Source organism: Mixophyes fleayi, chromosome 1, assembly GCF_038048845.1.
Source record: "Mixophyes fleayi isolate aMixFle1 chromosome 1, aMixFle1.hap1, whole genome shotgun sequence".
NCBI classification, from domain to species: Eukaryota; Metazoa; Chordata; class Amphibia; order Anura; family Limnodynastidae; genus Mixophyes; species Mixophyes fleayi.
In genome coordinates this window covers 390,451,560-390,739,917 of record NC_134402.1, presented here as the reverse complement: position 1 = coordinate 390,739,917, position 288,358 = coordinate 390,451,560, and the positions used below count along the sequence as shown (strand labels likewise).

Here is a 288,358-nt window from a genome sequence, read left to right as displayed (position 1 = left end):
ACAAGCTGAATAAAGGTTAACCATCAAAGAACATCAATACTTTCTGCAGTAATGTACATCTGGGCATGAGGAGGGAGATTTAATGATTAGTGATGTTTTGTAGCTGTATCTCTAGTGCTTAAACATCGCAAGTTACTAGTGCACCAAAGACTTATACTACAGTGCAGATGCAATTAGTAATAGTATAGCGGCTATTTTTCCATTTGAAGTGCTGCAAATTCAATTCAATTCAAAAATTAAAAGTATAAGCTAAATAACAGCAAGTTGTTCTGTTGCTACAGTGAAAAAACTTATGATAAATTAAGTCTTAAAAAAAAATCTACATTTCATTGCATAGTTTAATTTAAATACTATATATATATATATATATATATATATATATATATATATATATCTTTTTGCACATTTTGTATATTTCAGCAACAAAATGTACATGAAGCCCTTAAGCTAAATGCAGATAAAAGCAACTGCTTGTCACGAAGCAGGCACTGACATTACAGGGTTAATTTTTGGAAGGTTGCTGCTCCTGGATGTAGGGGGGTGGAGTGAAGAGGAGTGTTTATATATATGACTGAGGAGGCAGTCTAACTTCCTCTAATTGTCAGGATTTCCCTCCCTCCCTCCCTTTTTTCTGAAGTTAAGGTTAGGGTAGAAGAAGATATTGGAAAAGGTTGGCAGGCAGGTGAGCTTTTACAATCAGCGGTGCTACCGCTGATTGGCCGCACGTCTCTGCTCCTTTCGAAGCACCCTGGCTCTTGGTACCTCTATGCGAGGACCCCTTGAACTGCACTGTGCGCTTACGTCTTGGGGAGCCCAGAGGGGAGTGGTCACGATGACATCAGATTTAGCACCGGCCGATCGTAAAGGGCCATACACTGTTCGGTTTCGCTATTAGTCGTTAGCTGATAGGATCACTCTCGCCGCCACCCTTTTATAGGTTAATAATAATAATAATAAATAAAAGAGTTAATAAATAAAAAGTTTACATTTATTTGCCACTACAAAGTTGTCGGTGTCTTAATTTGTAGATAAGAATTTTAGAGTGTTAAGATTAACTTTATTTAGGTATGGTGTAATGCTGAGGGAATCAGCAGTGTGCAGTTTATTACTTTGATTGATCGTACAATTTCAGGATCTGTTATCTTTATGCAGACATGATCACTGAGCCTTTTTTTCCTACAGCCACTGACAAGATGACTGCTAAACAATTTAACGAAGAGAGGAATGTTAGGGCAGTGTGGGGAAGGCAGTTAATTGTTAAATGTAGCATATTTTAGACATTGTCCTCCAAATTACATACTTGGAAAAACATTAGAGCCAAGCATTCTGAATAATAGATGGTTTTGCACTGGCCCCATAGACCAAGATCTGATTCCAGGGCCAAGAGAAACTCTTAGCTCTAGGAGTCCTTTAACAGTTGCTCCAGCTAGTATTTATAAGCTACACCTCCAGATCTATTAATAAATAAAACATTTTTAAGATTTAGGGGTAAATGTATTAACATGCGGGTTCTTCAACACCCGCAAGTTCAGCGTCTTCGGCGATTAAATTTAAAGTGGCGCTGCATTGTAAAGGGAAGTTTCCCTTTACAATGTAGCGCCGCTTTAAATTTAATCGCCGAAGACGCTGAACTCGCGGGTGTTGAAGAACCTAAATGTTAATACATTTACCCCCTAGTGTATATTTGAAACAAATTTAGTGTACTTTATGAAATCACCTAACCCATGTTAACTGGATATAGATAATAGACTAATTTTACATTTCATTATAAGTTAGCTGAAAGAGGAGCATCCACAAAAGTTGAGCTCCATCTCCAAGTTCCAGCAGCCACATTCATTCTCATATCGTGGTGTTATTTGACACCAAAATGTCTACAGTAAGAATGTCAATATATTGATTCTGTTGATATGTTTAAAATCTTGACAATGTGACTGTCGACAGTAGTAATGTCCACATTCAAAGGGCAATGCCAGCGGGTCCAGCACAAAATAGTTAATATTAAAAAAACAAAAAACAAACACAGATTTTACTAAAACCAGCACTGTGTCAGCCAGGGCTGGTAGCACTAAAGCAGGGGAACCTGTACCGTGGGATCCCCCTGCTATAATGACAACTAGCCCCAGCATGGATAGCTCGGGGTTGGATTCCCTAGGGAGATGGGGTCTGCCAAAAACAAAAAGCAGACACCCCCTAGGGGTACCCAGCCCCGTGCTGAAGGTACTAGGGCTCTTCCTATACCCCTGGATGGTGGGTGTGGAGTAATAAAATATATTTGTATAATAAAGAAACCATTTTGTGTTGGTACACTACAAGTCCCTGCACGCCCAGGCTGCCATTAACAGTTTGGGCACGCTGGTGCTTGTACTACTACAAACACCTGTATACCCATAGCTGCCAGGGCATGCTGGCACTTGGAGAACCACAGGTGCCAACATGTCCTAGCACCCAGGGCCTGCTGTTACCTATAGTGCAGCAAGACAAAATTTAAATAAACCACACACTTCATTTTCAAAATAATTTTATTGGGAAAAACCCCCCAGTAATACTCACCAAATTCCTTGCTCTTCATCTATAATCATTCCAATGGCCCACTGTTGTCGCCCCCAGAAAAAACTAATAAAATTATTCCGATGGTCCCATAAAAATACCTAATAAAATTATTTTGCTGGTCTGTGGAGAGATAATAATTAGGATGGAAGGGCTGGAAATTTTGTGGTGGAAGAAGGAGCATGAACTGATAACAGTTATAGTGTTGTCTGGAGATGGGAGAAATGTCACAGCCAGGAAGAGGAGCTTCGTGTGAAGAGGACAGGGGAGGGAGATATGTGGGTGAGAGGGTAGTCCCAGTTAGTTTGTGATCAGCAATGATGAGGGTACAGGGAGCAGAGCATTTGAAGCTAATTTGAAGTGGAAGTAATGAAGGTAAGGATAAAGCTGAGATGTTAGCGAGAAGGGTGGTGAAGGTATGTAGGTGGAGCATGGGCATATGTGTGTATGGAGCAGTGGTGAGAAAAAAAACATTTGATACCAGAGGGATAAAAGTACAAGGTGAAGGGTAATAGATATTCACAGAAGTGTGTAGAATGTTACTCTTTTGTTGATCTCCTGTATAACTATAAACTATGCTATACAAATATGAACACGCACTTGTAATAAACACATACAAACACAAGCTAAACAGCCAACCCTAGGTTTGCAGCCTACACAGACTGAATATGTAGAAGAAACAGAGACGTGATCAGTGACTGGAATCAACCCCACAATAACCTCATGCTACAAAGACCAGCAACAAAATTCTCATACAAACAAATAGTGCAAACTTCAGTATACCATAGACACATCTTATTGCAGTATAAATAACTGGTAACTGGTGCATAGATTGTATTAGATAATTACCATATATTTAATAAAAATAGCACATATTATTACAGTATATGTAACTGGTAGCTCATGCAGACGTGTTAATAGTTAATTATCTGTGGATGATAGTGAGGTTGAAATTAGTTATTCCTCCTACCCTCTTGCATGATGTAGAGACAACTAATATGAACTCCTGTATAACTCTGAACTATGCTGTATACGTTATAACACACACTTGTAACAAACACACACTTAGAATAAACACACACTAGGCACTAGATATGCAGCCTACACTAGACTTGCCAACTATAAAAACTGAATGAGGCTCACTCAGGGACTTCCTGTCGTGTCATTATCTACTTATTATTTCCAGTTCAACACCAATTACATTTAATTGTGAAGTAAAAAATGCCCATGATTAATGATAGAGAGCTCTGCACAAAGGACTCAAGTACCATTTACAAGTAAGTGTGCACTGCTAACACCCATTAATGAAGCTATTATGCTTTATGGTTTATGCCGCAAAACTGTTACAATTAGCTTTATAAACCCATGCTGTCACAGAAACCCCAAAATCAGTCTCTAGCCTTAGGAATTGCATTTTGTTTATGATATAGCCTGGCTTATTGGAATCTCTGAGGTTGTCATGCAAATTCGCTTGATAATAAACCTCTGTAAAGAGTTAATAATCTAGGGCCTGATTCATTAAGGATCTGAAATTAAGAGGATCCTTACTTCAGTCTCCTGGACAAAACCATGTTACAATGCAAGGGGTGCAAATGAGTGTTCTGTTTTGCACATAAGTTAAATACTGACTGTTTTTTCATGTAGCACACAAATACTTGATAGCTTATTTGTACACTGAAATTTAAAGTTGATATTAGTGTGCTCCATAAACAGCAGTATTTAACGTATGTGCAAAACAGAACACTCATTTGCACCCCTTATATTGTAATATGGTTTTGTTCAGGAGACTGAAATAAGGATCCTCTTCATTTAAGATCCTTAATGAATCAGGCCCCTAGGCTGTTAAAATTACAATTAACACTGCAAAGAGCTCTTGCAAATTAATTACATATCCATATTGCTTATCTCTTTTATTTACCTATTTTCATTGTAAAATGTCCTCTTTTTAGGTTGTCTCCATAAATGCATGTGGTTCTGTGACAGTTTCCTTGAAGGGCCAATTTAGAGATGCCCGCTAGTTCATTTGAAATGAGTGCCTAGGGTCAGATAAGAAATAGGTGACTGTAATAGGTGTTTATTGACTTTGGTAAAAGATGGAAAACAAAAAGTTTGGAAGGCATGACCCCTATAATAAAATGAGTATAGCTCACTTTTGGGGTGAACAGGACAGACCTTTATGACCCTTACCTAATGTCATCAGAATAGATGCTTTTACTATCATTTTGAACATTAGTAAAATCATGTAAACAGGTATGTGAATGGGACTCATTGGCTCTAATTACTTTATACTGTCTAGCATTTTCACTTGCGGTCAGGAGCATTTGGTTACTGGACTGTTTTTTGGCAGCTGTCTGATCCATTTTCTTGGGTTCAGCCCTCCACTGACACCCTTCCTTCCACCAGCAAGACCACCCTCTAGATACCAATACATGTTAAACATGATTGCGCTTCACGTGGTTAATCTAAAACCAATCGTCTAGTATAGTACAAAGAATCAGATGGTAGAACCATTGGTCCATTGCTATGATCTGAGTCCCATAATCAGAACATTGGTAATGTGATTCCCAGCATTAACAGAAAAGACAAATATATGAAAACATAGATCATACTAATAATATCATAAAACTGCTGCCAACATTATATTGTTTCAACGATATAAACATCATGATATACAATATTTATCCAAAATGATATTCAACCAAAATAGAATAAATTCTCTTGGTGGATAAAACAGCAATTTTTATCAAGTTGATTTATGTCACACATGAACAGAAAAAAGTTTGACATTTCTCAGAGTAACACTGTTTCATCAGGAGCAGAAAAGTTGGTGCAATGTAGTGACACCATGTTTGTAAAGATATGAATATAAATCTTCAACAGGTGGAAAGAATGTCTATCTACTTATTGACTACTTCATAAAAAATAAACAACAAACTGATGGATAGGAAGCCAGAAGTCAACCAGAAGCCAAATACAAAACAGTACACAGTGCAAAAGTGTAAAGGTCACAAAAACCAACCCTTTCATTAATTAAAAGTTTTCAATCTTTCTGCTCAATTTAGCTTTATTTGTGGCTAAATGTTACATTGGGTGAAGTGTAACTTGAAGGTGCAAAATGTGTTGCATTAATAACTGTAGGATAAGAACTGATCGTAGCTAGTGTAAAATTCAAGTGTGGAACTGGCTACTCCACCCAAATCCTTCCTTCAACCAATGTAATATTCTACTCAACTACTAATACCGCCATCCCCCTCCTAAAGCCCTTGGTTGTGCATATCGGAGTGCTTTCCATTCCTTTCCTGCCTGAAACCTGACTGCCATGAAAGATCTTACAATTCCCTGCCTAAACAATCACATTAATACATCAAGTACTTTTTGTTTTAACATATATAATGTTATGTATTATATTTAATTAATGGACAATTAAGCTCAAAACTGAAATTTCCAGATGAAGCGTTATGAACAGGAAGAATACATTGTTCATTGTTACCCTTACATTACACTACAATTGATACCCCTCCCACATCTTAAGGACAGTGCCTTGATGGAATCTCATGCAGTTACTGTGACATCACTGGCCCAGCCCTATGCATGAAGCCACCAATCCACATGGTGCATTTCAAGACAGCAAGTCTGCAAAGCTAACACTGAAGCTCGCCTGCTTAGTTATTTACATATTTCCCTACTATCATGGCAACCTTCTGCAGAGGAGTGAAAATATTTAAATACATATAAACACTAGAGTTATATAAAGGTCCAAAAGATTTGTTTGTCAATATTTCTGCTCAAAATTGTAAATTACAGCAAATGATATATCTTTTTAAAATTCTGCTTGCAAATCACAATGTCCTTTTATTTGCTGTTTTCCAGCTCACTTCCTATTAACTATTTACAACATGCACAAAGCCACTCTGCGTTAGTAAGTAGAGGGGAGACATAGACTGAAGTTCTAAGGAAAGTAAAGACATCCTCCTATCGGATGCGCTGTCCCGGGAGGATTTTTTAATAAGTGCATCCGAAAAGTCATCTGTCATCGTTGCATTGGCAAATGATAATTAACGGGGCAAAACCGCGTTAATTAACGAATAGGCCCCTATATGAGATATTAGTGGTGCAGTCACAGAACATTTGCTATGCACAAATTAGATGATTTGGGTGTAAGTGTATAACTCCCAACATTTAGAATACCTAAAGCGAGACAACACAAACCCCGCCCCCTTGCTGCCCAATCACCGCTCACAAAAGGTCATATATTTGTAATCACCACCCACTTTTCTATTAAGCCCTGTCCCATTTGTGTGCCGTGAATCAAGATGTCCCGCCAATATCGGGACAGTTGGGAGATATGTGTATCTGATGTGCACCTGACATAAACCTGAAGCCTTTTATTACACATATGCATTCAAATCTGCATCAGGCCCTTTTCTGTCATTTGGAACATTATGCACTGTGCATAAAAATGACCCTGTCTCTCTCCACGCTGTCCCTGGCTTTTCCCTCCTCAATAAATAGTTTATCGATGCTCCTCACAGTGACTGCAGAAATAAATGTTCGGTGATCATGATTTTGTGTATGACATTATCACTGAACAACAGCAATTACTCACTTTGTTTTTTTCTGGTTTGCTAACTCTTTAAATAATAGGTTTCAGTACAAAGGATCCCATATCCAAACAGTACTGGGATATTAAAAAAATGTCTCTTTTATGATAAACCAGGAACACTAGTAAGCGTACCCAAGAAATTGTAACTGTGATCATATTATCCTATTAAAATATACAGTATATCCGTAATACTGTAATTTATAACTACTGCATGTCTGCTAAAGAAATACATCATTAAAACTCCAAAGAAATTATGGTGCTCGAAAGAAAACATCTATCTGATTGTGTCACAGCCAGTTTTACAATATTTGTCAATGATGAATAAACCACATTCTATTTCCTTTCTTGTAAGCACAATCTAATTGTTACAATATAGGTTCAGTGCATTGTTCACAAGTGTATATAGAATGTTATACTAATATAATGGTTTTGCCCAAGGGAATGAAAAGAATGTGATGCTTGTCAAACTGGCAGCAGAACAGACAGCAGTAGGTGACCCTTATAATGAATACATTAAATGCCCTGTGCTGAAGGACAGAAGTATAAAACTGGATAGACAAAAGTGAAGGCACTGTGACTCTCATGCATTCCAATATCACTAGAAAGATAGAGGTTGGAGCAGTGACAGGCACATTTCTTTTTATAACAAGGAGACTACATGCATGTCCCCCAGAATCCTTCACTATTAATCTTTATGCTATTTTATATATTATTGAATTTGTTTCCATTCTTTATTAAAATAAAATACAAATTCAATAGAGCAAGTCTGCTCTAAAATCTTTTACTTTCCAGATGTAGAAAATATTACATGGGCAAAATGATTAGACCATAAATATTTTTATAACTTTAAATTCATATTATTTAAGGAACAACATATCTAGTGAAGCAGTCATTATGTTTTGCGTGTTACTATACTTTTAATAGTTTTTTTCTTATTTTTGGTTTATCTTTTGAAACTGCAGTCCAAAACTTTTTTCTAGTAGAAAATGCTACAGGCGTCTTACCCTCGTTCTTTATTGATATGGGAGCAGAATGTCATAAGAAGAGATACAACATCATACCATCTGTACACAGTTTGAGGTCTCCGTACATGGTCTTATGTCCATGCATACTGATTGACTATATACAGACAGCTGTCAATTTATTATAAAGTATTAGAAGTAACACTTGTCTTTACGTGGCACTTGTGTAGTGCAGCAATATTTTGAGAAACCACACTACTTTAGTTAACTATCAACATCATTTATTTATATAACGCCACCAATTCTGCATCACTGTACAGAGAATATTTGTTATTCACATCAGTCCCTGCCCCATTGGAGCTTATAGTCTAAATTCCCTAACACCACACAGACAGACTAGGGTTAATCTTGTCAGCAGTCAATTAATCTACCAGTTTGTTACTGCAGTGTGGAAGGAAACTGGAGCACCTGGAGGAAGCCGACGCAAACACAGGGAGAACATGCAAACTCCACACAGATAAGGCCATGTTCAAGAATCAAACTCGGGACCCCAGTGCTGTGAGACAGAAATGCTAACCATTGAGCCACCGTGCTGTCCAATAGTTTAAGTTATTACCCCAGTAGATGGAGTTAGGAAGAACCACTACGGACCGGGATTTTGTTTTATGCACCAGCCCCACACCACACCACACACCACACCACACACCACACCACACACCACACCACACACCACACCACACACCCCACCACACCACACCACACATCACACCACACCACACACCCCACCAAACCACTCACCACACCACACACCACACCACTCCACACCACATCACACCACAACGTATTACACCACACACCACACCACACCACGCCACATCACACCACACCACACACCACACCACACACCACACCATACACCACACCACACCACACCACAAACCACACCACACACCACACACCACACCACACACCACACACCACACTAGACCACACCAGGGCTTGTATATTGAGGATGCTGACACTGCAATCACAGCAATGCTAGCTTCTCAAGTTGGGAGCACAGTACATCATAATTGGGCATTGCAGCTTAGGAAGTAGGACATTTAATTGCAGTGCCACTATGATCTAATAAAATATGTGAGCTCTGCATTTGCCACATGGGATCCTGAGCCTCTCATGGGATGTATTATCCATCTGGAGGATTGGTGTCATCTAGCAATCATCACGGGGTGGAAGCATAACTTTGTCAAAGCCATAAAGGGTAAAAGTACTAATATTACCAGTGTGACATGACATGTTGTCAGAACTAGGAATTACAGTGTCAGCCAGATGTTGCAGAATCCTTTCCCTGTCCGATGAGCAGTGGACTGTACATATTGAATATTGCATTCCATTTGTACCATACATATGAAACCTTGTATTACAATTCCTGTATTGTTGTGATGTTAAATTCTTGCACTGTAGAACATGATATAAAGGTCTTAGAAAATGAATGAAATTGACAGCACTTACAAATTTGTGATCCACAATGAAAAGAACCCTTATAATGTAGCCATGTGGGGGTGTCCTGAGTATAATGCTAGTATAATTGCTAGGGAACAGTAAAATACCCAAAGTCAAAGCTTTACTGCTTACAAGCCTACAGCTAAAACTGTGTGTCATAAAATAAGATGGGTAAATTATGTCAGCATCCTACCTAAATCCTTATATTCTACACTCTGGTTGGTACAACAGGTAGGTAAGGATTTTTGTCATTAGACTTTATAAGTTGATTTCTAAATTTGTTGGAAGCAATCATTTGACCTTGAGTGATAGCCTCTTTCCAGCAGGTCTTTAACAACTGAATTATTATGGAAATATATATTTGAACAACAACAGAGTGCTTTTATAAAATCACCATCTGAAATTGACTTAATTGTGTGAAATGGATGACAACTATTTGCTTTCTAAAGTGCATTGCTTTGGTGGATTTAAGTGTCCACCTAGTTATATAACTTATTGCCCACTAACATTTCCAATTCTGTTGATTTGCATTCAGCTCTACAGGGCCCTACTATACCAGAAGTAAATAATCAATACAGTGCCTGTACCATTAAATGGTTAAACAGATTGTCATTTGCAAGATGTGGAGCTCTTCACACCATCCTTAAAAAGGGGAGCTAAGGGGAATATTAAGTCCCCACATAAACTCAGATAAAAAAAACTCCATAAAATTTAAATTGCTGTGGGCCAATAATTACTATCTTCCAAAATAAACACTTTAAGATAAGGAAAAGGGTACTATAATTGTTAAAATGGTTAAATATAAGGACCACACATCAACAGTAATCCGATTCAAATGCCAAACCAGACCCTGATAAAGAATATGCACACGGTTGGCATTTTTAATATAACCTGGTAATCTAGCAATTGGGGCTGTAGGCCGCGTTTGGATTACCTTCAATTCTGTGCACCCCCCCAACCTTTAGTCCTTCAAACTCTTACTCAAAACTCATCCTTTCAAGGTCGCCTATCCTACCACCTCCTAACCATTCTATCCATCTCCTCCTCTTCCTCCATTTTCTCCCAGTTGGTCCTACTGTCTCTCCCCACCCCTCCCTCTAGAATGTAAGCTCGTCCGGACAGGGTCCTCTTTACCTATTGTCCCACGTCTGTCTACTATCTGACTCCCTTGTATGTCCTGTCATGTATTTTGCTGCACTCTGTGTGAGTGCCCATAGCATTAATCACACTCATCCGTGCTACTTATATGTATTACCTCATCTATTTTTTATTTGCTTCTGTATCCGGCGCTACGGTATTTGTGGCGTCTTATAAATAATTAAATAAATAATGATAATCATAATAATAACAATCAGATCATGCATGCAGAACATACCTACATAGACAGTTCAGTCATTTTTCCCCCTATAGTCTCTCGCTGTTGATAGACCTGAGACAAATGAAGGTGGGAGAAGGTGGGGATGGTTAAATACCACTATTTCACAACCTATACAAGACGAGCATACTTCCAAGATACCATTTTATTGCATCACCCTAATCCAACAAATTGCCGTAAAAAACATTAGATTTGTGAGGTTACAAGTCGTTCTGGAAACATATCTACAGTGCAAAATGTCATTTATATAATCTCTTTCTGCAATGTTACACAGTTTTGCTATCATTTGACACAACTGTGCTGTTTCCTCCATATCTGTATATATCACCTCAAGATTTATTTTGTAAACCTGAATTCTATAGTACAATTTGTTACAATGCTAACTTTTGCCAATGTTCTACTTCTTTCTGTGTTATCCACACATGTGTATGTTTAATATATCTGTCATTCATTTATGATTTCTCACTGAGATTCTACTTGTCACTGCGCATAGCTTTCTTCTTTTTGATAAGGTCAGTCTGCGGAGAGGAACAAAGTGCACATGAGTAATACATTACTCAACCACTTGTATATATACATCTATTTTTCTTACCAGGTCCCACATTCCAGAAAGGTACAGACATGGCACCATGATAAAAAGGGTCATTTAAAATACTTTGCAAAAGCTCTGTACTGTGAAGGATTGAATTCTCACTTGAATGCTTACATTTTCACTTTTTTTTTCCAATCCTGAAGTATTATTTTTGAATAGCAGCCTGAAACCGGCTTCTTTATGTAACTGACCAGGTTGATATAAAAAAAGGTACACTGTTGAGCAAGGTCATTGTAAAGCAAATATATTTTATATTAGAAAAGTTATGTTTAACTTAAAGGGAAATGGCTTCAAATTATAATTTTTTTTATGTTGCGTCAAGGTAAATGCAATTCGGTTCATAAGAATCTTTTCAACGTTTGATTTATTCTGTCTTGTTGTAATATTGTTATAAAGGTTTAATAAGTGGCGAAATTCCCTCCATTGACAGTAAAATGCCCAAAATATATTAAATTACATTTACAAATTGATCGTTATACATCTATACTTGCCTTGGCAATATCCTCCTCTTTATAAATTTGGCCATGCTCCTCATGATGTTTATGCAGCAGAAGATATTTGTGATTATTATCAATAAGCAGCACCAATTATTGTCTTTTTTATGGTTTTGGAGCTTTTTGGATAACGGGTATCTAGATAAATAGTCCTAGACCTGTGTATGTGACAAAATGGTTTTGCAGCAATACTTAAATTCTTCAGGCCTGATTTATTATGGGAAGCAAGGCATAAAAAATTAGTAACTTTGCACCTGTGAAAAACCATGTTCGATTGGAGGGGGAAGCAGGGCCGGCGCTAGCCTTCATGGCGCCCTAGACATTTTTACAAAATCGGTGCCCCAGCCCCCCCGCAACAATCGGCGCCCTCCTCCCTCCTCCCTCCTCCCCCCTCACCCCGTCTTTCCTTACCTCACCACCGCCGCCTCTCTGCTCCGTCTCCTCCCCTCCACTCACTGACACTAGTGAGTGGAGGGGAGGAGACGGAGCAGAGAGGCGGCGGTGGTGAGCAATAGCCTCTTCCCCCCACCCCCGTGCATCTGAATGCTGTGCGGCGGCCGTGACAGGTATGGTCAGCGGTCGCCGCACAGTTTTAAAGTAATTTTAATTAGAGCCCGGCGCCCTAGGCAAGTGCCTAACCTTGCCTAATGGGAGCGCCGGGCCTGGGGGGAAGGTAAATTTAAAATATGGGGGCAGATTTATAGTTGAGGTAGGGCAAGTCCTAGATCAACTTTAAATTTCAGTGTACAAATAAGCTATCAAGTATTTGTGTGCCTCATGAGAAAACAGACAGTATTTAACTTATGTACAAAATAATAAACTAATTTGCACCCCTTCCATTGTAACATGGTTTTGACCAAGAGAAAACTTACTCATTTTTTGCCTTACTTTCCTTAATGAATCAGGCCTGTCATATTTTCCCCTGACAGGGCTGGTTTTTACCAATGTAAAATTTTAACTTAGAGCAGTGGTTCCCAAACATTTGCAGTTCGCGGCACCCTTAGAGTCTCCATAATTTTTTCAAGGCACCCCTCCAAAATAATTACTGAGCAGTCCTGTTTTAGAAGTATTTGGGTCAAAAAATTGTAAAAAGTATTTAGGTCAGGACACTCTGCCCCCTCTGCATCCAGACACTCTGCCTCCAGGCACTCTGCCCCCTCTGCATCCAGACACTCTGCCCCCTCTGCATTCAGACACACTGCCCCCTCTGCATCCAGACACTCTGCCCTCTCTGCATCCAGACACACTGCCCCCATCTGCATCCAGACACTCTGCCCCCTCTGCATCCAGACACACTGCCCCCTCTGCATCCAGACACTCTGCCCCCTCTGCATCCAGACACACTGCCCCCTCTGCATCCAGACACTCTGTCCCCTCTGCATCCAGACACTCTGCCCCCTCTGCATCCAGACACACTGCCCCCTCTGTATCCAGACACTCTGCCCACTCTGCATCCAGACACTCTGCCCCCTCTGCATCCAGACACACTGCCCCCTCTGCATCCAGACACACTGCCCCCTCTACATCCAGACACACTGCCCTCTCTCACGCTGTCCCCTCTGCCCTCTCACGCTGCCCCCTCTGCCCTCATGCTGCCCCCTCTGTCACGCTGTCCCCCTCCTCTGCCCTCTGTCACGCTGTCCCCCTCCTCTGCCCTCTGTCACGCTGTCCCCCTCCTCTAGCCTCTCCCACGCTGCCCCCCTCCTCTGTCATGCTGTCCCCCTCCTCTGCCCTCTCTCACGCTGTCCCCCTCCTCTGCCCTCTGTCACGCTGTCCCCCTCCTCTGCCCTCTGGCACGCTCCCTCTCACTTTGCCCCCTCTGCCGCGCGTCAGCCATAGAAAAAACAAAGAACACAAAAACTTACCCAGCATCCTCCTCTCTCACGCAGCTTGTCACTGAATATCGACATTCAGTGACAAGCTGCGTGAGAAAGGAGGATGCTGGGTCCCGGCGCACACTTTGGGAACCGCCGACTTAGAGTGTTTATTTTTCATAATACAAGCTATTGATACATAAGACAACTTGTAGCTGATTCAGCAGTGGGTGACTTTTCTGCACTGAGCAAACTTTGCTTCCCAGGTATAAAAGCTCATTTACAAAGCTGATAAACTCTGGGGTCACATTGCAAAAGGATGTTTTGTGATTGTATGTGCCTAGTTTAAATGCGCCTGTTATTATGGAAAACACATTCAAGATGGTGGTGTCTTTGCATCTTCGATTAGGAGGAGCTAGGCACACACAATCAGAAATTAGATTTTGCTTTCCAGAATGAGATATTTAAATAAAGTTCAAGAGGTGGAGAGAGCACATTTTACAAAAGTGTACCCTGTTTAAGGGGAAGTAAAAAATATTTTTTCCCCGCAAAAGGACTTGACTTTACATGCCACTGGATGTGGCAGAGATCAGTCTTATGCATTCAGTGAGATGCCTTTTGCACATTCCAGATTTAGATGGGAAAGCATTGTTTTGGGCACATTTCTACCACCTTAATATTTATAGCACCGTTTACTACCCTGACCTGAACTAAGGCAACTAATTACAGTTCAGTGAAGAACAAATAACTATCACTCAGTAAGAGGACTGCTGATCCCTGCTGAGGTGCCCATCACATTGCCACAGATCAATATGAAGAAAGCCCAAGGCAGTTAAACAGTTATGCTGAAAACAGGTGGGCACTGAACTATATAGCTGGTTACTTTGGCGAGGGTGTTATGCTGACCATAGATCTGCTCAGGGGCGGGCTGGCCCGGGGGGGCAGAGGGGCATCTGCCAGCCCGCGCCTGGATCTGCTATGCACAGTTTAACATAACATATACATTTATAAGTATGTTTTTATTCACCATTCCATGTTTGATATTTATTTTATTTATATACTGTGCTCTGTGCTCAGCACAATACATTGGGTTATCCAAGCTGCACAAACTATTTACTTTTTTATTATACAAAGTCATGCAATCTGGGCCTCCATCATGTAAGCAAAAAAAAAAGTGGCACCCTCTATAACGGATAAGTTAATAGCACTGATCTATTTAATAATCATCATCATCATCATCATCGTTTATTTATATAGCACCACTAATTCCGTAGCGCTGTACAGAGAACTCACTCACATCAGTCCCTGCCCCATTGGGGTTTACAGCCTAAATTCCCTAATATAGACACACACACACACACACACAGACAGAGAGGGAGACCGACAGACAGGGAGAGACTAGGGTCAATTTTTGATAGCAGCCAATTAACCTACTAGAAAATATATCCTGAAAGGTGCTATTAACTTCTTGCCACCTCCCTCTTTAATTCCTGTTCTTGTAGCAAGACCCCCACAAATCCCTGAAACCTGAAGCCAGGCTGCATCTATTAACAGAAGGCAACTTTTGCAGATCACAGTCTGTAATGCTCAATAAATCCAACCAAATTCAATATATCATAAATGTGTTCCATTCTCGTAATCTGATTGGACAAACTGAGTCCAGCGATGCTGCCATTGACCCGCTTGCCAGTTTTAGTTAACTATAGGAATCTCATGAGAAAGATCTCCATATATTTACTGCATGAGGAGGCCGTAATATAATGTGGACAACTATACACACAATTTCTGTCTTTTACTAAACAACCTCTCATGTTCACATTTTTTTTAAATGGCCAAGTGAAAAGTATTGGAGAAGAATTTTTTTTTAGGCATAATCAGGCACTTTTTAAAGTAAATGTGCCAAATCAAGCTGCATTAGTTGTGCGCGCTCAGTACACGAATATTTGACACAGCTAACATAGGTGGCACAGTTGGCATGCTACATGAAATGTGGTGGATTGTGCTAGAAACCTGCTGAATCTGTTGGTGACAAAATAGATGTAAATAGAGTCTCAAAATGTTATCGACACTATATTCAAATTATATATATATTCAAGACAAGTTAACCCGTGCATGATACTCATGCATTCTAGTCAAATCAAGATACTTAAGGTCTTAAAAAGGTTCTTGTCATGCATTTGGGCCTAGCCCAGGCCTCCTCAGGGGAAGATCGTTACTTCCCGACGCAAGCGCCCTTTTTAATGTGTGTTCATGAGGTAAAATTACCTCACGAAAATGAGTTTGACCCCTCAACTCGTAAATTTAGCCTTTACTACCCCTCCCACGGGGGGAAGGGGGGATGATGGAAGTTAACTGACTTGACTATTCTAATTTTTTTGTCAAATAATGTCAGTATACCAAATTTCAGGTCAATTGGATGAGCCCTTTCTGAGAAAATAGTTTTTTCCACACACACACACACACTAACGCACGCCTCTACACATGTGTGTTCATGAGGTAAAATTACCTCACGAGAATGAGTTTGAGCCCTACCAAATTTCAGCCCTTTTTGAATTTTTTTTCCCACACACACTAAGAATTTAGTAGGTCAGTGTATAACTCTGCCCAGCAGGTGGCGCTGCAACTTGGTTTTTTTTTTTTCCACACACAGACGCCACTAAGCATTTATATATTAGATATGTGCTTAACTAAATGTTCTTTGCAAACCATCCACCAAGCTCTCATTTGAGATATGCATGTTTATTCTTATTAGTTCAGCAATCTAGAGCGAATGGCGGCCTACCTGAAGTATCGTTTTCCTCATAAGCATCCTTTTGAATCCTTTTACCATTCTCAATGATTTCTATAATTCAATTCTGCCTGCCCATGCATCATTTAGCATGCCAGTTTACTGTCACCCATGGCTACCGCACAGAATAATTCTTTCGCTCTATGCCGCTATACCATTAACGAGAGCAAATCTTTGTCCACTCTTTTTGTCTTTTTGACTGCCATATATCACATGAAATGTCTAGTGCATTACCCGAGACAAACAGACTGTGTTTGGTTTTCTTTTACTCTTTTTTTTTTCCTTTCTAAAATGGACCGCACCATTACATTTAGAACATGAAAAGGAGATAGTAAAAAAAAATATTCTCATGGCTGTGAGAGAAACAGCCCTGAAAATAATGCCTCTTTGTTGCTTGACAGTGAACAGAAGCTGATTTACATCTGTGGCTGATCTTTCATGAATTGGATAAAAAGGAGGCAAACTCCAGCCATACCAAGCAGCTCCGTGTGTTGATGAATCCCTTGGCACATGTTAATTAATAGCCTATTGTGTCTGGCAGTCTTGCAAAAAGGGAATCTACACAGTTTGATCTTTTAAAACAGATGGAAATCTCAGTGCTTACACCCCGACTTGTTCTTTTATATTATGCCTACACACAATTTTAACTATAATAGACATGAAACAAGGGAATGCTATTACATTTATAGGAGACGATCAAAGGATTCAAAATTGTTAAATCATAAATAACTTTAACCGTTTTTTCAATAAAGTTGTTGAAAAAAATCCTTTGTTTAATAAGACTTTTCCTGAATGTGCAGATAGTGGACATGGAGACAATTTGAATAGAAATTGAGCAATTTGACCTATTTGTTCTATTTATAAGAATGTTGCCACTGTTGTCCTACATTACAGATTAAAAAATCTCCAATCAAATGACAAGAAGGATATGAGCGACTAGGCAAACAAATCACAATGCTGCCATTTATTTGTATACTAATGTACGGAGAATTATAACTGAGAACGTTTTTGTGTGTTAAAAACGCAGTGGCTCCAAGTCATAAAGATAAAGAAAGAGATGAGGAAGGAAAGATCGAGAGAGAGAGAAAGATTGAGAGAAAGAGGCATGTCAATGTGTGATGCTGTTCCACAGATATTGGGAAGCTCAAGCAAAAGCTATTTGCTCCAGCTTTATGATGTCATGCCCCTATTTATGCGCAGTTGCAACTTTTAAAGCTGTGACACTTAGAATAAAGGTTGTCGCAATGTCCCTGTTGGGGTATCGGGGTTCACTGATACTTCTATCAATCACCTTTAATGTCAGTCAGATCTTCCTTGATTTATCAGTCAACTGGTGAACAGAAAAATACTCAACACCTGTATGATATAATGCTGAGCAGCTTTTGTTCTGTTCCAATTTGAGACTGCTTCAGCGTCTATATTTATACATATAAGTCTAGGGGTATAGATGCTGAACAACCAATTATAAGACAGTAGATTATGAAAGTAAGTCAATCAACAATTATATATATTGCAGTTTTCCAACAAAGTTCAGACAATTCTTTCCTCTTTCTGCGTTATCTCTTTCCAGGTTTTCTGCCAATATTCTCGTGCTGCCCCCAGCTTTGAGCTCTTGGGTTTTATCTGTAAAGAACGTCTCGCTTTGCTGCTTGTCCTTGGTCTGTTTCTGTTCATGGGAACATCCTGCTATGTAGTTTCACAACCTTGAATAATTCATCTTTAAAACTGAACATAATATCTGCTAATTTCTCTTAAGGTTATAGCATAACATATTAGTTTCTAAAGCTTAATATATGATAGATATTAAATCAATAATAATACATTTTTACCCTTACATCCCCTTTAGATGGATACATACATTGTCCCACATGCAATAGAGGCCAAGGAATCCTGCACCATATACCCCAGGGTATAAGATAGTGGCTGTGTGTTACCAGTATTAGACTCCTCCAGCTGTTATTGACATCATAGGACTTCAATGCCACAGGCATGAACAAGGCCGATGGTTGCTGGTCATACTGGGTAGCCCCTAAGTGGAGGGAAGCCCAGACAGAACAAAACAATAGCTGATTCAGTTCTCCTTGCAAGACAGAATTAGTAGATTCAAGAAAAATGTATTCAATTATATTTGTGTAATCAATGTCTTTCCAGTTACTGTCAGTTAATAATAATTCTAGTTTTCTAACATGACAACAGAGGAGACCTTGTAGAGTTTTTTGCACCAGTTTTTTTGACTGAAAAAAAAATTCACTTTAAGCACCAACATATACTGCAGCCATCAGTGTAGATTTAATAAGCAGAGCTTTTTTGGTATTGTTCAAATTGACACAAATCAGTAGCGTTATGTGGTGGTTTGAAAAAAAAAACTGCTGGAAAGTCTGTCAGAAAAGTCTGTGAGAGGTTGTTGTGAGAGGCGAGTAGCCATTCTGCACATAAGAGAAGGCACAATACACACATATGTGCTTTAAGGAAAAGTGACAAAAAGAAAAACATTGTTAAAGAAAAGAATGATATGAGCGACCTAGAATCCCACCTAGAGTTTGCCAGAAAGCATGTGGGAGATACATGCATCAAATGGAGGAAGATTCTATTATCTGATTAAATTAAGATTGAAGTTGTTGGCTTTAACGCTATGTTTGGCATTATCTCAAAACTCTGTCAACAGCTTGAAGCATAGTGGCAGAAACATAATGCTATTGGGATACTCCTTCACTTCATGGACTCGAAAGCTTTTCAAACTAGGACAATATGGATGGTGCAAGATATAGACAATATTCAAAGGGAACCTTATGCAGTCTGAAAGAGACCTAGGAAGATTTATTTTTCTGCAGAAAAATTACCCAAAGCATACAGCAAATGCCACACTGGAGTGGTTTAAATCCAAATATGAAATGCCCTGGAGTGGCCAAGTCAAAGCCCAGACATCAATCCCATTGAGAATCTGTGGAATGGTTGGAACATTGCTGTTCACCAATGTAACCTCCATGTGAGTGTGGTCCTGCATAAGTGGGTAATGCACTTCCTCACTTGCACTTTCCTCTGCCATGACTAGCTCTTGGGTGTGGGCATAAGTAATCACAGGGTCCCCCCACATGCAGATTTTACAGCAATATCTGGTAAGTGGGCTCACTGGTGTTGTTGCGTGGTGGTGTAGCGTAATAGTTGTCACAGTAAGTTGGGCACCAGACCACCTCTATATTGCAAAACTCTTTCTTTTACACTTCTTCACTGCAGCACATTCTTAAAGAGGTGCCGTATTAAAGTAAGTATATAGAAGTTCATGTATACATCTCCTGTTTCCTCTTGCACACTTCTTAGTGACTACATGGACAGAATATTAATAGGGCAGTCACAATTAACATGGTGGCTTTTGTATTTTTATCTCTCTCTGCTGTGTTCACTCACCCCTCCTGTGCAGAGGTTATATCTCCATTTACTATACCACTATCTATGGCGCACTCTCAGCCGTGCTCACACCTCCACTGCGGGGTGACTGTTCGCTCACTTGGGTTTTGATACTGACTTGTTAGTGTTCTCTCAGCCCTGCTTAAACCTCATCTGCGTGGCTAACATCGCTCACTTATTTTGTGGGTGTCTCTTTAATCTGGTGCTGTCTATCTCTTGAAATGTAACACTCAGTCTATGGCTGTTGTCTCTCAGTCACACTGATATATTCTGAGCATAGTTGCCAATTCCGCTTATAACAAGCGGAATTGGGCTTGTTTTTTTCAGAGTTGCAGGGTTTTTTGGTTAGTCCCGGGTTGCGTTTTCTTTTGGCTTCACAACATTTTTTTTTTTCAAAAAACTTTATTGCCTTGTGTATAATAACGCTTTAGTCAGTGTAAGGACGCTGCTGGTCTCTTAAATGGGCGTCACCTCAGGTGTTGGTAGGTAAACTTCAGCGTTGGCTCCTCTTGGGGGAGCCTGTCTGTGTTGAATGCAGTATATATGGAGAGTATATATGCGACCAGACAGAACATGATGTGTGTAATTATAGTGTAAAGCTAGGGATATATTGTAGTGTACAGAGAAAACGCTCAGGTACTGATCAGCTTATACCATTTTGATGTTGCTAAGCAACCACATTCCTACTGTGTCAGCTCTGTGTCCTAGTGCCATGGCCACACATTCACTCACTCCAGGAGGTTTTAATAATAAAATAAGGGGGGGCGTTACACCAAGTATTATGAGGTCTGTTGACGGGATTGTCTTAAATCTCTAAAACAATACTGGCAATTCCAACAAATTCTACATCCTCTCCCCTCCTTTAATTCCCCCCTACCCTTACTAATTGTTCCAAGTTCCCCTCTCTCCCCTTGATCTTATTCACTACTTATGTAGGTTCCCAGTTTCCGCTAGTTTTGCCTGGACTCTATACACATGTTTAGTATGTATCCTTTGAATGTGCCAATTCTTTGTTGATGTTCTGGACTCTGTTTGCCTCGCACAGTTTTGTTTGATGCTCTATAACCTTTATAGCTGCATTGTACCCCTTCCATCCCCCTATCTTCTTTTCTGTATTGCATCCTATACTACTACTATTGAGAAATTAATAAAACTTTTAAAAAAAGAAACTTGCTATTCACCAACAGTTCCATCCAGCCTGAAAGAAGTAAAGCAATACCACAAAGTAGAACGGGTGAAAACTGCAATGTCCAGGTGTGGAAAGCTGGTAGAGACTTACCCAACTAGAATTATAGACTTTCTTGTAAATGCAGCTAAGGGAGCTTCTGCGAATGATTAAATAAGGTGCTTGAATATTTTTGTTACTACATATTGTCTTTTTTTTATTTGTAACTTATTAAGAAAAATCTGTTTTGTTTGTATGAGTGGGGGTGAGGGATTATTTGATATGAGTATTTTGTGATTTTTGATCACTGGTAAGAATTCCCATATAAACCAATTACAATTAGATATGCTCGGGCTCGGTTTTCTGAAAACCGAACCCACCCGAACTTAGGGAGAGTAGGAAAAATGTCATTGTTGCGTTGTCGGATCTTGCGGGTTTTGAATTCCATAAGTACCTCCCTTCCCAGGAGATTCAGCTCCATTGCTCACATAGAAACAAGGGTAGCAGTGTTCTTGACACTCTCCATTCTCTAGTGACATTGCTCAGTGCCATTGCTCACACAGAAACAGAGTTAGCAGTGTTCTTGTCATTCTCCAGTCTTCAGTGACATTGCTCAGTGCCATTGCTTATACAGAAACAGAAGGGGTGGCAGTGTTCTTGTCACTTGACAAAAATTGACTGGAAATGACTGGAAATTTGTGTTATTGAGGTCAATAATAATGTAGGAACAACAAAAGAGCCAAATTATGTGATTTGAGCAGAAAAAATAGTGATTTTAGAAACAAATAGGGATCCAGAACCAAAACACGCAAGGGCGGTTTTGCCAAAACCAAAACCAAAACACGAAGTTAATCCAGATCCAAAACCAAAACCAAAACACTGGAGTCAGTGAACATCTCTAATTACAATTCCATGGGTTAAGAATATAAAATGTGGTCATTGCCAAAATGTGGTAAATACCATTTTATATCCACTCTATTTTTAAACATAATTTCAACTACTTCCCAACCTCCTGTCACACTGTATATAAAGTACACAGTGTTAGACTTCAAAGATGTGTGACAACTTATAAATACAATGGGATATTTTACCAAGTATAAGTCAGTGTAGCACATGTACAGTATGAATGCTCATGAGTCTACACGTACACAAGTGTTCACATTGAGTGTGGACTGTCATGGCCCATCTGTGCATCTAATGTGTGAAATTATTGTCTCTGATCTCTTGTTATCCAAAAATACTGCATATTTAAACATAATTCATGTTTTTCCTAACAGTAGTGAGGCTGATTTTTGTTTAAATGTAAATGTTTTACATTATATTTATACATTAAACTATATTAGTGTAAGTGCACATATATTTGTGCATTGGGCTTTACCTGTGACATGCTTGTCCCAATATAGAGCAAGGGACTTAGATAAAACATCAGGAAATATTCTGATTTCAGACAGCTTTGAGGTGTATTACGTTTCAGGTCATAATCAATGGCTAAGAAACCCTGCGGATCATAGCCAAATCAGGAATGCCCTCATAAATGCAAACTTTGAGCCTAGTTCAGAGAATATCATACTACATCAATAAAGAACACCCATTTTCACCCATCATCTTATGGAAAATGTATTAATTTTGCTTGCCCAATACACTCAAGGTTCCAAACAAGTCATCTGCATGGGAGCAGAGAGGCAATGTTGTGTTCAGTGAAGGGGCTGACTATCAAGTAAGTTACAGAACCCAAATGTGGGATGTCACCCTACAGAGGAGGGGTGAGCAGGGCTGAGTGAGTGTTGTTACACCCACATAGGAGGGGTGAGTGAAACACTGCTGAGAGAGAATGGCTGTGCTTTGGGGCACCACTTGTGGCTGTCCTATCATCATAACCATGTCACCCCTTTAAGTATTCCGCAGTAGGAGTGAGGAGAAGTATATTTTGTGAGTGAAAGCTGTCAACTCCCTAAGAACTGGGCAGGAGGGGGCAGGAGATGTACATAGCTACTTTATTATGTGTAACCCATGATTGGAAGTGGAAGAGAATGAGTGTAAATAAAGACATTGCTGTAACACACATGTGTGGGGACCCTCTGGTCACTTATGCTCACACCAATGGGTTAACCAGGGAAGAGTTCAGTTGGGGAGGTGCATTACCCACCTATGCACCCCAGAACCACACACACAGTGGCTGGAGTTACACACATATAGCCGGGACATCACCTCCATCATTGCTAGGGTGTCGTCTACGCAGCAGAGAAAATGTAACATAGCATCTAAATGGTTTTCAATATGGCTTTGAAGAGAGCTGAGCAACAAGTTTTGCAGAGGTCCTAACTATATGTGAATGCTGAGACCATGCTAACTAGTTAGAATGGTGGGGGTCACAGTGGAGGGTAAGGGAAAGGATTTAGTACACGAGGCTTATTTAAAGTTAAAAAACATTTTAATATTTCACAGCTTGTTAGATAGATAGATAGATAGATAGATAGATAGATAGATAGATAGATAGAGAGAAAGAAAGAAAGATAATTAAGTCATATAAAAGCATATCCAAGCTAAATATAAATACTGTACATTCATTATAGGAAAGCTGAATTTTTTGGGGGAGAATTAGTCCAATGCAAAACCCAGACAAATCTCCAATGTTAGATTAATAAATTAAATCATTGATTGATCCTGCCCCACAAGTACAACAATTAGTGTGTGTCAGAGAGCTGGCTCACTATTTTTACTGCTCATTTTCCCTGCAGCCCACTGTTAGCTGTTGTAGTGCTTCCATAGAGCTCTGGTGAAGTAAAACAGATGAAGTAAGACCCCCAGTTCCAAGAGCCACAGTTAGCAAGGAACAATCCTACGCAGTGTATTATAACTAGGGATGTGCACCGGCGACTTTTGAGGTCTCGTGTTTTGTGTTTTGGATCCGGATTTTCATTATTTTTGGGGTTCGGATTTGTCTCGCAAAACACTTGACGAAAGGTCTCGGTTCGGATTTAAGGTTTTGGATTCGGATTTTTTTTGAAAAAAACATAAAAAGTTTAAAAATCAAGTTTTTGGGCTTATTTTCACTCCTAGGCTATTATTAACCTCAATAACATTCAATAACAAGCATTTCCACTAATTTACAGTGTATTCTGAACACCTCAAAATATAGGTATTAGTCCAAAACGTTGCAACGAGGTATCTTTCTGGACTGCGTAGAGGAGTGGGTCACCACAATATATATAATAAGAAAACCATCAACTTGTATGATTCGCAGCAATAAATGTACCTGGACTGCGTAGAGAAGTGGGTCACCACAATATATATAATAAGAAAACCATCAACTTGTATGATTCGCACCAATAAATGTATCTGGACTGCGTAGAGGAGTGGGTCACCACAATATATATAACAAGAAAACCATCAACTTGTATGATTCGCAGCAATAAATGTACCTGGACTGCGTAGAGGAGTGGGTCACCACAATATATATAATAAGAAAACCATCAACTTGTATGATTCGCACCAATAAATGTACCTGGACTGCGTAGAGGAGTGGGTCACCACAATATATATTAAAAACCCTGAACTTCTATGATTCGCACCAATAAATGTACCTGGACTGCGTAGAGGAGTGGGTCACCACAATATATATTAAAAACCCTGAACTTGTATGATTCGCACCAATAAATGTACCTGGACTGCGTAGAGGAGTGGGTCACCACAATATATATTAAAAACCCTGAACTTTTATGATTCGCACCAATAAATGTATCTGGACTGCGTAGAGGAGTGAGTCACCACAATATATATAATAAGAAAACCATCAACTGGTATGAATCGCACCGAATAATATACCTGGACTGCGTAGAGGAGTGGGTCACCACAATATTATTAAAAAACCCTACACAGGTCTGAATTCCACCCAAAAAGTTTATGGACTGCGTAGTGTAGTGTTCCCCACAATATTATTTAAAATTTTTGCAGCAACAGTCAATGTTGTTTAATATCTGATACACCTCTATCTGGACTGCATAGTGGAGTGGCCCCGGTACCCAATTTGGTACTGGGGCCACAATACCTCCTCCAAACATGGTACAGACCATTCGTTATTGAGATCCCATCAAGTATGTTAAAGACAGACAGGGTCGAAGTGTTATTGGTTGACTTTGTAAACCAAAAAACTGTCCCTGTTGCACATAGTCGTGCAATGAAGACTGACCTTTTCATTTAAAGGCACCATCTTTCAAGTGTAGTGTTTGTAAGTCTAAGTCATATTATACTTTTGGTAAAATTGGTTTATTTTGTTCCTCTTTATGGTAACTACTAATAGAATTAAAGTATTAAATAGAAGCGGCAGTTCCTCTTTATGGGAATTAGTAATAGAATTAAAGTATTAAATAGAATTAAAGTATTAAATAGAGTGGTATAGAGTTGTAGTGTGGTATAGATAAAGTGGTCCCCACAATATAATAATAAAACCCTCAACTGGTCTGAATTCCACCAAACAAGTATCTGGACTGCGTAGTGGGGTGGCCCCGGTACCCAATTTGATACAGGGGCCACAATAAAATAAATACACCCTCAACTGGTCTGAATTCCACCAAACAAGTATCTGGACTGCATAGTGGGGTGGCCCCGGTACCCAATTTGATACCGGGGCCAAAATACCTCCTCCAATTTCCAAGTGTAGTGTTTATAACATCTTAACACTACACTAATTCTAGCACGTCAAAACCTCTTGTTTTAAATAATGACAGGGCATTTAACTTTTGATTTAATTTATTGAATTTGTTGGCATTTTCTTTTACTTTTTGAACATGGCAAACGACTGTTGAATGGTCACATAATGCCAAAAAAAAAGTTGCAAGATGGAATTGTCCTTGGGCCCTCCCACCCATCCTTATGTTGTTGAAATAGGACATGCACACTTTAACAAACCAATCATTTCAGCGACAGGGCCTACCAAACAACTGTGGCTGAAATGATTGGTTTGTTTGGGCCCCCACACCAATAAAACAATTCATCTCTCCCTGTACAAACTAAACAGGCTCTACTGAGGAAAGATGTCGTCCTCATCCTCAACCTCTGATTCCTCTCCCCCTACAGTGTGTACTTCCTCCTCCTCACACATTATCAATTCGTCCCCGCTTGACTCCACAACCACAGTCCCTCTGTACTGTCTGGAGGGCAGTGCTGTACTTCATTGAGGAATTGATTATTCATTTTTATAAACATCATTTTTTCAACGTTGTGAGGAAGCAACCTCCTTCGCCGCTCACTGACCAGGTTCCCTGCTGCACTAAAAACTATTTCCGAGTACACACTGGAGGGGGGACGACTCAGTTAAAAAATAGAGCCAGTTTGTACAGGGGCTTCCAAACTGCCTTTTGGAGTTCTACCACGTCACTACCTCTAGTTAATTTAGATTGCAAGGCTTGTAAATATAAATACTTTGAAGATAAAAAAAGCAGGCTGCACAGACTGTGGAGCTAGAAAGTGAAATTAAATGGACCACGTTACTTTGGTGGCTATCTATGCCCCCCCCCCCCCACCCTACACTTGTAGTTGAATATAAATAAAGCAGCCTGCATAGACTGTAGAACTAGAAATTCAAATATACAAAGCAATGGACAAAGGAAGTTTGGTATCTGTCTGCATCAGATCCCCTCTCCACTAGGAGTAAAACAGAAAACTTTTCAGCCGTTATATAATCTAGAATATAAATAGAAATTGAGAAAGGCAATTTGGTATCTGTCTGCATCATAATCATCAACATCCTCCTCAGCGCCAGCTACATCAATATCCTCCTCCCAGTGTACAACATTCACACCTTCATTAGCCAAATCTGTAACTGGACTGTGGGTGATCCTTCCAGCATATGCAGAGGGCGTGCTGCAAATGCTGGATGGAGTCACCTCTTCCCGTACAGTGATAGGAAGGTCAGGGTTCATAACCAACAACACCCTTGGACTCGCCTTGGGGATTTGTGATGTCATCTGTTTAGAAGGCAGAGTTCTTTGCTGTTTTGTTGTTGTTGCTGACAGCATAACTCTCTTAAATTTTTTGTAGGGGGGGGGGGAGGAAGGCTTAGATCCTTGGGTGAAGCTGGACCACTAGTCATGAACACGGGCCAGGGCCTAAGCCGTTCCTTGCCACTACGTGTCGTAAATGGCATATTGCCAACTTTACGTTTCTCCTCAGATGATTTTAAGTTTCTCTTTTTGCTATTTTTTGAGAACTTGGGCTTTTTAGATTTTACATGCCCTGTACTAGGAGATTGGGCATCGGGCTTGCCAGACGACGTTGATTGCATTTCATCGTCTATGTCATGACTAGTGGCAGCAGCTTCAGCATTAGGAGGAAGTCGGTCTTGATCTTTCCCTACTTTAGCCTCCAAATTTTGGTTTTCCATTATATGTAGCACAAGAGAGCGTACCCCTAAGCCACACACACTCGGCAAAGCCTTTAAAAATTATATGCGGCACAGGAGAGTAGCACTGGACTTATACTGCTGAATCAGTGAACTTTGTAATAGCAGTACCACTGGACTTATACACTGCTGAATCAGTGAACTTTGTAATAGCAGTACCACTGGACTTTTACTGCTGAATGTGTGAACTTGGTAATATTGCAGTACCAATGGGCTTATATACTGCTGGATTGGCTTTGCAAATTTGGTTATAATTATTTTTTTTTAAAATTTTTTATTTAAATTTTTTTTATAACTTTTTTTTTATTTTTTAAAAACTTGGAAATAATGGGGAAATAACTATGCCCTTAGAAGCACAGAGCACAGGACACAGCACCACTGGCCTGAACAGGACACAGCGCAGGACCCAGCAGCACTACTGAACTCAGCAGGACAGAGCACAGGACACAGCACCACTGGACTGATACTGCAGAATGTGTGAACTTTGTAATATTGCAGAACCACTGGACTTTTACTGCTGAATGTGTGAACTTGGTAATATTGCAGTACCAATGGGCTTATACTGCAGGATTAGTTGTGCAAATTTTGTTGTAATTAAAAAAAAAATGTAATTATTTTTTTGTATTTTTTTTAAATAACTTTTTTTTATTTTTTTAAACACTTTGAAATATTGGGGAAATAACTATGCCCTTAGAAGCACAGAGCACAGGACACAGCACCACTGGACTGAACAGGACACAGCACAGGACCCAGCAGCACCACTGACCTCAGAAGGACAGAGCACAGCACACAGCACCACTGGACTGAGCACAGCACAGCACAGCACAGAACTTAACTGAACAGCACAGAACTTAACTGAACAGCACGAGATATAGCAGGACAGAGGACCACCTAACACACCCTCCCTCTACCCTGATCAATGCCCGAGTGAAGATGGCGGTGACTAGCGGGGAATTTATAGGATCCGAGTATCGCGAGATCCGACAACAGGATTATGAGTCAGAGCCTCAGTTTCAGATTTGAATTTGGCGCCAATACCCGGATCTGTCTCGGATCCGACTCGGATCGGCAACATTCGGGTGGGCTCGGATTTCATAAATCCGAGTGCGCTCATCTCTAATTATAACATAACATACGTATGACAAAACTACACATTTGAAGATGAAGTTGTATAAAACATTGTAGATTAACCACTTGCTATACATGCAGTGCAATAAACAGAATTTTCATCTTGCAATATAATTGAGATGTCAATGACAGAATTAGAAGCTGTGAGATTTGCTAAGTTCATGGCCCATGCTCCTCCATCCAGCTCTCTGGCAGTGATTCCTTCTGAGACACCTTTGTCCCTACGGACATCAACCTCACTTTCAATTTGAGTGTTGGCTTCATTATAATCATCCCTCATGTCAGAACATCATCTACTATGTTTCAGTAAGAGGGAACTGAGTGATGTTAAGAGCAATCAGCCCCAGCACAAATGTAGTATGACCTCCGGCAATCTCTTCATCTACTAGTAATGTTCAATAAGTTGTAGACCAATTCATGGTGATTCTTTTTGAGCAATAAGAATCACTTTAAAAAAATCATTCATGACACCTCTGCACCCCATGAACCATAGCAACCAGCTAGTTTATTTTTAACTATATAATACTTTTAAACCCTGATGTATCCTATGGCCCTGTGTGTCTTTTATTGTACATTGTGGGCCTGATTCAACTTCGAACGCAATGCAACCGGAACTTGCGTTTAAAAAAACGCACATAACATGTTCGTACGTAAACCCGTAGGGAAATACAAGCGGATCTCAAGATAAAAAACTTTTTTTTTACATTAAATATATCGATCAAGATGGTCTTACTGCATAATGTACATACGATATGCTTTTATAGTTTCTCTTCCTTGCATATACATGTTCTTCTATCTAGTGGCACGCTTACGTGTAGTCATCACTATCAGTCGGCACTTACACCTGCCCTGTAGCTGGTGCAAATAATAAAGTCACGTATTTGCAAGATGCCCAGAGCTTCAATTAGCCACATCCACGTTGGCATTACCTTCAACTCATAGGCAGTAGCAAGTGTCTTTTGTGTTAACACATGAATTGCATGCAGTTGCGTTCATTGGCGTAAAGTTTGTTTCTGAGAATGCACAGAGCAATTTTATGTAAAATATGCCCAAAGATGAATCAGGCCCTGTATGTTAAATATTATGTTAATATAGCGTGACTTTTATTTCATACTTGCCAACTCTCCCAGAAAGCCCGGGAGACTCCCGAAATTCGGGTCAGTCTCCCGGACTCCGGCGAGAGTTGGCATTTCTTCTGCATCCCGGAATTCCTTCATTTGACGCGATTCTCGGAGAATCGTGCCATTTTGGCCCCACCCCTGCGAAAAAAACTTCATTTTCGCCGCGGCCAAAATGACGCGTTTGGCCACGCCCCGCCCCACCCCCTAGTCACAGCTCTCTCCCGGAAACAAGTTTCCGGGAGAGAGTTGGAAGTATGTTTTATTTGCATAGCTCCTGCACATTTATGTCTCACATTCAGTTGTATCTTCTGATTTCATTTCATTTCCTCTTACACTCCTGTCCTTTGTCTCCACTCTGTACAACATATAGAAAAGTAAACATGTGCAGGGTAAAATTACATTGGACCAGTGTTTCTGGACAATAATTGCTTATCAAGTACTTTCTTATGTGTAAAAAATCTAGGCCAAGCCAGCAGTTATGACCTTAAATGCATAGAAATATCAAGTCTGATTAGTTTGCACATATTTGATTACTAATGCAGTGAACTGTTATTTAAACATCTTGTAACAGGTGAATGTACACATTGAATCTAAGCTACTCTGGGGCTACAGGTACCACAGATTGAGAAATCCTGAACTAGACTTTACAGCAGACAAATAAACAGCACATATTACTAAGTCTATTTTTGTCTGGTTTCTTTGAACCCTGAACAATTATAAAAAAAACCCTGAACTTTTATGTTTGGTTTTATTTTTATTTTTTTAGGCATAAAGGACAATGATCTAGCTTACATGCATTACGTTCTGTGGAACGCATTGCCTAATTACTTATAGTCCATCAGACTTAGGGGAGGCTGATAGCAGGGATGGTTGCCTTTAGTAGAGGAGCTCACCTCCTTAAATAGGGGCATAAAGCCTGAACTGACTAATACAAATGATTGAGGATACTCCATGGTGCATGTTTGGCAAAAATAACATTAATAAGCTCAGACTAGCTGGCATGGTAGCTGGTGTTAAGAATTGCAGGGTATCCGAAAAGTTATTTTTGTTATTCCACTACCACTCCTGGACACCTTTGTCCAATAACCACTGGAAAAAAATGACGATATCTGGGAATTTTTAAACACATACAGTATATCCTGCCATTATTGTATGCAAGAATTTTGTTTTTTTAGTCAATTAAAAAAAATTGCACAATTTTTTAAGTCATACTTGCCAACTCTGCCGGAATGTCCGGGAGACTCCCAAGATTCGGGTAGGTCTCCCAGACTCCCGGGAGAGTAAGCAAATATCCCGCAAACAGCATCTTCCTGTCAAAATGACGCGATTCACGATGTATCGCACCATTTTGGCCCCGCCCCCGCAACAAAAACAGCATTTTGACAGGGCCAAAATGGCGAGATTCACCGCACACCCACGCCCCCCTGCCTGGGATCTCACGGAAAGAAGTTCAAAAAGGTTGGCAAGTATGTTTTAAATAGAGTTATTTTTTTATTTTTTTTACCATTTATTTTGTAAACTTTACTATTATTTATTTTACACAAATCTAGAACTGGAAGCTCAAGTACAGGCTTCCAGCTCCTGTGCACATGTATGAGGCAGCCAGCCGGCCCATGCATGCTCAGAGGAACCCTGCATGACCTGCCGAGCGGTAATACTCCTCTTACCGCTGCCACCCAACATCGCCGGCAGCAGATTTTCTATCGCTGTACTGATAAATAGACCACTAAATCTGATACATACAGCTCAATGACACTCTAAGATTGCTAAAGTGATATGAACCAAGTGTAAAATCATTTTGGGATACACAAACAATTTGATTTTATTATGGAAAGAACACTCAGGTATTTTCAGGTAATTCAGTAAATTGTATAAAATGGGGTAAAGTCGGACAGAAGTGAATAATTCAAGCCACAATGTAATGATTAAACAAAAGAACATTTAAATGTGTCTCTAACAGGCTCAGCTCATCGCTAAAGTGGCTTTGTGAATGACAAAGGTTGAGTAGCACTGCCTTAAGGGCATTGTTAATATCTAGATTATGTAGAGAATTGCCAATGAGAACAGACATGAAGATTGACAGCACCCATGACTCACTCCATTACTTGCTGCTATGAGCTTTTTCCTCCCATTCGCATGTCACACTGTGCAACCATCTTCAATATCAGCATTTTAACTCTATAAGCGCTGGAGATGTATCTGGTTTATTATATCTGATTTATTAGTCCGTCCTGTATGAACCCTTACAATAAAGGCCATTTCTAATGCAATGCATAATCAGCGTTTGCAGACTTATAATAAATTAAAATTGTACCATACTCTATACTAAAATCCATGAAAACAGCACTGATAAGGGTTAAACAAGTGCAATTTTCTTTCGACTCAGTTTCTTAACTGGATTCATAATCAGGCTGCAAGTTCCTAATACTCCTTATCAAACCTATGGTTCATCGTAGTTACAGCTCCAAATTATTCTTTATTAGTCACATGGTGACAGGACATGTTCTTAGCTTCCTAGCTCTGTAGGGTATTTCTTGTTCATTAGTTTTATCACTGGCTCTATGGTATGAAGAATAATTCAAACAAATAATCTTGTGCTTTTTCTTAATTATCAACACAATGGGAGATTAAAAATGCAATTTGGTTTACTTATAAATATTACTATCTAAATTTAATTTAAACGCACAACAAAAATCTGTTATTTCTGTAAAATCATCTGCAGCCATCCTGCTACCCTTTTCTAATTATGGATGCACTTATAATTATATCTATTTGTAATTTTTGCTTAAATTGTATATTTAGGTGGATTTCATTGTATAATCTAATCAACGTGTTGAAGCCATATCAGACAGTGTCTGATTAGTATGGGAGAAATAACATTGTGCTTGATGAAGGCTCGTTTTCTCGTTAAGAACAGGAAATTAAATTGCTATATTACATTTTAGGATTCCCGTTTTGAATAAATCCACAGTTTTACAATGTGCTGATATAAAAATAGAGATTTTGGAGTATTCACAGTATTTATTAAGGGGGGAAGGGGAATAAACATAATTTCTTAAAGGGGTTGTCTATATAGAGACAACCACTCACTCTGCTAACTAACCCCTACCAGAGCACTACATTGGTTCCATCCCTGGAGTTCCCCATCATGCACTGGACACTACAGCTTGCTTGGACAGTGTGCAGGGCTGACCTCCTCTGTCGTGCTCCTCCGCTTCGGCATCTTCCGATGGTGGCCACAATTTTGGATTACAGGAGTGCGCATATCCCATCTTTTATTTCCTGTTCAGCCATTGTTTGACTACTTTTCACTCCCCCTCATCCTCCAGACTATTTAAGGCACCTGTTCTGGCAATATGGTGGCAGCTCTTCATGTCCAGTTAGCCTGCTAGCTGCAGGATAGTTTGACTCCTGTTATTCTTTGTATTCATTGTGAATCCTGGTATCCTATATCCATTCCTATTCAGCAGATCCTGGTATCCAGCACTAAATGCTTCTCAGTTACTCTTCAAGTTATCCTTGTATTCTGGCCTTCCAATTCTGGTCTCTCCTTGTCGATTAACAATTTCTTCTCCTGGCACCCATCCAGAGAACTGCGACCTGCGTTGTGTAAGAAGCAAAGACCAAACCTCCTTGTGGGAGTCATGGGCAAAAACCTTTGCTGCATTAGTTCTGTGCCTCCATAGTGGCTGCAGCTAAACCAGGCAGGTTGTAAAGATTCCCACCATTCCTGTGTGTTTGTGATGTTCCCATTGTTACACCTTTTAGCAGTCCCTGCTCAGCATCAATAGAGAGGAAGAGGAACATCAACCCTTTGTTTCTAGAGGCTGAATTTGGAAGGGAACATCGAACTTCACAGCACTAGAGGTGGGTACTGGATGTGACACCTGATTGGACAAGAGCAGCAACCATCCAACCAACCAATTGCTGCATTTAATACACATCTCCTGACCTACTCGCTTGAATAACTAGAATGGGACAACATTTTCCAAAAGTTGCAGCTTCCAAAGTAGTTAACTCTTTTAAAATGTAGCCATAAAATATACTGTGAGAGAAACACAGGCAAAGTCATTGATGGACTGTATGTAAGTCCCAGATTTCTGACCTAAGAGGCTGAACTTCAAAGAAAATTGTTAGTGTTGGATAGAAAGTTTTCCAAAAGCTTTGGGCTCAAGCAAGAGCCAGATCAAAGTGGCTTTGTGAATGACAAAATGTCTGCCTCCAGTACATGAAGGCAGTGGTTGCACTTTAAGCTGGCTGTGTGCTAATGTGTCCTAATAAAGCACTTAGTGAACCACAGTTCAAATATATCTGGAGAACTAAAAGTTACTTAACTCTGTGTTGGAAGAACACTGTTATTGGGGCAAATGCCCTCTTGACTTGTGAAACTAACAGGTTACATAAACATGCTATTGATTCTTGGATGGAAAGTCTAAGTAGGACAAGTTCCAGTTTCTCCCTCATCTCCATGATGTGCTAATGGTGATAGTGCTATCTTCATAGATGGAACTATCATAGTCACAGAGCTTACAGCTGCTACAGCAGTCATAGCTTGTGGATCATCTCCCCTGTCAAAGGCCTATGTATATGTTCTTTTCCCCTGGAGTGATGATGGCCACGTCCCCTCAGGAGGCGAGCCAGGACTAACACCATGCACATAGGGGCCCTTACAAAATTTTGATGTACAGCCCACAAATGTCTAGCTACGCCGCTGGCTGTTCTCTTTCTGTTACGAGATGTAATTTATAAAATACTGAAGATTCCTGGTGCCCTTACACATGACAGCGCTATACATTATATAGCTCGCGTCTTTTTTACTGAATAGTGTAAATTGTTATAGGGTCATCAGCTGTCTGAGGCCAAATCCATCTGGTGTGAATAACGATACAAAACAAGTTTGCATGTAATGATGAGTTAGACTGCAGGACAGAGAGGTCAGATGTCTGTCCTTTCCACCATCCTCACCAGCAGCCAGATCAACAGTAGCGCCCACTTCACCACTGGCCTCTCTAACTCTCCTCCTAGCCCTTCTCCAAGAACTCACACAGATTTCTCTATCATTATATGGAGTGTTGTTATTGAAGAGACAGAAGATTCAAATATGTCAAAGACGATAACAATCTAAGCAGCACAGCTGACAACATCAGTTTAGATACATAGTAACATTTTATGTCTGTCAAATACAGATATCTGCAAGCAAACACCTCAAGAATTCCATTAAATCTAATTGTCCCAATCTTAGGATGCTTACATTTTCCGTTGTAGTAGTAGTAACGTCTCTCTAACAAGAAAATTGTACGCATAATTATACTACACTATTTAGAAGTAGGCTTTTTATAGCTATAGAACTGTTGAAAAACTTTTAATATACGGCTACTAAACAATGACAGTACAAAAATATGTTTGCATATATTTATGTGTGTCCATGTACTAAAGGGAAATTGCTTAAAATGCAAAAGGGAAAAAGCTTTTTCTTATTTAATGTGATTTTGTATCTTGCATACAGCCAGTAGGGGTTTGCTAAATGTATATAAACTCTGACAGCTTGTTACAGTGTTCTGTAATTGTCTGTGATTCCCTGATCATCATGAAAGAAGTCCTGCAGGTTGTCACATGACCAGCCACCAGCCTGTACTATGTATCTAACATGGCCAACGCTAGACAAGCGTGAATTTGTGCTGCACACCTTACATAGGTGGAATGAGCAATATGTGTTCATTGAAAAGCAGTTAAGCTTTGCATCATAGGGGGCATTGCAGGGGGGTTAAAAAGGGCTGTATAAATAAGGGATATCACAGAGAGAAGTGCCATGTATAATGGACATCAGAGGCCATGGCGGAACCACCAATGATGCAGCAGATGCAGTGCACCGGGGCCCATGGACAGGGGATTAGGAACCAGGGAGGCATAGGGCGCAGTTGCCCCCTCTCCCATGATTTCTGTTGGGTGGGCAAAGACTGTGTTTTGCCCCCCCATGATCTTCTACACAAAAGTATTCATGCTACTTTCTGAAGTCATGGTATCTGTTCTAAGCTTGTGAAACTTTTTTAAATGATAAATTGTCTTAGTATAACTACCAAATGTTCTTTACTATAGATTTCCTTAGTATAGATTCATACAGATTGATTGATTTGTTTGTTTAAAAAGGGGTATATTTACTAAACTGTGGGTTTGAAAAAGTGGAGGTGTTGCCTATAGCAACCAATCAGATTTTAATATCATTTATTTAGTGCATTCTACAAAATGACAGTTAGAATCTGATTGGTTGCTATAGGCAACATTTCCACTTTTTCAAACTCGCAGTTTAGTAAATATACCCCTAAGTGTTGCTTTCATAAACAATGCTTGGATTTTGTCAAAATTTGTGGGTTTTTGTTTGTCCACCCGCCTCTTGGGGATTGACCACAAGGTCTTAAGGTCTGGGGAGTTTCCTGGCCATGGGCCTAAATTTTCAATGTTTTTATCCCTGAGCCACTTAGTTATCATGTTTGCCTTATGACAAGGTGCTCCATAATGCAGAAAAAAGCATTGTTCATCACCAAACTGTTCTTGGATGGTTGGGAGAAGTTGCTCTTGGAGGATGTTTTGGTTCAATTCTTTATTCATGGCTGTGTTCTTGCAGTTAACCATGGTTAACAGAGGAAGAACAATTATTTCAAGCACCACCTTCCTTTTAAAGCTTCCAGTCTGATATTTTAACTCAGTCAGCGTGACAGAGTGATCTCCAGCCTTGTCCTCGTCAACACTCTCACCTGTGTTAACGAGAGAATCACTAACCTGATGTCAGCTGGTCTTGGCAGGGCTGAAATGCGGTGGAAATGTTTTTGGGATAATGTTCATTGTCATGGCAAAGAGGGACTTTGAAATTAATTGCAATTCATCTGATCACTCTTAATGACATTCTGGAGTATATGCAAATTGCCATCAAAAAAACTGAGGCAGCAGACTTTGTGAAAAATAATATTTGTGTCATTCTCAAAACTTTTGGCCATGACTGTACCATTCCTTTTAATGTGTGCCAAGAAGTGAGAGTAATTGGCTTCCATACAAGGTGTCTGTCTCCTGTAGTTTAGACTGTCAGACAACTTATGAACAATTAGTTTTTAATTCACTATCTATATTTATATATAGATACATACATATATAAATATATACATATATATATATATATATATATATATATATATATATATATATATATGCATGTATTTGTACACACACATATGTATATACATATATATTTATATATATATATATATATACATATATATATATATATATATATATATATATATGTGTGTATATATATATATATATATATATATATAGAGAGAGAGAGAGAGAGAGAGAGAGAAGAAGGCGTTTGTTTGATTATTTTTTATTTGTTTGTGGGTGAATATTTACAATGCTCCTACACCGATTGGGATGAAACCTATGCGAGGTGGTCCAGATGGACCCTGACTAGGTTTAAAAGGAGTTAGGGTCCTGGTCAGACTTCTCATTGGTGTACGCTGGCCAAAATTTTGACCCAAGGAGCCACTGGATGGATTTGGATAGCATTCATATAAAAACAAAAATAACACTGGGCAGCCACCTTATTGGTGTGTTGGAAGAGCTGCTAATTATTTTTAAAATGTTGACAGTTACATCCAACTTGATAATTTAATAACTTGAAGATTTAAACACAGGCAAAATATCAGTTAGTCAAAACTATAAAGGGTAGTTTACAAAACTGTTAAAATGTGGAATCACAGCGCGATTCTTTTAAAAAATGCACCAACCAAGGTGAGTGCTCACTTTCTGCTTTGGGGAGTGCATACATGCAAACATTATTTGCGATCATTAGCGACACTGGTACTGTCTACTGTAGATTTGTTACACTTTAATTCCAACTATGTTTTTCTCCCAAAATACTGCTCATTCAAGCATCATTTATATCTTAAGGAATGACTGAAAGGGACATCAGGACCATGAGGCATATTTGCCAGCAAGTATCAAGGATTTTTCTATTGCCACAATTTACTAAGAAAATTGCTGAGTGCCAGCAGTAAGAGCAGGTCCAGATTAAGGGCCACATGGGCCTGCAGCTGAAATTTATGAAGGGCCTTTTATGAGTGACACTGTACTGCCAGAGGGGGTGTGACCACATCTATCCCCGTCTCCTCTTCCCTTTCATGATGGACACACAACTGGTTCATACAGCATGGAACCAACAAAACAGCATATGAGCAAAACTCTTACTGAACAGGATATATATCAGGAAATATATATTTATTGTGAAGTAATAACTAATAAAATAAAATTGAACAAATACTATAAGAACCAAGAGCAAATATATATATAGAAAAATGACGATATAGAAAATCCATTATAGACAGATTACCTTTACCCTCCAGTAATCGAACTGTAAATATATCATAATTGGTAATGCACTTAATAGGAAGCTCCCTGCAAGTCCCACTGGTCAGTAGAAAAGTAAGTCCAAGAATGGGCGGTAAATCAAAACTAAAATAGTGCCTTAGTGTAATATTATCATACCTTTATGATGGAGTCTTTTATGAAAACACGTTTATGTTGCGGCATGTCCCGAGAAAGCCAAGCTGTGCACTTGCACCTCTTTGTTCTAGTTGGATCACACAACAGCGCTTCTGGATGTGGTGAGTGTATGTAAACATCTGCATAGATGCCTCCAGCTGACACTAGTCAAATTGCATTTTGTACACATGGACTTCTTCCTGGGGACTGAGTAGTGTCTGATATACAGACCCCACATAGCTGCATTATTTAGGTGCCGGTGATGGGGAGCGAGGGGCATGGATCAGTCCAGGGCTGCTCCTCATAACAGAGGGGCCAGCCAGCCAGGGGAGGGGCCAGCCTCAAGGAAGTGGATCTGGCTCTGGTCTACTAGCAGCCTGCCCGAACCTCCCCTGGGCCTATCAGTGATGGGCAGCTCCAGCTGCAGCTCCATCAGTCCCATTAGTAATCCTGCCCTGAATAAGAGGAGTATCAATCCATGCATTCAACAAGTAATTTCTCTGTCCAGAGTCACTCACTTAGACATGCACTACAAGTAAATACAATAGTGCACGTAAAAAAATAAAAAAAGGTGTGTGACATCACATATAGGCATCTGCAATGTAGGGTCATCGAAATTACACTTATTCAGTTACCATAGATCATAACATTTGCATGGAGAAGTGTATTCATCTAGTATTGTACTGCTGCGGTACCTTTTCTGCTAACGCCATTTCAGGATGGTGAAAACAAACCGAATAAATTTGTGGGGTCATAATGAAGCTATTTAATTTATAACGACCTTTTAATTCAGCATTTTTATGCAACAAGGTTTTATTTTTATTTTACATTTTTGCAACAAATATAACAAAATCTATTTTTAAATTATGTTTTTGGGTTTTTTTTTAACTAAGTTGAACAGAAAGACAAAATCTGGGTATTCAGTTCCACTGGGAGCCAGCAAGTCGGCTTACACAGTCTTACAACTAGGAAAAGTATCCTTGCGAAGGCTTAAATTAACCCTTTCCGCTCCGTGCAAGTATCGTCAGGGATGTTCGTTTGATAACTTGTGGCGACAAAGTATTTTTAAAATCTGACTTATTGCCACAAAGAGGCTTTTAATAATAAATAAATCCTTATATATATAGAGCTAGATGATTAAATGTAAGCACATGTTATCCCCTATCTGGTACAAATTTACAAAGAATGATTAAGCTGAGCCTTCATTTCTGTGCGCAATTTCAGTAATTCGAGCAAAATCATGTGAGTGCATTAATAGTCTACATTAAACAAGAAAGTAAATTACATTTTTTTTCGCAAACATTTAGTATTTTAAGTATTAATTTATCACTGACACATTACAAGAAAGGTTTATGTGCTATTTACATTGCTAAAGTGCCAGTTCTTTAGAAGAGCACAATTTGAACAATTGCACATGAGGCTCTTAACAGGAAATATCTTTTTTCAATAATGAAATGTTCTTGTTTAATACAAATATGGCAGACAGCCAACCAACCTTTCTAAGTTAGTGAAATGACTTTAGACTAATTTAAGGTGTCCCCTATAAATTACCTTTTGGTCCAGTGCTACTTCAGTCCTAGGTTGTTGACTGCACATTACTTTTCCTTCATTGTCAGGTTTCTGTTAGGAATTATTGCCAATAAAATGACAGCAATATGGAACAAGGATTATCATAAAAAGTAAAATGTCAGAAATCCTCCAACTGATTTGTTTTTCTCTTGATTGTAATGGTATAGGATTTAAGTGCTTCTGAAAAAAACAAGGATTAATGCACAATTCATAGAAAAATCATTTTGGTGCATTGCTGTTGAAACATATTTCATAGTAACTTTGAATCTTTCAATTTTTGTACTTTATCTTACTTTTATAAGGAATAAAATACAAGGGTAACTTGAAGAGCCGTGGTTACTAAGCTAATCAGTATTAGATTACAGCCACTGAGCATCGAGGCACAAACCTGCACTTGTCGAGGTGTTAATTTTCACAGTTAGACTCGTCTCACCTTTTCCAGATTTTCTTCTAAACAGGGCTATCTGTGTTGTATGGCAGTCACAAGGATGCTCTTTGTATTGTATATCGGTCACTAGAAAACTCTGTGTAAATTAGGGTGGTCACTAGTGTTAATGGCAATATGGCATGTGATCCTCAACTACCAGAACCGCTTTGTGAGACGTTCCCATTTAGCAGTCCCCTTTAGGAGGAGCTTTACGTTCCACAGTACTCAGTTGCCCCAAGGACTTAAGCTAGGGTAGTAGAAATTGTTGATCTCACTAGGTAGGGAGGTAGTGAGCAACCTAGATGGTAACAGCAGAGTAAACTCAGAAGCAGACTGGTAAGGGTATAATAGATGAAGAGTAATAAACCAGCCAAGGTCCAGAGCTGAAGAGGACAGTAGTTCCTTTAACAAGTCAAGTGTCAGAGCAAGTAGAGATAAATATGCAGATGCGTTTAACAAGCCAAATTCAGGGGCAGAGGAGACAGGGAATCCTTTAAACAATCTTGGTCAAAGACTGAGAACAGAAGAGATCAGGATACAAGGCAGACTAGGTCAAGGAGGAACTATCACCAGCATTGCAGCATTGGTATGGTAACAGGAAGGGGTTTATAAAGCCAATGGAACCAATGAGATATTGCAGGATAATTAGCTGCATAGTGTAGCAAGTGACACAGTTGATGCTGCAAGGCTGAGAGTTGAAGAGAGACGCTGGTTGCTATTTACATAGCACTCAGTTGAATCAATCAGGCACGAGCATCGTGGCAGGAGAGGACACTGCTCTTTTTACTAGTCTGAAGTGTAGCGGTGGACATCCTGCACATATACATAACTTAGTACAATACATTGATGCTTAATATGGTGACCACTGTATAACTAAATACATCAAGGCACAATCCACCGCTGGTTGACAGTGAAAGGATGCCGGTTATAGATCTGAGAATGAGGATGTTCTTAATGCCTACTGTACATAAAATGCACTTTTACTGTTTGTCTTACTTGCAAACACATGTTTTTGCACACATATTACTTGCAAACACATGTTTTTGCACACATATGTTTTTGCACACATAAGCGTTCGTCATCACTATCACTTGGCACTGGTGCAAGTGATATGGCTAAATAACATGCACCCGTGAGATGCCCAGAGCTTGAATGGGACAAATGTGCATGTGCTCAACCTCAACATGCCCTCACTGTACATCGTTTATGTCTGTCCACCCCTTCTCTCCCCATTTCCCCTTCAAATCTTAGACTGTCAGAAATATCATTTGCATTTGGAATTGAATTGCATGCACTTGCATACACTCAAGATACATGTCTGAAGATGAATCAGGCCCTATGTTCATAATGCAATCTTATAACAACAAGTGATGACACTTCTAAGACAAGCTCTCACAGTGGGCCCTCAGCATCAACTTTAGCGTCCAATTTGCTCACATATGTAAGATCACTTCTGGCATCATTAGGACTTGATAGTTTGGTCAGAAGATGCAGAAGATGAGTGCATGCATAGACTAATAAGGCCCATTTGGTCATTTTCCGGCCACATTTACAACACACTTATTTTAATAGGATAATTAACAGGCATTGGGGTCATTTTCAGACTATGCACAAATAGCCTGATATCACTTGCAAAATTGCAGTGTGTATGACCAGCTATGATAGGAGGTCAGTAAGAACCAGAGATAGGATATAAGAGAGTCCTGCAGTAATGGATTAAGGAGCTTAGATAGTTCTAACGTGAGTGTAAAAGTTCTCTATCTCCTGCAGAAAGCAACATGAAAGAGGCTGTTTGAAGCTAAGGAAAAAACTGAGGGTACTGTATGTCACTAAGGAGAGTTCCAAACTTTAAACAGGGAATGTGTGAATGATCCATCTTTCCCTGTCATACCTATCAACTGTCCCTGACTTCAATAGACAGTCCTAGTTTTAAAGATTTGTTGCAGGAAATGTTTGCCTCTAATAAAATCCCCGGTTATTAAAACTGAACTACTATCAGATGCTAGTTCCTTTGTTTCCTAATTTGGTCAATTGAACAAAGGGCCTTAATGGCTAATAAGATTACCCACCAATACTGTTGATAATATAAAACAATTGCTTTTATATTATGCAAGCCGTAAGTAGAACTGCATTGAAATTCCAGATTTCCAAAAAATAATCAATATAGATGTACAAAAACTCTAATTAGCAAATAAACAGCCTGAAATAAACTATGTTGAATCTATGAAGTGGAAAAGTGTTATTACTTTGGAATGTTGTACCAACGCTACTTAGGTGATAAGTCTTATCTTTTACTAGAATGGTCAGGTCTCCTCTTTCTAACATGTTAGCAGGCTGCACTATAGGATCATATCACATACAGGTGTGCGTGTTATTTATACTGGTGCATAGATGAGTGTGCAATATAGAGACTGTCAGCACCAATGTGTCAACAACCAGCAACCTTCCGTGTCCTGTCCACCCCACCGCCAGCAAAAATGGGATTTATTTTTTCTTTAAGGACATAGCAGGTTTAAGGCACATTTATCATTATGTTTGTGTTTAAATAATCAAAGACAGCCATACAAAGTCACATGCACACATAATTCTAAACAGAGAAATTAAAAAGTTAACCAACAGGCTGTTTATATTCATAAGCTGTTTTTCATTTCAAAAACCCATATCCTATTATTATTATTATTATTATCGTAGATTTGTAGGGCACCACAGTGCTCCGCAGCGATGTACAGTAGAGAAAACAGGATAAACATAAAACAAGGACACACAAGGTAGACAAAATAAATGCAGACATGAAAACAAAGGGTATGAAGGGCCCTGCTCATTAGAGAGCTTACATTCTAAATGGAAGAGGGTACAGCAGAAACAAGAGGAGCTAGTGTGGCTTAGGGGCATATTAAACAACTGGTGATGGGAATCTATCGTGCACTTACTGTTAAAAACACGTCCCTCTGTGTGTCCCGCATATTTAAGAAGGGTGCATCGCAGCAGATATTGTGGATATCTGCTGCTTTGCATTCCTGTTCATTTTTGGGAGCAGTCACCATTCTACAGTATCTTGACTGCTCCCAACCACAATCTAACAAGTTACGATAAAAGTTTTTCGTGTAACTTGTCATGATAATGTGCGCCAGCTAAAGCTGGTGTACATTATCATAATTGATAGATTTCAGTCCTGTCAGCTCTGCTCCGAAGAGCAGAGCTGGACAGCGCATGTATGGAGGGATCACATGATCCCTCCCTGTCACTCACCACTCGTTCTCTGCAACTATATTTGCAGAGACAGAGCGGAGATGTCTGTGCGCATGCCCGAGGGTTTCACTCAGCGCATGCGCACTGGAGTCAGAAGAGGAGCCCCGTTCATCGCATGCTGCTTTGGGAACGAAGAGGCAGTGTTAAGTATGTTTTCCACTTCACAGGAACAGCAGTTTTTCAGAACTGATGTTCCTGTGTTGCTTTTTTAATAAATATGAGAAATAGTTCAATCCTTATCAATGCGATAAGGATTGAAAACTATTTTTCATATTTTGCGAGTGTTGATAAATGTGCCCCTCAGAGTGAAGATTGGAATAGTTGTGAAGGTGCATTAGTGTGAATAGTGTTATATATAGTGTTATATATAGTGTTTTGTTTAGAGTGTTAAATATATTAATATTAATTAACTATTAATTAATATATTAATTATTGTGTTTTGCACCTATTGGACAATGCTAATTTGAGGGCTCTGTCCCGCTGTCCATAGCAGAGCTGCGGTGCATGGGTGCCGTGTCAGCAGCGGACCAAGATATTTCTTTTTAAGGGTGGGTGGCTTAGTGCCACACTTCCTATTTCACTACTAGCAGGGGCAGGCTGCCTGCGGCTGCACACTGTTTACATGTGCCTGTTGGTGAGAGGCAGGCAGAGGTTGTTGCCCGGCCACTCTCATTGTGTTTAAATCACAATGAGGGCGGCTGGGAAGGATTCTCTCACTGCCTTTCAGCCGACAGGCACATGTATATAGTGTGCAGTCGCAGGCCGCCCCCCTCTGGATCGTGTGCACCTCCCACTGGTGTGTGTGGCAAAGAATAGGTGATTGGAGGAAAAGGAATTGGCAAATAGGACAGCCCAATCGAGACGTGACGATGCCCCTCTCGCAAAACGGCCATGCCGACTGTTCCGATTTCTGGCACTCCAAATGTATGGTATGGTAAACTCATCACTGATACATAAGCAAATTCATCCCTTGATTGGTAAGGTAATAAAGCATTATCAGCATTTCTGCCCCACAGTCTCAAAGTTTCTTATTTTTTCCAAAGCAGAAAATCCAAGAATCATTATGTATTCTGGGCCTAATCAAATTGAACTGGAAAAAAATATTCTTCCCTGAAAAATAATGTCTTGCACCTTTAGTAATGTTGTGCTTTTTCTCATCTGGATATATGTAGAACTCCTATTTTACCCCACATGACTAAATAATAGATTTGGTATCTGTATACATGGAAATATAGAAAAATATATCTAATATTTATATATCTTATTTATAAATATTCAATAGAATTTCTGCATTTTTTGAAGGACAGCTATGTAGCTGTTTAATTTCAAAATGTATAAGCATGATTAAAAACGTGCAGCATAAAAGTAGTATGAGTTTGCATTCAATACATAGGTGATATATATGACACATGATGCATGATAGATAAATCAGCGTTTACAGATTACATTGCATAAAAAGTGTCTGGCGTTATCTAGAGAAAGGATAGAGAAATGCTCAGTGGGGGAAAACTGCCAGTGTTGCAGTACAGGGGAGGACCATTGTCACAATCCATCCCTGTCAATCTTCACACTGCCAGTAGGGAGAATAACCATGGCAACAAGCTGTACCCACACCAATGATGCTTCCAGTCTTAACTGTCAAATATTCTATGCACATCATGTAAAATAGGAGTCTTTTTTTTTTTTTTTTTTTTCATTTTACCTTTGTGTATCTCGTTTCCGTGGCTACATGTTTATGTAAATGAGAATTGTCACATTTCTGTCTGGTTGATTGATCGCTGAATTTGTTTTGCACCTTTCCAATGCAACGCCATGCCTTATGCTCTCCAGTCTGCAATTTAATTGCAAGAATTAAATTATGTAATGGCTACATCCTTAAAATGAGCTTGATGATAGCGTCCTCTAGTAATATACAATGTAGTGAAGCTTGACAGCAGCCCATCGATGCAATGTAAGCCAGAGGGTAGCCACATGAATAGGACTAAATTACTGGTGATTGTACTACATTTTTAAAACCTGAAAACACAGTGTCTGCTTTGACTCTTGCACATATTGAAAACACAAATTACCTTTTGAGAATGCCTTATACAGAATTTTGCAGAAATATCATACTTTTCTGAAAATGTTTTGATTTTAAAGGACTTTAGAAAGATTTGACTTTTTGTCTTTATTTTTTCTTATACAAAGAAAATACTGAATGTTGCTATTATTACCATTTTATTATTTTTCTTTATGAAGAAATGTCTATGTACACTAATGAGTTTTCTCTACAAAAATAATTGCCATTAACACAATTATCCATCAAATATACACATACATTCTTACCTCTATGTGTCCACCTATGCCTGCTCAAATGCCATTATTTACTATGTGGCAAAATGGTATAATGATGCATATCTCTTTGCTCTACAATATTCCCTTCTGTTACATATAACAGATTAATGATGATGATATAAATGTAACAAAGAGGTAATGAAATGAAAAAGCTGCAGAAGGTGGTAAATTTAGGCTTTACTTTCTCAGAGCCGATTGCCTACAAACTGTCCTCAGCTTATTAGACAGCAGCTGGCGCCACCTCGTTCAGCGTTGGTTAACGACAACCCGCTTCTATTTATTAGCAGCTGCTAATCTCAGAGCCTGCTGCAATTAGTGCAGCAAATCAGGCTGTGCTCTTCCATCGGTCAATCTCTAAATAAAGTCTCTTTCCTGTTGCTCATCTGTGCTGGTGATTGTTTCTGCTAGAGCTAGTGTGCTACTTGATATTCTGTCCTGATTTGATGGATTGTACATTGGATTCCACTGTTTTCTCCTATTCCAGACCTTTGACTGCTTCTGGATCAGCTATTAACCTCTTCCTGCCTTGACCTAGGCCTGTTAGCCTGATATTGCCTTGAAATCTGCCATCCCTGCCCTCAGCCTGGATTGTGGTTAATTCTATTGCAGCGGTGGCCAACCCACGTCTTTTGAGCCGCATGTGGCTCTTTGCACACTTAAATGTGGCTCCCAGCCAGGAGGAGATAGCGGCAGCGGAAACCTGTCAGCTGCTTCCTATTTGACAGAAGTAAATGTTGAATGGGAGCAGCTGGGAGTCTGCATCACATGATCGCCTCTGCACAACGCAAAAAGGTCATTCTATAACAATATATACAATCAGCAGAGGAGGGACAGGAGAGAGGGTAGTGTGGTCTCTCTGCTCTCTAATTCCTCAGCACGAGCTCCAGCAATAAATGTAAGTGGGGGAGAGGGGTGAGATGTCTGAACAGCATGAGGTAATTCCTGATTGCATATGGGGGGACTGAGGGCATGTGGGGAGACTGAGGGCATGTATGGAGACTGACATCATGAGTGGAGTCTGAGGGCACGTGGGGAGACTGACGGCATGTATGGAGACCCACGTCATGAGTGGAGTCTGAGAGCATGTGCGGAGACTGAGGGCATGTGTGGAGTCTGATGGCATGTGGGGAGACTGAGGAAATGTGGGGAGATTGAGGACATGTATAGAGACTGAGGACAAGTATGGAGACTGAGGAAATGTGGGCAGGCTGGAGATATATATGAAGACTGAGGTCATGTGGGGAGACTGAGGACATGTATGGAGACTGAGGGCATGTATGGAGACTGAGGACATGTATGGAGACTGAGGACATGTATGGAGACCGAGGGCATGTATGGAGACTGAGGGCATGTGGGGAGACTGAGGGTATGTATGGAGACTGAGGACATGTATGGAGACCGAGGGCATGTATGGAGACTGAGGGCATGTGGGGAGACTGAGGGTATGTATGGAGACTGAGGGAATGTACAGTCATCGCCTAAAGTTTTGAGAATGACTCAAGTATTGGTTTTCACAAAGTTTGCTGCTTTAGTGTTTTTAGACCTTTTTGTCAGATGTTACTATGGTATACTGAAATAAAATTACAAGCATTTCATAAGGGTCAAAGGCTTTTATTGACAATTACATTAAGTTTATGCAAAGAGTCAATATTTGCAGTGTTAATCTATTTTTGGCTCTTAGTCTCTGACTGGTTGGCCACCACTTATCTAATGAATGTAGCCAGCCTTGTCCTCAGCTTGTTTTTTGACCTCACTTTAGAATGCAGCCTGTTCTGACCTTGGACTCTATCCTGCTACTCTTTCCGCAGTCTGCTACCTCCTTCTGAGTCCTGTTTAATCCACCATCAGTATTGTGTTTTATAAACGCTACTAAGACCTTGGGGCAACCGAGGACTTTGGGAACATATTGGGTTCCTTCGAAGGAGGCGCTTTAGGTAGAGACCTTATGAAGCGGTTCTAGTGGTTTATAATCAGCTCCAATATTGACCATAACACAATAGTAAATGTGTGATACATATAGTTACATTTAGTTACATTTAATTGCAAATGTAAATTCTGTAGTGCAATGTTTATAGATGTGAAAAGAAAGAAGAGAGCACTACTTAAAATGAGGGCACAATAGATATAATATATATATTTATAGATAACTACAGAACTTACAACTCAATGGGGTTGATTTAACAACCTGGTACAGAGACCAATGATGTTGTAACCCATATCAACTAATTAGTTACAGTGTTCCTTCTTTATACAGCCAAATAATTAAAAGTTGGCATTATAGCGAGAGCAGCATTATGAAGAATATGACATATAATAATTTTAACTTTTGTGCAGGTTACATACCTGTTAATAAGTCAGGGTGGTGTTATAAACCAGAGTGAAGATGAGAAGCACGGAACTTGGGCAGAGCAGAGGGTTTGAGTTGGGAGATATTTTGAGACAAGGGAAGAGATGTAAGTTGGTGCAGTGTTGTTAGTAGTTTTCTATGTTAGCAGAATTATGTTCTATTGTATTCTGTAAAATACAGGCAACAAATGTATGGACTGACAGAGTAGAGCAGCAATAGGAGAAGTTTTACATCACGGTTCAGAGTCAAGGAGCGTGCTTGAGCGGTAGTGTTTATTTTTCTGTTGTCAACAGAAATAGAGATGTCTCCTGCTGGTTGGTGGAAGATTACTAGCTCAGATTGCAAAAGATTTAGTTTGAGGTCATGGGAGAAAATCCGAAGTGGAATAGCAGAAATACATTCAGTAATGTAAGACAGATATTAGTTAAAAGATGAGTAGTCCACAGTCAAATGATTTCTGAAGGTATAGGGTGAAGCGGACGAGTAGTAGAGTGTGAGCAGGAGATGAGAGTAGATGCTTCAGCTTCATTTATTGAAGACAATGTGATAGATGGTGCAGGAAAGGAATTGTGCAGATTATTGCTTGGGAAAGAGGGTATCATTATATATTGGATCTTGTAAACCTTTTCCTTTGATTAAGAGGAAAGATCAGGGGCAGTGATTGTGGGCTTGGTGTGAGAAGGTTGAGAAGAGATTTGAATGCATTAAAGGGGCTTTTGGGATTAGGAGATTGTAGATATATTTGTTTTGCAGTGTCCAGAGCATTTTGATAGGAGTGGTATGTAGCTGAATATTTAAGGAAGTCATGAGAAGTACAAGACATCTGCCAGTGTCTTTCAACCTTGCAGGACATTTTTTGAAGGCATTGTATTTCTTTAGTATGCCTAGATTATAGTCGAAAAGAAAGAATAACTGGACCCACTTAATCAAGGGCTGCTACGGTATGATTAAGGTACTACCAGCAGATAGCGATTTGTAGTGTGGTGCTTTGAAAAACTATTGTTTTCTGGAAGCGTTTTAGTGGTTTGGGCTTTAGTAAATCTGGTGGTCTTGAAATCACCAGAAACATCATCAAACTGCTCTTTAGCAAATTTAGCCATAAAAGTCTAAGGGCTAGATTTACTATCAGGCGTGCTTGTAAACCCACTGACTTTCGGCGGGTTTGGCGGCGGTTTAGCCATCGCCGGATTTACTAAGGCTAAACCCGCCGTCCAAACGACCAGAAAGGATGTTTTCAAACCCGCCTCTGTATAAAGCGCCATGACGGTTTCAACAATGTTCAACATACAAACAGCCGGATTTACTATTAGGGGGTTTATAAAGCCGCCGGAAAACCGCCATTCAAAAGACCAAAATGAAAGCGCTGCTTGTGAGCGGCGTGATGGTTCAAACAGTGTGCTGTTTCAGGTATTTTGCCAATCAGACCATAAGAGAAAGGCCTATTTCATGTCCAATGACCCATTAGGACTGTGTATAGAAAATGGCCAAAGTGTCATGAAATTTCAGGCTACTGGTTTTTTTTTTTTCCATTATTTTTTCACCCAGTATGATTGCATAGTAAAATCTCATTTCACCTTTCCTTTTCTAGTTGTTTTGTACTTTCCAAAAAACCACTAGAATACTGTTGCCTCAAAGAAATTAGGATGGGAATTGTTGCATTACATAGTTAACCCTTATTTTAATGCTAATGCAATCCACATGTGAAAAATGTTTTTTCTGCCTGAAGCAATCACAGACAATCACCGTCTATTGCCCAGCAGTTAATCATGATGCTTACAAAAAGGGCCCCTCATTATTTGGCAGGTGTGGGTTTGTTGGAGAATGGCTTTTGCAGGTAATGTGGTGCATTCTTGCCAGTGTATGTTTGCAGCTTTTTACCTGATGGAGGCAGAAAGGCGCCAGGAGGAGGAGGATGAACAGCAGTTGGCATCTGTTCCGCGGAGCCTGCAAAGACCCCACACTCCATGTGCATTTCCAGTGCGTTTGAATCTGGAGTCTTTAGCTGATGTGGAGGTAGTACAAATGTTTCGCCTCAATCGTACTAACCTCATGGCACTGTATGAGCAAGTGAATGATGATTTAGAGCCTACAACCACGGCACGGCATCACAGATACGCCCCCACAATTGGTGACGCCGCCTTAGAGGAGTCCGGGCTGCCAGGTTGCCTAGGATGACCTCGTAGCAGGGAATTATATTGTGCACCAACACACAATTCTCATCATGTGAGAAGCGCACATTCCTCCCTGTCTTGGTCTTCCTGCCCTGTCCTGTCTCCTCAACCTCTCCCTCTCCCTCCTCTGACCCCTCAACCTCCATCTCCCTCTCCTCAGCCTGTTCTCCCCTCCTATCTCTGGACATAATGACAAATAAATGCCAAACACAGAAAACACAGAAAGACTTACAAACACAAAGGACAAACTACACTAAATACAGACACACTCTCCACACAGGCACACACAAGTAACACAGACAAAGGACAAGTCAAATACAAAAAATACAAGACAGAAAATAAAAGAGAAAATAAATGTACAAAACAGAAAAATACCACAGGACTACTCACACTTCAATCAGATATCGCTCCACCAATCCACCAAAGTCCAACTCTCACCAACTCTCACAAAGCACAAACCAACTAACTCCTCTCTCAAAACTCCTCAAAACCCTATCAGAGAAAAAAGTGTCAGGCCAGTGGTTTATATAGGGCTTGTGATGTCAAATCTCCTGACTTTGAAAATAGCCAATAGTAACAGGCCAGGAGACAGGTGTAATTTTCCAAAAAACCGCCTTTACACGAAAGCGCCGTCATTTAAAGCAAAAGCGCCATGTTCTATTCAAAGCCGCCGGCGGCTTTGAGCATTACATCCCGCCGTGACATCGCCGGCGGCTTCAAATTGAAGCTGAAATGCGCCCATTAGTAATTCCGGCTGTTTGCAATGCAAACCCGCCGGAAAACCGCCGCGATGCATGGCGGCTTCAAGGCACCATGCATCCCGCCTGATAGTAAATCTAGCCCTAATAGTGTTTAGTTAATTATGGCAGAACAAATATCTTCTAAACCCATCATTCATTAACTCTCAAACCACAGAACTAAAATACTTAGTCATACCAGACACGGGAAATTTGCAATAATTATTGCTGGCAGTTATGAGAGATATGTACATAATAAGTAGTAGATGTTAGTAGAGAATGCTACACTTAATTGTCCAAGAAATAATGATAAGGATTAGTCTTTGTGTTTTGAGTCCCAACAAATGCAAATAATACAGCTGATATCTGATACCAAGCACAAAACATGAGGATTCTGTTTAGCTGTTAGTGGTAAAACAACATGTAGTTTCTGAAGCAAGCACACATATACGCTGTACGCTGTAGCATGTAGTAATTGCCCAATGGCGGCCACCTTCCTAGTGGGTTGCGTCTTCTTCGTCAGATATGGTATGAAATGGTTGCAAGATCTCCGTCTGTCCCCCAGCTGGAAATGAGGATCACTGCTGACACATTTAGTTTGGCTTAACCAGACTCTCTCAAAGCTATAATCCTCTCCATAAAGTTAGTTTGAATAAGTCTGGTGGGTACACAACCTTTACCACATCACATCATTAGTTAAAACACACCACAAATTAGTTGGTTTCAGGACAATATACTAATTTGCATAAGTATCCAATAAACAAGATCCTCCTCCTGAGGTGCCTCCTCTCTGTCCTCCTGCTGTTGGCGGCAGTGGTGTCAGCATTCTGCTGGAAGAAATATAACACTTTAGTCTTTTCTTAAATGTTATTTCTATCTCTTACGTCCATAGATACATAGATATAAATTTAGGTTTCAATGTTAATTATCCAATACCACATATGGAGCATTGCTCCACCATTGGCCAAATAAAAACACCTCTACACCACTTGCATATGGACTAGAACTTGGAGGTTTAGGAGAACTTCAGTATTATAAAGTGAATGCAATCACATACTGCACTGAAACATGACTATTACATAGCAGGCTTTATACATTGTCCAATGAAAGTTATTTCAAGCCACATTACTATATAATACTTATTATTATTATCGCAGATTTGCAATGCTCCACAGCACCGTACAGTAGGGAAAACAGTACATACAAAAACAGGGACTTACAATGTAGACAAAATGCAGACATATAATCAAGGGTATGTTAGGGAATTTAGACTGTAATCTCCAATGGGGAAGAGAGTGATGTGAATGAGTTCTCTGTACAGTGCTGCGGAATCAGGGGTGCTATATAAATAGATGGTGATGGTGATGATGATGATGGGCATAAAGGACCCTGCTCATTAGAGAGCTTACATTCTAAGTGGAGGAGGGCACAGATGAAACAAGAGGAGTAAATGTAGTTCAGAGTGGAGATTGGGACAGTTGTGAGGTTGCATTAGTGTGAATAGTGTTATCGGGGATAAGGTCACTTCTAAAAAAGAAGTGGGTTTAAAAAGAGCGTCTAAAATTTGAAGGCTGTGAGAAAGCATGGTAGGGAATTCCACAAGTGGTGAGCAGCACAGGAGAAGTCTCGTAGGCAGGAGTGAGAGGTGGTTACCAGAGACGAGACAAGGCGCAGGTCAGTGGTAGATCTAAGAGGGTGGGAGGGAGAACACTTACTCTCCTACACTGGAATAGATCAAACTGTAATCAATTATTCAAATTACAAATTTATTTGAGAACTTACACCTTGCAATTTCTCCTCTGAGATCTGCAAGGAGCTGGGGCTGGCTTCTTTTAAGGTCACTCCACCATCGCTGCAGTTGTATGATAGAACACCACAGGCAAACCTTATCATCATTATAGGCTGTTTTTTTTACTTCATTACTGATGCAAAAAGGAACAGAATCAGGCATCTGTCCATAGTTCATGTCAGGGTACAGAACTCGATCGTGAAGCTGCTCGACCACATGTTTGCAAGTTAATGAGACTTGTTAACATTCTCCTCACTGATTGACTTTCAGGCCATGTGTGGGCAAAGGCACGTCAGTTGTAGATTCCTTCTATAGCATGGCTGATTTCCTCTCACCTGTCTTAATGATTGGCTAAATATGAGAAAGAGGTAGGGATAAAAAAAGCGAATGTTACCTTATGCATTGGAGATTTTTGGGTCCCCTTTAACATTATAAATTGTAGACATACTTACAGCTCTGTTCATTTTATTTTTGTTCACAGAGATTCTGTTTTATAAAAAAGAAAAGCATAATAATGCCAATAAAGCCATAATGTCATGTCATTTCCTAAATATGACAATGAGAAAAAAGAAATACAAATAGGCAACATGTTCATAAACTTTTAAAATAGTCAACCGCATTGCAAATGTATGTTACTATGTAGGAACTAGAGTAACATAGGCAGCATGAACATATCTTTTTAGAACAGACAAGAACATTGCTAATGTATGAAATAACATTTCAAAACATATACTACATTGCAAATGTATATAAATGATTTGAAAGGGTGAGTCAGACAGGTTAAAAACATTCACACATGCTTAAAATATGTCTTGTGCTGGGGAGCAGGACATCATGTTGCCATGGAAACGCAGGGTAAAGCAAATGTTGACTTCTGCAGTGAGTCAGAGCCGGTTAGAGAGACTGGAATAACAGAGAAAACAAGCAGAAGCCAGAGAAAAGTGTTGCAGCAGCAGGGAAAGGGGAAAAATCTGAGAGGAGAGTTTGCTGGAATGACAGACTATATAAGCAGTCAGAGAGACATCAGAGCTCTCAAAAGAGATGCTGGGTGTAGCATTGCATAGGAAAGTCTTGTAGCCAGATACCTGCAGATAATCAGCTATCAAGCAGCCTGAAGGAGATTACACAGCAAAGCGAGCCTATGTACGGAGATGAAGACTCCCACTATTAGTGAATTGCATGTTAGCAGAGAGGGACAGCTAACAAGATCAGGTTTTCAGTTAGTCCACGATCCAAAAGTGGCTGAGACCTTCATCATCATCCAGAGGGAGAGAGATAAGTAATAACACCCCAAACACTGTGACACCACTATTGCTGTATTAAGAAAAGAACACTATACCTCTAACTTCACAAGTTCCTAACATTAATATGTACATATGTCAGAGACTGTTACCTGTCAGAGATATAGAGACATTTTATGTATCAGACATCTAAGGCAAGTTAAACCTACAGATACCTAAGTTAACTAGGTAATCTGTCAACTTATTTTATATTGCCAGGACTGCGATTACTGCATTAAATCATTGTTGCTTTATATTTTTCACACTGAGTGTGAGGGAGTTGTGGGAGAGTTTGGGTGCCAGTGAATGCACATGTGGTGGCCAGCTTGTTTGCTTGTCATTACTGTTTACTGTAATGTAGGGTTAGTGTAGTTGGGTACAAGGGGCTTCCTGAGTCAATCCCTGGGGGATTCAGTTACATTTCACATCCCGCCATACTGTGTAGAATACTCGGGTGAAGAAGAGAGAGACAACATTACTACCACCCCTTTCGGACTGCTAGGGAAAGGGCTGTTATATATGCAATGCTTTTTCAGTAGAATAGAATACATTTATTTTTTTGGTCATCTGATACGCAGATGTAAAAGTTGCACCTATCTCTTCTGTCTCTTTCCAAAGATTTGGAAAGAGACAGAAATGGCACTATAGTAACCTCCTCCATTGGTCTTATGCGGTACAGTGTTGTTTAATGAGATGAGTTGTGTTGCCTACACTTGTGTTCTGTGGCGTATAGTTTGGCTCTGCACATATGCATAGCAATTTTACGCCAAATACGTCTCGTATTGGCATTTGCCTTCCTTGATGAATCAGTCCGACAATTGCAACGGGGGAGAAAAAACAGAACTCAAACATTATATCAGCGGAACTTCACATCTTTGTGAAATTACTTATGCTGCCACTAAATTTGACTTGCGCGAAATTCTGAAGAATTTCACTCATTTCTATCCTGTCACACAGAGGGCATTAAGCGCTCAGTAGAAGCAATAGGCTTTCAAATCACCTTACTTTGTCTACAACAATTAAAATGCTTGTAAAAAAAATGTGTCATCACCTTTACTATTTGTAATGAACTCCTCTTCTCTTCCAGAGGGCTCAGTCAGTCAATCAGAGACCGAAAAATTTAGCCACATGACATTTTTTCCTGTGTTGGGCTGTACATTGACTGCAGCAGTTAGTCTGAAGCAATATTAAATATTAAAATTAAATAAATAAATATGTTTGAATTGATATTTGTGAGTCTGGACCTCCAGAGTTCATGATAAACCTTTGACTTTGCTCAGGATTTTCCTGTGAGCTGCTTGCCTTTTCTTAGTCCTGGCACTGACATTAACTAGAAACAACCTCTAATAATATTACAGAGATGCGTACATCATTTTCAGAAAAATATTTTGGATAGTTTTTAATTTCAGAGCCATGTTCCCAATTTGCGCCAGGCTTAGACTAATGTTTAGTGGCAAGGATTTCCTTCTGATGTACAATTAGAAAATGCAGACATTCAAGATTTAGGGCATTTAAAAATAAAGATAAAATAAAAAGTATGATGCTGTTTTTTGAGATAATTAAGCTGAGGTTGCATTTTTGACTTTAGTGGTTAAATATATATATTTTCTTTCTATATCTCTCATGTAAATCACATTTTCAGTTCGCTAGCAATTCTTTTTCAGTATGTAATTATTTACACTAGTTTACATGTACACTCGTGGTCCCTCATGATGCTGCAATTATTCATTTGGATATCCCAGCAGTAAAAAAACACTACATTTATGATATTGCCACCTGCTAATAGATTGACTACAAGTATAAGGACCATAAGGAAATGAGGAAATGGGCAGTATTTATTACATTCATTTAAATTAGAGCTGCCATGGATTTAATTCAGAGACACTGTGTATAATGTTTCAAGATTCAAGCACTCTTGAAAACATCAAGGGGGTGTTATATCTGTGCCATCTTAGTATTTCATGTATTGGGAGAATTTGTTTACAGCCAGAGTAGGAGGATCTTTGGAAAACTACATTTCATTACTCAGGGAAGGTCTATAAATGACCCATAAATAAGCTTGAGTCTGAGCTAAAACGAATATGACTTTGTAATATTGCTGGTCTTAATGTCTGTCAATCTACAGTACATTTCTACCTAATGTAGCCTACAACAAGTTCTCTCACACATGATGTATGCCTCCAAGAGCACTATCACAGTTTAAAGTTTGTTTGTTAATTCAGATAAAACTTTTAAATGGTCATTTTACTAACCACTTTCTGCTATTGGTAAGTGATGTTTTGTCTGATTATTGAAGCATTGTGAATAGAAATGTGAATGCAAATACTGGCCCAAGTATTAGTGTTATTTGTTAGCACTTACCTAATACCATGTCTGGACCACCCACTGCTTGATTAAAGTCTTCTATCTACTGTTCTCTATTCATGTGTTCCGTTACTACTTTTACCTATATTGTATTTACCTATATTGTATTAGCAGAATTGCCAATATAAGTGTCCTTTCCCTATAAATGTCCTTTACGTCTAAAAGTTTGCTTAAGGGAAAAGTAAAGGCTGATGCGTGATCTCCCCAATCCATATGGACACGTGCAAAACAAGTCATTTTACAGGGTTGGATAAGATAACAGTTTGCAGTCACTTTCTAAACCCCAAACGCTACTGAAAATGAACAGCCTATACCAGTGATGGGCAACCTGATACACTTCTGCCCCTTACCCTTAATCTTAGTAATAGGTTATAACAATACAGGGCTGTAACTAGGGCTGTGCGGTAGGGGCGACCACCCAGGGCACAACACTGAAGGTGGGCGCAGTTTCTGAATATCTTAGGGGTATTTGGTTAAAATTGAGGGCTTAGGGGACAGCATTTTTGTTTCTCGTCCCAGGCGCTAAAATTTTAAGTTGTGGCTTTGTAACAATACATTTAATCAAAGAAAGAGACACCTATCATTATAGTAGATATAAATGCCATAATATTAAACAGAAGTATTGTAAAATTTTTGACAGAACCAAGCAGCACAAATTGTAATAATTTGCAAAAACAACAACAAGAACATATGACATAATCAGAGGCAGACAGCACAGACATATATAAAAGCAGAGGGACAATAGATTTATGACAGAGATGTCTTTCAACATTTTTAATACGAAACTTGGCGGTGCTTTAATGAGTAAATATTTCTTTTTGCAGAAAAATGATGCACATTGGGTGGATAACTGGTATATAGATATCACTCCGAACAGCTTAAATATTGGAGATGTTTATTGGGATACCGCTAAGGGAAATAATTACAGCTATCATTTTATCAGCGGGATGCTGTAAACTGAATAAAACTTCATCTTGGACAAATAAGAGAAGAGATTTTTACTTTTGACTGTCCTTGAAAGTAAACAAAATAAAATGCTAAATGGAACTGACCAGATTGTTTCTTAATAAGCTGTAGAAATTGCTCCACAGAGGAAAATCAAAGAAAAGTTTTAGATAATGAGATGTCATAAAAGAAAGTGTTTGATAGACTTATAGCTGAGAGGAGTGTAATACAATTTGCAATTGCCCCCACCCTAGCCACCATTTTCTATTGGTATAGCTGCATCAAACCTGACGTTCAATCCAATCCCATTTATCATTAATCGCACTTTTGTCCCATTAAGTATTATCTGTCATTGCATCGATGAATTAACGTACCAATCTGCTATTAAAGTTATCTAGGGACAGCGCATCCAATAGGAAGCTGTCCCAGTGATGACGCTGTTTGATTGGTTCTGATCCAGAGTCTTTGCTGCGCATGCGCAACCTAGGGTCAGACATACACAAAGGTCGTAGAGCAGGAAGGCTGCTGGAGACGGATCCGAAGATCCCTTTCCTGCGATGTTCTCCCCATAGGACTGAATGCTAATGCTAACAGGGTCAAACTCTGAAAAGCTAAGCTTGATAAATTCGCCCACACTGTTGTCCCCATTGAGTATTATGGGGACTGCGGTACTTTATCTAATACAGGAGATATCTCTGATATATCCTGAGTTAGGCTTTTCTTAAATTGTGACTATACTTAAAAATATCTGAACCATACGGAAAAAGCAGTTTCCGCATGGTTTAGGGCTTCATAAATAGGTTCCATAGTCATAAATGAGAACATTTTTTTCTTAAAAAATTAAATATATTTATCATTACATTATTAAGGTCTACTGTATATAAAATGCATATTTACTATTGATATTGATTGCAAACACATGTTCTAGCATGTATACACAGTTGTCATCACTATCACTCTGCATTTCCATCTGACTTGTAACTGATGCAATTGATACAACAGTAAAATATGTACCTTAGAGATGAATATTTAGTTCCACCACATATTATTGCTGCATAGACCCCTTAAAGGCAGGTAAGCAATGTAACAAAGCAATGAGGAAGGCAAGTCAGATGCTTGGTTGCATAGGGAGAGCAATCAGTAGCAGACAGAAAGAATGTCACTGTATAGGTCATTGGTACAGCCTCATCTGAAATACTGTGTTCAGTTCTGGAAATCATATGTCCAGAAGGATATAAATACATTAGAGACTTTACAAAGAAGAGCAACTAAAATGGTGCATGGGCTACAGCACAAAACTTACCCGGAAAGACTAAAAGAACTTAATATGTATAGTTTGGAGCAGAGAAGTGAAAGGGGGACATGATACGTTCAAATATATCAAGGGTTTTAACAAGATAAAGTAGGGAAACATTCTTCAAAGGAAGAGAAGTGCTAGAACACGAGGAAATGCACTGACACTGGAGGGAAGTAGGTTCAGAGGAAATTTGAGGAAAAACTACTTCACAGAAAGGGTAGTGGATAAGTAGAATAGCCTCCCATCAGAGGTGGTAGAGGCTAATACAGTAGAACAATTTAAACATGCCTGGGATAGACTGAAGGATATCCTTACAAAGATTAAAGGACTAAATAGGGTTGAAGGTTACCATAGATTAAAAATGGGCAGACTAGATGGGCCAAGTGGTTTTTATATGCCATCAAATTCTATGTTTCTGTGTTTTTCTGTGTTTATGTTTTTATGTACCTGGAACGCTGAGGCATAAAATGAATGTAAAACAAATTGAAAAAGCTTGTAATGTGTGTGTTCATGTGTATTGCAAACATTTGCAAAATTCCACCTGCTACAGGGACAGGTCACAGTTATTATGTTGTGTTTGGTGCTGGATTAATACATCCTCAGCAGTGGTGTAGCTGCAGGTTCCCTGTACCCATGGATTTCAGATTGCCATGCTGCACAAATAGCAGCTGCATGCTATAGATCTCCCCCACCAACACTGAGCTTCCATCATCTGCCATTGGCAGTCGAGGCCATCAGTACAGGAGATAGGGGGGGTTTCATATTATAGACCTTTGTGGAACCACTGTCCAGTGAGCTTATCTTGCAATGATGTAGAATGAGACCCTCCTTATCATTTGCATTCAGCATATTAAGGAGCCCCCCATTAATATGACAAACGGGGACAGATCGCAGTTTGCTCCAGAACCATGGACTCAAAAGGTATATTCCTGATTATTAGATCACACTCTTATTCAGAAATACTTAGGCTGGGTACACCGCACAATTTTCCAACCAATGTGTTACCTATAATGATTTTACTAACAACTGGGGAAAAAAAAGTACAGATCAGCATACCAATTCATGTGCACACACTGGGCCTGAGTCATTAAGGAGAGCAAAGCATAAAAAAGGAGTAACATTTGCACCTGGGCAAAACCATGTTGCATTGGAGGGGGAGGTAAATTTAAAATGTGGGGACAGATTTATAGTTGGGGTAGGACATGTCCTAGATCATCTTTAAAGTTCAGTGTAATAACAAAGCTAGCAAGTATTTGTGTGGTAGATGAAAAAACAGCCAGTATTTAACTTATGTGCAAAATAATAAACTAATTTTCACCCCATGGTTTGTCCCAGAGAACATATACTCCTTTTTTGCCTTAATGACTCAGGCCCACTATGTTTTAAAAGATTTACCCTCAGATCTGTCCTCTTCAACTGTCATAACAGTCGACTGAAAAGATCATGAAGATTTTGATGGTGACTGCATACACACTGCAGAATTGGTAGGATGTCATTCCATAGCTGAACGAGATTTATAGTTCTGCTGAACAATCAAAACAAAAGATGTTCGGTGCTTTGGAATGACTATGATTCATTCATTCATCATCATCTAAATGTACACATTAGTGCTATATCGGGCTGAACGGTCGTTTATCGGGTTATTGGCCCAATAATTGTAATATACTGTAGTGTCTTATTCAGCAATATTTGATGGAGCCCACCAGTTAGCATTACCACTTGTTCTTGTGTCAAGTCCCATGATTAACATTCAGATGACAACCCTAAAACAGTGTGTCTGAGTAATTAACAAATGCAAAGCAAAAACAAAAAAAGAAGTAAGTTTGCAAGGGGTGCAAATTAGTTTATTATTTTGCACATAAGAAAAATACTAGCTGTTTTTCATCTAGCACAAAACTACTTGCTAGCTTTATTTTTACACTGAAATTTAAAGTTCATCTAGGACATGACCTATCCCAAAAATAAATCTGTCCCTATATTTTAAATTTACCTCCCCCTCCAATGCAGCATGGTTTTGTCAAGGTGCAAATTTACTCCTTTTTTATGCATTGCTCTCCTTAATATTTTATAACTTTTGAGGACAGCCCAATTCAGTGATTCATGTATTGCAAATAGCTTATTGACAGATTAATTTCTGAAAATTATTGAATTGGAAAATTTCACTATAAAACGTAGCAGTTAATCAGATGTTTGTTTTCATTTTGTAAACTTGACCAAAAACCTTGAAACACACAGAATCTGGTTTATTGTTATGGATTACAACACCTTTTTTCCTTTGCACCAGTTTTCATAAAGGTTTCTCAATGGATACTATTTACTAGTACGTCACATAAATACGTATGGTTGAAATTATTTTTAAATTCAGGTAGATAAAAATATAAGCACAGAATATGTAAACATTTTTCAATGATAGCAAAAAATGCTAACAAAACTGACTAGCTGATAGAGGCATCTCATAGTGTTGTGAAATTATATTCTTATTGGTAACACAAGAATCATGAAAACACAACTACCATTGTGGCATTTTTATTTGTGAAGAATGGCAAGTAAAATCATAGAAATAATTATATGGCTACTCAGTAATGGTGATGCATTCATTTATCTAGTATACAATGCATTGCAATACTTAATACCTGTAAAGATAACATCAGTACTTGTTACACTGTTCATTTTTCTTCCTTGGCAAAAATGCAGAAAATATAAAATTATGCTAAGACTGCAATATATGTTATGTTTCATGGCTGTTAGATTATTTTTCTGTCAGTAACTAACAAGTAGTGAATGCCCTCTAGTGGCTATAAAAGTAAAGCAGGCAACTGCATAAATATTGTTTAAAATACATTGCAGAGTATACAGATTTTTCAGAAATACATTGGTCTTGTAAATACATTTAAAATATTTTTGTGTGATGAAATAAAAAAAAGCAAATTAATTATAAAAATGGTGACAATTCATTTTATGTGATGTATAAAGTCTGGACTCTGGACATTACTTACCTTGATTCAATGTGTCTAGCTGACCTGCCTTCACACACCAGAAGTCAGCCTAGTTTTGCTGGAAGATTTCTTTAAAAAAAGTTTCTATTTTTTCCTAACATATGTCTGGTTTGGCCCTATTTATGGCTTAAATTAATCATTAGATTGAGAGGACATCAGGACTGTCTTTATAATATGTGGCACTTTTGATTGTTTGAAGATTTGTTTTACATAGGCAGAGAAGCATATTTCTAAAGCTGGGTACACACTACAGGGTTTTTGTCCAATAATCGGCTCAACCAGCCGACATACGAACGCTCGTTCGAAAGTCGGGTCAGTGTGTGTAGTGACACGATGGTCGAAAGTCTGCCCAAATGGACAATTGTCGCCTCATTTGGTTGGCCGTACTGTTCAATATTTTCGTTCCAATCTTCTTTCCGTTGTGTAGTGTGTATAAATTTCCACGACAATCCCCCAATACTTCCTCGACCTGGGGGGCGTGTGTATGTAAATTTGTGATGCCCATACCAGTCCCACGTGGTGCGGTATCCGCACACCACTGACTTGAGTTTTGTATACATGTGCATTGCGCCTGTCTGGTTGCAGACCATTACACTTGTGTAAAGCACGTGTGTTATTATCCTTTGCACCTATGTTGGGAACCTGTTCATATTTACCCTTTATAAACTTAAACATTTATAAATTAGTAAACTTATAAAGAAAGTCATATTAACCTTTATTAATTAATATTTGTAAAATACCCAGAATAAACCACACAGTGTTAATGCAATTGTTTTATTGCAGGAAAAAGTACAACATTTTTTATTGCAGAATATGACAAGTGAAAAAAATAGTATTACACTTTAAAGGTGCTATTGGTTTGTGGCAGAACAGTTCCAAACAGCATACACATTTCAATAAATTTTTTCTCAAGGTTTTTAATTTTTTTCTTGATGTCGCTTGGGTTTATATTCCATTTGGGTTCTTCAGCTTCGAAACAAAAATAAAAAATGTTTACTATTAAACTTCTATATCTGTAATCTATATCCAACACCAGAAATACTCTCATTTGCTCACCTTGCGCACTGCTCGAGATCAATTTATGTTGTGGTCGCTCTTACACAATCGCAATAATAGCGGGCTTAACCTCCATATATTCTGGAAAACAGGCGTCATTTTGGTTATTATTATAACGGTACAGGTATGTGCCCAAAGCATTTAGCTGTCTACACATGTTAACTGAAATACCTTATGGTATAACTTCTTTCGTATCTTGGTATTCAACATCAATTTTTTCTTGTTTGATAACAGATGTTACATTAGTGGTATCAGTGGTATCTAAACAGGTCTTCTCATCGTTAATTGTTCGTTCTGGCAAAAAAAAATCTATGTTGCAAATCAGGTGTTTGGATTGCTTTGTGTGAAACTAGAATGAAATAAAGTCCTTCAAACAGGTAAACTACACATACTACTCACTTTTTTTAATGTCGTAGTCGTACTGGTACGGTACTTTTACCATCATCTCTACCTCTCTTGGGCTCATTGGCTTTGCTCTTTGTTCTTCTTGAGCACCTTCATCCCACACCTTAACTTTTTCAATATTTTTTGGCCCTTCCAGCACCAGCACCATCTCTGACTCTGTCTCCGTCTCCATAGCTGCAACCCCCACTGGCACCTTCTCCTCACCCGCCATCTTCTCACGTTCCTCTGCGCCAGACAGGCTCTTCTGTTATTTTATACACTCAGATATGGGTGTTCGTTTCTGCTGTGGACCAATCAGCGACGATGCCCACAGAGAATGGAGCATTGTGGGTGATGCCTATCCGTATGTGAGATTTTTTGCTATAACTTTAACCCATACAGGACCATTACATACGAAGGGATTTTACGATTGTTTTTAGCTGTACATTCGTTCACATATCTGGTAAGTTCTTTCTGATAGGTGCATACATGAAAAAGTGCAGTTGCTTTTTCTTCTTCTACTGTATCCATTGTAGGTTAAAAAATAGGAATGAATGAAGAGACAGTGTTGCCTTCTCTTTTTATGCGGTTTTGGTTGTTAACTATAGTGAAAGCTCTGCCCCTTTATGCTGGTATATCGTTGCATGCTCTGCAAATGTTGCTTTACTGTGTACGAAACTAAAATCATTGCTCACGACAACATTGCTGTAAAAAGTCGCTAATGGGACAGCCGCTCTTCCCTTTATCATCTAAAATAAGGCTAGTGTGTATGCAGCCCATGAACCGAGCCATTGGACCATCGATCGGATGTAAAATCGATCGGCATAAAAAGTTGGTGGAAAGTTCTGTAGTGTGTACCTAGCTTAAGTCATACTTCCCAACTTTATGTAGCCGGGGTGGGAGGGAGCCGGGCAATTCGCATAATTTTTTGTAGGGGTGGGCCAAAATGATGCATTTCCCCACGAATCGCGTCATTTTGCCACCCGATGGGCAGGATGCGGGATACTTGCCTGCTCCCCGAGAGTCCGGGAGAGTGGGCAAGTATGTTCTAAGTGCAAATTGAAGGTGCAAAATTAATCCTATTTAAAGTATAGGGTGAGACCTGATCTCGGTGAACTCGGAGCTGTGCAAATATCAAATTTTTTTTGCAGAGAAGAAGTGGTTTTCCGCCCTTCCTAACAGCAAAGAACTCAATTAAAAATGCACCTTCTCCACTCCTTTATGTCATTTTAATAATCTCGCTCTGCAAATGAAAATCTTGTTTTTACCGTGCTCTGGTAATGAGGTGCATACTCGATACTTTCAAAGGAACAACCAACTTTCCAATACCTCCCACCAGCAGCCGTTCCTGCAAAAACGCCACCTTCTTCCTCTATAAACCCATATGCTTAGGCGAAAAGCTAAGGTGGAAGGCTCTTCTCAAATAAAGGACGTGGTTCTAAAGTGGTAGGAGATTGGGATTTGATGTGACTATTTAATGCCACATTTGCACAATGTGTCTCTTCTAACTTGTCTCTTCACACACCCAGAGGCTCTTCTAGTTTATTCAAGTGTTTCTCGAGAGCAGAGAACACCTTGATGTGCAAAGGACAAACCATCTAGACACACTTAATGTCCAGAGAATATCTGTTTGAATCAGGCGGTTGTTGGTTATAAGGGTATAAAATATGCAGACTAACTCTGCTGGTAATAACTATTATAGATATTTTGTGTATAAATTATCTAAATTTTATACACTAGAAACTAAAATAATTACTCTACAATAATTACTTGGTTTATGGTAATTGAAGAACTTACTGGAAATCTCATTAATTCTCATGGGGGATTTTTGACTCCCTTTTACACATTTAATTGTAATTCATGAGCATCTAGCATTTTTCTAAAGGCGTCCACGGCCTGATCGTCTACACCCATCCTCCTTTTTCTCACCTTCCCTCTTTTCTTCCTCCTTTCCGCCAATCTGGATTATAACCTCCTGATTCTCATTGGCTTTTGTTTTCAGTTTATAGGTAAACCATAAACCTTGGAGTATATGGTTCTTTTTTTACCATGTGTTTTTTGTTTCATTTTCAAATATGTATCCGGCATGGTTTTCTATTTCACCAATTACTCATTTGTACGGCAGAATTATTTTTTTTTTTTTTTTTTTAAAAAGCACAAAATTGTTTGTGTTCCCATCTCTCTGCCTTTTTATAATCTCTAATGCAGGGTTGCCCAGCATGCCTGTAAATGTGGCCCAGCAGGAGTTTTGGTTGTGGCAAGGGGGCAGCGCTATTAATGAAAAAAAAAATCCTGGCAAAAAAAAAAGAAAATACTTACCTTGCGGTCACGACAGCAGGCGCTCTGGCTCCCTCCCTGGTCTCTTCCTCCATACGGCACTCGCAGTGAATGTCGGGGGTGACGTCATCACACCCAACATCCATTGCGTAGCGCAGCACAGAGGAGTCACCCGCGCGAACTATCAGCAGCAGTGAAAGATTATCCAGTATCTTATTGTTGTTACTCTGAATTTGGACTTTCTGCACCATGCAATTATGAACTAGCTGTGTTCTCTGTATGTATCTAATATAAATATTAAGAGATGATTGTATTTTTAATATTTTAAACCATTTTAAATGTGCAGTTCTGAGTAGGGTGAAAATATCACCCACTGTTACCCTCATCGGAGGCTGCTCCATGAGCCATTTTACCCGCCACCATATCTTTAAATCTCTGTAGATTTCTATTAGTCCTCCTGATGCTACCTATATCGGTGACCATTTCAAACTGGTCAATAAAAAAAATGATTCATGGGTGCAGAAAGAGAGGAAAAAAAAGTTTTTGGCATTTAATTCCCCGAACCCCACTAAGGGGCAGATGCAGGTAAGTTAAATTGTAGCTGGTAATGGGACTACTGCTTTAATCATGATTCTGCAACAGGTTTCCTAACTCTTACTAACTTCATTTCCAAGTAAGTTAATTATGTTAACTATGTTTTCTATGGTTTTTTGGATGATCAGCTATCGTTAGTGTTAGTGTATTTTATGTGCGGCCCAAACCAACTCGTCGTCTTCCAATGTGGCCCAGGGAAGCTAAAAGGTTGGACACCCCTGCTCTAATGCAAAATATTATTATAAAAATTGTTACCCAAAATAAATATTCACCAATTTTAGTCTTGTTGACTTTGACATATAACATACGTTTATTTCCCACTACTCCATTAATTATTTCAAAATTTAAAATATAACTTTTTATTGTGATTAACCCGTTAATATCATTTCATTTTTATTGTGGTAACATTTTTAAATAAATATGTTTTTATTTTATGGCCATTAAATTGGTAAACAAAAACAAGTAAAAATGGGGGGAAATTTTTTTTTTCATTATTCCTTCCATCATTACTTACATCCAATTGTACAACCTAATACATGGAATTGGCTAATGCTCCCAAGTATGAGATATGTGTACTTTAGACAAGATCTCATGTATTTTTAGGGCCCAGAAATAAAGTTATTCATTTTAGTTTTTAAAGGTCCAATGATATCTCACGACTGCATGTTCTGGGTGTTCATCATTATCATTTATTTATGTAGCGCCACTAATTCCGCAGCGCTGTACAGAGAATGCACTCACATCAGTCCCTGCCCCATTGGAGCTTACAGTCTTAATTCCCTAACATACACACACATAAACACAGACTAGGGTCAATTTGATAACAGTGGTGTTATAATTGATGTAGCTTTTAGGCCACATTCATTGAACATGACATTTTCCCACTTCTGTGAAATGCTTCAGTGTCACGCTGAAAGGATGACCTGAATGGCGGTGGGTTTAGAAAGCAGATATCTAGATCTGTGTGAAGACATTTTTACTGCTGCATATATCGTATATAGAAATGTGGACTATCTATTCCCTAATGTCTTTCCAGTGTCCCATACAATGGCAGGACAGAGCAAGGGTACAAGTAGGTGCAGTTGTGTTGCTTGTATATGACATTCGTGGTCTTGCTGTCATATGAAAGGAGAGGGAAATGGGTATGGGACTAGGACCATTTTTGCAGCCCATTTTTTATATTTTTAACAGGGACTGATGTGAGTGCGTTCTCTGTACAGCGCTGCGGAATTAGTGGCGCGCGCGTGTGTGTGTATGTGTGTGTGTGTGTGTTATTTGTTTATTTCTGTTTTATTGCCCAGTTGGGAGCTCAGGAGTTTCATTTCAAGAAGGTAAAACAGGTTGAAATTAATTAATTTGTCTATTGCCCATCATTTCTAGTGAATACCATTAAAATAGCAGAAATGATAAAAAGCAGCAAAAAGGATAATGGAATCCATTTGCCAAAATTGCTATCACATAACCATATGATAATCAAAAAATTAAGTTCTTTCCTAAATAAATGCCCTGTATCATATATAAATATATATATATATATATATATATATATATATATATAAACATATTTCAACTCAATGTATATTTTCAAATTTTAGTTTTAGAAACCACAACTTCTACTGTAGTGTCTTCCTCCATTTCCAAAAACGTATATAATGATCATAAGACTCATATTAATAAAATAATTTCCTACTTATAATTATTCAAAGACCATCGAAACTGGGGGTGTAAAGCTCCCATTGAGATCAAAAGAATGCTTCACCTGGGAGCAGGAATCATAGCCCATTCCCTGTGAAACTATAGAAATCATTTGTACAAAAAAATAGGGATAAGGAGCTGGTGGTTACACTATACTAGAGTAACCAACAATCTAAATGCTAATATAACACAATATACATATACACTAATCAACCACAACATTAAAACCACCTGCCTAATATTGTGTAGGTCCCCTTCGTGCCACCAAAGCAGATGCGACCTGTCGAGGAATGGACTCCACAAGACCTCTGAAGGTGTTCTTTGGTATCTGACACAAAGATGGTAGCAGCAGATCCTTTAAGTCCTGTAAATTGCAAGTTGGGGCTTCCATGGCTCGGACTTGTTTTTCCAGCATATTCCACAGATGCTCGATTGAATTGAGATCTGGAGAATTTGGAGGCCAAATCAACAACTTCAACACTTTGTCATGTTCCTCAAACCATTGCTAAACAATTTTTGCAATGTGGTAAGGTGCATTATCTTGCCAATGTCATCAGGGAACACTGTTGCCATGAAGGGGTGTACTTGGTCTGCAACAATGTTTAGGTAGGTGGTTTGAGTCAAAGTGAGTCTGGTAATTGACCAGACTAAACAATGATAAGTTCACGTTAATAAGGAATAAAAAAATAAAATAAAGTAGACTAGGGTCTATGCCTCAGCTTTTTAGGTCAAAATACATGGACTTGTTTTATATTTTCAAGTTTATTTTAGTAAATGTTTATTTAAAAAAATACAAAAACATATTAGACTTTATATAGCAAGGGACGTAAATGGCGGTTTTGTGCGTACAAGCCGTAAAAACGCTCTGCGCTTGGCCAGAACCGGACCATGCGCCACAGAATACAGCAACAATTCATTGTTGCGTGCAAAGGACACTTACTACAGCCTACTAGTTCAGGGAGGGAACAGGGCAGAGAAGGGTCATTTGCCTGTAGTCAGTGAACAGTAAGGGCATTCCAATCTGGAGCACATGCATCAGCAAATACATGTGTTTGCAATCAGGAGCAACTGTAAAAATGTATTTTATGTACAATTTTATCATTATTGACTATAGTATTAACAGGTGATATTAGTTTAGTAGTATTTCTTCTGTGCGTACTTTTCTGATTTGATTTTCCACATACAGTATGTATTGAAAGTACTGCAGTGTCTTGTCTAATGCGCAGAGCAGATCTACACCCATATTCCTCAAACTCACATATCTTCACATCCGCTCCTTGTTGAATTTGTGCATATGTATATTTACAATTTACATGTAATTTAAAACAAACGCAAATTGCGTTCAATCGGCCTGATTCATCAAGGTACATATCTGCCGATTTTGTGCATGTCATATACCAAATCACTCTGCGTATGCCATTACCGGGCTATACGCAACTAAATGTAGCAACGTTCAATGCATCTTCGTACGCAAAGCACGCTTATTACAGCCTATGATTTCTGGCAGGGAATCGTGCAAGGAAGTGGTGCTCGCACCTAGTCAATGTACAGTAAGGTTTTGCCAAACTTAACCGCATGCAGCCACGCCAGAATCAAGCTTTGGGCATCTTAAAGTTACTTGTTTTTCTGCAGTATCTCTTGCTCCAGCTACAGGGCTAGTCTAAGTCCTGAGTACTAGTGGTAAAAGTCTTGTATCAATGCTATAACATGTATGTGCAATCAGGAGTAAAAATGTAAAATGTATTTTATGTTCAGTTGACATTAAGATCATCCTAATAAATGTTTTTCGTAGGGAAAAAATAAAAAATTTTGTTGTTGTTTTTAACTGTTTTGACATTAATGCTCATGTTATTAACAGGTTACATTAATTCAATAGGTTTTTTTTCTGCACATTCTTTTGTGAATGTATACAGGTATTCCTCACTTAACGACCGACCTATTTAGCGACCATTCGGACTTACGACCCGTTGTTACGTCCGGCTCCGCCGCTCAGCAATAGGGGAAATTAATGACCCGTGCCCTTGCGACGCGACGTAACCACGCCCGTAGTACCCGCATAGTTTCTTTCTGAGCTGAAGAAGACAAGACAAGACGCACCTGATACCCTTGCAGTCTCCATTGTGCGGTAAGTTAGCTCTACAGTACTTGAAACTTGTACAGTATTTTCATCATTCAACTAAGCTGCTGAAACTATTTTAAAATGAAAAGAATTTTTATTATTTTAGTAACCAGATACATAGGACACTATTTATACGAGTGCCCCACATCCCCATTATGTAGGTCCCCCAAACAAGACTTGCAATAATTTGCCATACATGTCCTCGCTATTAAAGCATGTGTATGTGCATGTGTAAGTTAGCTCTCATTCACACTCAATTAGTACATACAACATACAGCTGTACATACAGTATTTGGTTTCTAAATTTGAACCCTTGTGTGCACCCATAGATAAAAAATGTCCAAAAAAAGAAAGGCTATTGACCTTGAGATGAAAATGAAGATTATTAAAGACTATGAAGCTGGTAAAAAAGTGAAAGTGATAGCAGAAGATTTGGAGCTGGCACATTCAACCATTTCAACAATTCTGAAGGACAAAGATAGAGTGAAAGAGGCAGTGAAAGCCTCAACGGGATTTAAAGCCATCATAACAAGGCAGCGGAAAGGCCTCATTCATGAAATGGAGAAGTTACTGGCAATCTGGTTTGACGACCAGCTACAAAAAAGAATGCCGATGAGCCTTTTCATAATTCAAGCTAAGGCACGCAGTATCTTTGATACTTTGAAGGAGCGTGAAGGAGAGGAGGAATCAATAGAAACATTTATGGCAAGCCATGGATGGTTTCAACGGTTTTGTCGAAGATTCAATTTGCATAATCGTAGTACCTGTGGTGAGGCAGCAAGCGCTGACTTTGAAGCAGCTAAAAAATTTGTTCACGAATTTGATGAAATCATTGAGAAAGGTGGCTACTGTATGGAACAGATATTTAATGTGGATGAGACCGGACTTTTTTGGAAAAAAATGCCGGAAAGGTCTTACATTCACAAGGAAGCAAAGACAATGCCCGGTTTCAAGACTTTTAAAGATAGGATCACCCTGTTGTTGGGAGGAAATATCGCCGGGTTCAAGTTAAAGCCTTTCCTCATCTATCGCTCAGAGAACCCACGTGCATTTAAGCAGGTAATAAGCACACATTGCCCGTTTACTACCGTTCAAATAAGAAGGCATGGATGACACAAGCTTTGTTTGAGGATTGGTTCCTCAACTGCTTCATACCCCAAGTCAAGCAATATTGTCAGGGGAAGGGAGTTGTCTTTAAAATTATGCTCCTCCTTGATAATGCCCCAGGCCATCCACAACATCTTGATGATCTACACCCGGATGTAAAGGTGGTGTATCTGCCTAAAAACACAACTGCCATTCTTCAGCCAATGGATCAGGGGGCTATAGCCATGTTCAAAGCGCACTATTTGCGCACAACTTTTTCCAAAGCTGTAGCAGAAACTGAAAGTAATGAGGTAACCCTTTGAGATTTTTGGAAGTCGTACAATATTTATCACTGCATACAGAATGTTGATTCATCTTGGAAGGAAGTGTCAGAAAAATGTATGCAAGGCATATGGAAAAAATGCCTAAAAAGATTTGCAAATAATTTTGAAGTATTTGATGTAGACACACAGGTCGATGTCATAAATCAAACATCTGTGCAACTAGCTAGCAATCTTAATTTAGAGGTTGAAGTAGAAGATATTGAAGAACTAGTGGAATATGTTGAGGGAGAGCTGAGCAATGAAGACTTAATGGAGTTGGAAGCTCAGCAACACTTGGAAAATGATGACGAAGAGGAAACAATGGAAGAAGTACAAAAGAAGTTCACTTTAAAAAAGTTAGCTGGTGTGTTTTCAAAAGTGAATGCGGCTATGTTACAACTAGAGGCTATGGACCCAAATGTGGAACGGTTCATGAAAGTGGAGCGGAAAATAAATAATGTTTTACTATGCTATCGTGAAATTTATGAAGAAAAGAAAAAAATTACTAAACAAACAACACTAAAAGAATACTTCCCGAAACCTACACCTAGGACCTCCACTCATACATCTACAGGTCCTTAGATATCCTTGCTGTGATCTCCCTGGGCCCTCTTTGTTATACAGTACTGTACTGTAATTGTTGCTGTTTGTACAGCTTTACTGTACCAATGTTTCTTTTATGTTATGCAGTTATGCAAAGTAAAGCAAACTTCAAAATACAATTTTCTTTTGTCCATTTCTTTATTCAGAATCAATATAAATGATTACAATACATGTAGGTGTATATTACAGTACTGTACTCACTTAGCGACCAATTCGCTTAACGACCTAGTCGTTGGAACGGAACTCGGTCGTTAAGTGAGGAATACCTGTATTCCACATAGGCATTGGATGTATCCGGCAGAGTCTTGTGCAGTAGAGCACAGCAGACCTATACCCGAATTCATCAGCGCGCGTATCTTCAGATCTGTATGCAGAGCCGCTCAGTATGCGTCCTTTGCTGATCAGGCCCATTGAATGTAATTTTCTAACATTGCTGAAAGGTGGAGATTTGCATTAATCCATAGTAACCAATCAACATTGGTTACTATTTAGTTCAAGTTTGACAAAGAAAGCAAAAGTCTAAGTGGTTACTATCACTGCAGTACATATCTGCCCCTTTGGGCAGTGTTAGTAAATTACCTTTTTTTTTCCAAAATATAAAATTCTAATGTTACTTGGGTGGTAAAGGCAAAAATGCAACAAAATAAAATAAACCTGATGATAGAGTCATTAAGTTGGTGTTGATTTTATTTCTGGCGCGAGAGCATCTTTATTTGAAATATCTGAAATCCCAGAGCATGCTGACTGTCAGAATGGATTGACAATATCCTTAATCACAAAGTTCTCTGCATCACGCTATTCTCACTCTCTCTCCAATTCTTCATATATTTACTCCAGCTTTCAACTCGCCCACAAAGCTGTCAATTTTTCTGTATGATCTACATTCCAGATGTCTTTTTATGATAGTCAAAAAAGAACTCAAAAGAAGCAGAAATTCTTATTTTAGAGAAAAATATTGAACCTAGACAGTCTATGTAACACATTATAAGTCACACAAAGTTAACTTATTACACAAAACATTTTGCAGTTCCGATTACTATAAGGTGACTTGCACTGAACTGACAAAGTAAACTTTTCTGCTTTATACCTTTTCTTATTCCAGCCAAAATCACCACAATGGCCTGCCCAACAGCCAAGGTCACTACATGGTCAGCCCAGCAGCCAAGGTCTCTACATGGTCAGCCCAGCAGCCAAGGTCACCATATGGCCAGCCCAGCAGCCAAGGTCACTATATGGCCAGCCCAGCAGCCAAGTTCACCATATGGCCAGCCCAGCAGCCAAGGTCACCACATGGCCAGCTTAGCAGCAAAGGTCACCACATCGCCAGCCCAGCAGTCAAGGCACCACATGCTCAGCCCAGCAGCCAAAATCACCACATGGCCAACCGAGCAGTCAAGGTCACAACATGGCTAGCCCTGCAGCCAAAGTCACAACATGGCTAGCCCTGCAGCCAAGGTCACTACATGGCCAGCCCGGCAGCCAAGGTCACCCATGGCCAGTCCAGCAATCAAGTTCACCACATGACCAGCCTGGCAGCCAAGGTCACCACATAGCCAGCCCGGCAACCAAGGTCAGCACATCTACAGGCTGGCAGCCAAGGTGACCACATAGCCAGCCCGGCAACCAAGGTCACCACATGGACAGCCTGGCAGCCAAGGTCACCAAATGGCCAGTCCAGCAGCCAATGTCACCACATGGCCAGCCCAGCAACCAAGGTCACCACATGGGCAGCCTGGCAGCCAAAGTCACCATATGGCCAGCCCAGCAGCAAAGGTCAACATATGGCGAGCCCAGCAACCAAGGTGACCACATGGCAAGCTCAGCAGCAAAGGTCACCACATCGCCAGCCCAGCAGTCAAGGCACCACATGCTCAGCCCAGCAGCCAAAATCACCACATGGCCAACCCAGCAGCCAAGGTCACTACATGGCCAGCCCGGCAGCCAAGGTCACATATGGCCAGTCCAGGAGCCAAGGTCACCACATGGCCAGCCTGGCAGCCAAGGTCAACACATGGCCAGCCTGGCAGCCAAGGTCACACATGGCCAGCCCGGCAACCAAGGTCAGCACATCTACAGCCTGGCAGCCAAGGTCACCACATGGCTAGCCTGGCAACCAAGGTCACCACATGGACAGCCTGGCAGCCAAGGTCACCAAATGGCCAGTCCAGCAGCCAAGGTCACCAAATGGGCAGCCTGGCAGCCAAAGTCTCCACATGAACAGGCCGCCAGCCAAGGTCACCCCATGTTAAGTCCAGGAACAAAGCTCACCGCATTAATGGTTACACCTGCCAGGCACACAATTTAAAGTCAAATGACACTAATACAAGTTCACATTCCTTTTTATTACAATTATATTGCTGTTTGAGTTACAAGGTATATATTAAATACAACACAAAAAATCAGTAAAATATATATTTTAAATAGTAACCAGGGGAACTAAGTAACACAACCTCTGCAGGACACTAAATTAAATATGACATACTTCTGCAAATTTCAATGGACAATAATAGTTTATATACTGAATTTATCAGCTTGAAAAAAATAAAACAGTGTTTGTGGCACCATTTCAGTTCATTCGTTAAAAAAACAAAATATATTGAAACACTTCCAGCTTGAAATTTCCACCGTCAGAAACAGTAATAATGAAATTGAAGTTATGAGGATTTGTTGAAGCCAATGTTAGATATGAAAGTTCCAGAATAGTCTCTAATAGAATTGCTAGTAATTTGATCAGCTATGCAAAGCAGAATCCACATATCACTGTAATGGACCTGCAGAAAGGTTTAGCTGACACCAGGGTAGTGGTCCATAGGTCCACAGTACAGTGTTGCCTACACAAAAATGATCTTCATGAAAGAGTTGTCATTCAGACCTATCCTATGACCTGATCACAAAAGTCATGTATGCAACACAAATTAGAAACCAGCGGTAACCCTCTTAATGAATAGGATGAGCTTTATCACATATGCACCTTGCAGACTTGCAAGATTCTGGCACTTACGCCCACATGTACCTGGATAGACAGGACGGGTGAGAGAAGTGGCGTGCTAACGTTGGGTGAGTATGGCCCTCCCTCCCTTTGTTTTCATGTCTGTATCTATTTTATCTACTTTATATGTCCACATTTTTTGGAAGCATCAGTAATATAATAAAGTGGTATTGAGCTTATTGCTAAATGGTCCTTTGACATAACTGCTTACTCAAGGCACAATCAATCTTTTTTTAATTGCTAAAGAATAAAACCTGTGCAGATAAAAATCTTTCTCATAAGATTGAGTGTAGATTGTCCTAAATTAATCGATAATCATATTTGGTGGAAACTTTTCATCTGAAACTGATCAGATTGACGTTTGTGTATAATAATTGTTCTTTTAAAGTGTAATCATCGAAATACTGTTCTAACATGTACTGAAAATATCTTTATTGGCGAAATCCACTGCATGTCCCATGGCCCTTTATTGCGTAGAATCTGCTAGACTCAAGTTCCTTATCCTACTATCCAAAGTAAGTAGTTAGCTCAATATATTGTGAAGACAGTATCAAAGAATTTAGAAACTTCTAGAGACCTCAGTGGTGACCTGATATCATATTAAATGTAAGAATGAGTTATACAGTAGCCATTGGGAAAAGTTATGGTAATGAGATGTGAAAAGACTAGCACTTCTTAATGGAAACCCTGAGATTGAACAAAGCCTGTAAATACACGCAGTGTTCAGCAGGACAGGTGGATTTTCTGCCTATCCAGCATATGTTTGTGTTCCAATGACAATTGCACAAACAGAGATGTTAATCATTATTTGACCTAGTTTTCCTCTGCGATACAATAGTAGCACATGTTGACAAGGTTTGATGAGCCCACACACTGAATTTGCAAAAAACACCAAAGAGATACCATGTGGGGACAGCACAAATAGGCAAATTATAGAAAAGCAAACTTTCTTACAATACCTAAATTAAAGATGGCTACACATGTCAAATAGCCAGCGGTATTATTCAATTGATCTGATATCTCTGCATGGGTGGCCCCCAAGATGAGCGCGACACCTAATCAGATTATTATCTTGCATATTAATAAATTAGGTCAGAACATAACTGCCCCCATGTAATACACAACTCACCCTTACAAGTAGCCCATGTAATTCACACCCTTGCCCTATTTCACCTACCTAATGTACTTTACCCCCCCTGTTCTAGTAGGCACCGTATGTAATCCACATCTCTCCCTAACAAGCCTCACATCTAATATGCACCCTCCCCTATCAGGCCCCTATGTATCCTGCCCCCTCACCCAACAAGCATCCATGTAATCTGCTCCCCAACCTAAAATGCCTCTATGTTACCCACTCCCACCCTAACTGGCCTGGCTTGTATTCCACCCTCCACCACCCTAGCAGGGCCTCATGTAATCCACCACCACCACACCCCAACAGTCCACCATGCAATAAAGAAATGATCTAGAAGCACAGCACAAGAGATAAATGGTCAGATCCTGTGTGGCCAGCATAATAAATATTGAAAGCTGGTGGTATATGTGAAATGCACTGAAGGTGTCTAAGGTTTGCACCAAAAGCCTAAGAATACAAAAGTGTGGTGTGGTGACAAGGGAAATAAGTGAAGAGGCCATTGTAAGCCCATAATAGTTTGTTTTAACTTTGCTACAAATGTAATATTTATGAACATATGCCATATAGATTTAACTTCATGTTTACATTAAGACATCCCAGTAACACCTACTCTAGAATAATATTTATATACTAAATCATAACCATGCCATTAGGTAACTGGCAATATCAATGATCCACAGGCACATCATTCCTCCTTTGAAATCACGTAAATCAAGATTAAATAGATATTTCACATAATGTTTCCTGCTGTGCTCCTGGGTAGAAAGCTGCCTCATTCAAGCTGTAAATATTTTTATAAACTGAATCTCAGGGTTCTGATCTGTTTAAAAAAAACTCGCCACACTTAATTTATTATGTTAAAATGTTTACACCCTCTTCTTACATAGTACATTGCACACACCTTTCCACTAAAGCTAAAGGGCTAAGATCATCTATTGAATTTTCTTTCACTTATCATCAAATCTAATCAATTTAAATTGTAAGGATTCTATGGATGAATTTGTTCCTAAAAGTTCCAAATTTCATGCCTCATATTATTAAATAAGCCATTGCTAAATCAGTAGTAGTATAGTATAACTTAAAGGTTAGCTTGTGTATGGTACAAAACTTGCAGGAAGACATGTAGAAGTCATTTGAAGCTGGCAACCCCCTTAAAAAGTCACTCACTTGCTATGACTTCATTACAGGGGTTTTCCAGTTCCTTATTTCTTACATTTTTCTCTTCAATATATTTATGTAATCATTACAGGTATGGGAATTCAAAGAAATATTATTTCAGTTTATAAGCAAGGTATATATATCTTGATATTAACGGCAACTGTAAAACGCTACGGAATTTGCTGGCACTATACAAACAAATGTTGATGATGATGTTGATGGCAACCAGGGCAAGGCTTTTCTAGTTTGGTAGGGATTGGTGACAGAATGACCATACGAATCTATAAGACAACTTTCACCCCTGCAAAGTATTTACTTACATACAATATTCTACTACTACACTGTGTTAATGAGTCAGTTTCCATCTAGTCTAATTGGATTTATTACAATAGAAAGAGATTTACAGACATGTTCATACCACCCAAGAGCATAGACATTTATAAAGATAATTCTATTTTTTTAAAGCACTTATTTGCCTCTAACCCTGAGGGTTGTTTAGTAAACCTGACCACAGATGGTGCAATGTCACAGCCAATATGACAATATGTAACTCTAGCGTGACGGTGCAGCCTGATGGTAATACAATTGATCAGAGCATTATCGGGCATGTTGGCAAAGACAATTAGAAAATGGACAGTATCAGCCTGTGTGTCAATCTGTAACAGGCCTCAGTGGTGCTGGAAATGATCAAACCAAACAGCCGCTTTTTAATAATTTTGCTGCCTACATGTGTGGTAAAATTATACAATGATCTTGTTACTTGGCCCATATGCCAAATGACAGGATAGGTCCATATGTGACCTCCTTGGCATTGCTCAAAGGTGGGAATCTGCGCTCAAACCACACAACCAAACTGGCATTTGTTTTTAGTGTCAAATCACAAATAAAACCCTCTGTTATTTCTGAAGTGTGATGATCTTTTTTAGAGCTAATTATAATAAGATGCATTTAGTCAGGCTCGACCAGAACTAAAAGATAGAGCAGTTGCATATAAAAGTAAATTAAAATTCTGAAAAAAAAATCTTTTATATTAGTATTTATAACAAAATATACAAAACCTTGCAAAAAGGTTAGTTCAAGTAGCTTACAAAGAGATGTACAATTTCTGATATGAAAACGTCTGTGCCAAATACAGAAGAGGAATCAATAGTATTATTAGCTTAAAAATAATTTTTATCTGCAGCATTTTTAATGGTTCAACAAATTAAAAAAGAAACAATCTGTATGTTTAACTAAACTGTTCATATTTATTTTGGCTCATCTCTGTCTACAGGAACAGTCCTCATTAATAGTTCATTCATAGTGGTTTGTTTTCTGTGTATCTAGCCTATTCATATAGGTACAATTCTTCTTGAGAGCACTGTAGAAGGCTTGGTACATATTTCTGCTCTAAGCCTTTAATGACTTATGATTAATTACACGGCACATTCATTAAACTTTGCAAGGTTTATTTAAATACCTTTCACTGTGACATATAAATCATTCATTAGATTTACAAATCCTGCATAAACTGTAATAGTTATTGAATGAATACATTCATTCTTGATATATGTTTGTTTGTAGATTTTCCACTGCTTTGATTTGTATATTATAGTCAAAGTATGAAGTTAAGCAGGGCAGGCGTAAACTTAATGTCAAGTGAATTTCATATTAATTAAATGTACTATATTTCTAACAACATTGCTAGGTTCTTGTGTTTTCATTATACCAGTATGACTACAGATTTTACCATGTACTATATCAATATAGCATCATCATATCAACTACATTGTCACTGGATAGTTTTATACAAATGAATATATGCAGTATTTTAAAAAAACAAAAGTAAAATACATTGCTACACGTGGCTATTAATTAAGTAAAAATTATTTGTCTAAGCTTAGAAAGCATGTAATACTTTAGATGTTTAGTACATTTTATTTTCTAACTAATGATTTAGGCACTTATTTTTATTTATTTTTTTAAATATGAGCGATTAGTTAAAAGAGATGTGCACATTTTTTTTATTTCTCTACTGAAGGTAATTAACCATGTGCATAAGTAATCTACTGTGTCTTTCAATTGGCTGCAGATACTATAGGAGCTCATTATTGTTCTTTTATCACAAAAAGAATTTACAAATAATTTTGAAAAACGTAATGGAATGTTCTCATAGACAATGTTGTGTCTCAAGTATAATGTATCAAAGGTTCACATTCATTCAATATATGTAGATCTCCCCCCTCCCCAATAACTTGCAGTAGAGTTTATGTATACTTTTGAAAGCAATGACTGCTATTGTAACAATTTATTTTTGCTTCTCTTCCAGATGTACATGTTAGCATAAATATTATTGTCTGCATAAATTGAGACTCTCATTATTATACGTGTCTGCGAACGCTAACACCCTTACTACACAGAGCACGCTTCATATGTCAGTTTATATAGTGATTTGCTGTAAAAATACAAATGCTGTTCATTAAAAAAAAATCTACAGTGTGTTTGTATTTATTGTTGATAATGCATATTTCAGTGTAGCACAAATGTTTCCTACATCTATTGAAATACATGACTTATAAATGTACGGATATATTTGGGTGTGTTGTGTTACCTTTAGTTATTGGGTGTTTTTTTAAATTAATTCTAATTAGATTGCTGTTTTGTAAATATTCATCATTAGTTTGGACATAATGGATGGGAACTGTAAATATGAAATGTGAGCATTGAAAAGAAAAGTGATCATGATGGGGAGACGCTTATACTGCAGTGCATAGACTGGAATTATTCAGAGCTGAACCATATGCTGGAGATATACTGTAAATGACATGTTCTTACTATGCATGTAGCTCATGTTTATGCAACCTAGGAAGGGGGAGAAATGGAGGGAGATATATTTAACTAGCTATTCTCCTGATATTTTCCTACACATGCTTAATCAAGGCAATGTGCGTTGTCCTCCACCCCCCTTCCCCCCCACCAAAAAGAAAAGCAAAGACCACCGGCAAAGAGAAAATGTTCATAGAAGAGGCATTTTGATTAAAAATAACAGTGCCAGATCCAAAACTCTCAACATTTAAGAAGATTCTACTGGTGATGAAAACATTATGTTCACAACCAATCACATAGTAGCATGACAGTGCCATCCAAACTAGAAGCCTAGATGTTTAAAATAACTCTCATGAATAATTCAGTGTAAGTTGATGTTTATGCAAATGAAGAAGAATGTATCCACCTGACCACCGAAAGCAGGCTGAGCACAAATATATAAAATGGCATATGAGTATACATATTCTATAGCAAATATAAATTATTGACATTAAGATTTATTTTATTTAAAGAATTGCAAATCATACCTTTTTTTTCCATAACCGGCATCCAAGTATTTTCTTGGTGGAATAGTCGATGTTTTACAAGAAATAAAGCAGGACTGGGATCTGATTAAGGGCACTTAACACAAAGGCTCTCACTGAATATTCATATTGTGATTCTGATTATGTAAATGACAGCTAAAATTAACCCATGGGTATGGGCTGAGAAAAATGCACAATAATGGATATAACAATAATTCACAGCAAAAAAGGCAAGTGTTTATAAAGCCAAAATATAAAGATCATGTATATCCATTTATATTTATGTACAGTGTTTATTTGCTTACATATACAGATATTTTTTTTATCTATTTAAGAAACAATTTCACAAACAGCTGTGTGAATCTCATTAGCCTACTTCATTTACATACTCTAATTCATATAAGCCATAAACCTGGCTTCACTATGTCTTGAGTATTATAAAGAGATGCACTACCTAGTGGTGACATCTCATAACCATTATAATTTTCTAGAAAATTATATAATGTATTATTTTACTTGTTTAGAAACAGTACAGCATATGCAAATGAGAAATACTGTCGGTTAATACTATGTAAAAAATGTATCGCATTGCTGCATCTTAAATGTGAAAGAAAGAAATATCTTGAGGTTTCTATAAAGAGAGAATGACTACTTCCATTTATTAAGAAAATCACTGTAGTATATTCAAACTAGCATAGATTCACCATGCCAGTTACACAACACATTTTCTTTTCAGCGAGGGATACACTGGTATTTTGAAATAGATTAGTGAATAGAAAAACAACTTAACATAATACACAGTACTTGCTTACTACGCAATAAAATTTTGCTGTGACAACTGTTACTCCTAGCAGTATACCTTCCTGTGTTCTTGGTAGTTACACAGGTCTCATATTTCAGGAGTCAAAATTTTACCTTAATACCAATATCAATTTTGAGGCCTATTTTCTACATGTAACATCATGTATGTATGTAATTACAATGCCTTCGGTAACCACATCATTTCTTACAGAAACAAGTACTGATGGTATCATCACACACATTCCTTTTCATTTCCATTGTTTTTGCCTTTCTAGGACACTTCATCTGTCACATACAGAAATGCCTTTAACGCCTGAAGGTCTGGCTATTAATATCTACTTACATAACATTCTAGGTTTAATTAAAATGTGGCATTTTTTTCTCTTTAAACCACTTCATCTTAGTATGGGGCCAGGAGCTTCTGGATTCTTAAGACCAGAAGTTCTGAGACCTCTGTATTTCTGCTCAGTAAACTCTATTCGTACATGTTCTTTCCAGCTAATGACACCTTACACAGAATAGGTTACTTTTTAAGCCCAAATTAACAGTGGAGAGATTAGATTTTCCACTAGCCTTAGGACATTAGTACATGGCTAAGATCATTGCATATTTTCAGCTAAGCAATGCTTTCCTGATGTGCTGCTGTGCTTCCTATTGTAGGGCTCAGATTGAGGGTACATTTTAAGTATTAACCCCAAAAATTAAAATGGATTTCCAGATAATATAGCAAAGAAAATGATACCATCCCTAAGATGATTTGCAACTATGATCTTGAATTTGAATATTAGAACCTTTCTGTTATATCCAGGTGGACAAATAACTTTATGTATATATATATATATATATATATATATATATATATATATATATATATAGGTAGTTTCTAACTGACTCTGACATGTATCAAGTTATTTTGAAAATATTGTAGCCAGTTCTTACATACCCTGCCCTTCCTTACTCACTATAATTATTCACTATAATGGAATTCACCGAAAACCATTGCTACTGTTAGAACTTTATTTTATTTCAACAGTGCTGATACTCTGTGAAACAGTTAACACTTCAGAATAACTCTTCTCTAAAATGATAACTTATCAATCAAACCAATATAGCTATAACTACTTATGTGTAATCCCTTTTCTCTCTTGCACTGATCTCATCACACTCTCCGGTCCTTACAAAAATTTTACATCCATTCCTGGTAGAAGAGAAAGCAAGGGAGATTTCACCTTACTTTTATAATACAAGGAGTTCTCTGCAGGACCTCAGTGGGTGTTGAAACAGGGTCAATAAAGATTAAAAAGCAATTAGACTTTTCAAACTAAAATAGGCACCAAATTTAATGTTTAGTTTTGGTAGATAAGTAGAATTCTCCTTTAGTGCTACAAAGAAGCTGAACAATTGGATGTATTTCCATAAAAATGCACCAGAAAAATCAATAAAAATATTTGGAGATAATTTTATTATCAATTGGAGAAAATAATTAATGGATATTTTAAAACTATTTGCAAACATTCTTACATTTTTTTTACATAAATAAAGTTTTAAATCTAAGAGTAGTTTACAAAAATACAAACATTTATGTTTAAATATTAGATCTTAATTATCATTTTTATTTCCATTACCTTTGTATGATTTGTGTATGCTAGTACTGGCATTTAAATGTACATAATTGTATTTTGCTTAAATTATTTAGGACATGCAAAGGCAGAATTTACTTCCTACATGTTGTACTTATTCCACTGAAGAAAATGTAAAATATAATAAAAGAATAAAAAATCACCAGCTCACTCTTAGTGATAGAAAAATATTTCAGTGGTGCAATCAGAGCATTTCAATGTCAGGTACGGAGAAGAAATATATTGCAAGGCAGTTAAATAATAAAAAGCTACATATTTAATTCAACAGACCAAGGACAGATTAGGACCATTGATCATTGTGACACCAAAGTCAAACAACAAGATGAAACTTGCAGATTTAGTAGATTTAAATGACACAAATGCACGTGCCACTGCAACTTTGGAGAGAAAAAAAAAATATGTCCAAAACAAAATGACTACAGCTTCAAGGTAACCTGCACTAAAAGCAATAGATGTCACGTATGTCAGGGTGAATAACATAGTAAAGTATCTCATAGCTCTGTATTTCCAGCATGTAACTACAAGCATGTTTTAACAGACACAATTCAGGTAAAAGTCTATATTTGTAAATCTGCCGTCCAAATAAGTTAACACTATAGATTCCGTTTAACACAGGACGTCCAAAAGGATAAAATGACTATGGGTCTTGCCTGCTTCATAATATTAGCAAGGGTAAAGCAAACATTTCAGTGAAGATATTTAAGGGAAGATTATTAGGTCTATGTTGTCACATGAGACTATTTCATGATGGAAATATAAACCGTATATATAAATTATTCCAAAATAATGGACTGAGTAGAAACTGAGGATACATTTAAAAAAAACCTCTGCCATGATGTTTATGGTGGAGTCTAGAGTTCCTTGTCCCACATTTTCCGTTGGTGATAGTGTCCACTTACTCTATGTTTTACAAAAACTGGCCATTTTTAGACCCAGTAGTGGGGGAAGGGGGAGGTTGGAAGACCCCTCAGGTGTCGCGCCCCATGAAGTTGTCACCAATGCTGCTCCGGTGCTCTGCTTCCCTCTGTAGTGTCTGCAGTCAGCAGAGAGTTTAATGAGCTCCCTGCTGAGTGACCGCTAAGAATGCAAGGCATTTGGAGTTCCAGAACGCTGTGCATGCAAACCAACATGCTAGGCTCCAAAAGTAAGATTCCACTCAGAAAGAAGGGGAAATTTATCTTTGAGCAGGAAGTGAAGGGTATTCTGGCACACAGTGGAGGAAAAGGAGGTGGCTGGTCATTAAGATAAGTAAGGGAAGGGGGAAGATGGGAAGCAGTGTCCCTCCTTAGAAGTCTTGCTAGCTTACTATTGTAGATTTGTGCCATACATGTAGGGAAAACAGTACATACATAAAATGGGGACATACAAGGTAGACAAAATAAACGCAGACATGAAAACAAATGGTATGAAGGACCATTTTCATTAGAAAGCTTATATTCTAAGTTGTAGAGGGCACAGCAGTAACAAGAGGAGCAAATGTAGTTCAGAGCGGAGATTGGGACAGTTGTGAGGATGCATTAGTGTGACTAATTTTATCGGGAGAGTATTTTGATATGAGATTTGACATGTTTATAGCAGTGTTGTTGAGGGATTTGTAGGTAAAGGTGAGTAATTTGAATTGATTTTGGAGGCTACAGGGAGCCAGTGTAGGGATTTGCAAAGTGTTGCAGCATATGTGGAGTGGTGAGAGAGGAAGATCAGTCATGCAGCAGCATTTATTATGGATTAAAGTGTGGTTATATGGGTTTTAGGAATGCCATATTGCAGGAGCCTGCAATAGTCAAGACGGGAGTTGATGAGAGAGTAGATAAGAGTTTGGAAGGCATGTTGAGTAAGAAAAGGACATATTCTGGCAAGGTTTTTAGGGTGCAGTTGACAGGAATAGGAGAGCGTCTGGATGTGAGGAATAAAGCAAAGGTTGGAGTAATACCAAGGCAGCGGGCTTGGGAGACTGAGAAAAATGTGGTGTTACTGAAAGTGAGAGGAGATAATAAGCTCTGTTTTGGACATGTTGACCTTTAGGTAGTGTTGGAACATCCATGTGGAGATAGCAGAAAAACAGTTGGTTACACAAGATAGTACAAAAGCAGAGAGGTCAGGGAAAGAAAATAGATTTGGGTGTCATCAGCATAGAGGTGGTATTGGAGGCTGAATGAGCAAATTAGTGCCCAAAGAGAAGAGGTGTACAATAAAAAAGTAAAGGGTCAAGAACAGAGCCGTGTGGGACTCCAACAGATAATGGGATTGGGGGGGAGGATGTGCCAGAGGGAGAAACACTAAAGGAACAGATCGATAGGTAGGAAGTGAACCAGGAAAGAACTATGTCACAAAGTAAAATGGAGTGAAGGATGTGTAGGAGAGAAGGTGATCAACAGTATCAAAAACAGCAGAGAGGTCCAGGAGAATGAGTATGGAGAAATGAACCTTAGACTTTGCAGTAAGTAGATCATTGATCACTTAGCGAGAGCAGTTGCAGTGGAATGTTGGGGGTGGAAGCCTGGTTGCAGAGAGTCAAGAATGGAATGAGAGGAGAGAAAGTAAGACAAACGTTTGTACACTAATCGCTCAAGTAGTTTGGAGGCAAAGGGGAGGAGAGAAAGAGGGTGGTAGTTGGAGAGAGTGGCTGGATCAAGAGATGGTTTCTTTAGAATTGGTGAGATGAGCACATGTTTAAAGGAGGATGGATATGTGCCAGTGGAGAGAGACAGGTTGAAGAGGTGAGATAGGGCATGCAGTGGCGGAGTGGGAGTGGAGAAGTTGGGATGGAATAGGGTCGAGGGGACAGGTTGTAGGGAGAGATGATGAGATGTGTGCAGAGACTTCATCTCCAGTAACTGGAGACAATGAATTAATTGGATTGGGGAGTGTAGGAAAATAAAGGTGGGTAGAGTGGGTGGAGTGAGTGGAATTTGGCTTGAGGAAATATCTTGTCAAATGGTGTCGATTTTGTCTTTGAAATAGATAGCAAAATCATGGACTGTGAGGGAGAAAGGGGGGGGAGATCTTATGCAAAAAAAAATTGAGGCACATCCAACTATAAATTAGTCCCTATAATATTTTTTTCATTCTTAACACTAATCACCCTACATACAGCAAGAAACTTACAATATTAGCCAAATATACACATTACAATACATTAGCAACTTTTAAACATAATAGATGTACACAAGGCTATTAATACAAATATTTCCCTATGTACCCTCTCTGCAAATCAACACTTGTATCACTACTAAATTTCCCTCATTAATTTCCACACTACCACTTCATCAGTAAATAGCACACATGCAGATATTGTCTGTGGTAATAAGCTTACATAAAACTGTACATACACCCCACACTTTACACTGTCTCATGTGCTCTACACTAATAATCTTATGAACACCACTGAGACCCACACATTTCAATATCCTACACTAGGAAAAATTATAGCTTTACTCACTGTATTTCCTTTTTAGTACATGTTCAACATATCAAACATTTCTCTGTACCACCTAAATTACTACTGCACATCTCCCAAAATCAGTGAAAACCATTCAACTATAATGATTGGTCATTGCTCATATTCTAAGTGTACTATGCTATATAACATTCACAACTTTTTTTTATACTCCTTCATTCCCACCCTAATGCACACAAGCTTTCAACTGCCAAGCTATTATGGAAGCAGTGTAAATGATTGGAGGAGGGTGGTGCAGGCCATGAGTTTACAATTGGGAGAGCACATTGGTAAATAACTAATTATGATGTTTGTATGTATTATGTTTTGCTACTGCCATGTGTTTTTTTGTTTTGTTTTTTATTGCCAGACAGCAGGTTACTCCTTAAATTAATTAAATTCCACCTCCACAGTTAACACTCAGGAGTTGAGTGAATTAAGCTACCATTCTTATTTATGGTTGCTCCCTATTGTCCACCAGTGAGCTCTACAGGCAGCCAGGAGCCGGACTCAGCAGAGGTCACCTGAGGAAAGACACCTGGGGAGGTAGGGGAGGGGGCTGGATAGTGTGTGAAGCCCACCAATCGAGACCTTTTGCAACTACCCTGGGCAGGCAGTTTCCAAGGTGGGATTATGAGGTGATAAAAGAGGCTACCCTGGGAGCTGGACATTTATGTGATTGACTTTGGCCAAGAGGTGATGCTCTGCCAGAGACGTGCTGTGGAACCTATATCACTGGATTTATTTGAACTGATTTCCTCACTTGTTGGACCTGCTATTGTTAAGGGAGCCGTGCTTTACATATCCCACTGGATTTATTTGAACTGATTTCCTCACTTGTTGGACCTGCTATTGTTAAGGGAGCCGTGCTGTACCTATTCCACTGGATTTATTTGAACTGATTTCCTCACTTGTTGGACCTGCTATCGTTAAGGGGCTGTGCTGTACTTAATACTGTTCTGTAGAATAAATCATTCTTCTATTTTCCTCTAATACCTTGTCTGAATGATTTGGGAACCACATGTCTTCACAATTATTATCTATATCCTCTCCTTAATTGTATATTTTACATTTAGGTAATAATCTCGTTCACCATATCTTCAGGGTGGTGCTATCACTAAACTTAATTTTAATCCAGTTTCTTACACAGAAGAACAAACAAGTTGATTTGTATGGTGCACTAAGGGACATGGATTATACTTATTACTTTCTTCTTTATTCCTATTTATATTAAAATAAATCAATGTCATATCACTGTGTCCAATTAAAAAAAACAACGAAATATAACTAAAAATAAAGTTTTGTGTGGAAAAGAAATATGTGATTAAAAACTTTCAGATTTACATTTTTTTTCTATAAATATGATAACAGAAGAAATAACTATTCTTATAAAACACATTCAATGCCCCATTAGAGGGATTAGGGTAAGAGAATATTACATTTAATTGTTATTATAACCAATTCCTCGTTGCAGTGTGAATTAGTTCTTTTCATAACTCATATCTCACTGGTGATTGCAAAACCTATATTCTATAATATATTTGCAGCAGTTTGCAACAGGGCGATACTGTAAGAGGTCTGACTCGTAGCTTAAATTCTATTATCATGCAGTTCACTTGCAACAGTTAGAACAGGTTAAAGTGACTGCTAATTTGTTAGGGACTTGTCAGTGTGTGGAGTCTTCCTAAATCTAAAAAGCCAATTCTATAACGGGCTTGATTTCTTGCGGATTTATTCCACTCCTTTATTAGTAGCTAAATTATTGTCAATTAATAAAGTTCATATGATGAAGTGATTTGTATACTTGTCTCACAACTAATGGCCTCTATGCCTGTTCCTGCATTAATCTAAAAGTTCAGGATTCAAGATGAACAAAATTCTCCCTTTTAACATATTGTACATGCTGTGAAGTGCAGCAGTAACAATAATGCACTTTGCTTTGCTGCGCTTTTTCAAGTCAGAAGCTGATTGTTTGGATACGCAGGATTTTAAAATCCCTGTTGGCCAATCACAATGTATCACCTCACTTGTATCATTCTTCAATCAAAAACATCTAAGTTAATTCTGGTGCTTTATTCACTTTATTTTTATTAGTTCTGTCAAAGTTGAATAATTGGATGAAATAAACTATATTGATTGATATTGTTATGATGCAATCGCACGATAAATAACGCACACATACACTTACACATTCACTTGTAAATAGTTCACCTTAAAATAGATCCAACACACAGTTGTTGTAATGTAATAGTATCAAATGTAATAGAGTTTACAGTTAAATATAATAATGTTAAAAGCACTTGAAAAGTATCTAAGGCTCAGGATTTAGCACATGTATCATGTTTAGTGTCATTTTGATCTGCACATTACCATCTCTCATCCTATAATTTTAATAATGTTTTATCAGCCAAAGCTCTCTCTTTCTCTCTCTCTCTGAACGTGGCTACATGTGAGCATGGCTGTGTTCCATGGACCTCGGTGAAGCCTTATAAGGAAAATGTAATGTATTCAGTGTTTTATACTTTCCTGTTTTAATGTAACATCCTTAATAAGTATCATGTATCTGCTATATTGTACTGTATTGTACTTATTTATTGAACTGCTAAACAAATTGCTTTTGCTAAATAAATTGCTTCTGCTTCGGAAACACAATAAAATCGCTTGGGCAATGCTTATTTGAAAACGATAGAATTACTTTAATAGTTCTTATCATATCGCTCATGGAGTGAGAAGAAGATTCATATGGATAATTCTATTTTTTGTCTCTTTCACAGGTTCATTGGTGGCAGTGCCACTCAGAGCAAGGTGGAGTGAAGACCGGCAATCCACTGACTCAGTCACCAGGTTCAGAAGCCCAGCTATATTCAGAGCATACACTATCTTGGTTTATTTTTCTTCAGATCTTATCCCCATCCTATCATTATCCTTGTGTTACTTAAACTCCAATAATCCAATACATTTATTAAAGCAGAAGGCGGTCTCTCTTAGTGGCGACTAAGTTCCGGTGATATTCAATTAGTTTACATATCTCCTCTATATTAACCACCAATACCTTAATATCTTCCTTTGTTATGAATATTATAGTGATAAATGATGGATGATAATATTGGTAGCATATAGAGTATTTGAGAGTTCTACAAGCATCAGCATGCACAGACTGTTTAAGGCAGCCTTGCCTGGCTGGGACTTGTAGTTCCACAAACAAAATTTACAACACTTTAATTGCTGTTATTACCCTACACTCACTGCCCAGGGGTGTAGTAAGAGCCCTAGTGCTTTCAGCACTGGGCTGGCTATTCCTTGAGGGGGGGGGCCCGCTCTTTTTTTTTGCGAACCCCACTCCCTAGGGAATCCAACCCAGTGCTGAATGGCCTGGGGTTGGTTTGTCATTATGGCAGGGGGACCCCTGCTGCGTGTCCCCCTGCTATAGTGCCAACCACCCCGGCTGGTTTGCCTAGAGCTGGTTGTGTGAAAATCGATGGGGATCACACGTAATTTTTTCCCCGATTTTCGCGCAACCAGCAGTAGGCTGGTAGCAGTAGGGTTAATAGTGCTTGGACAGGGGAGACCCCACGCATTTTTATTTTTGCAAACATTTATCTATATTTAAACTTTTGACAGCCGCTGGGACCTGTGGCTGTATAGCCCTGCAGTGTAACAGTGATGTGTTTCCTAATCTCACATCTAGAAAGCAGCGCATTGTATCAGTCAATATTTAATTGAAACTCAGGCGGGTTAGCAAAATCGCAGCTTCATACATTTGGACATTTGTATAGCTAGAGTGGGGAGAAATCGGGACAGTGATTTGCTGCGAGTTGGAAACCAGATATTTTTTAAAAAAATCTCATCTCCGGTGATTTTACATCAAATCTCAGGTTAATACATCAGCGAGTTTCAACTCGCCAGAGAAAATTGCGGGATTTTCAAAATCGCAGCTTGATATATTTACCCCCAGATGTGATAAAAAAATATATTCAAACTATTTCAGATCTTTGTCTTATAAGTATTGGGCACCTCCTATCATTTTGCTTATTACAATTATATAGAGTATATATTTTCAACCATATGGAAAGTGTTTCTCTATATTGAGCAAACACTTATGATATAATAGAAATGCCCCTTTAGTTGATTTATTGATATCTGCTGTACATTCATCTTTATATTACCCATACTCACTACTTCACAATTGAATAGTTTGGATATATTCTCTATTTATTATATATCCTGACTACGGTTTAATAGGTAACTCAATTTTCTTTACTCTTTGATAAACGAGTAATAGTTTAATGCTAGCCTACACCTTCTCTGATTGAAATGAGGAGAGATTCTTAACTGATTCTTTAAAATAGTCCTCAATCCATATAAGTTTTACAATCGTCATCATCATTTATTTCTCTATGAGGCACCACAGATTCTACATATAATTGTTTCTTTCCAAAACAGGACTGTAATTTATTTCATTATCCTGAACATCATAACCATGTACTTTTAATGATAATTAATAGTTATAATACTACTACCATTTTTATAGAGAAAAAGGGGAATTTTAGCAATTATTTTGCTAAGTGATTCCATTAGTTATTAATAGCTGGTACTTTGGCTTCATCATGTACAAATAAATATGTGATAATTTTGGGGCAGCCTATTGGTTAATATATGAATGAAGTGATTACAAACATGAACATCCCGAACATCGTCATATGGTTAGGAAAATAACTGATTCAAACACTGCAACAAGGAATTTGTCATAACAATTAAATGTAACATTCTATTACCCTGACCCCATTAATGGTGCATTGAATAAATGATATACGAATAGTTATATTTTCTCTTGTTATCATATTTATAGTGAATATGTAAGGGAGTACCTAGAAAGCTTATAATCATATTTATTTTCCATTACTTTATTTTTAGTTATATTGCACTACTTGTCAATTAGAATATGTGATATGAGATTAAATGTAAATAAATACAAATAAAGATGAGAGTTTTTACGTTATAAATATAATCTTTGTCCTTTAGTGCACTGCACCTATAAACTTCTTTGTTCTTTCCTGTTAAAAGTTTTCACTGTTCAGAAGATGGAAGAATGTAGGATGCATTACAACAGATAATTTAGGCTCTGTAGTATTGGTTATCTCAGTGAAAAGTGTAATTTTATTTTAATGCTGCAATTTACCATTATTTTATTGCTTAGCCACAGCAACAGAAATCCAGAGGGAAAAGGGTTACTTACCACTCTGGAGGCTTCTACTAAGGTCTCTGCTCTACTAAGCATGTGCAAGGGCCCAAAACGGGTATAGAAATGGGTGCTGGGTTGCACTATTGAAACAACAAAAAAAATGTTCATATATAAAAAATATAAGGTGACCAGCACTAACCAGGTTAACATATGAGGCAATTTTATTCCATCCTGCAAAGCAAACAAGTGATCAACATTTCAGTCTCTATTAAGATCTTTGTCAAGATCTCATAGATATGTCTGTCATGGTACAATAATAGCTATGGTGTAGTTATTCTCGGTTATATCCTGTTTAGGAAAAACAGAGTGGAGAAAAAGAGAGGTGGAGCACAAAAATTATAGCACAAAAACAAAGGATTTAGATTTTACAAATGCTGGCTTTAGCCTAATGAGATATTATTTAAATGAATCTCTGGAAAAGTTTGGATTGAATAGGTAGAGTGGGAAAAATGTGGATTATTAAATATAGCAATACTTTGCGCAAGATATATTAGTAAAAGCAAAAGAAAGAGGAAAGCTATATCTATGGAATGGCAGCCACATATAATAAAAAGGAAAAAAAAAACAGAGTAGGATACAAAAACATATAAAGCTACACTAAGAGACTAAACACACAATAAAATGTGCTAAAGCACAAACAGAAGAAAACATTGCAGTGACTAATAAAGGATAACTAAATGTTCTTAATAAGTAAAAAAAAATTGGGGAGGTATAAAGTAAGTAAGGCAAAAGACTGAAGGGTTTGGATATGTTGAAGGAAAAAAAAATTGTCTACATAACTGGATTTGCTTTGTATTTAATGTATTTATCTACTCCAGAGGGGAAAAGTACACTGTACTGTACCATAGACATAAAAAAATTCTAACATAAGAGGTGTTGCTTGAATACTCAAAAAATAAAAAATTAATGAGTGCAGATGGTATACATCCAAGAGAATTTAAAGGACTAAGAGTAGTGTTTTAACCCCATTAACCAAACTTTTTAACCAACCTCTACTGACAAGTGATTCGAGAATTGTAGTTCGATTTCACAAAAAGGGTAGCAGGGAGGAATAAAGATAACTATAGACCTCTGAGTCTCATATCATGGTAGAGAAATTAATGGAATGCCATATAAAAAAATATTTTTGACTTTTAGATCCAAGGCAGGATGGATTTGTTGCTGGTAGATCATGTCAAACAAAACCTACTGGAGTTTTATGGCTCAGTAACTAAAGTGAAGATCATGGTGGATCAGTAACAGGGTTGATAGCCCAGAACAGGTAAAATAGATGATAGTGATTTAGAAAGAACTGAGGAATGGACAAGTATGGAATCTTAAATTTAATACATCAAAATGTAAAATAATGTATGTGGGATACAAATATTCCGAAAGGTTATGGCTATTGTTAAGTCTGTTATGAAAGTACTTGCAGGTTCTTTTCTGCTAGCAAATGCAATGTTTCTATGTTAATGACATATATGATTTTATTCATGGCATTTATAATGTTGTATTTTTACAATTTTTCCTGCTCTTGATTGTAGACTACCCCTTGGAAACTGGTATCAGTAAGAGGGGAGTTGACACTTGAACTCTATAGTTTAGTTAAGAGATGCAGATTCTTGGCACATCTGCCTGGTTTCTTATCTGTATGATGACACTCTAGTCTACCTTTCCTCCCCTTACCGCTCTCCTTTCTCCAATGTCCGACTGCCACTCTGCCATGTTCACCTAGATGGTTGGATGCTACCTCAAGCTCAACATATCCAAAACTAGATTCTGCCAATAACCTTTGGCTCTCCTTATCATCTGTCCCCATCTCACACTCTCGCCTTCAGGACTTTGCCCCCACTGCTCCCCACATTTGAAACTCCCTGCCCCATCTGACAAGACATGCCCCAACCTCGTATCTTTCAAATGCTCCCTCAAAACTCACCTTTTCACACCTGTCTACCCTGCCAACTGCCCCTTTAACTCCATTATCTTTATTTGCTACCTTGCCTAATCCTAAATTCCTCCATCCCTCTCGCTCCACCTACCTCTCCCTCTCACATCCTTCCTATTGTCTCTGTTTACTTTCAAAAATTCTCTCTACCTCCTATATCCTCATCCCCTTTGTTCTAGTTGTGTCTTTTTATTGTTTTATTTATTTGCTTTATTTATTGCTTTATTTATTGTCTCTTATATTAATTTTTACTGATTCTATTGTTTCTCTTGTCACTTACTCATCTGTACTTTGTTCTGCTTTTTTTGTTTTGATTTTTGATTGTTGATCTCTGAGGATTCTGTGACCGCCATATAAATAAAATAAGATGAGGATGGTGATATTTTTATTTTTATTTTGTTTTGTATGGACCTATTAATATGCTTGAAATAATTAAACAATCAATAAATTGTACTTAACCTGTCCGCAACCAATGGAGAGCAATTTTAGTAGGTTGACCTTGTATTATATAGGGTGTGTGGTCCATAGAAGTTGGGTGGGGGATGCCAGCGTGGTTCGTGTCGTAAGATTAGTGTAGAAAAGTCTGTAGATGTATGAGATAGTGACTGATATTGTGGGTAAAGATATCAGTTATGGTATGCATTAGCTGAATTAATGGATAGGTGTGTGGGTCAGTATAATAGATAGATAGATAGATAGATAGATAGATAGATAGATGCGCAGTCAGGCAAACAAAATACCAAACGTGATAAATAATAAATGAGGAAATAGGCAATATAAAATGAATAAGGTGATGGAAACTACATAATAGAATGTAAATTAAAGATAAAAATACACAGAAGTGACAAAGCAGAGCGATAGATGGCTAGGTATGAGATCCAAAATCAATAAAATGATGAAAGTTAAAAAAAAAAGTAATATAAAATACAAATAAAAATAAAATATAAAAATGAAATTGAACACAAGAGATAAGAAAGAAAATAGAACAGAAAAACACACAAAACAAAAAAGTGGAAAAAAGAGCAAAGGAATAAACGAATGTAAAAATAGTCAATAGATTAAAATGTTAGGGTTGTAGGTCTCAAATGCATTTCACCATGATGTTTGGCTTCCTCAGTGGCTTCTGTTTTTTAATTGTGTTATTACTATTTTGGATGACCTCCAAGGAGTGAACGAGTGCCAGTTGGTTGAGATTGTATCTTGCTAAACCAGAGGTTCTTATGAAGGGAGCTCAACTTCAAATAACAAGATTGCAGCTAGACCAACAAACTGGACTTAAACTTGGAGATCAGAGTTGCAAAACTCTTATCCTGTGTGGGATTCTGTTATTGCACTTGATTGTGGCCTGACATTTAAACACCAGGTGTCAACTATGATAAAATCTACACTCTTTCATCTGAAGAACATAGACAAAATTAAGCATTTGATTCCCTGAGATCTTCCTAAACTGATACCTGCATTTGTGCCTTCATGCTTGAACTACTGCAATGCTCTCTTCCCGGAACTCCCAGAAAAAGAACTGCTCGACCTGCAGCTGGTACAATATGCAGCCAGGCTGTTAACTAACTTGTCCCTTTCCTGCTACATAGCACCTGTTCTCCAATCCATCCACTGCCTATAAAATGTCAGATCTGTTTCAAGATTGGCTTACTGAAATTCAAAGGCCAACATAACAAGGTTCCTGGGAACTTGAAGCAGTTTCTGATTCCCTGTATTCCCTCTTGCTCACTATGCACGCACATGAAGGACTATTCACAGTACCTAGAATCTCCTATACTACATTCGAGGATCAAGCTTTAAGCTTTGTAGGTCCAACTTTCTGGAACTTGCAGTCTCATGCAGTCTTCAACGTGCCCACTATAGAAGATCTTCAAAAACCGATAGAGAGTAGTGTAGTCGGGCGAGATTCGTCCTGAATAATTGTAGTCCTGTCCCCAGGCTCAGAACTAAAACGAGGTGTCGGCAATCTGGGTATAGTTAAATATCTCTACTCCCTACCATCGCGTCAGACACACCCTCCCCTTCCATACGGCATTCCTAGCCTTCAGTAACCTGTCTGGTTTCTAGACTGAAGTGCTAAGGGGTTTGAACGCCAAGGTTAGACCACGGGGTTCCTGGTGAGGAGTGAACGGTACCCCAGTACCTGGGGTGCTGGAAAGGGATTTACGGTTAGTGTTGCCCTTATTCCTAGACACACGACACATTTAGCTCTGTGTTCCGTACTTTGTTAATCCTTTATATGTTTATTTTGTACCATGTGTTTTTTATTCTGCAAATGTAAATCACTTTGAGTATTACTGGGTGAAAAAAAATATTATTATTATCAATCATGAAAGCGTTGAAGCATCCCTGAATTTTGCAGGACATATGTAACATTTAGCACAAATCAAGTATGTACATGATGATAGGTCATACAGTATATGGTCGTATGTAAACAATAATTACAGAATTTAATTTGGAACACATGCATCATATAAGTAGTATAATCTATAGGTGATGTACTAATCATAATTTTACCTAAATAAGGTATAAAATAAAATACTGTTCTATTCTGAAATACCCAAGTAGATGCCAGTGTACAGGAGATATTACTTTAGAATGTTGGCCTCATAATTCCTTTCATACATAAAGTGCATTTTCAGACACATGAATTCTGTCTGGGTTTTTAATGCACAAGCACAATTTAAAGTCTTTTTTACGTTATTTACATTGCAGTGAAATGTGAAAAACATGCAATATTGAAAGGCATGATTTAGAAAATGTAGCCCCTTTTGCTAGAAATGGAAAACAATCTGTCATTTCAGTGCTATTAAGAACACATTCTGCCTTATTGACTTTCCATGCAAGCTATACAGACAATGCTCATTTTTTCTTGGAACAGGATGTCTTGTGTTTTTGTGTGTTCTATTTCAGATAAACTATTAGAAGACATTTACCGTGATGTTTCCAAACAGTTGATGGGACCATAGCTGTTATAGTGATGGATAGGTTACATTTAATGTATTGTAACAGCACACTGACAAAGCTGAACAATATCTGTGGATCTAGTTGTGTGTTCAGCAACCTGATCTTAACAGACCCACTGCCCAGGAACCTTTGAATGTGATCAATACTGGATTTGTCATCAAAATACAAATGAAGGTAATTTGCTAAGGTAAACTCTACCCTAGTTCCCCTGCCCATTATTTGATTCATTGAAGGCGTCCGGGAACACTAGTAGCTGTGAATAATAGGACATATGGTCCTCAGTGCATACTAATGCGCAATACAATTAATATATAAAATAAATAAATCACCAGCAGACAAATAACAGTTAGACAAAACTGTACATTGTTATGTTTACAAGTTACAGCAGAAAACTCATTGCACAGTAAAGCAGGCATACACACATATTTTTTCCAAAATGTCCTATTAATTAGTATTTTTTTTCCAAAGGTTTAAAAAATTCAACTTTCTTTTAGTGTACAATAAATGATAGCATGTTTTAACTATTCACATTCAAGTTTTTTTTGTATGATTACATAGCAGAAGCTAAAGATAGAGCAGAATAAGATTTATTATACAGTGTATTAATCAGACACATTGGGGTATATTTACTAAACTGCGGGTTTGAAAAAGTGAAGATGTTGCCTATAGCAACCAATCAGATTCTAGCTGTCATTTTGTAGTAAATAAATGACAGCTAGAATCTGATTGGTTGCTATAGGCAACATTTCCACTTTTTCAAACCCGCAGTTTAGTAAATATAGTCCAGGAATTTTTTAAACATCTAAAATGTAATAAAACATATTTAACAATAACCTCTATCTTTCTTACCGATTTGCACTGATTTTGTATTTAGCAAAAACAAAATCTGCACACTCAAGGCCTAATTAAACGATAGGCTGACTAGGGAACAAGCCATTGGGGGATGGGTGAGTACAAAATTTTAAATTAAATTTAACTTAAAGAATTCTTTTACCTACCTATTAGCCTCACATGGAAGATGAGGGGGCGCTAAGAGCATATTAGCATAGAGCATCCTGAACCCTTAAACAGGCCCTGTGCACAACAGATTTATGGCCTAATTCAGGGGTATTTTGATGAAGGTTGACTTTAGTTTCTCTCACACTTTAGTGCATGGGTATCATAGAGAAAATACCACTTCTTTTTCATATATAGGTCTAATCCTTTAAACAGGAGTTTGCATGCCAAGTTATCCAAACACAACCAACAGGGGGGGGCTGGCAAATTTTAGCCCGGGGGGCAAAACTCGACTCAATAGCCTATTTTAAAGGAAATAAAATGCAAGTGGCCCAGTGACCCAGCCCAAGACAGCCCTCTAAGGAGCAGATGCCCCCCAGCCCAGCGTGCACCTGACAACCAAAGTTATCAACGTTATTGATACTGCTACTCCCTAAACAAAGATTGGATTAGTTAACTCCAGTAAGGCAAGAAGTAACTTTCAGCTGGAGATGAGTAAAATGAAAAGAAATTTCCAGCAGAATTTTTGGCCTTAAGTGTTTCCAGTCCTACCCGAACCATATGACAGAATTAACTATATTGACTATAAATGCCACAAAATATGAATTTTACAAATACAGGGGGTCATGTAGAGATGGACATAAGTCCAATGCAGTATATTATTTCTCAGTATGAGAGAAGACTGAGACATATCTCTCCATTGCGCCTTTCTATGCTGAGAGAGGGAGCAGGGGGCTGGCTGGTGTAGCCATAGTACAGTACGGGCCTGTTCACGCACCTTACATACTACGTTGAGTAACAAGCAATCTTGTCCTCTAGGAAGCATGTCTGTTGTGGCTGCTTAGCACCTGGTACAAGATCTGTGTTGCTGATGATGATCGATATGAATCTTGCATGTTCTTCCAAAAATAATTAACAAACAAGCCTCTGTAAAATTGTCAATACCACCGCTAAGCTGGTGGCACTATAGCAGGGAAACCCACAGCATGGGGTCCCCCTGCCATAGTGACAACCAGCCCTACACCAGTCAGCACAGGGCTGAATTCCCTTGGGGGATTGGGCCCACAAAATGCTCTGAGGTCAAGGGGTGCAATCTAGGCACTAAGAGCTCATTCATAGGAGTTCTTAGTGTAGCTAGTATTGTGACATCAAATATGTTTTATTATTTTACCAGGACATGGATTTGTAATCAAGATGCCAGTGGTGCCTGGATCTAGATAACTTACAGTGTGAATTAGGACTGTGAGCTAAATTTTTGTTGGCTTAGAAGGTCCTTTCAACTGTATCCAAATAGTAAAAATGCACCAGAAGTTGCAAACATACAAAATCTGTTTTATTTTCTTCTTTGAATCATTTTGGCTTGTTAGTTTTACTTAAACCTCGATGTGTAGTGTAGTATTTGACTGGGAAGATAGGAGCTCTAATTGTGCTAGTGATACACTAAAAGCTTAAACAATGTTTACGGATAGGATCTGGGCTAATTATACATTGCGCTATTACTAAGGTCTGGAAACAGGAGATATATATTATGTTAAAATTAGGTTAGGAAACTTTGTTTCCTGTGTTTTTAATGTTTCACTCAGGATCTCAAGAGTTAGAGTACATATGTCTAGCAAATCTGCAGCTTTTTTGAGGAAAGACACTCTCCTCTCTTGTATGCATTATACAAGATAAAATTCTGAAGCAGCTGAGATGTCATTGTTGGATTAGTCATAATCTAAGTTGTTCAGTTATAGATGATCCATTTTTTGCAAACCAGCCTCTAAATTTCTTCCCAAATGCCCAAAGTTCGTTCTGATTTTAATGGAGTCAAATATTGTAAATAAAAGTGGGATATGGCAATGAAATTTAACAAATTGTGCATGCTATGGAACTGAAATCTGCATGGTTTCTTACAAAAATGTATTCCTGACTTGCATTCTCCTGCCTATCACTGATAATTGAATGAAGCCCATTGAGGCATATTTCATGATATTTCTCAAATTTGTTTTATTTATTTTTATCTTCTTCTTAGCATTGCTTCTTAATATGTACATTCAAGAAACACATGATGGATGGTGCTGTCATCACTGTTACAATCTTGAATTTTTGAGCTCCTCTGAGATTTACCCCAAAGCAGTTTTGAACTGCTCTAGTTGTGCATTCATAGCCCCATTTAAATCGCTATGACACTTCAGAACAAAATAAATTGTGCCTGAAATTGGAGCTATTAAAATTCTATAGTGCTATTAGGGAATAAGCAGTGGCTCTAAAGATTTCTTCTGTTATTGAGGGAAAAGAAAAAAAAACGGAAGAGCACAGAAGGATCATCTCTCCAGTATTTCTCCTGTCACAGCTGGAGTTCTAAAACATTGAAAATGTTGAATTTGTTATAATCTGCATCTGAGGTGAACAAAAGACTTTAACAACCCTGAGATGTATCTTGGCAGGTTATTTGAATTGTGCAAAATTATTCTTTAAAATACAAATATTTCGTTGTCGCTTAGCATGGACAATTTCCACAGTGCTTGCAAAAACTGAGGTCATAGTTATTACCATTAACTTTGCTCTGGCGGCATTATAATTACTGAATCTCATTGGAGCAAATATTTTTGTCATTAATGAGTGAAAACCAATATCAGGATGCAGGTTTTGGAGGCAGCAAAATATAGAGAAATACTATAAAATATATAATGTTCTTGCTGCAACAGTCTATATCTGTGGGTATAATAACTTGAATAATAGTCTCCACTCAATTGTCATTCCAGGAATGATTCTGTCATCTTGAGTGAATGGGGAGCTGGAGCTGCTGTCCGTGGTTCAAGCGAAGCCCTTATAATTAACAAGATAAAGTGAAGTTAATGACATCAGGTGAGATGTGAACTGTACACAATGTAGTGATAGATTCAGCAAACGTTAAAATCTATACATATATTGTAAAAAAAAAAGTAATCTCTAGTGTTTGATATAGAAAATGTTAAATCACCATGGTTACCCTATACTGCCACATTTATGTGAGTGGGAGAGCATGACAAATGATGAAAATAACATTTCGTGAAGATTATTTTTTTGTTTTACTGGGTGCATGTAAAGGATCTATCATAAAAGGGTGTAACCTCCTATGTGGGCCATTGTCTCGTGGATTTTGTCTACTTTTCATTGAGGTCCGCATCTGGAGACTGAGAGACTGAGATAATAAATTTCGTATGTGGATTACTGCATTTCTGTTCTAGATTAAGATATGTGACTGGGTATTGTACATCCATCATCTCATTCTGTGGAATATAATGTCTAAAGTATACTTTGTGGACTATGAATCAACCAACTATGTGCTTGATAACTTCATCATATTCCATGTGGATTGCAGCCTTCGGTTATTTTTGGATTCCGCAGTTGCACATTATAGACATGGAATATGGCCCAACCCCTATCTATGGACTATGCTACTTGTAGACACTACACAGTGAGTCACTTACATAAAGTGTGATAAGACTGTTAATGTGATGTTAAATACGAAGACATTCATCAACAGACATGTCTGCTCAGAGCTACCTATGGGGTTCCATGACAGGGAATGTTTATTAACGGTTTTTATTTTTTTCTATACTTTCAATGTTAAAAAGGCATATATAATGCAGCATTGTGTTCTAGTATGAACTACTCCATCGGGAATATTGGAAGTTATTTACGAGGCTCCTCTGATCTACTCAGCAAACCTCCATGGTTTCACACCAGTGCACCGGGATGGTCTGCCCTGTACACTCCAAGGTACACACCGACCCTTCACTCTTAGGGGGAACCTTTGCAACTTAGCAGAGCTCCTAGGTTTGCGGAGAAGCAGATAGTTCTAAAACATCACATTACATTTCAACTTCCTATAACTTCAGTACCACCCCTTTCAACAAGATAAACTGCCTTCATTTGTTTTGTTTTCACCTACAGTACTGCTCAGTTTAACCCTGGCCGAAGTGCCATATAAATGCACATTAATACTATATAACTAGAGCAGAGTGGAAATGGCTGTGGTGCCCCTAAAAATCCCTTATTTTATTAATCTCGCTGCACAAAATAAAATCTCATTTCTGTAACGCCACGAAAAACAAGGCCCATCAGTGTGCCAACTCTGTACTTTGTAAGAAATGCCTGTATAATGCCCATCTATTTCCCTGTGCCTGTACAAACTGCAGTTTCCCCACAAATGCAGCCATTTTGTTCTGTAATCCTATTAAATCTAGGCACACTAGATTTAAAAATCAAAGTGCACAGTGAGTCCAAAGCTGTTTTTGCTCTTGGTGAATGACATCCAGGGGCATATTCAACATTGCGCTTATGTTATTACGGAACTGCAACATCGAGAATTTCCCTTCGTAACCCCATGGGGTACGAACGGAAATCCACGGAGTTGCTATAACACGAAACGCCTTCAGGTCCGTTTCAGAGGCACTTTGCGCTTAATTGAATATGCCCATTAGAGTGTTCTATATGTTTAGAAAGGCTTTTTTAAAAAAACAAAACAGTTTCAGAACCCTTGAGAAATCCGTCTGGTGTAAACAAGCTGTCAGGCAGAGAAAATAGTACAGGATAGAGGTCAAATGAGCTCTATGTCATGCTGCTTCTACTGTCCAGATCAACAGACGGGAAATATGCAGCACAATACAGGCGCAAAACGCGCAAAGAGCAAAACACTCATCTGGATGAGCCTTCAATACTCCTCTAAAGCACAACTAGCGGTAGATAAGCTCCAGTTACTTTTAATATTAATCCATAACTATTTGTATTGTACATGCATATTTATTTTCTGATATTAATATATTTACCTTTAAATGTACTAAATTTAAAAAAAATGCTTATGTATATCTGTGTATCATATTTGCTGTTTTTTTAAAAAATATTACAAAACAACGCTCTGCTCTGTGTTTATGGTAAGGGAAAAATAGTAAAAAATGAAAATGTTCTTGGTAATTCATGAATTTCTATTGCTCACATTGCTCCAGGCCACGGTTTTTATGCCACATATTTAGAGTTAATAGTATTAAAGGACTTTCTCCTTCTGTCACACAGAGTTCACTTACTGGGGAGCCTTATTTATTTGACCTCAGCACGACCACTACAAATAGGATTTAGAAGTTAGACATTTCTCATTAATGAGTTGGTAAACACCAAACAGAATGTTTAATAATACAAGAATATATATATATATATATATATATATATATATATATATATATATATATATATATATATATATATTTTTAATGACATTTTAACAATAAATTATATATACAATAAATAATTAAATATTATATTATTATATTTATTCTCAATATTTTAAATCTATGTATTGACACTCCATATACAATTTATATTCTCTTTGTGTTTCTGATGAGAGTTTTAATTCTGCATTTTCCACCATGCTCAAATACAGTTTCTAATTTAGAGTACTTATATTATACTAAACATAACCTGAAGCAACACAGCAGGTGACAGCTTCCCACATCTTAATCCCACTTAATGCATTTTCCTAATCTATGACTGGAAACTCTGAAATGTCACTGGCATGTATATATTTATTTATTTTTGTGATGAAGTTTTCACAGTAGCCCAAAGCAAACCATACTCAATTGTCATTTCTTTCCCACTGAAGTGTTGTTGCACGATGCCATCAATCCATTATGCACATTTGATTGAAAGAGAGTTGTAAAACACTGTAGTACATTTGGTTTCACCACTGTATGTGGTCATTGTTCAGATTCACTAATTATAGAAGCCATTGTTTGTTGTGCAAATATAAAAACAGAATTATGTGGTCTATATATTAAGGAAAATATGAAGGAAAGAGCGCACATTTCCTCACCCAGCTCCATATTTGCCTTCTCTGGGCCACTTTGCACAGTTGCCTGCCGGTACGGGTTAAGGAGTTGAGGTGGAGCTATGCCATGTACCCATGCTAATGAGATGAATCATTATCATGGGGTATGTGCGCAACCCTGTCCCTTTACCACTGTTTCCCGAAGCAACCTCCGATGGTGGTCAACTGTGCTCTATTTGTGAGCATGGGTGCACTGCATATAATATTACATATTGTACCGCTCTGCTTCAAAAAATGGAACACTGAGGCTCTGTGCACGTAAGTCCACAAGCCACTACTGGAATACACAATGACCACAGCCATTGGTTGGGGTGCTAAATATTATAAGAGATGTAGGTTAACGTGGTACTATGGTGCTTGTACATCATTAATATTAGAAGATTTTTGTCATATGTAAAGCAACATAAATTGAATAGTTTGTTATATTAATAAAAAATAATGTCCTTGTGGAACAGCAAAAGAAAAGAGCTTTGATATATCACTGAAAGAACTAGTAATTTATAATTATAGCTAATTGTAAAGCATTTTCAGTTCAGGGTAATAGCCCCCTTTTTCTGTATGACATATAATATACTGCTTTTTACTTTATTTTGATCATTTACATTTGTGTCAATCTTGTGGAAATGCACATTGTAATCACATTGTTTTCATATATTAAACATGTTATAATTGCAAATCTACAGCACAACACTATAGTGTAGTAGGAGTAAAATGAATGACCAGCTTATTGCTTGCTAGGCACATATGCCTACAGGGAACTTTTATGTGGCTTTTTAGACACTTATGAACAAATCTAAAAAAGATTGCATAAATGCCTGGGGTGTAAAACATTCCTCCCATTGCAGGCAAGATAAATATGTACAGCTCTGTTGTGCCATATCTCAAGGTATCAGCTGCACAGTTGAAGTTGGCTCTACATGGCTTTTGCAAGCATATCCAAAGTCTTTTCCTGATAAGTCAGAGGAGGTTAAACCTTCTCTCTAGTTCCTCCATTTATAGCAGTTGGTTTATTATATGTCCCAAACAGCTCAGTAACAAATAGTAATATAACAATTTAAGCTAAGAAATGAATAAATAAACTACTAAAATGTAATAACTTTGGAATGATGTAAGTGAGTTCTCTGTACAATGCTGTGGAATTAGTGGCGCTATATAAATAAATGGTAATAATAATAATAATAATAATAATAATAATAATAATAATAATAATAAAAATAATGCTATTGAGACAGTAGATTGACAAGGTCTAAAAAGTGACCAAACTTTTTGATAAATTATCTATAGGACCCAATGCAACAACCAGAAGATTAATTAGATGTTGAGTTGTAGGGAACCAGAGGAGTAGCTCAGTGGTTTGGGGTTCTGACCATCTAATAATGACACTGAGAATCTCCCTGATGTTCTTGTGACTTTGGACAGGTCACTATGCCTTCCTGTGTCTCAGACACAAAAAAACTAAATATTAAGGGAAATCATATCTAAGTAATACTGTGTACAGCGGTGCATAAATCTGTATGGGATAGAACTATGTAAGAAAGTAAAGAAAATAATATTAAGTTATCCCATAAGGATCAGAATGTTTTCACAGCTGAGCTGGGTTTCATTTTCATAAAGAAAGTAGAACAAATTATGTCACTCAGGAAGGACAATTGATTAACCAATATTCAACTAACACAAATCCTATATAAACACCTAGCACTGCTGTATGAAGAACAGAAAATAACTGTAGGTGCGATTTCTGTAACGATTTTACATACCTACATGATTTACCTTCATATCTGTGCTTTTTATCTCTTATAACCATCTGCTGAAAAGACTGTGACTCCACACACTCTATAGAGGTCAGCCTACACTGCTGGCCGTGAGTGCATACACACTTCCACATTTGCCCGACATCGTTATTTTTAGGAAGTTTATAAAACCAAATGAAATTATACGATATGTTTTGGTACGATAAAACATGATCGTGGGAGTATACTCACTAATATGATATCTTACCAAATCGTGTGCTCAGCATGATAATTGGATGAAAACCCTGTAGCTTAATGCTGGGTACACACTACTGAAAGTCCCGATCAGTATTTTGATTTGTGTGTACACACTATACACGATTTACCTTCAGACCTGTGCTCTTCACTTCTCATAACCATTTGCTGAAAAGATCGTATCTGTGTAAACTCTATGGAGACCTGCCTACACTGCAGGTCGTGACTGCATGCACACTTCAGAATTTGCCTGATATTGTTTATAGAGAATTTTTAGTCCAGTTATAAAATAAAATTAAATGATATGAAGTGCTTTGATATGATAAAATATGATTGTGGAAGTGTACATACTAATGCAATATCTGACCTAATACTCGTTTATCATGTGAAAAAAATTTAGTGTGCACCCAGCTTTAGCCCATAATAGATCCCAATCAATATAATGGGAATCATAGACCTATAGACTAGGAAGTTGTAGATCAGAGATCTGTCCCTCTTTCTGCCAGGCAGGTTGCAGAAAATGGGTACACTGACTGCTCCCATATAGGTGCCTACCATTATTAAACACCATCAATGTATACTTCAGAGTGACAGTGGTGACTGTATTAGTTACTCTGGTATCTCTTAGTCTATTCAAGCAGCCTGTAAAAGTACTGTATATACTCGTGTATACTCGTGTATAAGCCGAGTTTTTCAGCACATTTTTGTATGCTGAAAAAGCCTCCTCGGCTTATACATGGGTGAACTAACCTGTGTCCGGTCCCTGAGCTCTTATCTTCCACAGTGGAACGCATGTGCGTTCCACTGACAGGAAGTTGTGCATTTGGAACGCAAATGCCGAACTTCCTGTCAGTGGAACGCACATGCGTTCCACCGCGGGGTAACTAAAAGGCTAAATCAATCTCTCTCTGTTTCTCTGTCTCTCTCTGTCTCCTTGTAAAGTATATTTGTTGCGCTGGTCAGGAAACACTGTAGCTTTATATTAAGTTGGTGCACATCATAAAGTAGGGCAGCTAATAGGTCCATGAAAATATTGTGCCAAATATACAGCGCTGGTAAAGTAAAAGGTTAAAGTGAGGACTATTTGTAAGCCATCACATCTCCATTAAAATATATGGAAGACATGTAGTACATGTTAATTTAAGATAAATAGACTAATGCAAACAAGACCATTCACAATTATCCTTGGAATGCCTGGTTTTCGGGAGTGTGAGTAAAACGAGAATGAATGGCACATAAACATTTAAAGTGCTCTCATCTGTACTTTAATAGACCTACAAAAGATCTGGGGAGCATATGCTGTATTTTTGTTGCTGTGGTGTTATTTTCTCAAACTGAAAGGAAAATATGTGAAATGTGTAGTTGTCATTTTGTTGACTAGGATTCTCAGCCCAGGCACATCCTACTTTCAATGTAACTGTGCTGTGTTTTCCTATAAAGGAATGTAGCACATTTTGGGGGGTATTCAATTGTTAGCGTTAACGCTAACAAACGAGCGCTCAAAAAATCTTACCGTTAATACGGTAATTACTCGCGAAATTCCGCGAGTAAACTACCGTATTAACGGTTTTCGCGCTATATTTTCCGAGCGCTCGTTTTTCAGTGTTAACGCTAACAATTGAATACGCCCCTTTGACTGAGGTGTAATGGTCAATACAGATCATTTTGTAGGCTTGTCCTTATAGAGCCACTATCTGGTCACTCACTGAAGGAAACCATCCAGAGACAGGAAAGATGTTATAAAGCGAATGAAGACAGAGAGACGCATAGTATTGCTTAAATTATCTTTGATTTTTTTTTATGTTAGGTTGTACCCAATGATTTTATAATCATTTAGGAATGTTCCTTGTCATGTACTGTTATTTATGCTTTTGCTAAAAATGAATCCCCATAGAAATGTTTGAGTTATGAAATCATTTGTTAAGACTGTGATTATCCTGAGTGTTTAAAACTCTGACTGAAATTACAGTAATTAAACAGAAGTGAGCTTTTGAAAAAAAATAAATTACCAGTAGCTGCTGCATTTCCCACCCTAGGCTTATACTCGAGTCAATAAGTCTTCCCAGTTTTTAGTGGTAAAATTAGGTGCCTCGGCTTATATTCGGGTCGACTTATACTCGAGTATATACGGTAAGTTTAACAACTAAAAAATATAGTTATTACAGCACCAAAAATGATTTAGGCAAATAGTAATACAAAATAAAATGCATTTTTGAAACTTTGAAAAAAGTAATCAGAGAGCCAAAAACGCTATTTAATTAAAGAAGACTACTAGTTGAACTATTATTAATATTGAATAATATAATTAATTTCAAAATATACTGATATAATGTGTTTCAATGGCAGAGCACAATGCCATTGTTGAAGGTAGTTATATGCGTGAAATTGATCAAATCAATATTTTGAGTCAAATGTGGCAGAGCAGCAAGTGGCAAAATGTGGGCGAGAGAACCTAACAATCTCTAGACAGAGCGTTCAGACCACACAAGAAACAAGCGCAAGTGCAAAAAGGTTTTCTAAATAAAATGTATAATTCTCAGAGGAAATAAAAGGAATAACAGAACCTGTTGGTGAAGAGAAAGGTCTGTCACAGAGGGGGAAACTCTAAAAAGAATAAACATGCTCCAAATTAAAGACAATAATTGAATGTGAAATAATAATTTGTAAGAGGAACAAAAGAATGACATATAGCATCTTGTTGCACAGCAGATCATTAAAGCTATTACTGCAAGATAAGAACTGGATCTGTGAGCAATGTGTGCCATCAAGTCATCAGGTGTCCGCAGATTAATTCAGGCCATGATTCCATGCTAACATATTTAATCTTGATTTTATTTCTATCGGACATCAATTCACAGAAAGGTTAATAAAATGATGACGTTTCTTGAAAATGCCATTGTACCAACTATCCACTTAGCTATGGATTTGTGGATAAGTGTTACTGGCTAAACAAAGGACTACATGGCTATGACAACCGAGTGGAGAGGTGTTTCAGCATCGACAGCAGCAGCACCTTCAGCATCATCATCTTCATATTCAGCAGCGTCTTGAGCATCATCATCACTAGTAACATTCGTTCAGTATAGTACTACTATTAGACAACAGGAGGTCATTCATAGACAAGCTACTCTAAGTATTGCTGACATCAGCAACAAACATATACATATCAATCTGTTGAAAAAGATCACGATTGTCATAGCAAAATCACTTACCTCCCTTGGACGCTCCGAAAGATTGTCGTTTCTGATAGTGAAGCTAACATATTATATACTTTTAAAAAATTTCTTTTTATTTGAAAAAAGTATAAATTACATTATTGTCAAACAATATAATTGTACAAATTATATTCCAATTGTTATCATACTTAAAAAATAGTTTCAATATGCAATCACTATGTTATATCTACATTATTATAGCATTTTATAATACAGCTTCCATGTGCAGTCAAGCTATCTAAATAGAAGCTATATCTGCTATAAAGAGCCTTGATTCAAAGTAAGTTCCAACTCATTTGGTATTTGAATAGGAGGATCCTTCAAAATTATTATTTTTCCATACCAACATGTTAGTTTGAAGCATGAAAAAAATTGCGACTTTAATGTACTAGGCAACAAATCAATAAAACTTTCCCATACTTCAAAAAATTTACTTACACTATTCTCTATATGCAAAGAAGACTGAAGCCAATCCATTCAAATCCAAAAAACAATTTTGCATGAAAAATATCTAAGGAATGCGGTTGTTCCTGTGTCCACATTTGCAAAACACTCTTTCGAGCCGCAGCAGAAATAATCAAAAGTAGCTTCCTGCTACACCTCGCTATACGAGAAGACAGTGGTACAATTCTCAGTACAGCCCATTCAGTTGACAGCGGTACATAGTTCAATAGATACGTAGATGCAAATTGATGGACTTGACGCCAAAACCGCTTAATATAGGGGCATTCCCACATACAATGAAAAAATAAAGCCGTTGGAGTATAGCATTTCGGACAAGAACCTGAATCAGATAAACCCACAATATAGCAATGAAACGAGGTCAAATAGCCTCTATGGAAGATCTTATAGAACATTTCCCTATACATACTCGTGGGTAAGGTCTTAATGGAAAATAAAATTGCTTTAAAGATCATATCCAAAGTCACCTAAGGAAAAAAATCAATATAATAAGACAAGCCCAAACAAGCTTTCGTAAAGTCGAACACTGTTTGTTAAAGTTTATAATGAGCAGTAATTGACCCCCGACCTAACAATGGCTTAGAATCTACTATATCCAGCTCATTGCTCCAATCTTGAGCTGAAAATCTTTAATAATAAAAGAGATATAGTGCTGAGCCTGATGTACTGCAAAAACATGAGTATAAGGCAACCCAACTTTAGTAATAATCTGAGCTATAGTAAGTGGTTTACTAGCTTGCTGATCCACTAACGATCCAATATTGAGAATTCCCCTCCTCTGCCATTTATTAACTGGATATACAGCTTTTCCCTCTTGAAAGCCAGGACTTTTAAGAAGTGGTAAATAGAGTGAGTAGGTACATTTAAGACCGTATTTAATTTGCAATGCTCGCCAGACTTTCCCTGCAGTAAATAATAGAGGATTATCAATCTATTCCTCCAAAAGATCATGTCTAGATAAATGCAACAAAGAGACCAGACTACAATTTGGCAAAAAGGAACTATCAGCTTCCAAGTTAACATAAACATTTATGGCATTGAGCCACTCACGAACATAAGGATCTCAGCATGATTATATAGTTTCAAATTGGGAAATTAATTCCACCTCTCGATAAAGGCAGTTGTAGCTTAAGCAAGCCAATTCTAGATCTCTTAGCTTGCCAACTGAAGAGGCGAAACTCCCCATTTATCAGTTTTTCATCTGTAACCATTAACAATACCGTCAAAATCTGTAAAAGTTTTTGTAAAATAGTCATTTTTATCAAGTTTGATCGACCTAAATATGAGAGGGAAAGATGATTCCAACTCTGAAGTCGAGCAATAACCTCTTTAATGCTACTACTATAGGCTATATATTTTTAAGAATCTGGATCCCCAAATATGTAATCGAGTGGGTCGCCCACGTAATCTTAAAAGCTCTACCCCATGTTGATTTCATAGCCGCCCCAAGACCATTACCACAGATTTCTCCCTATTAATTGTAAACCCAGAAAACCTTCCCAAACTCTAGTCAATCACAGATGGCAACGAAAGATATGAATTTGAAATAAATAACAAAAGGTCATCAGCAGAGGCTACCATTTTTACTTCCTCCGACCCCCCAAAAATACGATGAAAATCTGGCATCTTAATCAGGATATGCAGGGGAGGGCTGGCAGACTTTAGCCCAGGGGGCAAGCACACAGCACTTGGCCATAAGTAGCGGCCCATCCTTAAAGGGTGGTTATTGATACAATATATATTTATCTATATAAAAAGAGGCTATTTTAGTGTTGCTTAATCCATATATATATTTTTATGCCCAGGCCCAGAGCTGGATTAGGGCTCTGTGGGGCCCTGGGCACTTTAGACAGGATAACCCCCTATGATGTAGCATGGTTATCATTTTAGACAAATACACAGGCAATACTGTGTGCACTACTGTTAGGTGCACACAGTTCTGCCTTCACAAGCAGTAAACGGTGAAGCAGGACATACCTCCCAACTGTCCTAAGCAAAACAGTCACCCAAATTCGGGACTGTCCCACCCGATTCAGGACAGTTGGCAGACTGTCCTGCTCTCTCCTACCTGTTCTTGTCACTGTCACCACTTGTGGCTGCTGGCTTCTTTAGATCATTTGCTGGTTGTCTGGGTCCTGGAATATTGGAGGCCCTGTTTGGAAAAAAAATGGGTACAGGAAATTTAGAAAACTCCAACCAGTCCTAGTGTTAAATTGATAGCACCCACGTTTTATAATTAGGCCTTCCTCCAGCCACAACATTAAAATAATAATATTCACATTTGCTAAATAGATCTCTTTCCCTCCAATCAACCCTGAAATTAGATAGCAAACACATTTCTCTCCCTCCAAACAGCCACAGCAATAATTTAAATATCATTTACATTTAACAAATATTACCATTTCCCACAACAATCACAGGCATTAAATAATACATAATCAAATTTAATAAATAGACCTCATTTTTCACAAACAGCCCACAATCAATAAATAGCTCCCAAACCACCCCAGCATTAAATTAAAGGTTCAGCTACCCCATTATAAATTCATAGGCCCCACTATTAAATTAAATTGCCCCACCATCACCCCACAAATAAAATAGCACCCAATAATTAGCCCCCACCTGCACTCCACAATTAAATTAATAGCCTACATCCCACCTTGTATTAAGACTCCCCCTCCCTCCCACACTACATTTACTGCCCCCCCCCCCCACACACACACACACTGCATTCATTTACTGGCCTCCTCCACACACACACTGCATTGATTTACTGGCCTCCACGCACTGCATTCATTTACTGCCCCCCCCCCCCCCCCCACACACACACACACACTACATTCATTTACTGGCATCCACACACACACTGCATTCATATGCTGACAAACACACTACATTCATATGCTGACAAACACACTACATTCATATGCTGACCATTCACACACACACACTACATTCATATGCTGACCCCTCACATACACACACACTACATTCATATGCTGACACAAACACACACACACTACATTCATGTGCTGACACAAACACAAGCACTGTATTAATATGCTGACACACACACTACATTCATTTGCTGACCCCTCAAACACACACAATACATTCATATGCTGACCCCTTACACACACATACTACATTCATATGCTGACACACACACTAAATTCATATGCTGACACACACACTAAATTCCTATGCTGACCCCTCATTCCCACACACTACATTCATATGCTGACACAAACACTACATTCATATGCTGACACAAACACACACTACCGCACCCCCTTATTTACCTGGTTTCATCCGCATACGCAACGTTTCTTCCTCTCTTCTTCAAACATGGGACGGCACCAGTCATGTGGTGCGCGTCCCACATGTGACTACAGTAGAGAAGCACACAGAGTAGGAGGGGGGGGGACGGATCAAGTATCCGCAGCAAACGGGAGAAGGTGGCTGGTCTCGGGGGCGACCTAGTCTGACTGTAGGGACCGGCCCAAAGTAATCTTTTTTTGTCCGGCACAGCCCACCCCTGAGGATATGTAACAGTGGATCCAAAGCAAGATTAAAAAGCAGGGGCAACAGTAGGCATCCCTGCCGCGTACCTCCAGTCATGGTTATTGGTTCACTATAAATACCATTTACAGATAAATAAGTAATTGGGTTATTATATATGTATTTAACAAACTGAGCAAATTCCTCACCAAACTGCCGATATTCCAATATAAGTTGTAAATGCATCCATGAGATTTTATCAAATGCTTTTTCCACATGTATACTTAACAAAATGTCAGCCGTCGCTTTAGTAGTATATGTAGATTTAACAATAGCTGCAATAGCAGTCCGTACCGCTCACACAGAATGCCGCCCATGAGTAAAACTCCTGAGGGGTAATCAAATCAGGAAGCATAATTTGTAACCTATTCACCACTACTTTGGCAACAATTTTAAAATCCTGCTTTAACAAAGTAATTGGACAATAAGAGGCTATTTTTTTCTAGATCTTTTTTAGGCATAGGAATAAAAATTGGTGAAAAAGAAGTTGCTCAGTATGCAATCTACAATACATTGTAGAAAGAAACAGTAATATATTGGGACGCAACATTTTATAGTATTCCCCACTTAGACTATCAGGCCTTAGTGATTTTTAGTGGGTAAAGACTTAAACACTATGTCAATTTTTAGTTCAGTAATCTCTGAGTTCAAAACACTACATTGTAACTCAGTGAGTTTGGGCATTTTGGCAGACTGTAAAAGAGAATGATGAAGGGGTAAATCATCTATATAGCAGTGTATAAATTTTCCTAAAAAGATTGAGACAATTTCGGAAGATGATACATGTCTACAACCTGAAATCGGGTCCCTAATTGCCTCAACATAGTTTTTCCATTGAACTTTAGTCATGTTCGCTAACACCTGCCCTGCTTTATTACCCCATCTATAATATCTATTTCTAGAATAATCTAGTCTTGACTTTGCATTAGAAGCCAATAAATCCAAGATCTGTCGTTCTTTCATATAGAAATCAAAGGAAGAGACTGATGGAAACCTAATATAGGCATCCAATGCAGCTTTTTACGGCTCCATGCAGAAGATCATATTTAGTTTGAAATTCTCTTATCTGCTTAACCAAGTATGCAATGATGTGACCCCTTAGTACTGTCCTGGAGGTCTCCCAAAATAACACTGTGTCATTCCAATAGTCTAAGTTGTCATCTACAAATTCCATCCATTTGTGGTTAAGATATTCTCTAAAATAATCTGACTGAGCCAAATATGCTGGAAACCTCCAAGACCGATGAGTGGTCACATCAGAACGTACCTTCAAAATTAGCAAAACAAGAACATAATCCGAAATTAAAATACTCATAATTTGAGAATAACTTACTCTAGAAATCAACAAATTAGAAACCATCAAGCAATCGATACGTTAAAATGTATGATGAACCCTACAATGAAAAGTATATGTTCTCTCAATAGTTATAAACACACCAAGGATCAACAAGCCCATGACTATATTTGAAGTATTGAATAGTATCCCACCCAGTACTTGAGAAAGAAACAGGAATAGTTGATTTATCTAATCGTATTAAAATTTCCTCCCACGATAGAATTAGGAAAATCTCTTTGAAGCATAATCCCAGAAAATTTCATTAAAAAAACCTAGGATTAGGCATATTGGGAGCATAAATGTTCAAGAGTGTAAAATGTTCCCCATTAATTAACAAATGCAAAAGAATATATCTAACCACAGCATTCATTATTATGGCCTCAATAGTGTAACACAATCTTTTGTTCAAGAGTATCACAACTAGAGATGGGCGGGTCCGGTTCTCCGAGAACCGAACCCACCCGAACTTTGGGTATCCGAGTACCGAGCTGAGCAGCTCGGTACTCTCCCGCCCATTCCGAATCCAAATCGAGGCCGAACGTCATTGTGACGTCGTCGGATCTCGGGACTCGGTTCTCGCGATACTTCAACTTTATAAATACACGCCTCCACAGCAATCCATCGCCATTTGACAGAGGGAGAGAGCAGGGTGTAGTCATAGGCTAATTAGAGCAGGGACAGAGAATACCATATTGTTCTTGCAATTGCTCTAACCAAAATCGCTAGTGCAGAGAGGAGGATAGAGGTTTATTATTTTTTCTTCATATTTGGCACTCCCCAGCGCTTTTGGGGTGTCCCCCATAATTGTGCATTAATATTTCTGGCTGTCAAAAGTCATATCTGTCAGCATTATCTACTAAATAATTTGTAGCACACCTCAGTGTTTTTGGGGTGTCCTCCCTAATTGTGCATTAATATTTCTGGCTGTCAAAAGTCATATCTGTCAGCAGTATCTACTCAATAATTTTTAGCACTCCTCAGTGTTTTTGGGGTGTCCTCCCTAATTGTGCATTAATATTTCTGGCTGTCAAAAGTCATATCTGTCAGCAGTATCTACTCAATAATTTGTAGCACTCCTCAGTGTTTTTGGGGTGTCCTCCCTAATTGTGCATTAATATTTCTGGCTGTCAAAAGTCATATCTGTCAGCAGTATCTACTCAATAATTTTTAGCACTCCTCAGTGTTTTTGGGGTGTCCTCCCTAATTGTGCATTAATATTTCTGGCTGTCAAAAGTCATATCTGTCAGCAGTATCTACTCAATAATTTTTAGCACTCCTCAGTGTTTTTGGGGTGTCCTCCCTAATTGTGCATTAATATTTCTGGCTGTCAAAAGTCATATCTGTCAGCAGTATCTACTCAATAATTTTTAGCACTCCTCAGTGTTTTTGGGGTGTCCTCCCTAATTGTGCATTAATATTTCTGGCTGTCAAAAGTCATATCTGTCAGCAGTATCTACTCAATAATTTTTAGCACTCCTCAGTGTTTTTGGGGTGTCCTCCCTAATTGTGCATTAATATTTCTGGCTGTCAAAAGTCATATCTGTCAGCAGTATCTACTCAATAATTTGTAGCACTCCTCAGTGTTTTTGGGGTGTCCTCCCTAATTGTGCATTAATATTTCTGGCTGTCAAAAGTCATATCTGTCAGCAGTATCTACTCAATAATTTTTAGCACTCCTCAGTGTTTTTGGGGTGTCCTCCCTAATTGTGCATTAATATTTCTGGCTGTCAAAAGTCATATCTGTCAGCAGTATCTACTCAATAATTTGTAGCACTCCTCAGTGTTTTTGGGGTGTCCTCCCTAATTGTGCATTAATATTTCTGGCTGTCAAAAGTCATATCTGTCAGCAGTATCTACTCAATAATTTTTAGCACTCCTCAGTGTTTTTGGGGTGTCCTCCCTAATTGTGCATTAATATTTCTGGCTGTCAAAAGTCATATCTGTCAGCAGTATCTACTCAATAATTTTTAGCACTCCTCAGTGTTTTTGGGGTGTCCTCCCTAATTGTGCATTAATATTTCTGGCTGTCAAAAGTCATATCTGTCAGCAGTATCTACTCAATAATTTGTAGCACTCCTCAGTGTTTTTGGGGTGTCCTCCCTAATTGTGCATTAATATTTCTGGCTGTCAAAAGTCATATCTGTCAGCAGTATCTACTCAATAATTTTTAGCACTCCTCAGTGTTTTTGGGGTGTCCTCCCTAATTGTGCATTAATATTTCTGGCTGTCAAAAGTCATATCTGTCAGCAGTATCTACTCAATAATTTTTAGCACTCCTCAGTGTTTTTGGGGTGTCCTCCCTAATTGTGCATTAATATTTCTGGCTGTCAAAAGTCATATCTGTCAGCAGTATCTACTCAATAATTTTTAGCACTCCTCAGTGTTTTTGGGGTGTCCTCCCTAATTGTGCATTAATATTTCTGGCTGTCAAAAGTCATATCTGTCAGCAGTATCTACTCAATAATTTGTAGCACTCCTCAGTGTTTTTGGGGTGTCCTCCCTAATTGTGCATTAATATTTCTGGCTGTCAAAAGTCATATCTGTCAGCAGTATCTACTCAATAATTTTTAGCACTCCTCAGTGTTTTTGGGGTGTCCTCCCTAATTGTGCATTAATATTTCTGGCTGTCAAAAGTCATATCTGTCAGCAGTATCTACTCAATAATTTTTAGCACTCCTCAGTGTTTTTGGGGTGTCCTCCCTAATTGTGCATTAATATTTCTGGCTGTCAAAAGTCATATCTGTCAGCAGTATCTACTCAATAATTTGTAGCACTCCTCAGTGTTTTTGGGGTGTCCTCCCTAATTGTGCATTAATATTTCTGGCTGTCAAAAGTCATATCTGTCAGCAGTATCTACTCAATAATTTTTAGCACTCCTCAGTGTTTTTGGGGTGTCCTCCCTAATTGTGCATTAATATTTCTGGCTGTCAAAAGTCATATCTGTCAGCAGTATCTACTCAATAATTTGTAGCACTCCTCAGTGTTTTTGGGGTGTCCTCCCTAATTGTGCATTAATATTTCTGGCTGTCAAAAGTCATATCTGTCAGCAGTATCTACTCAATAATTTTTAGCACTCCTCAGTGTTTTTGGGGTGTCCTCCCTAATTGTGCATTAATATTTCTGGCTGTCAAAAGTCATATCTGTCAGCAGTATCTACTCAATAATTTTTAGCACTCCTCAGTGTTTTTGGGGTGTCCTCCCTAATTGTGCATTAATATTTCTGGCTGTCAAAAGTCATATCTGTCAGCAGTATCTACTCAATAATTTGTAGCACTCCTCAGTGTTTTTGGGGTGTCCTCCCTAATTGTGCATTAATATTTCTGGCTGTCAAAAGTCATATCTGTCAGCAGTATCTACTCAATAATTTTTAGCACTCCTCAGTGTTTTTGGGGTGTCCTCCCTAATTGTGCATTAATATTTCTGGCTGTCAAAAGTCATATCTGTCAGCAGTATCTACTCAATAATTTTTAGCACTCCTCAGTGTTTTTGGGGTGTCCTCCCTAATTGTGCATTAATATTTCTGGCTGTCAAAAGTCATATCTGTCAGCAGTATCTACTCAATAATTTGTAGCACTCCTCAGTGTTTTTGGGGTGTCCTCCCTAATTGTGCATTAATATTTCTGGCTGTCAAAAGTCATATCTGTCAGCAGTATCTACTCAATAATTTTTAGCACTCCTCAGTGTTTTTGGGGTGTCCTCCCTAATTGTGCATTAATATTTCTGGCTGTCAAAAGTCATATCTGTCAGCAGTATCTACTCAATAATTTTTAGCACTCCTCAGTGTTTTTGGGGTGTCCTCCCTAATTGTGCATTAATATTTCTGGCTGTCAAAAGTCATATCTGTCAGCAGTATCTACTCAATAATTTGTAGCACTCCTCAGTGTTTTTGGGGTGTCCTCCCTAATTGTGCATTAATATTTCTGGCTGTCAAAAGTCATATCTGTCAGCAGTATCTACTCAATAATTTTTAGCACTCCTCAGTGTTTTTGGGGTGTCCTCCCTAATTGTGCATTAATATTTCTGGCTGTCAAAAGTCATATCTGTCAGCAGTATCTACTCAATAATTTTTAGCACTCCTCAGTGTTTTTGGGGTGTCCTCCCTAATTGTGCATTAATATTTCTGGCTGTCAAAAGTCATATCTGTCAGCAGTATCTACTCAATAATTTGTAGCACTCCTCAGTGTTTTTGGGGTGTCCTCCCTAATTGTGCATTAATATTTCTGGCTGTCAAAAGTCATATCTGTCAGCAGTATCTACTCAATAATTTTTAGCACTCCTCAGTGTTTTTGGGGTGTCCTCCCTAATTGTGCATTAATATTTCTGGCTGTCAAAAGTCATATCTGTCAGCAGTATCTACTCAATAATTTGTAGCACTCCTCAGTGTTTTTGGGGTGTCCTCCCTAATTGTGCATTAATATTTCTGGCTGTCAAAAGTCATATCTGTCAGCAGTATCTACTCAATAATTTTTAGCACTCCTCAGTGTTTTTGGGGTGTCCTCCCTAATTGTGCATTAATATTTCTGGCTGTCAAAAGTCATATCTGTCAGCAGTATCTACTCAATAATTTGTAGCACTCCTCAGTGTTTTTGGGGTGTCCTCCCTAATTGTGCATTAATATTTCTGGCTGTCAAAAGTCATATCTGTCAGCAGTATCTACTCAATAATTTTTAGCACTCCTCAGTGTTTTTGGGGTGTCCTCCCTAATTGTGCATTAATATTTCTGGCTGTCAAAAGTCATATCTGTCAGCAGTATCTACTCAATAATTTTTAGCACTCCTCAGTGTTTTTGGGGTGTCCTCCCTAATTGTGCATTAATATTTCTGGCTGTCAAAAGTCATATCTGTCAGCAGTATCTACTCAATAATTTTTAGCACTCCTCAGTGGTTTGCGCTCAGAATGGATTCAAAGCAGTCCACATATGATCTAAATGAGCAACCAGGTTCTGTCACCAGTCCTGATGTTAGTGTTCCCAGTACGTCATCTGGCCAAGGCGATGTCAAACAACAGAGTGTTTTCAAATTAGTGCAAAAAACAAAAACCAAAAAAAAATTTACTGTATTGAAGCGAAAAAGAAGTGTAACTGAGCAAAAGTTAAGTGACGATAAAAAAAAAATTGCAAGCATGCCATTCTACACACGCAGTGGCAAAGAGAGAATGAGGCCTTCACCTTTGGCTATTAGTGGCAGATCCCAAAAAGTTACCCAGGCTACAATTGGTGCACAACTACTGTTACGCGTCAAAGCTGAGCTGCAAGATACCAGTGAGGCATTACAGGAGAATATTTGCTCTGATTCACAAATGACAACAATCCCTGTGGAGAGTCCATCCAACAGTGGGATGTCTAATCGTGAGCATTCTGCTGATGTGTGCCTTAATAGCCCGAGTGTAGCCGGTGATACCCAAATTGAGGATGCCACTTTGGAATTAGAAGAGGATGAGGGGGAGATTTGTGTAGGCGACGAGGGCGCTAATGAGGATGTTGATGAGGATGAGGTTGTTTGTGTAAGTCCTGCACCAGTGGCAGCAGTTCTGGCACGTGACAAGAAAAAGGCCATTGTCATGCCTGGGCATAAAACAAAAAAATCCACTTCTTATGTGTGGAATTATTTCTACCCAAATCCAGACAACAATTGTATAGCCATTTGTAGTGTATGTGAAGCCACAGTCAGTCGAGGGAGGGACCTTAACCATCTTGGAACCTCGTCTATGTTACGCCATTTAACGAGAGTTCATGGCAAAGTGTTGGGAAAAGCTGAAAGTTCTTCCCAAAAGAATACAAGCACTCCCTCATCAGCTAAGACCCTCCGCTCACCGACATACCGACGGCTACAAAATACACCCACCACACCATCCTCATCAATATCCTCAGTAGCGCTCGGAGTTAGCCCGGCATCCCACTTAAGGCTGGATGACTCCGGCACTATTATTGATTCCTCTGAAGAAAGCGTTAGTCCTGCTGCTGCTGTTGCTGCTGCTGGGGGTGAATCGTCATCCCAGAGGCAGGTGAATAAAATGAGCAGTCCTACATTTCAGCAATTAACTGTGAAACAATCATTTGCGAGGGGAAGCAAATATGACAGCAGTCACCCAGTCGCCAAGCGAATCACAGACGCCATGGCTGCAATGTTAGTGTTAGATCTGCGTCCAATCTCCACAATAAACGCAGCTGGTTTTTCACAGTTAATTGAGGTTTTGTGTCCGCGTTACAGAATTCCATCGCGACACCATTTCTCCCGTAAAGCTATTCCACAACTATACCAAAAAGTGTGTAAAAATGTAGAGATTGCGCTGAAAAATGCCATTCTGCCCACTGTTCACTTAACCACAGATATGTGGACAAGTGGAAGTGGCCAAACCAAAGACTATATGACTGTGACAGCCCACTGGGTTGGTCATTCACCTTCACCAGCAGGAACAGCAGCAGCATGTACACCACTACGTAACATTTGTCACAGGCAGGCCACTCTTTGTATCACCGGCTTCACTAACAGGCATACGGCTGACAATTTGTTACGCAAACTGAGAGATGTGATTGATGCATGGCTTATACCACTCGTACTCTCCCCAGGGTATGTCATTTCAGATAACGCCAACAATATAGTGCGAGCATTACAGCTGGGTGATTTCCAACATATTCCCTGTTTTGCTCACACCATCAACTTGGTGGTGCAGAGCTTCCTACGAAATAACCGTGAGGTGCAGGAGATGCTTTCGGTGGCCCGTAAAATTTCAGGCCATTTCAGGCATTCAGCCACAGCATGTAGGAGATTACAGCAGCTCCAAGAGCAGTTTAACTTGCCCTGCCACCAACTTAAGCAAGAGGTGGTAACTCGGTGGAATTCCACCCTGTACATGCTTCAGAGGATGGAGGAACAGCGCAAAGCCATCCAAGCATATTGCACAAGTCATGACATTGGGAAAGGAGGGGGGATGTATTTCACTCTTGCACAGTGGGGAATCCTTTCAGTGCTGTGCAAGGTGCTGAAACCATTTGAAGTTGTGACATGTGAGGTCAGTGCAGACTCTGCTAGTTTGAGCCAAGTCATTCCTTTAATTAGACTATTGGAAAAGCAGCTTGAGAAAATGAAGGAGGAGCTGAAAGCAAGCAATTCAGCAAAGTATGTTGGCCTTGTCGATCAAGTACTTAATTCGCTTCACAATGATCCTCGAGTTATTAAGATCTTGAACTCGGATCAGTACGTTTTGGCCACTGTGCTTGATCCAAGGTTTAAAACCTACATTGAGTCTTTACTTGTAAATGAGCGAGATGTGAACTTTTGCAAGGAGCTATTGCTCAGCAAGTTGGCCGCTGAACTGGGCCTCGGCTTGACGACGTGTCCTCCTTCACTTTCTCAAGCTGTTGCTCGTAAAAAATTAAATTTCCAAAAAAGAAGCAGGGAAGACACAGGGGGCAGACGAGAACAATTTAACATCTGGGCTGGTTTGAAGGATTTTTCAAAAAAAAGTGTCACTTTGCCCATAAGTCCATCCAATATGAGTATAAACATGCAAAGGATGGTGGAGGATTACTTTCAAGAGGTAGTTGATATGGAAATGTCAGACAGTCCCTTTCCTTACTGGGAAGAAAAGCAAGCCATTTGGAAACCCATGTACAAACTTGCTTTGCAATACCTAAGCTGCCCACCCTCCAGTGTGTACTCTGAACGAGTGTTCAGCACAGCAGGGAACTTAGTCAGTGATCGCCGTAGAAGGTTACTTCCCAAAAATGTGGAGAAAATGATGTTTATAAAAATGAACTACATCTTCCACGAGGAAGGCCTTCACCATCCAAGACATCCAAGCACTGACTGTTCTCTAATGGCGGATTCAAGCGGCGATGAATTGATAGTCTGTGATGATGACGTACACACTGATGAGGGTGAGGATGAAGCTGAAGATGATGCCGATAACATCTTTTTAAAACTTTCTATGTAAGTGTAGGGTGCAATCTACCCCCAAAGAGGAAAGGGACTTGTGGCATTTCCATATCACATACCATCTTGAAAGGCTGCTGTTAGGGCAATTTATCCTTAAGGGTAGGGTGTCATAGACAGAGTGACCCTAAACTGGCTTTGTCCATTTTTCATAATATTGTACAGTCTATAATGGCTGAATTTTTTAGTATTTTATACAAGTGGAGGGGGGCCTAGAGAGACAGAAACCAAACTGGCTTTCTCCATGTCAATTAATATTGTACAGTCTATAATGGCTGAATTTTTTGGTATTTTATACAAGTGGAGGGGGGCCTAGAGAGACAGAGTGACCCCAAACTGTCTTTCTCCATGTCAATTAATATTGTACAGTCTATAATGGCTGAATTTTTTAGTATTTTATACAAGTGGAGGGGGGCCTAGAGAGACAGAGTGACCCCAAACTGTCTTTCTCCATGTCAATTAATATTGTACAGTCTATAATGGCTGAATTTTTTAGTATTTTATACAAGTGGAGGGGGGCCTAGAGAGACAGAAACCAAACTGGCTTTCTCCATGTCAATTAATATTGTACAGTCTATAATGGCTGAATTTTTTGGTATTTTATACAAGTGGAGGGGGGCCTAGAGAGACAGAGTGACCCCAAACTGTCTTTCTCCATGTCAATTAATATTGTACAGTCTATAATGGCTGAATTTTTTAGTATTTTATACAAGTGGAGGGGGGGCTAGAGAGACAGAAACCAAACTGGCTTTCTCCATGTCAATTAATATTGTACAGTCTATAATGGCTGAATTTTTTGGTATTTTATACAAGTGGAGGGGGGCCTAGAGAGACAGAGTGACCCCAAACTGTCTTTCTCCATGTCAATTAATATTGTACAGTCTATAATGGCTGAATTTTTTAGTATTTTATACAAGTGGAGGGGGGGCTAGAGAGACAGAAACCAAACTGGCTTTCTCCATGTCAATTAATATTGTACAGTCTATAATGGCTGAATTTTTTGGTATTTTATACAAGTGGAGGGGGGCCTAGAGAGACAGAGTGACCCCAAACTGTCTTTCTCCATGTCAATTAATATTGTACAGTCTATAATGGCTGAATTTTTTAGTATTTTATACAAGTGGAGGGGGGCCTAGAGAGACAGAAACCAAACTGGCTTTCTCCATGTCAATTAATATTGTACAGTCTATAATGGCTGAATTTTTTGCTATTTTATACAAGTGGAGGGGGGCCTTGAGAGACAGAAAGCAAACTGGCTTTTTCCATTTCTTTACATATTTAACTATAAGTGTAGGGTGTAATATACATTCAAAGACGATGGCTGCATTGCCAATATGCATAGATGGAGAGGAAGACAATCTGTTTTGTGTGTAGAATAGGCCTACCAACGAAGAATTAAACTGTTTTTTTGGATGATTTATTACCTCAACAATTAGATTACTTGTCTCTAAAACAGTTGGAGCACTAAATTGGGTTAATTTAGGCCCAAAAACATGGATTTTCCCAAAAAATAGCAAAACAAAACCAAACAAAACCAAAACCAAAACCAAAACACGCAATGGCGGTTTTGCAAAACCAAAACCAAAACCAAAACACGACGGTAATCCAGATCCAAAACCGAATCCAAAACCAAAACACGGGGGTCAGTGACCATCTCTAATCACAACTGACCTAACTTCATGCACCCAGTTTTAGCCTGATCCTCAAAAAAATTATTATGATCATTATCAGTAATTTGCAATTTAGCGGGATATAACAAAGCAAAATGAACCTTATTTTCTGATAGAATTCTATATAATGGAGCAAATTCCATTTGATCTTGAGAGACAAGGGTTGAAAAGTCCTGAAATATCAGGGTTTTAAACCATCTTATTATTAATGATTCAACCCTGCGAAAAGACTGTAGAATAATATCCTTCTCGCTATAATTTAGCAATAAATGGCCTAGGACGACGGTCGATACCTCCACATTCAGGACCCATTCTATGAGCTTTTTCAATTGTAACACTCTAAACATCAGATGAGGCACCTAAGGCCTCAATTAATTCAGATTGAAGAAATTTTATCAAGTCAGTTCCTTACACCATTCCATGGATGCTAATGACACAAAGATTATTATGTAGATTTTTAAGGTCATCAAGTTTTTCAGTAAGCATTTTAATTGTTTTACTCTGAGAAGAGGTTACCACCTACAGAGCCTCATTATCACCATCAATATCACTAACTTTAATCTCCAAAGATTTAATACGTTTTGCATTATATTTAATTCACACCATAGCCATAGCAACAGTGGCATGTATGCCGTCTAATTTCTGATCAATCAAAGGCATTAATATAAGTAACAATTCTTTAGCCATTTCTGCAGCTGTAGGAGAGATTGAGGGATCGCAGTTAACTGTAGGTATGCGAGCTGCCAAGGGAAGTATAGGAGATTTTGGTGTGGGAGGAGAGGAACTACGAGTAGCCTGAGATTTAACCGTAGAGTGTTTAGATTTCCGACCTTTCCTCCAGAATTCTTCCCCATAGATTAAAAGGGGAAACAAAACAACACAATACAGGTAAAAACTGTCTTTGATCACCTGAAATACAATATTAATAATGTTAATATTCAGTAGTCAAGTATCATTTCAATGTCCACTCTATGTCAAATTCAAACTTGGTTCTCAATTGAAACTGCAGCAAGATTTATCAAGATGTAACCAGCTGTTATCTTTCAACCACTTTAGAAACTCAAGTCGAGACCATCTCCAACCACAGGCCCAATGGTACTTTTTGCACAACTATTCATGCAGCACTTCAGGTGCAGATCTTAGTTGACCTGAATTAGTGGCATCTTTAGAGAAATTAATCAGGTCATTAATCAATTAATCCTGGCAATTTTACCTGACAATTTATCAATCAATTCATCCAATAAACAGGGAACGATGTAAAGGTATAACTCCAAATCTGTCCCTCTCCAAGGTTTTGTCAAAGTTTGCCAAACTTTTTGATAAAATGCTCCATTCCTTACAGTTTCTCCTTCTCCAATTTGACACGTTAAAAATTGAGAGATTGAAATGAATCAGGATCTCAATATATCAGCATGCACACATTGTAAATATAGATGTAATGATACAAAAGAAACACTATAACATAGAGGTGCTGAGATGTAGATACCAGACAAGTCCAATGTGAATCCTATCCAATTATCGGTACAAGTACACACGTTGGTATATATCCACTCCAACAGAGGCCACATATCGCATGTACAAGCGGGCCTTCTATTTTATTATTTCCAGAGGTTTGATGTCTGTATCCATCTATTTCATTTTGAATTTTCAAATATAAGAATAATGATATCAGTGTCACTATAGAATCAGTCCAATATCAATCAGTCATGAATCTAATGCAAAGCTATATTAAGTGGCATTGAGATGTGCGTTGTGAAAATCTGAAGTATATTGTATTTAGTTCAGTCATAAGTGTGTTCATGAATTGTTCATGAAAGTATTTTTAATAAAATTCCTAAAATTGTGTGTGTGTTGCTTCAGTCTACCCAATGAAATTGAGTATTGTTCTTTTCAGGACATATGGAGACATTATTTGTAGAATATTGGAATAAATGGCATTTTATTTTACAGGTATTAAAATGGGAAATAGGACAAAAAGAAAGGAAATACACCTTTCAATGATTTTTCCCATATTTACTTCCATGCAATTAGTGCAACCCAGAATAGTTACCTTACAATTTAATTTGCTATTTTTCTAGAATATAGAACTATCAAAGCATGACGGAGGGCACAGTGTGATCATGAAAGAGCACTGTATAATAGTGTGATGATCTTTGTATCAAATTGTTGTTTAATTTTGTTTGATCTTATTCCTGTAATGAGTACTGTAAATTGTTCTTTGATTGAAATATAATTGAAAAAAATATAAAAATATTATTTTCTCTTGGATTTATGTTTATTATATTTGCAAACAACTTAATAAGTATTTATGTCCTGACCTACGATTGACCTAACTTCTTATAAAACGGGACTGCCTGGAAATTAGTTTGGATTAGGGGTGCCCTGAGAAAGTTTGGGAACCACTGCCCTATACATTTTATTTATCTTTAAAGCAGCACTAATGGCTTATTAAAAAATAAATGATGGTGGGACCAGGGATATTGAAGCAAAGGCCTTTCTACCATTTAGAAGTAAAAAGAAGGATGGTGAATGCTAAAAAGGGTTGCTCATTTTTGGACAACCCATTCGTAATCAATAAAACCATGTATAGCAAATTGGGATGTCCCACCATGGGAACCCCCATTACTTGCATAGCAGAACTGGAAACACTATTGCTATATAAGGACTGATATTGTTATATCTTTATTGAACTTTATTTAATCTTGATTTGGTTTGTTTTTTTTGTATTTTTTATGATTAAATTTGCATATTATTAAAAGTTTATTGCTAATTACAAATGTTTTTAATTGTTTTATCTTAATGCTATGTGTATAGATTAATAAAATACCTATATAATATGTCCTAATGTATATCTCTCCTACTATATCACTTTTTAGTTATACAGAAATTTATTCATTCATTATTATTATTTATTTATCATTTTTCTATATACTTTATCCATTATATAGTAATTATATAAATGAACCTATGTGATATAAGAGGAGGCAACATGTAAATTAATTTAGAAGTGTGTCTGTTTCTCAAAAAAAAAGCATTTATTTTAAATATGCATTGTTTGTTTTAGTAACAACTAAACTCAATTTATGTATGGACTAATTATTGCGAGATAATGGTTTACCATCATTAGATATTTTTAGTTAATAGATTATTGTGGCACCCAAATCTTAGTTCTGAAAACTGTATGAAACAATCTGTAGTGTTTTTTAACACAGGCAATATATGTGGACATTAATATAGTATTTTATTATACTGTATTACTCCAAACAATAAATGATCCTATTAAAGACTAGTAATGCCCTCTAGTGGCAGTGACACAAAGCAACATATATACAACTATCTAACTTGCTTTTTTTATCTAAGCCAACGGTGTGATTTCTTTTGTAACCCTGAGAGAGATTTGTGTGACTGTTAGTAGCCTCTATGTTGCTAAAAGTTTTTTTTTGCTTGATTAATTCTCATTCTTGTCATATAGTCTAGTGAGTTATCTTGATGATATATTGATATTTCCTTCTTCCTTGGAGGAATATCGTAACTACGTCTGTTTAGTGTTGACCACGCTCAGCGAAAGTTCCATTTATTTGATTGATAGTAACAAACTCAGGGATACAAATGGAACCAGGAAAGTCTTAAGTTGTATGAGATCTGGTTCTTAAAAATCCATTCAGATGTTTTTGGATTCCACCAATTACGACAGAAGCTTCAATGACAGATTATTTTCATTAGTTAGAGCCGTTATTGTTTTGACTAATAAGGGCACTAATCCTAGGAACTGTCCTTCAGAAGCAGATATGTCCTTCAATTGTTTATTTTTGCCCAAGTATTGTGTCATCCTGCTACTCTGAAACCTTTCATTCTAAAGGTTGAGGCTTCTGAGATATGTTCTTTTCCTTCTCAATACTCTGGGAACCGCTTAAAATCTTTATCCCTGTTCTTATTTGTATAGGAAATGTTTCTCTGACAAAAATGTTGCATTGGTTAACAGGTGTTTTACATCCTATTACGGTATATTATGGTCAGAAAAACTTAAAGTATACTGAATCAGCTAAAATGTTAAATAACTGGCAAGCTATATGATACTTGCCTTTCTCTCAATTCAACTTTAACATCAACTATAGACCAGGAAGTATAAATATCAAAGCTGATTTTCTGTCTCATAGATTTAGGGGGGATTGCATGAACACCAAGATTACCAGATACTCCAGCTGACACAACTCCTAAATTAAAGTATGTTTCAGTCAAACTCTATATATACATCCTGAAAAAAAAATGCAGGGCTCAAAGTATTTTGACGCCCAGATTTTGATATGCCTACCCAGTAAATGTATAGAATAGTCTGATGACCTAATTAAAGAAGAGACACTAAGGTGTATATGAGGTTTGTGAGTTGTGTGCTAGGGAACATATTCTTACCACTGTACTCTGTTTGGTCTGTTTCAAACATTGACCATCCCTAAAAGAACCATATAGCCATGCATGGTATTGTTGATTTACCTTGATCCAAAGGATCCACCGTCATTTAGGTGATTGAAGACTGCTCCAGTAACATGCCTCACTTTTTTCCTTTATACTGCCTACCTTCTGCCAAACAATGGATCAAGCTATTTTAATTCCTGTATCATGGAGTTTCCAGCAAATATATCTACAGAGGGACCCAAATTATTTCTAAATTTTGGAAAGCATTCTGCACATTATTAGAAATCGGTACGTCTTTTTTTTTGCTCTTAGTATCCTACTATCCTAAAGCAATGGTCATACTGAAATGACTAATCAGTCACTGGAACGATTTTTAAGATGTATTATATCCAATTATCAAACTGACTGGGCCAAATATATACCATGGCCTGAATTATCTCATAATAATTCACCTCATTCCACTAATGGAAGTTTACTATACTTTGTAAGCCTGTAATTTCAGTCTTCTGAAGTACCAAAGGCCAGTATTGTACCTGAGCACCTCTCACAGATCTCGAAGGAGGATCAAGCTACTTTAATCCCTCTTCAAAATAAAATCAGTTTTCATATAGTCATGAAATCAAACCCTTAGTTTAAAATAGGTATCAAAGTTTGGTTGTCTACTAAAACATTTGACTTCACCTATTCTCAGCTATTTTATGTTCTACTTATCCAGTTAATACAAAATTCTTAAAGTAATAAATCCTGTTACATATCACCATTAATTAACCGCTACAATCAGAATCCCAAATACTGTCATAGCTCTCTTTTAAATCCTGCAATGACATAAATTTCTTCCTCTTCACCAGCCCCTGTTCTAGTTGATGGTTAACATGAGTACGAGATCACAAGTTTTTAGATTCTAAGAAACTTGCACACGCAAAACTCTCCAAAACATATTTCCATAACATTTTTTAGGGATCAGGGTGTTTACTGTCTGGTACATTCTTAGCAGCAACAACAGCTGATTCTGGTCTTCTTATGGTCTTCAGCAAATCCTGCACATGCAATTCTTAAAAATGACAGTGTCTGGCCAGATATCACTGAAATACTCATTATAAGTTTTGGTTCCCGACCTGGGTGTTATTGTCTTATTGGATTACTGTTTCTGACCTTCACTTTGTTCTCAACTATCATGCCTTGCTGTCTGCCATGACCTTAGTGGCTGCTTTGTCTTCAGCCCATTTGACCTCTCTCACCCTTTTCTTGGTTGCTAGATGAAACCATATTGTAAACATATCGATCAACGGCTATAGCTATGTATATAACACCTTGCGGCATCCGAGTACAAGTGATCACATTAAGGGGTATATTTACTAAACTGCAGGGTTGAAAAGTGGAGATGTTGCCTATAGCACCCAATCAGGTTCTAGCTGTCATTCTGTAGAATACAATCAATAATGATAACTAGAATCTGATTAGTTGCTATAGGCAACATCTCCACTTTTTTCAAACCCGCAATTTAGTAAATATACCCCTAAGTTTCAAGAGAAAGGGGCCTAAATGTAAAGACCACAAATTACTTTGCTATTGTTGCTAATGGTGGCTTTTACAGTGTCAGTCTTTTACCTTTGGACTATTTTTTACATTGCTCTAGAGTGGGAGGTAGGTTTTTGATAGCAGCCCTGCAATGGGTGGATGTTAAATTGCACTGAATATGATAATAGCATTGGAGAGAGTAAATTTAACTAATCAAAATATAATTTTGAGTGCAAGCTTGATATAAAGAAGGAAATTCATAAATACATTCAGCAGAGATGTGCTAGCAAGCAGAAGGCAAGCAAACAAAGATCAGTTAACTGAGGAATTGAGTGAGGGACTCTGAGCTGAGCTCTATTTACCAAATAGATAAACTAAGTACACTTATCAGGAGCCAGAATAAAATACTTAATGCTAATTTTAATTTTTTTGCCTTTAATTATCTTATTTATAACAAACTGCATATTTTTCACAATAAAAATATTAGTAGAGGAGATGCTTAGTCACACTGCCTAGGGCAGTATAAACTTCATTTACAGACTTATTATTATCATTGTTGATTGGTATAGCACCGCCTTATTACACAGTGCTTTCCAAAGAATACTGAATGATTCACGTCAATTCTGACCGCATTGAGCTTACAGTTCATATTCCTTACCACATGCACAAACAAAGGTCCATTTTTTGTTAGAAGCCAATTAGCCTACCAGTATTATTTTTTGACTATGGGAGAAAACCAAGCACTTGGAAAAAATCCAGATAAATATGGGGAGCAACATACAAACTCCCCACAGTGCCCTGGATGGAACTGAATGCTAACCACTGTGCCTTCATGCCGACACAATAAGACTTATGAGGCAGAGACAAAAATGATGGCAATTTGCCGAAAGGGCTATGCAAGCAAAATAAACACCTGTACAGATTATAACAAATACATTATTAAATTCATCTATAAACAGTATTATTAATTAAAGGGAAACTTAAAAAATGTACTGAATCCCTTTAAAGGGCCAATAAACCTAAAATGTAAACCTAAAAGTTTTCCAGAAAAAAAATACTAAAACTGTCAAATATGCATATGTGAAGTTTTAGGAATTTACCAAAACTGATCATAATAGGCTGGGTGTGATCATCATATGTAATTTGGCTGAATTGTGACATCAATAAGGCAAACCATATATTCCATGTCATATGTAATGACATGTTTTCGTCTAACACGGTGATAAAGACAAAGGAGCTGTTATTAGATCCCGTTTACATTAGTTTTTCCTAGCAGGGGATAATAGGTAAAAGTCTTGCTTGCATTTCCCTGGACATACCTCCTGCTAGGGACTGCCTTGGTGAAGTCGCAATGTAGCCAAATTATATATGGTGATCACACTGGCACAATATCTGAATTATTCTTTTCCATATGTATATATACACATTTATGTGTGCGTGTGTGTGGAGTGTGTGTTTGTGTTCATGGAAAGGAATAAACAGTTATTCTGTTATTATGATCTTTGCTAAGAATTATATCCCTAAATAAATAGATATAAGTGTATAAATAATTTAAAAAGAAATAAGTAAATAAAATAATAATAATAATGATAATAATAATAATAATAATAATAATAATAATAATAATAATAATAATAATAATGCTTACGTGTGAGGAAAACAGTTTTTTATGGAAATTGTTTCCCATAAATGTTTTCGTGTTGAGTCTGTTATTTTTTACTCACATTTCGAGCCTGAAGTGTTATAGAGTCCAGCATAACATAAAGGCATGCTCTAAAACAGAGTTTCATTCCTGTTTATTTGTAATTACCTGTCAGGGACTTGGTTAAATGCTTCCTACTTGTAATCTTTCTGAAGAGAGTGTTCTGTAAAACCTTAGCCATGTGCAGATTAGGTTACCAAGATCCTGGTGTGAGACAATCATACAGAAGTCAGGTTAGTTTTGCATATACAGGTGCTGTGATTTCTCCATTATTTCACCATGCTCTTTGCATATATACAATAAAGTGTTGGATCATAGCAAACTCTCTACAACCATTAATCATAACATGTGACTGCAGATAGCATATCAACACAAAGGGGTTTGCCCTAATCCATTGGTTCGAAAAATGTGTGCCGAGGCTCCCTGGGGTGCCGCGTGATCTCAAAGGGGTGCCGCGGTCAGGGAAGGTGATAAGTAAGGCAGGGGACTACTTGGTAATTATTTATGCTTAGGGGTGCCCTGAAAACATTATGTAGAGCCTAAGGGTGCCTCGAATTTGGAAAGTTTGGGATCCACTGCTCTAATCCCAGGTCTGGTGCATACAAAGAGCATAATCTTATAATCTATAATATTTTGTTCAGTTATGAACTTGTATGTAGGGATTCATTGTGCTGCACAGTAAGTTTTAAGATACATACAACAATAAGCACAATGTGATAAAATGAATGATTCTGCAAATGATCAAAATTATCTTTTATTTAGAAAAATACCTTAAGTGTGTTTCCACTACTGTCATTACCACCTAGTAAAAGATAAGTATAGTTTATATCTGAGTATATTAGTTCATCTGAACAGGTGAAATATATATTTGTCATAGGAGATGCCAGAAAATATTTTTTATTTAAATTTTTATTTTGCCACTTTTTCGTCAAGGCAATGAAGGTATTTTGGAGAATATTTCACATTTTGAAATGAATTACTTAATTTCTGAAAACAAGGAGAAAGGGTTTTGGAAATATATTCATAATTGTCATTCCCGGTGAAGTTGGGTCTTCAAATCTTCCAAATATTACTGTATAATGGACTTCCAGAGGACAAACTGTACCCTTTAATTGTGGAAATCTATCAAACAACCTAACCTATTCTGCCTTTCTTGTTCCAGAGGCAGAAGCTCATTTGTATGTAAATAGAGAATAAATAAGCAGCCTTCCATTCAGAATCATAAATCTGATCCTATCTACCAAAGAGCAATCTCAAAAAATCATTCGCCCTCGAATGAAGGAAAGAGTAATCACAGGACAAACTTTGCAATACAAATTATTTGAGAAGGAAACATTTTTTAGAATAAATACGGACTTTCAATATCCATTATATACTCCTCCTGTAATATTAACCCAGGGCTGTACTGTATATAACGTGCTACTGTTCATTTACTGTAGTCCTCATACATAATTCATATCTGTGTATGTGCACGTAAATTACAGGATATCAGTATATCAAGCAATGGTTGAAAGCCAGTAGCCTTATGTGGGTTTCTTAATCTGAAATAATACAATAATAAATGAACTGCTGGTAAACAGTATTATTCATTTCTATTTTGTAACAGTGTAAATTGTCAATTGTTAACATTTGCATAAATCTGTGTTTATTATGCTGCATTCTTGTAATCTAAATAGGCGATGAAATTACTAAAAAGTTTAAGAATTTCTAACACAGATATATAACCTATTATCTGAACGATTGGGCTAGAGAGTTCTCCAGAAAAGGATTTTTCTTCCATATTTTGGATCACCATGTCTAATGTATATAAAATTACCTCTGTCTTTCCCCACCCTGCTCCACACATTGCTTTTCTTATTAAAGTGATTAGCAGGGCTCCTCTGACTGACTAGAGGTGGAAACACCATCCACACTGAATACTTACATATCTATGGGCAATATTGTTTCAATACTGTTACAAGCCGCCACACTAATCTCGATGATTCATGCTAAATACTTCCATTCCGGCTGGATTCTAGGTAGCAAGGACCTGTCTTTCTGTCAATTGACAGTCACATGACTGCAGTGTAGCTAATAGACTGCAGATGGCTGGCTCCTGATCATGCATTCTAATTGGCAAGCATTAGTTTGAATAGGAGGGAGTGCTTAGCCTTCATACTGGTGATAGCATCATGGTTGAAGCCTGCTCTAGTCTCATACGGATTACATGTTGCCTAACCTTGCCTGTCCCTTGAATTAGCACCGCTAATCGTTTTAATTAAAAAAGCCTCATGTCTGTAGCAGTGTGGGAAAAGACAGGTAATTTGTCTGCTCCAGAAAAAGGCAAAAAGGTAAAAGGTAAACAAACAAACTTCGCACAGAGCACCAATATTGATGGGGGTTATTGTAACAATTTGAATGGAACTGCTCATTTGTTAGTTGATTCCAATGTGATAATTCCTTCTAAATTATTTTGGAGCAGAGGGTGCTACCCCAGAGAAAATAGTATTAAATGTGTTGGAAAAGAAAAAGATATCTCTGTTGTATGGGGCACTCCATCATTCAATCATATTAATCCATTCATTCAAATGATTAAAAATAAATCATGTTTGTTTATTATTACTTAAAAACCATTGTTAAACTCATAACCATAGTAAGGTAAATCAATTAAAAGATAAAGAGTGATAACTAAAGAAGAAATGTGATTAAATTGTGTCAGATTAACACAATATGAAAAACTTGTGGTATTGTATAATCCTATTTATAACTTTCTCAGTGGCATAACTAAACTTGAGGTTTTATGCCTCAGTATTAGAGATGCACTAGACAATGCACTAAAAAGAGCCATTGACATTCACAACAAAAAGCAAGGTCATCACTGATCTTCGAATCTGCCCCAATCCCAAAAAAAGTAAAATATAGCTAGGTACCTTTGACGTAAAGTGTAGATTATAAACACTTTGTGCAATACTGATGAAACAGCAGCAAAGTGAAGGTTTAAGTAATAAATATACACGTCTATTTAGACATCCATGCTTACATTACTTTTGCAAACAACTTTGTTCTTTGTTAATAAAACTGTTGTTAAAAAATAATAATAATAATACTCCACCATTCTTTGGATGTTGATAGAAGGATCAGGTGAAGTAACGGCAGAGGTGTCACTAATTTTGGTCAATTCTTTTACAGTAGACCAGACCAGGGGGTAAATGTATCATACCCCGGTTTCTTCAACTCGCGGGAGTTCGGCGTCTTTGCAGCTTAAATTTAAAGCGGCGCTGCCTTGTAAAGGGAAACTTTCCTTTACATGACAGCGCCTCTTTAAATTTAAGCAGCGAAGATGCCGAACTCCCGCGAGTTGAAGAAACCGGGCTATGATACATTTACCCTCAGATGTCAAAAATGTTGTACTGTCATCTGCATCATCAATGGGTGTCTTGGCGAAAGCTAAGTTTTGACAATTACACAACGGTATATAGCACATGTAGGCAACATTGGCATACAGTAGTAGCTGAAAGGAAAAGTGGTGCAAGATGAAATTGTCCTTGGGTCCTCCCACCCACTCATATGTTAGACCATAAAAAAGACATACACACTTTAACAAACCAAGCACTTCAGCGGCAAGGAGTGCCACTTCTTGTGGCTGAAGGGCTTGGTTTGTTTAGGTCCCCACAAAACAAGCTAATAATGGGCTTAAGGCACCTAAGTTAACAGTGCTGTGGCAAAATGTTGTTGTTGTCATCCTCCTCAGCCTCATCCTCACCCTCATCAGTGTATACATCATCCTCACACATTATTAATTCATCCCCGCAGATTACAGAAGTCTATGTACTTTGATGTAATTGGCGGTAGAGCCCATCCTTGTGGAAATTGTAGTTAATTTTTAGAAACACCATCTTTTCCATATTTTAAGGAAATAGCCTACTACGCCAATCGCTGACTAGTTTCCCTGCTGTGCTGAAAACACTTTTTGAGTACACACTGGAGGGTGAGCAGCTTAGGTAGTGCAAAGCGTGGTACATGGGTCTCCAAATTCCCTTTTTTTCCTCCCAGTATGTAAAGGGACTATCTGACGTGTCTATTTCTATGCTGTCGTGAAAATAATCCTCCACCATCCTTTGGAAGTTGATAGTAGGATCAGGTGGAGTTACGGCAGAGGTGTCAAGGTTTTTGGTCAATTCTTTTAGACCAGACCAGATGTCAAAATGTTGTGCTGAGTCATCGGCATCATCCCTGGGTGTCTTGGGAAAGCTACATCTAGCAGCAGTTTAGTGAGAAACTGAAGGAGGAGATGCCGTCCTGTCACATAACACTTGAGCTGTCATCTTGCTCACCAGGAGCTCCTTGCATCTCTTGAGATCTGGGTCAGTTGGAAACAAAGAGAATACATAGCTCTTAAACCTAGGATCAAGTACAGTCGCCAAAATGTAGTGATCCGGTATCAAGATTTTGATAACTCTTGGATCCTGGCGAAGCGAATAAAGTACTTGATCTAGAAGTCTGACATACTTAGCGTAATTGCTTTGTTTTAGCTCCTCCTTCAGTTTTCCAAGCTGCTTTTCCAAAAGTCTAATGGCATTTTGTAGCCCAATAATTACGTTTTTACGAACCCTCTTGTACAGGTGTACAGAAATAGCTTTTCTAATAAAATAGTGTCTGTTACTTCTAAAGTACCTGTATTAATCCTGATTAGTGCTTGCAGACCAGAGGCGCAGGGTCTAACGGATTCCCTGGTGTTCATCAAGAACCGCCGCAAGGCGGGATTGACTTAGCTGCCGGGAACCAGCAGGTCGCAGCCCACAGGGCGGAATCAGAATGTAACACAAGATCCGAGCCAAAGGAGGAGGTCTCAATGAAGAAACCACTGCAGGACTGGGAGTAGGAAGGCGGCTGCAGGAATAGCGGCAGTACCAACGTGGTGCAGATACCAGAGACGCGGGTTGAGAATAGTCAGACAAGCCGGTAATTGGTACACTGTTATCAGGCAGACAGTAGTCAGACAAGCCGGGAACTGGTACATGGGATATCAGGTCGATCGATACACGAGGAATATCCACAGACTAGGTCAGACAGCCGATAACTGGTACATGGTTCAGGCAAATGGTACAATAGGAAATTCCACAGTCAGAGAGGCGAAACTGGAGGTCCAAGGATAATGCAGCAATAGAGAACGACAGGGGTGGTCAGATGCACAGCAAACTAGTTGTACCGACAACAAGCATCAGTGCAGGGTTATATAGAGGAAGATTTTAAACTTCTGCCCCAATGACAAACTCATGTGACCTGCATCAGGAAAGCCAATCGCGACACTCAGATGCCAGCACTGGAGCGAGTGACAGGTGAGTGTCCAATCAGCACGGTCCAAACCCCGCTACCTGGAAGTGTCGCGTGCAGCACAGAGAAGCCAGCGTTGGAGCGTGGAAAGGTGAGTTTTGTTACAGTGTTGTGATGGAATTTGGTAACATGGACACAAGACCTCAATTAACTGTCGAAAATCAGCTGCATTATTGCTGGATATTGGATGCAGGTCTAATACCAGTATAGTCATCATGGTGTCTGTGTTCCGCTTTGCGACTGGGTGACAACTTTTATACTTGCTTCTTCTTGCAAAGGATTGTTTAACAGTCAGTTATTGTAAACTACTAGTAGTCTTCTTCTTGATCTGCTTCTGGGATGAAGATCCACCCCCAGCAGCAGCGGCACTAACGCTCAAGAATTCTTCTGAGGAATCCTGGATAGGGGAGGAGTTATCTAGCCTTAGCAACTTGGATGCTGGACTAACTACCATCGCTACTGAGGATATTGATGATGAAGGTGTTGTGGGGGTAGATTGCAGGTGCCGGGATCTAGCTGAGAGAAGGGATCTAGCTGATGTTGGACTGCTTGTTGTTATTATTTCAGCATAAGTTTTAGATTTTCCCAACAGCTTGCCATGAACTCACTTCAAATGGAGTAACATGATGAGGTTCCTAGATGGTTAAGGTCCCTACCTCTACTGACTGTGGCTTTACAAATGCTACAAATGGTTAGACAACTTAAGGGTTGGATTAAAATGGATTCACATCAGTCCACAGAAGACCAGGAGCACCAAGCAGCTGCTGGCATCAGTCATGATGATAGTAATCCCTCTAAGTCATCTGCTAAAGCCTATGTTAAAGTGCATAGTGTTTTTAAGTCAGGGAAACAAAAATGTAAAAAAACACCTTTTACCTTGGTCAAGAAAAAAACACCTGTAATCAAGGCAAAGTTAACTGCAGAAAAAAAAAATTGCCAACATGTCTTTCTACACATACAGTGGCAAGAAAAGGATCAGACCTTCGCCATTCTCTATGAGTGTTAGTTCTGCAACTGTCAGTGAGGCATCTTCTTGTAAGGTCAGTCATGACGATGCAAGACCTTGTCATTCTGACTGAAAAAGTGGTGCCCAAATACTTTGAAGTGTAAAAGCCGAGCTGGAAGAAAAGTGTAAGGCATTAGAAGAAACTGTATGTTCAGATTCAGAAATGACACAAATCCCTGAGGAGAGTCTATCCACAAGTGCTATGTGTAAGCCTGACCTTTCTGATACTGTACTCATAAAGAAACCTCCTTTCAGCATTTCTGCAGATGTGTGGATGAGCAGACCAAGTGTAGCAGGTGATACACAAATTGAGGATGCCTCTTTGGAATTGCAACAGGATGAGGGAGATATTTGTGTAGCTGACGACAGCGCTAATGAGGATGTTGATGAGGATGATGTTGTTTATGTAATTCCTGCACCAGTGGAAGCAGTTCTTGCACAAGATAAGAAGAAGGCCATTGTCATGCCTGGGCATAAGCCAAATGTCGGGAATGAGAACCAGACATTGGTTAATAAGGTGGCAGCAACAGAGCCGTGTAACTAGATTAGAGATAAAAGCAATTACAATATGAAGCATTTCTGGCTACTAGGGAAGGGGGATATGCCAGTGGGTTGGGTACAAATTAATGACTACAGTAATTCAGACATCAGTTTGACCAAGGCGGCACTTCCTTAAATGACCACCTTAAGACCGAGAATGTCTGGTTCGCACTTTAACCTGACATAATTTGCACATGACGGCATGTTCATTCAGGCGGAATCGTTGGCAAGAGTCATTCCAAGCTGTTGTTCTCACCTCCAGGTAGGACAGCTCAAAATCACACTTCTCCCATCGGTCAAACTGATGTTGGATTTACTTTAGTCGCTGAAGTGACTACCACCGATGCCAGTAATATATGCATATTTATTCCTTTTTTCACAAGATCATATGAATATTGATGTTTTCTGGAACTGAAAAGAACCACAATAACATCTAATGTATTAATAACAAATATCGGTGTCAGATACTCTGTTATGAGACGGAGAGTCAAGTGAATAAGAGATACATTGTATCATAAAAGTATCATTTCTGACCCGTGATGATCAGCAGTAGAGTGATCTAAGAGACAGGGGGGAATTAGTGGCTCTGAATAATGAATTACACATATTAAATGAGTACAATCTTATGTCTAGGATTGGAATATGTACTGACAGATAACAACAAATTAATTAAGATCTGCAAATTAGACAGTGTTCTTAATGCCAGAAAAAAGTATTACATATAAATAATATACCCCAAACCTCCAGTTTATTCATGCCACTAAGAAAGCAATAAATGGGATTATACAATACCACAAGAGTTTCTCATATTGTGTTAATCTGACACAATTAACCACATTTCTTCTTTATTTATCATTTCTTATCTTTGATTTTAATTAATTTGCCTTACTATGGATGTGGAGATGTTTTACCCCGCGGATGAGGGGCCCGTGAAAAGGGCGAAGAAGGAAGAGGAAGAAAGCTACTCAGGGTATGGAGGGGGTGGAAAGGCCCACCACATCTTTCTAGGGAATGCGTGGAAAGACCACCTCATTCATTGCACTCACAAGAAGGGGAGAATGTGAAAGTTTGGAGATACCTGCTACCCTTCTCACAAACTTCATTATTAATAAAAAATATATGAGTTAAGATCAGCAAATTAGGATAGAAAAGAGTGGAATCTGCGCTTCCCACAAATAGGTAATGAATATAGGCTGCCTCAAGGTAATGTGAGGGGTGGGCTTCAACTCTCTAGATAGAGATAAGCAAAAAGGAGATTCCTTAAGGCGCCAAAAAGTCCAATGTAAATTATACACGGACACCAAAATAATTAATGGTTGTGTAATAAACCAAAAAACACAATAAAATCAGTGCACTGATGTAACATGTATATATACAGAAGGGTCAATTCACAAAACTAATACATGAATAATAAGGTCCTGTAGTAGAGCAGGACTCTATGGATAGTATAATCAAAAGCAGACTTAACATAGGGTAGGTGATGTACCTAGACGAAATGTAGCGTCTCAATAGTAATCAATGGTACTCATGCAACTAGAAAAGTGCACGGATGAACTTACAACAATGGTAAGGATAAGTTCAATGTCCTAGAAATATCATAGTATGTTGATAGCTGGCATATAAAGGAAGTCTATAGTGAGACATAACGGCAGTGGTGTGAACCAGCCAAGTAAATGACTCTACCGAGTAGGTGGATGAAAGGCTAATGTCTATTATTAATAGTCCTGAAACTGTGCTGTCCGCACAGTAAAAAACTGGTGAATCAAACAGCGGCTGATATCAGAGACAGGTGCTGAGTCACTTACCACACCGTGTAAGTTTCATTGGGGGTTCTGATCCTAGCTACTTCCCTCCGTGTCATGCTGTGTGTAGATCTCCAGATGTGAATGTTAGACACAGCCGCATCTTCTTCCTAGCACGTGCGCATACAGCGGTAATGGACTCCAAAGTCTTTTGGTCCTAATCGCTCACAGAGGAAGCAGAGATATGTCAGCATGTAATCAATCAGATGAACTGGTGTATAACCTACGCATTTCGCCAGTAACGGCTTCCTCAGGGAATTCACATTGGTCAGAGAATAAAGCACACACAGTCTTTCTTTTATGGTTTTTATTTGCACAATTCACTTATTTCGCTAATTTTTAAAACAAGATAATAATAAAATTAAACATATTATTACATTATCACTATCTGAGTATTAATTGTATTTAATAAAATTTATGTTACATTAGTTTCTTGATCTCTTTAACCAAATGGTGGAAAATTTTAAGACTTTATGAGTGCACCAAAGTTAAATCAGCGTCTTTTTTTCTTTCTTTTTCTTAATGACATTATATAATTACGCTGACGGTTGCACCTCAAGTGGACTTAATGATATAATTTAATGTTTTGAGAAATAGCAATATAAATTATTTAGATAATTATAAGTCTATTGAAGTCCTCTACTAGTGCAACATAATAATCCCCTTCTCTTCTATAGGGGCTTACAAGCCAGCCCTTGCTAGATGCACCTAGCAAGAGCTGGCTTAACCTAGAGTTAAGGTTGGAGTTAATTATTTAATGGTTCGTGTTATTAATTTGTTGCTAATTGATTTAATCTTGGGGTCTATTTATTTAAGATGGGGTGATGAAACCTTTCATTTAATGCTGGGAAGGTTTGGGAGCTATTAGCCCTATTGAATGTAGGGCTGAGTTTGGGAAGGAGAGTTATTTAATAAATGTGAATACAAATTATATAAAATAGAGTATGGTTGTGGGAAATAGATATATTTATTAAATGCTCTTAAAGTATTGCCATGCTTTTTATTTAATGTGTGGGCTGGTTTGGTGGAAAAAGATTAATAAATGTGAATTCTATTAAATTAATGTCAGGGATGGTTGGAGGCAAATAGGTCTATTTATTAAATGTGAAAACTATTAATTTAATGATGAGGTTTGTTGCAGGGAGGGAGGCCTAATTATTAAACGTTGGTGCTATTGATTTACCATTAGGGTTTGCTATAGTTCATGTACCTGTCTTTTTTTATTAGGGGTCCAACATTCCAGGATTCAGAGAAGCAGCAACTGAACTTAAGATTCTGCATCCGCAGGTAATGAAAGCTACAAGGATAGATAGGAGAGAGCAGGAGAGACTGCCAATTGTCCTGAATTTTGGTGACTACCTTGCTTAGTCAGGATTTGATCCAACTGCAAGGACAGTTGTTAGGTATATCCGGTTTCACAGTGCTCTGCTCATGAAGGCAAAGCTGAATGCATCTAACAGTAGCGCACACAGTATTGACTGTGTATTTGTCTAAAATGATGCCTCTTGCATACCGGTCACTCTGGCGGTATTGTGTTGTGAAATTTATTTGGTTGCATGTGAAAATACGCTAATAGTACGCTATGGTGTGAAAGGGTTTATTACGCAATAACACTAGCGAACACTTATAAATACATTTACACATACATTTGTAAATAGTTCACTTTGATAAAGTTCCAGTACATAGTCTTTATATTTAAATGTAATAGACTTTATTGACATCTAAGGTTCAGGATATAGGAAATGTATCATGTTTAGTGTCATACTAATCCACTTTTTAACATCAGAAATCCACTACCATTGGCTAAGCGATCGCACCCTGCGTATGCTAGTTACGGATGATAAAGAATTATTGCTCAAAATGACATTGTGTTTGGAATGCTAATAGGCTGGTTTTTACCAGTATTTCGGCGGGCTCCTGAGGGAAGACACATAGACAACAGTTGGAGTGAGTTGCCCCCCACCCTGGGAGAGCATTTTTTGGACTGACCTATGACCTGCATTGTACTGGACTGTCCTAAAACCTGAACCAATGGAGAATGCTTTTACAATTGTCCTGTTTACATTATGACATGTTTTTTTATGTACCATAAATTGTATATAAACCAGGAACTGTGACCATCATTCAGTCTACTTTGACCACAGGCTTCAGGACTGAATGGCTGTTTGCTGGATCCAGTGCGCTGTGTATGTTTTGGCTGTACTTTATTTTATTGCAATTTGTTCCATCTTGCTATTAAATCTCTTTTTGTGCGTTGGAACCACATTGATCGCAGCGGACAATATTTATTGATAGGGACAAAATAAACATAACATCGTAGAATCCCCCCTTAGAAATCCTGTGTTTGCCCCTATAGCTGTCGGAAGAAATCCCCAGAATTAGGACAGTACCACCTAAATCAGGACAGTTGAGAGGTATGCTACTACAGCACATTTTTGTATCAGTGACAATAGCTTTAAATATATGTAAGTCACTGACACACAGAGTGAGAGGAAATAAGTGGAAAGAATGGGATAAATTGATGCAACCATGTAATATTCTGCACAAGGGAATGTGTTTTCTGTATAATTATCAAGCTATTTAAGTGTAGTGTTATATATTGTGTAGTTTGAAAATTTGCCTATTGCCATACAGCAGATGAAAAGGCTATTCACATTTCCAAAGACTGTCATGATTAAATGGTCCACGTCTCACACCTATATACTAAATCACCTGAAAATTCACTCCCTTAATTTATCAGACAATAATTTGTTAAATCTACTGATCAGTATCAAGGAACTATTGTTAGACATAATAATAATAGGAATAAAAGTTGCAAAAAAAGTTATTATAATCTAACTATAATAAACATGTAACATCCTCGTCGTCAACAATTATTTATATATGTTTGCGCCAGCAAATTCCGTAGCACTTTACAATTGGGATGTATCCCATTGTGAGCGTGAGGGACATTTGTATACAGCTGTGACATGCAAGAGTTACAGAATGCCCAAGCCAGAGCCCTTCAGTCACATATAGTGAAGATGTGGTTATGAGAAATTTGCTTTAGGTAAGATATCATGTTACTAAATATACATCTTTTTAATGGCTCTATGTATTTTTTTGCATTGTAACCATGTTACAAAGCAAGGGGTGCAAACTAGTATTCTGTTTTGCACATAAGTTAAATACTGTCTGTTTTTTCATGTAGCACACAGATATAAACTTTAAATATCAGTGTACAAATAAGCTATCAAGTATTTGTGTGCTAAATGAAAAAACAGTCAGTATTTAACTTATGTGCAAAACAGAATACTAATTTGCACCCCTTGCATTGTAACATGGTTTTGTCCAGGAGACTGAAATAAGAAGTTTCTTAAGTTAAGATCCTTAAAGAATCAGGCCCAAGGTCTTTACATTCCTGGCAAGCCTGTTTGGCTGCTCCTTATTATCCTTGTCAAGATGTACAATCCTCACACCCTGACATTTTATGCTCTCTGGCTATAGAAATCCAGGCCTGGAATCAGTTCTAAGGGAAGGAACACCATGACTAGCCCGATTTCCTGACATACTAGTATCACTAGTTAACATTACAGATATCTTATTCAGCACTGTACAATACAGAAAATAATAAGGGACCAAAAACAGGACATGAAATTTCTGTGTGTGATATTTCATAACTCAGAAAGACTCAATGAAGAACTGAATGTTTAGCAGAGGCAAGCAAAGAAATGTAATTAGGAACTGCCGAATTGCTAAATTAAAACACTTTCAGAAGGCAATAAAAACGGTAAATATTTTTCTTTTTCATTTCAGCAGCATCACACTTTCATTTTTATAAGTAACTATAAATTATTTTAATAACATATAATAACTAATTAAGGATGTAGGTTTGCGGACCGTGGAATGTTCTTTTTGTTGATTACAATATGCATGCATTTCATTAGCTGACATAGTGGCAATGGTTGAGAGCAATGAAAACAGAGGTAATTAACAGAAGCATGTTTCTCTGATGTCACACTACAATGTGTCACATTGCTTGACTAGGCAGGAAGAGAACAACCATTTTTTTCTTATGTCCCACTTATGCATAAAATCCCATTTACTGTGTGAAGCGTATAACTAAATATTTTCATGTAAAAACATTTTATTATGATAGTGTATAGGTAGAATTTTACAGCTGAAATTTTGGAAGGGAAGGCAGTTAAAATAGACAAAGAGGTCACTTAAGTTTAAAACCGACAAACTTTTTATTTCAACGCTAGGCATATTCACAAGAGTCCTCAAATGCTTGGGCACCCAGGTCGGAATGGCCTTTGGCGACACTGACCAATCCTCCAGTGGTTTCTGACAGCTAGTGGGCCCTCATTGCAAGTCCAGGCTGGGCATGGAAGCTGGAAATCAGTAACCTAACTAATCCTCTGGAACATTTTAGGCTGTGTATGCCTTCACTTTTCCTCCTCTGTCAATTGAAAAAGACAGAGAAGGAAAGTGAGAAAATAACAACATTAAACGATTAACCTAAACTAAAGAGGGAGAGAAGAAAAGTAAAAGATAACATTTAAGTAAAGAGAGACAGAAAGAGCTAAAACTGTTGTGAAAAATAGCCACAGCCATCCAGTGGGATCCTCAACAGATATTGAAGAGATCCCCGCATTTGCAAAGGCGATCTCTGTGGAGTGCCACAGACAATCAGTCACTCACAGAGTGTGAGTCACACGGTTATCATACTATTATATGTATAAAACCAGCACACCTAAGAATGCTATGATAGGGGCCTGCAGCATCGCTACAATTCTAATTGTAATAATTTATAATGTGGGCTGCATTACAAAGTCAGAAAATGGAGAGTCTCTGGGAGCTGGATATAAACACTGTTCATCTGGAGACCTTCCAGTTCTACACGCCAATCACATGTCGGCTATGCCTCCTTTTCATGCTGGCCACATCCTTTGCACACTGGCCATGGCCTATCCACCAGAGGTACTAGGGGAGTACCATATGTGTTTGCTCCAGAGACCATAGCTCCTTGCTACACCACTGCATATATGTGCAGCATAAAATGATGATTGTATTTACTGTCCAGTTCTTTATATACCACAACATAATCAGCAATCATCTAGTCCTTACCAAGTCTAGTCAAATTTTACTGTCATAAAGAAGTCATGTGTGAATTAGTAAGAACATCCTGACATCTTCCATATCAATAAAGAAGTCAAATTAAGTATGGCTTCTGCAGTTCAAGTGAAAATCATTATTTGAACATCATGAACTTCTACCACCGCTATATAAAAGCAGAATCTTTGGTAGTTTTGTCTGGAGCATTCAGACTTGTGTTAACATCATGACAAAGAGCAAAGACATCAGCAAAGCAATAAGCTCAGAAAAGTCCATGATTCTGAGAAATATTATTTATATGCTCTGATAAATCACAAACAACCCAAAAGTCACAGCCAGGAATGTACAGACCTCTGTCAACAAGGCAAATGCTAAGGTTTAATTGTTAAATTACTATTAAAGTTATTTTATCATTTACCAATAATCATTGTCTGCTGCGATTTGTGTGGTTCCAAAGCACAAAGCAATTTATTAGCAAAAGCAACAGAATAACAATTAAATAAATAAGTACAGACGATACATACGCCACGCCCTGCTGGATACAGCTTACAGTCATTCAATCCTAAAGTTTGTGGTCAAAGAGACTAAATGCTGGTTCCAGAGAGCAATATATATATACATTTGGTGTTATAGTAAATACAATACAGATGACTTGACATGTTTCCATAGGTTCAGGCTTCAGGACAGTCCAGTAGAGTGTAGTTCATAGGTCAGTTCAAACTACACCCTCCAAGGGTGGAGTCAGCTCTCCAGCAGCTGCATACTAATCTTCCCGCCGAAAGCTAGTTCAAACTGGTCTATTTACATTAAACACACAATACCATTCTCATCATTAATTCCCTATATTCCATAACAAGCATACACAAGGTGCAATCTCATAGTCAATGGAACTGGATCACTAAGATAAAAAGGGATTAGAATGACACCAAACATGATATGTTTCCTGTAACCTGAACCTTAGATCTAAATAAAGTGTTTCTAACATTATCATATTTAACTATAAATTCAATAACATTTGTTCAAAAAAAAATGTGGGTTGGAACTATTATAAAAATGAACTATATACAATTGAATGTGTAAGTGTATGTGTGCGTTGTTTATTGTGCAATTGTGTCATAAAATGGGGCGTACTAATCGCAATCGCACAATAAAACAATATTAATCAATATAGTTACTTTCATCCATTTATTTGACTTAGACAGCTCCACCCTTTAAGAGTATACCTAACACTCTCACCCTAAAAACTTTATTGCAGGATCTCAGTAGTATGCTTCATTGTTCTGTAATGTATGTCCTCCTTTACATATGATCACACTGTCTGTGGATATCAGTTAGGTTACCATAAAAGAGAGTCACAAAATCCTAGAAACAATTTTCTTTTTCTATGGAACATATACTTTTGGAGCTCGGAGATACCCTTTTGTATGCCCTCCACCCACATATGTAATACATTATCTGGAAGGATACAAAGTACGATAAACTATGTAACGACAATATGGAGTATTCTACTAACGTTCTTCATGCCTAACATGTTCATCTGTCCGAAGCATGTCTTTAAGCTTAGATGACATTTAAATAATACATTTTCATGAATAACATCATTCTATGTCTGTCAACAATGTCATTTATGATCTCCTACAACCTATGTCAGTAAATATACTCTAATAATATCAACAGTTTTTCATCAACACTTGTGGGGTAGGCTATTGTTTGTTCGTTCCCAGTCTCCTAATACTCAAGTTTCTTTGTGTGTGAAACAGTGATCGGCCTACCGAATATTGGGAGACTTCAATCTAAGGGACCTAGCTGTATTACCTTTCCCCTACTGACCTCCCACCCCATAATTCAGGCACCTCAGGAATATTTAGTGGAAAGAGAACTAGTCCTACTTGTTATAATCTCTGAGGCATGTGAGAGCACACCCAGCACTCAGTTTGGTCTAAAACCTTATCCACCCGAGAATGAAAATCATTCTCAAGGATGCCCGCTCAAGTCCGAATTATTACTGGACTGGCATCGCTGGATGCACCTCTCTTTAATTATGGAGTCAAAGTACTTACGGACGTAATACTCCTCAGACAATAGCCCCTCACACTGTCTCCGAGCTCCAAGGTTAGCAAATTTTCGTTCTACCCCTGAATTGAATAGAGTAATTGGCTGGACCAATTGGGCTAACAACTTCTGCTTCATCCCCAACTCCTCAATATCACTACCTGAACCAGCCTCTGTCACCTGTTCACAATTCAGAGAATTGACTGTCTTAAAAAGAGAATGAGATGATATAAACACTGGACAGGGAAAAAATAGGAAAAACTGCTACTTCATGCTGGACAACAGTCTTTGCAAAGTCCTTGGCTCAGGTGTTGTTAACTGTAATCTTGGGTCTCCCGGAACAAATTCACAAGTGTAATTAGAACCTTCTCCCAGTGTTGACACCTCTGCAGTGGGTGGAATGGGTACAAGTGTCTCTCTGCTACTCCTAAGGACGTGATGCTGGTCATCAACACTTGGTACCTGTCTGTCAAACAACCTGAGCGTAGGAAATTACAGTTCCACAACATATTCTCACATTCCAACATCATAACAGTTAGTGTAACACCTAAGGAGACAGTGTTTTGTTGCTGTCTCACTATTTGCCTTTACTTTCAAGATCTAGAACAGTCTCTCCATTACAAACTTATCACAAGAAAAGTCAAAAGTATTTCAAAAGATGACAGATTAAGAGGCAGTTTAGTAGTGATTTTGATAGTGGGGAGGACTAGTGGCCAAAGCTACCAGCCACTCCAATCAAGTTTCAACCATCATTCTATTCAATTCGTTCTAGCTAGTACTGTTCGTTTACTCTAGTTTCCCACTGGTTTGTGGCTGATCAAAAGTATGGAACCTACTATCACTGCTCATAAATTATTAAGTTATTACCAATCAAATGAATATTTACCATACCTGGTTGTAGAATTACAGGTATGACCTGACCCTAGTGTTGGTTAAAGTTCTCCCGCAAAGCATTTGCTGCTATGATGTGTGCGTGCAACTGTTGTGGATTTTCTAAACCTTGTGTGTGTCTCCTTTGTGAGTGTCTATGTGATTCCCCTCTAGGTGTCCCACGTCTCTTTGCTTCTGCTCTTGTTCTTTCTGTACAGCACTTTGCTAGGTGTCCTGTTGTAGGTCATCTAGAACACTTCCTCAACTCATGTTGTTTCCTTTCCTTATACCAAGTGTTATTATACTGTGGTCGTGTGTGCAGTCCATCTAGTGCTTGGATACTTACCACCGTTATCACTTTGTGCCTCTTTCTGTTTATTTATATTTCTATCATGTTCTATAGCTGACTCTCTGAGAGCATCCCTCTACAGTTATGTAATGAAGTTTGCACCCTGATTTTCAAATTTTCCCTGAGGCCATCCATTAAAACTAAAACAGTTACCTTTCGGTAGTGCACATCACCCTTTATGTCTGAAAACCTAGTGTATTTGGCCATCGCTATCAGAGCTCTGGCAAAATAATCTGCTGCAGTCTCACTATCTTTTTGTTTGATAGAAAAAAAGTTTACTCCAGCTCACTACCACCGGAAAGTATATGGCCAACTGTGAGATTATGCGTTTAATTATTTCCTGATCATCATCATCTGTTAAGGATTTATCTTCCTCTAATATACAATCCTTAATAAACTTTTGCATATCAGTATTGAGAGGAAGACAGGCCCTCAACACCACTCGCCAATCTTTATTAGTTGACTCATGTGCATTACCTAAATCTCTAACAAATTTCTGACATTTGGCCAAATGTTTCCTAGGATCAGGGAAATCAAACATAATTGACTGCAGCTCAGATCTAGTCCATGGACAATGCATTGCTACATGTTTTATGGGAACTACACCATCTTTGTCCGCCTTCCCATTGGGAACTGCTATTGTGCGGACAGGATGTAAACCTATCAAATCACCAACCGAATAGTGCGGCGGGGGCGCGCTTGCGCTCATTTCACCTCGCTATGCAATGCTGCCTTCCAGTGTGCACGCGTGCTTTGCAACGCTTCCTTTTCATGCTGCACGGGCTGCCTTGCCACGTGTTCCCTTTCAGTTGCCACAACTTTAAGCAGTCATCGTTTTCAATTCTTGTTTTTGTTGATTTAATCAAACATACTTTATCTCTAACATTATTTAACACATCTGCATCAAAACTATCAATCTTTGGTAAAGGTCAAACACAATCCTTGCTCATCTTGACCCATTTCTAGCAGTACGCCGTTGCATACGCACCCTATTTCTTAAACATAAGAAACCTCGCCGAACAAATCAGCCCTTCCTTAGCCAGCACCTCATCGACCATCTCTAACGTTTGCTTAGAAACTGGGAGAAAAAATATCAACCCTTGCAATATCCTGTTTGAGTACTTTAGGACTGGGAAAACTGAATATTGAAGAATATCAGCATTTCCAGCTAATTTCCTCCACACCGTCTACAATTGGCACAATCGTACGGTTCTATCGCACAGCTTACAGATACTAAGCTACCGCAGGGTCTGCGATTGCAATTGAGACTACCGGTTTTCACTGTACACCTTGTATACTACTGCTTAAACACGTGGCAACAACACCGGAAATACACATACACAATGCAGGAAATACACATACGCTATGCAACACATTTACAATGCAAAATGACAATAAAAGGAAACAGTTATCTTTCTTGTCCCTAGATTCAAGTTAGCGCTCCTTGGATTACACAAAAATGGACATTCGGTTTCACAACACAGAATGATAAACAGGTTTTGAACACATTGCGTTCTTACTTATATATGACGCGTCTCCACCCTTTGTTGAGGAACCAAAATCCGTAGGCTTTGCGAATCTTACAGTATGTAACCTCCTCTGCAAGCCTCCAAATTATTAAAGTTATTTTACAGTTTACAAATAATCATTGTCTGCTGCGATTTGTGTGGTTCCAAAGCACAAAGCAATTTATTAGCAAAAGCAAAAGAATAACAAATAAATAAGTACAGCCGATACATACATTGCGCCCTGCTGAATCCAGCTTACATTCATTTAATCCTAAAGTGTGTGGTCAAAGAGACTGAATGCTGGTTCCAGAGAGCAATATATATACATTTGGTGTTATAGTAAATACAATACAGATGACTTGGCATGTTTCCATAGGTTCAGGCTCCAGGACAGTCCAGTAGAGTGTAGTTCATAGGTCAGTTCAAACTGCACCCTCCAAGGGTGGAGTCAGCTCTCCACCAGCTGCATACTAATCTTTCTGCCGAAAGCTAGTTCAAACTGGTCTATTTACATTACACACATAAACCCATTCTCATCAATTCCCTATATTGCATAACTAGCATACGCGAGGTGCAATCTCATAGCCAATAGGACCAGATCACTAAGGATAAACAGGGGATTAGAATGACACCAAACATGATATGTTTCCTGTAACCTGAACCATAGATCTCAATAAAGTGCTTCTAACATTATCATATTTAACTATATACTCAAAAACATTTGTTCAAAAATAACTGTGGGTTGGAACTATTATAAAAATGAACTATGTACAAGTGAATGTGTAAGTGTAAATGTATGTGTGCATTGTTTATCGTGCGACTGCGTCATAACATGTGGCACACTGATCGCAATCGCACAGTAAAACAATATTAATCAATATAGTTTCTTTCATACAATTATTTGACTTCGACATTACCATGAGAAAAAAACTGAACAAGTATGTTTTTATGGAAGGGTAGACATGAAAAAGCACCTTTTCTCACCCCAGACACACACAAATTGCAGTGTATGTCATATGTTTGCATAGCTGCATATGAATGATACATAATCATTTTGGAACAATGTCCTCTGGACATTTAACCAGAACAAAGTGAAGGAACAATATCATGTTTGGCAAAATCAAAACGAACCTCATACCAGCCATCAAGCATGGGGTTGTTTTGCAGCTGCATAACCTGGACACCTTGCAATCGCTGAGTCCTCTATGAATTTTTCTTTATATACTAGAGAAACATGAGAGGCTATCTGATTGACAACTGAAGCTTAGTTGCAATTGGATCATGCCAAGGGACAACGACAACAACCCTAAGCACACTAGGGTCAATAGCTGAAAAACAAAAAAAATTAAGGTTTTGCAACTGACAAATCAATGTCCAGACCAGCACCCCAGTAAAATGCTATGGTGAGACATTAAAAATATATTACATAAATTAATATCCTCAAACATTAATGAAGCAGGAGTGAGCCAACATTCATCAAATATGATGTAAGAGACTAAAAAATTCATGTAGAAAAAATTGCAGCTAAATGGTGATTCTAAAATCTATAGAATCAGGATATGTACTTACTTTTTCACATGTGGCGTCTTCATTTTGGCTTTCTGTTGAATCAATAATGACAAAGTAAAATCTATTATGTGTTATTTGTTACAAGATTAAACGTATTAAATTTTAGGGCTTGGTGAGGGAAAGGTTGATTGTTAATTATGTCCTCATATGTAAAAAATACAGATTTGAAAGAGGGTTTTCTTTCTTTCACATGACAATAGATTGATAGCCTGAAAATGCTTGGTTGTATGTGCTACTTGCTAGGTGGATGAGCATGCAAGCTAGTAGGGAACCTAGGAACCAAATATACAAAACTAAGAGATGCCAAAGGTGACCCTCCTAGTATTCTAGTGGTTTATCTCATCTGTAGCTTGGATCTTCCTTCTAATAAACCAGTAATGTGTCAATTTGTTTTATTGGTTTCACTTAGCCTGCACACTCACCCAGCCAGTCAGTTAAGTGACAAGAAACAATTGTTTTCAGTAGTCAGCTTGTCCAGTAAAATTTGACATGGTCTGAACAGATGTATGTTTAGTGATAACTGGTCAGATTTCTGTCTATGTTAAAGATGGGTCAATACAAAAGCTAAAACAAAATGTGATATCACTACATTCTTTTAAACAATGTTGATATATGTGTAGTCTTTATATTAAGATAATCAATGTGAATTAGACACTTGTTAACCATATAGGGAAACTGTATAATTAAAGTAACAATATATGCTTGTTAAAAGGTATATAAGCTTATACTTGTCTGCATAAGGATACATTTCTCTCTGCCTGAAAAATGTCCACAAATGATGTAAATGAAATAAACAACTTCATAAAACCTTATCACATTACTTCAAAGTACAGTATTAAAGTTGATAACTTTGCATGAGCCCTTAGTCAACCAATGAGAAATACTTATATTGCACACAAAAGACCAAACAAGTAAATAAGTAATGGTGTAAACTAAAACAGTGTTAAATAGAAGAAAAATAACCTGTATTCATATGCAATGAGGTTAGTCTGAGGTAAACTGTGTGTGTGACGAGCACTGTAGAATTTAACTTTTCGCAGTAGTTTCCCCAGGAAGAAATTGCAGAAGATTCACTCCAGAGATTTTCCAGATAAAAATATGCCTATAATACTTATGTTCTCCGATATTAAGTACTCGGTCTTCACAGAAAGCCATAAGATAGCCAGTCAATCTGGAGATAACGGCTCCAATGCTAGACATCCTACACTAAATGTATCAGTGTTTAGATGCATTCCTTTCCCATACCTCTTAGATTAAGTTCTTTCCTTCCACTTGTACCTTTTTGTCGCGAAGACCAGGGCAGGAGGGTCACTCAGTCTGCTGTTGTTACACACATCACAAAAAAGTGAAGGAAACACAGTAAGGTGTTAAATAAATCCAGCGGATCATCTAACCACTGTGGTACTAACATTTGCAAATGTGCGTCAAAAGGGGATTCCTACCTTACCTGAACTAATACTCCAGAGGGGTGGAGCTGTATTACAAACTCACTTATACATGGACCGTTACCATAGAGCTTGTCTGAAAGCAGTAGGGCCTGATGCACTGGTGAAAGGCTAAGCTGACATCTAACTAGACGAATCCTTCTCACGACTTACAGGGAAAATTGATGTTTTAGTTGACGCTACTGGGTAAAGAGGCATAGAGTCTAACACGCTCCCAGTGGTCACCAGGGACCTCCGCAAGGAGGTTTGGTCTTAGCTGCATGGGACATGCAGGTCACAGGCCTCAGAGCCAGTCAATAGCGAGGTAGCTGGAATCACTAGTAGAGAGTAGTGGACAAGTCAGGTCTCTACCACAACAGGTAACTGTAATGCAGAGAGGTAATCAGAAGCATCGACAGGGTAGCCAAGGTCAGAACCAGAAGATCCAAACAGAACCGATTTGTGAGGTAGAAGGGTAGAAGGGTGTCGGTGAAGAAAAGTGATGCAATTAGCAGTGGAGCAATGGAGCTCTCCTCTTTGTGTGTTACCTATATAACACAGTACAATGTGACTGCAGATTTAGAAGACCAAGCCTGCCAGCCCTAGTTTTTGCATTTCAGCAATGACAATTAGCAATGGAGCAATGGAGCTCTCCTCTTTGTGTGTTACCTATATAACACAGTACAATGTGACTGCAGATTTATAAGACCAAGCCTGCCAGCCCTAGTATTTGTATTTCAGCAATGACAATTATCAATGGAGCTCTCCTCTTTGTGTGTAACCTATATAACACCGTACAATTTGACTGCTAATTCAGAAGACCAAGCCTGCCAGCTCTAGTATTTGTATTTCAGCAATGACAATCAGCAATGGAGCTCTTCTCTTTGTGTGTTACCTATATAACACAGTACAATGTAACTGCAGATTTACACCAAGCCTGCCAGCCCTAGTATTTTTATTTCAGCAATGACAATTAGCAATGGAGCACTGGAGCTCTCCTGAATGTCACTGTAGACTTTGAAGAACACTGCTACCCCTTCTCTTTCTATTCTACCTATGACACTGCCCAACTGCTCTACAGACTACCAAAAACTGTGCTACCCCTTCTGTGTCCCTCTGTGAAATAGCGCTTGATCGCGGTGTAGGGCAGTACTTATAGAATCCAAAAATCGCGAGATCCGACGACGTAACAATGTTTTGCCTCGTTTACAATTCCAAGGGCGCGTGAAAGTACCGAGCCGCCTCGGCCTGGTACTCGGATCTGCTAAATTCGGGTGTGTTCGGTTCTCGGGGAAGTGAGCCTGAGCATCTCTAGTAATAACATATCAGCAGGTAAGTGCTGCAAGTTATAACAAATCTGACAATAAAGCAGGACAAAGGCAGACCTAGGAATAAATTTATTAAGCTGCGAGTTTTCAGCGGGTTTGAAAAGTGGAGATGTTGCCTAAAGCAACCAATCAGATTCTAGTTGTAATTTATTTAGTACATTCTACTAAATAGCCCTGCCCCTACTTCACCCTGGTTTATTATCACCACCCACTCCATTTGCTTTGATCAGACCTGTTGGCTGAAATACAGGCATGGGTTGCTACCCAGCTGCTGTGATTGTTTTTAAAACATAATCGAAGAGGTCTGCCTCTCAGCTGCTATACAAATGTATTTAGTGTGCTGCTAAGATCCCCAACCGCTCAACTCTAGACTAGTTTCATGACTGTTGTTTAGCCACAGGATGTACACCTGAGGTCTGGACAGTGAAAACAGACCCATATTAATATATGACTGTGAAAGAGCTATATGCAGTTATTGAAGGTGTAGATTTGTCAAACATAAAGTAAATTGTAAAGTAATTGTTACCAGATACAGTACAAACAAAAACACTTTGCAGTCAGGTGGCTGCATGCGACACCTCTGACGTCACATACACTTCCAATGAAGGCGCCTGTGGGGCCTGTGACGTACAATGTGTGCGCGGGAGAGGAGAGAGAACCATGTACCATAACAGCACTCAGAGGAAGCACTGGACCTTCCTTAGCGAGGAGGAGCCGCAGCGGCTGAGGATTCAGGCTAATAGTCGTTTCCGAGCGAAGATCGGGAAGATTGGGCAGGTATGGTGGATCGTTCTTGTGAGCACGGTGTCTGCTGCTATGTATGAGCTGGCTGTCAGTATACTGCACAGAGCTGTGTAATAGATAATGCTCCGTTCACTTTCCAGTTGGGGATTACATTATATATCCCTAGTTAAGAGCTCATTCACCCAGCAGTATGTTGTTGGGCTGCGGGTGGAAAGTGGGCTGTAAAGGTTCTAACTATCCTGTTTGCCGCTACTGCTAGAATGTTGTTAGGTGTGTCTCACTCACTGGTTTGAGTTTACTTATGATATGGAAAGGGTTGTTTTATTAGTATGGGTGGATGGCAGTGTTCATGCATGTATTTCTGCGTCATAGGTGCATGTAGCATTGTAGGACACTTGCAAGACTGATCAGCTAGCCCCATAGTGAACTTGGATTGGGTCACTGGGTCACCTACTTTTTTTTTCCCTTTTAAATTGTTCCTAATGGGCTGCTGAGTTTTTGTCTTGACATCCTGAAGTGCCCACCCCCCCCCCCCCCCCTACCCTGCCCCTCACACAAGATTTGCCAGCCCTCCCTGTCAGCTAGTGTATATTTCCTAGTTATTTGTATATATATGTATATGATGTGAACCATTAGTCCCACTCAACTTGGTTGACAAAAGAGCTAACAGTAGGAGCTGGTTGGGTTAAGTGTTGTGATGGCATGCAATTAAATGATTGTATAATCCTGTGCATTTCTCACTTGCTCTCTGTCAGATACCTTTCTAGTATGTAGTTATAGAAAGTTAAAATACTAGCTATATAGGCATTCTTAGCCAGGAATAATACGAAAGTTTTCCTCTGAGCTCCCTCGTGTGGCGTTTTTATGTCTGCAGCCAATAGGGAAAGAATAGTGAAGTCCCCCTACCCTCTAAAATGTAAATGTACAGAACTGTGATTCCAGGTGCAAATAATTGTATTTTGTCAGGTTTCAAGTTTCCAAATGTCTGTGACTTAGTATATATATTGTCATTTGCAGGCACATCTATTTGAGACATTCAGTTTCGATGCTAATGAAGAATTGATCATATGCAAATATTATGAGAAAAGGCTGCTCGATTTCTGCAATGCCTTCAAACCTGCAATGCCTAAATCTGTCCTGGTGAGTAAAATCAAATTAAATCATCTCTCCGTGGTGCTGATACAAAAATAAACAAGTCTGCCTTGAGTTTATTTTACCTTGTTTGAAAAGAGTTATAGCTATTTTGAATTAGAGCACCTGTCAGTATAGATATAAAGCGTGAAATATATTTTATACCATCAATCCTATTAGTAAGTATATATACACGTGTATCTTCAAATCTCACCTCTTCTAATTTAAGCCAATTCCCTATGTGAGGTTGGATGTATATTGCATATACAGCTTAGTTGTGTTTTATATTAATCAAAGTAGATCTGTTATGTAAAAATATTTATAGTATACACAAAGTTAAACTTTATAATTTTTTTTTTTTTTTTTTTTTACTCATGCTAACCAAATAGAGTACATAAATTTGTTTTTTTCTCTTCTCTTTCAGGGGACTGCATGTATGTATTTCAAACGCTTTTACCTCAATAACTCAGTTATGGAGCACCATCCACGTATAATAATGTAAGCTGCTGACTTAGAAATAGATGTGCAGGTGAATGTTAACCATAAAATAGAGATTGTGGCTTATTACTGTTAACATGCTTGATCTGAAATTTATTTTTACTTGTGTATGAAATTATGATACCTTATGGTGGGGAAACCTAAAAACATCTCACAATTTAAATTGATTTTCTCACTGTATAATATGCCAGTAGCTAAAGCGCCACCTACTCTTTTTTTTTTTTTTTTTTTTACATTTAAGGCTGACCTGTGCATTCCTGGCTTGTAAAGTAGATGAATTTAATGTATCCAGTGTCCAGTTTGTGGGTAACCTACCAGAAAACCCTGTGACTCAGGAAAAGATCCTGGAACAAATCCTGGAATATGAATTGCTACTCATCCAGCAGCTGAATTTTCACCTTATAGTGCATAATCCGTACCGACCTTTTGAAGGATACTTAATTGATTTAAAGGTATTATGTTATAAATCAGTTTATCTGTCATATTACATTGACATTATGACTTTTTTTTAAATAAGCATGGCATCAATTTATTCTTCCCCCCCCACGTTATATTATTCCTGCCTGTAAGTTGAAATTGTAGTTGTAAATGTTGTTTATTTATATTTGTCCCAATTAATTTTCAAGTGAATTGTACATACAGATGTGTGCTGTGCAGCAAGCTTCTGTAGAGTGGTGTCAAGTAAAAACATTCCATTAAAATGAGCTTGTTTTTGGTAGGCATACAATACTGATTTGAAGAGAAAAGTGGCACTTCTGTAATATTACATTGCACATGTGTACCTTCTGTTTTGGAGGCATCGTGAGTTTAATACGGTGTAAGACATAATCTGTATGTATAGTACATGAATGTTTGTTTAGTAGAAATATTTAAAAAATAAATTTCAGTATTGTGAAAATTAGAGAAATAAGAAGCCTTTGTATTTAATCATATCTCTGAGGTTGAGGCAGTCAGTCTTTAGGTCCTGGAAATGGTGGATGTCAGGATGAGGGCCTAAATAGAATGTTAAATGTCAGGGACCCAAATAAAATATCAAATAGATAAATAGAAATGTAGATGCATTCCCCTAAGATGATTTTTTGTTTTTCCCTTTAAAACATCTGGTCAGTTAGCCCAGTGGTAGGTAATTAGGTTTAGCAGACATTCTGTCAGGAAACTAACTTAAGAGCTGCAGATCAGACATGCCTTGTCATTGGTCCTGTATTTCCTATTTAGAAAAAACCTTCTAATTAGGCAGGGTAAAAACAAGAGTAAGGTGTAAATTAGGGAAAGCTACGTGTTACTTTAGGCCACTACAAAATATAGAGATATTAACGTCAAACAAAATTCCCTCATATTTTGGGATATTAGTGTGCCACTCCGTACTCGGGGCAAATGCTGCACAAGGGTTGTGAAGTATAGATACCAGCAATACAGGGAAACAGCCACAGTTACATGTCTTTTGAAATGATAGCTGACATCTGTAATACCAGGAGGTGTTAGGAGTCCCTCATGATGAAAATTCTGTTCCTGGGCAAAGTTCTGCCCAAGAACTGCATGGATGCTATGCAGCTGGTGCCACACTTTTTTTCTTAAAAAAAATTTCTTTCATGTAACGCGATGAAGTCAGAGTGCTTCTAAAACCTTTACAATGATCAGAGACTAAAATATCTAGAAGTTTGTCTGGACACACTACAAGGGAGAGTGTTCCTGTCTCTAGAAAGAGAAATTAATTTCAGAAGTTTGACGAATTCTAGGGCTCATAGCTGCAGCCCTAGAGGTGATTCTTTGGGCAAGACTTCATCTGAGGTGCCTGAAGCACTGTTTCTGCACAACTTCGAACAGAATTGCAAAAGACCTGCATTAAATCAGTCCGTCAAGATGAGATCTGCAATGCTGGTCGAAGGAGGATACACTGACTGTAGGAAGATCATTTGTGAATAGCATATGGATTATCATTGTTGCAGATGCCAGCAAGAAAGAATAGGGTGCACACTATGGTCATATGACAACCCATGGGATCTGGGAAGAACAGTAGCCAGATTGGCATCAAAGTCCAGGGAATGTGAAAGCATGTCCCCAGTTCTGGGAAATTGATTGATTTCTGACATGACTTCCCAAGACAGACAATTGAGCTATAGAGGCATACATCCATCATTAAGGTGAGGTACCTTAACCATCTAGGAACCTCATCCATGTTACGCCATTTGAAGCGAGTTCATAGAAAGCTTTTGTGAAAATCAGAAACTTATGCTAACAAATAACAAGCAATCCAGCATTAGCTACCTCCCTTCTCTCCGCTAGATCCCAGCACCTGCAATCTACACCTCCAACACCTTCATCATCAATATCCTCACAAGTGATCGGAGTTAGTCCTCCATCCAAGTTTCTAAAGCCAGATGACTCCTTCCCTATCCAGGACTCCTCAGAAGAATCCTTGAGCGTTGGGCCCACTGCTGCTGGGGGTGGATCTTTAACCTAGAAGCAGACCACGAAGAAGACTACGAGTAGTTTACAACAATTGACTGTTAAACAATCCTTTGCAAGAGGAAGCAAGTATGTAAGCTGTCACCCTGTTGCAAAGTGGATCACAGATGCCATGGCGATTATGCTAGTATTAGATCTGCGACCAATATCTACTATTAGACAAATTCCATCATGACACCAGTTTACTAGAAAAGATATTCCTCACCTCTACCAGAAGGTTCGTAAAAACTTAATTATTGGGCTACAAAATGTCATTCTACCCACTGTACACGTAACCACAGATATCGGGACAAGCGGAACTGGGCAAACTAAAGATTATATGATGTGACAGCCCACTGGGTTGGTGATTCGCCTTCTCCAGCAGGGACAGCAGCAGCATGTACCCAAGAACGTCACATTTTTCCGAGGCAGGCTACTCTGTGTATCATCTGCTTCACTAAGAGATATTATTATTATTATTAGTGTAGATTTGTAAGGCACCACAGTGCCGTACAGTAGGGACGATAAGGACATACATTAAACAAGAACAGACAAGGCAGACAAAATGAATGGAGACATAACCAAGGGCATGGAGGAGCCTGGTCATTAGAGAGCTCACATTCTAAAGGGGAGAGGGCACAGCTGAAACGAGGAGCGAGTGTGGTTCAGAGTGGAGATCGGGATAGTTGTGAGGGTACATTAGTGTGAATAGTGTTATCGTGGATAAGGTCACCTCTAAAAAAAGAGATGGGTTTTCAAAGAGCATCTAAAGATTTGAAGGCTGTGGGAAAGTCTGATTGAGCGTGGTAGGGAATTTCATAAGTGGGGAGCAGCATAGGAGAAGTGTTGAAGGCAGGAGTGAGAGGTGGTTATCAGATGAGACAAGGCACAGATCAGAGGTAATGCCGCTGACCACCTGTTTGAAAAACTAAGGGATGTCATTGCAACATGGCTTATCCTGCTTGGACTTTCCTGAGGATATGTAATTTCTGATAATACAACCAATATTGTTAAAGCTTTACAGCGGGGAGAACTCCATCACATTCCCTGTTTTGCTCATACAATCAACTTGTTGGTACAGAGCTTTTTTAAAAAATGACAATGACATGCATGAGATGTTGTCTGTCCCGAAATATTTAGGGTCATTTTCGGGATTCTGCAACAACATGTAGGAGAATGCAGCAATTGCAAGAAGAATAGAATTTAGAGGGAATGTACTTTAGTCCAGGGGAGTGGAGAATACTTTCCGTATTGTGCTAAAACCACTTGGAAGTAATCACCTGGGAACAGTGTGCAGACACTGTTTGCTTGAGTCAAGTGATTTCCCTAATCACTTGCAAAGCAGCAAGAGAAATTGGAGGAAATGAAACAAAGCAATTCCACTAATTATGTTGGACTTGTAGATTGAGTACGTTATTCCCTTCGCCAGGATCCAAGAGTTATCAACATCTTGAAATCGGATCATTACATTTTGACAACTGTGATTGATCCTAGGTTTAAGAGCTATATCTTCTTTTTCTTTCCAACTGACCCAGATCTCAAGAGATGCAATGAGCTCCTGGTCAACAAGCTGACAGCTCAAGTGTTACATGACACAATGACATCTCCTCCTTTCAGTTTCTCTGAAAATTGCTGCTAGGAAAAAATTTAGCTTTCCTAAGACACTCAGTGGTGATGCAGATGAGTTTGCACAACATTTTGACATTTGGTCTGGTCTAAAATAATTGCCCAAAAATCGTGACAGCTCTTCCGTATAATGAACTACAAATTCCATGAGGAAGGCCATTACCTGCAATTACATCAAAGTACACAGACTTCTGTGATGGTGGATTCCAGTGGGGATGAATTAGTATTGTTTAAGGATGATGTACACACTGATGAGGGTGAATATGATGACAGTGTAGATTGCAGGTGCGGAGATCTTTGGGTAGAATGGCATGTTGGCAATTTTATGTTTTTCTAAAGTAAGCTTTCACCTTTATTAGAGAGTGGTTATTTCTTTTCTTTAAAGAGGCACAAGCTTTTTGTTTACATTTGTTTCCCTGACTAAAAAAACACTATGCCCTTGAACTTAGGCTTCAGCACATGAGGTAAAGGGATTAGTATCATGTCTGAGACTGGAGAGTGACAAGAACCCTGCCAGCCCTCCTGTTTCTGAGTGAGCTGTGGTACAATAAAATGTAACTGCAGATTTAGACCAAAACTACCAGCCCTATTATTTCTATTTCAGCAATGACAATTAGCAATAGAGCTCTCCTGAATGTCCCTGGAGACTTTGAAGCACAGGGCAGTACTTATAGACTCCAAAACTCGCGAGATCCGACGACGTAACAATGACATTTTTCCTCTTTTTCAATTCCAAGGGCTTGCGAAAGTACCATGTCGGCTCTGCTCGGCTCTGTACTCGATCTGCTAAGTTCCCGTGTGTTCGGTTCTCTGGGAACTGAGCCTGAGCATCTCTAATTTTAATATACTTGCTAAACGCTACGACAAAAGTAAACTAGATGACCATTAACCTGTACCCCTGAGCCCTGCCATCGCGGGCATGCTGAAACCTGTTAAGATTTGCATGAATAGGGTGAATTATCTGGTATAGTTGATACATCTCTATAACATATAAAACTTGTGTTTTCAGACTCGGTACCCCATGCTGGAAAATCCAGAAATGTTACGAAAAACAGCTGATGACTTCATACACCGTGTTACTTTAACTGATGCTTGTCTCCTGTTCACGCCATCAATAATTGCTCTCACGGCGGTCTTATCTAGTGCTTCCAGGGCAGGACTTAATGTAGAGAGGTATGCTGTCAAACAATTCTCACAATGACATGCTAGAATTTACTCTCACGATTAATAGCATGTTTTTATTTATGCAAATGACAATGGTTTGTGTTTTGTTTTGTTCCTCTGCAGGTTAAAGTAGAAAAAAATCTTTTTGTTCTTTGCATTTCAGTTATTTATTGGAGTGTCTCTCGTTAAAGGATAATAAAGAAACCATGACACATTTACTGGATGGAATGAGACGTATGTTTTGCTTTTCTATACTTGCATAGTGAAACTGTATTTGTCTTAGATATCAGAAGTTGGGGTAAATTTCTTCCAAGAGTGTAAACCAAGGTTTTCTTAAATCGGCTTTTCTGTATGACAAGTCTTTCGTGAGCTGCTCTGGTTTTCAAAAGACAAAAACAAAAAACTCCTATAATAAACTGCGTGTACTTTCAAATCTAAATTGAAATGTCAATGTTACAAGATTAATGTTTATTAAAACCAGAGAGAGCTGGGATACATAAGGCTTATGTATAAACATGTGTTAAATAATGCTATGGTTATCACTGCACTTTGTTATTAAATGCAATGTGTTAATTGATAGATCTTTAGCTTTAATCATTGGGTCTAAAACTAGTGTTTTATCTAACATGAGCACCAACTGGCTATGCAGCTTGCCTATAGGATAACTATAGATTTAGTTATCAAACACTTTTCATAAGCAGAATGCTGGGTAATCGTGATTTGTGTGTACATGCATCCCGGACCACCAGCGGGGGTTATTTACTGACAAAGCACAAATGTGCAAGAACTTCCAGTAACCAATCGGCAATGGGCTTTGATCCATCTAGGGCAAACTAAACAATGAAAGAGAGTGTCTAGTCCCTTTTGTACTGCACATATGCACCTTGTTGATAAATAGATCTCACTCTGTGTGGCGTATATTATTATTTATTTGCTGTTGGGAAAGTTGTTCAAGACTAACATGAGCCTTTAAACAATTGTCCTACAGGATTAAAGATACTGGTGTCGAAATATGAATTTGCCAGACCTGAAGATGTTGCTGTAATAGAGAAGAAATTGGAAAAGTGCCACAGCAGTGAAATGTGCTCAGTGGTCAATGTGTAAGTAGCAGAAGAAGCTAGATATGCATTGCACCTATGGTCACACTCTCACACGTTTGTGCCCTTCTGCATTTACTTCTATACCATTTTCTTGTGTGGGAAGAGGGTATATATATTTTTAATTGTAGAAATATACAGTGGTCGAAGAGGAAAAGTTAGAAGCGTTGGTATGGCAAATGAAACTGAATGTGATAGCTTGAAATTTAATTTTAGATGATTTGCAAGCATTCCACACTCACCCCAAATTGCCCCCCCCTCCATCTCACCCCCCCCCCCCCCCCCCATTTGTCTGTACATTCCCAATCCTGAGTCCTGCCTATGTCTTGTTTGTAGGCTGATTCTCCACCTCCTCTGTGTCTGTGCATGCCCCCTACCCACCTTTTTATATAGTGTCTTGTAATTGCTTCTCTTTCCTGTGCATTGTTTGGTCCATTACCCAATGCTGTGTCTGGTCATGACCCCATTACTGCCTGTCTTGTCTGTTCTTCATTCAACCCTCCTCCCATGTGTCGTCATTGCTCTCCTCCCCGCTCCACCCAAAAATTCCTTTCTTTTTGTCCTGTCCATGACCCCATACTTTAAAACCTGCTCTTGGTGTTCACCTCCACTCCTCCATTATGCATGTAATGTTGACCAGTTGATGTCACCATGCCACAAACTGTTTCTCTCCCTTACACCGCACCTCCTCTTTATATTTGGAAGAGCAAGCAGTGCAGATAATTACTCTCCTGGTGGAGTGCAGGAATGTTGACACTATTGTGCACTCAACCCAATACTAAATTTCAAGTTTTGACTAGAGTAGTTTAAAAAAAAAATAAATAAATTCTATATTTCTAAATAAATGTGTTAATAACGTATTTGCTGTGTTTTAGGAGGAAGAGAAAGGGCTATGAAGACGATGGCTATATATCAAAAAAGCCCAAAACGGAAGAGGTTTGCACGTTTTACCACGTTTATGATGATAAATTAATACCAAGCTCATTTATTTGTGGTCATGTTTTGCCGTCTTCATTCATGCAGTTAGGAAGATTTATTTTCTAAATTGGCACAGTTATGTAAATTTTCACTAAACTAGCAACCAATCATACCTTACCTTTCACTGTCTGTCTTGTACAAGACAGATGGCAATTGATTGGTTGCTAGAGGGTTAGTGCAAATTTGCACTTTCAATAGTGTTAGTAATTAATGTTCAAAGAGGAGCCAGATTAGTAGTTGTAAACCAACTGAAATTTTTCCCATATCACAAGCCAACATAAGAATAAAAATTAAAGTACACTCTTGCTCAACTAATAATCCTGAGAATTCAGCATATCTATTCACTAGGAAAAATGACATTAGATAATTTTAACAGATTGGCAAGTTAACAGCTTATGATAAATGTTTAGGTCATATATACGCAGCTATTGATCAAAATATTTGCCTTCTAATTGTTAAATATTTGTTTTCTTTTAGGATGAGTGGACAGATTAGGATCTACTGGATTCCCTATAGTTTTACCAAGGCGCTGCCCTGCAACTGTGTACATACTGTATTAAAGTTATTTCTCTTTTCCATTGACATTTTAAACCACTGAAATGGGTTCAGCATTTGTTTAAAAAAAAGTATTATACTTAATGTATTGAAATAAAACCTGTGTACATGATATTAGAAGCCTAATTAATTTACAATTGTAGATCTCTTCGTATTATCTTTGTTATTTTGGGGGTTTTTTTTATGTAAAGAAAAAGCACAAAGTATGCATTACTTTTTTGAACTCCATCTTCATAACCAATATCGTCATGAACAAAGTGTTCTGAACCGTGTTTTGTGATGTTTGCGAAAGATGCTCACACAGGGGCTGGTGCTACCAAAGCATCATTTAGTCATGAACTGGCTAGATCTCATACTGACAATTCTGATTGCTTTTATGAGCTTGGAAGATTACCAAAAACCAGCTGCTGAATGTCACTTTCTGACTACATTCTCTCTAATGACCCCTTTTGTCTATCACATGAGTTTGTTTTGTTTTTTTGTGGCTAGCCATATTGCACTATTAGACAGTGACCTATATCAGAAGCAGTTTTGCAGCATTTCTGTCTTTGGAAATACTTAACAGCTGTTGAAATCAGCAAATTGGATAAAGTAATTTCAATTAATATCGAGCAAACTTGATTGCCTTTGTCTGAAATTATGCGTAGGGCACGCTACGGTGTGGAAGGGCGTATCCAGCCGCAACACGTGGCAATAACAGTTTTTACACTTTATGTATACATTCGCACAAACACACACATTTGTAAATAGTACACATTAATCGTAGTTGCAACAGTTATTTATGTTGAAATATAGTAGTGTTTATGTGTAATACTATAATTTATATGCATATTAGTGATACATATGGTTCAGGTTAAGGGAAATGTGTCATGTCTGATATCATATTAATCCCCTTTACATCAGCAGCTGTCCGGTGCATTGGGCGAAGACAGTGGTCCTCAAATTTTTTAAACAGGGGGCCAGTCAGTTCACTGTCCCTCGGACCGTTGGAGGGCTGGACTATAGTAAAAACAAAAACTATGAACAAATTCCTATGCACACTGCATATATCTTATTTTTTTAAGTGAAGAAACAAAACGGGAACAAATATAATATTTAAAATGAAGTTAAATCAACAAATTTACCAGTATTTCAAAGGGAACTATGAGAGTTGTAATCCGGCTGCGCTGTTCGGTTCCTCTCACCACCTGAAGCTAGATTGCAGTCGGACAACAATTCCCATGATCCAGCGCTTCAGCCGGCCAGCCAATCGGCGGCCGCTGCCGCCCCCTCTCCCTCTTCCACCAATGACCGTCCTTCTCATGTAAAAAAAAAATGACAGGCAGCGGCGGCATAAACACCCGGCGGGCCATATAAATGTCCTCAGCGGGCCGTAGTTTGAGGATCCCTGGGCAAAGAGATCGCACATTGCATACTCTAGTTATTGATGTTGGGGAATAAACCTTTAATATGATGCTGACTATAAAATGCTAATAGACTAGTTGTAATTGGAGTCTTGGCGGGAAGAAAGGAGCACATCCCCTGGAGAGATGACCCCCACCTTTGGATTCTTTAGTTTGAACTAGCCTATGATCTGCAACCCCCTGGACCTTCCTGAAGCCTGGACCAATAGAGGCAAGCCATACCATCTGCATTGTTTTACTGTATTTCTGTTTGCATATAAGCAGTAGCTCTCATCTAGTGTTCAGTCACATTGACCACAGACTTCAGACCTGAATGACTGTTCACTGGATCAAGAGCGCCTGCGATAAGTAACGGCTGTACTTATTATTTCGCTTGAATTATTCAGCTACTTTGAGAATAAATATTTGTGCGTTGGAAACACAAATCGAGATTCGACAATCGTTATTGGATAGCGACAAAACGTGCATAACACAGGTTTATAGTTTACACAATTAATCACGAAAGATCATCTAAACTAAGATACAATGCATTAAAAGGGTTTTCAGGGAAAATATAGTTTTCTGTCAACACTAATGTGTGGGCACTGATCTAAAAAGTATAAACTTACTGCCCTGACCACACCCACTTCAGCTTTTTTCCTACTTCAGGATCCAGACCGGCACTGATTGATAAATGTGACAAATGCCAAGGCATTGTACTGTTTGAATGCTGATTCTGCAGTAGTTGTCTGAAGCCATAAGACAATGTCTGTTGAGCAGGGATGCTGTGGATGTCCTTTGTGGGGTGTGTAATAACAGGCCAAGGATCCCATTTGCAACCTCTGTCTGCCAGCTATCAAATGTCAGCAAGAAGTGTATAACCGAGAGAAAAGGTTATTTGTGTTGTTTATGAGCAGTGTCTCACAGTTCTTCTGTTGCTTCCAGCTGGTAGTACAGTGACCGAACAGGACTCTGACACATATACTCTTATATAATTAATAGGTTTTCAGCAACTCTTTCATTAGCACTGTAGACCAGAAAGCTACTTTCACTTAGGGTTGACTGGTTTGGGTTTTTATGTGTTCTGTAGTAGAGGCACATTCTGTTGTCATTGATGGGACACTTGCACTGAGGCTCTTATCAGGAGACACTCTCTCATATATTAAGTATATTTACATTATTACAGTAGCTTACAGTGTGCATGGTATTATAGGATGTGTACGGTAACTATTTATTTGCATTGTTAGGTATGGCATCATTGATTTTCAAACTTGTCACGGGTGGGATAGAAAGTAGACAGACATACCTTCTCACCTAGCGAGTAATGTTATACAATCTCTGAATGTATCATTTACCCATTTTGAAGAACTTGGTATAGAATGTGTTACAAAAAAAACAAAACAAGAAGAAAGTATAAGTTTGATGCAAAATAATGACTTTTTGTAATTTTTTTTTTATCACAGGTGGAAATAATTCTTAGTAACACTCATTTTATGTATGTAAAACACAATGTACATCTATTGCTATATAATAATTTTTTGTCACTTAATATGTTACTCTTATTACAATTTTCATTGTTTTTACTTTCCACTTTTAACCATTTCATAAAAAAAATACTCCCTCCCACTTATAAAATTTAATAGAATTTATTTGTTTTGAACAGCACACTCAACCTTATTCAAAAACATTACTTTCACTGAACGGTCCTCTTCACAGGAGCTCTGTCCAATGCCAGCATAGCTATAGTGAGCAATCTTTCTGGAAGATTTTTTTAACTGTACCAGCAAAAATGCTCCTGCTGTTACATCAGCAATTTCAGGTGGCTGTATCTGAATAACTTCCAGTCAGGAAGTATGATCTTCAGGACTGTCAAATTCACTTAGGGCATTTGCAGTTTGAAAAACTAACATTTTGTTCTCAGACTGAATTGTGCCCAACATTCAAAGTCTGTTTGGCATGGCCCTGCAGCTACAGCAGGGACAGTAACCCATCAATACCAAATACAATTTTCCATCCTTGTTTTCTTCTATTTTGCTTAGACAGTACTTAGAATTCTCAATCTGAAATCTGTGGTTTTACTCTGCTCCATTGTCCATACACATCAAAGTCATCTTTCATAACATAAATTTTTGACATCAAAAAATATCTTTATGTTTAGTAAATTGAACTAATTTTTCAATCAAGTTACAATTCTTTTCAGGTAGGCAAATACAGCATACTTTTCATGGTCAAGACAATCACTGACGATTGCAAAGGAATGTTTTTCTGCCCTTGAAAGCCATGCACAAGCAGTAAATATAGTGACCGGATTGTGGTTCAAATGCACTGACTGTATTTCATCCTGGGTCACTGCAGAGAAAGATTCCTCAAAATCAATTTGAGTACAGCCTGGGCTTCCTTTAGATTTTCAATCATGAATGTTTCAAATTGAATTTTAACATAAACATGATTTTTGTATGTGAGTAACTGAATTTAACTCGGCAATACCATCTTCAAGTGAGCCTTCAGTCTAGTTTGGGATGATAATTTCTTTCCAGCTCATGTTGCTATAAGTGTTTACATCAGCAGAATCTAATGTTCTGAGATCTGTCATGCATTCTTCATTTTTTGAATCCCAACAAATTCAAGCAGTTGACTTGTTTCTTTTGGAAAGTTCAAATTTGGTTTGCCGATCACTTTGATAAGATACACAAAGTTTGCATTTTTTGTTTGTAAAGACTCACCGCATCCACTTTTGTCAACTTCTTTCATGTCACTCTGCTAATCAGCGCTGATTCCCTGTTAGGTGATAGAATGTGATGAACAGATGAGCCAATTCCAGCAGCTCTGACACATTACGTCTGCCACCAATCTGGGATCTCGCCTTTATAAGGTTGTTCAGTTCTCACAGTGATTACCAGTACATCTCTCCATGGCTGCTGGTTCAGGCTCCAGCCTCCTGCATACTCACTTGCTGTGTTGCTCACTGTCTCAGCGTTTCTGTTCCCGGTTACTTCGCTGAAGATCCTCTTCTCTCAAGGCAGTGTTCACCCTTACACCGCTCAGGACACTCTGGGCCTCTTTCATGACCATGTATATTTACTTATCAAAAGATATACTTCCTAGAACTTCCTTTATTTATGGTGAATTTAATTGGCAATTACAAATGGGATTCTCTTTCATGACAATAAATTTAGCATTTGGAGGTTCTAAAACTGTTTGTCTGAATCTTGGTGTTCAATTTCAAAATGTTTTTTTTTATTTTTTTTTAGATGCAATGAACTTGCGCCAATGCTTACTTCTAACCAGCTGTACACCTAACCTCAAAACAATTATAACACTACAAAAACGTTTGTTTTTTTTGTCAGGGGCCAGACAATTAAAGCACTGTTTTTGCAAGTTAAATACTAAACATAAACTTACCTTCTCAAACAAATTCCCAGATAATTCTTGAAGTAAACACTTTAAATAGCATCAAGACTCACTAAGAACTTGCAGAACATAAACTGCTGATGCATAGGGTAGTGGTGGCAACTTTGTAAACAAAATTTCTTCAGTAGGCAGCTACCAACTTGAATTTCTACCATTATTTAAGACAAGTGGTGCTGCAAAATTATTTTTCTTTCATAGAATATTAAATTTAAAATTATTTACTAACAAAATGATTAAAAATGTAACTTTGATAATGATTCTGAAAAAAATAAAAATGGTCAGGTTCATCTTCTCATGGAATACCCCAGTACTGGTTACATTTACATTTGATAATCACTCCATAATATGGTGTTTACAAAAAGATCATACAATATTGTCAAACCAAAACATATGCCAGTTAGTACAGATGTGCTAGAAAAACAGCTATTGTGGATATGCCAAAAATTGTTTCCTGTGACAGGAAACAAAGCCTACTGTAGATTTTGAAATGTGTTACGAGGTATCCTGTGTATTTTGTTGGAATGTGTACACAATGGATAAATAATGCAGGCACGTAAATGCTGTGAATTATAATTGCTATTACCTTACAACCTTATAGACTTACAACCTTCTGCTGTAATCTCTTAGGTACCACCAACGGTGGGACAAGAGAGCCATATGAGTGAAAATAAGAATTCCCTTTCATTCAGTATTTGATAAAAGCATGCTGTTCACCCATGGCCAAGCATATAGAGTACCACAAGGTCCACCCTAAACAAAACAACCAAAAAAAAAACCCCAATCCCCAATAACTCAGACCCTGTCTTAGAATATCTGCTCTGCGCTAACGGGTGGGGTAGGTGTTTCCAAAGAGGAAAACAGCGACAGTACTTACACTGACAAATATGCCGATGAGTACAATACCAGCATCTATCAAATACAGACTTACCGTAAAAGCAAGGGAGAACATTGCAGACACGCCGCCTATAAATTCCGACAACTGAAAATGGCAGCATTGTGATTCTCCCGACATTGCCAGTTTTAAGGGGTGAATGCTAGGACCAGCGACCTAACCCTTGTTAGGAGTATACAGTACTGCCATTGCCCCCTTAAAACCGGCAATGTGAGGAGGATCACACTGCCGCCATTTTCAGCAATTGGAATTTAAAGGCGTCTGTACTGTTGTACCTCGCTTTTACGGCAAGTCTATTCGATAGATGCCGGGATTGTATTAATCTGCATATTTCTGTCGGTGTAAGTAATATTGCAGTTTTCCTCTTCAGAAAACGGACTACCACTGGTGCTAATATCATTAACCAGCATCTGCATGGTTCCTTGGACCGAAATGGAGCAATGAGAATGACCACTTATGTCTCTTTGATCTTTGTGAATATTGGCATCATGGGTAACAGTGGGAGTACAATAATACAGGTGGAATTACTATGGTTATGTCTTTTGCATCTGCTGTCAGTGTACTGTCTTTTGGATAAAGGGGCAGGCTTATAGGTTTGTTTTGCCATGAGATCTGACTGGAATCCCTTGACAAGCTACTATGTTCCAAAACGTTGCTTTATGCCCATTTACCATGATTGATTGTCAGCCTGCTATTGTAGTTTGCCACCATGAAGATTCCCTGAATGTAAATGCCCAAGAACACATTTCCTGTAAGATTTGTGAGAAGAGGGCATTGTTCTTTTCTTATGGATTAAGCATGATAATACTGGCTGAGTATATGTGTACTGGATGGGTTTAGATTTTTCTTGGAAGAATTGTAATGTGGTTAGTGATTTTAGATTCTGTGAGTTTGAAGGTAGCTTTGACTCCTAAGTCACAGATACATTGAGCACATATTTGTTGAACATGTGCTTACCTATCCTTTTGCAGAATGTGGGTGTCTGGCAGCCAATTCTGCTTGGCGGTTTGTTCCAGACTTAGAGAATGTTGTTCTGAACAGTCCATATGTGAGCATTTGCTCATGGCGGTGCTTCTTTTTAGAGATCATTAAGGTCAATTCAGTTGTCAATGGCCCTTAATTTTATACATAAGTCAAAAAGCTGAAAAAGAGAAAGGTCTATCAAATTCAACAGCCCTCCATAAACTCTAATTGAGTTGATCCAGAAGGAGGCAAAACAAAACCCCTAGCATGACTTTTACTTTCATATTAAGTTTTACAGGAGGGAAAAAAAATTCCTTCCTAACCCAAAAAAATGGCAATTGGGCAAATCCTATGGCTCGACTCGATAATGTCCATACCTACCAAGAGGAGCAGCTTTAGGATATAACTCTGTTGTCTTTGTACCCAACTGGATAGGTGAGAAAACAGGATTTCCTCTTCACTCTTTAATGGCAGCCTTTAGTGTGGGTTTGCTTCAGTTTTGTTTAGAGACAGGTTACACAAAAACACTCCTTCGGAGTATATAAGCCGCGTCCTCCCCTTTGTCCATGTCCTAGTGTTTGGAATCCAGATAAGACTTCACCAAAAAACAGTGATGTACCAGTGATGGGGTAAGGAAGAGCAATTGGCAATCTGGGAGCAGTATTGGTAGGTTTATAAGAATTTGGAAAAGCTCTCCTTTGCATGCTTGAACAGTGTCTGCACTGCATCATCACTGAGCACCAGGAAACTGCAATGGGAACTCAGAACTGCTACAAAAGCACTGCCTGTCCTGGGGGAGAATGCTGGATTATTGCTTCAAGGAATACAAGCAGTGTCATGTCAGTCATGATAACGGAGCCTGAGCCCACTCCCCAAAATGATGAAAAACACCCACTCCATGTAAGCCCCTATATCTTAGGAGAGTTTTATTGTATGGGTATGCTGTTAGTTAGCAATAGTGTTCCTATATATATCACTACTGTAGAGCCTGTGAAAAGCAAGAAAGTAAAACAAAATATCTGTGCAACATGTGATAAAGCTTTGATAACAGAAGTGATAACACTGAAGGAGTGTTTTGCCATGTACAACTCTCAAAACAAAAGGGAAAGATCAGGTCACTGAACACTTTAGAGCTTATTGCATGGATGAGTCCTTTCTAACAAAGAAGGATTTGTGTACTATGCAAGGAGTTTAAAGACCCAGATCTAAACCAAGTATAGATATGGAAGACAGCATTAGAGGAAATAGGGTTTTTCCTATACATCCAGGAGTGATAGAACATACTAATAAAAAATAAATAGACCCAAGTGGAGAAATGTCAGTGTAACTCAAAAAGATTAATACAAAGAACCAGGGAAAGTTAACAAAATGTTGAAATTATGCAAAACTGTATAAAATTCCTCCGTGAGGCATCCTTGTTTTTTTCTGCAAGACCCATGTCATCAGCAGCAGCAAGCAGGGTCCTATGGATGTACCGTTGGGCAGTAGATGCCCAGTCAGAGAACAGCCTGGCTAACCTTCACTTTTGTATCATGGTATCTAATTTTTCTTCAAATGGATCTGGTGGGAAAGCAGAGTGCCAGAAGATCGCCGAGATAGAAATTTTTCACATCCTTCATAGTGTCGTCAGTATACCAGATAAAATTTCTGTACTTCACCTAGACAGTTCAATGGCTATTGTAAGGAACAGTCCCCAAAAAAAATCTACAGGGGGTATTAGTTTGGACCCATTCTATTACAGATCACTAAGTGTTCGACATTATAAAGAAGGGATAGAGAACAGAGTTAAGTCATTATCTTAGAGAAAATTTCTCAGTCCGGTCCAAAACTTAATCAAGCAGGATAGAGATAGAAGTGTTACACGCGAGTCTGCAAGGTCTAAGGAGAATCAAGGCAATTTATCAAGTTAACAAGAAGGCAAAAGGCTTTTATCCTAGACTTTCGCACTGTTTTGGATTTGAGAACACTCAACAAGTTTGTACATGCAAAGTATTTTTGAATGGAATTGGTAAATTCCATTGTATGAACCATCAGCAGGAGACTTTATGACATCCCTAGACCTAAAGGATGGCAAGCACAGGAAATTTCTCAGACGGTTGATGGGGCTATTTTCAATTTACCTGCCTGTCGTTTGGGCTGGCAACATCCCTGAGGACTTTTACCAAAGTGTGTGCGACACTTGTAGCAGAAATAAAAGGAAATGGAGTCAAGATATAGCCATATATGGATGATATCCTAGTAGTAGGCTAGTGAAAAGAAATAGTTAATAGAACAGCCCAGGTGATTTCTTCAAGCAACATGGACAGATTATGAACAAGAAAAAGCCATCTTATTCCTAGACAACATATAAAAGTACTTGTGAGGCTTCCACTAGTAGACGTAATGGTACCATGCCAGTATTATAAAAATGTCCAGGAACAGAAGGAATAGTTATTTTAGCAGTTCCATGGATGTTCCGACTGGGATACATCTTCCCTCCATTTCTTCTCACACATGTACTGAGGAAAATAAAGGAGAAAGCAGAAGAAATTTTTTATTTTGAATTCTAGTCAAGGGGTCCTTTGTTTCCAATAGCCTGGGATATGGTCCGATAAAGGTCATAGCATCTACTGCTTTGTAGGAATTTACTAATCCATGGTCCAGTTTTACATCAAAATGGAAAACCTCTAGCTTTAATGGCTTGGAGATTGAGCAGGAGTTGCTCAGAGATAAGAGTCTCAGAATCAGTGATCACTCCTGCAAGCCATTATCTACTATAGAATATGGAAAAAGGTTTGTGGTTTGGTGAGAATCTAAAGTTAAAGATTAATATTTTCACTTATTAAATGTTGGGTGTTATGCTATTGAGACTAATTATGCATTAAAGAAAACACATTTAAAGAAATTTAACAAAATAGAAAACCAGAAATTACTTTACAAAATTGTTTAATGCATGCACATCAGATACAACAATCAATAAATTTAATTAAATCAATTATTTACGGGTGTAAACATTTTACAAAAGCTTTTCATTATACAAGGTTTTTATGAGGAAAAAAACAAACATACATACTATAAATCAGTGGCACATAAAACGTCTTTTATAAACTTAACATGATCCCACAAAGACAGGACACAAATAAAAAATAATAGCACTTGTTCCTTGTCAGTTTTTGAAATCAAAACTACACATCAGTTTGTTTTACCAATCGCAAGCAAGAACAGAAACCTGTTAGAAATACCAGTATAAAAATAGCTTGTAATCCAGTTATAAATGACTGTTGAGAAGCAGAACGTGTCCACAGTCAGCCACAAGGATTGTAGATTTGGCATAATGCGTTGAACTGGAGTCTTCTGGAGTTCAGTAGACAAAGTCCGAGACTTTTGTAGAAGTCAGTTCAAAATGTGAACCGTTCAATTTATCTGCATCAACTAGTTTAAGGAGAAAAAATCCCCACACCGTGGACACAAATGTCTGTCAGTAGAACATGTTTGCTGCATAGTGCCACATATCACATGTAGCTATTATGTGCTATTTTTTTTGGAAAGAGCAAAAGAAGTAATATTGTGAAGTATTTTCCAGGTGTATGCATGCAAACTAGACGGAAGTGGCTGCTACCTCGTATTATTCGTTACAGAATACTGATTTTGTTTCTGTTGAAGAAGCTCTGTTATCGCCAGAAGTTTTTTGAGGACATGCTGTTAAAAGAAAAATGCCATTTAGCATATACGACACAAGTCTGAAAGTCAAATGTAGTTACTATACAAGCCTATAAATGACTTCATTTATTCATACACATTGGCATCTACCCAGTTTCTCTTATTTAAATCTATTTAATCCTTACAGATACTTCTGTATTTTTGAAGTGCTTTCATCAGACCCCATGTATCCATAGGAAAAGCACTAAAACAATCACTGCCATACGCTGAAGGTTTTTACAATTTTATACAATTTCTTTCTAAGTACTTAGAAAATGTACAGTATTTGGATACCAACATATTGTTTACGTAATGCTTTACTTGCACTTAAAAAAAAGGCATATATCACACGGCAATAACAGATCAGTATGGGAGAGAAGTAACAATGGACATCGCAGTACACGGTGTGAGTCTCTTAGGATAGGCCAGCTTGTGGCAGCTGCATTCTCTTTATCATAGTTACATATGTTGTCCTAGCTATGACAAAGTATAACCCTCACCATGAATCAATAAGACTGTTCTGCCTTTATCAGACTTGCATATCCAATTTAAACATGCAAAACAAACTGCATTGTTATGGCTTTAGGCTTACTGCTACTGGATTTAAGCACATTGGCATACAATACTAAATTAACAAGGCCAATGAGTGACAGATTGTTTACCCACTGATGCATAATGGCATCAATATAGTAAAACCTATTGGAATACCTGTTGTGCACCTCGTTCATTACTAATGGTTCGGAGTTCATCAGAATGTGCCACACACATTTCATGCAAAGCTGCCAAGTTGCGGGACAGGTCTGTCCTAGAGTGCTCAGTAGTATCTGGTAGCTCAGGCACATTCTGAAAAAGAGTAAACAAGTAGACAAAGTTGTGGTTCAGTTCAATAATTACCAAGTTTCTTCTAGTTTCTGTTTAGCATGAAAACAAATATCTAAACATTATGGATACATATAGAACTAGGTATTTACTGCCAAGCTCTATCCTCTGCTGCATTCATCCAATGGTGAACACAGCACAAGTGGATTTGAAACTGAACATGCAATATCATTAATGACAGAACCCATACGCAGTATACACTATGTTATTCTGTCAAAATATCACCCATTCTCTATGGCCACGTGGGTGTATAGTATCTTCGCTCTCTAAAGGGTAAAATGATCTTCAGTGCAAGTTCCATATGACCTTGATTTGTGCTGTGTGAATGCACATATTGATACTGACAAGCAAGTGAGTTATTAGATGGGTACACAACAGATGACAAAATTCTAGTAATGTAGTGAACTCACCCCAAGTTCATCTAAGAACATAATCATGCGGTGCTTGTTATTTTTAATGAACGGATTTACACCTTCCATGTAGGGCTCCTAAAATACAAACAAAAACATACCCCACACATTTAAATTTGATTTTGTTAATACTGACAGTTTTTACTTTGCTGCATGACAAATGAAAAAGGAAAAATGCTCCTCTCATAACATTTTTGCTTATAGTTACATGTAGTGGTATAAAAAGTTTTAGAAAACGTATCGCCAAATCTACAAACATATGCAAACAACTTCTTGTTCTGCCAATAACTGACAAAACACAAAACAAAAAGACAAGTTTACTTTAAGAGATGCAAGAAATGGCAACAGTGTAAAATGTGTGGCAAAAGCAAATTGTCCAATCAATCACTGAACATACATGTTGCACTTTCAAAAGAAATGACAACACTATACAAATAAACAAAATCAATCAACATTACAAGCTCCATATACTATGACAGGCTGTTGTACAATGTCAATTAATAAAAAAAAATAATAATAATAATGTAGGTGTAGCAATTAAAACTACCGAACAGACCTGTTGGGTTACACCAGCTTTCATAAGGGGAAGATAAAGTGTCCGCTAACCTGATGCAATGTATAAAAAAACCCCCATAGAACTTTGCATCTCAGTTGTGACATGGTGCGGGGAATGTTTTATTTCTATTATTGGCACAGTGCACCTGTGTGTTAATGTAAAGTTTGCCACATTTATAGCTTCCTTGTAAAATGTCTTAAAATGTATTCTATAATATGTAAAATATAATAATCTCTCCCCCTCTCCCTCTATATATGAAAAAAGTTAAGTGTTCATGTTAAAAACAGAAATAAAAGTAATTACCCCAGTGTCTAGTATGGACCGGGGAAAATCTGGTGGCGTTGTTTCACCCTCCTGTCCCGTATACAGGGACCAGAGTACAGCTGTACCAGAGGGTTCCTGATCTTGGTGGTTCAAATTTACGGGGGAATCTGTAATCTGAGATGGTTCCCTGAGCCTAACATTCTAGTGGAGGGACTGTGAGAGTACAGCACCACAGAGGATTCAATAGAATCCAGGAAGCTTCTTACCACTTTAGAACCCCAGGAGGCAAAGTGTCGTCGCACTGGAGTCCCGAGAACTTCAGCAGCAGTAGAATGAACGCTGCGCAGGAGCCTGGCGACCAACTCTCTGGAGGTGGCGCTTGACCATATAGCAGGGATCCTGAAAGTTCATTTTGGCAGGAGATTTGAGGATTGATTCTCCAAGCACATACTTAGTGGAGGGATGGTAAAGGGGATAAACCCTCCCTAACCCTGAGTGCAATGGTAAATGAATAACAACTGATCTCTATGATAGATTAAAGAATCTGTTGGGAGAGGTTAAAGAGATAGGGGGTTGGATTAACCCCTGCCAGCGTGGGTATAAAACTGTATATAAATGACAAAAAAATCCATGCAAAAGTGTAACATTTACTGCCTTCACATGGATGTTGTGTGTGCTGTCTTCTAAGAGATTTTTGTGGAAATAAACATCTAGTAAAGATCCTGCTTAGTTCCTGCGAGATGCCTATACCTGCTGTATTCCTGCGACCTAGAGATGTGCTCACACTCAAATCAATCAATGGCTGTTCTGTGTAGAAGCCAGCATCCTAAATCACTCTGCCCAATCCCACCAGAATAAAATAACAAAGAAGTGCTGCAGCAGTAACACACACCACCCAGAAGCAAGCGTTTCCAGGTGTCTGAAGGCAGCAACTACTCTAACCTGTCTAACCTGGGGGCACATTTGACACAGTAAGTGTCAGGTGTGGCCCAGCAGCACCAGTAGGAGTGGTTAGTAATGGTATGTTACCATCAGTAAACAAAAAGCCCTAATAATCCGAGCCACTGACAGGGTGACAAAACAAGTCCATCCTGTCACACTCATCCCTACTGAAATGTTAAGGATACCTAGAACACAGTTGGAAATAAAATATAAGATTAGCAGCACAGATATATAGACATCTCCCTCTTTGAATGTAGTCACCCCCTGCTTCTGTGCCAGAGGAACTCCAAAAGGTTGCAGTCCACCCCAATGGAGGCCAGAGGAGCAGTGTCAGATAGGTGGGGTTGGAACATATGGTTCAAAGGTTATGTCTGAATGTGGAGTATTTAAAACCCTCTATAAAAAGATATTGCTGTTTTTGCAAAATTAGCAGGATTACATCCACATTAAGCGGTTTTACTGTGCACACCTATGTGTCACACATCTGGCTCCCTCCAAAATGGGATAGATCAATATTTTTCTAATTTTTAAACAAAATATCAAAATGTGCAGCTGATCTTACTTTTTATTTTCAATTTACTAACGATTGTCCTTTAAATTATTTATCAAAAGGAAAACATTTTTTAATAAATGTAAGCAAGTTACTTTAGGTAGAAATATGTTTGCAAATGACATGCATGGTTTCTGAAGGTGGTTTGTGTCTGCGGTGTATTTTATGTATGAATTATCCAAGACATTAAACAGGAAAGTGATGTAGATACTGATATTGATCCCTCTCTCACAGTAAGATAAAGTATATTATTATTATTATTATCATCATTCTTTAATAGGACTACTAAAGAGCAGTTCCTATTGAGGCAAATGTTGTATAGTAAATCTTAATAGCTTATATTTAAAAAGAAAACCGCACTAAGCCCGTTCTGTGGATCTCAATAGTTTTGCTCAGTTGCTACAGTACAGTGAGAGTGGCAAAATAAGAGGAGTGATGGACTACACTTACAATGAAATGGAATTCATGCAATGGCAAGTGCAGAAGCGGTAACCAGTTAGTAGATTAAAGTAAATAAAGCTTTTTTTCTTACAGATCCGGAGTAAAAAACGCAGCTTTGTGGCACATCAGCATCATGTCCCTCCCGTGCCAACCAGAATAAAAGGAATTGTTATTAGATTGAATTATGTACTTCATGCATGTATACTAAGAGTGCAGCAAAGTTGCAACTGTTACACATTGTAAGCCAATATATTACTTAACTTGAAATGAATGGTCTAGAAGGATGATTTTGTGTCTTGTTTTGCACATTACATTTTTGTTAACATTCAACAATTGTACTTAATGAAACAAACCGTTACCTTCGAACAATTAGAAATCCGTAAAAGACATCTTAAAAACATAGTAAATAAATATTGTTCAACTTCTCCGATTGAGGTCACAAGACCCAACCCATTATGGTTTGATAAAAACTACTTTGTTAAGCTTAACATAACATGTTCCTTAAGGACTTAAAAATGTAGACAGTTGTAAGATTATCTTTAATTTGCCATAGTTATGTATAGGTTTTTATTTAAAAGAACAGATGCAACTGAATTTTAATTTACTCGTTTAGGAATTTAAAATTAGAACGTTAATATATGACTTTGTGAAATCAAAATTACAGATGTCCTAAGCAACATGCAAAAGTAACAAAAACTTCCAATTAACTCATCCTCACCTGCTCTCTGATGTGGAAGGGGATTTGGAGATTGGTATCACAGAGATGCCACATATAAACATCTAACATTACCCAATTGGTTGTGATGCATTTCCCACCTGCAATCTGTAAAGGTTTTCTTCCCCATTGGGGTGAAACGAGGTATTAATATCACTAACCATCCTGTCCCCCCGTTTCTCACATAATATGGAATACAGCATGTACTTTTTATAGCCCTTGCTTTTGTTTCCAGACTCAACAGAATATCACTGCAGTGTCTAATTACATGTGAATAAGGGGACATTGTAGCCCATTGTAAATATGTATATTGTTTATTGTATCTTGTTGATATTGCATGGAAGCTATTCGTCATTGTCCTTAAAGTGAAGCCAGATGGGTTATGGGTAAGGATCAGATTGCAGGATACAGGTGAGGGGTCATTTAGTATCCATTGTTCTCAACATAACTAGTTCAGACATTTTGTCTAGAGCCCAGCAGGGGAGCTTCTGTGGAAATACAGCTCATCTCCACTCACCCTCCAACCCTCTGATACAGCACCCACCAATGGTTAAGAAGGATAGACACAGAGGTTTGCCCTGGGAGGGGGAAACACTGTGAAAATTAGATACTAGATATAAGGAGCCACTCCAGGGGGGGAAGGGTGACTAACTCCTTAAGCTAGTGGGGTAAGGGACAGATAATGTGGTAAACCTGCCTGGCATTTATTTACTGTGTGTAAATAGTAATCTAGTGATTGTTTTTGTTACAATAAATGTATTGTTTTACTTTCTAACTGCATTTGCCTGAGTGGCTGAGAACCCTAGAAGGTACTGGGTAGCCTTCCCTGGCATAGTAAGGCACCCGTGGGTGGCCAGCCAGCGTGAAGTGGGTAGAATTTTGCCAGAAAATCCGTTATCTTCACACCCATGTCCCTTACTCAAATTAATTTTGTACTTTCCATGATCAGTGCAAAACATAACTAATGTCAAAAGTGAATTCTACCTTCTTAGCAATATGTTTTAAAGCTGCTTCACAACCTCCATAATATTTATAAATGTGCCCTCACCCTCGGAGTCCCAGGTGCTGCTATGTGCAGTGTTTTTTCCTGATCAAGAGACTGCGACTTGTGTTTGGTCCTCTAACTCATTCTGCCCCCCCCCCCCCCGTCCACAATTTAAAGTAAGTGAACTAGACCAGTGGATTCCAAACTTTTTCAATTCAAGGCACCCTTAAGGTCTCCAAAAAATTTTCAAGGCACCCCTAAGCCAAAATAATTACCAAGTAGTCCCCCGCCTTGCTTACCGCTGGCCCTGGCACCCCTGTGAGATTTCCAAGGCACCCCAGGGAGCCTAGGCGCACAGTTTGGGAACCACTGAACAAGACTGATTTGGAAGTTCTGTATTTCTGGCTATGGGGAGGTGCACATTAGAAAAATATTTTCTGTAGGTTGTAGAGTAGTTCTAAAAAGTAATTCTCTAACCAGGCTTCTAGAATAGTGGAAGAGGAGTCCCTCTCCACCTTTACCCGGGATGTTGCATCGGAGGATATTGTTCCACCACAAAGAAGGGTCCAATATGCAAGAAGGCTGTGAAAAGAACTAATAGCCTCACCTCTTCTCACTTCACCACTCACACTTCAGACTGCCACTGCAATTACTTTTTAAGTGATAAAGATGGGATCTGGAATGTTAACATTGCAGCCTAAAGTGGAGTTAAGATGACAGAAGAGGTAGGAGGGTACCACACAACTCAGGCAAAGGTCGCTAACAAATGTGGTAAGGTGGAATGAGTCTTTAATGTGGGAGTAGATCCCAAAATAACATTACATGTAAGAAAGTTTCCTATTCATACATGTAAAAGCGAGACAGTTTTTTGTGTCTATTACTTTTATAGACCCCCCTCCGCACATGCATAAATTATATAGTCATTTTCCTCTTTTTCCAAAACATTGTCTACTTACTTTGGCTCCAAATTCAACCAAATTTGCTAAATTTTGCAGAGACTTGGCGACCAGCGTCAACGTTCTTGCAGCAGTTGGAGAAGGAGAATCTACCAGAGATTAAGTTTTCAATTAAATGTGCAATAGAGATTAATGACAGCCTTCTGAGAGCTGGTCCTAATAGAAAGATATATACTAAAATTGAGAATTACCAGTGAAACAATCTTCTCTCTGCTTCTCTGCCTTTTCTTAAAAAAAAAAAAAAAAAAAAAAAGAAGAGGATTTATACTTACGATAAATCGGTTTCTCTGATTCCATCTGGGGGACACTGTTAACCATGGGGTAGAGTAGAGTAGGGTAGGGAGGAGTCTGGCACCCAAATAGTTAATCTTTTGCTGCTGACAGACATATACCCCCCCGCCCCTTCCCCACAGAACTCAGTTTGATTAACATAGCCCTAGGAGGACAGGCCAATCAACCAAGATATACAAAAAAGAAAAGAGGGGGGAACGCAGTGTCCCCCAGATGGAATCAGAGAAACCGATTTATCGTAAGTATAAATCCTCTTTTCTCTTTCATCCATCTGGGGGACACTGTTAACCATGGGGACTTACTAAAGCAGTCCCTCTGATGGGTGGGACCGCTCTGATCGCCCCGCACGTAGAGCACTACGGCCAAATGAGGCGTCCTCAGACGCAAAAACATTAAATTGGTAGAATTTTGTGAAAGTATGGACCGAGTACCAGCTAGCTGCCCTGCATAGCTGGTCCGCTGAGGCCCTGTTTTGCGCTGCCCAAGACGCCCCAACCGAACGGGTAGAATGGGCAACAATACGCTTCGGCACAGGACGCTTAGTACGGACATAAGCCTCCCTAATTGTTAGGGTAAGCCACCTAGCAATTGACTGCATAGACGCAGGCCATCCTCGCCTAGCGAAATCAAATAACACAAATAGAGAATCTGTCTTACGTATCTTTGCAGTTCTCTTAACATATATCCGCAACGCCCTAACGACATCTAAACATTTACTTCCTTTTGTTCCAGTAACCTAAGGATCCTCTCTGAAAACCGGAACTACTATTTCCTGATTAATATGGAAACCCGACACCACCTTAGGGAGGAAGGATGGAATAGTCCTTAAAACTGCCCTATCCTCATGAAAGACCAAATAACGTTCTTTATAAAGATAAGGCCCGCAGCTCAGAGACCCTCCTAGCTGAGGCAATAGCCAGCAGGAAAACTGCCTTCCAAGTCAAGAACCGCAATTCCGCTGAGCGAAGTGGTTCGAATAGAGGCTCCTGCAACATGTCCAGGACCAAATTAAGATCCCAAGGATCCGTAGGATGCACGTAGGGTGGCTGGATGTGAAGCACTCCCTGCAAGAAAGTTCTAACATCCGGAATCTCCGCCAGCCGTCTGTGAAAATACACTGACAATGCTTGACACCTGAACCTTTAAGGTTCCCAACCGGAGACCTGCATCCAAGCCACCCTGCAAAAAAGCTAGAAATCTAGCCAGACAAAAGGATTTTGGATTGTAAGATTTCTTTTTACACCACCTTATATACACATGCCAGATGCGGTGATAAATCCTAGCCGAAACTGGCTTCCTGGCTCTTAGGAGAGTGTCTACTACACTCACAGAGAACCCTCTGGCTCTCCACAGACTGGATTCAAAAGCCATGCCATTAAATTCAGCCGGTCTAGACCCTGATGTAAGAACGGTCCCTGGGTCAGCAGATCTCTTCTCTTGTAATTTGGCTAATGTTCCACCTGCTCACTCAGTGGGGAAGGGGGTAGGATTTCTAACTTCCCCCTCCCTGGCTCTCTCTGTTTCTCCTGTGCAGACTGACAGCAATTTCCACACACTTCCTGCGAGTGGAATCGCTGCTATCCGCTCCTCTGTTCCCCTCTGCAAAGCGATGAATAGCGCGACCATTAGCTCAAGTTACCCCTCCTCTTTCCTTGAGGAGGGGACTCGGTATATTCCATGGCCCCGGGGACGGCAAGAGCACCGGCGATTACTGCCTGTGGCAGCGCCTCACTCTGCTAGAAGTGTGAGAGCGCATCTCACACTGCGAGAAGTCTCACTGTTTCCAACCTGTCAGCAGGTGCCGTGGCTCCCGCGCTGTACAGTCCTTCTCTGCTCACGAGTGTGCTATGTCAACAGCTAAAAACAAAAAAGCCTAAACCCAGTGAACTCAGTTCACTGTGCAGCTCTCCAAACTTCAGCCCATACTCCTAGGGCACCTACTTCAAACTGAGTTCTGTGGGGAAGGGGCGGGGGTATATGTCTGTCAGCAGCAAAAGATTAACTATTTGGGTGCCAGACTCCTCCCTACCCTACGCTACCCCATGGTTAACAGTGTCCCCCAGATGGATGAAAGAGAAATTCTATTAAACTTACTAAACTGTATAGGGAAAACATACTAAGTTAGCATGATGATTGAAAGCGTGCGAGCTGGGCCTTCTCACCTCTATCTGTATAACCCAGTGTTTATTACTATGTTTGTCCCCAATTTTAAAGCGCTACAGCATTTGCTGGCGCTATATAAATAAATAATGATAATTATGATCTTCCTGCTAAATACTTTGTGCTCCCTTAGATCAAGTACTTGACACTAATGCTTAAGAGCACAGCCATTTCTATTTAGTGCCTCTTTTCATGCATTTATACTTTTGTAAGACACACTTGTGTGATAGAAATACTAGAGAGAGATCACAGAGATGAAAATAATGGATGGTGAACCAAGATATATAAAAATAAATAAAACAGAAAATAAAAAGATTGAAGTTTTGTTGTCCTGCTATATGGTTTTATAAACGTGAGCATGGGAATACCTCTAATCAGAGACTGTTATAGAATAGTATTACTTGGGAAAGACGTGTACAGTGAAATGTAAAAAAATAAAATTAAACTACTTCTATGTAAACAGTTATGCTGCATTGTTTACAACATTAAAATAAAAGGTTAATTTTTCCACCTAAAAAAGTGATTTCATCAGACATGTTTTAAATAGCTGAGCTTTTCAGTGAACTTTTAAAAACAAAATAATTTAATAAAACATTTGCTAATCACTTTCTAAAATATAGAATAAAATCTTTGCTCTTGATCCTTGTAGTCCAAATGAGAGAAACTCTCATGTAATGATTAAAACCTCAGTCCCCATCACCTCAATCCAACAAGTGTCCAAAGTTAGAAAACGCATGTCAATTGCTGCTGGTGAAGAAGGGTCCCCATCACGCCCGGAATTGAGCAGATGGGTCTTTTTTTTGGCTATCCCTCCTTATTTGGATCAAGAAAGATATTTATATTTAAGGAAGTGGTTAACTATGGTTGGGGGAAGTGTTATATGCAATTATAGTTTATTTTAATATTGTGTGGGTTTTGTTTTTGTTTTAACAGTTTTGGTATAATGGGCAGGGATCTATCATATTGGGCTTGGGAAGAGCAACAGTGCCTTTCAGGTGCCCCTCGACCCCCTAGAGGCAACAGCTTGGTGCGGAATGAAGATAACAGAAGTAGATGAATGGTTCCCCATTCATTTCAATACAAAAGTACTGAAAAGCATGGGAGGACCTTTCCCTAATTCGGGCACACTTCATCCTATGCTAGAATGGTCAGTGCCTTCTATTTCACAGAGCAGGTACAATTTTATTTTTCAGCATTTTTGAAGCAATATAGAGAGTGTCTGAAACCATTGAATACATGTTTGGCGATTTCCTAAATTGATATTTCATAGATTTCCCCTGTTCTAAACATAACATTGAGATTTTTTTTCACTGCAGTAATTGCATCATTATTTCTGAAAATCAAGTTTTAGTAAAGCCCCCATCTCCCTAAATGATGTCCAGTAGCTTTCTTATTCCCCAGAATACTTTTTTTCCTGTAAAATTTTAATCCTATAGGAAATAGGTTTAACAGCAGTGCATGCATGTATTAAAATGTGTTTTTACCTGAGATGATATTAAACATCCTTGGATTAAGGATAGCAGGACAGATTAATCGCAGAAAAACAAAGCCACTGCAAATTGGAAGAAAGACAGGAATTGGCAAATTACTTCACACAATCCAATCCTCCAGCTCCCCCATACATTTTTATGACTGCCAGTTACTGTCCCTGAACTGTTACCATGGCGCAGTTGACCAGGTTATCTATCTATATTCTAAAATGATGTCTAAACACTAACAGTAAAGAAGTTGGAGAATGCAAAGAAAATCAAGTTGAAGACGAGTAAAATAGTTACTGAAACAACAAAATGATTTGTTAAGGTGACTTGCCCGCTTCATTTGTGCTCACAGAAGCACACTGTGGCCAAGCTTATTACAAAGAGCTTATTTTATCTATCCTGCATTTCAGGTACTATAAAGATCATTATGATGCTTTAGGAGTGATGTGATGCTTCTCTCTACTGCCTAGAAGACTAACCAAGGCAAGCCATACAGGACTGAAAGGAGAGGATTTCCATATAGGTGGATCAATGTTTCCTAATTCCATAGGTGTCAGTATGGACATCCTGTGCTGTCTAGAGGCAGGGCAAACATTGCTGCCCTCCTCACTTTGCTTGTCATTTACAGATTTAGCAGGAGCAGCAACATTTTAAAACCCTATATAAAGAATAGAACTGAATAAACATTCATGTGGAAATTAAAGTACATCCATATTTATACATATCAGGACATAAGTATCATGTAGTCCTCACGCAATCCTAAAATCTGATAAATGGAACATTTTGCTTCTGAAAGATCATTACAGATGTTTTTGCACCTTGGCATGGTGTTAACACACACCTGAATGCTGCAGACTAAACCATTAAAAGGGTCTGTTTTTTATAGAGGTGGCAGCACAGTCCTCTATAACCTTTATTAATATGCAAACAGAAAGAATGTGCTTGCATTTCCTACATATGGCATCCTCATGCTTATTTTTTTACTGAATAAATAATGACAAAGTCAATCTGGTATGTGTTATGAGATGTATCACATTTTAGTACTTGGTGAGGATAGATGATTGTTAACCATGTCCTTCCTGAGACCACAATACCACTGCTGGCAGTACTTTTTGCTCAAATACAATACAGGCAGAGAAGCAGAGATCAAGCTATAAATGTGGTTAAGGTGTGTATGAACATCCAGAGGGCAGTGTTGCAAATTTGTAGGAGCATCAAAGGCAATCACAAAACACCCTGACCACTCTCCACAAGTGTGCAGTGTGGCTTAGTGGTTAGCAGTGTGGCTTAGTGGTTAGCACTTCTGCTTCACAGCACTGGTCATGAGTTCGATTCCCGACCATGGCCTTGTCTGTGTGGAGTTTGAATGTTCTCCCCGTGTTTGCGTGGCTTTTAATCCATGTGCTCCAGTTTCCTCCCACACTCCAAAAAAAACATACTGGTAGGTTAATTGGCTTCTATTAAATTGCCCGTGGTCTCTCTTGGTCTGTGTCTGTTAGGGGATTTAGATGGTAAGCTCCAATGGGGGCTGATATGAGTGAGTTCTTTGTACAGTGCTGAGGAATTAGTGGCGCTTTATAAATAGATGATGATGATATTGAATTTGGTTCCACATTTGAGAGGTCTCTGAAATAGCATCAATGATTTAGAAGCTGATGCTCCTTTTCTTGGCGCTCTAACAGGAACAATTCAGTTTTCAGAAATGGAGAAAGTCTATCCTGCCCATGTGATAGACTCTCACAACATGAAATGTGTGCATGTATTTGTTTAATTAAAATGACATTGAAAGACAGAATGGTCATCACAACCCTGTCCATATGGAACACTACAGAAGGTTCTTTACATCAAATAGCTGATAGCTCATTGATACTTGTCTCAAGTAATAGCAAATTTATAAAAGAAAAAAAAAATCCCAGTAAATGCTGACAGTGTTATATCACTGCTCTAAACAGCCTTCTGATATACTTGTGAATGGCTGATGGCACAGTGCTTCACATTGCTGCCTCACAGCACTGGGGTCATGGGTTTGATTTCTATCATGACCCTAGATTTGTGGGAGATTGCATGTTCTCCCTGTGTCTGTGCGGGTTTCCTCCGGGTATTCCAGTTTCCTCCTACAGTCCAAAAACACTGTTAGGTTAAGTGGCTTCTGTCAAAAATGGACCCTAGTGTGTGAAATTTAGACTCCAAAGGGGCAGTCACCGACTGCATGCGCAATATGGCTGCCTCAACTTCTGCAACAATGTAACGTAATTTGAGTCCTATTGCAGAAAAAGCACTATATAAAGAATTATTATAAGTATTTGTGACAACACTAAAGTTTGTACTATTAGCTTGACCACTAGTCCATTAGAGAGACATCCTGTATACAATCTTTCATTCATGGAAATATTTTTGTTTAACATACATAATGTAGATGACAAGAAAAAAAAAAAACCCTTTCCATATTCTGTACTAAATTGTTCTACTGGATAGTAATAGCTTGTGTGCTACTTTATATGAATATCTTAAAACACCAGACCATCCATTAAAGCATCTTAAAATTGTGGTAAAATGCTGGCCTGGATGAAGCAAGAATGTACAATTGAGTACCAGATTTTGTGGGGCCAAGTCAGATGTATAAGAACTACATGAATTTTATTTATTTTGTTAAATTCTCTTCAGGAGTCTAGGAAAAAGCAACAGAGGTGGCGATGCATAAGACATGTGGGTGTCGCACTGTGTAGTTTAGATGTAATGCTATTAAATTTATATTTTGGAGACATAATCATTGTTGACTTTGAAAAAATAAACAAACAAAAAAGAAAAACATTGTCATGGAGCATCCACTTCCTGCTTGTATGGAATGTTGACAGATCTGCTTCCCAATGCTCTACACCAGATAGAAAAATGCATAAAAAGATTGGATGTGACCCCAACCAGTTTTCCAACCCACCTCCTTCTGCCCCCTTGGTTATGCAGGCACCCGGCAATGTCCGCTATATATGACTGAGCTTCTTTTGAAGACTGCATGTGTGAGAGCTGGATTTTGAGATGGCACTTTTAGAAGACTTATCAAAGTATGGTGTAACAAAAATGCCATCTCTAAGCCTGGCTGCAGCTGCCAAGACTTTGTTGAATATTCTTGCAGAGGATTTGAAGGTGGTGGTTCATAACATTAAAATGAAGGAAACTGAGATTGTAAATGGATCAATAAATGTAAAGACAAGAATTTTAACCCGAAGTTTATCTTGGGTACACTGTCTGAACTACTAAGCATAAAAATTCCAATTTGAACGTCAAGTCTGGAGCATTTTTGATGACTAAAATCTAGAGTTTACTGAAGAATTCCATGCTGCTTAGGAACAATAAACAAACTGGAAAACCCAACAAGCAGAATCTGCGTTGTGAACCTGGACAGAAACTAGTACTGGGATTACAACTTGGTCTTGAAGGAATGACTGATCTACTTGAGATAACGGCCTTGCTCTGCTGAACTCTTCAATTTAGAAACAATTTTGCAATACACACTTTAAATTGTTTAATTTACGCTTTGTAGCCACTTACCTAACAACCCTCGTCCTCATAGTTGTGTTAGAAGGCCACTTTTGTTGAACAGATCTTTGTAAGCACCCATAAATAAATCTCAAAGTCCTATTTAAACACAAAAGATATTGTACATAGCTTGTAAATGTGTCAGATCATTAGTCAACATACTTGGAAGGTATATGTCAAGAGATGCCCCAGTTACACTGTACATTTACACTGCATTCAGCCAGCATCCAATGCCCAAATATGGAAGGAGGATTAGTGCTAGACAATCATGCTGGGCAGAAATTACAATGTATTCAATACATAATCATTGCACTGGGTCACATCTTCCTTATATTCTCGGAGAATACCTCATTCAAATAGACACGTTCTAAGGATTAATCAACCACTTAAATACAAGGAATTTTTTTGATATTTAGCATATCTTAAACATTGTTTAAAATATTTATGTGGCATGTCCATTGAAAATCTACTGAAATGTAATGTAATTAGTGTATATTTTACAATCAGAATATAATTCAAAATGTTTAATTATTAGGGTGGGGAAAAAAAGCAGTTTTCAAAAACATATGTACACTAAAGTCATGTATCAAAAATCTTTTGACTTACGGAGGAAGTATTTCTGCTGCCATAAAAATCTTCTCCACTAACTCGGAAAGTATAGCCAAAAGGTGGGCTAAATTAGTGTTCACATCTTCATTCTTCTCCAGCTTTGAGGGGTTCAACTGCAGAGAAAACACGCACACCCAAAAAAAAATAAAAAACAAACAGAAAAAGAAAATATTTTGATAGATGCACATTATATGAAAAGCATTGGATGACTAACATGTAGCTCTCTCTCTAATATATAGTAAGGTTAGATTGTACAAACCAGTGAGGCTAAAGAAAAAACACAGTTTACTGCTATGCTGAGGTTTCAGAATTGTATTAAAGTATAGTATCATGGTCCAAGTGTGTTATTGTGGTTGAATTAGAATTCCCACAATCCTTCAGCAGCAAGTGTTGATAGAAGGACAAATAAACCAACAAGCAATGTCTTATATAAAAATACTATAAATTACTACTAGCAAAAAAACTAAGAAAACAAACATGCACACAAGTTGTAGCAGCATTTCAGAACTAGGAATATTTATTTGATTAATGGAAGATATTTATTTCTATGCCCATCAGACTTCCTGTAAGCTTATCAAAAGGACACGGCAGATCACCTTTGGTGCCGAAACTGTATGACAGGATAGCATACATTGAAGATAACCAAGCTTCATACATTGTCGACCATGTCTCATGTTAAGTTAAGGGTACATGTCGCAAGATACCCTTTGAGATGAATTGCAATTTTATGTTAGGTTAGTGGTCCATTCTCTGCTTGACAAGTGTTGTCACACGGTGATGACCACTCCCAAAAAGGTCTCTAAAGGTAGGGATTATTTTAGTTCCGCAGATAGAATATCACTGTACAGTGATATCCTTACACATTACACACACTCCTATCCCTTTGGTACAACATAATGTAGGAAGCAATGTTTGCTTATTTCTGTAGCATTTAGACCTGCCACGGTCTTACAGTGGACATGTCACAAAGACATCAAGCTTTAATTTTTCTCTTTACTACATAAAGCTCTATTAACTATTTAGTAAGAATCCCCCCACCACCAAAAAAGAAGATTCCCACAAAACCCATTCAGCTTGAGAGCATATTTGATATATTCAGCAAGCCATGCTCTCTTCAGGACAGGCTACCTTCCACCTGCTCGCAAAGCAGTACAACTGTGACGTTTAGAGTAACCCAGCCCATGAGTAACAGCAAAAACAAAAAAAACAAAAAACACACTGGGGGCAGAGCAGTTTTTAATTATGATGTTTTAAAGAATAATGTTCACTAACGGTGGAATATAAATTTTAAACTTGAAATAGAACACTAGAATATACAGTAATAAATCAAGCACACACACAGGTAGGTAATAATACTATTTATGAGGAGAGTTCATATATTAAAAGTTTTTTTATACTATGGTAAAACTCTCCATGAATCTTTCATTACATATTTCGACATTTAATTGCAGTATTTTTAAACAAATATTTACTTTTTTCTGCAAACAAAAGTACATTCTGCCCAATGTGAAGAATAAAACTACTGTAAATGACGATGCAACACATATTGGGGTGGGTGAGACTTCATCATGCTGACCATACAGGCTTGGCCAATTATTAGTCTGTGCAACTAGGTTCAACCTCCTCTTTTACCAGGTAAGCAATATAGCCAATGAAAGCCAAAGAACACACGTGTTTCCTGCACACAAACTATGCAAAAAATGAAACACTAGTGGGAATAACAAGCAATGATCATTTACAACTAGGAGTCTGTATTCTGCATTTCCTATATTACAACAAAATGCAGACTGGGATATTCATTAAAGAAAATGCTGCCATGTTAGACCAGTCTTTCGCTTCCTTTAAAGAGTGAGGGTCTATTTCACTACATACACACACATGTACACTACATGTAAGTTTTGCTCGCAGAACAAAAGTTAAGGTATATGTTTATTACCTCACAGGACTGTTTGCTCTCCATTATTTTTAAAATGGTGTCTTTGAGAGCATGATGAACAAATGGAGTAGCCGTAGCTTTCATATATTGCTCCATGAGAGTGCTTGCCAGGGTTGTTGCACGAAAGAGAGTTGTAGCCTCATCTATACGATTAGGAAATATATAAAAACATACTGTAGGTTATGCTTGTTTATCATCAATATTCACTATTCTGTGTCAAGATAACATATAGCATATATATTATAAGACTGCACACCACGCAAAATTCCATAAATCTGGAAAAATCTGAAAATATTCATAAAAATGTCTGGTGAAATGAACTAAATTTTTACATATTTTATTATGTTTAGTCCTTTGCGGTGCATTTTTAAGAAAACGGACATTATAATCGTCTTTATTATGCCATCTGGAGAGAAAGTCTGGCTTTAAAATCCAGCTGCACGTAAAGAAAAAAAAAAAAAGTAAATTACATATCCTATAAAAGTGGGTTAACAATAAATAAATAAATGGTGATATAAACCATTTCATTAAGAACACAGAAGGACCATCCTGAAATAAAAGTAAAATGTAACCAAGGTGTCCTCAAATAATGTATGTTATCTTTGAGACAAAATAATAATAAACTGATTTCACATATTAACTTAACAGGCCTACAGTGTAAAATCTGATTGTATTCTGTACCTTCCACACTGATCTCTTTGTCGTTTAGTGTTCGCAAAAGTAAAGATTCCATTTTTTCGTGCAGAAAAATCCGCAGTAAGATGCTAGCAAGTAGTGTCCGATCCTGTCCGCACACATGTGATAATGCATTGACTACATGTAGTTCCCTCTGTAGTATAAGCTACAAAAATAGAACAAAAACAATGTTAACTAAAATATCAGACAGTAAATCCTTTTATATTTAGGTACCTGGTCAATAACTTATAAAATAATGCAGTGCTGGGATGAATTGGTAAAAAAACACATGAAAGCTAATGCACACTCTATAATCAGTGATGGGAAACCCGATACACTTTGGGGACCCCTGCTTTAGATACACAACGCATTATCCATGTACTTTTCATGCTCTGCACTTTTTACCAGTACAAATTTTTGAACTGGAATTGTGCGTCAGCGTATAACAATCAAGTCATATCTCATTCTAAAATTCTAAACATGTCATTCATTTTAGAATTCAATGGTGTGAATGTGACCATGAGAAAACATACATCCTATTTTTAATGTACTTTGCAGGCATCAGTGGCTTAAAAGCGCATTAATAGCAGATAGATGTTAATCCTTTCAACAAAACTTTATTGGCCTCACAGAGTATACTAGGTGCAATTTCCAACTTTTGCTCAAGGGGAATATAGACCTGAGGATAGCAGTCACAACATTGGGATCATTGGTTCCAAAGTTAAAACCCAACTGATCAAACAACCAGCAGTGCAAAATGAGGGTAAGAGAAAAATGAAAGTACAAAACACACCATCTACTTGTTTTCCTTTGACAATGTGTACATCTGCTGTTTATGTAAACATTTGTGTATGATATAGGGAATCATCACTAATTGTGAAGTATATTGTGAACACTTTCTCTATTGTAATACTCAATGCAATGTAAATTGCTTCTGAACAAGACCTTTAGTAGCAAGACAATGAGATTAAACATTTGTTCCCCTACACACAACCATAAAGTTTCAACCATCTTATATGACGGTTATCATAATGTATGCTTAGTTCTCAGCCTGCAGAAACCGCATTACCATAATGACATGCCAAAGAACAGTCTATTGAGAAAGATCAAAGTCAGAGCTACCCCTCATTCTCGGGTCACATAGTATCCCCCCTCACTTACATTAAAGGGACTCCCTCTACCTTTCAAAAAAAAAATAAAAAAAAATACAATCTCCATCAGGACATCCCAAAGCTGTTCCTAAGAAGGGTGTGCTCAGAAGTTGCAGCACAGCACCTTATGTCCAAAACTGGCAAATCTTTGGATACAAAAGAATTGAATCTGTATATTATTATGAAGGTGCCCACTGAAGACCAGGTAGTCACCCGACAGATGCTCAACAGAGGCCGCTTGCTGCCTAAGAGGCTCCCACCAATCTATTGGAATGTGCCCTCACATTTTAAGGAACAGGTTGACCTGCCCCAAAGTAAGCCTGGTGAATTACCAAAGTAATATACCAGACTAAAGACTGTTTAGATGCTTGTCAATCTCTCTTGTGGACATCGTAAAGGACCAAAGGGTCATCAGTCCTGTGCAATTCCCAGGACCTATGGACAATGTCAATGTCCTAACCACATCCAGAGAGGGATGGGAGCACTCTTCCTCTGGAGATTTATTCCGGTCTAAAGCCAGTATCACAATGTTCTGGTTAAAATGGAACTTTGAGAAAAACAAAGACAACTGCAGGTCCCAGACCTGAACCTTCAAAGAGCTGAGTTTTAAACCCCCTTCAAGACCCTCCTGCAGGAAACAAAGTAACCGGTACAACTGGAAAGATAACGTAGGAAACCACTTCACTTCACACAACCAGCAGATGTAAAGCTTCCAAACCCTCTGATAGTTCTTGCCTGAAACAGGATTCAGACTATTGAGAATGGTCTGAACCACAAGTTCATCAAAACATTTAGCTCTACAAATCATGGCTTTAACAGCCACACACCAGAACTGGTCTTAGAGGCAGGCGCCAAACTGGGCCCTCAGCCATTCTAATTGTGGCAGTGTACCAAGATTTTCTTTCCAGCCCAGTTCTACTGAAATGACCCAAATACTCTTACTTATCACTTTTTTAAGCGCTCATGGAAGCATTATGACAGGAAGGGGGGAATAAGTAAATCAAATGGAAATTTCAAGGCAACAATGTGACATCTACAATAAAAGCCTGCGGATGCCTTGTCCCAGACATGCAATCATGCATTCAACATGCCATCACGCAAAATCTGGTTGCCCCCACCTGTTCACAATCCCCTGTAAAACGTCAGGATGAAGGGACCTTTCCTGGGGTGATGGGGCTGTCTGCTGAGAAAATCTGCTTATTATTACTATTCTTTATTTATAGGGCGTCACAAGGTTTCTGCAGCACCGCACAGAAAGCAGACAGTGGACCATGCAGGGTAAAACAATACAGAACAAAAAATACCAGGAAATCAAAAGCTCCAAATAAGGCTTACACAGTGAAGATAGAGCAGAAGAATAGGTAGAGACACAGGAGGGAAGAGGGCCCTGTTCGTAAGAGCTTACATCCTAAAGAGAGGACTGGGATGGAAGAACCGCACAAGGTAATGTATTGCGAGCATAAAGTATGATAAATCCTGATTAGCCCGAGAAGAAAAATTCAAACCGGGGGGTGCACCCAGACACTGATATATTTAGTTTATTACAGAGAAAGAAAAGACAGTGTACACTGTCTTTTCTTTCTCTGTAATATCCTAAAGAGAGGGTAAGCAGACAAGAGGTACAATGGGGAGTCAGAGGGTATCAATCGCAAGAGGATTTGCAATCTGGTTTCAAGTTTTCTACCGCCAGGATGAAACCCTCTACAATACCTGAATGCTTTGCTCTGCCAGTTGCATTATTCTGCTTGTTGCCTCCACTGGCGATTTAGGTAAGCCACCGCTAGGGAGTAAATTTTGATGGTGCTTCCTGCCAAAAGCTGGCACCCTCTCTAACTAGAGCACTAAAGTTCCAGCACACTTATCGTAAGCTTTAACTATTCTGATCTCCAAAGACCCTGGAGTTGGGGCTGAAACATGACGGCCGCCCATCCTTAGAGGGCGCTGACATTCATTGTCAAAATTAACCAGTTCCAGACTACAAACAGAAGACTCCGGTTGAGGTTGTCACTCTCAGACACCAGCAGAGCGATAGGCGCTCCACTGATGGCTGAGGGGCATGAAAGTTTGTTTGAGCAAGTGACTGTTGCAAAGGAACTGTGCAAGTTGCAACTCCTCAAAAAGGTGGAATTCATTACTCCCAGGATCACCTTCTTGCACAGGTGAACAAAGTCCCTGTAGCGAGAGGATTTTGTCCTTGGTCAAGAATACAGTCTGCTGACAGGTGTCGAAAAGAAGTCCCACTGTTTGGACAGTTGGCTTTCTTGCAATTGAAAATGCAACTGTGAAAGTCTAATGTCTGGATCATCTCCCGAAAAACGGGCCTGAAATAAAGCTGTGCAGTATGCCGTGATCAGCAGATCACCCAGGAAAGGGATAGGTCAGTCAACCCTCTGGATCTGAGAAGAGCAGCCATCACTGACATGATCTTTGTGAACAGTCTCGGCAATGTAGCCAAGCCGAAAGGCAGGGCCTCGAACTCTGATCTCCCAGATCAGAACATGCAAAGACATGTAACCGATGCCCATGGACACAATGAACTAGTCCTGTTCCATACAGTTGATGACTGACTGCAAGGACTCCATCTTTAACCTGTCTATCAGCAACATTCAAGGATTTCAGGTTCAGAATAGGTTGAAATGAACAGTCCTGTTTTTGAACCAGGAAGAGGTTTGAGTAAAAACACAATCCTTTCTGCTGTTCCAGGACTGAAATAACCATTCCTGACGAAATAAGGGACTCAATGGCTTCCCTTATGGCAAAACATTTTGCTCCATCACCAGGAAGGAGATTTAGGATGTATCTAACTTGCAATGCCTCTAACCCAGATGTCTATAGTTAAATTAAACCACTGGTCCAAAACAGCAGCAGACAGGCTCCCACCCTAGATGTTCCCAAGTAGGTAGCCTGCCTGTTATGCTGACTGCTTGACAGAGGGCTTGGAAGCTGGACACCTAGCTACCCAAGCCTGTTTATCCGTATGCAGCCATCATCGACCTGAAGCGGACTGACCCATTGCCTTCACAAAGGGACTAAAGGATCAAAACCTAGGTCTCTTTGGTCTAAGGGTAATAACATGAAAAAAGGACCTTTTCCCCCCTGTGGCCTAGGAAATGATGTCTACTTCAGGACTAACAGGACCATCCCAGGGCCCTGGGCTTTGTGTCCTCCTCCAAGGCCACATTGTGCCAAGACTGAAATTCTAGCCTCAACGATCCCAGCACCAATGGCGATTTCCCTCCAACAATTCTGAGGCCTTGTGGATATGCTCCACCAAGTAGCAAATCCAATTTCAGTCTGTCAGATTTGAGATCCTTTGGCAAATGCTCTGACCACCTCTGCTCAGCCTTATTGACAGAAGCGAAGCTGGATCTCAAGGAGGCCCCCTGCTGCATTGTAAGCAGTGTCTTAAGGGTGGCATCAATTCTCCTATCCGTGCTATCCCATAATGTAGTAGGGTTAGGAATCAGAATAAAGGTGGTCTTAGACAGGCACGATATGAGAGCCTAGACTGGAATTCCCATGTCAGTGTATCCCTGCTAGGGAGAAGATAAAAGGTACTGTAATCTGCGCGTGACCTGAAATCTGTGGTCAGCCTGCCCACGCTTTACTAAGCAGGCCCTCCAACTAAGTAGACATGGAAAAGGAGAGGGATTCCTTTTCCTCTTAAGACACAGAGATGTTACGAATCTCCAATTGTTCCCTTTTGTTAATCTGTGGTGTCTGCCTGACGGAACACACTAACCACTTTCTGCTTCCTGTAGGAATCTTCGTCAGGACACAAGGAAAAAACTCAAGATAAGAGCCTTAAGCCCTTTCACCTGCCTCCAGGATCAGACCTTTCCAAAGTCTGGAAAAACCCAGGAAGCGGAGGCTTCAATAGCCTAGATGTGGTGGTGGTGGTTGCTAGAATCCTGTCCAAGGAGGCCCTGTAAAAGGCAGAAACTGAGGTGTTCTGGAAGAGAGGCTCTGGGGAGGGTATTTCACTTCTCAAGGTTGCTCCATCCGGTGGGCAGTCCTGGCCATATGGAGGCATGGGGATCATGATCACTGGGCAACCCCAGAGGCAATCCCACCCTGGAAGAGGGCTGTCTGCAGAAGGAGTTGTCGATCGTGACACCAATGCAGTTTGCTGCAGGCACCCCTAGCTTCAGCTGAGGGATCCTGACTCCCAAGCAAAATGAAGACTTAAATAAAAGATAAAAATTTCAGTGGTTGCCAGGCAGCCATAGAAAAAGAGCTCAGCTCTAACAGGCACTATAAAAAGACAGACAGTCATTGGAGGAAAGAGATGGAGGAGCTACATTCACCAAACACTATACTCAGTGTTCCAGTATCCCCCATAGATGAATGAGAAAATGGTCTCTCAAACTCCTCAGAGCAAGATATGAGGTGAGTTGCAGTGCATAAACAGTTCATACCAAAGAAGGCATGTGCGTGAGTTCAGTGGTGCAAAGAGCACAGGGAATGTGAAATGATTGAATCATCTTTCACCGGGTTCTTCACAAACAGACATGGTACAAATATGCCATACATGGTTGCCCAATGCCCAATCATTGGGCAACAATATATTGATATAGAACACACAATGGACATTGAAATCAGAATGCCCCATCCACAATGCCATTTTCCAGTTATTAAAGTTAAGGAAGGAACACAAGCTTCAGCAACAAACAGCACATATATACACCTATCAGCTACAACATTAAAACCACTTGTCTAATATTGTGTAGGTCCCCCTAGTGCTGCCCAAAACAACTCTGACCCGTCAAGGCATGGAACACAAGACCTCTGAAAGTGTCCTGTGGTATTGGCACCAAAACATTTGTGGCAGATCCTTTAAGTCTGTAAGTGGCGAAGGTTTAGTCTCCATGGCTCTGACTTATTTTTCCAGCACATCCCACAAATGCTGGATCAAAAAGAGATCTGGGGAATTTGGAGGCCAAGTCAAAGCCTTGAATTCTGTCATGTTCCTCACACCATTCCTGCACAATTTTTGCAGTGTGGAAGGGCGCATAATCCTGCTGAAAGAGGCCACTGCCATCATAAGTGAATACTGTTGCAATGAAGGGGTTTACTTGCTCTGCAAGATTTTACAGCAGACAATTGGCCAGAGCACCACAGTGTCTGTCGGCTTGTCTTCTTCCCATAGTGCATACTGGTGTTATCTAGCCCTCAGGCAAATAACGCACATGCACCCAGCCGTCCACAAGATGTTAAAAAAAAAAATGTGATTCATCAGACCAGGCCACCTTTTTCCATTGCTCCATGATCCAATTCTGGTGTTCACTTGCCCATTGTAGGCAATTTTGGCGGTGGACAGGGATCAGCATGGGCATTCTGACTTGTCTGCGGCTACACAGTAAGCTACGATGCACTGTGTGCTCAGACACCTTTCGATCATAGCCAGCATCATCTTTTTCAGCAATTTGTGCTACAGTAGCTCCTCTGTGGGATTGGACCAGACTGGCCAGCCCTCGCTTTCCATGCGCATCAATGAGTCCTGTCGCCAGTTCACGGTTGTCCTTCCTTGGACCACTTTTGGTAGGTATTAATCACTGCATACAGGAACACCCCATAAGACCTGCTGTTTTGGAGATGCTCAGACCCAGTCGTCCAGCCATCACAATTTGGTCCTTGTCAAAGTGGCTCAGATTATTACGCTTGCCCATTTTTCCTGCTTCCAACACACCATCAACTTCAAGAATTGACTGTTCACTTGCTGCCTAATATATACCACCCCTTGGAGGTGCCATTGTAAAGAAATAATCAATGTTATTAACTTCTCCTGTCAGTGGTTTTAATGTTGTGGTTTATCAGTCTATCACTGTAAATTCATAAGTGCAGTAGCTGTACATATAAATAAAACTAAAGCAGACTTATGCTTGTAATACCTCTTTAAACTCGTTGTACTCTTCCTCTGGCATGATTTTCTCCATTGAGTACCGTGCCCGGACACGCAAGGACCCTGGCTCTATACCTTTCAGTGGTATGTGAGAACTTAGTTGAAACCATTCATCTATTGCATGTCCTCTTTGCAGTCGATTTAACTGGCAGCGCATAAATACTGGTATAGGAGAGGAAGACAATCAGCTGTATGAAAAATATGCTGGCAATAAAAAAAAAAAAACTTCTACATTTAGATGTAACTGGTAAAGCTAGAATATAGGGAAAAAAACGCAGAACTATATACTTACAGATGTCAGGATCTTTACTTTTTTTTGTTTTGTTACTTAGGCTTATTTCAAATCTGTTTATGTCAGGTGATAAATCACTAAAAAAAAAAAATAAGAATAAATATATTAGAAACCAATTTTCGCCATTCAAAGCATTAACATCAATACATACAGTATATTCCTTTCTAATGTGAATTTACTTGCTTAAAACAGGTGAAAGAGAAAATAATTCAACGTAAATTCTAAAAATTCTAATTGCGGGACAGACACTGGAACCTTGGGGTTTAGCGCTTAGTCAGGACTGCAGGCACTTCAAATTTCAACACAAAATCTATAACTCCTCAATCTCTATATCCCTTCACCTGCCAGAAGCCTGTTATTTTTCTAACCAAGCCCCAAAGGACAGCGTAGAAGGAAACAAAATAAGAGAAAATACTGTCTTCCAACAAAATTTAATAGTTTAGAACATAAATGGGGATCTAGAGTGTAGAAAGAGTGGGCACCCAGTGTCCCTCAATGGTAAAACACTTATCAGGAGTATAAATATCTAGCTTTCTCTTTAATCTAATTGGTCACGCTCAATAGATGCAGTGTGTACCACACTCACTCCAAAACATGCATCTTTTGACAAAAAAAACCACAAACAAAAACTCCAATCTGTAAGAAACAAAAAAAACTTTGTAAAAGTATGGGCTGAGAATTAGATGGCTGACAGACACAGTTACTCAGTCAAGGTCCTGTGTAAGGCCGCCCAGGAAGCACCCACTGATCTGGTAGAATCTCCCATACATTTTCAAGAGCAGGTTTTTCCGCCCAAATGTAAGCACATGGAATTACTGATGTAATGCATCTATCAATAGTCTGTTTAGATGCAGGAAAACACTTCTTGTGGGCATCGTAAAGGAACAAAAAAAATCAACCATCTAAGAACAAGAGTCCTATTAATATATATTCTCAGAGCCCTGACAAAATTCAACACACTAAAAAGACTGAAGAACCATCACGTAGACATCTGGCTGCCCCACCATTTACACAATCAGTTGAAAAACTTCAGAATGAAAGGAACATTCACAGGGGTGTAGGGCCACCCCTGGATTAAACACTGCCAAGGTACCTGGAACATACCATTCCACCAAGCAATGTTTTCTGCTTGTTTTGATCATTGCAAGGGAGTTCTTGGGGTCTTCCGCATGGTTGGGGTATGCCACCTTCAATGCAATGTGTGAATTTATGACCTTTCCTCACAAGAGTGTCTTTTGATCAGATTAGTTTCAGCAAATTTTTCAGGAGACTCCAGAGACCAAGGTCACAAAAAACTACAGTGAAGAGCAACAGCCCTCCAGCCCCAAATGTTGCTGTCCATTGTCACATTTGCCCAATCACAAAATGGTGAAGGGGCAACCCCTGTTGAGGTTGTCGACCTTCAGGCATAAGAGGAGTGGCTGACACACACCCTTGGAGACAGTCTGATGAAAAGTCAAATTATGTGACTTATTGAGAGGAACAGTGCACATTGTATCACCTCTAAAGACCATCTTCCCTAAGAAGCTCATGCAATAAAGAACAGATTGCAGCCTGCTTGCTAATAAAAATCCTGTCTTTAACAGACTGTCCAGGTAAAGAGGAAGAGTCACCCCCACCCCTTAACCCCAACTAGAGCAGCCATCACAGCGTTGCTCTTTGAACACCCTTGTGTTGTCTCTTGGCCCGAAAGGTAGAGCTTGAAATTGAAAAGGACAGGTTTGAATAGCAAATTTAAGAAGGCATCCTTTCCAGATTGAAAAAACAAGCATGCACCCTTGATGTCCAAACATAAATACCTAATTTTCCATGTTCTTTATGACAGAACTCAAGAACTCCACCTTGAACCTGTCATCCCAAAGCTGGGTTTTTAGGATCTTTCGGCTCAAAATGGGATGCAAAGATCAGTCTGTTTTTTTGGACCAAGAAGAGATTGGAGTAGAAACTCAATCCCTTCTGCTCTTCCAGGACTGGAATGACTACCCCTGAATTAAAAATTGAATGGCTCCCCGCAGGAAAAAATGTCTTGTTTGGTCTCTGGGATGCCTGATGTGGAAACCCATCTGGGTGGGGTCTTGAGGAGATCTACGATAAATCCTCAATCTATGAGTCCTCTCACCCAAGCATCTGCGGTGGAACCAAACCTGAAAGAGTAGACGGGCTCCCAGCACATAGGTTCCTGGGTAAGCAGATTGCCAGTCATGCCGAATATTTGCCTGTTGACTTGGAAGCTGGACGCTTAGCCAACTAAACCTGCTTCCCTCTCTGTTGTCCTCTGGAATATTTTGAGTCCATGTTTTCCCAGCAGAATAAAAAATTTGAACTTGGAACCCTTAGGTTTGGGAACATTAGCGGGTAGAAACAAACTCTTTCCTCCATGGCCTGATTAATATTTTATATGGTCCAGAGGTGGATAAGATTATTACCTGAAAAAGGTGGGGACTCTAGCGTCCACTTAAAGACTCCAAGACCGCTTTGCAAAGATCAATAAAGCCAAGATTTCTGCCCTAATGTGCCCGGCATCCAGAACCACATTCCCCAAATATTCTGAAGGTCTACCAGACTTCAAGCCTTCAGCAAGCAGTACTGACCACTTCTCCAATGCCTTGTTGACCCAAGTTGAGCCTTAGAGAGGACCAATGGCGACATATATGGACCGAAAGATGGCATCAATTTTCCTATCCATGCCATCCCAAAAAGCCGCTGCTTTGGGAATGGGAATAGTGGGTATACTGGATAAATGCGCAATGAGCATAACCTTGGGTTTGGATTTCTATTTATCTATACCTTTAATTTCAGCTCACGTAGTTAATCTTCCGACTAAGGGGTAAAAAGGAAGGAAATCAAATGTTTCATCTTCCTTTTAAATAGGGTAATGTCAGGAACCTCAGATTCTGCACGGCCATGAATGTTTAGTATTGGTGCAAAGCCCATACTAAATCATCTTCACCTGGCCTCTTAGAGGATTCATAGTTTAAGAATCGCTAATGTTTTGAGGAGCATTCCTCTGTCAACTCACCTTCATTTTAAGAGTAGCGCTCCAAATCTGATTCACCCCCAGGAGGGAACTTATTGCTTCCAAAATCTAGCTGAAACTAAAGACTCCAGAAAAAACCTTCACAAGCCCCTGCTCTGACATTGCCAGAGGCCCAGACCAGTTTGTCAGATGGAGCCTCTAGAGAGCCCAGAGACACTAATCATAACACTCTCAGATAAATAGGATAATTCCTTGAGAATTCCCAACGAGGAAAGAGAAGGGAAACTACCCTTGCTTAACTCTTTGCTATGTGCAGCTAGCTGTGAAAGGTCAGAAGTAGAAGGTCGGCTCTGTCAGATGGGTAGAACCACCCACCAGCGTGCTGACCCCAGACAGCTAACTTGCACATAAGGTGTCTGTGCTGTAGTGTCCCATAGGCAATTTGGTGTGACATTTGGAACAAGTAAATAACTTTTCTGCCAAATGTCTGTCAAAAAACACAGAAAGAGCAGACACCTGTACTTTTAGAGATCATAAGCGAAGACCTCCATCAAGGCCATCCTGGAGAAACGCAAGAAACCTAGCAAGATGGAACGAATCTGAATTGCAGGCCTTGTTCTTACACCATTTAATGTATGTAAGCCAGATACGGTGATATATCTGAGCCAAAACTGGCTTCCTAGCCTTAATAAGGGTATCTACTACCCGTGAGGAGAACCCTCTAGATTTCCAAAGGCTGGCTTCAAAAGCCATGCCGTTAAACTCAGCCGGGTCAAATCCTGATGCATGATTGGTCCTTGAAGTAGCAGGCCCTCGCGAAGAGGTATTCGAAGACCTGGATCTTTCGCCATTAGAAGAATCTCCGGATACCAGACACTCCGTGGCCAAGCTGAAGCCACCAAAATGACTGGCAGGCCTCTCTGCTTGACTCTCCTAAGGACCCGGGGAATCATGGAAATGGGAGGAAACAGGTAACCTGACCTGAAGTTCCATGGCATTGTCAACACGTCTACCGCTACTGCTAAGGGATCTCTTTGCCCTTGAGCAAAACTCTGGGACTTTTCTGTTGTTTCGAGATGCCATCAGATCTTGATCTGAAAAGCCACCGATCGACCAGAATCTGAAAGACCTCCGGATGAAGAGCCCATTCCCACGGCAGAACCTCGTGCCGGCTTAGATAGTCTGCTTGCCAGTTGTGAATGCCTGGAATAAAGACTGCTGATATGGCGGAGACGTTTTTCGGCCCAAGCGACAATCTGATACGTCACCTCCATCACTCCTGGTACCTCCTTGCCTGTTTACATACGACACTGCCGTAACATTGTCGGACTGAAGAACCGGAAATCCTTGCAGGATTAGCTGTGCTACCTGCAATGCTCTAAGCATGGCTTTTAGTTCTAGAACATTTATGGGGAGAGAGGCCTTTTGGACAGACCAGCGCACCTGCAGTCTCAGATGAAGAGCTACCGCTCCCCACCCTAGAAGGCTGGTGTCCGTGGATACTAAGATCCAAGGCCAGGGGGCAAAGGACCTGCCGACTAAGAAATTGCTGCGGACTATCAGCCATCTGAGAGACTGTTTCGCTTCCGGCGACAAGAGAATCAGCTGACGCTTTAACTTCTGTCCATTTCTTCAGAAGGTCCCATTGTAAACACCGAGAGTGAGTTCGCCCAAAAGGGAGAGTCTCGAACGCTGACACCATTTTCCCTAGTAGACGCATGCACAGAAAGACCAACGGCCTCCCACAAGACAGAACTCTATTTGTCAAACCTTGCAGGGACTTTATCTTGTCCTCTGGAAGAAATACCTTCTGACAGCTGGTGTCCATTATTAGTACCAGAAAAGGCATCCTTTGACAAGGAGTTAACTGTGACTTCGGACAATTCAAGAGCCAGCCATATGTTTCCAGAATACAAATGGTAAATTGAAGATGCTGTTCTACCAATTGAGCTGAAGCAGCTTTGATTAGTAAGTTGTCCAAATAGGGCACTAACTGCACCACTCTGGAATGAAGATAAGCCGCCATAACCGCCATGATCTTTGTAAACATCCTCAACGCTGTTACAAGTCCGAATGAAAGAGCCCTGGAACTGGTAGTGGGCAGACTCCACCGTGAATCTGAGAAGAGCCCGATGTGCTTTCCAGATTAGAACATGGAGGTAGGCGTCCTTGATATCTATAGACGCCATGAACTGATCTGCCTCCAGTCCGTTGATGACCGATCTCAGGGATTTCATTCTGAAAGAAACTACCCGCAGGTGAAGATTCAACTGCTTGAGGTTCAATACTGGCCTGAAAGAACCATCTGGCTTTTGGACCAAATAGAGGTTAGAGTAGAACCCCGGAGTCTTCTGGGACTTTCATGATGACTTCCTGCGAAAGAAGAGAAGCGACGCAATGGAGCATTGCTTGCCTTTTCTGTGGATGGCGGGGCAAGCTGGTTACAAAAACCTTCGAGGGGCTGGACCCGCCAAGTCCATCATGTAACCTTTTGCCATGATCCCCCTGCTAACAGTGGAGGGTGGGCGTCATGCTGCAGATTTATCCGGAAGCTTGAAAGAGGGACGGCTTGAGGAGGTGAAGGAGGAGGACCTACCTCGGACAGAATGTCTCCTGGCTCCAGACGACCTGGATATAAAATGTCTAAACCCTGCCATATATATAAGCCCACACCAATATTCCAATACATCCTATCTATAATATAGGGAGTATATAGAAAAGAATATATGGTACTTAGTCTTCCTTTTGGACTAAGTAACCATAGAGTGAGAAGCCTGTCAGCAGCTCTGTCCTGCACAGTGATGAAGCCAGTGACCCGGATGCTTGTTTTCCCGGGCAGATTTGGCGCCCTTTGACTGATCCAGTGTTCCTGAGACGGGAAGTACTGTATTCCTAACTCTCCCCTTTTTATATGGCTCCTTGTATTCTGATTATAGAAGCAGAGATCGCCTGGTTTGTATGCGGCATCTTTACTAAGCAGAGTTGCCGTCTCGCTCTCTCCTTGCACTCCTTATCGGCCAGGCAAGCAGCGCCAAATTCTCCCCCTCCTTTCTCTGAGGGGGAACTTGGTTTCTCCCATAATGACAGCCGCTCTCTCCGCTTCTGGCTGTACAGAGTACCGGCGCTCTATGCCCTCCAGGCAGCGCCGGTAATCTGAAATAAACAGTGTGATAGCGGCTTGCTAAGCTGCCTTTCAGACTGCAAGAGAAGCACGGAAAAAAATAATTCTTCCTGTCAACGAGAGCCGTCCGGCTCTCTGCTGACAGGCGCTTCTCCCTAAATGAGTGTTCTCTGTTATGGAACTGAGCACACTCGTCCCTAGTAAAATAAATAAAATAAAGCCACACATATATATAATTCACTGACAGAAAAAAACAAGCCCAACTCCTTTGGGCACCAAACTTAAACTGAGAACTCAGGGAGTTGGCAGGGGGAGGGGTCTGTTGGCCGCTCAAAGTTAACTAGTTATGTGCCAACTCCTAATCCCCTCACTCAACCCCATGGTAGCAGTGTCCCCCAGATGGATGAAACAGACATGGGAATTTAGAATATATTAACTTTAAAGCATTGAAATTATTCAGATTTCAAGGAAATGATGCCCTCCATGTCATTCCAGAAATAGGAATGCCAACATCATATTTAATAGGGTACTTTGCATAGATATTTTGCTAATTTCCCTTCAACATAATTGAACAAGAAAAATGGTATATAAAGAAAACTGGTTATGGTTTGTATATTGATGACAGAATCACTTACACATTCAACTATGGCCCCTAGCTACGTCCTGCTTTATGACTGCCTTCAATTTCTCTGCTTTATACCCAGTCTGCCACAGCTCTTATTCTATGCTTTATGTCCTGCCAAGCAGAGGGCGAAGCTAAATGGGTCACACACACACACCGGCCGGAACAGACAACTCCTGCATCATGTAACCTTCTCAGAACAACACAGGGAAATCATGCAGCACCTAAAGCACATTTAAGATCAGACGAGGAAGATTGCAGTCTGCATGACATTGCCTTCTTCCAAAGGAAAGGGCTGCATGATTTCCGATTAAATCATTGCAGCAATGCAAGACATGTTTAGGCAGTGCCCGTTATGCACCAGTGTGCTGCAATCTGGTAGTCTATATCTGGTGCCACTTACATACCCACTTATTTTAAAGTACAATTGGTACTCTGACCCTCGTCAAATTTGCTTATTATTCAAAAGAGGGGACAAAGTTGTGCAGGAGATTAAGAGGACAGGACTGCAACAATCTGTAGCCAACATTACAAAGTTAACAGCTGAACAGAAGAATACCAATACATATATATTTTATGAGACTTATGCATGACCCATAAAATAATTTATATAAATAAGCACAAAATATCTGTTCTATTCTGCTTTCTGCTATATTATCTCTATAAGTCTCATACTGCTCAACTCCCAGCATTCCAAACACCAAAGAGATGACATGGAACAAATATAGTATATGGAACCGGTGCTAGTCAGTTTTCTGGCCGTGGAAAACACGACAGTACTTACCCCAGCAGGAGGAAACCGAAGAGCTGGTTGCCGACTGACAGCTTCCAAGGATGACTTTTCTCAATTGCGGCCCCTGAAGAAGCCGGCAGCGGTGCGTGACATCACATTGAAGAGACTCAATGTGATCAGAATTGTTCAGGTAATAATTTAAGGAGGCAACACCTCTACAAGGTTCATTACTATACCATGTACCTTGTACAGGCGTTCTTCAGGGGCCGCAATTGAGAAAAGTCATTCTTGGAAGTGGTCAGTCATTTCAGTCATTCGGCGAGCAGCTCTTCGGTTTCCTGCTGCCGGGGTAGGTACTGTTGGGGTTTTCACGCCCGGAAAATGGAACCCAACGCTATGGAACATGCCACCATGAACACTGCAACCCAATTTAACATACTAAAAACAATACCAAATTAATATGATAGCCACTAAATCAAAATGCCTTAAATATCCACTAAACTTCAGAATTATCAAGACATTCAGATAACCAGTCTATTGCCTCCAGCTAATTGCAATACCCTCCATCTCCATAAAGTATTTCTTACTTAACATTTTACAAGGTTGGCTGCCGAGAGCAGTGAGCCTGTTTTTGAAAGATCGACATCATCTATTATGTTTTTGGTTTCATGAAATCAACATACACAACGCTTATGTAACCCTAAATTTATAGTGACCCCACAAGTAGTCATAAACTTACTCAAAGAAAAATTCTTCTGACCAAACAGGATTTTGGCCCTCACGGGCATGCGTCTTTGCTACTTGCACACTATTTAAGTAGATATTACAATAAGGACTAGTGAAGTGTTTGACTGGGAGCTTGTGTGCTTCTTCTACGTGCAAATGGAGACTGCTAACCTAGAATAAAAAAGCAATGAAATGCATGTTAGATTTAATACACAGGTTTTCAAAGCAGGTGTACACCGAAAATATTTTTATGTGAATCTACTACACTCAACATACTACTAGGGGTAAATGTATCAATCTGCGGGTTCTTCAACACCCGCGTGTTCAGCCTCTTTCGCGATTAAATTTCAAGCGGCGCTGCATTGTAAAGGGTTAACTTCCCTTTACAATGCAGCGCCGCTTGAAATTTAATCGCGAAAGAGGCTGAACACGCGGGTGTTGAAGAACCCGCAGATTGATACATTTACCCCCTGGTGTGTATAAATCCCACTGCAAGGAAAGTCTAACTTGAGTAGGAGACATTATCTGTTCATAAAAAAGAAAAGTATAGCGCCGTCTTACTAGAAACATTGTATTTTATGCATGGGTGTTACCAAAGTAATTTTATTAGATCCACTAATTTCATCTTACATTTCTGATGTATTCATACCTCACTGACAACACACTCCTTACCTCTAAAAAGTCTGCTTTCAAGTATGCTTATCACCCTCTTTTCAGCTAAAGAAGGTTTTCTCTTTCTTGAATGGTCATCTCACCTGTACTAATTGCTTCGCCACTCCTTCCCCTGCTACAGCTGAGTCAGTGATTTCTACTGAAGAGCATTACTGTAATAGCCTGTAAGGCTTGTCTGCATCTTCAAGACTGAATTTTAAGCATCTGGAGTTTGAACTTGGCTTCCCACGAGACTCTCCCCCCCCCCCCCCCCCAGCTTGTCTTTTCTTTGCCCCCAACCAATTCCTTTCCTCCTCTTATAATTTCTTCTCAACCACGTCTCAAAGACAATTCTATCGCTACTTCTCACCTCTAGAACTCCTTACCTCTACCCACCAAACTCTCGACCAACCTAAAACCCTTTAAAAAGAGTTTCCTCAATACCCCATCTTCATGCTTGCCCGCTTCCTCCATGCACCAGGTTCACTTGAGTCACACTTGCTTCTGTCTCACTACATTTTCCCTCTAAAATTTAAGTTTTAACAGGCAGGGTCCTCTCTACCCTATGTCATATCTATCTATCTACCTCGTTTGCCCCTGTGATATCCTACGATCTATTCTTTGTACTATGGCTATACTGACTGTTTATGGATACACACTGAATCATTTATTTTTGTGTTATTTTGTCTTACTTATGCTTGGGTTTTGTACCACATATCTGCTATTAAACTTAACTGTATTTATTATACTTATGTTGCATTCATGTATCAGATTCTGTAGCGCCAGACAGTCAGCATACAGAGGCACCATATACATTTTGATATTTTTTCCTTTAGATATAAAAAATGTCAGTTTTAAAAGTTTTTTTCTTCCTAATCAGTTTACACTGGCATCACAATTTTTATAAAGGTCAATCTGCTTAAATGGCATCAATATATGATATATAAAAAAAAACCAAAAAAAACATGCAGGGCAAAAAGAATCTAATTGCAATATTTATTACAAAAACAAACCTGTCGAAGACGTTTATTAGATGTGGCTTGTGTTGTCTTTCGTAGACTGCAAAACGTCTGAAGACTTTTCATCCAGTCCTAGCATATGAAAATACTGATTACATTATAAGGTTGATTGCATCACAGTTTTAAACATAAAAATAAATTTAAGCAATTAACATTATATTCTCATTAAAAAGACATAAATGGCAGCACATATTTAATCTCTTCAGCGCTAAGGACGAGTAGGACTTGTCCTTAGCACACGGGGGCTCAAAGAAGTTAAAATTATACTTACCTGTCCCCATCAGTTAGAAGAAGGGAAGAAGGGAGAGGGGCTCAATGAACTAATTACGATATCATTAGGCTCTACCTCCTAACTCACTGCCTAGACGAAAATTATGAAATGCCAGGTAAAGGGGCGAATGCACTAAGGGGCACATTTATCATTATTCACATAAAGTGAAAAGTAGTTTTCAATCCTTATCGCAATGATAAGGATTGAACTACTTCTCACATTTATGTACAGCCCTGCAGAGAAACAGCAGTTCCGAAAAACTGCTGTTTCAGTGATAAAAAAAAAAAAACATACTTACCCCCCTCTTCGGAAGCGCTGTCTTCGGGTCTTCTCTTCACTCTTCAAGTGCGCATGTCCAGTTCCAAGAACTGGACATGCGCACACAGATCCCCTCTCTGTCTCTGCAACGATAGTTGCAGAGAGAGAGCGCTGAGTGACAGGGAGGGATCATGTGATCCCTCCACACATGCGCTGTACAGCTCTGCTCTCCGGAGCAGAGCTGACAGCATTAGATTTCCTCAATTCGGATGATGTACGCCAGCTTCAGCTGACAACATGACAAGTTCCCGAAAAAAATGTTTTTTCGGGACTTGTTAGATTGCGGCCAGGAGCAGTCACCATTCTGTTGAATGGTGACTGCTCCCAAAAACGAAGAGGAGTGCAAAGCAGCAGATATCCATGATATCTGCTGCGATGCCCCCTTAATAAATTTGCGGAGGACACTGTGGGACCCTAATTACCCGTTAAAAGCACTACCGTGCTTTATTAAATATGCCCCTAAGTGCTGTATCTTCATCCTGGCCCCTAGTAACTCAGGTTCACCCTTGCTTGAAAGAGGGGAGTCCTCTCTTTCATATGAGCTGCCCACTTAATAGTTATTATCTAGTGATTACCAGATAACAGCCCACAAAACAAAAATAATTAGAAGGCCAGTGATGGAGGAAGAGGGCACATCCATTCTGGCTTAAAAAAAAAAAAATCAGGGGCACCTTTATTCGAGTTTCCTTCTTTCATATAACATGGTGCCACAGTAGTTATTGTTTGGTGATCACCAGACATTATTACCCTACAGTACAGAAATTATTGAGAAACCAAGGATGAGGTAGAAGTTTTGTAATGCAGATCTCCCCCATCTGGGCACCTGTAGATTCAGGGGCACACTTGTTTGAAAGTAGAGTAAATATTTGCAGGTAATCACCAGACACCACCCCCCTACACTACAAAAAAAACGTTAAGAAATTCAGAAAAGGTGGGTTATAATGGCCACATATTCACCATACTGTCTTCAATACACTTTAATGAGATAGGTTGTCTAGTTTTCAAAACTGTGGGGCATATTCAATTGTCCGCGGGATTGCCAAAAATCCTGCCGTCTGCGCAGGATTACCGTTATTATGGTAATCCTGCGTGGAAAAACAGTTAATACGGTAATTTACTGGCTGGATTTCAGCTCACAGCTCCCTGAGCTGCGAGCTGAAATCCAGTGAGAGATTACCGTATTAACTATAATAGTTTTTCCGCACTCGAACCAGCGGACAATTGAATACCCCCCTGTACGTCTTATTGGGCTACACGTATTGTTTCTGCACATTTTATGCATTTAATTCACAACAGTGCTTTATCAAATTCAAGTGCAGACTTTATTATTGATAAAGCAAAAACCACAAAAGTATTTATTGGCAGTGTTTAGAAAAAGAACAAAACACATTTGCTTTTAGGTCACTTTCTTGCAATTTCAAAACAAAAACAAAAATAGGAAAAAAAACACCTTTTCTGGCTATTTTAGGTATATTTTATTTGCAGTGACAGGAGGTTTCAGCAAATGAATGAAATTTTCTGGAAATTCAGTCTTCTGAAAATACAAGGTTTAGAATAAATTATTGATTTTGATGATGGATTGTGCCCAACCTAAAAAATGCCAAAATAGGTTCAGTGGCGAAGGGGTTAAATCGCATTCTCTAAAACAGATGTCTTCATAACAAAATAACTACAACAAACTAGAATTGAATTATTGTTAGAGATGTGTATTTGAGGCATAAATGTATCAAGTTAATGAGAATTCAAGAGCCAACCAGACAAATCAGAGTCAGCTGGTTATGTAGAAGTCATTTTAAAAAGTTAGTTACTAGCAGTAATGTTTAGGTGTTGTGGTGAACTGGGTTTTGGAATTTGTTCAGCTGTTGTCTAGGGTATATAATGTGTCCAAACTACAATAATATTTAGAATATGAGACGTCTATTATTCATCTAAATGTCCTACAATGGATTGCCAAAGTGGTGTGTTTCAGCAAAATAAAACCTGTATTTCATTTTCTATTAATCTAACTTCCGCTCCACAGGAGGTTTCTGTTGTTCCTGAGCTCGCGTTAGGACACCTGTATTATGGTTGAACAGGTGTACCTGATCCATATAAAATGTTGAGGTAAAATACATACCGTATTTGCCGGCGTATAAGACGACCCCCAACATTTCCACTCAAAATATAGAGTTTTATATATACTCGCCGTATAAGACTACCCCCTGGAACAGACCAGGGGGAACAGATAATCCAAACAGAGTCCGTTCACAAATCTGGGAAGGGTGGGTAGTGGGTAGTGCACTTCGCTTCCTCCCCAGGTTGGATGGTCTGGATGCCTCAGTCTGACTCTCGAATACCCAGGTCCTGTTCCTCTGTGACCTGTTGTACCGGTCTCAAGAACTCCGCACTGTCGCCTTGAAAACCTCCTGCAGTCCTGCCTGGAGACAAGGCTAGTAGCCGGGAAGGACGTTGGGATGTAAAAGTGCTGCGAGCTTCACGTCCGTGCAGAGATCACTTCACGGCCGGAGATGGTAAGCGGAATCCGCTGGCGTGTTGACGCGGTTTTGCGCATGCGCATATAGGCTGGTCAGCGCTTCAGTCTCCGTTGATATGGAAGTATGGATAGTACCACGCTGATGACCCGTCGCCGCCGCACCGGGCAAGTATCGGATGTCTATCCCAACTGCCAACTGCTGTCCCAAGTGCACCCGGCGTATAAGACGACCCCCCAACTAGGAGGCATGTTTTTTTAGGGCAAAAAGTCGTCTTATACGCCGGCAAATACGGTATATGTAGAGCAATGTTATGAGTGCAACAAGCTCCTATAAAATGGAAACATGTCACATTGATATTTATAAATCAAAAAATTGTCATGCGTCGACAGTAGTGAGCAGTGGTGCCGTGGCGATCTCACAGGGGTGCAGCAGCCAGGGCCAGTGGCAAGCAAGGTGAGGGGGGGGGAAGGGTGCAGACTACTGGGTAATTATTTTTGCTTAATGTTGCCTTGGAAAAAATTATGGAGACCCTAAGGTGGGTATTCAATTGTTAGCGAGACCGCTAAAATACTCGCGCTCGAAAAATATTACCACTAATACAGTAGTAATAGCTCCCTGAGCTGCGAGCTGAAATCCAGTGAGTAGATTACCGTATTAACGGTATCTACGCGCAGATTACCGTATTAACGGTAATATTTTACGAGCGCGAGTATTTTAGCGAACTCGCTAGCAATTGAATACCCCCCACAGAGTGCATCAAACTGAGAAAGCTTGGGATCCACTGGTCTACAGTGATACTGAGATAACTAAAACAAAACAGTTACTTATGCATTCATTACATTGTACAAAAAGAAAAAACACACCGGAAATACTGAAATAAAATATTCACCAAATGTTTTATTTATTAAGTTACCTCAGCTTGCTCTGGAGTATCACTAGCAAAGTAGAATATGTAATGTTCCTCACTAAAGTGTTGAACTACGATCTGGAAACAATTTTGCCTAAAAAAAAAAAATAACAAAAATTATGAGGGGCATATTACAAAATGTAAGTACTAACAACATTTTGTACAATAAACTTTTAAGCCAGATGTTCGAATGATCAAACACTACACAAAAACACACAAAAGTACATGCATGGTATACGTTTATAAAATTAGCTGTGCAATATATACATTTACAAAACTGAAACAAACTGCACCGTTGTAAAAAAAATTAATTATAAAAGAAACAAAAACAAAAAAAACATATCAAAGCTGTCTGACATGGCTTTAATATATTTGTAAGCTCAAAGATTTATGGTTAATGAATAAAGTGTATTAGCTGCCATTTGTCTCAAACAAATTCTTTACCCTCTCATCACAGCAAACTTGCATTTACTACATATTAAACAACACTGTGCAAAAAATAAGGCTACGGCCAGACAAAACAGGATATTTACGCCTTAGTTAAATCCATTTCTCTAATTCCATTTAGGGAACTCTGCTCCATTGGTGTTATAGAGGGCTTGTGCTAGAGTAGGCAATCAGCTTGAACCTGTACCTCTATGCCAGGGAGGTGCAACGTAAAACAGGTGGAGGAACGCATGTAAGGCCCACCTGCCTTCAATAAGGCTGCACAGAGGAAGGGGGAGAGCACAGTGCGTTCCCTTCTCATATATGGCTCGTTCCATCCCTGCACTGTGAAGAAGAAATCAGATGCCCCAGTTCTGATAAGATCGTGGGGAAGGGGGTCGAAGGTGAAGGTTCAGCGGACCACTGCAACCACTGCTCTTTACCATTCCACCAACCAGCTTTTTGCTTATCTAACCAAGTCCCATAGGATAGGACTGAAAGAACCAAACACTAACTGTCAAACAGAACACACATCCTCAAACTGTGCTTAAAAAAGGGGTCGAACTATATCTCAGCTGGAGTGTAGACCATCAGGCAAGAATGCCTGTATTTCCAAATAACAGCCAGTTTCCTTTAAAAGAAGACTGACAGGGTTAATGCTTGGACTTTAACGGAAGCTAGTATTAGACCGCTGTCAAGATCTTTCTGCAAGAAGGACAAGAGACGCACCAAGTGTAAGAAAGAATTGTGTAGAGTTCTACCTTCATACCAAAAAATTTGCACTTTCCTCACTATGGTAGTTTTTTTTTTTTACAGGTGAAAAGTTTGCAAATTCAGAGTAAATAGGTAACATTTGAAAAATTCAGGGTAAGCTACCACTCTCTCTATAAGCTTAGCCCAGCAACAGAGGAAACAGAAGAAACTTTGCTTTTTCCCCAGAGGAGTGGAGGAAAGCAGCCTTTGGTACTGTGGAGGAGAAAAGGAGCCTGTCAGTTCTGGCTTGCTTTTCTGTAAGAGCAAAAGTCCGCCAAGGAAGAGGTGACAATTAATGGTGAAAAACACCGCTCTCTTGGCCCAGGTATATGGGACAGATCCATTTGCCCTGTTTGTCCCTAGTGTTTACATCTGTAGCAGCCCCCTACCTCGACCTCAGAAGTCCAGTCCTGTTCCTAGTTCAGGACCCAGCAACCGAAGTTAAACACTGCAAGCCCTGTCTCGGTCTGTGCAAGAATAAACTGGGGCTGTCACTGCACGCTGCAGAGGCTCCCAGAGCATGGTTTGGGGAAGAAACTTATCTTGTGCCAACATCTGGTCCCTGGTCAGCCACAGTTGACCACTCACTCTGCCAGAATGCGGGGAGGCAGTGGAGGAACCTCATTGGCACCCTATAACCAGCTCCAGATGCTGGTGGCGTTCTCAGAGACCACTATAAGAAAAATGTAATCAAATGAAGAAAAATAAAACATGTCCATTTACAGCTGTAAGCAGGAGAGTAGGATTCACCCTACTCCATGGGCAGTTTAGTTACAACAGATTTGACATCAGTCGAGGGGTAGAGAGGTGAGGAGTTTCATAATAACAATTTTCACAGATTTAAACTAAGTGCCTACTCCAGCATTAACCCTCTATGACCAAAAGGGAGCAGTGTCCTCAAAGTGGAAGAAAGAGGAAATGTTTTTAAATATTTACTTTGTTTTTTGAAAACAGAATGTCAATTTGCTCATAAGCATTTAGTACTATTTTTATTTAGGTAAACTCAAATAAACCATGCATTTTAAATCACATCTTAGGGGCATATTTTAGGCTAGGGTTCACACCTGTTTCAGAAGCCAAATGTTATGGTTAGCTTTTCTTTCTTTCTTTATTTGCTTAGGCAAACACTCCTTTGATCGCTAAATAGCTTTTGACAGCTTGCCTGTGACAACCTAGAGTGTTTTTTGCATGTGAAACTAGAGTGTTTTAGATTTATTTAAATGGGGCTGGGAATACAGCAGTCTTTTTGCTTTAATTCTTCTGCTATATAAAACACTACATAAAAAGTTTACGAATGTTAGAAGCTTTGAAACCGAATGTGCCAGCAAAAAGCTGATCCTTCAGAACATTTTAGCTCTACAAGTTAACAGCAGATATCTTCACGACACTAAAATGCATCATTTAATGCTGATAAATATTTATTACCTTACATCAAGAACTATATTATTATATATATATATATATATATATATATATATATATATATATATATATATATATATATATATATATATGTCAAATATAAATATATAAAACACAAAATTAGTGTATGATTGCAATTGGGAATCAGAACAAATGAGTACTGGAACTGGACAGTATGTTTTCATTTAAAAGAAACAGATGTGTTATCTACTTCTTTCTTGCAATACCCTATACCTACTATCACTTGTACCACACTAAATCAAGGCCTCAAATAAAAACAGATGCTTCTCATCTGGGGTACAGCTTAATATGCGAGGCAACACCAGCTTTAATAAAAACAAGAAAATTGCAATGGGAAAAAGTTCTTAGTGGGGTTACAGACTACATTTCTTTTTTTTCCAGTTTAGCCATCTTATGGTCCAAAATATAAAGCAATTCCTTACTTGATACTTAAGCACACTGTGCTTAAGGGAAGAATAAAGGCCTTTAAAAGAACCTAAAATATTTCAAATTCCATGTTACATGCTGTCCAACATCAAGATGGAACAGAAAGCCCCTTTGTTCCTATATTCCTGATATTAAACAATGAAGTGCTTTATTACAGTGATTCTCTACTACTAGTGTTTGGACCACCATGGTTTAATTCACTTTACTGGTTGCACAAGCTAAGGATTGTTTGGGGTGCCTGGAGAAAGTACAAATCTAGATAAATCAGTGTTGTCCAGAATTATTGGATGCTCAGTGTGGCTTGCTGTGCACACTGCCACCTAGTGCTTTTGGAAGAGAGTACATCTGCATTTCGCACACTGTTTATATACTCCTTTGAGTTGCCATTAACATTTGTTTCTGATGGCTGCATTTAATATTACTCTTTAATTTTGTCAAAATCAAAGGTTGCTTACAACATTGACATATCTGTTAAACATATTTGCACGTTCCGCCACGCAACTAATTCCAATGAGCAGCATGGCTCTTCAAAATCCTCTTTGGTGGCGGTTCAACCGTCCTCACCTGTTGTTGATGATGTTTCTTCTATAAAACAAGGCCATCTTGCAATTACTTCTTAGGAAAAAAAAAGTAACAAGATTGGAGAAGCACACTCAGACTTGTCTCTTCTCAGGTAGGATTTACAAAAGATCAGAGAGGGCGAAGCAGTTAACAGCATTTCTTCACTTGAGGATATTATAAGTCCCATGAAATGTGATATTGCTGATTTGGCAACCCAAATTAATGCCTGCAAACAAAATGTCTAATACAAAAGGTAGATTTAGAAAAACAGTTTGAGATTTGTAGGGCTGCCTGAGAAAGCTGAACGCTCTAATCTGAATCTTTTCTGAAAACTTGGCTGTGCGTGAGTTCGGAAAGGATGCCTTTACACAATTTGAAATTAAACAAGCTCATGGCCTTTTGCCACAGCCTCGTGACCCAGAGCCTCTGGCCCATACTTTTATTGCCAAACTGTTTCACTAAAGGGATCAGGACACGATTTTGAGACTGGCTAGAATAAAGTGCTCTCTCAAGTTTGACAATCATGTTTCAGTTTTCCTCTTTTCTGCTATGGAACTCACAAAAAGTAAGGCGCAATTTCTCCAAATTAAAAGACTGCTTTGGGACCTAGAACTTCTCTATGAAATGTTATTTTCAGCCAAGCTTCAGGTGGTAGCGGTTGGTCACTCACACTTCTCCGCTCCTCGTGATGCAATGGACTGGCTCGATGGCAGACCTTCAGCTGATGTCCAGGTGCATCCTTGAAGCCTTTGAATTACTTTTGATTTGATGCATCATGTTGCATTTTCTTTACTGTTATTTGCTTCCTTCTGGGTCTGCAGGATAATGTAAAATACAGGAGAGTTCTTTGCTTCGGTTGGGCTCCGTTTGCTCACCTGGAATGTTAGGGGCTTTATCAATAAGGTCAAGTGTTCATTGGAACAGTATCAAATTTAGAAAAATAACCCTGACCACCTGTTTAGTTGAAACCCATCTATATGGTAGTAGTGAGTTCTCTCTTTAACAGCCAAGGGTGGAATGGGCATATAATTTAGTGCATTCACCAAATGCCAGAGGTGTTTCTATGTTAAGTGTAAATTGACACATATGGAGATTTGTGTTTCTGAGGGCAGTTCGAGTCTTTGCCTATTATAAGGAGCTGGAATATAGAGTGCTAGAACTATAACACTGATGTACCAAAAATGGACCTCACACCTGAAATCCTTGTGGTATGCCTGGGCAATTTTAATAACGTCATTAAAAATGGATGCAGTCCACAGTCCAGTTCTCAGATTTCTTCCCAGCCAACCCCTTTCTCCAAGCTCATTTAGGAAATGGGTCTTGTTGAAATTTGAAGACTTTAGGCACCCATCCACAACTTTCCTTACATTCTAACTCCCTATCACACGCTCTCTCAAATAAACCACCTTCTCCTTTCTTATAGACCAGCTCCCCATTTGTCTGACATACAATACTTGGCAAGAGGAATTTCAGATAATTCCCCGCTGATGGTTACGGTTGACACTGCTGCAGAAAAAGACATACGGTTTGGGACACTAAACCCAGCTTGATTCCACACAATGCCTGCTCGATTGGACTCAATTCATAAGTGATAGGGTTACTTTAGCGACAACAACCAGATACATAACCAGACACTTCTGTGGAATGTGTTTAAAGCCTTCCTCAGAGGTACACTCATTAGGAGTAGTAAGATGAAGTCACATTTATGGAAGAAACTACCTCTTACCATGTCGGGGGGGAAAAATTATTTCAAAATTTAGTGTGCAAACCAAATATCTTTACGTTTTGCAACACTCTCCTATACCTATTCCCAGAGTATTTCAATCAATAAATATATATCTTCATTTATTTGGGGTTATAAAGGGTCCAGAATTAAATTACACCTTGCAGACCCAAAGCTTCTGGTGTATTGACGCACCTGGACTGCCCAATTCTGTCTTTCACCGTTACTTGCAGTTGAGACATGCTATCGATTCCCAGTTCAGAGTCTCACCTCCACACAAGAGTAATATCTACACTCTATTCTGACCTTAAGTTCCCCTTAGCACCTAATGGACTAATCTCTTAAACCCAAGTGGAAGGGTGACTTAGGATCCACTCTCTGAAGAGGAGTGGAATCTTTCTTAAAAGTATAAGATGCCACATCCTGCATTTGGTTTCAGCAATAAAACTTATTTTTTAATTTATAGAGTGAATAACTCTCCATGCCTCTCAATTTAAAATGGGTAGCAGATGTAATTCAGACTGCCCGAAATGTGGTTCCAGTGCTAGCACATTTGGCAAATGTTGCGGAAATGTCAGGTGGTGAATGGATTCTGGACTGAGGTGTGGAGATGTGTGTGTGAGTGAAACACGCTAACTGCAACCCCTCCTCTTGACCTTAAGGTATGTCTTTCAGTACTTTTCTGGAGGAAAACTTGAACCAACTACTTCACAAGTATATATTTATTCCTGTGACTTTGGCAAAAGCTATTATATGGCTTGCTGCAGTTTCTCATGATCTTCAGAAATGGAGTACTCGTGCATGATACAATGAACCATAAACGCTACATGTACACTAGTAGAAATGTATTCAGTAAATACCACAAGATTTTGTTATATACATATAAAAAAATAATCACGATATAGACTACAGCCTGGTGATTTGGAAGTTTGTCAATCTCTCAGTCCGGAAATATCATAACTTGACCACTGGACTCCTGGGATGCCTAGCCCTGGCTACCATGTACTTTGTATTGATTTGTTAACCATTACTGTCAGCGCAAAAATAAACAAAATCTAGGGTGCAGGCCCAAAGCATATGTAATAGCTGCAACAGAAATTCTTCACTGTTTCCAGTCTAGATTACATAGCTTTCGGACTACAAATGAGGAGTATAGTACTTCATGATTCATATAGGGTCAAACGCTCACTGCTAGCTGAAGTATAAAGATGGGATGAATGCCACATTTGACCCATCATCACTGCATAACACAATATGCTATAATACATGATGCAGTAAGCCTGCTAGCATAACAGCTTGCTGTGGAGGGACAAAGCCATTTTAGAGATGCAATCAACAATCTTATAGCAACACTGTGTACGGTTACAGAACAAAGCAACCAAAAGTTGTACATAAATACAATTAAATGTTCTACACATAATAAATTTAAGCCTTAAGAAAACTGAATGTTAAGACAGCATTTGGAACCTCTCACCTGCCAAACAGACTGTCATGGACTACATAGGCAGAACACACACTCAAATCAATTAATCCTTTGGGCTTTGTTGCACGCTTTTCACTTTCAAAAAAAATAAGTTGGGCATCATTACCCTCTAAGATAAAATACAAGTTCTTCCAACGCTTCCCTTTACCTACAAAAGAAAAAGCAAACACTTATTAGCTACTTGTATAGTTATATATCGGACATAGTCCTAACATGTTTCAGTTACAAGTGGACATGTTTGTGAAAGAGGTCTCTTGCAGCTATGTGTTTTATTTATTTATTATTTTAAGCAATTTTGAAGTAACCATTCAGGTTGTTAAGGCCAATACTAGCATTAGGCAAACAAAACAGTAACTGTGCAAATATGTAGTTATAACACATAGCATATTTCTCTGTACCATTTGTGAAGGTGTTTGCATCAGCCAGCACTACACACATCTGAGTGTTAGATATTATAGAAGATAGATTAATGTTTCTTAATAGATACCATGACAGTTGGCTAAAGTTCCACAAACGTTATTTCTCTTGCAATAGTCCTCACCATGACTAAAGTCACATAAGACGCAGTTAACACAAGGGCTAAACTTACAAAACTGGGATTTGGGACTTTTTAAGCAGAACTTTTTATGGTCTGGAGCATAATTAATAATAATTAAATTCATAATTAACAAACAAAAAGGTATAACAATACCTTATAATCACCATTAAGAAACAAAGCAAAACTGGGAAATTTTGTCTAAAAATCTAGCAGTGACTTGTTTATGTTCTTGCCTTCATTCCCCAAACTGTTAGCACTCTGATTAGTTCCACTATTAACTTAATATACTAACAAGTATGTCCTTAACTATTCTGCCCATTTTAAAACTTTTTTTTTTTTTTAAGTAATTTATTGCTGGAGCTTTACTTATTACACAATAATTTTATTGTTACTATACTGGAGCAGTTTCTAATGAATTGACCTATGTTGAAAGGAGAGTTCAAATGTCATACATGCAACAACTTGTGAAAATATTGCATTCCAAAAGCAGAATAATGACAGGCTGATTTAAACATTAAAGTAAATCAAACTTATAACAATGAATGTTTAGTTACTGTAAAATGGCTAACTGCTAGGTGTTCACTAGAACCTGTAAATATAAAGACTCAATTGCATCAACAGTATTAATGGATATTTTTTGACCCAATTCACATGGTTATTTGAAATTAGAGGAACATGTTTCATGTTCATTTGGCAGATAATTTCCTATTTCTTCTAAATGTTATGAGCAGATCATTGCACTCCAGAGCTCAGTATTAGGTTTCATGAATTTAGGAATTCACTATATAAAGTTTCTATGCCTTTCAAGCGCTGGTGAGCCAACGGAGACAAGATATGTGATAGACAAAAGCGCCTAGGATAGAACATAGAGATGTGTGAAGATATACTTAGAAGCAAGAGTATAAAGTGAAATTCAGTTCTGAACGTCTTACCTATAGTTTTATAATGGCTTCCAATTAGTACAGTACCAAATCATATATAATCACACACATCTCAATATAGAGGAACCATAACTTTCTAATTCAAATATAACAACTTTAGAATTCCAACAAACAGGGGGAAAGAATTTTACTTAAATGCGTTACTAAAAAAACTTGGCCAGCAAAGTACTAATTTAAAGTAATGCAAACCTTTTGGTATTCTCTACTTTGGAAAACACCAAGTCCATTCGCTCAGCACTGTGTTCACCACATTAGCAGAGTGAAAAGGAAAGGAATGTGGAACTCAAACCAGAGCACAATTAAATAAGTAGTATTATAGCATAAGTAATATTATTTCAGCTATATGTTTGTATGCCTATACATTGCTTGCACTATTCCTTTCCTTTTTTGGCAACATTAATCTAGCATCTAGTCACACGAGACATCCATATGATTAGGCACATTTCATAAAGTGTAAACAAATCACTCCAAAGAGAACTCACTCTTCTTTAAGAGATAGCCTTTCTTTATGATATTTTTGTAAAATGCATCCTTAGTTTTTCGCCTGATTGTATTGTAGATTTCTTTCCCATCCACTACATCATTCAGTACTTGCTCTTGATGCTGGTGAAGAAATAACAATGAATCAACTGAAATGTCAATATCTAAAAGACAGTCTTACTGAAATAAAAATTTAAAAGAAGAAATTGGACAGGAATAAATGCAAATATAGTTTTTATATGGTGCTTTTAAAAAAATTATCAAACCATTATTTTACTTACTAATGAATCCTTTTTTTCCCCAGAGATTACTTTGGAGCAGTCACCTCATTTTAAGTACCTAATTTAGGGGTAAGTGGCTTTAGGGAAGAAAACTGAAAAAAAAGTTACAACTCCATTTAATCCCCCCCCTGCTGCTAGTAATTCAACAACAGAGCTTAAAAAAAGGTTACGATAAAACAGAGGTGAAAAAATAGCCTACAATAGACTGCATGAAGCAGTTTATCATGATTTATGCATGCATGCTGCCAAGGACAGTCATCCCATTGTTTGAGATGGGTCCCCCAGTAGGAGCATTCAGACCATGCTTGATGTACATACTGTCAAAAGGTCTACAGAAAAAGCCTGTACTGATGTCTTTATTTTCAGGATACAGCCTTCTAGTATACACTTTTTATTCTATATTCTAATTTCCTGTAATTCACTCAACCTTAGAAATATAAGCCACAATGTAAACAGCTAGTTATTCAGAGTATAGGGGATACCAAACATGTGCTTTGTGTACAAAATCTCAGGTATAACAGGTCAGAAATGAAAAAGGTATGCATTTTACTTTTAGACTATATTTCTCTCTTCGCAGTATACTGCAACTGCTGCAAAGCAGGAGAATTACAGACCCTTAGAGTGTGTTAGGAACTTAATTTAAATACTGGACAAATTCTGAAAAGCTCTTCCCTCTATATAGGCTGTAATCAGCGTACCTCAATATGAACCAAATCCCAAAGAATAAGGAAGAAAAGATCAAACAAGAAATATTTTCCTATTTGGAAACATAAAAAATAAAGCAAAATAAAAAACAATATAAGAGCGTAATGGAGGGTGTGCAGTGTCGTTAAATTCATGTCTCTGATTCCATTAGCGGAAAGTACAAAAATCCTGCCTTCTCTTTCATCCAATTGGTGCATGTTGCAACCATAGAAATGATCCAAAGTTGCCCCTAAGGGAGGTTTACACTCTGAAATTCTTGAGCTCAAAACTTTCAGTCCAATGACTAGCCCTTTTGGATGCAAAAATATTGAATTGGCAAGATCTTGTGTCAGAAGACGAGGTAGTTGCCCGACACAGTTACTCAGCCGAGGCTCCGTGAAGCACGGGCTATCGCCGATCTGGCAGAAAGCACTGATAGTTTCAGAAACTGGTTCTTATCCAATATACTCCTACTGAATTACAGTAGAAATTAATCTAGCAATAGATTACTGGCAAATCTCTTGAGTGTCATACAGGGAAAAGAGGTTGTCTTGTCTTTCTAATAGCTGATGTCCTATCTAAGTAGACCCTCAGAGCTTGGACCACATCCATTAAAGCAAGGGATATAACTTATTATTTAGAAGAGTCACCCTTTCCTAATGAATCGGGATAGCAAGGTCTTTAGTCAGGTGGAATTTTGATACCACCTTAGGGTGAAAAGAGGGATTTGCATGCAGGACAGCCCTGAAAATTGAATAAGGACATCTACCTGACAGAGCTCCCAGTGCAGACATTTTTCTAGCAGAAGATATTGCCAAGAAGAAAACAAAGTTTTGAATGGAGGATGTTGTAAAGCTGTCAGGACCAAACTAAGGTCCCATGGAGCTATTTGAGGATCATATGGAGGCTGCACATGCAAAAAAGTCACTGCAAAAAGTTCTGTACCTCTGGCACAACAGTTAACTTCTTTTGAAAATAAATTCACAGGGCCAAGATATGTAGTAACACAGTCTCAAATCACTATCCAGACCCACCTACAAAAAAAACGTCAAAAGTCATAATAATTTAAAGGCAGAGATATGAAAACCTTTTTTTCTCACACTATGGCAATTTTTGACTGCATCAGGCTCTCTAGCCTTAAGCATGGTTTTGATCACTGTGGCAGACATACCCTTTGCTTTAAGAAACATTACTTCAATATCCACTCTGTTAAAGCCAACCAAGCTATATCCCGATGAAGGACCCTAAATAGCAGTACAGGTTATGTGAAAGCACGGTTCACCAGAAAAATGATAACATTTGCACGGAGTTAAGATGGCGACATCTGGGACAGAAGCTCAGTTCCTAGTTCTCAAAGTGGGTACCACTCCCAACACAGATTATGTCACAATGACGGGGCTAAAAGGGGTCAGACTAGGGCCAGTAATCAAGCCAGGATAGGTGGAGAGGGGATAAGACCATCTTTAAGGTCGCTTTCCCCCTGGTGGGTTGGGACCATTGATTCCCTATGGATAGGGCACCACTAAGTCTGAGCACTGTCATTGGGGGAACAATGACACTGTTGGCTAAAAGGATAAGCACAATACAATAGGCCTGTATATGCTTGTTGTTTACCCCCAGCCTCTCTTATCCTATGTCCGATTGACTACCAACCAACCTGGCGACATGTAAAACTTCATGGTCACATAACAATGCAATAAGTATAACAGCAGAATTCAAGTTATTACACAAGAACAACATAATAGCAATAGTCTGTGATATGGTAAAAGTTCAGAAAATGCAGCTTGGGAGATGGATCGCGAGTGTCTCCATGATTCGCACAAGTTCAAACATTGCACCACATGGTCTCCAATAGCCTCTGTAGAGCGAGGCTCTTTCCTCCTCCAAGAGCTATCTGTAGCCTGGTATTGAACAGCAGTGTCTGGACTGTCACCTGCAACTAGGTCTGGTGAACAAATGATCAGGGCATGCAGATACAGGTCTTTAAAGCCCATGAAAGCTAGAAACTCACCCTTGTCCATACCATTCAATATGGACCTTAAAGACTATCTTGAAATTGTCCACCCGTAGCTGCGTATTTCAGGTTCAAAATAGACAGTAAAGTCTTCTTTTTCTTTTAACCAAAAATAGATACAACATAAATAGATTTTAAAATTGACACACACTTCCTAAGCATGTTGCTCTCAAGTGACCCAGAATTTGGAATATGAATGGTACCAGTGTTTGATAAATGCACTAGAGAATCTACAAGTCGGGATCCTCCTCAAAATCTGATGGATCTTCTAAGTCTGAATTCACAAATAATTCCTCATCCTTCAGAGAGAGAAACTCATACTCGATTCCTCGCAGGACTGAACCAAGGAAGTACTCTTGTGTTTAGGATACGTGGGGCAGAATTGGACTACAAGAAAATTTCCAATGAACAAGAAACTTAGCATGGAACATGGAAAATACATTATTGATTTCACCAGACTTCAGTCTAGAACTGCTCCCCATTTCTGACATTTTGACAGAAGGGTAACAAAACCGAGGGACAGCTGTAATCTAACAAAGAGAAAGTGAATGCACAGTAAATGAAAGGCCTTTTAATACCGCAGTAGTATACAATCTAAAGAAACAAGGCATTATAAAATCGTTGTAGTACATAAACTAATAAAAAGAATTCTCTACAGAAATTACAAACTATGAAACTCCTGTAGTGTTCAATGTAATAGAAAGTGGACATAAAACTACAGTGATAAATTATAAAAAAACACGTCACTTCTGGTAGGCTTTGCTCTATGAGCCAAAGTCCACAAAGAAAAAGGTGCTGAATATTGGGGACAAGCACCAATCCCTCCCCCTTTTAAGACCAACTCCAGACATGGCTTCTAGCCCCAGTTGCTCAGAAAGGAGTTAATTGACATTGGGTTTCCCGACCACCACCTACGTCAGAAGTGAATTAGTACCCTCTTCGGGGACCTTCTCAAATATGAGCAGGGAGAAAGAATGCAGTAAGAAGTGTAAGAGAGCACCTCTACTTATTTCAAGGCAGTGGAGTGCAAGCTGAACAGTAGAGCCACTGCAGTAGCAGAGAAGAGGTGGACCTATACATAAAAAACTAATAGAGATAAAATATGGAACCTCTAAATTGCCACAATCGGAACACAGTTTATGAAGGCTGGTAGGAGACTGGACCTATTTTTGAAGTCTATTTTTTAATTCTTTAATTTACAAATTAACTAGTAAATCTAGTTTTTACAAAAAACACTATGAAAAATCCATCATGAAAAGGCTTGTCTTGTTACTAATTGGTGGAATACTGCCTGATAAAAGTGACCACTCTACAGAATATGGTATTTTATTTTTATATTTTTTAAGTAAGCAAATACACCTACCTTTTACAGACATTTCTATGTATCGTCATTGTATTGTTTATTTTTTTTAGTACTCAGAAATATGGCCGACACATACCCATCACTGAAAAAGATCCTGACTGTTGAGAAAAGTATAAACATCTGCAAATTACTATGATTCTCTTACCTGCACAGGGACAGGTTCCTTTAGAAAATAGCCTTCAACAATTTGTTCTTTCCTGTAGTGTTCTATGATGTCATCAATGCTGATTAAAAAAAAAAAAAAAAAAAACACATTTAAATACCTCCCCCAAAAAAGAGCAGATGTATGCATTTTGTTTCATATAAAAGATTATTTGACACTACAATTCGCCAGCATCAATTTGACAGGAGCCTCACATTGCTGCTTTATTCTGCTGAAGTACCTTGATCCATGAATCTACCGTCTTATACTCTTCCTGCTTGCCTCCATTTCACTATCTACAGCATGAGACCACCACTGTTGCATGCAACCCTGCTCTCAATAACACAACCAACCAATTGTTCTATCCCCACCCACTTCAAAACAGGATTGACATAGTCAAACAGAAGTACGATAATGAAAAGGTTTTACATAAATCGTGAAGTTTGTCTCAATGAGCACCAGTATAACATCCCTACAGGATACAACACAAAAGAAGACTTCCCCTCTTAGTAAGAAATGATTAGAAGGATACTATTAATGAATGTAGGATTAATAATACTGTCAGTACAGTCATTTTGGATACATTTATGTTACACATGTCTCTTCATATAATGGAGGAAATTAGAAATAGAACAAACTTATCCTGTAATATTTTCTAAACAAGCAAAATGTGCAATAATTTAAGAATACAGAGGAATATAACTACTGTACACACGGGGAGATGGTCCCTGCCGCCAGCACCTGCACTCAATGCTTCTACAGGGTTAAAGCTCACCAAACACATTAAAATCCAGACTCCTGCCCAAGCACTGGCAAGAAGAAATTCCATTGTGCAGTTCATCGATGGCCACATATGGGTATTGATCAAATTCACCAACCAACTAGACTGTTAGCTGAAAACAATAAAATTGGAGTATATTTTGATCTTTTTCAGCTATTATTGGTGGTCAGTTGGGCCACATCTATGGCGGTTTCAGGCCAAAACATGCAAACAAAAATCACCATATGTAACCATCTTAAAAGCTGGGAGATGTTGGAAGGCAAACCGTTTTGTATAATAATGTTGGGTGGCAGTTAATTGGATGGCTGTTGCAACGTTTCCAATCCGCTGCATTGAAAACATCACACTGCAGAGTGTACAATGAAAACTTTGTTACGTTCTGAGGAAGAAAATAGTGCAGACATAGTAGGACTGAATATTTCTCAAATACCCGAGGGACGACATGGTATTCTCAGTTTTAACATTTGGGATATATTTTTCTTTGTAGCTTTAGTTTCCCTTGAAATGTTAAAGCTATATATCTATAAACAGAGTGTTTGCTATAGTCATCGGTGTACTTCCTGTTGGATAGTATCATGACCTCATCCTTTAAAAGCAGTTAAATCTTTAAAATGTGAAAATCCTAGTTAAAGTTTAAATTGTTTTCACAAAAACAGACAATAACTTGTTATGGATGAGAAAACTCAGCAGCTGACACATTGATATTATAATAATAAATGCAAAGTAGTCTATCACTCCCATGCTTTACTGAACATTTATTGAAAGAATGAAATGTTTTTCTCTGGTTTGAAAATGTAACCTATATATAAATGTTTGTTTTAAATTTCATTCTAAGAATTCTGTGTAGACATTAAAATAGCCAATAACGAGCCCCTATTTGCAAAACATATTCAGAGATGCTGACTTAATAGAATGGATACAGCCATAGCAAAGGTGTAAATATATAAATTATATATTCCTTCAAGATACCAAAATTACTGGTAAATATAATTGCCATCTTTTCTTCTCCAACTCCCTGACAGCCATAATGACTGGGATAGATCCAAGGAATATCAACATAGAGTGTATGCAAGTAGTAAACAAACAGCAAAAAAATATAATGCAAGCAAATATTTTATTGATCCACTGTCTGAAATATCTTTCTTCCAAAGTGCACTGCCCTAGATGAAATCACACCAAAGAGGCGAAGGCATGACTACCCTGCTGCTTTACAGATCTTATTTGCCAAAGCCTGAGCTTTGAGAGCCCGAGAGGTTGCCATTGCCCTGGTTAAATGTGCCCTTAGAATGTCAGGCACCTCTCATCTGTTCCCCTTATAAGCCTTTGTAATGACATTCCAAATCCATTTTGCAAGTGTATGTTTGGACAGTGTATCCTTGTCAGACTGCCCCAGGAAGGACAAAGAGTTTATCAGTCTTATTTTATTGTATATACATAGACAGAAATTGCCCTGACAAGATCCAGGGTATGTAGTTACACCTTATCTTCATTAGCCAATTGTAAAGCGCTACAGAATATGTTGGCGCTATATAAATAAATGATGATGATTAGCTGGTTGCAGGCAGAGAGATGGCAGTATAATTTTCTGAATGACAAGAAAGGCAGACCCTACCAATGGTAAAAAAGTAGGATTTGTCTGCACTACTTTGAATAAATATACAATAATGGTTCCTTGTACTATAAAGCATGTAGCTCTCCAAATCATCTGGCAGATGTAATTACCACTAGAAATAACAGAGTGTAAGTTACTTAAGGGGAATATCATGCACAGGTTTAACAGGGCTTGCCACGAAGGGCACTAGGACAAGATTAAGCTTCAGAATACCACTAAAGGTCTCCTACAGGGCTGAATGCTCTTCAATGCATGACAAAATCATAATTCAAGATTATTTGATGCTAGTCTCGAGTCCAGAAAGATGCTAAGTGCCAACACTTGGACCTTCAGAGTTTTGAGAAACTGATCTTTCTCTTGTTCTTCTTAAAGGAAATCCAGCACTTGTGGGATTCTGACGGAGAATGACTTAAATGACTTATTATAGAGTTTGGAGGAAGTGCATGCAATCATAAGTTAGATAAATTTTGTTTGCTGGCTTGCAATGTCACTGTGATAATTTCAAGACCTTCCTCTATGTTTGAACAATGCTCAATCTCCAGCCCATCATGCAAAAGGTACCCAGATTCAAAAGACCAAATGGTCCCTAGTGTAGATGTAGTTGGAGTGACAGAGGCCAAGAGTGCTCCAGAAGCATCTTCCCAGGCTACTGCAAAACATAGCAGTCGAGACCAAAAGGGAACAATTGCCATCACCTCTACTGCTTCTCTCCTGATTTTCCTCAACATGCGTAGAATGAGAGGGAAAGTCTTAAATACATATCCCAGTTCAAGGGCTTCGTCAGGGCATCTATTTTTTCAGCTTCGAGATATTTGTGACGAACATAAAATTGATTTATCCTTATGGCCTAGTTTATTTGAGGCATCACAAATTTCTGTACCAGCATCTAAAGAACTTCTTTGTGCAATGTCCACTCATCTGCTCGTGGCTTAGATAGTCTGCTACCATGTCATCCTTGCCTGCCACAAGAAGTGCTCAAATGTGGTTTCCTGCCCACATCATAAAGGGTAATAAAGCCACCATCATTTCGCTCCTAGTGCCTAGTTGTTGATATATGAATGTCTATACCATCCATTTATCTAAAAAGATCTTGAGATGTCTGACATAGGAGAGAATTGTTGGCCAGACTGCTCTCATTTCCATAATGCTTGCATGTAGCTTCTTTTTCTACTGTCACCACATGCCCTGTTCTACCCAGGTGTGTAAATGTGCGCTCCAAGCTCTGGACACCATCCATTCTGATTCCAAGAGTAAAGTTGAGGGGATTTCTCACACTCCTGGCCCAAGGATTCTGTTGAACAACATCCGTTCTACAGGAAAGGCAGCTACTAAAGGAGAAGACCTCTATTAGCCTGTTTCTAAAAACGTATCTAATAGCCGTAGTCCTAACAGTGTTGACAATGGATTGAAGAGAAAAATTACCTTTTAAGATCCTGCATTAACGGACGATCTACCTCCTGTAATTTTCTAAATCATTAAGTCAATCTCCAAACAACAAAAAAAAAAACCTTCAAAAAGGTAATTCGGCTCAGACTGTATATATACAGCCCCAGAACGTAACCAAAATATTATTCTTTCTAGGACAGCTGAGGCCACGGTCCTGACAAAAAGTGTGATTATATCTATAGATGGCTGATGTAGGAAGTCGATGCCTTCCCTCATAATGTCCATACTTCTAATCAAGTAATCTCTACTGATATTCTCCCAAGGTATCCCATTCATATCCTGAGTTCTCTGGAGACAGACATTATATCTATGCACGATTAGATTACAGTCCCTGAAGAATTATCATTTTTTAAAAAAAAAAAACATTCTCCATCTGAGTAGGCTCTAAGCTTATATATCCACTGGAGCCGATCAGCTCTCCCTCCCCCACCCCAACGAATATACACCTACTCTAGTTAAGGTCTCGCATCAGCGCTACTCACTGATGCCACGTCTACTTTTGATGTAATGTATCTAATCTAACTCGCAGGGACGTCTGAGTTGTTGTACCCCACATCCCCACTGCATTGTTAACATGGTTCTGAAGGCTTTCCACTACTTCTGTATCAAATGATCTGGGTTCTTCTTGTATCTCCCATGCGTCACTATATAGGACAGACCTGAATCCACCTGTCCAAATGTAAATTACACACCACACAAAAAATTCTTCCTGCTCATCAAACCAGTTCAAAAGCTTTGCAAGAAGAAAAAAAAAAAAAAAAAAAAAAAAAAAAAGACAAAAAAATTTTTTTTTTTATGAACAGTGCATGAAGTACAATACTAGTGGTTGGTGTCCACGATCACTGTGCATGCCCAGGCACCCCCAAATAAGCATCAATGGGGGGAAAAAACCCTCCACATTCTAGTAACAGACTTTTGTCCATAGCTTGCCTACTAAGGTGAGCTCTAATAATGCTGAACTACACCCCATCCAAACCACGAGTCCAGAGGAGGAAGAGGCCCTCCCCCCCCCCCCCCCCACCCACCAAGATAAAAATGACTGGTTTTGTGGTTCTGCATTTTTCTATAGCGACAAATTTTTGAAATAATGTGTAAAATGTTACCTGTTGTAGTACCGACCTCCCATCATGAATTGATTGTTTGGTGTTGGGCAGATCTTAAACCTCTGAATGTTTTCATTGGTCCGGAAATACAAGGAATAATCTCCTGGGGTATTGTCAGACGGTCTCACAAGAAAGCTACTGATCTGACCAACTAGAAGAATGTGGAATTAGTTCACATTTAAAAGGTCAAATGTAGTCTCAAAATAAATTATTTATTCTTGAGAATATCCATTAAAGGATCAGCAGAAACCTGCATATTAATACCATACTATTAAAGAGGGATCCAGACATGTGTATTAAAACTATATTTAAGTCCTTTTGAAATCTGAAATAATCCTGCATATAATTTTAAAATTTATGCAAAAAAAAAAAAAAGAAGAAAAGGTGGCAAACTAAAACTTACCTGTCATGAGTAGATTATATGCTTCCTGTTTGTTGATTTTCCCATGGAACCATCTTTTGAAGTACAGAAAAGAGTAACATAATTAGATATACAGCTATAATCATCAGATTTTGCCTTAACATGCAAAGAAACTTATTATGTGCAGCTTTTGAGAATAGTACAACTGGAAGAAAATATTTTAACAAGAAAATTTAATAGCAATTTAAATCCCTCTTCAAAGGCAAAATGTACATATGATGGACACCAGTCCATGGCTTTGATGTATACATGTGTTTCGTTCAAAAAACACAAATTAAAAAATGGTGTGTGGGGGGTGAGGGGTGTGTTGCGTAAGACCACACAAGTTCAGCTTTTCATAAGCTCTGTGTTAATCCTATTTAATTATTTTCCTGGTTCAATCACACCCATACTGTCCTCTATTAATTATTGCTGGAGATATTTTTAATTGCTAGAAATGAACTCAATCCATTTTTAATTCCATTAGTGAATTTGTCAGTGACTTAATGAGGAACTGCACAATGTAATCACCCTTACAGCAAAGAATCCTTTTTATGTCAATGGTGAAAAGGTCTTTGTTCCATTTTAAGTTACTGACCCTTGTCCTCTCTATGGGTCATGTTAAGAAAAGTGTCAGACAAATGTTTGTACTGAACGCAAACATATTTATACATATGCTTTCTCGACAATCAACTACATCATTATCAAAATATTGCAACCAAGCCACATAAATTAAAAGGTGGGTAAACATATCCAGGTAAATGGCAAGTAAACAATTAAGCTTGTGAAGAAAAAAAAAAAAGTTTTGCCTTGAAAGCCATTGCCACTTTAAATTTCCCCTGCAAAGTGGTCGATATGCAGCGACCTACAGAAACTGATGCGCAATACATTTACCCCCCAGAAGTGCTTATAATCTAAGTGGGAAAGGAGACCTGCAGCGTTCAATAAGGAAAATAAAGTGCAGTATTTAGAAGGGGTGTACACTAGGGAAGCACTGGTTCGGTTTATGTTTAGTACTACTTCTGAATGTAAGGGATGGCAGAGTCATAAGGCTGAAATATGAGCACGCGTAAAATACTTACATCTTGCCTTCATGTGGATCTTCTTCCCTCCCCTATTAGAAAAACAAAAAAAACATAGTTGAAACAGAAAACACAAAATCCAAAATATACACATTGAAAATTAGAGCACCTCATGGTAAATTCTAGGATTTCCAAAACCTGGCAAAGATACACAAACACCTACCAACTGTCTCAAACCATAAAGCCAAAAGGTACTGATTAGGAGTATTTATTCTGGATTGCCACCAAACCCTTTTGAATACATCCTTGTGGGCAGCACAGTGGTTTAGTGGTTAGCACTTCTGCTTCACAGCACTGGGGTCACGAGTTCAAATCCAGACCATAGCCTCATCTGTGTGGAGTTTGTATGTTCTCCCTGTGGTTGCGGAGGGAGAACATACAAACTCCAAAAACATGCTGGTAGGTTAATTGGCTGCTATCAAATTCACCCTTGTGTCAATCTGACTGTGTGTGTGTTAGGGAATTTATACTGTAAGCTCCTATGGGGCAGGGACTGATGCGAGTGGGATCTCTGTACACCCCTGCAGAATTAGTGGCGCTATATAAATAAATGATATACATCACAGGCCCATTTTTTTTTTTATAGTTTTTTTTAGATACAGGAAATACCCAGTATAGGGTGTTGTGGGCACAAACTTTTTATTGACTACACTGAATATGTAAATTCGTGATCTATTAATATTCGGTTAACTGAGATAACTTGATACTCATTTCAGTCCATAAGTACTGACATCACTGGATTGTTTTTATTGCACACGGGTGCCATTAAGTCAGCCGATAGTTGCCAATTTAAACTTAAAAAAAGAAAAATCATATTAAAACTAACCACTTCTTTCACCAAATCTTCAACTATAAGTCCTTGTTCGTTTGTACGAAGATTGGTTACCCACATCCATCCATCTTCTAATTCATTATGGACAATAAACATATCTCCTTTCAAGAAACTGCAAAAAGACAATGAAAATATGTAATTCTGTCTAATATATAACGTTTGACATGCATGAAATTCAGAATTCTTTTTGTAATTCAATTACTTCTTTGTTTAGTAAACTTCATTATGTAATTGAGTCCTTACAGTTAATGATCTCATTAAAACATCACCTCTGGAGACGGATTATAAGTGGTGGAACAGTGGAATACATATTTTTCTACGAAAGGTTTTTCTATAGAAAAGAGAATACATTTTGGACATTGGTGATGACATAATTGCTCTGCTAATCCGAGGACATTAGAGATTCCCCTTCTTTCTATATTATTTCCAACACTGCAGCTTTGTCAAACTCTTGACACAGTAGCACACAAAATTATTGAGGGTCATAGTAACGGTAATAATTCGTACCCCGTGGGAAATTGAATATACCCCTAGATATACACAAGACGACTGCGACTGATGTTTGGCTGCTATGATTTAGTGCAATTTTACATTTTGAGCAATGTTTGTATTAATTATACCTCAGTTAAGACGCAAAGTTTTTCCTTGTGTTTCCCAAGGTTTGCACATTACATTAAATATTTCCTCCATGAAACTGAAAACCTCTGAAATGGTCTTTCTGTATCCTAAACACATTGTAAATGTAGTGGTAAAGGTCAAGAGTAGTTAAAAGACATCTTAACTCATACTATTACATTAAGGCAATGATCTGCATTTACATTTTCTATGTGGCTCTATTGCTACAAAAATTTTGCATAACTTTAGAAAAAAAAAAAAGTTACATTCGCTGCTGTATTAAAGTGTTCTGTTTCCATACTTCAAAAGTATACACGACAACCTATAAATTAAAATGTTGCATTTAAAATATATATTTCAAAGCTGTATAGTTACCTTTCTATTTATTCTGTTATTGGGATGTGGCTGAATTAAATGTATATCAAATAATAGATTGGCTAGAAGAGGGTGGGGGCAGGGCGGATGTTCAAGCAGTTATTCGCCAGGGAAGTGTCTTGGTAAAATATTTAAATTCATTACAGCACTTCTTCCTTTCAAAATCATCTGCACAAATTCACAAGTCTACTCTCTTCAGAGGATTATTCAGGTGAAATCTACAGTTTTTTTGAGGGGAAGCGGGGGGTACGTATCTGAAGGAGTATGCAGGAGGACCTGGAAAAAATGTTATACTTTGACCCCCATTTAGAGTTAGTTGCAATGTTTTTGCCCTCACATAGAAGTAAAATGACTGTGCAGCTCAACTATAATTTTTTTCTGCCAAACAGCACAGAATATACTGTAATTCTGAGGCTGGATCAAGATACATGCTTAGGGAGGAAGGGGGTGGTGCAGGTAAGTAGAGAAATGAAAGGTGACAAAGAGGCATTAGGTGTTTGAAGACCGTTGATACCAGAGAGGTGAAGTAGGTTTGCTTGTCAAGAGAATGAATGGTCACGTGTTCTAAGATGAGAAGAAGTTTAATTTATACTGAAGACAGACGTTGTTGGAGCAAGATTTTTTCCTAGTGGTCGTCAGCAATGAGGGGAGCACTTACGCAGGTAACTGGTCAGTTTGGCGTGTCGTGGTTGAGAATTGGTTCGTGAGAGTCTGTATGTGGTGGCTATAGTGGCTTTGTAAATGGCTGAAGTTGTAGAAAAAGGCTGCCAGTTCAGGGTATTTCTAGGAGACCCGCTTAGTTTTAGTGAACATGAGAAGTGGATCAAGTCTGGAACAGGTGGGTGTCATTGTGCGAGTGTGAGTTGGGATAATAGGGGAAGTAGGAGGTAAGTTGAGATTAAAGAAAAGGAAGCTGTAATAGAGGAATGGGGATGAAAGGCCAATTTGCAGATTGTGTAGAAGTGGAAGATGAGGTCAAGGGAGTTTTTACCACAGTGGGCACCAATTTGAGACTGCTCCCAGGGCATAATATGTGACAGCAACATGAAGGTGGAGGAAAGAAGAGATGGAATCTGTCCATTACAATGGAAGAGAAAGAGGGATCGTTCTGGTGTATGACACAGCAGGGGCAGATGGGAGAGCTGCAGGAAACGTAGTGCCAGAAGAGGTAAGCCAGGTTTCTGTAATAGTAAGGAGGTTTTTTAAATAATCATCATCATCTTCAATTTATACAGCGCCAACATATTCCGCAGCGCTTTACAATTGGGGACAAACATAGTAAACTAATAAACTGGGTAAAACAGACAATAAATCGTTAAATAAATAAATCATGGATGGATGAGAGTTTGTTACCAACTAATCTTTTATTTCAAAGTGCACACAAAAAGAAGTGGGAATGGAGATGGGTGGATAAGACTGGAGGAATTGGAAGTAAGAGGTGTATGTGAGGCTTTGTATTGGGGGAAGAAAAAAAAAAAAAAAAGAGTGTGAGCAGATAATGAGGACGAGCAGGGCGAAAAACAGGACATGGGAGGTTTTCTGAGCGAGTTTGGACTTCTGGGAAATGAACTGCAGACATTATCTGTCACTGAATTTAATCATGTCAAAAGATCCCTCTCATCTGTCAAAAAACATAATGAAATTAAATGGAACAGAAAGAAGCAATTTAATTATCTTTGCATGTTGCAGGAAAATCCCATCAGGTACTCTGTTCTTACTGAAATACTGAAAAACATTAAGTATGTTCTGAAACAGGACTTCTTGCATATAATCTGAAAACGTCTAAGTGTCCTTTAAATAGCTGACTAAATTGTTTCAAATACCTGATTTCATCGGTTTCTGGGACTTTAGTATAAGGAAGAATAGCACGCACTCTACGTCTGTCTTCAACAGGCTAAGTATAAAATAGAGGAAAACAAGATTTATTTAATTCACAATAGATAACACTTCATGCAATAAGCATTACACTCCAAGGTTAAGTATTATTATGCATATGTTTACATTTGGGACCCCTCCTACTAAGCAGCGGATTTTATTGTTCTTCTCTGCTTATCACAAGATTATATAAAGCGAAGAGCAGAGATACATATATAATTTAACACAACCGATCTTCAGCAATACACTGCATTGCACCTCAGTACAGCACACCTTAATGTCTTCATTGTCATATAAATTAAATTTATTTTCCCTCTAACAGTTCTAATAAGGCAAGTGTTTACAGAAATGTAATTATACATAAACAAAATGTGTTTTTAAATTAAGTGTGCTGAAATAACTAGCTAATCCCAGTTTCATTATTTTTTTTTTGACTGCAGCAAGTTTGAAAAGGACTTTAGAAATACACTTAAGTGACAATTTTTGATCAACACCACTTTTGTTACTATATCCTCATTTATATCTAACTTCTACATAAGCATTTATATTTAATTATTATAATACAAAAGCAATTCACGTTAATTGTAATGGTTACAATTGTTAAATTGCATAAACACAAATCATGGTTCTTATCAGACTTGCCTCTGGGGGTGCTACAGGAAAAAGGAGTTTTTCTTCTTTCAGTAAACATGAAACATGACTATAGTATCCTATGAGATCAGAGAGTGACGAAAACCGTCTTCCCCCAATGTAGAAGTCACCACACATTGCTATAATCCTACAGGGGAAATAAAAAAAAAACAAAAAAAAAAAACAAACAACAAAGACACAACAGAATAGGTTACAAAACAGACCATCTTTGTTTCGGCTTGGTCACCTTTTTCAAGCACAAAAATAAATTAAGAGCCTATTTTACAAAAAACAGTGTACATACATACAATCAATAAGCAAAGCATAACACCAATATTATAGTGTAGAGCAGACATTAAAATAAATAGAAAACAATAAATGGCTTCAAAAGACAAACACATGGATCCATTAAATAGTTGAAAGATGTAAGATACATTATAAAATAGCATAAGGCAGATCAAGACATTTTTCAAAAGCAATTTTTAAGAAAAAAAAAAACAAAACAATTGACACAGGGAACATGATGTACAAAATTGTTACACAAACCCATACCAACAGTAATCAGCATGTACTAGCCAAGGTCACCACACTGTTGTCAGAGTAGCACCAATGTCTACACCACACAGAAAAGTTACCCATCTCTGGTGCCCAGCAACACTGTCCACTTTTGGTAGGACTGGAGAGAGGACGACTTTGGGGATGGGATAACTGGTGAAGCTGCCACAAACTTGCGTCAGTTAAGCTCTTGACTCTGGGCTGCAAGAACTTGCTACGAGAACTGCCTCTGATTAAGCTTACTAGCGAAACGCGCGTTAGGCGTTTCTGTGTTTGCTGTCTCCTCACTATAATATCAGAGAATAACCAAACCCCCTAACTGTGGATAATATCTTCTATAAGCTCTGCCATACTATATTGAGTTCATGACAGGGTCCATATTATCAGTTACCATACAAGCTTCCTCGAATCTTGTGTAACACTATTGTTCCTACAATCACAGGACGCTTTGAACTGCAGCATTGGAAATTAACCTATTAGGTATTAGCATACATAATTGCAATATTAGATATTGGAGGAAACTATATGAGATTGTTGCACATACTGATTGAAATATTGTGAGTCTCAAGCAGTATAGGGTCACTAGATTCGATCCATCAGGCATTAGTTCATATTATTAAAATGTCATTGCCTGGTACTGTTGGAACTCATATGAGACCGTTTGACCTATGGTCACATGATTATGAACATATGCGGCGTATAAAACATTGACTCGTTAGGGTGTTTGATTTTGAAAACCACCATTATACTGAACAGAATATATGTAGGATACAATCTATTATAGCACTACTGGCTCTATATGGTCGCATATATCTTGACCCTGGTCATTGTTGACAAATGATATACATCAGTCAAATTAATTGAATATATTTACCTTTCATTAATATGATATATAAAATCCACAGGCATACTAGACCTCATTAATGAACTATTATCCCCTACCATTGTATAGACATGAATTATATATAATTTTACAGTATTTTTAGTATTACAGACAGAGACACAGACTAGCAGTTATCTGCTATTTTAAACATTTATTTTTCTTTGGGTGCATTGTTTTCATTTATTTTATTTTTAATATTTCGCTACCAAGATATACCCTCATTGAGGATTAAGTGATAGTCATATGATTTTTCTTTTAATGTGAACAATAAAGTTTACATATATTTTTTATTAAAGAATCCTACGAGTGCCTCATAGCACAGGTTCTTTTTTTTCTTTTCTTATGTCCATTATAAACTCTGTGCGAGTGCACCTGTTCTGGTGGCAATGAAAAGAATTATCATATATAATTAACGCTATACAAAAAAATGTGTCACCATTTTTTGAGGACTTACTCAGTGCGATACACAATTGCCTAGTACTAGAACTGTAATGCAAGCAGTCCAGCAACGCTCTCCTTGGCTGCCAGGGTGGATTTTCCAGCTATGTCAAACCCTGTTGTAAGGACACTTGACATTTAATTTTTCTGTTGAGCCCTTATTTAGAATTTGCTACTACAAATATATTCAGAATATCTCTTCTAAACAATAAATTTTGCATATCACCACCTTCTCTAAATTAGTTATATGGAAACCAGTAGTTTGCATAAATCTGCACTCGCTGTAAGCTAGTGAGTGTGTCATAGAGCAGGGTCCAACAGAGAATTTAGAAAGTGGCAATTTTTCCCAGGAAAACATGGTCTTTAAAAACGAGGAAACCCAGTGAGCTTAACATTAAAGTGAATGGAATAGTGATTCCACGGTGAAAGTTACGTATGGCATTTTGCTCTGTTTTTGGATGGTACTTCACAATCTTGTTTAACATTTCTTCTGCATGTCATTTTTTTTCTTCTGCCTACAATTCTGTTTTACCAAAAATATCTTACCTCTATGTATTTTATTTATAATATATTTGGAATGATAAGAGTAAGTATGTTTAAGTGTAAAAAATAAATAAAAGTAGGGCATAATGTGTTACTATTTCCCTATAATCATATTGTACAAATAAACAAAAAGGTGTAGAATTCAAGTGCTCTTTTCTTATTATAGTGTAGAATATCAATATTTTGACAACTACTTTCATTCATGCTCTTGAAAATCATATCTTCATACCAGTAGGGTCATTTCATGTCAGTTCAACCAGGGGTGTCCACCACTCATCTCAGATTTGTCGAAATATTTTTAGCTGAGAGGATGTCAAAAACAAAACTATTTCTGCCAAATATTTTGACTGTCTGAAAAATCAATATTTAAATCAACTGTCAATTTATTGACTAATTTACAAATCACAAAACTTTTTTTTTATCCAGTTTATTTGAAGTATCACGGGTGTTTATTAAGGAATCACCACAAAATTTGGACTCCAAAAGGTAACTCCTCCTCCCGAATTCAAACCAAATTACTTTATCTACCTCATGTTTTGTGTTACGGCAAAAACGCATGTTTTTCGAATAGAATTAAAAATGCTAGGTTCAATCGACATTAGGGATCCCATTTTTTGGGGGTGTTTTAAAAAAGTATACATTACTACCACACAAAAAAAAAATTAAAAAAAAAATCAACAGGGTACTCCGTTTCATAGTGGGAAAAAAATAATGAAGTTGATGCTCGATTACTGTTGTACCGCATACATACATAACACAAGACACCATGAAATGTAAAACCTTTAACATAACTTGAGTCCATATTGAAGTGGAGTCAACAATCTAATTATTTTTCCCTTGTTTGGAACTTGTTGTAACAGTCTGTAATTTTCCTTAAAGTGTCAGCAGAAAGTGTATACTGCCTTCCAGTACTTGCTTGGATAGTAGGCACTTCCGTTACATGAATAAAAGGAACAAAACACACTTATCTCTTGAAGACCAGGACAGCACATGTGTTGATTGGTTTCGTATCATGAAGTGTACCCGCACATCTTGTTCTTCCTCCTTACATTTAATGATATACTCAATGTACCAGATGTTATCATACACTGCTGCTATGTATGCTCCAGGTTGCAGATCACTTTTGTCTTCATTTTTTGACTGTGGTCATAGTGACACTAACTCTGGTTCCTGCTGGCTTTATTATGTGATGACATAAGTAATATATATAATTTCCCCGCACAAGAAAAAAATCTTTCCAATTGATGTATATTTTCAAGACATGATTTAATATGTTAGTCTGATAGTATGAGGTGTTGCTTCCAGTAGTAATGTATTGTATATAATAGAAGGAGAAGTACTACTTCTATGGAAGGCACACTCGTGGAGAAAATCCTGTGTTGTTGAAGGGACACTTCATTGTGGATAACAAAAGTGGATAGAAATGAACAAATAAATAAATTGACACTACACTATAAAACAACTATTTATTGGTCATGCAAATAAAACTATGGTTAAAAAGCGAAATATTAAAATTTCGGAGTCTTGGTCTGGTACGTATATTCAGAAGATCAATACACTTTATTTGGTTCCGTAAATATATACCAGGAGTCTATCTATGGTAGTTATATTATACAGAAGTCTTATGATGGGGTCTTGAAAATACCAACAATTCATGAATGGTGATCATATAAAGTAAGTGTATTGTATGGCACATGGCACATGGCACATGCAAGAATGTTCATCATCTTCGTAAAACTGCTGTACCTGATGAACGATATATATATATATATATATATATATATATATATATATGTATATTTTTCAGGTTCTGCCAGTATGCCATGGGTTTCTTTAAGTTTTCTTGATTGTTTTACCATGTATTCAGGGACATTGAATTCTTCTGCATTCTGCTTAATTGTCCAGCTGTTTTTTGCCAATATTAGTTAATTAGTTAATATTTTTCACACTTATGCTTTAATTCATATATCACACTCTGTAAATCATCACAACCTAAATATTTGCTTACTTTCTGGGGTGATTTTAGTGATGTGCTAGCAAGAAACATTTCAGTAAGATTCTCTTGAATGGCTGTACTTGTCTTTCTTTCTTTTAGTGTATGTCTCCCTTGGTGTCTTCTCTTTACCCCATGCAGTTTCACTGGTGAACAACCAAGCTTTGTAATACTTTCATTCAGCTCATCTGTTTCTGCTGGTTCAGTTACACCCTCCACCGGGGATTCAACTTCTCATGTTGGCATATCTATGTCTGTTTGTTCTTTACAGTGTAACAGTTGAATTCTGCATTTTAGGCAAAGTTTCTATCCTGGCTTAATAACAACATGAAGCGGACAGTCACCATGTTCTATGGCCCACTTCAGTGACATAACTTTAAAGCTTTTTCTGGCTCCTTTTTTGAGACAAGAAAGGATTACAGCAAGTTTTCTGAAATTCTTCATATCTTAGCAACAGAAGCTTTTCATGATGGTAGTAGACGGAGGTTCCAGGATCATTGGTTACTGCATTTGAAACTTCAGTTCTCAGAATCAAAAGTTCTTTTTCTTCATCTGTAAAGTGATCCCAGCTTTGTAATCCAATGTTTTTTGAGTAGATAGTAATATGGCAATCCGTATTTAAAAGACTACCAAAACCAATGTCCCTATTAGTAGTTCCATGGTGACCATTCGACCAGTGTAACTTTCACGAATTGGAAGGGAATCTATTAGGTTCCCTCCCTCATGTGTTCAATATGGTTTAACAGCAGAATTGTTTAATGTGTTCCCCCCCACTATGTACCCCCTCAACCCTTCCCCTTTTAATTTTGTGTCCTTTCCTCACCCCCATCCCTTTCTTCTTTCTGTACCCCATAATTTTTGAAAAATTAATAATAAAAATACTATTGAAGTTAAAAAAAAAAAAAGACTACCAAAAGTGCACTTTTCATGAGCAGCTGCCATGATTGACTATATTTCTGTGTCTCCCGCTCTCTTTCTCTGGAAAGTTTCATTTTTGATTTCCCTAAAAGGAATCCCCTTCCCATCCATTTGTTTGTTTCATTTCCTGTATGGGAGTTTTATCCCATTGCCTCAGTTTATTTCACTTTTTTGGTATGGTTTTTAACAATGTGTAAATTATGTATGCGGTACAACAGTAATCAAGCATCAACTTCATTATTTTTTTTCTCCACTATGAAACAGAGTGCATTTTTGCTATAATGCAAAACATGAGGCAGATAAAGTAATTTGGTTTGGATTCGAGAGGAAGAGTTACCTTTGGGGTCCAAATTTTGTGGTGATTCTTTAATAAACACCCGTGGTACTTCAAGTAAACTGGATAAAGAAGCCGCGATTGGTAAATTATTTAATAAATTGAAAAAAACAAACAAACAATATTTAATCAACTAATTGTCAGACAGTCGAGATATTGGGCAGAAATAGTTGTTTTGACATTCTCTCAAAAAAAATAATTCAAGAAATCTGAGATGGGTGGTGAACATTTCATTTTTTTTTTTTTTGGATGATCTGATGTGGAATGACCCAGTAACTACCAGGTTCAATCTATAGAACACTAATACATGGCTACGTATGGAAAAGCACTTATTCCGTCAAGATACATTATAGCCCTACAAACAACCTGTTCAGGTAATCTTCAAATTCTAATAGTTTAGTTTCTGAGCACCCAACACGACCAAATGTAATCCACATAACTATATCTCATATAAAATATATTTACTAAAAGTATTGGCTTTATAGGTGTACCAACTCTCAAGATATTACATGATAGTACCAGGGATCCCACATCCTTTCCTTAGCTCTGCACAAATGCAGACTATTGATCCTGAAGTAATGAATTGACAAACATGACCAATATTTGTAGAAACATGTAAATCTTTTCCACCAAGAAAATGACAAGTATCCAGAGAAAGAATGATTTGTATTGTTCAAACATTTTGGAACATAACAAGCTCAAACTTGAAGCAGGTGAAGTTCTCTATCTGGTACACAGAATCGCTTATCAAGGGTGATCTCACTTGGGAATTAACTTGTTGCACTCAATATTGTGGTTTCCCTATACTATTTGCACATTGGAATTCCCCATCATCACTATAGGGAATCTATTTTGGTATTTCCTACTTTTCAACTTAATATTGTGTTTGGTAATACACTATGTGGCGCTCTGTTCTTTTTACATTATTTTAGATTCTCCAGATTCACCATCTGTTCTGGAACCAGCTGCCTCCTGTAAATTGGACTTTGTGCTTACCTTAATAAATTAATAGACTATTCATAACTGTACAGATTTGGGTGGAGCGCCCCCTGTGTGGTATCTGTATTTTTGTGTATTTCTTTAGAAGAATTTAATTTTCAGGAGAAATAAAAATATTTCAGGCTTATATTCTTTCACAAGTTACACTAAATGGGCAGCATATTTCATATATGATTTTAAAGCAGATACCCTAGTGAATACTGACCCAAAAACATAGCCATAGGCTTCAAAACAGAGCCTATGGCTGGCACCGTTGAACATCCACCAACAGCCATTATTATGAAGGTGTACAGCTATGTAGCATTCCATTCAGGAATCGCAAAAGTTCTCATCCGGTAGATCTGAAGCCAAACATGACAGTGCCGTAGTAGTACATTTTAATGAATACTGCACATGTCAAACTACTAGTTTTAAAAATACTGGCATAGAGGAAATCACAGAGGTGGTAAAATATGGAATAGATTGGGAAGGAGAGAGATTCACAAGATTTTTTTTTAATTTTAGGAGCAAATATGAAAAATGGGCTGAACAGGAAGATTAAAGCCTCTTCTGCAGATAGCTAACTTTATCACATTAGCTTTCTCCTGCAAGGTTGGGCTAAACAGTAAAATTGTACCTTACAGGTCTATCAACAAATTAAATAAGTGTATATTTATGGCAAAATCTATTACAAATGTGTGGACAGCAGAGGAAATAGAGACATCAGAATAGAGACAAACTGCTCTATTTATGCTATTTCTCAGCGCTTTTACAGAGTTTGAAAAGCAGCTCAAGAAACTACTCATATAAAGATCCCGGAGAGGAAATGATGATATTTCTTTATCTTGAACATCTCTCGGTATAATACCAAGTACTTGTTGTTTTGTGTGTGTGTTACATGGACTTCTATATAGGATGCTGTGCCCTGCCACTGATGAATAGAACTGTACATAGTTGTGGGTGGGAACTGAAATGACTACCTCACTTGATATTTACTAAACAAATCAGCAATCATTAATTCCCTCTTCTGCGCCGATACTACCAAATTGTGTTTGCGATAATGACTTGAACCAATGTAACCAGCAACAATATATCACAACATTTACGAAAGACTGTTTAAAGAGTTGCTTCAATTGTTTATTTCACAACAGAAGCAGAAAAAGACAATCCAGATTAATGCCAAAGTCAGCCAGAAGAATCTGAGAAAATCACAAGTTATAATGCCTTTATTTGTCTTTTCCTACTCACCTGAAATGAGTGACAACATTAGTTTTACTGAGAAAGGAAAGAACAAAAGACCCAGGCCTACGATCACTCTCCCTAATAAGGTAGCTTCCGGTTCTCCCAGCTTGGTACAGGCGCTCCTCCGCAATGGTTCTATCCAGCTTGCCATGATACCACCTGAAATGTGAAAGAGGGGAAATATTTATACATATGTATATAAACATATATAAAATAAAACAATTGTGGGGATTTTTTGCTTTTTAAGTTATACTTCTAATTTAAAGTAAAGTCAGGTTTGAAAATAATGTAAAAATCATTACCATTTATTTGTATAGCGCCACCGATTCCGCAGCGCTGTACAGAGAACTCACTCACATCAGCCCCTGCCCTATTGGAGCTTACAGTCTACATTCCCGAACATACCCACACACACAGACAGACAAGGCAGAAGTGGTAACCACTTAGCCACCGTGTGCCCTTACATTGTAATCATAATTTATTATTAACAGCAAGAGCCATTTTGACTACTCCCCCCTCCCCTTTCCACATTTAACACTACAACAGTACATCCCAGCCTAAAAAGATTCAGGTGGTTCTGTGATATCAGCAACAGTCCATTAGAAGATCCTCACTTGCTCTGGCCACTTTTTTTTGTAAACTGCTTGTGGTGTGAAGATTCCTCATTTTGGAGCTTCTCAACCTTCAGTCTTTCAAGTGTTCTCTCAAAAACACTTTATATCCTATGAGCTACCATCCCACCCTCATAGCTTCTATTGACATCGCATCGCCCTCTCCCTCTAGAATTGTATGCCCCCAAGTCAACCCTGTGTCTCATTTATGCACCTTATCTGTCAACCTTGTATGTTCTTATTCTTTTTCCATTTGTGATTTTTTTACATATTTTGTTATACCAGATGTCCGTTGCTGCAGTTTTATAAATAAAATATGATAACCTGTACCTCTCGGCCCTAAAGACTAGGAAGTGCTTCCCTGAGAGAGTTATTTTCCTGAACACCGAAGCTGGTAGTGTAAATACTGCAGCACCGCCACTACTCCTAGTAATGCTCAGAAGGCCATAACCTCATTCATACAGCCCCACAAAACATCACTCAATCAATCCCCAGCATTCAAGGGGGGATTCCATTTTCATTATATACAACTAAAGACATTCAATAGCAGATCAAATCAACTAAATTGAGACATTTTAACATAATTTGAGCTCTCTCTTTTATGTGGCAGGTTACTTTCCCCTGAGACACATGTCACGAAATCATTTGAATCAGTGCGAGAACAAGACTTGGAAAAATCTTTGGACCAAGAGGGACAGCTTCTCGGGCAATGGAATGCCAAAAACTCCATTAATATTGCTATACGGAAAACTCATCAGGTGGCACGTGGATGCCTCCAATTTACACCGTACTAATCCCCAAACTTGCTGGCAAAATTGTGAAACACTGTGTACATTTGGTGGGATACTATCTAGATACTGCTATAACATTTTTCCTTTAATAGCACAAATAAACAAATGTCCAGATACCTCAAGATCTGTTCAAGTGTTGTTGTGCAAGACTATAACAGCACTCCATAAGACCACAAACTAATTCATTCTCGATATACAACCAACTCAGGCAAATGCCAAATAACTGAGGACTGGACAAAACCAGTACAACCATCTAATAAAAGAAAGCAATACAATTTGGTAAGCTGATAAGGAGTATATCTCCAGTCTACTTAATGAACCAATTAAAACTTATAATAAAATCTGCAAACTGTGGGGTACTCACACAATTCTACCTTACCAGAAATGTTTATAAAAAAAAAAAAAAAAAAAAAAAAGGATTTTGCATTTCTTGTTTCTAGTATTTTGTGCAACTAGTACATTCTATTAAACACGTTAATCATTGTTATTATAAAGATTACTTTTCTCTTACCTCATCCCTTCACCCTTTCTCCATATAAAACCCCAGCAACTACCGTTTTCTAATTCCAATCTTCAATAGTAAAGATTAGTCTATAGTTCTATCCATACCATATTCATAATACACTTAATATTTTTTTTACTATTCTTCTTGCCCTCTCATGCAGGCCCACTGGACAATGTTTAAAAATAGAGTTGAACCACATATGTTAATTTGCGAGCTCTTGTCTATAACCTGCTGTTAAAAATAAACTGCATCGCCTGTGATAAAGAACGGACAGATATTTCTTACATTCAGATGAGGAAACCAAAGAAGCAACTTGACCAGAAAGACGGCTGAGAACTTTTGAAACATTTTCTTGGTTCAAATGAATAATTTTTTTCCCCCCAGAAAGGTAGTTATTTACCCAAAATGAATATCAGTTGCAATTAATAAAATATTGTGGATTTAAAATGTATACACCATATCTTAAAACGGTCTTCCATCAAGAACATTTAAAATAATGTAATTAGCTCTTTTCCAATAATACCCAGACAATCGGAATGGCTCAAACTACAGTGGACAAAGAAGAGTAAAAAAACGCATATGGAAAATGTCAAATTAATTAAAGAGGTCCGGCCCGGAACAGTTGTTCTATAGAACAAAGCTGTGAATTGAATCTTCCCCTAAAAGTGTAAAGTAATTCCAGATTTCAGTTTAACTTGACAATTTTAATACATACCATCCAGTGCCTCCCTCCCCAAGTGTTGATAGTTAAAAATAACCTAAAACGCCTCACTCTGCCAACGGTTCCACCATTTAAAAAACAAACAAACAAAAAAAGCCATACAAATTCTTTAAAATAAATTCTGTAGCTTCAAAACATGCAACTGTCTAATGCTGGCTGTAATCCATGTGTCATTAAAACGGGAAAAGTCTAACAGGAAGTGTCAAAGACTCGCTGATTATTTCTGCAAATGTCCCATGTCAAGATCGAATTTCTTGAAGAGCAGAAGTATATTCATAATAATTTTATTTATTTTACTATGACAATAAGGATCTAGCTGTTATTATAGTAACAATGCTGTCAGTAAATAAATATAATATTTGTTTAAAGGTTACTGGGATGTTTGTGAAACTAAATTGAAACAAGAGCACAATCTAAGATACAAGTTTCATTTTGGATAATATAAGCTATGTTACCATGCTTTTGAGCATAGGCGTACAATTATTCATGCAGAAATCCGCAGTGTGAACTCAACTCATGCAAGTCACATGCATGACTTGCATGAGTTCACACTGCAGATTTCTGAACCAAAAACATAGAAGTAACACACTAAAAATACATTCAAAACTTGAGTTATCTGGGGGGAGGGGACGACACAATTCTGGAGCAATGTAAATGTTTCGCACAAATCTAAGGTATGTCATCAAATTCGATTTATGGGGATTAAAGAAAAAAGTCTTAATGAATATGAAACGCATGATAATTCCCAGAAACAATCTGATCTTTCTCAAAGACTCACCACAACCCTTTCCCTTTACAAGAGAACCATTAACAAAACCAGATACAAGCCATTAAAGATGATTAAAGACATACATATTACTTCATAGGAGATTTTACAGAGGACTTTTCACAATTTGATCCCTTTCATTGTCTACGGGTTTGTCCCAACATTCCAGAATTTAAAAGAAACTTAATATTCACACCTGAAAGTCTAACTAGCTATTTTTGTCTATATTTTGTCGATATATTTAAGTGCTGAAAAAGGAGAAAGCTACAGTTCCTAGTGCCAGAAGCAGCATAAAGTAATGTTCTGGACTATATGAAAGCCCCACCATGCATAAATAAGTTAGAGTGGATTAAACGAAGCACTGACAAATACATAATACTTCATGGTTTGGGAAAGCTCTATTGCTATTTTCCAAAAATGCACTACAACAAAACACATTAGCTTTATATGGACCATTTGGTTTTGGAAAGAGAAGCATTTAGAAATTAAGCAAATCATAATCTTGAATGTTTGAACCTCTAGTGGTCATTGACAAATTGGCAATAAATCGATGACTGTGCACCGCATGTCATGGAGTGCCAATAAAGGTGACAGGGAAGACATTCGATAGAAAGCATGTCTTAGCTGTTCAACATAAGCCAATATAAACAGAAATTATCATAGTCTCTTAACAATAGGTAATGCCTTTACATAAATTACCCATTTAAATTCCAAAGCTCTAATAGGCATACTATAATGGTAAACTGAATAGATCTGTCCATCCTTTTCTGCCATTAAAACAAATTTAGCAATTTAACGGTTTCAGAATTAGATGCGTTATGTATTACGGGTCAAATTTGTGTGTCTCTTCATACTTTCAATACTTGAGTATTGAATTCTAAAACACTAAAATAACACATACAGTTTCAAGTATTTTTAGATACGTCGCTTACTCATATAGAAAACCACATACAGGGAAAAAACATTTTTCGCTATGTACAGACTGAATAACATACAAATATGTAGTTGTGGATAAAGCATACAGTTGTGGCTAGAAATATTGGAACCCTTGCAGTTTTCTCTAATAATGCACAATTGTTGATGATTTGCAGTGGAATAGAACACAAAAAGCAGCTTATTCCGCACGGAGATCGTTAAGGGCCAGACAAAATGATTGGCACCTTTTAGAAGTAGCTAGAAATCATTAGATTTCAAGCAGATAATGCCCCACATGCCACTTTGTAATTAAATTAACCATTGTGGAGTAGCAGGTGCCTGTAATACGTAAATAATGATCTAGAATGGAGTAAAATGACTTGTTCTACTCTGTGTCACTGCTTGTACTGCAATGAGCATGGAGAAAAGAAAGACACATAATTGTCTGACAAGGTCACACAGAAGATTATAAAAAAGGATGGACAACCTCAAGCCTACAAGTTAATATCCATAGACCTTGAAGTTTCCGTAATGTTATTAGAAAGCTTAAGGCCAATAGCACTGTAGCCAAATTGACAAAACTTGATCGAAGATTGCAGCACAGGGTTGTAATGGTGGAGAAAGCACCTCAATCAACAGTCAAACAGATTCCATCTGACACAAGTTATGACAGTTTCAACTTACACCATCCGACACCAAACTCTATGAAAGGACGTTATATGGTAGAGAGATATAAGAAAGCCCAACTGGAGTATAGCAAAACACATCTGAACAAGCAAGATTCCTTCAGGGAGTGTCCTTTGAACAGAAGAGACCACATTACAGATTTTTGGTAAAGTATGTAATCCCTATATTTACAGAAAACCAATTGAAGCTTTCAAAGAAAAGAACACCTTCAATACAGCCAAACAGAGGAAGTTCAATGAGGTTTTGGAGTTTTGCTTCATTTGACACTTGGTGCCTTTAATGTGTGCATGGAGAATACCAGGCAACTTTAGAGGTCAATGTTTAAGTGTCAGAGAGCTGGGTCTCTATTGAAGGTCACAGATTTTCCCAACATGACAATGACCCCAAACACACTTCCAAGAGCATCAAAGAATGGTTCAAGACAAAACATTTGACTGTTCTGAAGTGGCCAGCATTAAGTCCAGATCTAAATCCCATAGTACACACGTGGAAAGAAATGAAAACAGCAGTTGAGAGAAAGCAGCCTTCAAATCTGGGAGAAATAGAACAGTGTGAACAAGATGAGTGGACCGAACTGCCTGTAGAGAGGTGCAGTTATTTTGAACATAGACTTACCAAATAGGTTTAGCATGTTCATTTTGTCAATGCCTTTTTATTTCATTTTCTGATTTATAAAGCATATCAATATTCAGAATCAACAAATAAAATATTGTGCAATATTAACATAGAAAGAACTGAGACTAAATACTGTTCATTTCAACTTATGTTTAGAAGCAATTGTGTTACTTGAAAAAAGTGCAAGGGTGTCAATATGTTTGGCCACAACTGTATGATTCTTAGGACAGCCAAGAAGATAGTTGGAAAAAAGAGATTTTTATCTCTGAAGGACAAGAGCAGTATGAGTCAAGTAAAGATAACCAGAAAAGACCTTTCAAACTTGAAATGTTGCTAAAATATGCACCAGCCTCTTCTCTACCATATAACCTTAAGTCACAATACAAGATAGTTTGACTATCCAGTCATTTCATAACAAAAAAAAACAAAAAACTAAGCGGAACAATGGGATTAAGAAACACTAACTTCGGTGATAGTGGTTCATTTGGGCAGTATTCAGCAATTAAGAGAAAGAAAAGCATGAACTCAATATCCTCAGGAAACCCCTCACTGTACACATTTTAGAAAAAACAGGATATAAGCTACGTAGAAGTTCAAATGTTTTAAGTAAGATAGAAAATCTGAGCTGCAATGATTGTATCACCACACAAGCAAATATTAAAAGAAGAGGGGGGGAAACCACCATATTCAAAGAAAAATACCATATGCCTTAAACAATGCTTTAAAATAAGCATTAACAGCTGATCCAGAAGAGAATTCTCTCTCTTTGGAGCAGATTTATTAACAACCTCCATATTAACATTGCAGCTATATATCTGTGCATATCACTGGCAATTATGGTAAGGAAAACTTCGCTCAATTTTTTAAATATAATCTGATCTCTTACCTACATCACCACGTGTAAACACAGCCACAAGGTTACAGAACCTCGCGACTAATTAAATAGGCCTTTTGGAGTCAATTGATAGAGATACTTCAAAGATCTCTTGTTCTTATGTCTAAAATTTGTTTAAATTTTTTAATCTCTAAAAAATACAAAATTAAAATCACTTTTTGAATAATATTTTTCGATTGGAGATATCAGTACAAAAAATTACTGCCCAATTTACTTTACAGAAATGGATCAAGTGACAGATAAATGGAGATATTACCCATCATTTGTTTCAAAGACATTTTCATCATCATTTATTTATGTAGCGCCAGTAACTTTCGTAGTGCTTTACAATTGAGGACAAACGCAGTAATAAACAATACTGGGAAATACAGAGAAAGAGGTGAGAAGGTACTGCTTGTAAGCTTACAAGCTATGGGTATTTAAGATTTGCAAAACTGTTTTCTTATTGTGTTTCCTGAATTAAATACATAATATGTATATATTTAAAGCATTACATTTACTAAAATGTGTTAGTATAAAAAGTATCACAAGTCTTAGATATTGTGCCATCCTCTTCCAAAATGTGCATGTCTTCTTAAATCACCTTTCTGCATTAATTCAGACCTCGTGGTCTTTCAACTTTGTACTCGCAATAAACCAAAAAGCAGAACATCATTCAATGTAAACAAACAACTATTTTAATGGTTGCAAAACAAGAACTGATCCTGCAATTCAGCCCAACAGCTGTGCTCTGTCTCCCAATACAGGTTTTTCACCCGATTAGCGTGCCAATCTCACTATAAATGTTAGGTCCAATATTGCAGTAGTATGTACACTCCCACTATCATGTTTTATCATACCAAAGCACTTCATATCATTTCAGTTGATTTTATAACTGGAATAAAAATCTCTATAAACAATGTCAGGCAAATTCTGAAGTGTGCATGCAGTTATGACCTGCAGTGTAGGCAGGTCTCCATAGAGTTTACAAAGATACAATCTTTTCAGCAGATGAGAGATGAAGTAGGCAGATCTGAAGGTAAAGTGTGCAATATCATTTAAGTGTGTATGCACGATTCGGCATGCTGATCGGGACTTTGTCGTTGGTAAAATCGTTAAAGATATCTCTTTGTTAGAAATTTTCTGTAATGTGTACCCAGCTTCAGTCTACTAATTTACTTTATATCTTCAAGAGATAATTGGGTAAAATCTATTATAACCACAGCATAAATGACACAGTAAGGAGGTATATTATTTCAAACGGAAACATGTATTATAAGGAATAAAGGAAGTTACTGTTTAGGTGATTCAGGTGTGTACTACCTTCACTCGCCATTTTAAATTCCATTATTTTCAATTATACAAATGATCACTAATCTGCAAATAGGGTATACATTATAAATCCATGTCCTTTGTGTAATACAATACATACTTCTCTATACATACAGTATATCATACATACAATCTCTCAATATATTGTGTCATTATTTATTCATCTAAACATAAGTCAACATGAAGAAGCCACGTGAGAAATAAGTGCACCTTTACTGCTGCTTTCAAAATCAATAAAGAAGGTCATTAGAGCCCCCTCAAGTGCACTTTGGTATCCGATTTGTTTCTAATCAAATGTAGGCTACTATTAAATATAAACTATGCCTACTGCAGGACTTACCTAGGTAGTTTGCCGAATTTAACTCGACTGGAGAGATATCGAATTGTTTCCCTTCCATATCTATCAAATAAAAACACTTCTCTCCTCCCGAAGTCCATGAAGATTTAAACTGCCCATAAATGCAGCAAATTTGGTCATTTCAGATTACTGGTCACATCTGGGACCAAAACAACTGCCATCTCTTAACAACAACAACAACTGAGTGGAATGGTTCAGATATCAAACATGACCTGATAGTATGTAATCATTGCCCAACACACTAAATGGGCCCAATGCAATAAAGTTGCTCAGCCATATATATTTGTTTTGGACACTGGGTGACCAAACTGGTCAGAGAACTGGATGCTCAAGTCAACAGACAGGATATATCCATGTATGGACATCTTTATTCATGCAATAATCTTGTGACAATTACAGCAGTTTAAGTGTATGACCTCCCTTTGTAGCATTAAATCAATGGGGGGGGGGTGACTAGTTTCATACAGCTTAAAAATAAAAGAGAAGGCAAAGGGCGAGTCATATACAAGCCCCTAAGTTTCTAGAATATTGGATCAAGAAACATGTTTCTCTATGACACGTCCTATTTGACTTGAGCCTCCATCACTGTTGTCCTCTTTAGCTTTGAATCATAAAAAGAGAATTAAAAGCAAAGTTGAAAAAAAGATAGCAGCTATTCTCAAGCATGGCAAAAAGAAGGCTTAGCTGCTTCCATAATTTTGAAAATTTTTGCAAAGCTATAGCAAAACCCAGTGACATCATATAATAGCTGCAGGGAACACTGACCAAAGAGCAGCCAGCAATGTGATTGGTAGGAACACTGGCTACCTCTCCTCTATTGATTTTAAACAGGTAGTCCACTTACTCTGATCAGCAATTGGGGATCACAGAGAGCCAACCACAATGCTGCATATGGTCAAAAAGTATGCTGCACTATACATTGGTCAATTATAGTGTGCTAGTATAATAAGACAAAATGAGGGCATGGAAAACCTGAAACGGAATGGATTAATAATTCCAGGGGTGTTTTGCGTGTCACATTTTTTAAATTCCGTAACTACTACGCTATGCAGCCACCAGTGCTGTGGCCCCACTCAACAGGAATATTCTCCTTAAGATAGATTACATCTGTATATATATTTATATTTATTTATATGTATACTAAATGTCTTTACACTCCTCTCTTCACCATATTTATTATATATAAAAAAAAAATAAAGTCTGAATCCGTCTATAGTACATTAAAAGCCTGAACCACTACCCAAAGTTCAGAGAAGCGTACATAGAACAGCTTCTGGCGGTAGAAACCACATCCTATTAGCAGCAATATAAAAGCCACATTTCCTACACAGTACACCAACGTAAGAAGTATATTGAATTCCATGAACACTTAGAAGCACTGTTAAAAAAGGTTATATGTAAGTTAATGTCTTAAAATGACTGACATGAAAATGTATAGAACACATTTTCTTCGCAGAACATTTATAAACATTAATGGGAGTAGCTATATTAGGTTGACTTAGCATTAAAATGTATTTACAGTGTAACAGACATTACATAAATGGAAAAAAAAAATCTAGACAAAGGCAGAAACTACATTTATTCATTAAGCAGTTTAAGTACCCACACCTTTTATTTTATACAGTTTTTATAGGGTGTGATCAAACCACCCATTAAAGCAAGTTTTAGGTAATCAAAAGAAATTAATTGGGAGGCCTAGGCAATCGTATTTGTACAGTAACTGTATGCCCCATTTACCAAACAGTGTGACATCTGTAAGTATTTATGTTTTCATCAAACACTGAAAAAGAGCTAGAAAAACCCTGAATCTTAGAACGACCAAGTTTGAACCAGCTCAGAGACATTAAAGCATAGAGACTGGGACAGTATCCTCTAAAATGAAGGCACTGAACACAGTAAATTTTTTAATAAATTAAATACTTTCTGTTTCCGCTACATACGGCATGGTAACAAACATTATAGGCATAAAGAGGAACCAATGAAGATAAAGTATTCAAAGTTAAATAAGTAGGTATTAACGATAAAGGTAAAAAGTATTTTAATCATTAAAAATGAAACGAAGCATACATTCATTAAATCGGTTGGATCAACACAGAAACAATATCCATTTATCAAGAGCTACTATATTTGAGGCACACATTAAAAGTATTTTACATGTAAAAGCAGCAGGATCATTGTAGAACTGATTGATCGGGCATCACCTTGAAATTGAGGCATAGCCCATGCCCATTAAGTTGAGAGCATTGAAGAACAGACTACCCTCTATATATACAGAATGGATGGATTATATCTTTAAAAATGTACAAATTAGGTTGGTCTATGTTGGAAGAAAAATAAAAAATAAAAATGACCCAATTAATATGTACAAACAAGTTTAAGGTCAATACAAAGATTTGTCCATCAAGCTTTTCCTATGCAGAATTCTCCAGGTGACAAAAGGTATATCAACTGTGATGGACTATTTACCATAAACATACAAAGGGATTTTTTATGTTAGGAATGGCATTAGAAGCTATAACTAATAAATAACAAACAATCAGGATGACTACTATAAGAATTGGGCAGTGTTCAGATTGCACTGGAGCGAACTGCTAGGTCTCAGGCTTTCAGATTACACCCACTAAGTAAGGGTCAGAGGAAGGGGAGCAGCAGATGAAACAGTGTGGGCTCTAAATGCTGAATTGATCCCTCTGCAGTATTTAAAGAATGAATAATGTAGAAGGGTAGCACAGTGGATATTGTTTTTACTGTTTATTGCTATGTGCAAGGAAATACAGAGAAAGTACAAAAATGCTGCGTTTTGTCAGAACCTATAGTATATCTGCATTCACGTAAACCAGTCTTGCCAGGTATTCTGGTTTTACGTTAAACAATTAAATGGTTAAATAGGAATGTGACAAATGCATGCCTTATAAGGGATGAGATCTTTACACATCTATCAGGGATTTTGCATTGTCTTTTGATAATGAGTCACCATGAAAATCAATAATTGTAGACAGTTCTGTAGCGGATACAAAACAACAATTTATAGCAGGAGCAAAATAGAATTTTGAGAAGACAGTTAAAAAAATAAACATTTAAAACTATTTGATTTACCATAGCTGTTATTTTTATCGTCTTGTTTATTAAAGAAAAAAAAAAGTCAAGTATCACCATGACTGGGACCCATATTTGTACATTGCCTATAAAATCCCATATATGTATTCCTAAATATTTTTAAGCACCCCTCCATCAGCACTATTTTCCCTAGTATGGGAACAACACTTTTATTTTAGCAATCGCCCCTTTTACAAAGCCACTATCACTTACCATCATGTATATACACTTAACAAAAGTGTATGAAAGGTATTAATTCCATATTATTCTTTTTAAATAATTATTAATTGTAAGTTATTTGTACATATTTGGATTTATCAAAATAATTTCACACTGTCCCAAACAGTCTGATGTACAAGATGATAAAGCTACAACTAGGGGAAAAGTATGTACATGAGCAGGTAACTGGCTTAAATATAGCAGATGGTTGCTAAAATAAATGGAACAAAATCAGGTTAGTCTACAGTAATCAGCATTGGACCCAAATGTACCCATATTTATACACATTAAGTGATCTCTAAGGAACATTTTTATACAATAGCAATAATAATCATTGTAATGAGTCTTTAGTCTGGTCTTTTATAAATGTAACTCATTTTCCCTTAATTAAATAGGTTGTCTGCTTTGAACAGTCTCATTCCTGCTATGCCCTTCTTGTAGACTGGTGCCCAAAATCTGTACCCATATCTAAGGTGTGGTCTGACCAGCCACTTATTCAGGAGTGTTTTTTTGCATCCCACGCAATATCCAGCTTTTTTACATCGTAAAATGTTATTCGCATTAGTTGCCCGATACGGAGGGCTGTTTATTTTATTATTTATTAGTTTTACAAAATCAGTTTCCTTCTTCAATTCTCCCAACTGTATCTAATTTACAGTGCAAACAGTATAACAACTACAACCTATGTGTAACAAATTTACAATTATCTACATTAAACGTCATCTCTCCTTTTACTTTCCAATTTGTGCAAATCCTTTTATTTATATAGTGTCAGCGCGCTCTATTCCACAGCGCTGTACAAAGAATATTTGTCATTCACATTAGTCCCTGCCCTAATGCAGCTTACATTCTAAATTTCCTAACACACAAAGAAGCCAATTAAACTACTACTATGTTTTTGGATTGTGGGAGGAAATCGGAGAACCTGGAGAAACATACAAAATCCACACTGATAAGGCCCTGCTCGGGAATCAAACTCATGACCCCACACACTTAGCCGCTGTTCTGCCCCTATATTCCAGATTAGTAATGAAATATTAATAAAAGGACACGGCTCAATACAAAGATCTGTCTGATAAGATTTTCATGCTAGGACTGTGAATATGACAAGGGACATCACTGACTGGGAGAAACATTTTCACCATCAGCATAAAAATGTGTTCTTCGCTGTAAGGGTAGATATACTATAGAATTAAAGGGAAATAAAAAAATACTAGCAATTGCCTTCCCTTGGGTTTTGCATTCCACTATACCAGCAGTTCGTCCATATAAGAATAGGTAAACATTTACTGTTCTGCTCAAGACTCATTTTTTGTTCACAAATAAGCACTGCGAAAATGGGTAACAAAAAAAAAAAAAAAAAAGCATGAAAAGAGAGATTTAGACATATTTCAGTGATGCATTTTAAACATTTATTTTAATGTACAGGTGTCCCAAACATTAACATATTTGACATACTGCTTTCTAAAACTGAACATAGCATTACAATTTTAGAAAGCAGTGGTGGAAGCAAGCCCATCAGAAACCATTCATTCCAATTTTAATGCACATTAATAAATGCATCAAGAGTTCATTCAAAGTAAAGTTAATGGTGCTGCTACACAAATTTTAACTTAACGTTTATGATTCTGTAACACAGTATGTCCTATTTCACGTGTTTTTGCTTTTACCAGCTCATGTTAATGTGTATGCATTTTTACTCATGTTCCTAGCATATATATGAACGAACTACAGAAATTTTGCACAGCTTCAATATTTGTGTCACATTTTCCTGTGTACAAGCATCCGAATACCTGCCTGGTGCCACATTCATGCTTGTTTTTGGGCCTCAAATATTTAAGGATTTTTTTGTTGCTGTTCGGGGGTTATTTTTTTTGTTTTTACACAAATTATTTGCAATTCGGTGCCATGTAAAGCTCCACACCAGTCAGAAAGGAGAACGGTAATTTCTATCATTATAAATCAGACCCATCTTGTAGATTATTGTTGCACCAGACTAATGGCACAGAAGATGCAATAGGTGACCACCATTATATGCTTATCTACAAAATCCACTTTGAAAGCTTCCATTACTAACGTAAAAATATTTAAGCACCAAACACATTTTCAGAAATATGGTTAAGCGGAGGATTAAATGACATGTTGCATTATATCTGTACTACAATGTAAAGTACTAATCTCCAGGTTTCTTATTTTCCAGTTCAAAATGAAGACTAGAACACAACTTTAAATAGAAATTGAAATAATCTAAATAAAACCACAAGTAATTACAGAAATAAGACTGTCAACCCCTTTCTGCACATACATGTAAGCAGCATCCTTTAAAATGTAGATAATTATAAATGGCTGATTACTATGGAAGCCAATACCTGGTACAGAGATACCTGGGACAACTCTAGATCCCACTGATGGCCATATTGTTAATGTACATAGCAATCAATGAGAACGCCATGTACAGCACCATGTATTAGCGTGCATGTGTGTATTCTTAAAGAAAAATCCAATTAAGTCACAGCTGTGATCAGGGCTGTATATCTGATAATGATAATCAACTACACCAATGCTTGTGCAAAGTACAGGCAACTATATCAGACATTTTATACTGTAATGTATATTTGTAAGTGTGGTCTGCACCACATACTCTTCATAAAAACAAGTGCTGCAGCATCCAAAAGTGAAAAAAAAAAAAAAAAGGAGTACCGCAGCGAATATTGAACACAAAATGGACTCCTAGGGGTAAATATATTACAATTCCAAAATATTCAGCAACTTTGCAGGGAAAACAGGCAATGGGTTTAAAGGCAAGTTTTGCTTTTGAAGCCATTGCCGTTTTAAATTTCCCGTGCAGTCACCAAATATCAGCGACTTGCAAAATCCGCACTTTAATACATTTACCACCTAGAGTTCATCATCATTATTTATATAGCGCCACCAATTCCGCAGCGCTGTACAGAGAACTCACATCAGTCCCTGCCCCATTGGGGCTTACAGTCTAAATTACCTAACACACACTCACACAGACAGACACAGACTAGGGTCAATTTCTTAGCAGCCAATTAACCTACCAGTATGTTTTTGGGAGTGTGGGAGGAAACCGGAGCACCCGGAGGAAACCCACGCAAACACAGGGAGAACATACAAACTCCACACAGATAAGGCCATGGTCGGGAATTGAACTTATGACCCCAGTGCTGAAACCCGAAGTGCTAAGCACTACGCCACCGTGCTGCCCAACTAACTTGCTTGTAAACTTTGCATAATTTTTCAGACCCAGGAAAACAATCAGCAGACAAATTAGATCATGTATTTGTTTTACTATAAAAATCTATGAATCTTATAGAGCTGCTGCACACACATAAAAGCAATGTGCAAAAGTGCTAGTACATTGTAAATAGTATTGTTTTGGTAAAAAAAAATACACATTTTTGTCAAGACACTACATCAGCTTTGTTTGTGATATCTTATAACACTTTACATCTAACAATAAAATGATAACATGTGTGCCTTTCTTTGAGTAAATGTTTTATTTTAACTTATCAAGGAGACCAAGGGTGGTGTGCGCCCCTTTTAAAGGCTAGTAGGCTGCCTCTTCCTGTCCCTGAAGTGTAACAGGTTGTCTATTACTGTTCTACATTATATCAAGAGAAAAAACAGTGGAGAGCATCCTAAGATATGTTGAAGGTAACTTATAAAGACAAACAGGCTCATCTCAGGCAGCATAAAAGAATTGAGAATTAAAATTAGAGGTAACCGTTATGACAGGATGAATGGACAACAGAGGCAAGTACATGACTGAATGTGATGATGGAATTAAGGACACTGGATATGTACAAAAAAAATTGTTTCTGTAACAAGAAACATGGGACTGGTAGTAGTTCAAACATGGGCAAAAAAGTCATGGCACCAACATAAAGGTTGCACTAGAAAGGGAGGAGGATATGGACATATTGTAGTTAGATATAAATATAAATATAGCTCCTTTCGCTACGGGAGAAAGGAGCTATATTTAGACAGGGGCAACAAACCTGGACAAAGATCAGTGCATGGGGGGGAAAAAAAAGGCTTTAGGTATAGAACAAGGATTGGAAATCATTCTATGGGATCTTTGCAATGGCCATTCTCTCCTCAGGTGTGGATATGAAAGACTGAAAGATAAAGAAAAAAAGAAAGCACCCCCATAGGGGAGAGATAGGAACACAATGCTGACAGCCAAGAATGACAGATCATGGGACCTTCATTGATTTGGTCCAAAACGTAGTCAACCTGCGGCTCTCCAGCTGTTGTGGGACTATGATACCCAGCATACCCTGACGTCTATAGGCAGGTTGGGACTTGCTGTTCCACAACATAAGGAAAGCAGCAAGTTACCCAGGTCTGGGTGAGTCGGTATAAGGGTCTGGTGTGTGGATAGAGGCCTGTAGGAAAGCATGGGAAGACAGGGCTGGGTCTGAGTCCTGGAGAGTGGGTGTGCCCCGGGAAAAGTCAGGAGCAGACAGATAAACAGTGGGGAGCTCAGTGGTTGCCCTGGCACGTATAAATACTCACTGGTTGGTAGGGGGCGCACTAAGGGGGATCTCCACCTCCTCCTCTTCATACTCCGGTCCGTCCAGGGAGTCCGCTTCTTCCACCGGGCCCAGAACCAGGCCATCGAAGGACAGTGGTAGCGACGGCAGAGGTGGAAAGGCCTCGGGACCATGTGACAACATTGGGGCACTTGTGACCAACAGCGCCGACTCCCCGCTGTCTGTCATCAGCCCGAGAGAGCCGGTAGCCGCAGACATCCCGACCCACAAGACCACCCGGCGAGGGTACCGAGGTGTATGCCACTTCCTGCCAGCCTGCTGACCGCACGGAGGGCCTCCTGCTCACCGGCCACCTCGCTCACCGTAGGCAGCTGAGGGGGTCTCGGGACTCCGAGGGGGGTATGGGGAGGGGGGCGGGGAGCGCACGCGCCAGACAGCAGCCCCTCACGCGACGGTTTCGCGACACCCCGCGACCTATGCGCGCGCGCGCTCCTTCATGTCAGTCTGAGACGGGAATGAAGTGATTCGAGCAGTGCACAGTGGTAGTGGTAGAATAAACTTTTTTTTTTTTTTTCTCATTTTTCAATAGAGCTTTATTGAAACGAGACAGTGTCAACAGAGAGAATGTTTCTCTAATTAGGTGTATTATTTATTTTCTTTTCATACTGCATTCCAGCTTCCTCTACATCTCACAGCTCCACTGCTGAGCTTCTCAAGAAAAGATGAATGCAATTGAAGCACCTGGTAGTAAATACATAATGAGTGTCATTTAGGGAAACGAATACAAATTAACCATTTTATAATGGTCAAGCAGATAACTCTTTCTGGAGATAATAAACAAGGTTGTGAAAAAAAAACCTGAATAAGACAGTTCTAAACATACTGTATGAATACTATATTTACACATGCTGAATTATTTGATATCAGTCATATTCATGACACCTACAACTGAGGCATGAATTAATAAATACCACAGAGATATTTTGGGTGTATGATATTCAGAACAAAAGAACCCAATATGTCAGAAATTTTTTGTTACTAAATGGATTACTGACAAATAAAGCAATCAATAAATAATAATAATATAAAAAAATAATAATAAGATAATAAGGAACAATCAAAGATGTCCCCTGTTGAATAAGTACAACATTTTAAACTCTTTTTCTTTCTATTATCACTTCTTTCTAATATCTTTATTTTTAACATATTTAGCTGACTGTAGAAACATATGTGGATGGTAACAACACAATTTTAAGGAATTATCAATAGAGAATTCTGGGGCATATTAAATTCGGTACGGGCATCGCAGCTATGTGCCCGAATGGTCGAGAAAGTAATTTGTGGCACCGCAATAAGGCTATTTTTCAGTTGCAAAGGAAAATCCATGTTATTGTGGTACCGTATTGCCCTCGGTAATGTGCACTCTGCGCATTACTACGATGCTCACACCTACTTAAATGGGTCCCTATGATTTTAATATGAATTAACAATAATCAGAGATGAACTAAAGAGTGCCCCTCCTACAAGAGAACTTTGTTTTCTTTGAAAATTAAAACTTTTAAAACGGCTGGAGAAACACAATACACATCAATATTAATAAACTATTGACACCTGGAGGGTGTATATCTATTAAGGCTCAGGGCTGAGACTGGGGAATAGTGAGACCTAAGATTGACTGGGGTTTACTGGCTGCGGCCTGAGATTGATGAAGCTTTGCTGAGGCCAAAGTCCTGGTGTTGGCTGTGGCCTATTACCTGCGGTCTGGCTGAGGCCTAGTGCCTGAGGTTGAGGACTGGACCTGGGCACAGAGGCCTGAGCTCTAGAAAGCTTGGGAACTGAGGTGTATAGATGAGGAGGCCTAGGGACTGTATCTAAGATATGAAAATTTATGTAATTTCAGCAGATACCACCAAAGCATCATTTTCATCAGCCAGGAGCAATATTTTTATCAACATCTGTGTATATAATGGCAGCATATTCTGCAGTATTTTGCATGATGTCACATACATACAGACTAATGCAAATGGCAGAGAGTAGTATACCCGACAAAGCGCTGAGATGCAAAATGCATTGTATTGGAATGCTGCAATAAAATAAGCAATTCACAAAGTATTGGATGTATGTTGGTAGAAAAATAGCAGAAAATAGCCGGCAGTTCTGGAAAAGAAGTTCAAAACTACCGGGCAGCATACAGCCCGTATATGATGCCCAGCAGCCACCACTTGACAAGAGGTTTAAATGGAAACCGAACGAACTCTGTGTATGCCTTGACAAAGACCCCAGAGGCGGGGTTGAAACGCGTTGGTTAACACAGATCCGCCCACTTGACAGCAGTGTTACACGAGCCGGAGGAGAGGGGACTGTCTAGCGGTGATTGCCCGGGAGTTATTTCATCTACACGCTGACTCTTCACTTAAGTCCGGTACGAGTCCACTTATTGTTAATGTTGGGATATCGTATAAGATGAGATGATTTTATTATGGTGTTTTTAAACTGTGAAAAATAAAAACCCCGATGATATTATGCCAGATCCTTTTTTGTATGCTTCTCTCGTTGTATATAATACGATTGGGCTACATGTAACAACGGGATCAGACGTGGCGTTCTATATCAATCAGTGGATCGAGTTCACTGTGTAAGTGATTCAGTTCATTTTCTCACTCACTCTACACGTGTGGTGCTTTGAGTAACCGTTAACTTGTACACGGTGAAGTGGATATTTATTCCTTAAGATAAGGGATTAAGGAAGAATGTTTTTTTCTTAGTAGGTTGTAATACTAATTTGAAATACTAATTTGATATCCATTTATCCCTTTTTTTCTAAACTCTACGGATTATAATACCTGGAGAGTTTATAAGAAGATAAAACTAAAACCTTCCATATGACATCTGCTTCTTAAATATCATCTATTAAGAAGATTACATGATTGGACCTATAAGAAGAGGTTGATTCACGTGGATATTATATGGACTTTTGAACTCTGTGGTGAACTTGTTATATGCGCCTATATACCTGTATTATATTATTTATGGTAATTGAATGTAGTGGGATTTATTGAGGTATTAGGCAGCTGTGACAGGGAGCGCTTTTTTGATCTTTCCCTTTGTATATGCTGTATTGACTATGTTGGTAGAGAGCTTACAATGTGGTTACATTACACACAATAATGCTTACTACAATTGCTAATCTGCAAAAAATACATGCTTGCTTGTTTTTTATGCAAGTGACAATATTTTCCCATCCAGTGAATTAATGGGTGCATGCTCATTTTGACTATATTGTTAATTCTGGACATCATTTACCATGTGTACTTAAATTCCCCCTTTAAAAATGCACGGGTGCTCATCTATACTTTGCTTTTGGGAGATGCTTTTGAAAATTAGAATTGTGCATAAGTGTAATAGAAGAGACACAAAAATATTGAGAGACACGCTGTAAAAAAGTGCAAACATATCAAATTTCAAATTCCTACCACTTTAGAACCACGTATTTTATTGAAATTAAACTTTTTAGTTCTTCTCCTAAAATACTGCTCAGTTTTGCCATATTTATGACCTAAATTAATCATTAGAGTGAGGGGCCATCATTACAATATTATTACATTGTTCAAGGTAGACCTAAAATGAGATTCTCTGTCGAAGTGCAACGTTAAGGAGATAAATTGGTCCCAATTGTAGTAGTTGTACAGCACAGTATTTTCTTGCTAATAAGATCTACAACTAGAAATGTGAAACCACTTCCCCAAAAAAAAGATTTATTTTTTTTAGAAAAATTGGAAACATTTAAAATTGGTAGAAAACATAAAAGAACTGTTATGAATTCTTTTTTCATATTTCCTAATAACATTCAAAGACAGAATGTTTTCTAAGTAAGAACTACGTTCTTGAAACACTTTTATGTAAGACATAGGAATTCTAATTTAGGGAATGATTACAATTTCTTTATGCCAGATTAGTTTTTGATTATGGCACAATATGTTTGGGATGGATCTGGGTAAACAGGAATATAGAGGAGACCCTTGTAGCTGGATATTAGTTAGGATCTTGATTAGATCATGGATGTTTGCCTAGTAAGGGGCTATTATGAGATGCCCCCCTGACCACCGGATTTCAAGCACAATTTTTTAGGAGTTTGGAAAAAAGGATTGTACAGTCATGGCCAAAAGTTTTGAGAATGACACAAGTATTGGATTTCACAAATGTTGCTGCTTCAGTGTTTTTAGACCTTTTTGTCAGGTGTTGCTAGAATATACTGAAGTAAAATTACAAGCATTTCATAAGTGTCAAAGGCTATTATTGACAATTATATAAAGTTTATGCAATTATGAGTCAATATATGTGTCACGGGCACTAGGAGTCTTGCCCAGGATTTCACTAGATGACTGGGCTTACCAGAGTCGTGAAGTTCACACAACGGTCCTCTGGTAGCGGGGTGACTAGCAGATATCACAGCAGATGGAGAGAGAATGCCAGTAAATAATAGGAAAGTCAGTGACTTGCAGCAATCTTTGGTCAAGGAATCAGCGACTAGCTGATATAATGAAAAGGCAGATTTCAACACGGAGATCAGGATGGACGTGAGTAGATGCAGGGAGGTAACAGGGAATCAGTGGTCTGCGTACAGCAAGTTGTACCACTGCTTATGGTGAGAAGACTTGTCCAGGTGCAGGTAGGTAGCGGGGAAGTCAGTGGTCTGCGTATAGCAAGTTGTACCACTGCTTAATAGGTGAGGATGTGTACAAGTGTTGATGAGTGGAAGCATACAAAGATAATAGGATGCAGACACTGAGAGCACTGAGGAACTTGATCCCAATAGGTATGCAGCGTATCCAACAAAGTCTATATAACGGTATGTGTGGCGCTGCTTGGTAGAGACTTGCTCAGCACAGATATGCAGGCCAATAATGGATAGTCAATCACAGTTATGCATATAACGACTGAGTAGTACGGTTAATTCCAAACAGGTATGCAGCGTAACAATAACAGTCTATAGCAGGTATGGATACCGCTGCTGAGCGTGAAAACTTGTCCTAGCGGATATGCAGAGTAAACGGAGAAAGTCAATAACAGATAGGCATACCGCTATTCAGTAGAACAGTCTGTCCACAGGGAGATGCAGGAACTGCAGAGACGCTGGACGGCAGAGACGAGTGTAGGAACCACAGGTGAGTAGATCCGGTAATCAGAGTCCAGCTGAGGACACAGGCAGGAAACAGGAGACTGTAGCAGGTATGGAAACCAGCGATGAGAAGCACATGGAATCCACAGGAACTGAAGACACTAGTAGTACACAGGAGATAGTAGCTGGTATGGAAACCAGCGATGAGTAGATCAGGAATCAGCAGGAAACTGAAGACACTAGTAGAACACAGGGAACACCTTCAGAGACTCACAGGGAATGAGACTCCAAGATCAGGCAATGAGGTAATGCACACAGGTGCCTTAAATAGGGAGTTGCCTGATCAACCAATTTGGATTAAAAGCAACAGTCACAAGAGTTATTGGGAACTGCGCATGCGTAGACCATTAGGATGGCGGACGGCCGCGGTTTAGGACAGGTGCCGGCAGGAAGGCTAGGGAGCCACGCACCAGCGTAGAGGCACTCACGGTCCGGTGAGTGACAATATGCAGTGTTGACCCTTCTTTTTGAAGACCTGTGCAATTCACCCTGGCATGCTGTCAATCAACTTCTGAGCCACATACTGACTGATGGCCGCCCAGTCTTGCCTAATCAATGCATGGAGTTTGTCAGAATTTGTGGATTTTTGTTTGTCCACCCGCCTCTTAAGGATTGACCACAAGTTCTCAATGGGATTAAAGTCTGGGGAGTTTCCTGCAATGGACCCAAAATTTTGATGTTTTGATCCCTGAGCCACTAAGTTATCACTTTTGCCTTATGGCAAGGTGCTCCATCATGCTGGAGAAGGCATTGTTAGTCACCAAACTGTTCTTGGATGTTTTGGTTCCATTCTTTATTCATGGCTGCATTCTTAGGCAAAATTGTGAGTGAGCCCACTTCCTCGGCTGAGAAGCAACCCCACACATGAATGGTCTTAGGATGCTTTACTGTTGGCATGACACAGGACTGATGGTAGTGCTCATCTTTCCTTCTCCGGTCCAGATAACCCAAACAATCTGAAACAGAGAAAATGACTTTACCTAAGTCCTCAGCAGTCCAATCACTGTATCTTTTGCAGAATATCAGTCTGTTCCTGTTGTTTTTCCTGGAGAGAAGTGGCTTCTTTGCTGGTCTTCCTGACACCAGGCCATCCTCCAAAAGTCTTCGCCTCACTGTGCGTGCAGATGCTCTCATACCTGCCAGCTGCATTCCTGAGCAAGCTCTGCACTGGTGGTGCCCCAATCCCGCAGCTGATTCAACTTTAGGAAACGGTCCTGGCACTTGCTGGATGTTCTTGAGCTCCCAGAAACCTTTTTCACAACTATTGAACCTCTCTCCTTGAAGTTATTGATGATGCAATAACTGGTTGATTTAGGTGCAATCTTACTAGCAGCAATATCCTTGCATGTGAAGCCCTTTTTGTGCAAAGCAATGATGACTATGTGTTTCCTTGCAGATAACCATGGTTAACAGAGGAAGAACAATGATTTCAAGCACCACCCTACTTTAAAAGCTTCCAGTCTGTTATTCTAACTCAATCAGCATGACAGAGTGATCTCCAGCCTTGTGCTCTTCAACACTCTCACCTGTATTAACGAGAGAATCACTGACCTGATGTAAGCTGGTCCTTTTGCGGCTGGGCTGATATGCAATGGAAATGTTGTTTTTGGGATAAAGTTAATTGTCATGGCAAAGAGAGACTTTGAAATTAATTGCAATTCATCTGATCACTTTTCATGACATCCTGGAGTATATGCAAATTGCCATCATAAAAACTGAGGCAGCAGACTTTGTGAAAAATTATATTTGCGTCATTCTCAAAACTTTTGGCCATGACTGTAGATGCGCCCGGAACCAGTACCACCTATAAAGATCTTAAATGAGTTTCCTTTGATTATTAGCTAAAATGAGCTTTTGGCTATATTACTTTCAACAATAATTTGTAAAGCATTGAAATTAATTTATTTGGGAAATAGATTATAGCAACCTTCTAGTGGGGAAAAGTGCATAAAGTATTTGGTGTGATTATTTTTCTATAACACCAGCATCACAAAGTTTTGCCCAAACCTATTCATCAAGTTAGCAAAGAATGCAACAAACTGTATATTATTAACATTATTATTAATTTTTATTTATAGGGCGCCACAAGGTGTCTGTAGCGCCATACAGGGACAAACAATATCACAGGACAAGGTGGGACAGCACAGGCACAGTACAATTAACAATAAGCACAGTAACTCAGGAAGCTCATAGCACAGCTAGAGAGAGAGGCAGGGATGGTGGGGAGAGGGATAGTCCGCATACGCTGGTAGCCTGAGCCCAAGAAGGAGAGCACGGATGACAGGTAAGAGCCACAGTGGGGTGTAGAGAAAAGTGAGAAGGGCCGAAGGGCAGAAGGTCCTCCGGGAGGAGGGCTGAATAGCTGGAGAGCAGAGTTAGAAGTGGTGGAAACAGGAGGAGAGATGTCCCTGCTCAACGGAGCGTACAATCTAAGGGGAGAGGTAGACAGACAGAGAGACACAAAGGTGAGAGGGGAGAGAAGGGGGGAATGGAGGCTGAATCAAGGAAGGGGGAAGAAGGGGGGAGAGGTAGATAACAATGTGGGTAGTTAAACGGGAAACTGGAAGGATTTTAAGAAAAGGTGGGTTTTTAAAGCCTGTTTGAAATTGGACAGATTGGGGGATGTTCTGATGGAGCGAGGGAGCTTGTTCAAGTGGAGGGGGGTAGCGCCGGAGAAGTCTTGGATACGCGCGTGAGAAGATGTAATCGGGGGAAGAGAGGTGACGGTCGTTGGCAGATCACAGAGGGTGGGATGGAGCGTGAATAGAGATGAGGTTGGAGATGTAGGGAGCAGTGAAATTGGCGATGGCCTTGTATGTGAATGTGAGGAGCTTGAACAGGATTCTGTAGAGGAAGGGGAGCCAATGAAGGGCTTGTTAGAGTGGGAGACAGAACAGGAGCAGCAAGAAAGGAAGATGAGCCTAGCGGCTGCATTAAGTACAGTTCGAAGGAGAGCGAGATGAAAGTGGGGGAGGCCAGTAAGGAGAAGGTTGCAGTGGTCCAAGCGGGAGATAATTAGAGAGGGGATAAGAGATTTGGTGGCTTCTTGGGAGAGGAAGGGCCGATCTTGTATACAAGATACTCTCAATTTCTTCAACTGTAGACAAGGTGACACCTGAAAATATTGAATAATTGACCAATCCTTTACAGGGTGCCATTGTCCAGAACCAGAAATACATAATAAAATACTAACTAAACTGTTGGTCCAGAAAATGTTCTTTGACCAATCCTGTGTCAGAATATGTATGTGTAATGCTATCTGACCAATGCAAAATCAATATAGCACTGATTTACAAATAGATGGACAGATGTGTTGGGGAAAGGAATCACAAAAAGCACCTCAGTCAGATTGTATCCAAGCATTAAATCAGGACAGAATAGGCATACTGTAAAGTATATTAGTAGTAACATATGTGAAGTCCTAGACAACATTGAAAATGTTAATTATGTGCTTTGCTACCTGGCACTGCAAGTACTATGAAAGCAGCATGATAGATCATGATCGATAAATAGCCACATATTACAGCAATAGGATGTGCATCCCATGGGATAAACCTGCTTCTTAATGGCTTCATGAACTTGTATACTTGGCACAAGATCTATAGAAGAGCAAAATAAATTATCAAATGTAGTGGCTGAAGGGGGAATTTAGAAGTGCTGGTATGGAATTTTTAAATGAACGTCTGGGGTATTTTAACAGTGTGAAATTAATTTTAGAAGCAATTTTACAGTATATAGCAGTGGGGGTGTATATGTTACATTTTTCATACATTTTTCATTCTAAATTTACACTTCGATCACTCGTATATATTATAATATAAAACATATTAAATAAAGCAAGCCCCCACCACTCCTGTGTTTCTTCACCTCTTCCTTATGTCTTCCTTGTGGCCCTTAAACTTTCCCTTATTTGTTATCTGTCGAGTCTGCCCATGAAATTAAAATAACTCTAACCTTCTCCTTCCTGGCTGTCGTAATATCTCCTACGTAATCTCTCCTTCCTGGCTGTCGTAAGTTCTCCCAGTTTTCACTACCTGTGGCTGCTGGTGTCTTAAGCTCAGTTGCTGCTTATCTGGATCCTGGAATGTTGGTGCCCTATTTGGAAAAAAGAGTGTTACATGAAATATAGAAAGCCCCAGCGTTAAATCAATAACAACCATGTTTAATATTTAAGCCTTCCTCCTTGCAACCAGCCCTAAATATTAAAAGATTCACACTTAATAAATAGACCTATTTCCCTCCAACCAACCCTTCATGTTAATTTAATAGCATATACCTTTAATAGCTAACCCTATTTCCCCTCCAACCAGCCCCACAAATTAATAGTATTCTCATTTAATAAATTAATGTATTCCTTCGTCAATCATCCTCGACTGGCCTAATATCTACCCTTTAATCTGAACTCTCCCTGGCTATATTAGACCAAAGGGCCCCCGATGAATTGGCCTGGGAAAAGGACATTGGGGAGGCCCTCGACCCCGATGATTGGAGGGAAATTCGTGACAGTGCTGCTTCTAGTTCCATATGTATAAAAATCAAGGAAAATGTTAATAAAGTTTTATATCAATGGTACTACGTCCCAACACGGCTTAAAAAAATGTTACTCGATACCTCTGACCATTGCTGGAAGGGAAATTTAAGATCCTTAATGAATCCGGCCCCTACTCTTTCCTCTCACCACTACCCCGCTGATGATGTAAGAGCCAGTGCTCATGCGTCAAGAGCTTAATCCTCATTGCAAGTATTCTCATCTGCCTGACTTGTATTTTGAACCTCTTAACATTTCAACCATGAATAATACGAACAGACACAAGAATGGCTCAGCTGTCAAAATTACACATCATTTTCTCAAGCAAGACAAAATTCAGACCAGGGGACCCTGCCCCCACAGTCCCAAGCCGCATGGGATGAGGATTCTAAAGCTGAGGACATTCCAAAAACCAAGAAGGACATTTCAGACCTACGTACCCTCCTTATGGACCTTAAACAATCCCTCACCAGCGAACTCAAAACATCTGTGGGGGATTAAAAAAGAACATTTCCGATCTGACTCAACATACCTCTGCCCTGGAACAATCCTATACCTATACCCAGATCTTGAATACTTTAGCAGAGAACTGGAATTTCTACGGAATAAAAATGAAGACCTTGAGAACTGATAACAGCGGAACAACCTTTGCTTCTGGCTTATACCAGAGGCCATTGATACGCAGGCCTTGGAACCGTACCTGCTGAGACTCTTTGTACAACTGGCGCCTTCCCTCTCCAACTCTCAGATCATCAGTGAAAGAGCCCACAAAGCCCTTCTTCCCAAACTAAAAGACTCCAACCTCGCCATCCTCCTACAGGTTGCCATACTGAAGTTCCTATCCCTTAAAATTAAGGACCAGATAACTCTTATCTCTAGAAACTCTCATTTACTTTGAGGGTTCTAAACTGCAAATATTTTACGACTTGTCCCCCTCCACTATTGCTAAGCGACATGACCTATGATAGTCACTATGGCACTCAGTGACCAAGGATATAAATATCGCTACTGGTGGATACTGGTAGCTGTCAGCACTCAGATCGCTGGATGAGGGCAGGAACTGTGACAAATGTTGATATTTCTTGAAATGTTCTTTTACATGTAGCCTGTTGATTTCTGAGTTTCCTTAAATTCTCAGGCCTGATTCCTAGCACTGTATGTGTGTGTGCAGCCCTGACTCCTGTTTTCTCTTGGTTACTAAATTGTTGGTCTAGGTTCAAGGTAACAGGCGGTGCACACACTTATTTTCTACTATTTACATACTAGCATCATTGTAAGGTTATTCTTTTTTTCTCAATGCTCTAGACAGTGACCACACTCACTTGTGGTTGTACACTGCCCCCCCCCCACCACATCCCCACCACATAGGGACTATCACCTATCACTACCACTTTTCTTTAGTGAATTTCAACATTTTCTCCGCTTTATGGGTGGTCCTCTGTTCCGACCTCAAGCTACTCTGCCCTTGGGCTCCCACCTGGAAGCCGGTTACCCAGACCCAGGTACCCTCCACTACTCCCCCCCCTCCCTACTCCCTTTTCCTCCTACTCCTACTCCTTTAGCCTTTCCCTTCCCAACTGCCTTCCCCCTCCCTTACACACACACACACACACACACACACACACACACAGTCACGTACTCAGACGCACCTCACTTTTGACATTAGCGTAGCTTAGAGGTCCATTCCCACCCATCTTCAGCAGTTCTCATCATGCATCTAAAAATCCTGTTGCTTAACATAAAAAGTTTAAATACTCCTTAGAAGCATTCTCTTCTCCATTCTTTTTTTAACAAGCACCATGCTGAAATTGTTTTCTTGCAGGAGACTCTCCTCAAAAAAGACCACAACCCCTCGTTGTCCTCCAGGGAATTCCCAACGATCTTCTATTCTATTCACACCTCTAACCGCAACGAAGTTGCTGTTATGGTTCGTAGCTCTGTCTGATTTCTAAAATCATCCGTGATGCAGACCATTGTTTTCTTATGTTCCAGGTTAAAATAGGTCCCTCTTCAATTAATTTGTCAAATGTTTATGTGCCCAACATGGACCATTCCTCCTTTTTCCATGCCTTTTTCTGTAAATTACACTCCCGCCACTCTGGAAAAATCCTGTTAGGGGGAAACTGTAACACAGACCTCTCCCAATCCCTCGATCGGTCTCGTATGTCCCCTACGTGCACTCACATCCCGGGCTCTAGACGACTCAACAAACACATGGCTGAGGCAGGCCTATGTAATATGTGGAGGGTCATGTATCCCAGCGCTAGAAACTATGGTTTTTATTCTCACCCACATGGCTCTGGGTCATGTGTTTAGACCACCTGGTCTAAACACTTAGCTAGAGAGCCGTTTTTTACAAAAAGGGCAATAAGGTTGACTCCCTCATGGTCTAAGGTCTTAATGCCAAGTGGGCTGCACAACTAATTAATGCCATTTGGGACCTAATGCTCTCTGTCCTATGATACTCATGTTATCAATAAGACCTTCTGCTCCTTCCATGAAACTTTGTACAATCTTTCATTCCTATGAGATGCTACTTCGCAACTGCCCAATACTGCCACTTACCTGAAATTTTGCAACTTACCTAGCCTAAGCTCAATGAAGGCAGAGGCATTATGTGAGGACATTTCTGAGGACGAGGTGAAAACCATCCTTAGTTCCCAGAAGCCTGCAAAGGCTCCAGGACCTGACAACCTTCCCGTACATATTATAAAACTTAAGTTACTCCCTAGACTTATCCAGCTCTTTAACTCTGTCCTACAGGATGATGGTCTTCACTCAGACTCGATTACCTACACGATCATCGTTATCCCAAAACCCCATAAAAACCATACACTATGCTCTAACTTTCGACCCATCTTGCTCCTCAATAGGGACATTAAGCATTTTTCAAAAATCTTGGCGAACAGAATGAACGGGGTCCTAGCCTATCTAATTGACCCGAACTAGGTGGGGTTTATCCCCAATAGACAGGCCTCTGACAACATCCACAAAGTGATTAATCTAATTCATTACATAAATACAAAAAAATCTCCCCTCAGTCATTCTCGCATTGAACACAGAAAAAGTGTTTGTATGTTCTCTAAGTTAGAGATCTATGACTTTCACAGTCGGTTCCTACAAGCCATCTGTGTCCTACATGCGAACCCCACCTTGAGGGTCTTGACAAATGGCCAGATCTCCAAATGCATTAGTTTCAGCAATGGCAAACGGCAGGGCTGCCCATTATCTCCTCTTCTATATGACCTCTGCATTGAACCCCTAGCGGCTAGAATCCGTCTTAACCCTGACATGACTGGCATATGACTTGGACCTAATCACTATAAGATATCGTTATACACTGACGTCGTCCTCATGATACTGATTAACCAAATAATTTCCCTCCCAAATCTCATGACGGAATTCTCACGATTCTCAGGGTACAAGATAAAACATTCCAAGTCCGAGGACCTGACACTCCATGTTCCCCACATGACCCGGAAAAGCCTGCAGTCCTCTCTCAAATTAATACCTAGGGGTGGCCATTACTAAACATTATACCAGGTTTTACCATTCAAACTTTTCTCCTTTGCCAGCATCGAACAGGATCTTTCAAAGTGGCAACCCCGTATATCTCTTGGACCGGGTGTATTCATGCTATCAAAATGAATGTACTCCCACGCCTCCTTTATTTCTTTCAAACGCTACCAGTCCAAATGCCACCACATATTGTTGCGGCCCTCCAGTCCCTTTGCAACAAATTTATCTGGTGAGGCAAGAAAGCCATACTTATTACTATCCAAATCTAAAGACTCGGGGAGTCTCGGACTGCCCTTCAACTTCCAACTATTATTTTGCCACCCAACTCAGCCACATCATCTCCTGGCATATTAACCCTGACCACAAAAAGTGCGTAGATATAGAAAACACCCTGGCTTCGGACATGGACCTTCCTTGGTTGCATAAGATCCATAGGCCTGCCTTGGTCTACGCCTGCTTGTCCATATCATTCACCCTGGTGGCATGGGATTTGGCCAACCTCCGTTTTGCTTTAGCCTATGACTCCTTTTTGGAACCATCCATTGTTTCCTCAAGGCCTCTCTGATAAGGTCTTCCGACTATGAAAATCATACAAATTTGACTGCTTTATCCACATTATGGGCGAATGAGTCTGTCACGAACACCCAGCCTGTCTCAGTGACAGCAATCTAAACAGCTGGCTGTGACTGGCGTCACCTTAGTCACCTACACCTTTTCTGCGGACCCCACTCCCTAGGGAATCCAGCCCACCACTGAACAGCCTGGGGTTTGTTGTCTTTATGGCAGAGGGAGCCCTGCCGCGTGTCCCACTGCTATAGTGCCACCCACCCCAGGCTGGTTTGCCTAGTGCTGGTTAAGTGAAACTTGGGGGGACCCCTCGCAAATTTTTCGCCCGCTTTTCATGTAACCAGCAGTAGGCTGGCAGCACTAGGGTTAATAGTGGTAGGACGGGGGGGACCTCATACTTTTTTTTGTGGAACTTTTATCGATTTTCAAACATTTGACAGCTGCCGGGACCTCCGGCTGTATAGGCAGACAGTGTAACAGTGATGTATTTACTAAATACGCAGGAAACACAGGAGAGTTAGCTAAAGATGGGAGTGTTTGACATCGCAGCAAAGTGCCAGAGATGACCAGCGATTTTTAAGATCAGAGTAAAAATCGCAGTTTAATACATCTAGCAACTTGGGAACTAAAATCGACGGTTATCACCCGCGATTTTCCGCGATTTTAACATGCTGAAAAAATCAGATCTTGATACATTTACCCCTAGATGTTAATCATCAGGCCTCTGGAGTATGTGTCCCCAGGGTCCCTCTGATACTCCTCCTCAACCAGCCAGTCTCCTATCTACGCAAATCCACTGATCGCTTGCTCACGCACATTTGCCAAGCTGTGAAACTGCTCATAGCTAGAGCATGAAAGTAAGCCACCTCTCCTTCGAAAACTGAGCTGCTAAACTGCATTTGTTATGTCTCTTTTATAGAGTATATCACTGCCCTCCTAAACAATGCCCTACCCAATTACCAATCAACCTGAACCTCCTGGTTTAACCTTAACCGCTCATCTGTTCCTGGTGTTGCCTGATCAGTAATGTATACCGCTTCCCCCACCCCCTGCCCCTCCTGTGACCTTACAATATAAAAATAAAAACCCTATATCTGTTCAGTCATTTTACCAGCCACCCACATCTCTACCCGCATTGACCAGAGCACCCAACTGCAAAACTATAGGTTTTTTTGTATAACTACTGTAGTTTTCTCCTCAGTACATCACATCTTTATTCTACACTCTATCAGTTGCTTGTTTGTTGTTTATGTATCTTAAACACAAACGAATTGGAAACTACTTTTTCACTGGGTTCTCGTGTTGTGATGTACCTCTGAGATCATTTGAAAATAAGGAGATTAAAAAAAAATACAGACACTCTAGTAAAAGTAGAGCTAAAGGGGTTCAATGGTGATCTACTTTAAAGGTTTCATAAAAACAAACTTTTCAAGAAAATACTAATTGAGAATCTTAATGTTCCCAAAAGTGTCAAGAACACAACTTAAAGAAGATATAAAATGAAAGGATCTTTTTTTGAGAAGTGTATCTTCAGTTACACTTAGGACAAGTTAAAGACCTTGGGATCTTATTGGGAAGAGATCAGAGAGGGAATAGTTAGTAGCTCAATATCAACTATTATCATAGTTTTCAACATTTATTTATATAACGCCAGCAAATTCCGTAGCATTTACAATTGGGATAAAAGAGACAGCATATAATAACTATTACGGGTAGTATTATCCCACAAAAATGGAGTTGCTGGCAGAATTACAGCCAGTATGCTCTATTTTTAACTCATTATCTGAACAACCCATACCTAAACATCCCTAGACATTTTTACTATCTCACCCATCACAAGATATGAGTTTCCAAACTAAAAAACTGATAGCCCACATCTTTCCTTCTGCTAAAGTTGGAAGAGCCTGATTTGTAAGTGACAAAAACCCACCATGCATGGAAAACATTGCATATTATCTCCATGACAAACAGCCTAAATTTGCCATTTTTGCCCCCTGGTATTTCAGAGAAAGTAGTTCTAGTTGGTGTTAGGAACTCCCAAGCCAGTACAGTGAAACTCGGGAACTACTCTGAAGGCCCGGTATTCGCTGGAGCCCCTAGTGGCGGGAACAGATTTGGCTGCGGACCGACCGAGGGTCGAGCAACGTGTACTGACTTAAAGGAGAACCCAGGAGTGAGTGATAGGCAGGCCGAAGTGAGGAAGAGATCCAAGGTCAAAAGGACACTAGCACAGGTACGAAATCCAGGGACAGGCGAAAGGTCAGGTGCACAAGCGAAAGGAGCAAAATCCGGAGTTCAGGCAAATGGTCAGGGTCAGAAGCGAGGGTTCAAAGGTCCAGGAACAAGCAGAGGTCAAAACGGGTAGTCAATCAACGGTAATGGTAACCAAACAGGGAGCACAAGCAGGTAGCAGAACTGAGGACAGAACGCTATAACCGGCAGTGAGGCTCAGTCCTCACTGCCCTAAATACCCCTGCTAGCCAATCAGAGCCTAGCTCTGAAACAAGTCACAGCCCCTGCCTGATTAATTTCCTATAGGTTGCGCTAGACTGCGTATGTGCCCATCTGTTTTATTGTGCCCAGGGCGCCTGGGTAAAGTTCCCGGCATCCAGCCGTTGCCCTGGCAACGGCCGGGCCGGATTTCCGGAAGTGACATCCCGGTTGCCATAGCAACAGTCAGGACGTCAGAAGAAGCAGGAACTGAGTCGTGGCGGTGCCCGCGGCCGCCGCGGCTCGTGACAGTTGGCTTGTACCAAAAATTACAACTCCTCCCCGAGTCAAATATCTGTGTTTCAACATTGAGATCTCCTAGAACCTGTCCTCTTCATAATTGCTCAGGATAAAGGCCTTTTTGATGTCTAAGCTACCTTGTATTTATTAGATGTTTTAGAGCCATATTAGCCCTCACCTTGCAAACAATGAGAGTCCCTATTTTTGGGTAATTTAGATTTAGGACCATCCTATTAGCAGAAACGAACATGGTCGAACTAGGATTGTGGTGGTGCTTCTATTCTGAAAGCTCGACAAAAAGTCAAACAATCCAGCCATGTAAAAAGTGTTCTAAGTGGTGTAACTATAAAATAGTCCAAAAGCCTATGCTTCAGCAACAACATTTGCAATATGGTTCCAGAAAATATGCCACATATATCTGTAACACCTATTCATTTTATAAAAATAATATCCTTATGTTTTCAGTACACTTAGAGTACATAATTATTATCATGATTAATAATCTGTCTGTATATTGCCTTAAATCCATGCTGTAAATGTCAACAGTTATTCGACTGGATACAAAAAAACCTGGTATTAATAGCTATGTTTTTGTTTTATATCCACAAAGAGGATTTGTATTGTCATGTACTTGTTACCCTGGAGAATAGGGGATTGACAGAGAACAGTCTTATTTACTTTATTTTGTTTCCAGGTATTGCCTAATGTCTTAGTTGCTGCCCATCCAGCATATCAAAAGTTATTTGGGCATTAATAAAAATCAGCTTTTAGTTACTTGAGAAGTAAGTATATTTGATTTTAGCTGTATTTCAATGTCTGAAATATAGATGAAAGTGTAGGACCTTTGCCATTGAGTTGCGAGCTTAAAATGTTTTGATCAAAATTTGAACTTATACCTAATACTTTAATTTTTCTGGATACATACAGCTTTGCAATACAAGCATAAGCTTTAACAACAACTGTGTTTTTGTTTTCTTCCCATATAGAGAATTTACATTGCCATACAGCAGATACCCTGGAGAGTATGGGATTAAGCAAGTCCGGCCTTATTTCTTGTCTATTTTCTCTACAATGGATGTCAGCTCTGCAAACAAATCAATGCACATTCCCATAAAATGGTCACCAAATCCATAACTACAGTTTTGTGATGTCTCAATACAGTTACACTGCAGCAATGATTCATAAATTACCACCAACGACCTCAGTCTGAATCTCATTACTGTAAGATAATGATCTCTCAACTTTGTATTATACATACTGGAAAGCATGATTCATTAATAGTGACTAAATGAATGATGCTCCTACAGCCTTAAGATATTAATTTGTGTTAATGCCCAGGGGTGTGTAAGGAGGTAGTTTGAGTCAGTTCTCCCAGATAGAAGGTTTTGAAGGTTAGTTAAATGTTAATTTAAAAAAAAAAATCTGCAAAAGTCGAAATAACTGATTTATACATTTTGTCATATCTGATAATAACTAAATAATTGAAGTGGACATATTTGTCACTAATAGTGAGAGCTATTATCCAAATGGTGTTTTCTTTTGTATTCTGGTCACCAGAATTAGTTCTGTTACATTTATCGGTCACCAATCTGCTTTGAAAGCAGATAGACTCTGTTTGGATACTAGTCATAGAAAGGGCTCTAATTTTTATCTTTGCCACCAGAATTGGCTCTGTTTTACATACAGTCAGGTCCATAAATATTGGGACATCGACACAATTCTCATATTTTGGGCTCTATACACCACTACAATGGATTTGAAATGAAACAAACAAGATGTGCTTTTACTGCAGACTTTTAGCTTTAATTTAAGGGAATTTACATCCAAATCAGGTGAACAGTGTAGGAATTACAACGGTTTCTATATGTGCTTCACACTTTTTAAGGGACCAAAAGTAATGGGACAAACTAAACAATCCTACATCAAACTTTCACTTTTTAATACTTTGTTGCAAATCCTTTGCAGTCAATTACAGCCTGAAGTCTGTAAGGCATAGACATCACCAGACGCTGGGTTTCATCCCTGGTGATGCTCTGCCAGGCCTCTACTGCAAATGTCTTCAGTTCCTTCTTGTTCTTGGGGCATTTTCCCTTCAGTTTTGTCTTCATCAAGTGAAATGCAGCTCAATCGGATTCAGGTCAGGTGATTGACTTGGCCATTGCATAACATTCCACTTGTTAGCCTTAAAAAACTCTTTGGTTGCTTTTGCAGTATGCTTCGGGTCTTTGTCCATCTGCACTGTGAAGCGCCGTCCAATGAGTTCTGAAGCATTTGACTGAATATGAGCAGATAATATTGCCTAAAACACTTCAAAATTCATCCTACTGCTTTTGTCAACAGTCACATCATCAATAAATACAAGGGAACCAGTTCCATTGGCAGCCATACATGCCCACGCCATGTCACTACCACCACCGTGCTTCACTGATGAGGTGGTATGTTTTGGATCATGAGCAGTTCCTTTCCTCCCCATACTCTTCTCTTCCCATTACTTTGGTACAAGTTGATCTTTGTCTCATCTGTCCATAGGATGTTGTTCCAGAACTGTAAGGGCTTTTTTAGATGTTGTTTGCCAAACTCTAATCTGGTCTTCCTGTTTTTGTGGCTCAAAAATGGTTTACATCTTGTGGTGAACCCTCTATATTCACTCTTGTGAAGTCTTCTCTAGATTATTGACTTTGACACATATACACCTACCTCCTGGAGAGTGTTCTTAATTTGGTCAACTGTTGTGAAGGGGTTTTTCTTCACTAGGGAAACGCAAAGTTTTGTAATACATTCTGCTCTGTGTTTGCAAATTTGCATTTAATTGAATTTATAAGCTGTTTAGAGCTAAGACAATGAGGGTCTGCTCTGACAATTCATCCTGCTGTGTGGTGAGTTTGGGATAGGACTGGAAACAGTTAAGGTCTATTCCAACCCCCGCCCACCTCCCCCGTGAAATATGCAAAATGTTACGTCAAATTAAGCAATTAATCCAGGGTACAGTTTTCAAAATGTTGCTTATCTCTGTTTATCCCTACATCAGAACTTGAATAAATAAACCTATTTAGTATCACTGTACTTGAGAGAACAAGGTAATTAAATGATTAAATGGGGGTAGGGGAGTACATTTCAAAGGCTGCTCTAATTAAATTTCAGTAACTAGGCGAATAATCAAAACTATATATTTCTATATTTATCTGCTTTCCTTTAGGTAAAGCGTAAAAAAAATTAAATTTGCTACCAAAAGAAAGCCCTTTAAAAAAAAACATCTGAGTTTTTCTATTTATTATGCATGTATAGTAACAGTTTTATTGTTCCTTCAAAACAGTTGCTGAGTATGAATTATTTTTTGTTCCTACATTAGTATTTATATAATTTACATTAACTTATACTGATTTACAGTCTCATTATACAACATCACCTAGTATTTGAGTGATTTCCTGCGTTTGCCTAACAATTTCTTACAGTAATTCTAAAGTTTTGTTCATAGAAGCAGTCATCCAGTGTTGTATCGTCACACAATATATAATTTGTGACTTTGTTTCTGTCTATGTATATTATTTTTCCTTTTGTCATCATCAGAAATTTCCCACTAATCAAAAATATCTAAGTAATCAACATTACATAAGCATTGTAATCAAATGACATCATTATTGCAGTATATAACAAATGTTGCATTGCACTGTGTTGCATTAGTCTAACCTGCAACAAGTACTTTAAATTAATTAAATGACATCACCATCATCCTTACTCACCAGGGCATGGCAAATCATACAAATATATGATTGCAATAAAGACATAGGGTCTGTTTTACAGTTGAACATAAGTGATGTAAAGATGCTTCTTAGTGTAATATTGCCATATTGCATATGCACACAATTTGCGTCTGTATTTACAGGGGTGCTAACATGCAAGTGCAATAATGTTAGTTTGTGCAGATGCAAGAATAGTATGCCAGTTTGAGATGCATTTTATTTAGGAGTGAAAGTATAAATACATTGAACTTTTAAACACGTTCATTTCAAGTTGTAAATTTTGCGTGAACACTAACATTAGGTTTTGGAGTTGATGATCATGATTTGTAAACGTCTGCGGCATTTCATGGGTGCCGCAACCAGTGATGATATTCAGAGTTACCATGGCACTACAGGGGTAAGGATAAGAGATGTGGGCAGCTGTGTCATCACGACGGGGTGGGGCCAAGCAGTGTGGTGCAAAAGCCCATAGCACCACTACCACCCAGTTACATGGAAGCCCACACTAGGTTAGTCCCCCGAAGGCTGTGAAGAAGGTGTCCGCGGGAGTCCAAATCCCCAGCAGTGCATGCTGTGAGAGAATTACTTATTTTGCGCATAGGGGGACCCCACCTTCAGAGGTACTCCAGAAGAAGAGTTGCCCAAGAGGGGTGGGTCCTGCCACTAGGACTGATACTGTCAAGAAGGGAAAGCCCCTGGAAGAAGCTGTCTAGCTATTACAGGTTTACCAGGAGGGGTGAGTGTGTGTGACAAGGAGGCAAATAAGCTTCATATAGAGGGAAGGACTAAATAAGAGCCCTCTTGTAAAGTGTTCCCTTACCGTGAGGTGGGTCACTGTGTCCAGGCAGTGTGGCTACTCGAGGGAAAGAGTCCCCATGGTGAGCAGGAGAGATGTGATAAAAGGACAGTGTTATTGGCATGAGCAGAGTTCCTGGTTATTGGAATAATCTGCCTAGGTGAGCTAATTGCACGATATGTAATGCATAGCAGCAGGGTGGTTCCCATGGAGGCAAGAGTCCCTGGATATTGGGATGTTCTGCGCCGAGCAACACTGGGTATGCAACTGCAATTAATGTTACTAAGACTGAGCTGTATCACGAGCCGCGGTGATACGCCGCATCCTGGCATGATCTAGCAGCCGGGCGCGTGCTCTAGTTTCTATGCTCTGTTATTATTCTTTGGGATTATCCTTGTGGCATAGATGTAGGAGGGTGTAGGGACATCCTCCAACTCCAGTGGGAGCTCTCATATGATTTAAACTGGTTCATTTATATTTTTATACATGCTTCCTGGTTTATATTATTATCTATGCTAGTTCTAGCTAGTAATTAATTAGCAGCCTCCTGAGGCTGATTGTCAGCCCTGTCCTCCTCTGTCCTGATTGGCTCTTAGTACTATTTAAGGCAGTGAGGTCTGAGCCTCACTGCTGGTTATAGCGTTCTGTTCCAGTACTGCTACCTGCTCCTGTTCTTGTTTAGTGTTTGGTGTTTAAACCTTGGATTGATTACCTGTGTATGACCTTTTGCCTGTACCCAGACTCTGAACCACTGCCTGTGACCCCGACCTTTTGCTTGTACCCGGATTCTGAACCACTGCCTGTGACCTTGACCTTTTTGCCTATACCTGACATCCTCTCTGGTGCTCTGTCCAGTCCGCTGATCTCTGGCCTGACGCTACACTGTGTGCTACCTCCTGTACCTGTGCGCTGCTGTTTTAGCATAAACTCATACTACTCTGAGCATAAGACCTGGGGGCATCCGAGTACCTGTGAGCATAACCAGTCTCTACGGGAAAGGCGGCTGCTAAAGGTGAAGACCTCTTCTACCTGTTCTATGAGTTTATGCTGCACTGATGGCCATAACAAGCTGGAGGAGTTGACAGTGTTTTATCAATTGTAACCGTTATGCTCATGAGCTGGAGGAGAAGGTGTTTAATAAAAACTGTCAATTGCTTTTTATGATATGGTCTGGTGCCCAACAATTCTTATAGTCTGTATTACCTGTCCACTCCACTTGGTATTATGTTCTAAGTACCTGTGTATTCGGGGACCCTCTGTTTGCATTAGCCATACCTAGACCATAGCCAGAGCTAAAGAGGAAAGATACAGCAAGGGGGGTACCAAATTACATCCTAGCACTCCAAGTAAGTGTTACACAGCAAAAGTAGTGTTCACGGATTGTTGTATCTTTATCTGGGTGTATCTAAACACTATACTTTGCGGACAATACCCAACTTTATCTATCCTTTCTGGATCTCTCACCATCTGTGTTGGTCTATATTACTGAATGTCTTTCTGCTGTTTCATCTTGAGTGTCCTCTCGCCCCCTTGAACTCAATCTTTCAAAAACAGAGCTAATAATATTCCCACCAGCCAACTGAAGTTACCTACCTGACATTTCTATTTCTGTTTACAACATAACAATAAATCCTACTCTACAAGCTTCCATCTAAGAAACATTTCCAGAATACACACATATCTCACACAAGACACTGCAAAAACTTTATTTCATGCACTCATTGACTATTGCAATTCCATCCTTACTGGCCTTCCCCAAGCCAGACTCTCACTGCTACAAACTATTTTGCATGTAGTGACCAGATTAATTTTCCTTGCAAATCATTCTTCCACTGTGGCTCCGCTCTTTAAGTCTCCTCCATTCTGCACAAGATCTACGTCTCTCATCTACAGTCTTGTCTACATTAGCTGCTCCCATTCCTGGTTACAGGACATTTTTTGGGCTGCAACCACCTTGTGAAATTCGCTTTCTTGCACAACAAGACTTTCCTCTAGTCTTCAAACCTTCAAGCATTCTCAACCCAGCTCTTCAGGCAAGCTTATCAAATTCCTCAACCAACCGTAACCTCGCTAGGGTACCCTATTACCACTCCTTAACACAGCCCACACAACACAACAACCCTCTGAGCCCCTGACGAACATTACTGTGTGACAGGATCATATAACCAAATAAGCACTTTTTACGTTTGCAATCTGGCTTGGACCAATATGCAATATGTAGCACTTAACATCATGTATCAAACTCACAGATTAGATTGTAAGCTTGTGAGCAGAGCCCTCTTACCTTTCCTTCTATCTGTAATTCTATTTGGATATTGGGATTTCCTCTTTAACTCTGTTGAGCATGATTCATTGACTGTGTGGTTTGACATTACCTCTTAAGCTGTGGTGAGAATGAATCATTGCACACCTGTCTCATTAAATTATAATGTTCTTCTCTCCTGCCCCGATTGAACCTTTGTGTCATGATCTGCATCCTGCAGCTCCTGTCTGCCAGTTGTTGGACCTTTGTATATATCTGCATCCTGCCTGTAGTACCACTGTTCCACCACAGGGGCCACTGTGGTACTCAGACTGCTCTCTTACCTGTCAGAGCTGTCTCTTCTCTCCAGGATGATTAACACCTGCCTCTGGCCTAAAAAAGCCTGATTGTCCCAGCAGCCTTGCCAGATCACCTATTGGCATCTCCTGTGTTGCTGTTCCTGTGTCCTCTTCTGATTTATCTCCTTGTATTGACCTCTGCTCCCTCCGTTTTTGCACCTTTGCCTGTGACCCGGCTTGTCTGTGACTCTGTAACTGTTTTCAGCTCTCAAGTGTTTTTGCATTATCCTGCTGCAAAGTATTACCACCAATACCTGCTTTCAGCTCTCCAGTGTTTTTGCATTATCCTGCTGCAAAGTATTACCAACAATACCTGCTTTCAGTTCTCCTGTGTTACAGAGGACTAACTTGTTGCAGATTGTGTATCATCTCCACTACCTCGTGGTAAAGTCCTGCAGACCATCACATCCTGTATCTGTTACCTTCAGTGCCTTGCTCCGCAGACTGTCGCACCTTGTGTGTCATCTCCACTACTTTGTGGTAAAGTCCTGCAGACCATCGCATTCTGCATTTGTTGTTCACTGAGTTCTTTTGCTATTTCTGTCATACCCTACTGTACTGCATCCTAAAACCTGTGTTACCGGAGTTTAATAAAAAACACTTTGTTCACTACATTTTCTCTGTGTCTTATATTGGGAATCCTGACTCTTTGGAGTTTAAAACCCCCTCCTGTTCTATGCTTCTTCATCAATGAAAGAGTTTACTTCGTACTCCTGCAAAGTTTCCTCTTCTCTCCTACTTCTTCAGTATATCGACACACACAGTATAGCTTACTGTGAACTCTTTTTAAGTGAGTGAGTACTGCAGCTTGAAAGTAGAACATATATATATATTTATATATAATATATATATATAGTAGGAAATCATTATGCCTGCAGATACCATACTGAGGCTCTGTGCTTGTCTCAGTTGCACCTGGAGATTTGCTGCCTTTTTGTAATATGAGATTCTGGATATTCTCCATTGCCAAGATTGCATCTTGTGGGTACTATGTCTGCTTCTACAAATCTGAATTTAAATATTTTGTGTGAAGTACTATAGACTCACAGTGTCTCTGGAGATCTTTTATGCCCTACAAATATCAGCCATTAATAAAGACTTTGTTTTTTGCTCATTAATCAGGAGCTAGCTGTGTTTACTATGTATATGATCACCTGTGACTCTGGATGTTTTTAGTATATTCAGATAATCTTACAGTTATTTGAATCTCTCTCCTGCCTCTCTCTAGCATTGAATTACCTAACAAATAATACTTGTTTTATTACTATGTTTGTTCCTAATTGTAAAGGGCTAAGGGAATATGCTGGTGCTATAAAAAATGGGGCATATTTACGTTCAACTGTAAATCAGTGTGGTGCTTTGCTTCTGGCCAGGTTTTCCTCCATAACTCTGACCACCAATGATGACAGCTGTCTCTTTCTGAGGAGTTTCACTATATTGCCTGTGCATGGGTTTGTGGTTGTTGTAGTTTTACTACATTACTACATGTTGTACTGATATAATATAATGCCAATAGAAAGTGAGAAAGGCGGGCTAGCCACAACCCAACCTTGCAAGATCCGAGATTTGATCACGTGAAATTATGTTTTGCATTTCTTTAGATCCAAGTTGCATTAGCAATTCCATGTTAATCTGAGGCTTGACTCAGATATGTAGAACTTGAATTTGATGGTCTAACCCAAGTCTAAAGCGCTCATGTCTAATATAAACTGATAACATTTAGTAGATAGCGATACAGGAACCAATTTAGCTATTTGTCCCTTTCTCCAGCAATATCACAGCGATTTGACAAAAAAACTATTGTCTGAGCAGTTGCCTTGTAGTAGTAAGGGTAATCTTAGGGGTAAACTTACCACTTTGCCGGACCAGTCTCTGCAAATATGCCCATGTTTAAGCTTGCTAGCTGGCTCTTACATGCTCAATGAAATTGAAAATCCAGATTTGGATTTGTATAAAAAATATAAGTTAAAAAAAGTGTAAAACATAGATAACATTTCTTAAAATATTACAAAATTATTTGAAACCTTAATTCGTTAATAAAATAGTTTATTCACAGAATAAACCATTTTTAAACATCTTTTTGATCTGTTATCGCTATACTGAGATGGTGATAACAGAACAGGCATGGGTGCCAGCAGTGATGAAAGCCTGGTGAATATTACCACTGGTGGTTTTACTTTACCTTACGTATAAGATGATGCTAGAAAAAGCTTTATTACCGCCAAGTTTTCACCATAGCGATTTTTGTCTATTGATAAATCAGTCCCACAAAGAGAACTATATAGACATTGTCGGTCTGATGCTTAGTTGGACACAAGTCCAACTTCTAAGCATAAAATGCACTTTTTGATTAGTGTCTACTCACAGGTAAAAAGTGCTTGTATAAGTCTGTCTGCATGCAAGCGTAGGGAAAGTAAGCTTTTCTCACCGTATCATGTGGAAGCAGGCTTAAAGGGGCATATCTGTTGCAGCTGCTTCACGTCTGGTGCAAGATCCATGCGGATGATGAAGACCATAAGATCGCAACTTGCTTTTATTTAAAAAAAAAAATTATTTTAAAAAGTGTGTACCCACCCATTGTTACTACCTGCACTAGTGCTCATAGCCTTGGGTGGTATCAGCAAAATCGGAGGCACAAAAAACATGGGGTCACCCAGAAAATGACGATACCAACAAAAAGGCTATACTAGGTTGCCATAGTGACAACCAAGCCCATTCAGAACAGGGTTGATTTCCCTAGGGATATCAGGCCCGCAAGAAAAATGTGGGCCTCCCCCTAGGAAAAACTTGCCCGTACTAGTGTTCTTCCCACACCCTAATGCTGTGAGAGTAGGCTAATAAATTTAGTAAAAAGTAGATTTAAGCATTTTTACATGTTGAACTACAGGACCCAGTAGTCCCTGTAAGTCTTAATGTGCTAACTATATTACATAATGGCCACCTGTAGTTCATTTATGCAAAAATATGTTTACATCTGACTGGGAGAGAAAATTAATTTGGCTTTCAATGAAAATCTAATGGATGTTTGAAATATGCGAGACATTGGAGGGCTATTAAGCAATTAAAATCAACTGTTGTCTGTGATCAGGCAGAAAAGTGACATAAATTAATATCTAAACAGTTAATATGTGAAGCATATGCAGGATGCAAAAATTAGTGGGATTTGCTAGTAAAGTCAATGACTAATTTCATTAATGAAAATGTGTAGCCAGTATATATACAGTATATGCGTCAAGAATTTTAATGGCTAATCTGATGAATAGCCGTACAGCATACACCTGAAATATTTGCAGAGCAGCTGTAGAGTAGCTGTTTTTCAGTCACATTTTGAAAGACAAATAAAATAGAATAATTGATATGCAATTTAAATCAATAATAATACACACACCGGACATTTCATGATTACTACTGCGTCATACAGTCTGATCCGGATTTAACTTTTTTGCCTCCCAAGGCCAATTTTGCTTCCTCCTTCATTGTCTCAGATCCA

The 288,358-nt window shown here is 38.7% G+C and overlaps 2 protein-coding genes across 4 annotated transcripts; one reads left to right on the top strand and one right to left on the bottom strand.

Annotated features, from left to right (window-relative positions):
- Window positions 1-154,804: 154,804 nt before the first annotated feature.
- CCNH (cyclin H) lies at window positions 154,805-164,543 on the top strand. The gene is made up of 9 exons (XM_075180601.1): window positions 154,805-154,970; window positions 155,955-156,077; window positions 156,493-156,566; window positions 156,808-157,018; window positions 161,647-161,810; window positions 161,965-162,035; window positions 162,790-162,901; window positions 163,774-163,834; window positions 164,354-164,543. Exons 1-9 carry the CDS (start codon window positions 154,854-154,856, stop codon window positions 164,369-164,371), a joined length of 951 nt encoding a protein of 316 aa, XP_075036702.1. The 5' UTR covers window positions 154,805-154,853; the 3' UTR covers window positions 164,372-164,543.
- Window positions 164,544-174,015: 9,472 nt separating this feature from the next.
- On the bottom strand, window positions 174,016-261,731 carry RASA1 (RAS p21 protein activator 1). 3 transcript variants are annotated; one of them, XM_075180571.1, is made up of 26 exons: window positions 261,231-261,731; window positions 245,202-245,354; window positions 237,324-237,459; window positions 236,630-236,700; window positions 233,811-233,928; window positions 232,985-233,016; window positions 231,906-231,958; window positions 231,503-231,653; window positions 226,564-226,642; window positions 222,079-222,199; window positions 220,109-220,265; window positions 213,309-213,396; window positions 209,327-209,404; window positions 207,676-207,833; window positions 199,484-199,560; window positions 199,181-199,353; window positions 192,145-192,304; window positions 191,464-191,606; window positions 189,525-189,640; window positions 188,931-189,017; window positions 185,391-185,458; window positions 181,456-181,544; window positions 178,891-178,947; window positions 176,047-176,124; window positions 175,466-175,600; window positions 174,016-174,757 (listed from the first exon to the last, which is right to left on the bottom strand). In XM_075180571.1, the coding sequence occupies exons 1-26, from the start codon at window positions 261,464-261,466 to the stop codon at window positions 174,674-174,676; spliced, it is 2,898 nt and encodes a 965-aa protein (XP_075036672.1). In that variant the 5' UTR covers window positions 261,467-261,731; the 3' UTR covers window positions 174,016-174,673. The 3 variants fall into 3 exon arrangements, with proteins under 3 accessions (XP_075036672.1, XP_075036682.1, XP_075036688.1); XM_075180581.1 differs by having other exon boundaries at window positions 178,891-178,938; XM_075180587.1 differs by lacking the exon at window positions 178,891-178,947 and having other exon boundaries at window positions 261,231-261,730.
- Window positions 261,732-288,358: the final 26,627 nt, after the last annotated feature.

Coding starts and splice junctions, on each gene's coding strand:
- RASA1 (XM_075180571.1), bottom strand. CDS start 261,466: ATGTCTGCGGCTACCGGCTCTCTCGGGCTGATGACAGACAGCGGGGAG. Junction 209,405..213,308: donor ATACTCCAGAGCAAGCTGAG/GTAACTTAATAA, acceptor TTCATATGCTAG/GACTGGATGAAAAGTCTTCA. Junction 189,018..189,524: donor GCAGCAGAAATACTTCCTCC/GTAAGTCAAAAG, acceptor GTGTTTAAATAG/GACTTTGAGATTTATTTATG.
- CCNH (XM_075180601.1), top strand. CDS start 154,854: ATGTACCATAACAGCACTCAGAGGAAGCACTGGACCTTCCTTAGCGAG. Junction 157,019..161,646: donor GATACTTAATTGATTTAAAG/GTATTATGTTAT, acceptor TTGTGTTTTCAG/ACTCGGTACCCCATGCTGGA. Junction 161,811..161,964: donor GCAGGACTTAATGTAGAGAG/GTATGCTGTCAA, acceptor TTTGCATTTCAG/TTATTTATTGGAGTGTCTCT.